The 288,358-nt window shown below is 37.2% G+C and overlaps 1 protein-coding gene and 1 long non-coding RNA gene across 2 annotated transcripts; one reads left to right on the forward strand and one right to left on the reverse strand.

Annotated features, from left to right (window-relative positions):
• Positions 1-40,813: 40,813 nt before the first annotated feature.
• On the reverse strand, positions 40,814-204,578 carry Tmc1 (transmembrane channel like 1). The gene is made up of 20 exons (XM_046459450.1): positions 204,419-204,578; positions 168,815-168,862; positions 163,141-163,303; positions 157,395-157,523; positions 121,732-121,822; positions 120,034-120,115; positions 110,813-110,919; positions 108,318-108,416; positions 90,445-90,587; positions 83,084-83,228; positions 82,226-82,420; positions 79,287-79,466; positions 78,992-79,153; positions 73,110-73,238; positions 64,444-64,511; positions 59,473-59,712; positions 55,779-55,904; positions 52,280-52,358; positions 52,124-52,175; positions 40,814-41,365 (listed from the first exon to the last, which is right to left on the reverse strand). Exons 1-20 carry the CDS (start codon positions 204,432-204,434, stop codon positions 41,343-41,345), a joined length of 2,277 nt encoding a protein of 758 aa, XP_046315406.1. The 5' UTR covers positions 204,435-204,578; the 3' UTR covers positions 40,814-41,342.
• Positions 204,579-263,240: 58,662 nt separating this feature from the next.
• LOC131424733 (uncharacterized) lies at positions 263,241-273,548 on the forward strand. Its single transcript, XR_009228198.1, has 3 exons — positions 263,241-263,374; positions 265,433-265,516; positions 272,499-273,548. It is a non-coding gene; the product is annotated as an uncharacterized LOC131424733 (long non-coding RNA).
• Positions 273,549-288,358: the final 14,810 nt, after the last annotated feature.

The following is a 288,358-nucleotide window of genomic DNA, read 5'->3' on the forward strand; positions in this document are numbered from 1 at the left end:
TCTGATTACACTTGCAGCCCCACCGCGTGTCCTATATCCCGAACGATGAACACCCTCTCTGTCATTCATCTAAGCCCCAGTGCTGTGGTGGGGTGATCTGGGAACCAACAGTTTAATTTTTCCAGACCCCTTTGGTGGGCACGCCCCCAGAAACTAAGATCTTGGGTGTCGCCGCTGGTGTTAAGGGGAGGTGGGGATCTGGAATCCCCTCTGCTTCCCTACAGACACGCCCCCGGAGAGATTCCCGAGGTTTCCTGGCTGCTTGTATCTGGAGGGGGTGGGAGTCACACACCTGCTAACATGGATTCCACTGGGAAGGAATTCCATCGGCGGAACTCTGGTGATGTCACCTGTCTGCTATGGCGGGCCCCAGGCTCCTTGCCGAGTGTCCAAAGGGAGGGGTGGGACTGGTCTGTCTCTGGTTGGTTTCAGCTCCCGGTTCGCTATTTCATGAAGGCTTGGCGAGAGACCTCTTCCTAGAGTCCCTGCACCGCTCCTGCTGCACTGAGCCTCGGAGGCTATCCGCCCAGACGCGGGGGCTGCGTGCAGGCAGCCGACAGTCGCCGAGTCGCGCGGGCAGCGGCTGGCGGGTCTGGACCTCTGCGCTGTGTGGCGGAGATTCACTCGTCTAGGGCAAACTGTCACCTCCAAAGATCCTACCAATTCCCGGCCAGTCTCTCTTTAGTGGAATTTTGCTAGGAGTTTCTCAGCAGGTCGAATCTAGGCGTATCCATGCGTCTCTCTGACCCCGTTGTTGCGGAGGTACTGAAAGCGCTGCCTCCCCACTCTCTGCCATGTTGGATCCTCCATGATCCAAAAATTAAAGCTGAACCATACTTTGGGATATCTTTTTTTTTTTTTGTCTTGCTATTTCTTGGCAATAGGGATACAACTTGTAAGCACACTTAATATTCAGACAGGTTGGTTACACTGTCTTGACCATCAACCTCCAAGTTTAGTGAGCTAACAATAAGCAACTAAAGGGGTTGGTGGTTTCAAAGAAAAATGCTGCATTTTAATGTGAATTATCAACTACTATCCTTCATGATAAAACAGAAAAGAATATTCATTTTTATTGATGCACTATAATTATGTATAATTTTGTTATATATATAATTTTGTTACATATTTATATATTCACATAACATAATTTCATTCAAACAAGAATTTTATATTCAGTGAAAAAACATGCCTTCTCCCTAAGACATTGTGGGGGAAAAATATTTTTGTTTGCTTGAGAATATAGTATCTGTTTCTTGTAAATATTATCAAAGTATTGTCTTTTATATTTCATTTTCTAGCTTACTTATTTGAATACTTCTTTTAATAACAGGTTGCCTATATTCTAATGACATCTGGCGTGGCACCTTTGAATCAATTAGCTCCAAATCCCTTAGTCACATAGATATCATACTTTCCTTTCAAAGTGCAATTATGTTGGAAAGATCCTGACTTTTGGAGTCAAACAGTTGCTAAATCCCATTTCCACCACTCACTAGTGATATGATCTTAGCTTGATTATTAAACTTTTTTCATGGTGTAAATTATTCAGCAGATCATGGTGGCTGGTATTTGGGAAGCACAATCACATGGGCCCTTGGAACTCAGCAATCTGGTTTTCAATCCCTGTACCCACTGGCCTTTGGAATTTGGACAAATGACTCCACCTTTCTAGTTACAATTCATTCATCTATAAAAAGAATGGATAATGATAGTTATCTAATTGGGTCATTCCATTAGATGAAATAATATTTGTGGAATGCTTAGCAATGTTTCTAGGCTATAACAAGTGCCTGATATGTGTTGCTGATCTATATAATTATCTTGGCACTAATAATTATTTTAACAAAAGTAGTAGTTTCTTATAGACATCAAAGTTTTCCTCTTGGCCTTGACATTGTATCTTCTTTCTGTATTCTCTTTTTCGAATTTTTCCTTTTACATGTTAGGCTAATCTCAGATCCCCATCGTAATTGTAGTGTTTTGCCATGTTTTCCACATTGTTTAATTTAGTCATTCTCTTCAGATAAAGGTTAAAATTCAATATCAAAGAAAGAACAGGGTGGAGAAGAATGTGAGCCAAACACTTGGCTTAAACTTCAGGTTAGAGATTCAAATACCTATAATACCAAAGTAGAGTTTGTTCTAATTAAATGAACCCAACTGCCTTTCACTGGAGTTACCAGTCATCACAATTAATCTTTAACCTAATAGTCAGAGACAGCAGGACTAAGGGAACACCAAACAGAAGAGGCCGGTTTCAAATGCAGCTCAGGAGGCCACAATGGTGCTGGTCACCCGCTGATTGATTAAGAGAGCCAGCCTAGGAGAATTCAATGGGAAGGATTAGTGGACTGAAAGGCACATGGCTTAGCATTTGTGCCCACTGTGCAGTCACCCGCATTCGTGTAACCACAAAATGTCAGAGCTTAAAAAGAACCTGGTATTCTTCTAGCCCAATAACTTCATTTTGCAGAGGCAAAGAGAAGTCAAGAGACACTTGAATGGTTACTAAATTATCAGTGACAGAGTCTGGTTAACACCCTTTGTTTTCCAAATCAGTTCTATGCTGTCTGCCTTTGTCCCAGATATTTCCTTTAGAGTTGATTAAATATATAACATCCATTATTGCATTTTATTGGTGTATATTTTATTCATTATGTTTTATTCATTTTGTCCAAAAAAAGGAAAAGCAATGTAATACTCATTTTTGTATTTCATTTTTATGTATTTTGCCTAAAAAATGAAAAAACTTAAATTATAGCTAATATAAACACTCAAATAATACAAATTAGCTTTGATCATTTACAAAGGAGTGTCTTGGTAATTTAGTTACAAAAATAAAAATCCACTTATTTATGTCACAGTGAGTGAAGAATCAAAATACTGTGGACAGAATACTGAGAACCATAAAAGAAACAATGTGTTTTAAGTCCTCATTCTGCACAAGCATTGTGCATAATTGTAGATGTTCAGTGGTAAATTGCTTTACATAGAAATAAAAGGTACCACTTTCAGAATTCCTGAATCTATTTGAGAAGGTGAGAAGAACACACAAAATCTATAGAAATAAAAGACAAAATTCTCCGAGGGTAATAAGATTGATAGCAACAAAAATCGGCAAGTGTTTGGAGGAGGAAAATGGACTAGAGTGATTTTAATGCCCTGGTCGGCATTGGCCTCACCTTTGATGCCAAGTAGGACCTGAAGATGTACAGGTGAAGCAGGAAGGATATTGCAACCTGCAGATGAGGAGTAAAACTGGGAAGGGTTTATATAATGGAGGTCCCATTTGGTTGGAAGACAAGAACTAAACAGGCAGCTTGAGGTAAGATCATGGAGATCTTGAATTCAATGTCAAACCATAAAAACTTACTCAGACACAGAGGAATCTTAAGATTAATGATAAATTTATTAAGGTTGATTTTTCACTAAAGTTTTACTTTTAGACAATTGCAGATTCATATGTAGTTATTAGAAATAATTAAAAAAATAATCCTATGAACCTTTTACCCAGTTTCTCCCAAAGATAACATCTTGAAAAACGCCAATAAAATGTCACAACTAGACCAGTAATGTTATTATAATCAAGATAAGAACATTTCTAGTATCATGAGGATTCCTTGATATTGTTCTTTTATTGCCACACTCATCCCTCTCTCATACTCCCCCATTAACCCTCAATGATTGTCCTCCATTTCTAGAATTTTTTCATTTTAAGAATCATACAGTATGTAACCTTTCAAGATTAGTGGTTTTGTTTTCTGGGTTTTTTTCCGCCTGCTCAGTATAATTCTGTAGAGATTTATTCAATTTGTTGTGTATTTTGAACCATAATAGGGAGCCACACATAACTGTTTTTTTAGTACTTGCAATGTAAATTGTCTTACAGGTACAAAGACAGATATCTTTAGAGAATAGGTTCATTTTTTTTTTTCTTTAAGAACTTTTGGATAGAGTTGAAATGTCTTACCATGCCTGGCCAAGTATAATACAGAGAAACAATGCAGAGGCAAGTCAGCAGAAGGAGAATCTGTCGGCAAAACATGGAATGTTCTATTTCTTCTGGAGTTCTGAGTTAGATGTGAAAAAACAAAAGAGACAGTTCTTTCAGCATCCAGGTTAGAAATGAAATGATGAAGCCTTTAATGTATGATATAGTGCAAGACCCCATGTCAGAGAGTGTGCCTTGTGTTCTTACAAGCACAGATGGATCTGGAAATTGTCAACCCTGGGTGTTTCTAAAAACTGCCTGAAGCAGGAAGTGTATGGCTTCTTCCCAGGGACCTTTTGACATAAGGATCCTTACCCTGCCAAACAGACTGATCCCCTTCAACATCTTCAACCAGACAAAGGTAGGTTTTCTTACAAGAATCTGGCTCTGTCTCCACTCACCCAGCTGATGAATTGGGCTAAAATGCTAGGGAGGATCCAGGGCATATCTGGAAGGGCTGACACAAGGGGAAACTTTTAAAGGCCAAAAGGAGAGACATGGGTAATTTTTTTTTTTTTAACAAAGAGAACAACAGTTAAAAGTGGTTTATCATAGAAGTTAATGCCTGTAAGAAGGCAGTGCTTTTGCGTATTTGGCTAATCTCCTTGTGACTTATGTAGCAAATTGCAATTCAGAAAGTCCTTGAAAGAAGTCCTTGTGAACTTGGACAAGTCAGTAAAATTTTTAGAAGTTAAAAGGTACAAGTATGCAGATGTCCTTCAGAGAGTCTTCATAATAGTTCTTATCATGAGCATGGGCATGAAGGTCCTATGTTAAAACCTCCCAGATTTATTGTTATCTATTTTGTTAGTGTTTGGCATAAAAGTCGCTTCATTTAAAAAAAAAAAAAATCTGACAAACTTCATACTAGACATCAGGCCCAATGGAGCAATCACAAACCATAGAATATTATCAGCAAACCTTAATTTTGTTATTTTACATTAATTTTTCATAAAAAGTCATTTTGATTTTTCAGATTTCAAGTATTTTATTTTTCTGCCCTTCTTTATATTTAAGTCCAGCTCTCTCAGAGAAGTCTGTCCTATTCTTACTGACCTCTGCAAGCAGATAGATTCATAGCCAGCAACCTTGAAGGAAGGTAGACCCTTAAAATACAGAACCACTGTAGAAGACTTCCTGTCTCATTAGAGCCCATTTTCACAAAGGGGGAAAGGGGGAGCTGTCATCTCCCTTATGCATTAGCCTGACCAGCCAAAAACTGACCCAAGTATTCCTCTGCAGTTGAGCAATCACTTCCAATCCCTGGTGCATCTCCCTTTTAGTTTTGAAAGTCCACACCAGTAAAACATTTATGGTGTTTTGAACATTTCAAAGCCTTTAAGATATTCTCTGCTGATTTTCAAAGGGAGAGGGATTTTATTTGGGGCTTATTCAAAAGCCAAGGGATTGCCAGTTTTAAAGCAGATAGGTCTGGAGGAAAAGGATACCAAAACAGGTCCTTAGATTTAAGAGTTTTCTTATAGTTAAATTATGATTAAGGGAGAAAAATTAATCCAGAGTTTTGGGGGAAATAAGGAAGTCCTAAGAAGATTTCAAGGACATATAAAGAAGAAGAAAGAGGAAGAGGAGGAAAGGAGTTGGCAGTAAAGGAAAAAGCAAAGGTGACATTTCAAAGGAAGACTACATGCTCACTGCTTCTGGAAATGAAGACCACATAACATCACTTTCAAAGAGCGCTCTATTTGTATATACTCTGCTTTCCATTCAAAAGTTCATGATTAGAAGAAAAAAAAAAGTCCATGGTTTGACTTCCTAATCCTGATTTATTCTGTTACAATTTCAGTACTAAGCAGAACGTGGAGCAGGGCGGGTAGATATAGCCCAAAAAATGGGGAGTAGAGCTTGTCTATCACTCAGAGAGTTCCCTGCATGGGGCTTGAAAATCTGATCCCAAATCCCTTTCTACCTAACAGGTGGACAAAGACATCAAAAGAACATAAATAGTGAATCAGGTGGACCACTTCAGACATTATTGGATCTATCATCCAAATACTAGAATAATCACCATTAAAGAGCCACAGAGCCTCCCCAAATCAAGATTTATAGCTTTGAGCATCCTGAAAGTAAAAGCAGAAGACTTGCAGATCTGGGGACATTTGAATACAACTGAAAGCCAGAGGTCTGTCACATCCTGCCCCCAGGCACAAAGGGTTGTGGACAGACGAAAATGTTTAGTTACAAGCTGCCTGTGGAATAATTGCATGTTCCAAACAACATCAAACAAAAAGACAGTCCTGACTTTACTGGCATGAAGTGCTATTAGGTTGTCATGAACCCTGTGATCTCACTCTGCAAGAATAGGCAGAAAATGGCTGTGTGGAGGATATTAAGGGATTGTAGATTATTCTCTTCATAGTTGCTTTTACTAGTTCTACTATCACCAATTTTATTTTCCCCAATCATTTGAGTTACATTCTTGGCGGGGGAAGAGAACTAGGTATGATTTTTCCCACAGGCAGATGCAATTTTTAGGTTTTGCTGGGTTTATGAAAGTCCCACTTGATCTTTTCCTCATCTAAAAGCATTTTTAAAGAAGCAAAAACATGTAGGCAGCTGTGACATGATTATACCCAGCAGGTAAAAGGAAAGCTCTGAAATTACATTTCTATAAATCACCTTCATTTCAATTAACTTTCCAGGGCTTTGGTTATGACAGGTTGTTTTGCCACAGGTTTAAGAAGGAAGTCAGAACAAAACGACCATGAAGCCAAACTCCTTCCTCTAGAAACAGAGGAAGCCTTTCTATGCCAGCCATAACACTTATAAATGGGAAGGGATTTAGCGTGCATTTTGGCCCTATCTTTAAATAGATATTAAGGCTCTGAGAGGTTAATTGGGATAGCTGCATTCATGTAGCTGGTTAGCAGCAATGTTATGGCTGGGATCCAGGATTACTGATTTGTGGACCGAGACCTTTCCCAATTTCACAACACCTATCATTTTTCTAAACATAAAATGTTTGCAGCTCCAGGTTGGAGTGACCTGAGCAATCCTAGCACACATGTTGTTGGTAGTTGTTTTGTCTTGTCAGCTTAACATATGTTTGAAGAACCAGCTTTTCTCTGTTCTCACTCCATATGGTTTGGGAAAGTCAGAACCTGCCCCCTCTAACTTCAGGGATGGGCATGTAATCCAGATCTGGCCAGAGTTCTTCGCTTGGCATGGGAATTGATGTAGGGTTAGTTAGGCACATATCCCAGCTAAGCCAGCCAGAACACTACCCAAGATATTTTCTGGAACTATAATGAATCTAACATAGAAAATCAATTAGATGTAAATGATCTAAATAGGTATATGGGTTTATTTTTCTCTCCTGTGTCAGCACTTCATATCCATGGCTTCCACATCCATAAATCTGGCCAACTATGGATTGAAAACATTCAATAATAAAAATACATCTGTACTTAACACATAAGACATTTTTTGTTATTATTATCTAAACAATGTAGTTCAACAATGATTATAAGTAATCTACAATATACAAGGGTATGTATGCAAGTTCTATGTCAACACTACATCATTTTATTATATAAGGGACCTAGGCATTGGCAGATTTGTTACCTGTGGGAAATGGCTGTATCTAGTAGGAGATGCTCTCTCCTGACTCAGTGTGAAAACACAATGAGTTTTCCTAGAACCAGAGCTATGTCAGGCAAAAGCATAAACTGTAGGAGTGAAAGTAAGTCTTCTTATTTTTTTTTTCTCCAGTACATGGCTTTGCATCAATTAGACAAAAAAAAAAAAAAAAGGTGTGCACACTTGAGAGACCTTCAGAGGACTGAACAGGAAAATGACTATCTGCAAGCCTTGAAGAGAGGCTTCTGAAAAAAAAAATAAACCTACTGACACCTTGATTACTGACTTTCATCATCTGCAACTTCCTTTATGCCACACAGCCTTTAGGATTCTGTTATGACAGCCCTAGAAACTAATATGCGGTCCAAAGAAAACATTGACATACCATTGACACACCATTCCTCTTGTCCAGCTTGGGAAGTACAAACCTAAGGCAGCAGAACATACAATTTTGAATACAATTTCAAGGGAGTTACTCACTTCTGAAATATATTTATGAGTCATAAAAGCTAAGAACTTTGTAGATTGGACCTACTGACTTTCACTGACATCCTGAGCAAGGCAAGATGATTTTCTCTATTATTTTATATTTTTAAATCTAAGATGTTATCAAAATTTTATTACGTGCTCATTATATGTCAGGAATTATGCAAAATACTTTGATTTTACATGAATTATCTCATTGATTCCTACTACATCTTCTGAAGTACATACTATTTTTATTCTTGTATTACAAATGAGAGAGCAGGGTTAGTGGTATTATATAAAATCTGTGGCATACCCAGGTCAATGTCTCCAGGATGACATTTAAATCCAATGTCTCCAGAATTCACAAAAATTCTGTGAATTTTTGTCACATGAGCGTTTATCTAATCTCCCTGATTAGTTTAATTAATCAGGAAAGAATATATTGTGCTGGCATCACAGATAATCTTCCAAATTTTGGTGGTTTGCACTGTGAAGGTTTATTTCTCTTTCACATAGAATCTCAAATGAATATTGCAGCTTTTCTGCATCTTACAGCTGTGCCAAATGGAATATGTGGCCTCAAGGTAGGAGCTGCCAATAGATAGAAAGAGAAGGGAAAGAGGCACAATAGCTTTTACCAGTCCAGAAGAAATGCATTACATATACAATCTGCCTTAAAGAACCTTAAGAAATCTTATCAGCTATGTAACTTTTGCTACCATTGCAGGAAAATGCATATTTCAAAACCAGATCAAAGGAGACTAGTTTGCTAAATATTATATAATCTCATCCATTTTTTGTATAATATTTTTCAATCCTCCCATTACTATAGTAACAATATCCCACAAAATACAGATAGAATTATCAAAAGAATTAGGAGAGAAAATCTTTTTATGACTCTAATTTGGAGTTCATTGAGTGTTCATTTCTTATTTTGAGGACTTGACTCCTCATGATATATAATATCTACAGTGAACTCAAGAGAGATATATGTGTCTCCCTATATGATCAAGCTATGAAACTCCTTGTCATTTATCCTAAAGAATTAAAGTTATCATACTACAATGATATATGCACACCCATGTTTACAGCAGCACAATTCACAATAGCCAAACTATGGAACCAACCTATATGTCCATCAACAGATGAATAGATAAAGAAAATGTGGTATATATGCACAATGGAGTTTTATTTACTCATAAAGAAAAAAGAAATTATGTCATTTTCAGGAAAATGGATGGAACTAGAGACTATTATATTGAGTGTAATAAGCCGAACTCAGAATGTCTCTCATATAAGTAAGCTAGAGAGGAAAAAGGAAAAGAAAGGTAGAGGAACTGGGATCTCCTGAAAAATCAAGGGAAAATGACTAGAAGAAAGGGACCAGGGGGTGGGATGATGGGGGAAGTGCTAGGGAATTATATTGACCAAATTATGCTATCATATTGTGTGCATGTACAAATATGTAACAGCAAATCCCATCATTATACACAACTATAATGCACCAATAAAAAAGCTGTAGAAGAAAAAAGAGAGATTTATGTGTTTCTAATACCTTGACACCAAATATGACACATAAATCCGAATAACCAGCCTCGTGTCCAGCAGTAACATATCAAAATAATAAGAGTCTGTGAATCCCCTAAAGAAATCTAGGAAATGTTTTAAACTCTAACATACTCTGAGGACAATAATCACAAAAACGATACTATCAAAATCCCAAAGATGGGGGGTAGGAGGGAGAGACCATCAAATGACAAATGACCCTATTTTTTGGAAGAAAATACAGGATGTTGGAAAACTGCCTTATCAGAATATAAATGAAATGTTTCCCTAAAAATTGAAAATTATTTACTCATATTAATCCTGAGGGTTCTAATGCAATACCTATATCTATATATATATCCTTCATTTTTCCTTTTTCATACTGATTAACAACAATATTCATTGACAAATAGGCATGGAACTAGGCTGTGTGTGTGTGTGTATGTGTGTGTAGATACATATTCTAAACAATTTATAATCATTTTGGTAACATTACAAGGGAGTGAAGAATTTCTATTATATAATGAAGGAAACTTAAGTTCAAGGAGGGCAAGTCATTCCTTCAAGTTCACAAGCCAAATAAGTTGTGAAACTAATATTCAACCAGATATGACTTCAAAGGGAGCTCCCTTCACCAGATTTCAGAGTTTGCACAAGACCTCCTCCAACACCTATTGAAACATTTATATACATGTAGCATGAACACATGTATAATATACATATATTTACCATATTATACAAATATATATATATATATATATATATATATATATATATATATATATATATGTAAGTAGGTAAGTCTGATGTTGTTCTATTTGTACCAGCTAATGTGTGGTCAAAATAAGTAAAGAGAATGGGGGACAGATCTGTGGACATTTTTCTCCTTTTACCAAAGCCTGAAAAAGAAGCCAGGTTACTAAGGATGACACAATATATTATTTCTGCCTTTGTGCACCTTCACTCCACCAACTAATTAATCCCTTTATTCATTCCCGGGTTTGTTTATTCATTCATTTATTAACTCTGCTTTCTTTTCTCTTGTTGTTTGCCTGATTTCTGAATGTTCTTCTGGTTGTTCCCTCCTTAGTCAAACCTCCACACCCACAAGAACTATATTCAAGAGTATTCTTGCCTGGCCCTCTGAGTAATGAGGGTTCTGGACACACACTACCGCACCCAGATCACCAGATACTGTGACCACTACTAGTTTTACAACAGGACAATAGGAAGAAACCAACTGGTAAAATAGCACTTGAAATTTTCCTTATTAAGAGATTGGAAACATTTCAATTGAAACTTTAAAGATGGAATGTAGGCTTCAGTGCAAATCCTGGGTCTACCAGTTTTCATTCTGTCATCTGGATCAAGTCATTTAAATCCAAGGTTGTCACTTGTAATGTGTAAAGATGGTACCCAATACATAACCTGAGGAAGTTCAACAGGATAATATATAACACACAGAACACACTCCAAGGCATATGCCTGTCACTGTTCTAGGTGTTAGAGACATGGAAAAGCATAGGTTCAAATAAGTGTGGTGGAGATAAGAAAATAGAGTGGTATATAATATATTGACTGGGTATAAAGACTAGGAAGAAACAGAAAGCAGAATAAATAGTTAAGAGTAGCTAGATAACAAATGGTTTACTCTTGAGGAAACACAAGGAAGGAAACTGGTCTTTTCCATCTACTACCTTAGGTTCATTAACTGGGGCCCCAGTTACAAGAGACAGATCGACAAGAAAAAGCACCTAATTTTATTTAAGTTTTATGTGTCTTAGAAGTTTTCATTAGTAAATGGAGACTAAGAAACAATTAAAACTCAGTGTCTTCCTATCCCCCCTCCCCTCCCCTCCCCTCCCATCTTCTCTCTCTACCCCATCTACTGTAATTCATTTCTCTCTTATATGTAATAAGAATTGTAATGCATTCTGCTGTCATATATAAATAAAAAAAAATTACATTAAAAAAACTCAGTGTCTTAATAATAGGTTTGATAAAGAATGAACAATTGTGGAAAAGGGGGGAAAAAAGAAAGAATTAGAAGCTAAGGGTAATAAAGTTGTGAAAAAGCAAAACCCACTAATCAGACTCCTCTTAGTGTCCCTGGTCTTGGAACTAAGAATGTTCTTTTCCTCCATGCATAGGAATGGCTTCTCTCATATGAGGCTCTTATCACCTCCATCAAGAGAGAAGGGCAGGGAAGCTCAGAGATACCGTCCTAAATCTACAGTTACTCTGATTTCTTTATCTTAAAGTATTTAATCTCTCAGTGTGTCAAATATTAGAGTAATTTGTTTTGGTCTTCATCAGAAACATGAAGCAAGGTGATGCTAATACACCTGCTACCCGTGTATGCCATTCCTAACTTACTTGCAAAGTCAGCTCTAACCATGTTTGCCCCAAATTGACAGGTCTTGTTGTAAAGGAGGGAGATTCAAAATCTTCATCATAAAATAAAGTAAAGGTTTGTATCAATCCCTGATGACTCCTTTCTTCCTATACAAAGAAGATTTCCTAACATCCCTGAATTTATCTGACTGGTTATTTTTGTTATAACCATTTCTGATCAAACTCACTCTTTTATCCATATTGATCAGTTTGCAGAACACAGAGCACTTTCTTCATGGAAGGGTCTGGAGGGTGTGAGGCTTCATATTCATGTACTTTATTCTCATTGTTAGACATCAAAGGCTACATCTGATAACAAACCAGTGCTAATACATTCTTAGGCCCATCCTTTCATACCAGGGGCGGAAGTGGCTTCCTTGGGTTTGTGGTCATTGAATAATGATAGTGAATTTGGGTTTTGCCCTACAGGGACCTACTGTAGTTAGAAAGACTCCAGAAGCACCTGACAACATCAGTGTCCACAGTAAAAAGAAAAATATTTGGCACCTGTTCCCGTGGATTTCTTGTGTCCTTCCAACCCTGATTTGTGGCTACTCACAAAGGGTCCTTTACTAAGAAAACACTCCATAATCTCTTTCCTCACTTTCTTGTGTGGGGGTACCATACAAGACAGAGGTGTTCAGCCCTCAAGTTCCATTAGTGAGTCCCGAGGCCTCAGGAGTTACTAACATTTCCCCACATTGTATGTGTGGGCTCATATTCTTCCCCAGCCTTTCTGAGGAAACCTGTGACCATACAGCCTACTGCTCATACTAGTTGCCAACTGGAGGGGGAATGCTATTGGCATTTAGTGAATCAAGACCAGGGAATTTTCAAAACATCCTCAAATGCACAGGATAGCCTCCAGAAAATAAAAAAAAGAATCATCTGGTCTCAAATTTCAGTAGTGCCACGATTGAGAAACCTTTCTTTAAAGAGAAGAAGTCAGGAAAGATGGTTTTGATAGCCATGTGCTCATCTTATAAAAGATTTAATTAGATTCCTGCTTGAAATGTTGTCATGTTGTTACACTCTTTCCCGGAAATTGCACATTTTCTTTTCATCTCAATCTTGTCTTTTCATGATTCTAAGTGAAGGACCGATGTCAGCTAAAGGACTGTCTCCTTTGATTTTTTTTAAATTATCATTTTTCTCCTGAAATAAGAAAGTCATGGTCTAAATATATATGCAACAGGATGGGGAAGGGAGGGGTTCTTTTTTTGAAGCAGAGCAGTCACTCAGGCATGTACAAAAGATTTCATTAAATTTTGGAGTAATATCAACAACTCAAAATTGAATACCACCATGACTGTATTTAAAGTCCTTTTACAAAAAAAAATGAACTTAACAACATACAAAATATATGTCAATGTGTTGCTTATCTCTTAGAAGTTGAGGGTGGGACAGCGATGATAGGAGACATTCACATTCTACTTATAGGTAATATAGACCTTAACTTTAACATGTTTTGCTTATCAGAGGAAAATTAAATGGAATCAACGAAATGATCCCTGGTAACCCAATCATCAGGAATATCTTATTTCTTCTTTACATAAATACCATCTTTTGTTGGTGGTGATTGTTGAGCGCTGGCCTACCCCAAGATTCTTACCTTGTCAAATTCCTTTATTTATTTATTTGTCCCTTCTTCCTTTCATTAGCAACCCAAATAGAATCCCCTGAACAGTACTTACAGAGCAACTGAGCTCCCACTCCATCCCTGTCACTGAATCCATCTTAACATGTTCTGTCTAAGAGTATCATGAGTATGTTCTTTCAGTAAATAATTCTCCACCTTGTATCTCGCAGGGAAGACTTTATAAGCCCTTTAAAATTTCTTCCCTCTGTCTCTCTCTCTATTCCTCCCTCTCTCATCGTTCTCAAAGTATATTAAAAACAACAGTAAAGAAATTTAATTTTTTTCTGATACAAATTATGGCACTCCTTTAGGGTTCAGTGATGATCACAATCAAGTTGACTTTCATGACTAAGTTTTTCATAGAGTTGACCTTCATTATGAAGTTGTTCTTAAGGAGATCAACTGCCAGAACAATTCCCTGGGTTTTTTTTTCCACTGGACTTCAAAGAAGTTTTCATATTATTGATGGTACTGTCGTAATTACTATCATTATTATTGAAGGTCAATGCTAGGAGTCTCAATTTTTTTTTTCTGAAATAAGGAAATCAAGGTCTGTTTCATTCATTAATACTATTTCTACTAAACTGGATCTCACTTCATCTCACCCTATCTTTGTTGTTTTCTTCTTTCTGTTCTGCACCAATCCAAATATGGAGCTCATTAGGGAGGGGAGCCTTTCCTTTGTTTCCAAACAAAACATTATTATATTCATTGAATGCAGACTATTATATATATTTATTTATTCTAAAACCTCTTAATAAGCACCTACTATACATAAGGAAAAGCACTCAGAAATGTGAAGGAGTTCAGGAGAAGCCACAACAAAAAATGGTGCTTTGGTATGCTGTGTACCTTGAACTGTCTAGAAGACTTGAGTAATAGCAAATGAGAGCTGTATTATTCAACTTTCCATCACTATAACAAAATACTTGAGGCAATTAACTTCTAAAGAGAAAAGAGTTACTTTGGCTCATGGTTCTGGAGGTTTCAATTCAAGATTAAGTGGCTCCTTCACTGTGGGCCTCTGAGGCAGCACCTCATGGTAGGAGAATGTTGGGGAGAAACCCACTCAAATCACAAGTGAGAAAGCAGAAGAGAGTGACAGGAAGAGACTGTATTCCCACAGTTCTCTTCAAGGGCACATCCCCAATGACCTAAGAACCTTCTACTAGACCTCACCTCCCAAAAGCACCATCCTCGGATGAAGGAACACATGGAACTTTGGAGCATACTTGCGCAAACAGCAGCATAAGCAGAAGTGTTCTTTGAGTTCCCCTTTTTGCCTAAGGGTGGATCCTCCAACAGAAATTCATTGGTCATGAATCCTCTCCCTGGAATCTTACCAACCAGGGAAGATTAACTCAGGCCATACAGAGGAAACTGGAGGTTAGTGCCACACCCAGAGATACTAGCACCTATTCTGAAGGTTGCCTCAGGAAAACTTTCATTACCAAGAGACTTTTGATGTGCATAACAAGACATTTACTCACCAAGCATTTAATCTGCTTACCACCCCCATATATAACCCCAGTCATCATCACCCCCTGGAAGCTCCATGTCCCTATTACTTTCTAGCTCAGGGCGCTGTGTTCATCATCAGTCATCTGACCCTGTACTTGTCTTCTAGGGTCGCAGTAACCAAGTACCACAAACTGGATGGTTCAAACAACAGAAATGTTTTATATCACAGTTCTAGAGCCTGGAAATCCAAGATCCAAGCATTGGCAAGTTGGTTCCTTCCGATGACTAGGAGGACGAACCTGTTCCAGGCCTTCTCCTAGCTTCTGGTAGCTTATTCACAATCTTTTGTTTTCCTTGGTTTATAAATGCATCGCCCTGATCTCTGCTTTCATCCAAGGACACAGTCATATTGAATCAGGACCCACCCTAATGACCTCATCTGACTAAACACACTCTATTTCCAAGTAAGTTCTCATTCTCAAGTATGAGGCATTAGGACTTAAACATATGAATTTGGGGGAGGGACACAATTCAACCCCCAACAGATGGGTTAAACTGAATATTACAGTTCTGTTTTTATAACATAGTAAATGCAGACCTTTGAAAGCCACAGAGGAGTGATACTTACCTCAGACATAACCCAGTGGGAAGAAGCACTCAGAGAAGACATCATAGCATAGATGATCCCAAAACTGAGCTTCAAGATTCTGTCTGTTGGGTAAATAGAGACCTGTTTTGCAACAAAACCACCCCAGGGCCTTTGCATGAATCCTTGTGTTTTTTTTTTCCTGGATCAGTCTTCCCTAAATGTTAGAATGTCTAACCTTCTTCATTTCCTTCAAGACTTTGTATAAATGTCACAATTTCAATAATGTCTACTCTGACAACCTAAATAAAATTATGAAAATCACCTCAGGTCATTCTGTTACCCTTTCCCCTACTCAGAATTTCCTTCATGGGATTTACTATACTTGCTATGGTTTGGATCTTTTTGTATTAAAGGACATCCTTTAATATCCTTCCATATTGGAAGGTGGTGGAAGCTTTAATAGGTGGAGCTTACTAGTAGTAAGTTAGCCCCTTGGTGGCATGCCCTTAAAGAGAATTTTTGAATCTCTGCCTCTTCTTCTTCTCCTCTTTGCTTCCTGGCCAACATGAGGTAAGCAGTTTCCTCCACCATGTGCTCTTGCCATGAGGTACTGTGCTGCCACCAGCCCAAAACAAGAGGACCAAGTGACCCTAGACTGAAACCTTTGAATTCATGAGCCAATGTAAACCTTTCTTCCTTTTAAGTTGATTATCTCAGGAATTTTGTCATGGTAAAGTAAAGCTGACTAACTGATACTTTATAAATTATTTGATTTGTTAATATTATTTACTTTTAAAGCTTATTATTTATTCTGTGTAAGCTTCAAAAGAAAAGAAATTGTTTTCTTTTAAAAATTTTTATTGGTGCATATTAATTACATAGATTAGGGTGTTTCATTGTGCCATATTTGTACATGTACATGTTCACCCTCCAGTACTTCCATTTGTCCTTTCCTACTCCCTCTCTCTGATCGTCTTCCTTTATCCTCATGGTCTCCCTTTTATTTTCTTGAAATGCCCACTTTTTTCCACTCTTGCTTCCATGTATGAGGGAGACATGCAACACTTGTCTAAGGATGGCTTATTTCACTTCACATAATATTTTCCAATTTCATCCATTTTCCTACAAATGACATAACCGCTCTTCTTTAGAGCTAAATAAAACTCCATTGTGTGTGTGTGTGTATGTTATGTGTGTGTACTACCTTTTCTTTATGTATTTATTTGTTGATAGACATCTAGACTGGTTCTGTAAATAGAAGTGGTAGAGATAGATCATGTGGTAATTTCATTTTCAGTTTCTTGAGGAATCTCCATACTGATTTCTGTAGTGGGTATACTGATTGACACTCCCACTAACAGTGTGTAAGGATTCCCTGGAAAAAGTGACACACTCCAGTCTTCTGCAGAAATAAAAACAATCTCCCATTCCTCTTACTCAATGTTCTCCTTAGATTTTGACACAGAACTCAACCCAGCCCAGAGTCCATCCTAAGGTAGAGGTAAGTGGGCCGACAAGGTTGTCTTTTAATCTGTATCTCTGACCTTAACACACACTCTCTCTCTCTCTCTCTCACACACACACACACACACACACAGTCTTATATTCCACATGTGTACCTATGAAGTCTAAAGCTCCATCTCCCCGCCCTGAATGTTTGACATATATCACTTTTCAGTGTTTAAGCAGCTTCGTGTATAATTTTTTTTAAAGGGACAGGGGTAGGCAGTAACCGTAATCATCACAATTTATTTTTCCTTATCACATGAAAAGAATATTTCTGGGATAATTCAATATTTTGAAACCTGGCCCAGAAACAAGAAAATACTATTAATGCCTTTTTCTACCAACAGGGTGACAAAAACAAAAGTGTCCAAGTCTTCTTTATAAATAAAGCTTTCACTTCATCTCATTGCTTTGGACTATAAGGAAAATATTTTAAAATGCCTCTTTTTGGCTTCGGCCTTCTTGTTTTGTGTCTTCCTACTACTCTCAGGAACAATGAATGAATAAGATGGAATAGTGAAAAGAACAAGGAGAGAACTATTTCTTTTCCTGGGTTCTTTGCCACTGAGATAAAGAGGTTGTAATAATAATTGTCAACCTTTATCAAATTCTGCTGAGCATATCACAGTTTCATGTAAACTTTCAGCATCCACTTCACAGAGAGGACTGTGGCTGGGGAGGGCCGAGGAGGGATAGGAACCTGGGTACATTGGTGGCATGTCCTAGTTGCTGAAACTATTGTTTAAACTACAAACTTCCCACTATTTTATGAATCCATTACAGAATCCCAGAATACATGCATTGTTATTAGTGTTGTCATAATTTTTGAAAGACACAAGCTAAGTGGTAAATTCAGGGCATAATTCAAACTGAGGTCTAACTCCTAAACATGTGTTCCGACTTCTGGACCACCAACACACTTCATCTTGTCGGGATGCGTGTTCTGAGCATTGGCCAGAGTAAACAGTCACCATGCAACATCCACCATGTAGATTTAGCCCTTCACTATAGAGTTTTCAAAGGCAGTTTTTAAACACCCTTCAACAAGAATACACCAGGGCTTCTCTGGGAAGGCCTTGGGCTATACACTCACTGTAGGCATGACTAGAAGACAGGTGACCCAGAATTTGCACCCCCCCCCACCAAGACATAGACCAGGACAACGGGGCGGGGGGGGGGGAGGCAGAGAGTAAAGTGGAGAACATAGCACAAAGTCACGTACTTACACAACACACACTCAGTAACAAAGACACCCACTAATTCCTAGATCAGGGCTTCTCAACCTTGCACTATTGACATTTGGGGCTGTATCAAGTCTTTGTTGTGGAGGCTGCTGGGGCATCGTGGGATGTTTTCAGCATCTCTGAATTCTACTCACTAGATGCCGGCAACACCCCTCCTCCCTCTGTGACAACCTAAAATATCTTCAGACATTGCCAAATGTTCCCCAGGGGCGGGGAGCGAGGTCACCCCCAGCTGAGAATCTCTGCTCCAGAGGCATACCATGGCTGAGATAAGCAATGAAACAAAACCATGGGCCGTTAATAATGATATAAGATTTTAATAAGGGATTATTTACACACCGATTACTTTAGAAACCTGATCTTATTCCATTCCCATAGTAATCTCATGGCGTATATAAACTGGAATGATGCCCATTTCATAGGCTGGGGCACTGAGGCACAAAGAGCTGAATTGACAAAGAGTTGCACAATAGTTACTGGTAGAGCTGGCATTTGAATCTTAGCCTGTTACTTTGATCAGTGCACTAAGATATGAAAAGCATTTTCAAAATGTTGCTGGGCTCCCTCATTTTCTTTATGTGTATAAAGATTAAATCTAAAACCATCAGCAGAAGTGAGTAAAAATTTGTAATTTTATATGTAATGTTCTCCTTTTGTGACTATTGTCCATCCTGGAACTAATTTATCTAGTTAATTTTGGATGATTTGGTTTGTGAGAATCTTGCCCATATAGCCAAAGAAAATATCAATTAGTTTTCAGCATTGGAAAAGTTTTGTATCTTGATTTATTTTGGGGCAGTCTAACTGCTCTCTGTGTGGGTGCACACACATACACACACACACAAATCTTAAAAATAATGAAATTCTCTTAGCTAAGACAAAATTCACTTACTTATTTCTATTGGAGTGTCATAAAAAGAGATTTTAAAAAAAAACTCTGGATGCCTTCTTCCCCTTTAATAAATTCCAAGGGATTTAGGGATTAGTGGAAAGTTTTCATTTAAATTACTAGCTCTATCATTTATTCAGAAAACTTAAGTGGAACTTTGCCTTTATGGACAGGGTTTTTAAATGGTGCATTGGCTGGACTTAGATAGCTAGGATAAATAGTCATTATTTTTAATTCATTCTTTTACTCCACGAGGCTCCTTGTGACTCTTTTATCTATTGAGTACATTATCCCAAATCCAGTAAGTACATGAATATCAACATGGGGACCAGAATTGTCACTGACACGCTTTAAATCAATGGATTTCACTGTGGATAGTTGTCTGTGCCATGAGGATGGGGGTGGGAGGAAACAGTCAGCCACACTGTGAATCAGAATGGCTGGCACACAAATTCATAAGTAGTCTGGTGTATATGAGTGGTCAGAGGGCATAAGAGGGGTATGTCAACCTCTGACAGTCAGCTGTGTTTCAGTGTGCGTAGTTATATCCCATACGCTTACCAAGTGGTGTGTTGTAGTCTCCATGACTTGATTTAAAAGAAAAGTCATTTGTAAATTGGACACTCTTTACAAGCTTGGCTCAAGCTTACTTTTGTTCCAGTTAAGTGGAGAGAGCCAGATCTGTTAGTTAAGATAAGAAACCTCCCACGAGAAACAGGGAGATTGGGCAATTTAAACAGAAGACAAATTATTTTCATTTGCTTGAAAATTACATTAATAATAAGTATTGGGAAACATTGAACTCATAACGAATTGACAATTTCTACTTTCAATTACTACATGAAGCAAATACAAAATTATCAGTCTGAAAGTAACTGAACTATATACTTTTTTCACAGATATCTACAGTGCAGGTTTTTCAGTAATTCTGATAGGATTTCCCCCTTCATCACAAATGTGTCTCCCCTTTATTAAAGCAATAGGCTATTTAAATAATAAACTGAGTGCTCACTCATGCATAGGAAATGGAGTCATTCTTTGTTTCAAATCCTTTAGAACTGATCTGACCCATTCTCAATCTGGCAAACCATTGCTCATCTTTTTTAGATCTATGCTTAAATGAAACTTTACAAATGTTTATTTTCTCACTTCTTACTAGTAATTAAGTTCCCACATTACAATCTCTCTTAAAAGCAGTACATTTTTATTCATAGTATTTATCTTAATTTATAATCACATGTGTGTGAGCTTATTTAATTCCTCTCTTCACATTTAATGCCTGATCTTCCCCTGTAAATCCAGGACCCAGAACTATAGTTGAGACTCCATGTATATTTAATGAATGAATAATGAATAAACAGAAACAGAAATAAGAGTAACCAGTTGCTCCTTCAGAGAAGCAGAGAGCAGCCACTGCTCCCAGTAATCCCTGGCTGTATTTCGTTTCTCCTTCAGAAATGTCTGTGATATTCCTGGTGTATATTTATAATAAAATTCTTTTTTCTTGAGCCAGCTGGAATGAGTCTGCTCCTTGCAACCAAAGCATCCTAAATCCTAGCCAGAGAATGGGGGCACACTGACATAAGAGTCAAAGCAAATATGATGATAACAAGGTAACATTCCAGCAGGAACATCTGAGGAAAGGAGTCCCCTCAGGAGTGCTTAACTTTTATTTCATCCTCCAATCTGAAACTGAAACCCTTCATCAAATTTACATCTTAAGTTTAACCCTTTAATAAACTGGCCTCTGACTCCACCTGGTGGAGATACATAAACCTGTAGAAATACCTCAACCCAAATGAAGATTCAAGGGAACAGGCATCTTTCATGTTTCAAAAAAGAAAGACACCCGGGATCCAAATAGATGAATTTCTGGAATGTGTTTTACTCACTCAGAAGCACTGCCTAAGAAACAATTTGGGGAAAACATTTGCCTGCTGCCCTGCTACATTCTGCCATGGATTTTAAGAGTCCAAGGAACATGAATGTTCCTTTTTCCTAACCAACTGGTTTCCCGTTAGTTTCTACTGGAAGTAGAATGAGAAGTACTGGCAGGAATTTAGAAGGTAGTACTGGAGAGAAGGTACTTATTTCTTATTCCAGATTTCTATTGACATTTTCTAGCAGCAATGGGCAACTAGCTGGAAACCAGTCTTCTTCCAGCATTTTCCGCACCCACAGCAAGGAGTCCCATCACCTGCCAAGCAGGACTTTAGTAATTCCAGCATTTCTTTTAGGTGGAATTTCATTTGTAGTTTCAGAACTGGTCCAGGTAGTCACCTTCTCCATGATTCTGGACTCTTGTGACCCCATCACCTCCATTTACTCCTTTAATTAGAGAGGCTGTTGATGTTCCCAGCAGGTATTTAACATAGAATTACCTAAGTGTCCCCAAACTCCTATATTAGATTCTTCATTTGAAAATTTTAGAATAATTTCTGACCCACTTCCGTCTCAATGCCTGAATATCCTAATTCAGATGAATTTCATAAAATAAAAGAAAATAATTTGGTCAATGAAAATGTTAAATATTCTTTTTAGAAAACCGTAATGAAAACAAAAACAACTGGAAGTGATCCATACACACATATATGTATATATAGGAACTGTAGAAATGACATCATAAATAATGGCAAAAGATTGACATCTTTTCCTACATGGGTGTGTAAGCCTTGTAAATCTACATGATTTAATGTAGTCCATTTAAAAACCCCAATGACTGTTCTTGCAGAAATAAAAAATCTATCCTAAAATGCATGTGAGATCTCAAGAGGACCTGAACAATTAAAACAATTTAAAAACAATTAAAACAAAAAAGTTGAAGTCTCACACTTCCTGATTTTAAAACTTATTAAAAGCTTCAATAATCAATAATGTATAATACTGACATAAAGACATACAGACCAGTGGACTAGAAATAGAAAACCCAAAAATAAACCTTCACATGTATAGTTGAATATTTTCAACAAGGGTGTCAAGATCATTCACAGTAGGAATTTTTTAATAAATTCACATGTGAAACAATGATATTGCATCCCTACCTCACACCATACACAAAAATTAATTCAAAATGAATGAAAGACATAAATGTCAGAGCTAGAACTACAAAACTCTTAGAGAATATATAGAGGGGAAATTGCAAGGTCAAATTTGGCAGTTTCCACTTGCTATTTTCAGACCATAATTGTCTATGGTAACTTGAATCTCAAAAAATAAAACCACAGATAGGGGAATTATTGTATATGTATATCATTAATGTCATTCAGCCTTGATAAGGAAGGACATTCTGTCACATCCTATAACATACTTGAACTTTGAAAATACTGTTCTCAGTGAAATAATCCAATCACACAAAAAATCAAATACTATTGGAAATACTTCTGTGAAGTACCTAGAAGAGTCAAATTCACATGGATTGAAAATATGCTAGGGGGTTCAGGGAGAGAGAATAATGAGTCATTTCAGCTTTCTAAATTGAGCAATGTTCTACATATGGTGGTGATAGTAGTATAATCATGTGAATGTACTTAGTGCCACTGAATTGTACACTTAAAAACGGTTATGATAATAATTTTTATGTTATATGTATCTTATCACAGTGAAATTTTTTATTTGAAAAGTCCAGTAAAATATTCAATTTATTATTTTAACATTTTATGATAGTTTTAAAAGAAATTTCAATGTAAAATTTGTTACTAGCCCGAAATATGAAGACATAACAATATTTTCCAATGCATATGAATGAAAGCCAGTATTTTTATAATTCCACAAAAATTTGCACTACTCATTTAAAAATAAGAAAAAAAACAACAATTAAATATTTCAAATATAAGAAAAACATAGAGACAGAGAGAGTAAAATTGATCCCTATTCAGAATGAACAAATGTTAACCTTCTGGAAAATTTATTCAGATCTTCTGGTTAATTTTTAAAAGAAATAACATGTCAAATAAGTTGACATTTCACTCCTATGTGTATTCCCTGTCATTTTTCCCAATAAGCAGCCATCATCTTTGGGTTGTTATGACTCCTTCCCATCTATATTTCTATTGCTTTGCAGGCCCATATAAATCAATAAAATTGTAATATTGCATTTTAAACTTATACAAATGATTTGTTTATTACTATTTGTATCATTCATAAATTTGCATTTTCCCTTCACTGAAATTTATCTATATTGACATTCATATTTTTTAGTACCACATCATTTGAAGTATAAGAATATTCCACAATTTATTTATCCATTCTCTATGATTGATTTTTAGAATGTCTCAGTGGTTTCTCTGCTACAATCAATTTTGTTTCAAACAGATTATATCTTTGAAGAAGTATGAAAGTGCTGCTTTAGGAAACATTCCTATAAGAGATTTTTTCTGGACCACGGAATATATCAATTTTCAATTTTAATTTATCATTAACTTTGTCTTCAATGTGATTATAAATATGTGCATTTCCATTAAGAATGCAAATGAGTTAACATTGTCCCACATCATTCCCAATACATGGTAGAGAAAGTAAGTATATTTAAAATCTCAAATTTTGGTGCCAGAATTCCTAGTTTTAAACCCAGTTTTGCCATTGAGTAGTAGATCAATGAACAGTTTTCCCAAATATAAAATGTGGATAATAATAAATCATTCTTGGGTGGTTGTTATAGTTTAGTGAGGAGCACTATATATTTTGCAATTATTTGCATTTCACTAAATAGAAGCACTTGGAAGTTGACATTCTTATTTTGATCAGAGGATGTCAATTGACTGGAGACTGATCTCTATACCCAAAACCCTCAGTTGGTGGACAGTGATTCTAGAACCTCTTCAAGTGTAAGATACATCTTGATTTGAAAGACAATAAAAACGACTTCAAACCAATGTAAAAGAAACTGATATCATTGTCATACTGGCCTAACTAGTTTATAGTCTGTCTTCAAGTGTAAAATGGGTATCTTGATCTTCTTTACCTGTATTTTTCCAAGTTACTAGTAATGTAAATTTTCATAAATTTATTAACCATTTAGGTTTTTTTCTTCTCTTAAATGAATTATCACATACTCTGTCCATTTTTTATTACTTTTAGTTTTTCACTAATTTATAGAATTGCTTTATACAGTCTGTAAAGTAGAATTTTGTTGATTATATAGCCTGCATACATCTGCCACTGTATAGTTTTATCTTTTAATTTTGTTTTAAAATGTCTTTTAACAGTTGAAAATTTAAATACAGTAAGTTTTATTAGTATTTATTTGTTCTTGCTTCTTTAGGAAATATTTGGTCATTCAACTAAAGATACTTGCTTATTTTTAAATTGTCTTTCTCTTGATTTTTTTAACTGGGGTATTTTGATCAGATTGTAGAAAATTCACATGTTCCATTAAATCTCATGCTATGAGAAAGGTGAGGTATAGCAACATACATAGTCAATTTGAAAGTATAAATGCTAATTCATGACCTTAAAAAAATTTATTTTTCAATCCTCGGACCAAAAATGATGCAATAGTAGCAGCAATTTGTTTCCCCACCAATATTACACATGTACATTGCATACATAGTTTTTGGATGGTAATATTATTATGGGCTGAAGGGGAGCAGGGTCTTTAGGAAGATGGCTCTTTTCAGGCCATTAGAAGGAAAGCAAAAGTTTATATGGATCTGGATTTTTTTTTAACCCAAAATGTATTCCTTACAATGAATTTAATTAAAAAAAAATGCTTCTCACAATTTCTAAACCTAAAACAAAGTTTTATTCTTTCCATGGGGCTTTTCTTCTTTTGTTGTAGAAGATGACATCTCTGATGATCCTATTAGTTACAATGAAACACTGTGAAAAATTCCAGTCATGCCAAACAGCATCTCTTAACAACAGGAACAGTTAATTCTTATCGCTGTCCCTTGTAAAGTGTGCATAATTTCTAGACAGCATCAAGTTTCAAAAGGATAAAATTTCATAAGAATACGTGGACTGAAGGTCTCACAACACAACAGGGAGATTTAGGTGTTAGAAAGGACTACTTATCCTAAGTGATTCACTCAGCTTTGAGTCACTTTGAACTGCTTGGGTCCTGGAACTCCACCAAGACCCAGATAATCAAGAACACAAACTCTGGGCCTTGCCAAATCTGAAGTTATTCTTTTAGTTTGAGGTTTAGAAAGATCATTTCCACCTTTAAAAGGCAATAAAAATCAACACTGACAAAATTACTACGATCTTGATAAATGCATAAGAACAAAAATTAAAATCTAGATATGAAATGAAATAAATTAATGTAGTTAATGCTTTCATCACTACTTTGCAACCATTTTAATTTTACCATCATATTTATAATTGGTACAATATTGTGAGTATGTGGTTTTTTTATGTTCTTTAATTCATGTAAAGAATTGTAAGAGAATTTCATGTGTTATATTCAGATTTTAACTAAATATTTAGAAGAATAAAAAGCAAATTAGTTCACAATCATTTAAATACTTGAGACAGTTCAACTTCAATACATATGTTGTAATGTATTAGGCTTGTATGTGTTATTGAAAAATATTTAGAGGAATAGTGATTGTTCAGTGCTAAATGAATGCTAAAGAACAAAAAGGGTTTAAGCTTAAGAAATTAAGTTCAATAAAGTGAAAATTGAAGTATGCATTTTCCATCATGGAATTAAAGGATCTATCAACATATACGACTCTCTCTGTAACATGCCAGACACAGATAGAATTATGTATTATGTATTTTTCACTGGAGCTAAGAGAAGGAACTGTCAGAACATTTATGTCTCCATGCACCAAATCTGCAGATAATTAACTGCCAAAGACAGGAACCTAGTGGGTCTATGACTTCAGCTATATTAAACTTTTTATTATAGCCATGGATTTTACATTTTATATTTTTACGTTTTACCTATTGTTATATTTTTGAAGCTGATGGGGCATTGCAAATCTGAAAATCCAGTGCAGTCTTGACTGAAATTTTCATGTATTGGATTTTTTAAATGTAAAGATATTTTTAAAGGCTTTCTCTTCTAATTAACTACACACTTATTTAGACTTTATTTTTCTTTGCATGCCAGGCTCTGACACATAGCAAATGTTCAGTAAATATTTTTAAAGGAATTCCTGAGGAGGTAACATTCTGTAAATAATGTTTAAAAATACTGAAAAAGGAGTACAGAAGAGATAAACAGGCAGAGACCACAAATTCATATATTTACGGATCATTTTTCATGATCATTCCTGCTAGTGAATCTTGTAAAGGCAATACGTAGCTGATTTGGTGAGAAACAATGTCTTAAACATTTCTTAGAATAGTCTCACACTCTTCATGGGTCGGGAAAATGCATCCAACTCTGAGTCCTTTCTAGAAACATGGAAAACTCCTCTGGAATAGGTCAGAATCGATTTATTTCCTCATACATTTCTGGGTAGTGTCTGCTTCCCAGTCCATTGAGCATCATCCTGATAACTTTATTATCAAAGCTTTTGAATTTGAATTGAGTAATGATATTGACTTGGTGAGAAAATTTACCCCCCCCCCCTTTTTAAGAAGTATATGATAATACATTTTTTTTTAAATTTACCAATATATCAGGCATATCCCTAAGTTCATACTAGTGTAATGATTAGTCAGGATTTAAAATAAATTTTACTTCTCAACTTTCTGATCACATCCCTTTGAATTCTAGGTTCCATTTTTAAGCTGATGTGCCCTGTGGCTCAAGAGAGGAAGGATGCTTGTCACTAATCAATCATGTCATCATCTTTTGTGCTCCAAATTGCCTTTTGATCTCCTGTTCTACAAAACTGATACCCAACCTCTTCACATGAACCCAAGTGTAACCAGTCCTGCTACCCCTTACTATTGTTGTTTGAAACTCTAAATGCTCTTTCTCCTCAGCATCTATTTTTATGGCTCTTATTCACACATATTCTTGAATGAACCTTGAAATTCAACATTGCCACTGCTAGGGTTTAAATGTGTCCCCCCAAAAGTTCATGTGCAAGTGTTGAGAGGCGGGACATTTAAGATGTCTTTCCATTCTCATTAATAAATTAATGTCATGGTCATGAACATGAGCTTGTTATCTCAAAGGCGAGATCCTTATAAGGACTGAGTTTAGCCCCTCTCACACCTTGCTGTCTGTTTGATGCTTTCCGCCATGTTATAATGAAGCAAGAAGGCCCTCACCAGATGCAATCCCTGGATCTTGGATTTCCCAGCCTCCACAACCATGAGCCAAATAAATTTCTGTTCTTTGCAAATTACCCAGCCTGTCATAGTCTTGGGAAAATATTATAAAAATATTTAGTCAAGATATATGCATTTAATATTTTGCTGTAAATATTACACAATTGTGGTAGATTGTTTATGAAGATGACCACAAAGTTCTCCCATGTCCCTCTGCAGAATAACTTTACCATTTCTCACTTTAAGAAGTGGTGCCTATTCATCCCTTGTCCATACTTTGGTTTAATATTTCAACTTCTTTTGACACTTTCCTGGCTTGGTAGCTTGGTAGGTATCCATTAGTAGATGAATAGATAAAGAAAGTATAGTTATGTATACATGATAGAGTTTTATTCTTCCATAACGAAGAACAAAATTATGCTATTTGCAGAAAAATTGATGGAACTTGAGAGCACCTTGTGAAGCAAAATAAGCCAGATTCAGAAAATCAAATGTCATTTTTTTTTCTTGTATATGGAAGCTAGAAATTAAAGGGTTGGGGGGAGCAATTCAAGGATGGGATTTCATGAAAATAGGAGGAAGTCCAGTAGATTAGAGGAAGGGGACCAGTGGGAGGGAAATGGGAATGAAAGGGAAAGTTCTGGAGACTGAAACTAAATGAACTGTGTTATGTGTGTATATGAATGTCAAAACAAATCCCACTAATGTATAGTTATAATGCACCAATAAAAAAATTTAAAGAAAAATCCAAAGCTTGGGCTTAAACATGTCATGAAGTTTTTCCTTTCATTTTCTTAGAACTCTGAGATCTCTATCCTGTGAAGAACTCCAGTCTTCGTTTCAGGAGGAGAAATCATGTGGAGTAGAATCAAGAATTCCCTGCACCCCAGCCGTCAAGCAGTTCCAACTGCCAGAGAGAGATGGATTCTATCCTGGACGTTCCTGTGCAGCTTCCAGATGAATACAGCTGCTGGAGGGAATCTAGACAAGGCCAGCAGAACCACTCAGACAATCCACAGAGTCTTCTGAACTAATAAATCATTATAATGCTAAGACTACATTTTGGTGTGTTTACACAGCAATAACATAAAGTCAACAAAGGTGGCGAAAATAATAATTTGAAAGAAAATTTTCAGTTGATTTAAATTTTCTCAGCATACTTAAAGGGCAATGCAGACTTTAGAAAGAAATGAGAATATTTTTGCATCCCTTGCATTGGAGCTTCTGAGATCCTTCACAAAAGGAGTCAGAGAATGTGAAACATTGTCCCCTTCCTTCTTCTGTAAAAGGACTAGATTGTGAGCTGTCTCCCTACCAGCAGATTTATGAAATTTGTTTCTGTACCACTGAAGTAACTTTGTTGACATTTAGTTTTATTTCCCTCAGTACTGAACCTAAATCCACTGAAATCTTTCTCCATTTTGTCTATCACTAAATGTTGACTTGTAGAGAAAATCAGAGTTTTCAATTGAATGTAAAAAAAAAATCTAACTTCTCCTATTTTGAGAAAAATAAGAGTTCATTGCAAGGAAATTAAAGTTCACAAAATTAATAAGAGGCTTTCATTTGTTTAATCCTCATTGTATAAGTATTGTCTTGGAAAATTAAAATGCTGGGTTTCAGGTAGTGAACAAATAGCTTGCAACTATTTGTCAACTGTGTGAAACGAACTATTAATATCCTCAGGCCAAGAATGTCTGCTATCCCATGCCTTTTCTTGTTGAGAGCCACAGCCAGTCGGGATGGCACCTGGCATTGCCAGAAGGAGTGGTTGAGAGATGACACCAGTGAGCCATTAAGATGATGATAATTAAGTTAAGCTGTGTATAATTGCTGTGACTGGATGATACTGGATTGAAACAGGCTGTGTATTCAGTTGTATATAGACCCCTGCTGTCCCGAAATAGGGCGGTTCCTGCTGCCTCAGGCACTTGCTACTTTTGAGTTCTTGCGGAGTTCCCGTGGAGCCTGGTTGAGGGCGGAGAGAGTTCCCGGGGGAGTGCGTGTGGAGTGCCAGGGAGAGTTCAGGCAATAAAGTAGTTCCTGTTGAACCTACAAGTGCCTCCTGGTGGCTCGGTTATTTTGTGCCCAGCCAGACTGCGGCATTTTCTCATGAGAGAGTTAATTCATTCCTTCTTCCCCTACGATAAACCAAGGATGATAGAAACTTCTCTTGAGGGTGATAAAGGGAGGGCAGAGTGGGAGGGATTCTTCTCTCTCACTGATTTTTTTCCTTTAAAATGTTGATTATACAATAAACACAATGAAATATTACTTAGCATTAAAAGAGGATAAAATTATGGCATTTCAGGTAAATGGATAGAGTTGGTAAATATCATGCTAAGCAAAGTAAGCCAATCCCCAAAACCTAAAAGCTGAATATTCTCTCTGATAAGTGGATGCTGTTCCATAATGGGGGTGGAGGAAGATGGGAAAAATGGAAAAACTGGGAATGGGCAAAGGAGAAGGTGGAGAGGGGAGGGAGCATGGGTATAGGAAAGATGGTGGAATGAGATGAACATCATTACCCTAGGTACATGTATGACTGCACATATGGTGTGATGCTACATAGTGTACAACCAGAGAAATGAAAAGTTGTGCTTCAACAGTGTATGATGAATCAAAAATGCATTCTGCTGTCTTATATACCTAAGTAAAATAAATAAAATTTTAAAAAGCGTTGATTATACAAATTCTAACAATAACAAAGCAGTGAATGTCATAAAGAAATTAAGAGATGAAGATTCTGACAAGCACCTGTTAACTGGAAGAGTGTAGGTCATGAGGAAGGTGTGAGCTTAGCAAGTGTGAGCTTAGGAGATCTGAAGCAAAGAAAGTTGCGAACAGTTATATGGCCTGTCATTCCAATATCATAGAATAATGGAACCCAACATTTAGTCAAAAGTGCTGATTCATATGTTAAAGTAATTATTGCTATAAGAATGTTTCATTTTAATGTATAAAAAATAAAAATAAAAACCAAACCACTGGTGATCAAATTACCTCCCAGACACAAGCTAAAGAAACCACTTACTACCATTTATCTTCTAAAGCACCTCCTTTGTCTCCAACTCTGCATTTGTAAGAGTCTCTACTTCTATCTGTAGTACAGCAATGAAGTTTGAAAATGGAAATGATAAGCATATTTCAAGTCAGTAGAAAGGATATGATCTTTCCCTGTCACACCAAAATCTAGCAATAACAGAATATATATTTTAAGGGATTCAGCCACACTGAAACATAAAATGGAGAACTTAAATGAGAAATTATGAGAAATTCTAGAAACACAAAAGGTCAATATCCTGGATTTATGAGGAAACTCATATTATGAGAAAAGTATGAGAACGTTCCAGCAGTAAAAGTGGGAACAGTACCCCAGATCTCCTATACTGACATTTCAATGTGGAAATCCTTTCCTCATTATTTATTGGGAAATTCTCGTTTTTCAGAATGTCAAGAAAACCCCTCGAGAAATAAAGCAAAAAGGGAAAGCTATTCAATTTGTCTATGAGGATTGAAAACTAAAAATTATCTTAGCAAAAGTTGATAGGAGGTTCACAGGTTGTTTTAGTCAGCTTTTTCACTGCTTCAACTTAAAGACCCAACCAGAAAAATTGTAGAGAAGGAAAAGTTTATTTAAGGGCTCATGGTTTCAAAGATCTTAGTCCATAGAAGGCCGGCTCTATTCCTCAGTTCTCAAGGTGAGGCAGAACATTGTAAGGGAAAAAGAAATTGAAGTTAAAGTGTAAAAGTTAAAGTGTAAAAGACCGGGCATTGTAAAGTTTCTAAGCTGCAAGGCCTGAGTTAAAATGTAAAGGACCAGGCATTGTAAACCTGCTTCTAAACTGCAAAGCCTGGGTTAAATTCCTGAGGCAGTTAAGACAATGCCCTACTGGCTATTTAGTTGATTTATAGCATTCAAGACCTGTGCAGCTTGTCACGTAGGCATTGCAGGGCCTGGACCAATCAGTTTGAATGTAACCCCCTCCTTAGGAATGACCTATCACTCCAGCCTGACCTGTTCCAGCCAATGTATGTACTAATCAAGTCTAAGAATTATTGTTTGACTTTCCCGTGGTGTATGATGATTTGTTAAAGGAGACTGTGATGTATGTAAAATCCCCGCCCTCCCAAAAAAAGTGTACTTAAGCAGTGCTCAGCCCCTGTTCGGGGCTCTGGGCTGTTCTCCCTTCTTGAGTGGGCACGGAGCCCCAGCATGCTAGATCAATAAATCCCCTTCTGCCAATTGCATGAGTGGTCACTTGGTGGTCTCTTTCTCCGACGCTTCGCCGGACCCTTACAACATCATGGTGGAAGAGTATGGCGGAGGGAAACAGCTCACGTGATGATCAGAAAGCAGAGAGAGAGAACAATCTCCACTTGCCAGATAAAATATGTATCTCAAAGCCACGACCCAATTCCCACCTCCTCCAGCCACACCTTCTTACTTCAGTTACTACTCAGTTAATTTTTATCCATGGATTAATTCACTGATTGGGTTAATCCTCTTACAACCCAATCATTTCTCCTCTGAACCTTCTTGCACTGTCTCACATGTGAGCTTCTGGGGACACCTCACCTCCAAACCATAACACAGGTATTTGTTAGATATAGGAAAAGCAGAGCAAGGTTATTAGTCTTATTTTCTCATTATAAATTTTCCTGCTTATCTTTACTATATATAAAGTTGTTTATGTGTGTGTGTGTGTGTGTGTGCGTGCGCGCCAACTCCAGGATTAGGATATATCATATATGTATAAGTCAAGGTTTGTCTTATGAGTGCTAGTCATCAACTAATCCTCAAGCTTTTTAAAAATTGGTGTTTTTATTAGGGCATTAGAGGTTTACATATTTGTAGGGTTCATTTTGACATATTCATAAATGCATATAAAATAATCTGCTCCATTTCAATCCCTATTCCCAATTACTACCCCCTTCCCTCCCCAACACCCTCATCCTGATCCTTTTTCTCTACTCTGTTGGTCTTCCTTCTAATTTATTTTTAATAGATGTATAATAGTTACACATGAAAGTGTAATTCATTGGGATATATTCAGACATGCACATAGCATAATTTGGTCATTTTCATTCCACACTTCCTATCCCTCCCCTGTACCCCTCCATCCCACTTTCTCTACTCTATTGTTCTACCTTCCATTTTCATGACAGTCCCCCTTTTAAAAAAAATTCTTTATTTTTTTTCTGGCTTCCACATATGAAAGAAATACCTGCCATTTGACTATCTGAGTCTGGCTTATTTCACTTAGCATGATATTTTCCAGTTCCATTCATTTACAAGCAAATGACATAATTTCATTCTTCATTCTGGCTGAGTAAAATTCCGTTGTGTATGTATGCCACATTTCCTTGATCCATTCAATTATTGAATTCCTTAAAGATTCTTTATTCAAAACATAATTGACAGTAGAATACTAATAATTTCACTAGGCATTTTTTGAAAGCTTAGAAAACTGTCTTAAGAATTATGATATACTTTTATGTAAGTCTCATGAGTATTAATTCAACAAGATTCATCCTTATCAAATGTCAGCTGTAATAATTCTTAACACACCGAGTTCCAGGGGCCAGATCCTGAACCAAATATCTCACATATTTTAACTCAGCACTCATAAAATATTTGTGGCAGGGGGGACTATTGTCTTTCTCCAGGCTTTACAAGGAAGGTCATGCTTTACAGAGGAGGTCACAAAGGATAAAAGACAGTACACAGTAGATCTTCCATCTTGACCTTGGCCTCTGGATTCTATTTATTTCACCATTGCTTTGTGGCACCTGCTTTTGTGCTGTGTGGAAAGTTTCAGCACTGGACCCAGCTCATACAGTGACAAGATTTAGCCTCTGACCTTCAGGAGCTCAAATCCTAGCAGGGCAAATAGATACATAAGTACTGTGATAATAATAATAAGTTATAAATACTCAGTCAAGGCCATGAAACATGTATGCAAAATTTTAGGAAGGCATTGTAGTCTAGCAGATAAGAACACAGACTGGACCCAGCTGGTTCTCAGCTCCAGGCCAACTGTAGAGACTTGTCCATGTCAACCTCTCCCCCTCAAGGGCCTCACCAGTAAAACAAGGATGCTCCTCATGCAAGCTCAGGACTGGTGTGGGCTCTTAATGAGTGGATCTCTGCCAGGTGCTCATAACAATACCTGTGGCAGAGGAAGCCTAATTTAGTGTTATTATGATCACAGAAGAATAGATTATTAACCATGGCAGAAAAGATTTGGAAAAGTTTATTAAAAAGGCTTTGGATTCACCTGAACCTGGAAACAAAAGTTATTATTTGAAGACAAAATTTTCAAAACAACCTATAGTCTGGGTGCACCCAACAAAGCACTTTCCAGAGACATCAGAAGCAACCAGAAAATAAAACAAGAAGCAAACAAGCAAACCACATCTCAGTACAAGACATGGCATGAAAAGCAATGTATTTGAAAAGTAAAGTCCACCAAAACTCCAAGTGCAGAAGAGGAAAAAACCTACAGAGGACATTGTCTAAGCTGGAGAGGGCTCTCTAGGTACATCAGCCCAATAGAGACAAATCTCTGGTTTCCCTTTGCCTAATGAAAACATATTTTTTGTCTTAGAACATCATAATTTGTTTAGGGCTTATTTATTTTCTGTTTTAAATTGGAAATGTGTATTCCAAACCTACATAATTCCAATAGCTCCAAATTTATTATCTTCTGGCTCTTATATGTCTGCCTGCAGTATAAATCTGTAAAAAGTAAATTAAATTAAGTGTATAAAATAAAAAGAAAATTAAAAATTAGACTGATATTAGGGTTTAAGGGGTATTTATTATTTTTTTTGCTACTTGTTTTTATAGTCAGTGCGATGATTCTTAACAAAACAGGCAATATCAGCAGAAAATGACTCAAGATAATAGTTTCTGTATTTGCATTAATTAGTGTTAACTTCATATAAGACTATTAAAAAAAAGTTTGAGCTCCACCTTGTGGTAACATATTTTGAGAGCCACCCTCAACTCCATGGTTTTTTGTACAGGAAAAAAACAAATGTTTTAGGGAGCTAGGAAAGAAATTGCGTTTTTCAAAGGAAAGGATGAGAAAGCCTTGACAAATAGTTTCTGAATGTGCAGAAAAGAGCTATTTATTCAAAGAACTTTTAATATCAGAAATATCAGTGTGTATACTGATGACTCTTGGACAGCAGCTTGCCAATAGACTATGTTTATATTAATTTGTACTAATTGTTAACATTAAAGCATTTTAATATGAGCCATAATAATCCAGGTTTCTAGCTTCTCTTTAAAAATCAGAAAACCTTGGAGCACTACATCTAAAATAATTTGCAGGAATCTGGGTATCTGTGGAAGATTTGTTCTAGGACTCCTGTGGATACCAGAAACTGTGGTCCCTTATATAAAATAAGGTAATTTGCATATGAACTATGCACATTCTCCCAGATAATTTAAATCTTCTCTTCTTATAATACCTAATATACTGTAAATGCTGTGTAAATAGTTGCTATACTATAGTGTTTAGTTAATAGTAAGAAAAAAGTCTGCATGTGGTCAGTATAGACACATTGTTAAAAAAAAAAAATTCTATTTGCAGTGGGTTGAATTTGTAGAAGGAGAATCTAAGGATGTGAAGGGCTGACTGTAGTTGGTGCTCCCTAAGATCCGACATGTGATCAACATTTCGTTATAGCCACACAACACAGCTTCACTTTTTCTGATACTCTCTTGACTATTGTTGGCATCTTAGTTTGTGATCTCAGTTAAAGCAATATGCAGCAAACTGGCTCTCATGTGATTAAAAAAGCCTAGCATGTGGAATAGAGAACTCTTCTGTTTTTTGTCATTTCTTGGCCTGGGTCATCATACTCATTCAATCATGCTGATTTTAATAAAATGTGATTTGTGGAATAGGTATGGATTATATTCTGAAACATTTTTAAAGTGATGTTTGTTTCTCTAAAATAAGCAAATTAGTGTTGATTTCCCAACTGTATGGTGAGTGGTAATTTAGATCCCTTTTTATGAGATCCCTTCCACTCCCCACAGGGTCTGAAGAAATCAAAGTCACTCACAGAAGTGCCTTCTTATCTCAACTCCCTAGTCTCAGATAAGCTTCTCTGATAACCTTGTAAAGCAGCCCTCCCAGCAACTCTATCATACTGACATTATTTTACCTTTTGTAGTCATTGTCAGTACAGGTTTTAAAAAATTTACTCATGCATTTATTCAGTTTATATGTTTTTGTAATTATTTATTGTTTATATCCTCTTTGTTGAAAGAGATTGGCTATGTTCAATGCCAGATTCTAGAGGCCTGACGCTAATTACCCCACAATATTTTTTGAATGTATGGGTAGTGTTACCAACTTACCTGAAGACTGGTTGGCTGTCTAGATTCACACAGGTTATCTTCAGTGAGATCAGAAAGAGAGAATGAGGGAAATCATGGAAATCTAGCTGCTGTGAACAAGATCACTCACAGATGGCTTCCACAGCTCCACCTTGTATTCATCTTTCACCAATACAGCAGGTCACTCCTGAGCTCCAAGCCCATCAGGGCCAATAGAACACTGAGCTCCTAGCCCCCCAGGGCCAATGAGACACATAGATAAGAACCTATGTAGATGAAAATGAGCTGGCTAAGTGTAGACAACATCTACCTCCAAAAGATCTAAAGGTTTTCAAAGATCATAGCAGTTCTATTAGCCAATTTTCTTTTTTAGTTGCAAATATTTTATTCCTGTTTTTGGTAGAAACAATATGGCACATGGAATAAAGCTGAGGAGAACTAACTTTTTGACTTAGTAAGTTTTTGAGTAGAAACTTCTCCTTTCCAGGATTTTAGCTGAAAATGAACTCTAGAACCCTGAACTCTAGAACCTTCCAAATTCTTGTTCAGGGTGTTACCTCCTACTGCAAGGGGCATCATCTAATTTGTGCCTGCTTCCATTCCTTTCTATCTAAAAGAAGCACTGCTATATTCTGTCTTAATGGAAATCAGACGTTCAGAATTTTTCTTTACCTTTGAAGATTAGCCATCCAAAATAACTTTTAAGAATCTTCTGACAAATTGGTGAATATGTTTTCCTGTCTGAAGCAATTTATCATCTTTTAATTCTCTTCCAGTTTATCCTCATCACTCTCTTAAACTTAATGTGTTGACTGTTGCATGATGTCTTTGCTTACAAAGAAAGTTAACTCCGAAGATGGACTGTGGTCTCGCTTCTTCTGGACCTTTTTTTCCTCTGCAATATTCTCTCAGCAATGGCTTTGGTGGTGAGAAAGTAATTGATGAACTTGATCAATTATTCTCAGATGATTTATGGAGAGTGATGATTTTAGATTTTTACAGGGAACATGGATATTCTAATCTCCTTTTATGATGGTATTTTTCCCTTAAATCTTTTGGCAAAATTTCCAAAAGGTCAATCAGAACTCAGTGCTCAAATTACTCTGGACAAGCTGGACATATTTGAATGTCATGATCTACTTGACGTGACCAATTATTAATGTGCTATTTTATGAATTATTTTAATTCCATTCAAATTTAGTTCATTGCTTTTGCTTCATATATAATGCAAAGTGAGTGATCCACAAGGAATTTGACTACTCTTACGAATGATAGATAGGATGCCATGGTGCACCCCAGGCTTTTTGTTTGAATCACAATAGTAACCTGAAAAACATGGTGTTTATGAACAGCACACACACAAAAAAAAGAAAGAAAGAAAGAAAAAGAAAAAGCAGAAACTCTCTGTTTTGTCTAAAGACATAATTTTGGAACTGCTATTTTTATTACCAATCAGAACATAAATGTAGCCTGGCACAGTGAACCATGCCTGTAATCCTAGCAGCTGAGACAGGAGGATCACAGTTCAAAGCCAGCCTCAGCAACAGCGAGGTGCTAAGCAACTCAGTGAAACCCTGTCTCTAAATAAAATACAAAATAGGGCTGGGGACGTGGATCAGAGGTTGAGTGTCCCTGAGTTCAATCCCTAGTACCCAAATAAATAAATAAATAAAACTATGGCCAAATTTTTCATAAGTCAAATAACATAAGAAAAAAAATGTTAATTTCCCAAATGGCACTTTGGATTGGCTATTGAATGTGAATAGTACTTATCTGACAAAGTATGTGAGATCTGGCTTCCAAAAAAATGATATCATTTTTCTTAAACTTTCTTAAAAATTGAACAAGTTTCCAAAAGGAGCTTATTATGCAGGTACAAAAATATATGGTATCATGAGAGAAATTGAATGAATTCTAAGGATACTTGCTACAAAATAGGAAATATATTTTAAAGTAATAGAAAGTAATATAATTATATCAGTAAGTTGCCAAAACTGCCTTAAAAATGTGAAGATACTGATTTAGAATTCTGTACCCATAATTCATCATTTTTCACAAAATATTCTTTAAAGGAAACAAGATTTAAAGTTAGTATTTAATCTTGAAATAATCAATGATCAATCTAACCATGCAACAGAAAAAATTTAACAACTTAAACTGTAGTAATATTAAGAAACACTTTATAGACATTTTAAAATGTCCTAAATCACTTTGATGTCATTGGGAAATATTAAATGAAAATGTAAGAAAAAATAGTCATATATTATGATGCAAACTATTTTCTTGAATCTGTATGTGATTATAATATTAACATTATATTAAATATTAAATGAAAATATATGCTAAAACTAGGTATATGTTATGATGTAAACTATTTAATTGAATCTGTATGTATTTATAAGTCTGAAAAACAAATACACCATAGTTTGGCTATTGTGAATTGTGCTGTTATAGACACATGTATGTACATAACACTATACTACTACTACGGTGACTTTAATTCTTTGGAATAAATACCAAGGAATGGTATAGGGGTGTCAAATGGTGGTTCCATGCCTAGTCTTTTCAGGGAACTCCATGCTAATTTCCATAGTGGCTGTTCTAATTTACAATCCCACCAACAGTATGAAAGTGTTCCTGCTGCAGTCTGGCTGGGCACAAATCACGAGCCACTGAAGCAGAAACAAACTTTATTTCTGAACTCCACCAGCACACTCCACACATGCTCCCCGGGAATGCTCCCGTGGTGTTCTCTCAGGACACACTACACCAACAGGAAATCCCTCCTCCCGAATTCCCTCTTACCGCACTTCCCCAACCAATGGGAACTCTCCGGGAGTCCCGAGAGAGCTCCAAAGTAGCAGACCTAGGCAAAGAGCAGGGGTCTAATCTCCAATTGAATGCACATCTTAACATAATCATTATCATCTCAATGGCTTGCTGGGGTCACCTTTCAACCAAAAATGCCATGCATCATTCCTACTTGGCTATGGCTCTCAGCAGTTCCTTTTTCTCCACATCCTCACCAGCATTTATTATTGTTTGTATTCTTGAATATGTAGACAATTGAGTTTTATTCATCCATTAAGAATGAGATTATGTCCTTTGCAGAAAAATTAATGGAATGTGAGAATATTACGTTGAGCAAAATAAGCCAAACTTAGGAATTCGATGGTGATATGTTTTCTCTCCTATGTAGGAGGTAGACAATAAGAGAAAAGAAAGGTGTGGGGGAGGGGCATATCCTGGAAATCCAAGGGAGATCAATAAAGTAGAGAAAAGGGACCACAGGGAGGAAAGGAGGGAGGGAAAGGGGAAATATTGGGAAATGATAGTGACCAAATTCTACTGTTATATTGTGTGCATGCATAAATATATAATGATTCCCATCATTATGTATAATTATAATGGGTCAGTAAAAAATATGGGAAAGCTGGGGAAATGCTACATCGTGTACAGCTGGAGAGATGAAGTGTGGGGCTGCAAATGTGTACAATGAATCAAAATGCATTCTGCTGTCATATATACCTAATTAAAATTAATTAATTAATTAATATAAAAATAAAATATGGAGAAAAAATACCCAAAAATATTAATTAATGTTATTCTGGGTGGTGGAATTGCAAAGTTGTCTTTTGCATTTTTATTCTATTAAAAATTTCCACATTTTTGTAATAAATATGTATCATCATTATAAATTTTTAAATAGCCATGAGTATTTGTATGAGAACTTTCTAGTGGTGTCTATGAAGGAGGCATGTATTAATATAATATCTAAGTTCCCAGAAGAGGTCAAGTATTTCCTGGGTACATATTTTATTATTATTATTCATATCATAGAGTCATCAGACCAGTCCTGGAAAAGGTAGGTGGATAAAGCTAAGTAGCCAAGGTGATCCATTCTAAAAAAATCTTACTATGACTATTCTCTTTTTCTCTCTCTCTTTCTTGTTGTGTGTGTGTGTGTGTGTGTGTGTGTGTTTAAGATATGATTAAGTCTCAAAGTCTCTTCCAAAAATTCAAGTGCACATAGGCACTGAGAGCAAAGAACACCTGCCAGTCTCATTCTTAAGTCTCTCATTTTTTAAAAATCCTTGCTTATTTATTCTTTTTTTTTTATATATTTCTGACCTTGAGACTTGTAGGGATCCAGCAGGATAAGAAAACATAGTTCAGGTTAAAGTTTTGTTACTATAAACCTCTGGTTATCTCTTAACCATGTTCTTCTCAGAAGCTAAAGGAAATAATTCAAAGTATGTGTTAAGTATTGTTTTTTGCATATTTTTGTCAGAATGTTTTTTTATTTCTCTGAGAAAGAATAAAACGTGCAGTCTAAATTTTTGTCTTTTTCTCTGCCTTCTAAAATTTTCCCTATGGCTTTGATCATAAAAAAGCAATACAGAAATAAGCCACGACAATCCAATCAATACTAGTGTAAGGTTGTTTCTGACCAGCCATAGACAGTTTTAGATATAACATTCAAAGTTTCAGATCCTTTTCAATGCAGTAATGTGAAAATATTTTGAAAAGCTCTCTGGAGATGGGGAAGGTTAAAATTTCTAAATTTTAAAACAGGAGGGTATTTAGTGTTATAATAATTCAAATGATTATCTTCATGGGAAGATTTAAACTTGTCTATCATGTCTGAATGTTTATAACATTAACATTTGTTCTGAAAGTACACGGCCTTTAGGAGATAGATGCTATTAGAGACGGTTTGTCATCTCTCATGATCCTCATGAAGCAGATCAAGAGCAAGGGGTGGCACCCACATTCTAAATTTGGCAACACAGCAAATCAATTTTCTGATCTTATTACCACACATTGCAAAAATGATCCAAGTAGAAATCAACACTAGTTTTATTTACTCATCTGCATTATAACCTAATGAGATAATAAACTCAGTCTATTGATAAATAATTTATTTATTATATTATAGTAACATTTTTGTGCAGATAACAGAAGTTTTTGTTTCAGAATGCAACTGCTGTAAGTTAAATTGATTCAATTTAATGAACAAGCATTTACTCAGTGCCTACCTGTGCACAGCACCATACCAGGCATATAAAAGAGTTAAAAGATACAACCCCTGTTCATAGCTTACAATCTACATAGGAAAGATGATTCCTGCAGACAATAAATAATAAATAACACACCAATTATATCCAGTAACACACATTACTGTATCACACCCATTTTTAAACTCAATTTGTTAGGAAAACTGTGAGGGAAACTGGAGAAAAAGCTGGAGAAAAAGTGGCAGTGCAGGGGAAAAACAAAAGCATAATTTGGAAGACGGTGGAAATCCTTCTTGCCCAGGGAGGATTGACCATGCCTTAACCTATAAGCAAGACCTTGATAATCCATCAGAATAGAACAGGGAATCACCACTGCCCTGTGCTTGTTCTTTGGGCCTTCACACAGCACATTCTTCTTAAGCAGTAAGGTGTAGAGTAGTTCTGGGCCCCCAGGATAGCTCTGGAAATTACTGGCCACCAGCAGCTATAGCTGTTTTAAAGACAGAGAATGAGATAAATGTAAAAGTTAAACAAAAATTTTGCTTTCAATGTCCTTAATGATTCTGAATGAGGTAACCTGAAATCTGTATCTGCAAAATGTGTTTCACTTTGCTATAATACTTAGCACTTTTATATTCAAAATAGTTCTATATTTCTTATTTTACAAAGCCTTCACAGGTTCTAAAGACAGGAGAATGAACATTTACTTTTTGGGGTAATATTTATTAATTACTGCTTACATAATGAATATTGAAATCTATTCCTTTCAAATTTTTCAGATAAAAGGGTTCCACATTATCCATGAACATTTAGAAGTATTCAGTGAACAGCTGTGCAGATTATTGGAAAATATCAGATAAATACATGCTATAGCATCTTACCATGATTTTAAACAATGAAGGTAACAATAAGCTTTAACTAAAATCAGATCTTATATGTCAGAATTTTCCACTCACCATTTTAAAAGCTAGGTTGATAATGTTAAATTATACAAAAGCCCTGTTCATGTTTCTCCCTGGTCATCTTCTGCAAAGACTTAGATAGTGCTAATCAATTTCCACCAAGGTAGACTCTATCCCAACAGGTAAGCACTATGGATCCTGCCTCTCCAAAACAAGATATTTAAGATTTTTCCCCCCAGGGTGAGAATATGTAAAAACCTACAAGGAAGGAGAGAACTGAAACAATTCAGAAATTTTAGAAACTAACAAGCAGATAAATGAATAATATGTGACTTATCAGTTCAAACATCCTGAAATCCTAAGCCAGCAGAGGGAACAGATGAAAAGCAACATCAATTTCAGTCAAATCTCCAAAGGACATAGGAATTCACAGCTATGGTAATTCTGGAAGTGAAGAATCAATACAAAGAAAAGACTTTAGCTGTCTGAGAAGCTGTTGGGAGTCCCCGTCTACTGCTCCACTTGGCACAAATGGATAACTAACTTCCCCCTCTTTACCCTGGCTGAAAACTGGGAGAAAGAATAAAACAGACTGGGCTAGAAGACTACAAAGAGTAACACAGTAGAGACAGGGGACTATGTAAACACTCTTCCATTCTCAGGTGCTATGATTTTGCTAGGCAGATCTTTACCCTCCAGGCAGAAGTGTGGAAGTGACTTTTCTGTCCCAGAGAGGAAAAACTTAAAGACACTGGCAGCAGTTCATCAAAAAGCCCAGATACAGCCCTGCAGTGAAGACCTGTCCTCAAACCCCACCCACAAGCTTAGAGAGTGCAAACCCTGCTTAGCATCCTGAGTGTCAAGGACCACAGACCATCTGAGAAAAAGCTCTAAAGGAGACCAAGAAAAGACAAATCAACTTAGAGAAAACAAAGACCATGAAAGGCAAAGAAACTACAATTTTTGATATTCTCATGAAGAGAAAACCAGGCAATGATGCCATTAAACAAGAAAAAGATGCTGCTTAAAACAATTACAGATCAAAAACAACTTGCAGAAATTAAAGTTATGATAGCAAAAGTGAAGAAGCAATGAAATACTGAAAATTAAAGTTAAGGAAATATTCAGGAGTAAAGCAAAGAGATGAAGAGAGGATAAGAAAGAAAAGTAAGAGAATGGAAGAACTGGTCCAAGAGGCCCAATGTCCAAATGATACAAATTCCAAAAAGAGAGAACACAGAAAATGAATGGGAAAAAAAATCAACAAACAACTCCAGAAAATTCTATGTAACTAAAGAGTCTGAGTTTCCAGAGTGAAAAGGCTTAATGAGAAGTACACAAGGAATAAAAATGTATCAATGTAAGATATACCATTATGACCTTCAAAACACTGGAGATGAAAAGAGCTTATGACTTTCCACATAGGTAAAGCAGACTATCAAAAATACAAGTCACTCAAGAAAGATTAAGATTCAAAATGGCTTTAGACATCCCAATAGTAATTCTGAGATCTAAAAGGCAATAGAAAGGTCTGAAGGAATATTATTCTAAAGGAAAAATATTTTTAATCTAATGATATGGGTATTTTCTGTACCCAAACTATCAATCAAATGGGAGGGTAAAAGACAGTTTCAGACATGCAAGGTCTCAGAAAAACTGCTTCTCACACTACCTTACTTGCCCAACACATGTGAACAAACCAAAATAAGGGAAATTGGGGGGAAAATGGAAGCAAGGATGTTCAAACAAGATAGAGGACTAGAGTTCCTTCCAGGTGGACAATAAAGGGAAATCTCAGGGTGATAGCTATACAGCAGATAGAAAGAGGAACCACTTGAGATTTGAGAAATTCAGAAGATTCTGGAAGAGATTTTTTCTAAGAAATGAAATGGACAAAAAACCTAATGTCTAATATGTCTGAATATATTTAGAACATAATTTCATAAATAAAAGATTTAGAGATTGAATCGCTGATAAATACATAGAAAAATAATAAAGTGTTTAAAAAGAGATAATTGTGAGTCCTGACAAAATTAATAAACATGCACAAATAGCCAGAGTTTACTACATAGCTCAGCCAAGGAACATGTACATGTTTGTATGAAAGTACATTGTCCCAACCAAAATAATAATATAACTAAATGGGCATAATATAGAGAGAGGTTGAGTGTGAAAGGAGCCAAATCCTTATCTCTAGCATAGTTAATAGTTTTAATTGATAATAAAACTAAGAAATCAAAAAATCACAACATGCAATTTGGAGACAAATACCTAAAGAACCAACCAAGAGTTGAAAGTGTTTGTCTTTGGGTACTGGGTGTGGGGAGCAGGGAAGAGGACACAACAGTCTAAGAGAGTGAGAAGAGATGCTATTTTTCATAATAAACTTTGTAGAACTATGTAGCTCTAAACTATGTGCACATACAGAACTTCTAAAAAAAAATAAAATGTTTTATAAAAAGACTAGTCTAATAATTGTAAGTCACTCTAATCATTCAATTCAGTATCTAAGGATTGACCTTATTCTTCTGCTTGCTGGATAGAAAAATAATTTTTTTTTCCAAAAAGATCAACATAAAATAAGACAATAAAATTATGTATTGAAAGTAGGTTGTTTGAGGCCACCTGGCATCCTCTTCCCTTTTCTTAAGCAGATGTATCCTCCCCAATGCATTCCATGTGCTTCAGTGAAAATGACCAAGCCCCATTCCAAGGGCAGGTCCTGATGGGCTTCAGCAACTCTCTGTGCATCTGAGAATTCTTAGGTCCTTTCTATAAAATGGCCTAGTATTTGCATAAAACCTATACATTTACCCAGTATTTGCATCTAACCAACATTTCTAGATTACTCACAGTGCCTAATTCAATGTAAAAGCTGTGGGAATAGTTGTAATACTGTATTGTTTAGGGAATGATGACAGGAAATAATGACCTGTCTTGTACATAATGTTGCATTCAGAGTTGGATACACACGACCCTTTTGGGGTCAAGCTTATAGGAGGAGATACTGGGAAATTTCTGGGAAAGAAGTTCCTTTTCTCTTCCAAGGGACCTACTTGGAAATCCCATTCTCAGTTCCTTTGAAAACTGCAGTCCAAGGACAGGGCCATCAAAGTGACTGCATCCATTCCTGCTGTCATGGAGGTCAACTAATGTGAAAGAAGCCTAGTGTTGGGAGATTCACAGAGAAATGGGCTCAATCCTAATCACATTCCAAACGTGGGATTAAAAGTAGCCTGAAGAGTGGCCTGCGGAGGGGCAGCGCTACCAACCACGCCTGCAAGGTAGGCGGGCCTGCGACCCACCGGCAGAACAGGTGCAGCAGCCTGCTGAGAGGCAGAGCTGCCCCCTCCCCCCCCACGCCTGCAAGGTAGACGGAACTGTGACCACCCACAGAACAGGCCCAGCGGCCTGCTAAGGGGCAGAGCCACCCCCCCCCCGCGCCTGCAAGGTAGGCGGAACTGTGACCACCAACGGAAAAGGCCCAGTGGCCAGAGGAGGGGCAGAGCTGCCAACCACGCCTGCAAGGTAGGCGGGCCTGCGACCCACCTGCAGAACAGGTGCAGCGGCCTGCTGAGGGGCAGAGCCGCCCCCTCCCCCCACGCCTGCAAGGTAGGCGGAACTGGGACCACCGGCAGAACAGACCCAGCGGCCTGCTGAGGGGCAGAGCCGCTGCCCACGCCTGCAAAGTAGGCAGAAATGCGACCACCGACAGAACAAGCCTAGCGGCCCGCAGAGGGGCAGAGCCGCCGCCTGCGCCTGCAAGGTAGGCGGACCTGCTACCGACCGGCAGAAGAGGCCCAGCAGCCTGCCGGCATGATAGGCACATTGCCCCAATTGGAGGAGGGGCAGAGCCGCCGCCAGCGCCTGCGAGGGAGACTATGCAACTATACAAGAGCAATATAAATATATAGGGGGAAAATTCAATAGCACAACAGTTTCACCAAGCAGAAAGAAACTCGAACAGTATGAAGAGACAAGGAAAGAAAGGACCACAAGCAATGCAGGTCAACTCAACGTTAGAAGAGGTAATATCTGCAGTAGATGGAATGTCAGATAAAGAATTCAGGATATACATGCTTCAGATGATCTGGAGTCTCAAGGAAGACATCAGACAGCAAAATCAGACAATGAAAGATCACTTCAACAATGAATTACATAAACAAATCCAAGAAGCAAAAGATCAACCATACAGGGAGATAGAGGTTATAAAAAACAAACAAACAGAAATCTTAGAAATGCAGGCAGCAATAAACCAACTTAAAAACTCAATGGAGAATACTACCAGCAGAGTAGAACACTTAGAAGATAGAACATCAGACAATGAAGACAAAGTATTTCAACTGGAAAAGAACATAGACAGCTCAGCAAGACTGTTAAGAAACCATGAGCAGAACATCCAAGAAATATGGGATAACATTAAGAGACCAAATTTAAGAGTCATTGGGATACAGGAAGGGATAGAGTTTCAAACCAAAGGAATGAGCAATCTATTCAATGAAATGATACGAGAAAACTTCCCAGACTTGAAGAATGAGACAGAATCCCAAATCCTAGAAGCCTACAGGACGCCGAATGTGCAAAATCATAAGAGACCCACACCTAGACACATTATAATGAAGATGCCCAACATACAGAATAAGGAGAGAATTTTAAAAGCTACAAGAGAAAGGAAGCAGATCACATTTAGGGGTAAGCCAATCAGGATAACAGCTGATCTTTCAACACAGACTCTGAAAGCTAGAAGATCCTGGAATAACATATTTCAAACACTGAAAGAAAATGGGTTCCAACCAAGAATTGTGTATCCAGCGAAATTAAGCTTCAGGATGGAAGATGAAATTAAAACCTTCCACGACAAACAAAAGTTAAAAGAATATGCAGCTAGAAAACCATCTCTTCAAAACATCCTCAGAAAAACATTACAGGAAGAGGAAATGGAAAATAACAATGAAAACCAACAGTGGGAGGTAGGACAGTAAAGGGGGGGGGAATAATCAAAGAGGAAAACAAACCATGTTTAGTAACAGAAATAAACAAATATGGCTGGAAGAACAACCCATATCTCAATAATAACCCTAAATGTTAATGGCTTAAATTCACCAATTAAGAGACACAGGCTAGTAGAATGGATCATAAAACAAGACCCAACAATATGCTGCCTACAGGAGATGCATTTGATAGGAAAGACATACATAGGCTGAAGGTGAAAGGTTGGGAAAAATCATATCACTCATATGGACTTCTGAAACAAGCAGGAGTGTCCATACTCATATCAAATAAAATAGATTTCAAGCCCAAGTTAATCAAAAGGGATAAAGAGGGACACTACATACTGCTCAAGGGAACCATACACCAACAAGACATAACAATCATAAATATATATGCCCCAAACAATGGTGCAGCTATGTTCATCAAACAAACTCTTCTCAAGTTCAAGAGTCTAATAGACCACCATACAATAATCATGGGAGACTTCAACACACCTCTCTCGCCACTGGACAGATCTTCCAAACAAAAGTTGAATAAGGAAACTATAGAACTCAATAACACAATTAATAACCTAGACTTAATTGACATATATAGAATCTACCACCCAACATCAAGCAGTTACACTTTTTTTCTCAGCAGCACATGGGTCCTTCTCAAAAATAGATTATATATTATGTCACAGGGCAACTCTTAGACAATATAAAGGAGTAGAGATAATACCATGCATCCTATCTGATCATAATGGAATGAAACTGAAAATCAATGATAAAAGAAGGAAGGAAAAAGCATACATCACTTGGAGAATGAACAATAGGTTACTGAATGATCAATGGGTTATAGAAGACATCAAGGAGGAAATTAAAAAATTCTTAGAGATTAATGAAAACACAGACACATCACATCGGAATCTATGGGACACACTGAAAGCAGTTCTAAGAGGAAAATTCATTGCTTGGAGTTCATTCCTTAAAAAAAGAAAAAAACCAACAAATAAATGATCTCATACTTCATCTCAAAATCCTAGAAAAAGAAGAGCAAAACAACAGCAAAAGAAGTAGAAGGCAAGAAATAATCAAAATCAGAGCTGAAATTAATGAAATCGAAACAAAAGAAACAATTGAAAAAATTGACAAAACTAAAAGTTGGGTCTTTGAAAAAATAAACAAAATCGACAGACCCTTAGCCATGCTAGCAAAGAGAAGAAGAGAGAGAACTCAAATTACTAGCATACGGGATGAAAAAGGCAATATCACAATAGACACTTCAGAAATACAGAAGATAATCAAAAATTATTTTGAATCCTTATACTCCAATAAACTAGAAGATAGTGAAGGCTTAGATAAATTTCTTAAGGCATATGATCTGCCCAGATTGAGTCAGGAGGATATTGACAACCTAAACAGACCAATATCAATCGAGGAAATAGAAGAAACCATCAAAAGACTACCAACTAAGAAAAGCCCAGGACCGGATGGGTATACAGCAGAGTTTTACAAAACCTTTAAAGAGGAACTAATACCAATACTTTTCAAGCTACTTCAGGAAATAGAAAAAGAGGGAGAACTTCCAAATTCATTCTACGAGGCCAACATCACCCTGATACCTAAACCAGACAAAGACACTTCAAAGAAAGAAAACTTCAGACCAATATCTCTAATGAACCTAGATGCAAAAATCCTCAATAAAATTCTGGCGAATCAGATACAAAAACATATCAAAAAAATTGTGCACCATGATCAAGTAGGATTCATCCCTGGGATGAAAGGCTGGTTCAATATACGGAAATCAATAAATGTTATTCACCACATCAATAGACTTAAAAATAAGAACCATGTGATCATCTCGATAGATGTGGAAAAAGCATTCGACAAAGTACAGCATCTCTTTATGTTCAAAACTCTAGAAAAACTAGGGATAACAGGAACATACCTCAATATTGTAAAAGCAATCTATGCTAAGCCTCAGGCTAGCATCATTCTGAATGGAGAAAAACTGAAGGCATTCCCTCTAAAATCTGGAAAAAGACAGGGATGCCCTCTCTCTCCACTTCTCTTCAACATAGTTCTCGAAATATTGGCCAGAGCAATTAGACAGGCGAAGGAAATTAAAGGCACAAAAATAGGAAAAGAAGAACTTAAATTATCACTATTTGCAGTGACATGATTCTATACCTAGCAGACCCAAAAGGGTCTACAAAAAAACTATTAGAGCTAATAAATGAATTCAGCAAAGTGGCAGGATATAAAATCAACACACATAAATCAAAGGCATTCCTGTATATCAGCGACAAATCCTCTGAAATGGAAATGAGGACAACCACTCCATTCACAATATCTTCAAAAAAAATAAAATACTTGGGAATCAACCTAACAAAAGAGGTGAAAGACTTCTACAATGAAAACTACAGAACCCTAAAGAGAGAAATAGAAGAAGATCTTAGAAGATGGAAAAATATACCCTGTTCATGGATAGGCAGAACTAACATCATCAAAATGGCGATATTACCAAAAGTTCTCTATAGGTTTAATGCAATGCCAATCAAAATCCCAACGGCATTTCTTGTAGAAATAGAGAAAGCAATCATGAAATTCATATGGAAAAATAAAAGACCCAGAATAGCAAAAACATTGCTAAGCAGGAAATGTGAATCAGGCGGTATAGCGATACCAGACTTCAAACTATACTACAGAGCAATAGTAACAAAAACAGCATGGTACTGGTACCAAAACAGGTGGGTGGACCAATGGTACAGAATAGAGGACACAGAAACCAATCCACAAAACTAAAACTATCTTATATTTGATAAAGGGGCTAAAAGCATGCAATGGAGGAAGGATAGCATCTTCAACAAATGGTGCTGGGAAAACTGGAAATCCATATGCAACAAAATGAAACTGAATCCCTTTCTCTCGCCATGCACAAAAGTGAATTCAAAATGGATCAAGGAGCTTGATATCAAATCAGAGACACGCCGTCTGATAGAAGAAAAAGTTGGCTACGATCTACATACTGTGGGGTCGGGCTCCAAATTCCTCAATAGGACACCCATAGCACAAAAGTTAATAACTAGAATCAACAAATGGGACTTACTCAAACTAAAAGTTTTTTTCTCAGCTAAAGAAACAATAAGAGAGGTAAATAGAGAGCCTACATCCTGGGAACAAATCTTTACTCCTCACACTTCAGATAGAGCCCTAATATCCAGAGTATATAAATAACTCCAAAAATTAGACAATAAGATAACAAACAACCCAATCAACAAATGGGCCAAGGACCTGAACAGACACTTCTCAGAGGAGGACATACAATCAATCAACAAGTACATGAAAAAATGCTCACCATCTCTAGCTGTCAGAGAAATGCAAATCAAAACCACCCTAAGATACCATCTCACTCCAGTAAGATTGGCAGCCATTATGAAGTCAAACAACAACAAGTGCTGGCGAGGATGTGGGGAAAAGGGTACACTTGTACATTGCTGGCGGGACTGCAAATTGGTGCAACCAATTTGGAAAGCAGTATGGAGATTTCTTGGAAAGCTGGGAATGGAGCCACCATTTGACCCAGCTATTCCCCTTCTTGGTCTATTCCCTAAAGACCTAAAAAGAGCATGCTACAGGGACACTACTACGTCGATGTTCATAGCAGCTCAATTCACAATAGCAAGACTGTGGAACCAACCCAGATGCCCTTCAATAGATGAATGGATTAAAAAAATGTGGCATTTATACACAATGGAGTATTACTCTGCATTAAAAAATGACAAAATCATAGAATTTGCAGGGAAATGGATGGCACTAGAGCAGATTATGCTAAGTGAAGCTAGCCAATCCCTAAAAAACAAATGCCAAATGTCTTCTTTGATATAAGGAGAGTAACTAAGAACAGAGTAGGGACGAAGAGCAGGAGAAGAAGATTAACATTAAACAGAGATGAGAGGTGGGAGGGAAAGGGAGAGAAAAGGGAAATGGCATGGAAATGGAAGGAGACCCTCAGGGTTATACAAAAGAACATACAAGAGGAAATGAGGGGAAAGGGAAAAATAATACAAGGGGGAGAAATGAATGACAGTAGAGGGGGTAGAGAGAGAAGAGGGGAGGGGAGGGGAGGGGGGATAGTAGAGGATAGGAAAGGCAGCAGAATACAACAGACACTAGTATGGCAATATGTAAATCAATGGATGTGTAACTGATGTGATTCTGCAATTTGTATACGGGGTAAAAATGGGAGTTCATAACCCACTTGAATCAAAGTGTGAAATATGATATATCAAGAACTATGTAATGTTTTGAACAACCAACAATAAAAAATTTAAAAAACAAAATCAAAAAAAAAAAAAAAGTAGCCTGAAGCCATTCATTCCTCTCCCCTGCTCATTTGTGTGGACTAAAATGTCTCTTTTCTAGATGCAACTAATTGACTTGAGTTTCTTTGAATTATTTACATGGGGGAAAAGTTCTAATAATACAGAATTTTAAAATTAGAAATGAAGGAAAAGTTGAAAAAGACTTTCACTACATTTATTAGATGTCTCCTTTTCCATGAGAGACTCATGGTACATCACAAATATTTGCAAATAGGAATCTGCTTTATTCCAACATAGTCAACCCTCAGTATCTGCAGGGGATTCGTTCCAGACACCCCCCACATATACAAAAATGGAAGGATGCTCAAATCCTTTGTATGTAGTATTTGCATATAACCTACATACACCCTGCCTATACTTTAAATCATCTATAGGTTACTTAGCATATCTAATGCCAAGTAAATGCTATGGGAATAATTGTAATGCTGTATTGTTTAGGGAACTCACAAGGAAAAAGTCTGTATATGTTCAATACAGACATAATTTTTTCCCAAGTAGTTTCAACAGACAATTGGTTGAATCTGGAGATGTGGAAGCCTCTCTGTATTTTTAAAATTAAGGAAGGCTTTAAAAGAACATTTAAAGGACTATAAGAGCTATCTGGATATCAATGGTGGTTAGCTCAAAGTAGGATCTTTTGGAGATTTTCCCAAAGTGTCTTTGTATATATAAAAATAGTTAAAATGAACACGAGATATATTTACTCTTTATATATAACTAGAGGGTTGTTTTCATCATATGTCACTCGTAGGTCACTTTTTATTTTATCACTACTGGTAAATTTATATTCCTGAATTTTTCCCTCTATTAAAAAACAAATCAAATCCTGGGATGTGATGCATGAGAACAGCTAGAGATGGAAGGTGAGGATGTGGAACAACTGGCTCAGGGCAATATGCCATTCACCATTGAATGCCTCATTTGGAGTAAAAACAAAATGTAAGACTGTCAGTTAAGACAAAATCGCCAGCAAGAACCCATCTCCAACCTGCACGTGCGGCTGCCATCTTCTTGTTTCGCATTTTGTTTTCCAAAGCTTGCTGCACAATACAAAAAAGGAAAGAAGAAAATTACATTTCCTGGTGTTTCTTACTCCTTGATATAAATGAAGACAATATTTTTAATGAAATAAATTGTATCTTACCAGTTTCATCTTCTTTTTTAGTTCCAGATTTGCTGCCTTCTGGCCCTTGGCAGTGGCATTGAGATAATAGATGGTCAAACTAAATTATGAGAAAACAATAAAACTGATGGCCTTTTTAGTTCCTCAAGATGCTTCTTCAATTTTTATTAACTAAATCATAGAATGTCAGCGCTGGAGTGAACATGAAGATATTTGCTACTAGAAATCTTTTATTTTGTGGATAAAAATTGAGGTCCAGAGAGGTAAAGATGTGCACTCAGATTTACACAGTGACTAGGCTGAAGCTGGAAATTTGGGCCCAAAAGCTCCTAATCCACCAGCCAGAACCCTATTCACTATTCCACACTGCCTAATATTAGCCTCTTCCTGGAAATGTATTAAAATCAGTTTACAATAAAATTAAAAACAGTTTAAATTGATAGTAATGATGTCTAAAAAAAATAGAAAATCTACTGAAGCTTAGTGAATATGTCAAATAAAAAGTAAAATGACATCCTGCCTTAAATTCCCTCCTTTGGCCTTTACAACTAAGAGAGAATATCACCCTCAGAGGCATAGTTAATTAACATGGATTTTTTTTCCACAGAATGAATTATTTTCATTTCTTTCTCCCTCAAAAAGAAAACATTTTATAAAGGAGTGATTCTGGATTTCAAATGACATTTATATTTCTAGAAAGAGCAAATTTCAACCCAACAATTCTGCAAAAATAAATATGCTCATCTTCTCTTAAAACAAAATGAACAAACAACAAAGAAAAAAATGCAGTTTAAAAAAAAAGCTGATATTGCTCTTTGTTGCAAAGAACTGGATATTGAACACATTTCCTCTGCTCATGAACATGCCAGATAATATCCTTTATGAGCCATCTGGTGCTAGCAGCACAATTATTGATATAGTTTAGTTGGGGTTTGTTTATTTCTTATATGATTAACTGGAATTTGAGTGAAATTACACACATGAAAGCATCTGAGACAATATCTGGCATGAAATAGGTGCTCAATAAATTGTGTGTGTGTGTGTGTGTGTGTGTGTGAGAGAGAGAGAGAGAGAGAGAGAGAGAGAGAGACTTAGAACTAAGTTACTGGATTTGAAGGGTGAACTTGAAAATTTCACATATCATTTCCAATTCAGAATTATATATTTATCCATCATTTTTTTCCTGCCTCTGAATGCACATTATGAGTATTCCTAACAAATCACTTCCTGTGCTCCAAGGGAATGACACTGCCCAGAGAAAAGCAACCTGAACTCTGCTCAGATACCCAAACACCATCCAAGTGGATTTAATATGGTCCACTGGGGAAATTTAAAAAGCATGTAACATTCTCTAATTAAAGGTAATAAAAAGCCAAGACAATTGCACAAGGCTTATAAAATAAAGAGACCTCAGGACCTGAAAAAATAAAATCAGTAATAAACTGAAATTTGGGTTTTAAATCAGAACCTCAGAGCTAAAATCAGTGTTTCTGAACATCTTTTTGACTCTCACACATGGGCAGTTTTCATCTGGGCTGTCTGTATCAAGGGTGGGTAAACTAAGGCCTCCAGGTCAAATCTGGCTCCCAGACTGTTTTCTATGGCGATGAACTAACTAAAGAATGGTTTGTACATCTTAAGTATTTATACAAGTATTTCTATAAGGTCCTCAATTTTGCCTTGTTCAAAATAGCTGCTATTTGGCCATTTAAAAGACACATATGCTGCATCTAAACCATGCCTAAAGTGTGCTTCCCTACCTTCTGACAGTTCCAGGGATCCCATGCTCTCCTTGGTGGAGTGAATGAGTGAAGCGGAGGGATTAAAAAGTAGGAGTGAGAAGACATGAGCTTTAAGTTCACTTACTAGTCACTTGATTTGGGGATCTTCCAAATATGGAAATATTTGGAAATATATCTGATAATATGATGAATGAAACCAATGTCTTAAGTTATTGTGGAAATTCAATGAGTCATCTATGGTTAGTGTCTAGAACAGCAGCAGCATTAATTATCTTTCCATCTCTTAAGACAGTTTTATTAGATCTTCAGATATTTCATTCAAATGATGTTGCTCCTTTGCTTAAAAACAAATCTGTCTCTCAATAAATTAAGAACACTGCAACAAAATCTAACTTTTCTGGTGTGTGTGTTGTGTAAGATTTTATTTATATCAATAAAGGACCTTGACTATCAAAGGCCACAGGATACTTTTTAATGTGCTCTCAGAAGCCACTATATCATGAAAATGTAGAGAAAGAAAATCACTCCAAGGGCCATCTGGTGAAAGATGCTGCATTCAGCAGGTCATTTTCTAACAAATCTGTGCCAGAGATTTACTATCACATTCTTAATACCACCTCATGATCAAGGTTCTGTAATATATAAGAGTAATCTGCTTTACTGTTTAATTATCCTTATGGGTTATTAGCTTTCCCTCATAGAAGGCATCATCATGTAATGTAAAGGCATGAGTATAGGATTTACTATAAAAGGGTCTAGTACCATGTTGATCTTTCTCATTTATTCCTGGGTCAGTTTAACTTACACACTGAAGGTGACCCCTGCCGTCACAACCTACCCAGGATGGTGATAACAGGTTCAGCATCCCAGCTTATTTATTTCACATCAGTGTGAGTGTTCTGCCTCAGATATCTCATTTCACCTTTATCTTAAAAAAAAAAAAAACCCAAAAAATCCAATCCAAGTGTCCTGGAGATGGGGAACGCTTGACCTCCTTGGCTGAAAGCACAGGCAGTTCCAGACTTTCTCTTTCTGGAGGGCAGGGCTTTGAAAGGAAGGGCGCTTTTTTTTTTTTGGCTCTTCCATAGCAAGCCCATATTTTTACTTGGATTATATAAGTTTGTCTCCTGTGGCCAAGAGTCAGCAGTCAATGAAAGCTACATGGAAATGAAAGTCTCCTACCAAGTTCCCTTTTGGAAATCACTTTTGACTTTAAAGGGGTAGAGGAAAAAGATGTTTCTAAGACCTTTCTCTGATTGTGCTATTATGGACACAGTTTTTAACAGCCCTCTAATAACAAGGACAGGGCGATTTTTAAGACCCCTTGAACCATTAGCCCTAAAATACAGCCTGTAGGGCCCTCAAGGGGAATATCGACTTAGAGGCTGATCATTTCTGTATATTCACAACCATCTGCTTTATGGAACAAGAGGCGGGGGCTGTGTTGCAGGGGGAAGCTCAATGTGCTGATTAGATTTAGCATTTAGCATTTATGTTTCCCTTGCTTTAGCTGTTTACTGATAATTATTTTTGTTACTTGGGAACAAATCTTATAATCCTGGGGAGGCAAAGACAGATGCAGATGGCTGTGAATTACATCCAACAGGATCAGAATATGGCTCATGAATTTCAGCTTCCACCAACATGTTTTCAGAGCTGAATTTGGTTAGGTTAGCGCAAACCCTTGGGAAAGGGAAGAAGCTGAAAATGGCTGAAACTGAAAAGGAGTCGGGAAACAAATTACAAAGGCTCTTTCTCTGAGAAGGGGAAGCACATACCCCATCACTAGAACAACAGCAATGACCAGTCCAGGGTTGGAAAGCTGTCTCAAAATCTTTGCCATCCAGCTTGGGAAATCATTCTCCAGGGTCTCACCAATGACTTCGAACATCCTGTTTTTGCCACTAGGAGGAAAGAAAGAAAGACGTTTGTGTGAAACAATTGAAGAAATTATGGTTACAGCAAGAAAACTAGAAATATTTCTCAAATATCGCCTAGATTTCAGGTTAGGAATCCAATGTTTAGCTCTAGCTCACAAATACTTCAACCTCATCTTGCCAACATGTTAAAAAAGTTACAAGAAATGTTATCCCAACACACACAGACACACACACACACACACACACACACACACAGAGTCACAGCAGTTAGGAAATTAGCCACAACATGGAAAGAAAAAAATTTAACACTGACAGATTTTGATTGAAATATATTTTGTATGCAGCTCCTAAGTCTGCTCTTCTGCTTGCTGTTCTTGCTAAAGAAGACTCTCTTTGAGCTGAGTGCAGAGAGCACTTAATTTTTAATTAGCTTTGAAAATGAGCACAAGTAATAGTTTAGTGGAATAAAACCACAAATAATCCAATATCTCTTTCCATGCAGTAGCTTCCACCTCATTTACCACCAGACCGCCTTCATCAGAAATGCTAACAGGTAACCCCACTGAAAGTGGGTCCCTTTTCTTCTCAGGGTTTCCTTTGCTGGACAGCCCCTCAAGAATACCAGCTAAGACATATGTAGTTGACAGGAAAATCAGCTGCTATCAACTAGCACAATGAAATCAGGGAGTTTTAACAATATAGAATATTTAAAAGTGCAATAGAATATTAATAATGTCAGGTTAGTTTTTTCTATATATTCATATTGATCCTATTATAAAAACTTTCACTCCTCAAAAAGTATTTTTTTGTATTTCAACAAATTGTATGGATCCTCAGATTAAAGGCTGGTGTAACATTTCAATATGTTTTGTCTTCTTTTTGTTTTCTACTCTAAACATTTTCAACTACTCAATATACACAACCCCCAGTCCCAAATCAGATATTATTTTCTCTGAATTCAGCAAATATTGTCATTCAACAAAGTGACTCCAAGTATTTTGTCAGGAGTCATTGGACTATTAAGTGTTTTTGTTTTTTTTTCTTCACATATCATAGATAAGTCACATAAAGTCTAATTGCAAATGAGTGAGACATAATAGCAGTGTCACAGCATAATGTTACTGTTAAAGATCTACATAAACCTGTACATACACTAGTAGGACCTCAGTTATCTTAAGAACTTTTCATAAAAGGAAAACATGAATATAAAATGCCAGAATGTTGAGTCATTATTTCAGGTCTTTGGGTTATGGAACTTGTTTGTTTCAATGTTAAAATGTTTCTACAATTTCCAGGTTCTCTAGGATAAATATATGTCATTACTTTTACAGTAAGAAGGAAATACATTTAAAAAGTTGCCAAAACATAAGTGAGGAGGCATGTGATAACCTAAAGGATGACAAATTGTTCAGAATTATTGACACAGCTGTGTGGGGGAAGTGTTGGAAAACAAGATGGAACAATTTGAGGAATTGTCTTGAACATCAAAGAAATCATTTCTAAGCGGGCCAACAACTTAAGGGAAATCTACTCAGTCTATTGAAACAATTTTCTACAAAAATCACCTTCTGTGGTTAGGTCTTACAAAATCAGAATATGCCAGAATATCTCATCAAATTGCTTTGAGGAATGGAAAGAGGAAGATAGCCCTGAAAACTCATCTGTACTGGACAGCAGCTGTTTATCAGGGTAACTACTACATTAGCCTGCCTCACAGTCATGTCTGCCACCTTGTTGCCCACCCAGGAGCTAGATGGGCTCAAGCAGCTTTCACTAAGCAGGGGAGGCAGACACTCCCAACTCAGAGTTCCTGAGGACAGCAAGCCTTGAGGAACACAACAAACCTGTCAAACTGGTGGAGCAAAGAAGCAAAGTAAACTTCTTTTTTTTTTTCTCCAAAAGAAGGAAACCAACAGGCAAATAAGCTAAGCAATATAGACATACCCCTTTCCCAGTCCTCTTATGAAAATATTTAATTTTTCTTGACCTCAACATAGTGCTATTTACCAAGCAATTTACCTAAATGTGCTAATCAAGAAAGTCTTGGTCAAAGTCAGATACCCTGCTTCACTGTAAATTCCACACACCCACACTCCTCAACCCCCATCCCCCACACCCTGGCAAAAATCAGAGTAACTCAAGTGTTTGACATAAGGAAAGCTAGAGAGATCAAAGCTTACAGGCTAACATTTTGCAATTGCGCTCTGACTCAACGGTATTTTAAATCTGAATAGACCTGTGTAACCAGCAGTTTTGTTTACATCCTTGGTTTCCTTTATGAAACACTAAGGTCCTTTGTTATATGTTTTACTGAGAAAGATCAACTGCCAATTAAAAACACGTAGCCTTAAAATTTACCCTGATATTAAGTTGTGCAGGTAATTTGCGATTAACTGAAGACTCTGAATATCATTTCTTGAACTTTGTACTCTGAGATTTATTAAGGATTTATTAAGATAAATGTCTCCTTTAAGACTGTAATTTCATATATAGTCTCCAGATGTCACTCTCTGCATTATTTATTTCAGCCCACTTGGAAACACACACACACACACAGAGAGAGAGAAAGAGAGAGAGAATGGGGCTTGTGGACATCAGTTTCCTGAGTTTAACAGCACACCCACTAGTTTTGATATATTCTTTGGCTTAACATTTTCTTTCTTTTACAGTAAAGCAATAACTCAGTGTATTATCAGAGTGAAAAATATCTCATTGTACAAAATCTGTGGATGATGAGCATTTTGATTTAATAAAATAATGTGGGTCTGACAGCATGGAGGGAAATTAAAGTGGCCTTTACAGCATTGTGCTTGTCACTCGTGTTTTTATATTCTCATTTCCTTCCCTTCAAATGCATGCTGGTCAGTAACTCCACATGTAGAAATTCTTGGAGGGACCTGTGGTAGATTCATTTCTAAGAACACTTAAAGAATAAAATCCTATCCTCTAGATCCCAGGAACTTTGCTTTCCAATATATGTCAGAACAATAACTTGGCTCTAGAGGACTGTAGAAAGTATAGCTTTAACTTGGATCAAAGAACCTTCTTGACTCTTGACTGATGACTTACTAATCCTTTTTGCTTACATGTTGAATTCTGAATCATAAATTGTGTGACCCTCATTGTAACAGTTACTATTGTTGTTCACTGATTCCACCTCTTATATAACATGTGGGCAACCTCCATGCCCCATCCTGGTGTGGGTTGATCCACATGAGAGGAAGCAATGGTGGACTATGTCTGGATATGGTGGTCAAGCATCAGCAAATCTCACATTCAGACTAATCAAACCTTTTCTTAGCTATCCCCTAATATGGAAACAGCTCAGGTACATAGTTTATAATTTACCAGGCAGAGCCTACAGTAACAAAAATAATTTCCCCTTTTATGATTCCTGAATGAGAAAATAAATAGACTTGCCTAAGTCTTTCCAGGTCCCATAATGATGGTGAATATCTAAAGGATATCATTTCTACCAACACAAAATGCCATTGTTTGGGGGGAAAAAACCTAATTTATAAAATGTGTGACCATTCCCCTTTCTACCCTTGGAAGAATACTATGTCCAAGTCAAATTTCAAAGACCAGAGACCTGAAGGGACCACAATCAAAAGATGGTGGGAGAGATACGATCATGTACAGGACCGGCATGGTGGACAGGAAGAGGATGAGCAAAAGCATGCCCAGGTAGAAATTATTTGATCTGGAAGCTTTGAAAACCCTGGCTTCAGGAACATTGCAGCACATCACGGCCCAGCACTGGAAGTACATAGATGTGTGGAGTCGAAGGATATTGATGCCCGGGAGGCTGGGAGCGAAGAAGGAGCCCATCCTAGAAAGAAAACGGAGCACTGCTTAATTTGGATTCTCCACTCCATAATAAAGTCACACAGCACCTGCTTCTTTTACATCATGCCTCTTTTTATAGGCAAACAATGTACTATCATATTCATCCACACAAAATCTTCTTATAATAAATCAGACTCATCTATTTCCATCTTCTACACACAGTTTGCCACTTCCCCCATCATTGAAGGTATTGTGTATACAATTCTTTCATGGAAATTATGCTATAAACTGCCTATATCTGTTATCATTGATGAATGTAAACTATAAGAGTAAAACATGTATTACAATTGTTTTATTTCTTCTAATTTTAAATAAACTTGATTTCCCCTAATATTCATATCATTAATATATATAAAATATAACTTTTTACAATTGTCCCCTAAAATAACTTATGATATTCAGATAAATTGTAGATTTGTAATTAACCATGTTTACATGCACCGGTAGCTAACTTTTGCTTAGTGAAAGTGAAAAAAATTAAAATGATTATTTTTCCTTTTTCTGATACCATTTTCTCTTTCTAGCTGCTCTGGTGTTTTAGAGTTGATGAAAAGATGTATTTATATTAAATATTATACTATATTTTCTTGATGATTTATATCTTGATTTATGTGTTTTGGAGATGAAAATTCCACACATCCATTTAAATTTAATTTACCTGCTAACTTTCTTACTGTAGTTTGCTCTAGAAATCCATTGCTTTGTGCATCTGACTTTTAAAAAGTATGGTAAAATACCATTTTAAAAAAGAAACTAGTGAAAGTGAGGTTACTTTTACTTGACAGCTTAGTTGATTGTTTCAACAAAAATATTTCAATTTTCTTTGATGAGAAAATCTATTAACCCAATAAAGTAATATGAATAACAATTTATTAGACCAAAATTAAAAGAAGATACATGTGTACTTGTTTTATACATGTAAGTGGAGCCCTATTTTTTAAACTGTCCCAACTATAATAAAGTCTTCAGCATTTCTGGTTAGGTTTAACATTTTATACTCCCTGAATGCATGGAGTAGTTGTTTAACCAATCTAATATAAATCTGGTATATTATAGACATTTTTCAATTAAGTGAAAAAAAAATAGCTTCTGATATAATTGAACATATGTCAACCCAAAGTTAACTCATTCCTTGAAAAGTGGCTTCTTGCCACAATCTGGATTATCTTGTTGGTAAGATTCCAGATAACAAATCTCAATGATATTTGTCGTAGCAAATGAACCAAATATGTGGGAAGTTATTTTTTTCACAGATGGATAGAATTTAAAATAACCCAATGTACCTTTGTTGTAAAACATCAAGAGAGAAGTTAAAACAAAACAACAAAAGATCAAGTTAGTGATAGTCCTAGCGAATGGGTCAGAACTGCAAAGTTCTAGGCTATATCCATACATGCTGAGAACTGTGATACAATAAAGGATGGAGAATTGTGCTCACCTCATTCTGAAAGTCAGATTTGATCATGTGGCTTGTGCTGACCAACAAAATAAGAATAGAAATGAGATGCTCCCTGCCGAGTGAAAACTTTAACAGCCCTATATGGGATTTGTTCTCTTCTTTCCCTGCTACTGTGACTAGCAATGATCCAGATGGATCTTATTTCATCCATCCATGTCTCTAAGGTGAAGGAGAGGTGTAAGATCAGAGCTATGCCCCACCATACACTGCACAGGCCTTTTTAATAAGATGCTAACATTTGAGGATTGTGTTTCATTGCTGTAAGCCTAATTGAATCTAAAACAAAATTCTGCACATAATTCAAACCCCAGAGTTTCCTAAAACCACATCTTTGTATCTATGTGCAGTATTTGTCTATATGTATCTATACGTACACCCATATACATGTGTATTTACAGACAAACAAATTACAAAATAAGTATTACATAGTCATCATGAGCAAATGACTCAAGAGTCATAACCTAGAAAAACAGGTCCCAGCACGATGATGTCTGAATCTTAATGCTCATCCCATCTTTGTTCATGACTCACTAATCAGCTCAGCTCACTAAGTCCCTTACCCAGACCTGATCCCGTCATCTGTCAGTTAAAAATCATTGTAATATCTTATCCTTATAAAATGCCTTTCTTCCAAGAAGATCAAAGCAAATGAAAGCTTCTTTTATTTAGCTCTCATTATTACTCCAGTGACATGTACATGTCAGGTAAATTATTCACATCTGATCAACTGAGAAAAGGAGGGGAGTGGGGGAGAGATGGGCGGGAGAGTACCCAATGGGACAGAGTTAAAGAAATGTCCGAAACTCATCATCTCTCTCATTGTTGTTCTCTGCTACCTGTCTACCTCCTGCCATGATAAAGATATTGTGTGCTTTCATCATTTAAACATCTTTTTGCAAACACTCACAATCTCTATTTTTAAAAAAGTTTACTGATCATCAGCCAAATTATAACAACATGGATTTTACCTATAACTCTTAACTTTCATAACATCTATTTAAGCAACCTTCACAATTCAGCAACCTCTATAGCAGTAATTGAATGTCACAAACCAATGGAATTGAATACAAACTCCTCACACTTCTTTTATTTCTGTTAAAAATGGCTAAACTCAGATGTCACATCCTCATGGCTCATGAATTAATGGAAGTACAATGTGTGGAGACTCTTGCACAGAGTGAGCCTACCAATCTTACGCTGAGCCCTCCACACGTCCCTGCCACACCACATCCCCACTCCTCACTACCCTCCTGAGAGTAGAGAAGAGTATTTGTGCAAAGTACTGACCTGAAGATGAATGATAGAACAAAAGTTACTTTGCTTCTGGAACTCTGAAAGTGATTATTTTTGTATACTAACAAAACACAATCATTTTCTAAAGTCCTTATCAAGCTAATCATAAGCAAGCTTGACCAATGCCCCAGGAGTGAATATTCAGAAAGCAATAGTACAGTGATAATATAGAAATTTTGATAATGGGTCTGCCCATGAAAAAAGCTGGAATTTTTTTTTTACATTTTTCATAATTTCAATACAAACAATAGCAGACAAAATAGCTGCAAAATTGTAAGTAAAATAAATTAGGGCAGCAATTACAATAGCTTTTCTGGTGAGAAAATTGAATTTCTAGGCCAATTTGTTATCTAAACTCTGAAAAAAACACAACAGGCATGTGGCATATGTTTGCACCAATGGCACCCACTAGGCCAAAGGGATTTATTACTTTGCATGAAAGCCACTGGTAGGATGCAGTGGTTTCTCATTACACCTATAGCTGAATTTGTCATTTTCTCCCATGACAGCAGATTCCTTTCCAGGAAGGAAAAGATCAGAACCCATCAGAGCTGCTCCTCTTACTGTGTCTGTCAATCAATATTCCATAGGTCCCCTTGACCTTCCTCCCTGCTTGGAGAATAAAGGATGACTTCCCCTGTTAAATGACTCTCTGGATATGTGAGCCATACTTGCAAAATTTGGAAAGTGAGGGGACAGGAATTGCATTTTTAAAACATATCTGACAACAGAGAAAGTAATCTCTTAATAGTATTTTTTCATATTGATTCACCTAGAGAGGCACAGGAATTTGACAGACACTATGGCAGGACTCTAGAGCCCATGAAGCCAGTCTTTATGTTACTGAAATGAGATGGTTTTAAGATTTGCAAAGGAGTTCAGTCTCCATCAGCACACGAAGATTTAACAATTTAGGACAGCCACTACGATTGAAGGATTTGAGTAATATATGAAGCTTGTACAAAAAAAATGCAACTATCTTGGCACAAGTGATTAGACAATGGTGTGGTTGGGATAACAATATTGTAAATCACACATTCACAGGATAAAGTAGCTCAATTGCAACTGCTTTTGGGTTTTTAGTTAAGAGTGACAGATTTCCAAGACACCTGGTCCCTAGATGAATTGCATGCTGTGATTCAATTTTTAAACTCAAAAATGGTTTCTGCTATATCAACTTATCATAACCTGTCAGAGTTTATAGTGAAAATGCTTCCATTTTATAAAAGATATGACAATCCATTTCATATCAAAACAATTCCAGGGGTTGGGGTTGTAACTCATTTGGTAGAGTGTTTGCCTAGCATATGAGAGGCACAGGGTTTGATCCTCAGCACCACATTAAAATAAGGGTATTTTGTGTCCAAAAAATATAATAATATTTAAAAAAAGAGAGAGATGATACTCAAAACAATTCCAATGTGTGACTAGCCCTATAAAGCAAGTTAAAAAATGAAGATCATATTTTTAACTTGACCTTACTAAAACATGTGTTTCTTCTCTATAAACTATTGGGCTCAATAAGATATTATCTTTTAAAAATAGCTCTAAGATGTGTTTTAAATATATTTAGCAGTGAAAAGAAAATTAAATCAGTTTCTCAAAAAGAACTTATGTTCATTTATTTCATATTTAACTGGTGATGATATGATCATTAATGTTTTTCATTATTAGATCCTGGTGTCAGAGGATATAAAAAAATAATCTTCAAATAAATCTACCAACCAGAATATAGACTCCGATCATCTGATGAAAGAACACTCTGCAAAATAAGAAAATGCCTAGAGAACAAGACTTAAAATATGGAAAAAAAATTAACTATCACAGTATCCACTTTTCAAGGGCAAACGGTAAATTAGAAGCCAAGGATCACAGTCTCTTCTGACTCCAAGCTCCAGTGCTTTCTGCAATCTGACCTTGAAGTTTTTCTATAAGTAATTAGCTGTCTAAAAACCGGCCTACCAGATCATGCCTTGGTTGAAGATCAGAGCCAGGACGTTGCCACTGATGTCAAATTCGGTGTAGGAAGGCTAGAGGAGACACAGGTGTTCATGGGATTAGCATTTCAAATGGTGAAAATCAAACAGCAAGGTTGTGCATAGGCACAACTAAGCTCTCAACTACCTTCCCTCAGTGACAACTACAGAACAATCAGTGGAATACGTAAAATAATAGCAAAGTAACCTTTTTAACACAGTGAGATTGATTTTAAAAGGCTCTCAGCCCTACAAAAGTATGGTCATATGTGCTCTTATACCCTGCTGGTAGAACTCAAAACTGTAGCAAATTTTTAGAAAAATGGTTTTATCACACACATTAAAAGCTTGAAAAATCTGATTTGCTTGGACCCTGTAAGTCTACTTCTGGGAATCTGTCTTATAAATGCTGATAATTTTAACAAGGAATGATGAAACCATTTAAGTGTCCAACATTGCCTGAGTGAACACCATATGTCTGTACTATGATATTTTGATGCAGTTAATTACAATCATTGTAAACAATATTTATACATGAATGGAAACTATGCTGGAATGTTAAACAAAAACATATACTATTATATGTTCATTACTTTTAATAAACTCTATATGAAACTGCAAATAGAGAAGAAACTGGAAAGTAATTAGTGAAATATTAGTAGTTTATAGGAGGATGATGGACTATGATTTTTATTTTCTTTTTTCAGTTTCATGTATCTAACAAATTCTTTAACAAAAATTTGAATTAATTTTACAATTTTTTAAAAAATGCAGAAAAAGAATAAGAAGTTCAAGAATTTACTGAACTCATTGTATGGTCTTTATATCCTATATAATCCTATCTCTCATCGCAGGGCAGCAGCACCAGGAGGTTCACTGTGTCTAGGAATCACCACCAGGACCAAAGTGGGTACCTCCAGGAGAGCAGCATATCCAAGGACTTCCTGGTGACAGATGAGGCATCCCAGCAGGAAAGTGTCTATCAATGCAGTTAGTGCTAATTAAAAACAGCAATGAAACTATCTCCTATTTAATTTGAGATAGAGAATTAGGAGACTAATTGGTAGCAAGAGAGTAGGAGAGCAGTCAATATAAAGTGAGAGGGCCAAAAAGACCTTCAGAGAGGGGACTGTTACAGAGTGAAAGGACTCTAGCAGTGCCCCAGATTCTAAATCTGCAGACGTGCATTAGTCCATACACATCCCCGTGATAACTCCCTCCCTGGCACACGCGCACACCCACATGTGCAAGAGCACACAACCTGAGAGAATATCTGTAATTTTTTCCCAAGAACTCGAGAACATACTGGCAAGAAGAGAAAATAGATCTCTGACTTGGGATCCCAACAAAATTACCCTCAAATTTCAAGTGCTCCTAAAGCCAAACCTCAATTTCATCTACTTCCCCCAAAGGCAGCAGCATTTTTCCTATTCAATCGAAAGGTATAAGTTATCTGCTTTGTAACAGATTTAGGAAATAAATAGCCAGTGTGTCATCATAAGAATGGTTAAGTCTCAGGAGGACTGCAAGTTCAAAGCTAGCCTCAGCAAAAGCCAGGCGCTAAGCAACTCAGTGAGACCCTATCTCTAAATAAAATACAAAATGGTGATGTGGCTCAGTGGTCAAGTGGCCCTGAGTTCAATCCCTGGTCAAAAAAAAAAAAATGGTTAAGTCTCAAAATTAAATGATGATATGATAATAATAGAACAATAAATATTGAATAGGACAAAGATGACCTGGATAATTTCAGCATAAATTCAATCAAGATACATGTGAAGTATTTAACCTAGTTAGCTTGTTTCCTAGAAGCATAATGTCTGCAGGATGCAAATGATTTGGTTGATGGTTTTTGTTCTAAAATTAACAATGAAAAGAAACGTTTCCCTTCAAAAATAAAAATGAACTGCTGCTTAACAGGAGAATCAGTCCTTTTGTGGGAGCACTCTGCTCTGGATCATCTATACTCTTCTAGGGTCCTGTGTGACCACACAATACATTTGAAAAATGCTTAATCAAGTGGCCAGTGCCATCTGTAGCCTCAGAGCATTTCTCTGTTTCATCTCAAAATTAAATCTTCAACTTTGTCCTCCTTAGAATGGTGTCATGATACAGCCTGCTTATCTACTGAACATGGGAAGACTCAACTTTTTGAGGGGTTGTTTTCTTTCCTCTCTCACAAACACATAAACCTCTTGAAGGTCATTTCAGATGAAATATTTCATAACAAGTTGACCAAAATGTATTTAGGACACCCTGGGTATCCCTGGCCTCATATTGTTTGTAGCAGAAACAGCTGGAGGAATGAAACCTTGATATCTAAATTGACCTGATGAAGAAAGGATTCAGGGTGGCTCTGTGCTCCAGGTGGTCTTGTGGAACAAGTCTATTACCCGAGTATTAGACTTTGCCCCAGTATTTCCTAGCCAAGTGAGCTGGGCCAGTCACTTTAGGCCTTAGTTTCCATAAAGATAAATTAATAAAATGAACTAGATGGGGATGTTGGCATGCTGTGGTCTATGAACCTAATCTGGACTGCCACCTGTTTTTATAAATAATTTTTATTGTAACACAGCTATATTCATCCATCCATACGTTGTCTGTGCCCACTTTCAATTGAAACAATAGAGTTGATTGGTTGCAACAGAAACCACATAGCTTTCAAAAGGTAAAACACTTCCTTTTTGATTCTTTGCAGAAAGAAAGTTTACCAACCTCGGAACTATGTAATTTCTAAGATCTCTTTCTCATCTAAAATCTGTTATTGATTAAAAATTACAGTTATTAAAAAATTCCTTCTCTGTGAACATATCAGAATTTAAATTTGACACTTTATGTATTAAACACAGAAAACCCAATTCCAAAAATTAAATATACATTAGAAGGCCAAAAAACCCACATATATACATATAAATTCAATGTTTGAAACATGAAATTATATTTTAAAATATTAAAGCAATACTTCAATAAATATAAATTAATTTATTCAATGGCCTCTAAAATAGAAAAAAAAAAAAACCTTAAAGATAAATGATGCTGAGGGTGGTGGAACAAGTTTTCTTGAAACCTGAGATAATAAAATGAGAAAAGCATAATGAACTCCCTAATGGTTATTCATCCCTGCCAAGATTGTTGGAGGCACAGAAGAACTCATTTAGATTTAGGAGAAGGTCCATCGTAGTCAAGGGATTAGGAATGATTTATTTTTATTTTAGACCTTTGTTTTTGGTGGGATAGTCAGCCATCTCCCCAGAGGGAAGAGATATATGGTGCTTATTGAACTAAAAATCCTGGGGAGTTCCATAGTCCCCCTGAAAGTTTAGTTATTTGGAGCAGATTGCCAACCTATGGATATTGTGAAATGTAATTCAAGATCTCAGAGTGGATTAATTCTGTCTTTGCAATGACCTGCTGACCTTTTTCACACAAATCTCAATTTCCAAAGATAGATCATTCTGCTTGGAGCAGCAGGCTGACCTAGGCTGTGGCTCCAGAGCAGCAGTTCTCAAGTGTGGTCTCCAGACCAGAGTCAGCAGTATCACCTGAGAACTTGAAAGAAAAATTAATTCTTGGGCCCTGCCTAGAGATGCCCAATCAGAAATGCTATATTTTCCTGGTTCGTCAGGGACTCTGATGCATGCTTAAATTTGAGAACCGCTAATATAAGACAAATCCTAGCCTCAGCTACTAGGATGATTCTGACTTAGAGTTCTGCACTTCCACCCTAGTTGACAGTAGGATCCTGTTAATTGCATGCAGGTGGGTTCTATCCACGGATTCAAGTGGAACTTCAATAAAAGCCTATCTAGGGTTAAGCATGACAGTGAAAACATGGTGGAGATCTGGTTGATGGTTTTGAAGTTGATCAGACTTGGGTTTAAGGCCTAAACCTACCACTGGCCAGGCTATGTATGTTTGACAAATTATTTAACATTCTCTAAGCCTCAGTTTACTGTAAAGTAGGAATAATAGTACCTACCTCATAGCATTGTTGGTATGTTTCCATGGAATAATATATGTAATTTACTTATAATATTTCTGACACGTGTAATACTATTTAATATGACTGGGAATTCACTTGGATGGTCTGTCAATCATATGTCTCTTCTGCATGAATAAACTTGAGCCTCTTCATCTGCTCTTGAGAAAAATCTCCTATATTTTCTATTTATATAAGTTGAGCAAGAATCACCTTAAGCATTCAACTGTGAAAAAGGTGGTAAGTTTATTCAACATGCTGTCATCCCATGCCCTGCATTCTATTCTGTTTCTTCTTGGGTATTCTCTATTTACTTTATTGATAAGTTCTGCAGTTTGTGTCTGTGAAAATTTAAATTTTATTGAATTGTTAAGAAAAACATGAAGATTTTACAAGAGGCCTCATCCTGGACTGAATCAGAGCAGTTAAAATTCCTCCTGAGAACAAATCATTCGACTCCCCAAAAGTCAGCAGACTCTTTAGAAACACTGAGAACTACCATGTGCAGAGAAGCCTTGGGAATAGTAACTTGCAGTACATAAGCTAATAATCTACTTCATACAAATAATTTTCCCATCTCAGTTTATCTTCATAGATTTTCTCTGATAATACTTTGGTCATAAATTTTGACTGGAAAAATATATGGGATCATTTTCAACCCCACCTACTCAGATGGAACAAGGATATACTCCAATATATTTAATATAATGTTTTTGTTGAGAAATATACTTTATTGTCCTTACTTATTCTCTGTCTGCATAAACGTATGAACCTCACTTCAATTCAAATAATCAATTTTTTTAATTTGTAAAATACAAGCATTATGGATTACTATGTCAAAATTCAGTCCAACTTTAGCATTCTATGGGTCTCTGAATCTAATGGTGACGTCTGAGAGTTTAATTTTTACAGAGGTTGTTGCAATAAAAGACAGTAGGTTTTTAAAAAGGCACTTTAGGACCAAAAAATTCAACATAAGGAAATGTACAGGAAATACTTTATATATACCTCCATGATTTACCTATGAAGATATTTATCTATATCAACATAATTAAATGCTATCATAACAATTATTATAACAACAAAACAGACACAGTTCAGCTGACAAATTTAAAAACTGATTAAATATAGTAAGTCCATATGTAGATTACCATACAAAAATTTTAAAAAGTATATTATGGGGGCCTGGGATTGTAGCTCAGTAGTAGAGTGAACACTTAGCATGAGCAAGGCCATGGGTGCCATCTGCAGCACCAAAAAAAGTGGGTAAGATGTTATAAAAGAGTAGTGAATCCCATGAGAAAATGATTAATGTTGAGTGCCAAAAGGTAGGTAAACAGATTATCTGTTTCTCTGTATACACACATACATATTACATATACAAGTACATATGTGTGCACATTTTTAAAATCTATAATAATATACTTTAAAATATAGTACTTGTTTATCTACACATAAATAATATTAATGTTACTTGATTGACATAAATCAAATAATATCATTAGTGTTGAGATTATCTTCTATTTTTATTTTTCTACTTAGTTTTAGTTTTATCACATTTTTCAAATTTTCTACAATGAACTCACATTATTTTTGGAATTCAGGAAGACAAAGAAACCATATATATATATATATATATATATATATATATATATAGAGAGAGAGAGAGAGAGAGAGAGAGAGAGAGGTTGTGATTGAAATGGCTATATTTTTCTCTTTATTTCTGAAAGGATTCTTGAGTATCTCCTCTGCCCATCTCAGATTCTCCTTCCCTTCATGACAGGTACTTTATGAACCATACCATCAACTAGCAGACCTAGGAGAACAGCAGAGAAACATTCTCATCAACCTCTTCTCCAAAACAGCCCTAGCTCAGACATCTGCACTGCTCACACTTTCCAACTCTGGGGCCTTACACTTGTCTCTCTGCTAGGACTGCTTTTCCTCCATCTCTTGAAATTCTAAGCATACTTTGAGATGCCATTTGAATGCCTCCCCTATAATGTCTTTGTATTTCTACTGAAGCACACCTCCTCTTTCCCCTGTCTCCTTCCCCCTGCTGGCCCCCATCTCTTTCTGTCTCCCCACTGTCTCCAAAATCCCAGGGCGTAGTATTTACCTTTTTATGCCCTTTACTGATATTGAAAGCTTGCAATGTGAAAGAGCAATGGAGTATTAGGGACAAGAGAATGAATATCTACCCTCTGTGGACAGCAAACTCTCAACCCTGCCATTTCTCCCTATGGAGAATATGGATTGAATATTGCCAGGTCTTCCAAAATGTCAAAAAAAAAAAAAAAAAAAGCAAGAAGTACAAAGTCTTTAAATATTAGCATGTAAAAAGGCAAAAACAACAGGCACACTGAGCAGATCAAACAAAAACCAATATCTGCTATTTGAATCTAGCCTGCAATCCCAAGTTCACAACATCTCTGTAGGCTACATCTCTACACCTCCATGTTCTCTCATCACCTAGCACAGAAGTTGCCCATAAGTTTGCTCCTGGTAGGTAGTAAACAGAGTGAGCTCTCCTCTTGTGGGGTCAATGACGATAGGATCCATGTCAAAGATACATCATCCAACATTAATATTTTAAAACTTGTTTTGATTCTGAGCTTTTCTCCAAAGAGCCTTCCAAAGGTAACATGAGAGAAAATTCTTTCTCTGTGACCTAAAACAGAAACTTGTTTCCTGTACTTTGTACTAACCCAAGAGCACTGTCAGCACTTAATAAATAATAAATTATAGTCATTTAATTACAGCTTTTATGCATCCAGGTCATGTTATATTGACTTCATATTTGCAGTCAAATTTTCTGCCACTTAAGAAGAAAACAGCAAGGGATAAAAGGCAAATAAAAGCCAGGCAATGGTCTAGGAAAAGAAATAGCAAATTTTATGTCTTCCTCAGAAGAGCTGAATCAGGAAAGGAAAATAGAAATGAACCAATGCCAGCTAAATACCTCATAGCAAGGGCTGGAAAAGCAACACACCAGCATCCTGGATCCATAGCATTACCTCACTATTGCTCGCCAAAGAGCATTACCTAACTACTTTTAGACCATCTGAGGAGGTACTTCCACTTGCAATGGATGTGATAGCAATGACCTAATGAAAGGCAGTGTCTCAAAGTCAGATAGCCAGAGGATCTAGCCTGGAGTCTTTGAAAACAGCCTTCAAAATAGGCTAGTCCAGAGATTGGAGGGTATGAAATAGAAGGCAGATCAGCTATAAAGAACTCATTCACTGGTGAGCACAGAAGCATCTCTGGCTCCAGAACCATAATCCAGAATTGACTCCATGAGCACATCCCTGGGAGGAGGCACAGTCTGTCAACAGCTAGGGATGCCTGGGAGGTAGAAGTTCCAAAGTCAACCAGTCAGTCACACAAGATGTCTGCTGCAGGATTAGCATGGTTCAAATAACAGAGGTCAAGGGTTGTGTCTCATAGTTTTCTTTCAAAAAGAGGAAGACAGATAATAAGCACATTTTTAAAAAGGGAATGTCAAATAGTTGTACAATTTATGAATAAATGAAAGAGCACATTGTAATACAGATTGCCTAATGGGCCACGTTAGAGTGGATGGTCAGAGAAGAGCTCTGAGGAGGTGAACTATTAGCTGAGTCCTTGGTAATAAAAAGAAACCAACTGTGTGAAGCTATAAAGTAACAGTAAGCCTCGAGAGAGAAACAGCAAGAACAAATTCAAGGACCGTCTTGTGTTTGAGCACAAAAAAGGCAGCTGAGTCCTGTGGACTTTACAAAGCAAGAGCAAAAGTGGTAGCAAATGAGCTCAGAAAGAAAAGCAGCATGTCATATGGGATACTGAAGGCCCTAGAGAGGGATTTGGAATTCATTCAAAGTGCTTACAAAACCACTGGAAGATTTTAAGCACATGGGTACTACCAATTCCCCAGGTCATATTTCCCAGCATAAATGAAGACAGTTTCATTTGCAAGAGGGACAGTGGAAACCTGGTGCTGTTTTAGGCTACAGAACTACTATTCTATGCTGCTTCCCTTAAACTTGTGGGGGACTTAGTGTTGAGCATAGAGGGAAAGTTGGTAATTGAGTCAGCACTAGTGAGTTCAGATAAACCCATACTATTGTTTCAGGAATAGAAGCTGCCCCTGCAGGATTCCAGCTCCACCTACCAGCACCCTGTGCTGGATGAATCCAGTCTTCTTAAAACTGCCACAGTCCCCTGTTGGTGACTCTGTCAAACTATTACTAGATCATGAGCTTTATGAAGCAAGCACCAAATGTACTGAGTTCTTTTAGCCCCCAGTTTACGGCATAGTAACTGGCACGTAATAATGATCCAGTAGTACAGTAGAATGTAAAAAAATAGACAGAATGTGAAGCTGATAGCCATCATGCCCTGCTTCAGGAAACACACCAGCTTCAAGGAGACAGGGATGACTATGGGCCAAGATTTCCTGAGTTCAACATTTTGACTGCCACGTCATGGTCCATTACGTTAGCTATCTTGTGCTGACTTCATTTCAATATTAGAAACCACGTTACTGAGTCTGATCTCTTCTGAGTTATGACAGTGTTCACCAGCCTTTATTTATTGATATCTAAAAAGGTGATCTCACCTATCAAACTGTGAAGTGTATGAAAGAAAAAAGTGTAGAAAAGAAAAATCTGAAAAAAAATTAGTATCTTACTTACATATCCATATTCCAAATCCCAGCACCAGCAGTAATTGCAAAACCTTACAAAACATGCCCTGAGAAAGTCACCGATGAGAATTGTGACATAAGTCGTCAGAACATCAGAAACGGTCAGTCGCACGAATTCCTGTTGGAACATTATTTGTATTAAAATACTCATTTCAATCTCAGATGATCTTTGTGTTGGCATCAAATTGTCATGTTTCTAGAACATTATTGGTTTGCAGACTGCAATTAATGGTAAAAGAAAAAATAACTTCTAGGTATATCTAGTAAATTAAAAGTGTTTCATCTTTATTTTGATAATCTAAAAATAATTATTCCTCATACCCAAATCAATATGTCAAAAGTCTTTTACTGAGATATTTTCATAAGTGTGACACAAGAATAAAAAAACAGGAGAATATAGACCACAGAGAGATTTAAGACATCTGGCCTTGAAAATATTTCAAATGGGCAAAATTGTAGGGTGTGAATTTTATCTTAACAAAGTGCTTTAAAAAGTATCAAAATTCTTTCATAAGAAAAGGGTTTTCAAAATTTATAATACCATGGCTGGAGATGTAGCTCCATGGTAGAGCACTTGCTCTGTATGCACAAGATCCTGAGCTCCTTCCCTAACACTGAAAAAAAAAAAAAGTACCAAACCAGGTATGTGATACAAACTCATGTGTTGATTAAAAACATCCTCTGCGTGTTATGGATGCATCTATAAAGGTATATAATATTATTAAAAAATCTGGGGCCAGGCACAGTGGCGCATGCCTGTAATCCCAATCGCAGGAGAATCGCGAGTTCAAGTCCAGCCCCAGCAAAAAACAAGGCACTAAACAACTCAGTGAGGCCCTGTCTCTAAGTAAAATACAAAAATAGGGCTGGGGATGTGGCTCAGTGGTCGAGTGCCCCTGAGTTCAATTCCTGGTATCTTCCCCCCAAAAGAAAAATCTGGAAAATTCAAGACTGGTCACTTCAGTAGCATGGGTTTGAATTCATGTGCAAAGTATATGTGCTGTCAGTTAAGAGAGGAAGGTCACTATTTCCTCATACAAAATCACATGACAATAAGCAATAAATGTAATAATAGATACACAATTGTAAATATTCATCACCATAGTTTATTTCTGCTGTTCCCTTTCTGTTTCTTTCCAATAATTTGTGACCTAACACTGAAAACACTGAGTATCATATTTTTGTAAGGATTCTAATCTACTGTGAGAACTTTTTAATTTTTATTTCCAGCTACCTGGTAGTCTCCCTTCTAAAATAACCAGTGAGCTATCTCACAGAGCAAAGGAGTATTTAACCAGTAGCCATTAGGCGAATTTCCAGCCTCATTCTCCAGAGCTGTGCTTCCTAAGCTGCAGGCCGTCATGCATAGCTTCATAGCCCTGCATTGTCCGAGTACCATGTGAAATATTATTATCTACTAGCTTGTTTAGCTTTAGTAATACTTCATTTTTCAAAGATGACTACTACTGTTACAAATACAAGGTATATATTGACTACCATAAATAGAAGCTACTATAATATAAATGTAATAAAAACAAAAATTAGTGAAAACAATATAAATTTGAACATTTGTTAGCATTAATTCTCACCAAAAATAACACCTGTGATGGGGTATGTAAACAGAGTCTGTTTGAGAAAATGATCTTTAACAGGTAAGGATGATACAAGAAAAGAGAGAAAGTATTTCCCCATGGATGTGCTAAAAGCTATCCCTACTAGGCAAGTTTTTGTCATGTTGGGAACCCACCCATCCAGCTCTCCGTATTTTTCTTGTGTTGTTCTTCCCTTTGTCATCTCCACTCCTGTCTCACTGCCTTCTTTCGGACCCTCCATCTCCACACTTTTTCAGGCCATGGGGCCTTTGCATATGACCTTCACTCTAGTCATCACCTTTAAGATACCTCTTGGCTCAGTTTATGTCAATGGCTACACATTAGGGCAGCTCTCTCAAAAAGTTCTCAGATTTCATGCATTTTATCCCTGTAGTGCTTTCTTGTTATTATCTATTTGCAGTTTTTGTGTAATTAAGTTATGGCCTTGAGCCTCTTTACTCCCAATAGCTTATAATTTTCATAAAGGCAGAGAACTGGTCCATATTTTGTTTTCCTTTATATCTCCAGTATCTAGCACAATGCCTGGTATTTAGTGCCTATTCAACAAACATGGGATGAATGAATAAATGAAGAGTGAGTTATAGAAAATTCCTAAAATTATTTTGGGAAATTTTTCCCTTTTCTCTGTGATTATTCTCCTTTCATTCCTCAGGCGACTTTGAGTTCAGATCCTAATAACTAGCATCAATGAAAACTAGGCTATGAGAGATGCTTTCAGTTTGCACTGCCAGGTCATGAAGACTTGTTCAGGTAAGAACATTTCAGAGTGGTCAAGAAGTCCTCCACGTCCTCCTAAGCATCCTCATCCCAGGGGCTGAAATTCTACTCTTTCCCAGGAAATGATGCAACTTTTACAAAAAATGCCAGAGGAGGATTCATACCTTATATCATAAATTTTAAGTATCTAATTCACAAACCATAGGAGGAAAAAACTGCTCCAGAGAAAAGAATAATTCCAAAATTGGTGGTCCAGTCCACCTCAATGACACCATTCAATTCCAGTTCCTAGCATGCTGATCCAATGGGACACCTGGCCTGGTATTGAGCACCACGCTTCCCACAGAACAACTTCACACCTGTGACATTGAGTTGTTCAGGCACCTTTGACCAATTAATCTAAGGGAATCATTAATAGGAAAAGCCAAAATAATAGGCAAGGATATCACAGAGGGCCACAAATCACAGAGGTTCCAAGCAGGGAATATCTGTCCTGATACTGATTGTTTCTGGAGAATGAGTCCACACTGTGAACAAGGACCCTGACTATGTAGGTTAAATTTGGCTTCCTGGCATTGACTTCCTGCGAGGTTTTGACAAATTACCTTTCTCAGTCACAGTCTCCTCACCTACAAAACGAGAATGATAATACGACATGTATCATAGGTTAATTTAAAAATTCAAGGAGGTAATACTTGTCACATTAGATGTATCCAATAAATGTTAGCCATTGTCATCATTACTTCCAGCTCTTGACTTCTTTCCTTCTCCAAAATGCAGACTTCAGTAAATGTTTTCCAACACATGTCCCCCCAAAAAGCTCCGCTGTCTCTCTATCGAGTGCCATTGGAGATGAGACTAAATGACAACTTGGGAATCACTGCAGACAAATTACCTGTATTTAGAACTAAGAGATCTTTGAATCCCACAGCATCCTTCAGGAGAAACAAAGCAGAGTGCGTTCATGAAGGAGAAAAGGAACTTGCGGAATCTCCTCACAGAACTATCGATGACCCTGTGGGGTACATCTTTGCCATTATGTACCCCCTTTTCCATGTTTTTCATTATTCAGTTGACTAAGCAATAGCGATGTCTCCAGATATGACAGTACAGATAGACATTGATCTCATAAAGGCCAAACACACCAGCCCTCAGTCGTTATGACCAGTGTGTTCCCTTCATTCCTGTGGATTCCACCTACCACATCAGCATTTCTGTTCAGAGCTGGCCCTGCTAGCTCTGCAGACTTTCCTTCATGTGCTTAATGCTCCTTTGGAGAATGGAGGGCAAAAGAGAAAGAGGAAATCCAACTATACAAATGGCAGTAAGGAAAGATGAAAAAGCAAGAAAAATCACTAGACACAAGACTTTTATAGGACAAGACAAGCACCATGGTCCAGGGGCCTCCAAGAAGAAGAACTGAATCAATGGCTTTGCCTTTATTTTAAGTCATTATGTGTGGGACTATTACAGAAATTTCTTCATCAGAAACATAAACATCTCCTAAAGCAATATCCATTTTCTTTCTCCAGAAGTGGCCATTCCAGATCTTATTCTTTATAGTTAATTTTATAAATCTTGTTCACTAGGTGCTTGCCTGGTTGGAGGGTAGGTTTCTTAGCTCTTGTGCCAGCCTGCATTCTAGGATGTATAGAGGGAACATCTCAAAATCTGAGTTAGTGAATCTGTACTTCTTAGTTTTTTCATTTCTTGAAACTTGTACTGAAGATTCAGAGGTCAGCTTAGATGTAATAAAACAGACTTGTGTTAGGCATCATGACCATATTTCATGACACAAAGCCTTGAAATATGAAAGCACATGTACCCATGAGCATTCATTTCCAATGACTGCTATAACAAATTGCCACAAACTTGGTGACTTGAAATAGTACAGATTTATTTTCACACAGTTCTAGAAGTCAGAAATCTAAAAGTGCAGATATGGGGGAGAATCTGCTTCCTTGTCCTTTCTAACTCCTAGAGACTGTCCCCATTCCTTGGCCCATGGTTCCTTTCTCTACCTGTAAAGCACATTACTCAACCTCTATTGCCATATCTCAATTTTCTGACTTTAACCTTTTTGTCTTTGAATTTTAAAGACTCTAATGATTTTTACTAGGTTCACTCATCATTCGGAATATTTCTTCCAACCCAATATCCTTAATGTAATCACATCTGTGAAGTCCATCTTGCCACATAAGGTAACAACACATTCACAGGTTGCAGGGACCTAGGATAGGGACAACTTTGGAGGTTATTTATTCTGTCTACCACTCACTGGATCACAAGTATCTCTCTTCTAAATGCTGCCAAATTTTGTTCAATGTTATTTTATTTATCATTTCATATATAATATGTTTTTTAAACATGTGTGAAATGTTCATGGCTGAACACCAAAAATCTAATAACATATAACTAAGAAGGCAGGAATTTATCTCATCCCTGAAACCTTCAAAAGTAAAGTAAAATAAAAATCTTTCCTCAAACCATAATGTGTACTCAATTTTTAATCATATTTCTAGCATTATACACATTGATTTTATTTTTTTCCACAATTGAAATCATAGTTGATTAGCTTAAGTTCAATGAGCATCATATTGAGGCTGAAGATATCTATTTGTTTAAATTATTTTAGTTTAATAAGATAAATACTAATTTCCCAATTTCCTTTTATCTTATAAAAAGTAAGTACACTATGAAAATTATTCAAATAATTTCACAAAAAAATACATTACTACTGAACTTGAACTATCATCTGAAGGACATACAGTAATATATTTAAGTTTTTCTCTTCTCAGTGATAAACTGAAGTCCCAAATTAGTTTATGAAATTCACATTAAGGATGTCAATTATAAGAAGATAAAATTATAGGTTTTTAAAATATAGATTAGATCTGTACAGAAATAAGAGCCTCTAAAGTAGATATTCTTAAATGAAAAGTTTGTAAAAGATTTTGTTTGGTCTGATTTGGTTTGGTTTTCCTTATTGCACAGAAATCATGTGAAACATAAGTTCTTTTCTCTGATAAATGACACTGACCTTGGACTGGGGTCATTTATGTAATCATCATGAAAACAAATAGTGTTTCCTTTAAGGCTTATGGAAAAGGTATTTAATAAAAATTGAAGTTACTAAAATTTATATATGATCCCCAAAGAACCTACTTTTGCTTTTTTTTTATTTATATGGCAAACAAGTAATACTAAATAGAACTTCATTTAAATACTGATTTGAGCCGGTATCTAAAACTTGGTGCTTTATTAGAATGTCAGTAAATAGTAAACTTCTTATATCATTTTAAACTCTCCTTCCTTTCTATGCAACTGTAAAAGGGGCAAACAAGAACTTATCTCAAGGGATAGATGTGAGGGCTACATGGGATAATATACATGAAGTTCAGAGCCAGCACATGAAAAAAGTTCAAGTGATCAGCTATTTTTATTAATAAGCAATGAAAAATAGACTAAACTTATGGAAGAAATATTGACTGTCCTCTTTTTTCAATTGACTGATTGCACGTACTTCTGTTCGTGGGATTACCTGTCCCACCATGGTTTCCCAGCACGGTCCTCGAGGTACATCTGCAGGATGAACAAAAAATGGTGGCCCGGTGGTATTTTCAGAGAGGGATGCGTTGTAGGCCTTGATCATGTTGGCTTCCCACAGGGTGATGTTGGCCTTCACAAGCTTCTCCTCTTCAATCTAGAGAGCAAAGAGATGGAAACAACAACAACAAAAAAAAAAAGATAGCACCATTTCCAAAGGCATGTCAGGCATTCCTGAGGCTGGGAAATCAAAATGCTGGTGTAAAGGACAATCTAAACACAAGGCTTACCTTGTTGTTAATCTCATCCATTAAGGCAAGAATAAATACATACAGGTTGCCTAAAAGGAGAGCAAAAATGCGTCCCAGGAGCCATTTCAGAGCGATGAGAGGATGGTAGTCTTCCAATTCAGCAAATAAGTCAAACAGTGTTGGACAGAACATCCCCAGGAGGGACATAACCATATTCATCTGCATGGAGACGTGAGGAATGGACCAGGTTAATGGTACTTAATAATCGTTGGTGCTTTCCTCCAGAATTCTGAGAGCTTTTCAGCTCAGTTCCTTGCATCTTTGATAAGACTAAAGAAGATTTCTTCATGCATATATAGAATTTGATCTCAATAACAAACAAAAAAAATTCAACTTACATTCACAAGATGTACATGTGTGTTAGAGTGGGTGTACCAGTGGTGATGATCTTTCTCCTGGTATGAGGAGGTCTGCAATTTACATCACTCTATACCCAGAGAACACAAACTGCTTCTCATGGTAACTGATGCTGCTATAGAGATGCACTTCACTATAAGATTTCCAAAGGAAATGGAAAATGATTTGCTTAAGGATGAGACCCAAACTGAGAATATTAACTTGGAAATCATCAGCATTACTGAGCTAATTAGTAAGAATAGATGAATTCCCTGAGATTGGTTAGGGCTACATACTAAATCTTGGGAATGCAAACTTTTGGAACACACAGCATAATTTTATGGAAGCCAAGGCAAGAAAGTTCCAAGAATAAACGACTGACTTACAAAGCCATAACCAAGAGAAGATACAAGAGGGCATGGGAGAAGGAGGATGGGAAGTGAAAGAAAGAGGGAGAGAGACAGGGAGGAGGAGGAGATGGAGGAGGGGAAAGGCATAGAGTGAAAGAGACAGCAAGAGAAAAAAGAGAAATATAAAAAATAGAAAATGTGCCATTCAGAGTATCTCCCTCTTACTGTTTGACACTCTAATGATTACATTAATAGGCTAAATTAAGTCAAAGAAAAGAATTCCAAATATGTACTACTTTCATAATGAGGAAACGCTCATGCTTATCTTTCTGAAATACCTGGCTTATTGTCACCACAAAACATTTCCTCTTTTCCCCTGTGGACTCCATGCTTTAAATGATAATAACTACCAAACTATATTTAGAAAATAATTGCTAATATGTCTTTGTTGTTTTAAGAATGTCTCGTAAGTATGATAAAGAAGACACAAAACTCAGCAAGACATAATATAAAATCAGCATGATATAATTTCAGTCTAACATAAACACTTAACAGATCCTGTGCAATCATAAAGTTAAATTTCAATTTTGTCTCAATAGATTTGTAAAGTTATTCATGAATCCCCATTATTCCTTTCATTGGCCTCTAGGACTCAGGGGTTCCCTAAAATGGATTGGATGTCAATGTCAACCCCATTTTTTTTTTGTTTTTTGTTTTTTGGTGCTGGGGATTGAACCCAGAGGTGCTTTACCACTGAGCTACATCCCAAGCCTTTTATTATTTTTAATTTTGAGATATGGTCTCACTAAGTTGCTTAGGACCTCATTTAGTTGCTGAGGATGGCCTCGAACTTATGATCCTCCTGCCTCAGCCTCCCAAGTCTCTAGGATTATAGGTGTGTGCCGCCATACCTGGCTCAAGCATCTTCTTACAAGAGTGATCATTTTAATGATAATCAACCACTCCTTCTTTAGCATAGTTTGTTTATGTAGAATATATGATAAATATGAACCATAAACCAAAGCTGCATGATAATTTTGCTTATATTTACTGTTACAATTATAAGAGAATATTGAAAGCAAACTTACTAAATAAGCTTGGAAGTGTTCCTTTGTTTTAAGTTTAAAAAAAAAAATTCTACCTAATGACTTCTATTTTCCATGAAATATTTTCCACAAATATTCCTTTTCTCTACTATTACCACTTCTAAAATACCTAGAATGCTTAAATTTGGATCCTTTTTTTTTTTTATTAGACTGTTTCATTTGCTATGCAAGATTTTTCTAGGAAATGAATCCCTTTTAAAGGTGTGTGTGTGTGTGTGTGTGTGTGTATATATATATATATATATATTTTTTTTTTTTTTTTTGGTCTGCAAAGTTCTGCAGAAGTTTCAGTGTGGGAAGTCTACACTTCTCTCAATCTAAATCTGCACATACTTTAAAAATACCCAAGTTCAAATTGATGTCACATTGTACACAAGGACATTTTATGGAGGAAACAGGCCCCAGCAACAATTCATGACCAGTGATTTCCCGATTTTAAATATTTACCTCTATCCTCCTTTCTCTACCACTGAGTGGACAGAGACTCTGAAGGCAAACTTGGCAAAAAGCCCAGGCTTTCTCATTTGAGTAGCAGCAGAAGAAAGGCTTCTAGAAGGAAGATGGACAATTGAGCTTCCTGAAAAACTGGGAAGCCCAAACTTGCCCAAAGACAGGGAGGAATTCTGAATGTTTTCAATGAGATAAATGTAGGAACAAGGGCTTTATCATAGCTATTTCAAAAAACTCAGGAAACTGGATCTTTCAGTGGCAGAAGGGAGATCTTTGAAAAAAGCAACATGGGATCATGCAAAGAGCGTTAAACTTGAAAGAAAGATTCCTGGGTGCTTAGCCTGACTCTTCTCCTAACTTTGTGACCATAAAGCCATCACCCAATCTCCTGAGATTTCTCATTCCATCTGTAAAATCTAAAATCTAGTGGTTGAACTATATGCTTTCTAATCTCTTCCTTTTATAATTTTTCACCACATCACAAAACGAACAATAGCACAAATTTGGAAATATAACTGGGATAGTGTGGGAAATGTGCAATCAGGTTGACTCACTACAAAGGCAAGATGCAGGGACAGGTGAAGAGTGGCCTTATATAATGTTCCCCCACAGAAACAAAGCCCGCAAAATAGCAATTATCAGGTGGTAAGCACATAAAAGACATGCAGAGACGAACTTCATTTTTTTCCCACCACCCGAGGGTGTCAGGATCTTGCTGTGCAAATTCCTGGGATCTCTTCACAGCCCAAAAGATGAGGTATCCGCTTGCACCAAGTGTTAGGAACACGAAGAAGTTAGCAAGAAACCTCAGGAATCTGATCAAGTGGACATTTTCTTCTACTTGGGCTGCTCTTTCTTCTGTTATAGCTTCCTGTACCCAAGCAAAACAAACCAGGAAACAAACAAAAATCTTAGCTATGAAAAGCTTTATGAACCCAGGAATGTAAAAAATAAAAATGTAAACTAAATCTGGAATTCCACAAACCCAGGTCAAGTGATGGCAAATGAAAGGAAGAAGGAAAAACTCTTGCCAACAAACTCTAAAATACTAGGATAGCCTTCATGATTAAAGATTCTTCCAGTACAATTTTTAAAGTTATAAAATAATGCTTTAGAGTCATTTTGAAAATTAAGCTAACTCATGCCTGTAAATATTTAGTGAGCATTGTTCCATTATTTAGACTATCTGAATCTGATTATTGATCTTTTTCATCCAGGTAGCCATTCTTTTATCACTACATTTAAAGAAGAAAACTCCTCTGAGGTGGGAGGATCGCTTGAGTCTCCTCCAGGGATAATAATGCTTGTCACGGGTCATAAAATACCTCCCGGTCATACTGCAAACCACATCCACATCCAGTGGGCAGAAACGATGAGTTTATCTTCTTTCTAACCATGGAGATACTTCATTAGCTAGACTGCCTGGAATGCCTCCAATGCTATGCTTATTTTTCCCCCCTACTTTTTTTTTTATCTATTTCAATGCTACTTTTAGAAATAGATAAAAACATGCTTCAGGAGTTCATGTCTTTACCCTAAAGTTCATTGTGATGGAATTAAATTTGTTGTCGGCTGTTTCGGGGTTGCCAATCAGGTAGTCCCAGCTGCAGAACATCTTCCAGCTGAAGTTGAAAGTGTTGTCATCGCCCCCTCCATCGTCACCAATATTTTTGGTCATCCTGTCAAAACAGGGAGTTTAACCCAGCAGCAGAATAGAAAAAGAAAGGGGGAGGGGAAGGAAGGGCGTGACAAAGTGGCATAGTCACAGTTAAGTCAGAGAGGCAATACCTAAAAGGGCATGTTTTTCAGCAGATTTGTTCTAACAAACCAGAAAATAGAAGCTTTATTTTTTAAATTTTGTTTGCTGAACTTTTTAAACTATTAATTTTATAGACCTTCAAGATTAAAAGTTTACTACACATTGATGATGTTAACAACTAAACAGGTACACAAAGACAAATATTTTGCATTTTTTAAATGACACATTAACATTGTGGAATTGTTTCTTAACATTTTGTGGGATAAGGATACTTTTAAGAATCTAATGAGAACCACTGAGTATGCCCCCACACACAGAAAAAATATATATATATGTGTAGACTTCCATGTTTTTCCACACCTAATTGGTTCCCAGGCCCTCTGAAGTCAGTGGATGAATTAACCCAGGTCAAGAAACTCTTAGGTAAATTTTAGTTCTCCCTAGAGTCTCCTCCCCAAAAGGGATTATATTCAGTGCATTAAAAACTCTATCCACTCTACAACTGCTGACCAAAAATTAAGATTTTTGTATGCTCTAATCTCAAATGGTACATATATTCTAATCAGTGATGTTTTAAAGTTTTGTTGTTGTCATTTCCTTTGGAGAATTTAAAATGCATTTACTATAAGTTTATTACAGTGGTTGAAGATCTATAGCCCACTCTTCCACACACTCCACTTCCTTTTTTTTTTCTTATCACTATAAATAGCAAAATTAAAATTTTATGTGAACTACTAAAAAGCAGTCCCACAATGTTTGGGTTTCCTAAATTTAGTGATATGGAACCAAAAGGAGCATAATGACATAATGCTGACATTGTAGGTTGACGGGCATTTCTAAGGAAAACTAGATTGCCCCACCATTAGCCCCCCTTTCAGGAGGCTTATATTTTTTATACAGGCTAACATGTTATGCAAAGTCAAAATATAATTATTCCTTTCACCAGTCCACCACTATACACTTTGCAAATTTTAATGACACATATTTTTCATAGTTATTCTCCTCAAAGTCTCAGTAGGAAGTCAAAGTCTTTACTGTCAGAATTATTCTCTTTCTTATAGATGAGGAGGCTGAGCTTCAACACCTTGGTCAAATGATCCAGTAGTAAAACCAGAGAGATAGGCCAAGAGGTCTGGTTGGACTTTATTCCAATGTCCAACCCAGGACATCATGAGGAATGAAGAACCATATAAAATGCCTTTTTTTTTTTTTTTTTTGTAGTTCAAACGAGGTTGAAATGGGATAGTTCTTATGATGTAACCTAGAACCTAGGGGGAAAATTATTTACTTGATTAATATTGCACCATTTATATTCCACACTGTCATTAATCAATGGGCAGGTTCTCTAGGCAAACCTAGAGAACTCAACAGGTAAAGGCTGAATAGTGCTTTATCACTGCAAAGGCTAATAGCTTAAGATGACCTTCAGGCAAGGGAACCCTAGTGGGGTGGGCAAATAGGGAGCATATGACATGAGGAAATGATGAGAAAAAGAACACTAAAAGGGATAAGGGGTCTGGGAGACACCAAAGACTAACTCTCCCCAGTAACCATTTTAATGAGATATGGTCCTGATAGCTATAAAATTCTCCATGCACGGTTCTTGTCTATAGAGTGAAAAATGTACATAATTATGAAAATTTCTTCATTTTCAAAGAGGCTGTAGTTTTGAACTGTTTTTTTTTTTTATCCATGAAGAACAATCTCAATGCATCATTTTCTTTTCTAGAGGAGCTGGAGAAGGCAATTGCTTGTTTATCTGTTGCCTAAAGTTTTTAAACTGGATTTTTTTTGCCTTGGACCACAAGTCTGCAGCTCCATTTATACACAAGGATCATTTGGTTATTTCATGGTACATGGGGAGGCTTTTAATCAAACACATGCCTCCATAAATCCTAAGCCAGCTAGGTCAACTATCATGTAGTCTCTGCTAAAATCAAAGCAGGGAGGGTTGAGATGGAGGCAGGAAACAACTTTAGAAGTTCACAGGATGAGATCACTACACACATATACTCAAAAGAAAGTTATTCCAAGGTTGATATGAAAGAGCGTGTATTACATTCTTCAGAAAGAAGAAACCAAGGCAAATATTTGACTGTGAAAGATAATACAAAAATATAAATGGAAGTATATTGACCACACTATTGGTTACTGTTTTGTTTGCCATCTGTTTCCCCAATCAAGCACCATAAAAGCAAGAACTTTAAATCCCCACATGCTAAATAGCTCCCTTAGACTGCCCTTAGCAGATACTCCATAATTAGTTATTAAAGGAGTGAATAAAAATATTCGAATTGTCATTTTGGAAGACAACAGCACTGGAAAGCGCCTCATTAAATAAATGCATATAGCATAAGTACTTGTGCATGGTACTATACACACCATATATGCTTGTCAGGCTATTATAGTTCAGTTCTGTCTTGTCATCTTATCATCATGCTCAGTTTGGACCATATCATCTCATTTCAAAAACTGTTGCCATTCATTGGACACTATGGTCCCTAGTCCATGTTTATAGGAGGAGAATTTTTCTTTTTGCATTTCATAATCATAGATGCAGTTCAAAAAGCAGTAATGAGATATGGAACCTGGTGACTGTGAGTCTTTCATACCTCCATGCCTTTCTGTTCTAAGCATTTTTGAAAGAAGGCCAGTGTCATTTGAGGAAGAGGAGACAATCATGAATTGTGGGATCTGCCAGGACATTGTGCCCTGTAAGCCAGCCCCATTTATCCGTCCAAAGCCTACTATGTTCTAAAATTTGTCATTTGAGATATCAGTCATTAGAATTTGCAAAGAAAATATTCTGAGAAATAAAATATTATGCTGGGGTCTATAAGGGCTCTGATGGCTTTTCTCTAATTAGACAAGAGAGGGAGATTCCTTCAATAAAGAGAGGCTTAATTGATGATGAGGATGGAGGGGAGGAAGAAAAAACATATTTGATATTAAGACTCCATATAAAGATGTCAAGAGTCATGCAAAAAGTTTGGGCAGGGTACCAGGCAGGTCACCACTATTGGAATAAGCATGTACAAAAGAAGTGAAAAGAAAGTGGGTGAAGCAATAGAAATCCAGGTGGAAGGGTGTAATGTTGGCCTTGATTCTAATGTGATCTTGGGAGATGTGGGTGTCATATAAGGAGAAGACCTGGTTTTGACAGGTTTAATTATTGTCTTGGTTTTTATAAAATATGGAGGCACATGAGTCATATCAAGGCCATATAACTCCAAAGAAGTTTAATAGTAGACAAGGAAAAAGCTTGTATAGACTTTTAAAATTGAAAAGGACCACCCAAGTCAAGTTAGAAACAGGTCCTTGTTGTCATCAACATAGAAGAATCCTCATCAAAAACCAGGAAAAATAATACTGGAATTAAAGAGGGGTATTCAAAGCTCAGTTCTGTAAAGTACTGGCTATCTGAGCTCAGTCAAATCATCAACATATGCTGAACCTTACTTTCTCCTTAATATAGGAATAACTAACTAATATCTACTCAACTCACTATTCAAGTTTGATAGTAGGAATAATTTGATCTATATAAAAAGCAGCAAATAGAGAAAGTGGCAAGTTGTAGTGGGTAAAAGATATTTTTTGAATTAGAAAAATCTAGGTTCAAATAGGTCCTAAGGTTGAATGACCTTGGGTATGCCGTTTAGTAGTATCTCTGAGTTTTATTTCATTTTATTTCTGTGAAATGTTATAATAGCACCTTTGTAATATTTAAGGGTCAAAAGCAATATTGATACATTAAGCATTCTTATTTCACATATAAATTATAGTTATTGTTATAGATTCAGAAATATGGGTGAATATATTGCCATTTGCCAAATTTAAAAATTTCATGCACACATGTTGGATCCAGTTTATATCTAGGATTATTATTTATCTAAGATACTCTGCAGGAACAAATTTAAACATCATGTGGAGGTTATACATGACACAATTAAAGTATTTGAGGATATTGTGAGTCTATTCTATGCATATTAATATTTCCAGGCTGTTTTCAAACATAGGGAAAAATATATATCTAACCCTAGGAAACTCTGCAATAGGGAAAGTCCTAGAAAAACCTATTGGGATAAGATAGGCAGCAAAATGTTTATCATTAAGACATGCAGTTTCTGAATCATTCAGCTGTTTCTAGTAGTTTATGCTATTGTAAATACAAGAAGAAAGTCCAGAAACTTTAGCTTACAGCATCACTTTTAATGGGAACAATTAGGTTTTTGCAACCAAACCACCTTTGCTCTGAGATATTAAACTTCAAACTGATGAGGACAATGTATGAAGGACAACGTATGAAGACTTCTAAACTTCTAATGTGGTTAGGAACATAAACAGAATTGAAAAGAAGGAGGAAGGAAAAGCAGGAGGTGGGAACGGAAGGGAGGGAGGGAGGAAAGAAGAGAGAGAAGGAAGAGGCTTAAAACTAAGGGGATCAACATTCCATTCTCTGGGACTGAGGAGATTAACAGAATCCAAGGCTTTCAGTGCTGAAACTGGAAGAGTGCCAGACCAACAAATTCAATCACCTTATCTTAAAATCTCAAACTATTTTCTTGGACTTCTTTCTCACTTTACCTTCCAATTTCCCTATTAGATAATTAAAAGTATAGGGCTGGGGTTGTGGCTCAGTGGTAGAGTGCTCGCCTAGCACATGCGAAGCCCTGGATTCGATCCTCAGCACCACATAAAAATAAATAAAAGTATTTTTAAAAAGATAATTAAAAGTAGATATATGCCCCATTTTGTAGATGAAGATGCTGAGATTAACAGCATGCAAGATGAAAAAGCCCCAAGGTACCCAGCTGATTTTAGAACTCAGATTCTCTTCTATTCAATTTCAGTAATCTATCTCTTAAATCCACTTGTATTCCTTCCAAGAGTGTATTTGATTGGGGTACAATGTAGAGACAGAAAGATAGGATAAAAGGGCTCTATACAATCATTTATGTCTCATCCATTCTTTTTCTACCCAGTATTGTTCCTGGAGCTGGGATGGGAGTCACATTGATTTTTAATTATCTTGCTTCATAGTCCAATGACTGGCAGAGTCTCTTACCAATCAAGTAACAAAAAAACAAAAGATACATGCCAGAAGGGGGAGCTAAAGCCAGGCTGGTTTGGGAGCATAACATGCATAACATTGAAGGGGAAAATGTGGAGTTGGTACCTACCAGCTATCCTAACTGGGACCTTTAAATAAATTTGAAAAATTTTCACCTTCTCTAGAGTTACTTTATCCAGTGTAGTCACCAACAGCAACTTGTGGTTACTGAGCCCCCAAAATGTGACTAGTGCAATGCATAACAGATAGATTTCAGATTTAGTAGCCAAAAACATAATTTATAATAATTTTATGTTGAAATGATGATATTTTTGATATATCAGGTTAAATAAATTATATTATTAAAAATTAAAATTAATTTTACCTTATTTTTTAATATGGCTACTAGAAGTTTTTAAATCATACACCTGACTTGCCGTGTACAATGCTGCTCTGGAGACTTTAAATTTATCTGCAAAAAATTGTTATATTAGACATAAAAATCTATTAATGTTCAAGTGTATGAATGTATTGACTACCCGGTTTTGTGGGGGCTATCATGTGGCCTCCTATCATTCAGATTTTGGTTCTTCAGTAAACCTATGAATTATAATTCTAATAAAATGGTTAACATTTGTTGTACACTTTTCACATTCTGGCATGTCTATTTAACTTATTTCATTCTCATGTATATTAAACCTCAATCAGAGATGGAAAACAAGAGAACAAAGTGACTGAGCAGTTTGATGATGATCTTATAAACACATATATCGTAGAGCTTGGATTTGAACCTAGGCAGAGTGACCTGAGAGCCCAATTGGGCACACACCCACTGAAAGAAGCTAAGCAATGAAATGTGCAAAGACAGTCTTCCCCAGTGACCGTGGAGACCAAAGAACCGATATGTAAATGATACTCATGAGAACTCAATAATGGAAATGGTACCTCTGACTTTTTAGTCCAAAAAAGCAAGATCATCAGAGGAGCAGAAAATGTCTGAGATTTTTGAAATGTGCTAGTGATATATCAGTTGATCAGATATTTTATATTTGGGGTCTCTGATTATACTTGGACAAGTTGATAAATATCTTAGATATGGGCTTTTTTCAAGTCCTAAAAGAGCTTGAAAAAACTGAATATAATGTTTTTGTTTTGTTTTGTTTTGTTTTTTTCAGAAGAACCTGTAAGCAAGGCAGGGAAAGGACACAAAGCCTGTCATAAGCTGCTCCATGTCATAAGCACTGCTTAAGATTACCACGTACTTTATCCCCCTAGGATCCTCTAGCATTCACCATATTCCTAGGTGAATGAGGCAAAATGTCCATTCACCTTGCTTATAGTCAAATAATGAAGTTTGTTTGAGCTGTTTCAAATCTTCTCAAGCAAGTTCAGAAAATTAGCTAAAGATTGGATTTTTTCTCATAGCCACAAGTAACTGTGCAAAATTTATGCAGTACCCTTAAGTGGTATATTATAAATTTATTTCAGACAGGAGGAAAAAAAATGAACTGCTTTTATTGGTTCCCCAATGAGATTTTTTCCAATGCTCTAATAAATCCTTTTCTCAGACAAAACATGATTATACAGTTGATCATGATGGTCTCGTTGGGGGTTATTCATATCTTCTGTCTTACACAGCTAAAGCTTTTGGATGAGCGATTGTTCTGGCTTTTAAAAATGAACAGAGAACAACAGATTCTGGCTATTGAGCTGATTCTCTGCAAGTTGCAAGCCTTTTTGCATGGAAAAAAAAATGGTTAGCAGCTCTTTTCCTGTCTTGGCAACATTGATTCCCACCTTGCAGTACAAAAAGGCCCAGTTTAAAAATGTACTTAAACACAAGATAGGTAGGCACTCATAAGTCTGACCCAGTGGGATGGGCAAAGGTTTATGTTTATGTTCATCCTTTTGTTTTGATGATACAATAATCTAACATCACTATTGGTATTAAAACTACATTTCATCTCTTACAGATCCTGCATCCTCTTGACATGAAATGGCAACAAATCATATCTCATTTTCATATTCATTCCCCATTTGATTCCAGAAATCATTATTCACTTCCGAAGAGACAAATGCAACTTACGCCCTGAGGACAACCAGAAAGCTGTATCCGATGCACATAATCCCCACCAGAAAATAGGAGAGCGGCAACCTGAAATTCATCCATCCAATCGTTCGTTTATTGTCGTAATAGCCATAAAAGAGGACGGAATATTGTGCCAAACCCTAAAATCCAACAACAAAGCCTCTTAGATTCTGTGAAGAGCAACTCAAAGGAAAAGATAGGCTCCTAAGAGGAATAACAAAATGACATTAATTTTCAAAGTTGAGTCATGGTTCTGACATAAGCCCTGTTGTTTTGTTCCATGGAGTGAACATTTCAGCTGCCACAATAATTGACAGATTCTCGGTTTTCTTGAAATTTCATGACTTCTAAATAGACTAAATTGTTAACCAAATATAGGCTTGCTCAACTGTGGAGCCATTACTGTAATGCCCATTGACTTAAACATCAAAACAGACTTCATGGTATCATTAGATTTACAATTTCAAGAGCTTGCTTAATATGTGGTAGTAGGAGCGGGGTGTTCTGAAATGTGCTTCCTCAAAATGCTCTGGCAGGTTTTCATTTCCAGTCACCTGAGCCATAATTAGACTGATTCTCCTTAATCACAGCAGCTATATCTCAGCTCCCACTTAGCAAATATGAGGAGCAGGTGAGACAGCATTGGAACCATTCTGCACTGTCTTGGATTCATCAAAACTGTTATGGCATTCCCTCATAGGAAGCATGCTCATTTGTCATATGTTCTCTTTTCTAAAATGTATGTGTCGGGGTTGGAATCACCGCCTCCCAAAAATACCCAAAAAGCACCCAAATACCCTCTCTATATGCAGAACATTGGCATATTCTGATGCTGCTTCCTTTATATTTATCTTTCTCACATTTATTGTGCTTTTCCCATCATAGAAGCATTTTTCTATATTATCATATGTCCATTCCCCAGCTCCTCTCCAACTTCTTTCTGACAATCACTTAAAATCACTACACTTTGTGAAAGAAGAAGATAATTACTTACCAATCGGGGAAACTTCTTGAGATCAGGTGAGTTGCCTTTGAACCTTACAGAATTGAATTTGTTGCCTTTAACATCATTTATACCAACAGCATTCATATCAACCTAGTAGTGAGACTTTGAAACCCACTATGAAGAAAGCAGAAGTGGGAAGGAAGGGAAACATGGAGGAGGAAGAGGAGGAAATGCCTCCAATGATGATTTCTAGAGGAAGAATTAAGAATTTAGAAAGTTGCCATAAATAAAGTTTATATAGAGCTCAAGTCAGAGGGGGGATCTGGGGAAAAACAGAAAAGAAACAACTGGTGCTTTCTTTTTTTTAATTTTCTTTTTTTAAATGTTTTTGATTTGTTATACATGACAGTAGAATGCTCTTATATACTTTGATATATCATACATAGATGGGATATAATTTCTCATTTTTCTGAGTATACATATTGTAGAATCACATTGGTCATACAGTCACATACATACATAAAGTAATAATGTCTGTTTCATTCTACTGTCTTTCTTATCCCCACATCCCATGCCTTCCCCTCCTTTCACTTCCCTCTACCTAATCTAAGGTAACGCTATTTTTTTTTGCATTACAATTCTTAAAACACATATATACCACAATTTTTGTATCTCTGTTTATATATAAAGTATGTTGACACCCGATTCAAGTCTTCTTACATGTACTATGTATAATGATGTCCATCACATTCCTTGCAAATACCCTGCCCCCTTCCTTTCCCTTCCACCCCCCTTCCCTATCTAGAATTCATCTATTCCTCCCATGCTCTCCCTCCCAATCCTACTATGAGTCAACCTCCTTATATCAGAGAAAACATTCGGTATTTGTTTTTTGGGGATTGGCTGACTTCACTTAGCATTATCTTCTCCAACACCATCCATTTACCTGTAAATGCCATGATTTTGTTCTTTTTTAATGCTGAATAATATTCCATTATGTATTTATGCCACATTTTTTTTTTATCCATTCATCCACTGAAGGGCATCTAGATTGGCTCCACAGTTTAGCTATTGTGAATTGTTCTACTATAAACATTGATGTGGCTGTGTCCCTGTGGTATGCTGTTTTTAAGTCCTTTGGGTATAGTCTGAGGAGAGGAATAGCTGGGTCAAATGGTGGTTCCATACCCAGTTTTCAAAGGAATCTCCATACTGCTTTTCAAATTGGCTGCACCAATTTGCAGTCCCACCAGCAATGTATGAGTGTACCTTTTTCCCCACATCCTCTCCAACACTTATTGTTGTTTGTCTTCATAATAGCTGCCATTCTGACTGAAGTGAGATGATATCTTAGAGTGGTTTTGATTTGCATTTCTCTGATTGCTAGAGATGATGAGCATTTTTTCATATATTTATTGATTAATTGTATATCCTCTTCTGAAAAGTGTCTGTTCAGGTTCTTGGCCCATTTGTTGATTGGGTTATTTGTTTTTTCGGTGTTTAGCTTTTTGAGTTCTTTGTATACCCTAGAGATTAGTGCTCTATCTGCTGTGTGAGGGGTAAAAATTTGCTCCCAGGATGTAGGCTCTCTACAACTGGTGCTTTCAAAATTTGTAGCAAACTTATTTTTTAGTAACCTAAGAGCTAGCAAGAAATAAAATCTCTAGAAAAAATCTCATAGAATCTTGAGAAATTAACAAGAGCTGGGATGGAATTAAAGAGTTATAGGTAAATACTGAAGTGCTGTGCTTCCTTGCACCTGTATCTTCATTTTTCAGTTTAAGAAAAACTAAATCTGTGATGTTTAATTTTGTGTTGTCAACTTGAGTGGGCTATGGGGAGTCCACACAGTTTCTGGGTGTGTCTGTGAGGGTGTTTCTGGGTGAGAGTAGCATTTGAGTAGGTGAACTCAGTAAAGCCGATTGGGAAGGCCCAATGGAACTGGGCATCATCTAGTCCATTGAGGAACTGAATGGAGCAAAAGGAAGAGGAAGAATTCGCCACTTTTTTTCCTGACTGTTTGGGCTGGAACACCTCATCTCACTTCTTCCTTCCCTCAGACTGAGGTTCACATCATCAATTCTCTGATTCTCAGGTCCTCAGACTTAGACTTAATTACTCCACTGTGTTAGAGTCTGTAAACAAGTCAAAATAACACCTGGCATTTTGCCAGGGGAATGTTAGAGTTCATAAACAAGTCTGGATGGTGCCTGGCAAAATGCCAGAGGGAGTGGTTTGAGAAGTAACAAAAGCGAGCCATTAAGTGTGGAGATTCCTGATTGGTTGACTGCTGTATCTAGTTTATGCTAATTAGATAAGCTGTGTGGAATGTATAAATACTGCTCCTGTCCTGCAATAAATGGCTCCCTCTCCTGCTGTATCAATCTACACAAGTTATTCGTCACCCCCTGGTTATTTTGCTGCAGCCGTACTCGTACTCCGGCACCACTGGCTTCCCTGGGCCTCTAGCCTGCAAATACTTATGTGAGTCCATTCCTCGAAATAAATTAATTTTTATATATAAAAATCTATTATTTATGTTAATTAATAAGTTATATATGTAACATAAATATTTATATGTAATACATCTAAACTAATTACATATAATGAATCTTCATAGAGATTTAGGTCTCCCATTAGTTATAGTTCTCTGGAGAATCCTGCTTAATGTTCAGTTGAAAAGAATATTTGGGGCCAAACAAGTAGTACAAACCTCAAAATAAGAAACTAAGGAGAGGTACTAGGGAATGAAATTGACCAAATTATGTTGTGTGCATGTACAAATATATAACAATAAATCCCACTATTATATATAATTATAATGCATGAATAGAAAGTAAAAAATAAACCAAATATGTATCGATTGACCAAATGTCCAAAACTAGAAATCTTTATCCTAGGAGGAAATGATCTGGCAGGATTTCTCAGTCCCCCGTCCATGTCATCTTTACGGTTCACATTCATTTAGTTAAGGTCTGTGCTGCCCCATGACGATGTTAAATCCAGCCTCCTTCTACCCTCCCTGAATCTTCATGCCGGTTTCTGCCCCAGGGCAACAGTAACACAATCCGTTAAGTAAAGACACCAGTCTCTGGTTTAGTCCAAAGGTTATATCCTGAACTGTTTATTTTTTTTCCTCATGGGACAACACAGATTATTTTCCATGTCCCTCTGTTTTGCCCAGCAAGTGATCCTTACTCTATTTCTCTGCCACAATCCAGACACTTAGGGATAATGGTTGCAGAAATAACATCAATCAATATGTTTTATTGATAATGCAGAACCTGTCAAACACTTACTTCTTCCCACAGAATCTTCTCTAAAGCCCTATGAAGTTCCTGCTACTAGGGGCAATGATCCCCCACTCCCTGGATGTTTCACTCCGTGTGGAGAGGATCTGCAGGTGTAACACTCCAGCTGTTTTCCACTACCCTACGCCAGCTGAAGGACAGGCACTAATCTGAAGGAGAGCACAGGTGACAACAAGGGGAGCCCCCTTCTCCCTCCTGAGAGAGCATGCGCTGTGCTCTACCTCCTCAGGGGAGGCCTGTCCTAGTAGAAAGTTCTGGCTGTGAAGCCTGTCGGTCCAAAAGACATTGCACGTATTTTAATGTCAGCCTTCATGATACAGGGGGTATACTGACCTCCACCTGTCCTACACTTTGTTTTATTTCTGGTTAGGTCACAACATGATTGCAACAGGGAGAAGGTGTTATTTAGCATGATACAACACACACACAAAGATGCAATAGTTACTATCCCCAATGTACCTGTTTTATACTTAAAGAAACAGAGCCTTAGAGAGGTTAAGTAACTCGTCCAAGTTCATATAGCTTGTAAATGACAGAATCTAAATTTGAACTGGGTCTAATTTGAATCCCATGTATTTAGCCTCTGTGCTATATAGCTCCTCATAGGCTTTCTTTATATCCTAAGACTTGTATCTCCCAGTGTCATAACTTCCCAGGGAAAGAAGGACACATGATAGCTTACCAACCCAGCATGGACCTTTATCTATACCCTGAATGGTCCCCAGTGGTGGTAGGGCTTCTTGGAAAGGACTCTGGACATCTTTTGAAAAGATTTTCAGAGGGCTTCATCTTCACATCTATAAATATTACAATTTAACATTTTTATATGATTCATAATTACAACAGTGGGATTAAAAGAAACCCTAAAAATAGCCTGAAAGGGGAATGTGGATGTATAAGGAGCATCTGGTGTGCTGGGTAGGTTAGCACAATAGCTACTGGGCAGCTCATTCATCTGGTATCCGTACCATCTGACATATGTTCAATGGCTTGTGTTCCATAAATATTAGATCACAACCAAAAAGGAGTAAGATCCTGTTTATTCACAAAGCCTTCAGATTGCCTATCTGCACCATATGTAGCCAACTTTGTAAAGAGGTATTATTAAAGAATATAATTTTTTAAAGCATTATCAAATCCATATGAAGGGCTGGTTTTAAACATGAATTGAGAGTCCTAGAAGGGGCATGCCCTCCCCTCCCACCCAAGGGCATACCACTCTCTACGTGTCTTCCCTGTCTCTAGAAACTATAGCAGCAGACATCTGTGAGTGACTAAAATAGCAATGGCTCCTAGCTAGCCAAGTTGCTCTTCATATTCCATGTCAATGTACCCTGTTTTCCCAGTAGAAGCACCCTCCCTTCCAAATCCATGACAGAAACCACAGCCACAGCCAACTTTAAAATGAGCACAGAAATTCCTGTCCAGTTCTGGGGTTCTATGCTTATATACTGTCTGTCTATTGAGAATAATTTCTGTTCTAATGCTGCAGCTGCTCTAGTCCACAGTTACTGACACATTTCCACAAAAAGAGGGCATTTTGATTATGTAGTCACCAGGAATTAATTCATGTGTCTATTTATCTAAGGAACCTTTATCAAGAACTTACTATTGGCCAAATACTATACATAGATGGAGTGAGAGACTGAATTACAGCGGTTTCCAAAAGAGTTCTGCATGTTACCAATGTTTACAGCAACACAATTCACAATAGCCATGCTATGGAACCTGCCTAGGTGTCCCTCAGTAGAGGAATGGACAAAGAAAATGTGGTATATATACACGATAGAATTCTACTCAGCCAAAAAAAAAAAAAAAAAAAAGAACAAAATTGTGCTATTTGGTGGTAAATGGATAGAAGTGAAGGACATCAAGCTAAGCGAAATAAGCCAGACTCAGATGGTCAAGGATCAAATATTTTCTTTCATATGCAGAAGATAGAGAGAAATAAGAAATGTTTTTAAAATGGAGTTTCATGATAATAGAAGGGAGAAGGGGAGGAACTTGCAGAATAAAACTGACCAAATTATGCTACGTACATGTATGAATAGAATATATCACAATGAATTCCACTTTTATGTATAACTCCAATGCACCAATTAAAAAACCAAATTAATAGAAGAAAGACCAATAGAGTAGAGAAAGGGGATCAGGGTGTGGGAGGACAGGAGAGAAAAGGGGTCATAATAGGAATTGAAATGAAGCAAATTATTTTATGTGCAGTTATGAATATGCCAAAATAAATCCTAACATTATCCAAAACTATACTGTACCAATAAAAACAAATTTTAAAAGAGTTCTGCATGCAGAATATCCACTTCAGAACTTTTTGTTCCCTGAAATTATAACTCCATCCTTTGGGGTTTCTTGTGATTACAAATAAATTGTCACTTAGATATTTATTTACTGAAAGACAGCACTGTATCCCTAGGATGATGAATGAGTTTCATCATCTTTAACAACTCTGTGATTCATACTGTTAGACCATTGTTTTTTTTTTTTAATCCATGAAGTAAAAACTAGTGGTGAAGAAAGGTATGATTTTTGAAGCGTGTTCACTGAAGGACTTGAGGGGAGGTGACACTACAGGAGTTGAGTCAGGTACATTTCTACTTTCCTCTGAATTATCATCAGTCATTTTTACCAGCATATTAAAGATTTCACATGTAGGTGAAAGATAAGGATGGTGTCATTTAGTATCTAACAGAAAGGCACCCAGGAGAGAAACAAAGACTGAAGAGGCCAATGATATCTGGCAGGACCTCAACTGATGGCACAAAAAGAACAGCCAGCCTGTCTTCTATGGGCTGCATGTTGATATCAGGCCATGGCTACCTCCTCCCTCCTCAGCCAGGCCCATCAGGCTTCTGCAGATCCTTTGCTCACCTCTGAGTTTCCTTTTACTACAACCCAGATGCAGAGATATGAAGCACATGCTCTGTATTCTTAAGGAGGAGCAAGTGAGTTACAAAGAGGAAGTTGGGCTGAGCCTCCACAGATCTAGTTTTCAACAGAAGGTATAGAGCTTTGCCAAGGTCTCTGCCCTTCAAAGAGCTGTGACATAGTTTCTTTGGTGCCCATCCGTGTTCTCATGCTCTCATCCCTCTGTCTCCTGCCCAGGCAGGGGACACTGCTGCCATCCAATTTTCCCTCCTGACTGATGCATACATCAGGATTCTTATTCCACATCAGGACTCTTTTCCCCTGTTTTCTTATCTCTCCAACAAATGAACATTTTTATGAGCTAGTACCCTGAGCAGATGTGTGTTAAACACCTAGTGTGCTAGGCATTGTGCTAATAATTTACACATGTAATCTCATTTATTAAAGCCTCATAGGTAGGTATAAATAGTACCATTTTACACACAGTGAGGTGGTTGCTTGTCTAATATCTCACAGGCAGTATGTGACAAGATTCCAACCCAAGTCTGTCTGAATTCCAAGACTGAATTTCTTTCATTAACCTGCACTGCATTTTTAGCTCTGCTGGCTTCTGTAAAGAGTAATTCCATTTTGCTTTTGTGTGCTGGCCCACAGCTGATAAGAATGCAAACATGCAGAAAAAAATCTAATCAGGAGGGATAATTTCATTATACTAGGAGATATTTTGTTCGGTAGGCTGTGGTGAGCACCAAAGTTTTGAGGCTAGATGAAAATACAGTTAGAAAATTCATGTGAACATGACACAGGCTTGATTGGCCTTCATGTGTGAGAGCAGCAATACAGAGAAGGGATCAGTATCAGATAAATCAATAAGGCTTAGGACTTAGAGAGTGCCTGCCTGGATGTGGGCTCCCGGTGAAAATGGTTTGACAATGCAAATATCCATGTTTCTGGCTGGGGTGACTTTGGTGGGTTAGCTATGCAATTCCCTGAGATCAGAGAAAGAAGCAAGTTTGGGGAAACTTTTGACTGTGCTGAGTTCATTGCCTGTGGGACATTCAAGTGGAGTGAGATGTGTCATGGCATTGGGCACAGGATCTAGAATTTTCACTAGTGAAATGCCACGGCATCTCCACTAGATGAAATACCCCTCAGCCTCCCATGTCCTTCTACTCCCTCCACCCCAGGGTGATGGGGTGATTTCTCTGCTTGCTAAATGGGGAATGAATTAACGGGGCTGACCCAGTTAACAAACATAACTTCTCCCTCTAGAAAACAAGCTGTCCCCAAAGTAAATTGGTCAAATTTGTGGTTTCATATTAGCAAGACCATTTGGCTAAGTATCCCAGATTGGTTCTCCAGTTTAGCCTGTTAGTAATTAATGTGGAATTTTGATGTCCATCTGCCTTTCCTTTTAAACAAATTATACAGAATTCAGATGGGAAGTGGTCTTGTTTACCAGGCCTTCTCAGGACTCCGGTAAATTAAACTTCAGTAAACCTATTCCTCCATTATGCCTCTATGTACCTAAAATGTCTGTTATCTTGAGATCTTTATGTTGTATGACAACTGTTTGTATGCATGACCAAGTAGACAATACCACCCCTGTGGGCAGGGAATGTGTTCGTTGTCAGATCCAGGGTCTGATACCTAATTTTTGCTTGTGGAATGCCTGATATTGCTTCTGGTGACCATTATCAACCAACCCTATTAGATTAAGCTATCAAACCATCCATTTCTATTCTCCTGCTTTCTATTCTTTATTTAATGAAATAGAGTAAATATTTCAAAACAATAACATGACAATAATAATCTTACAATTGAAATTAACAAATCAAAACACAAAAAAAGTCTGAGAGACACTAAAGCTAGAAAAATGCTAATTTTTTTCCTACTCATTTGCCTAAAACTCAGTTGCTAACTGAAGCAATCTCAGAGCTATAAAACAGTATACTGTGTGCAATTTATTTCCACATGGAAAAAATGATCTAAAGCAAGGGGTGTCGATCAGTGGTAGAGCACTCGCCTAGCAAGCACAAAGCCCTGGATTTAATCTCCAACAACAACCACAACACACATACACACACACACACATAAACATACACACACAATATTCTTTTGTTTCACAAAATGGAGATGGAAAGCATCATATTAAGGGGTTCTGTTGGTTGATTGACTTCTGAACTTGAAAATCTGCTTTGGTTGTTTAAAATCATGAAGAGAGGAGTTTTGTGAATTAACACAGGAAATGAAAGGTGTGTGCTCACTGGGATACAGCCTATACTGGGAACTAACTATTATCTACTTAAAAATGAGTCTTTGAACAAATAAAATATGTAAAAGGTAGAGAAAACATTGAGGCTACTTGGGGAAAATTGAGTTCAGAAATTTTTAATTCTATATTAAGAGTACAAATTTTATTTCAGATATTTCTAAGTAAATATAATGAATTTCAAGCACAAATTACAAACAAAAGATGTCTACTGAAAGCATGATGCAACGACACAAAATAGAGTTTTTACTCAATTGCTTTCAAATATTTGTAAATCTAAGCAATCTATTTGTCAGAGCAACTGCTTTGGATATATGCTTTGGTGCTATGCATTTGAATTACAGAATATAATTGAATAGGCTATGAGATGCTAATCTTACTAAATGACTCAGCCTTTATTAGGTTGTCAGCCAGTATTTAGTTATCAGTAAATCCCTGCCAGCTGAACTTAGCACTTGCAAAAATCTCAGCCTCTCATCTGTACATATTAATAGACTCCTCCTCGGTCTCTTTACATTCATCTTGCCCTTCTTCAATCTTGTCAATCTGTTGATCTTTTCAAAATCCAAGTCTGATAATGTCACTACCCATCCAGTGTCTGCTTAAATTATTTTCAGTTACTCTATGAAAAAAGATTTCATGGTCTAGCTTTTAGAGGCGTCCATAACTTTTGATGCCCTCTTATCTCTCCAATACTATCTATTCCTGCCTTTCCATCACATCTAGTATCACTGGCCTTCATTTGGTTCCTTCAATAAGGTAACCTTCTTTGCCACAGGGCCCTTGTACTTGCTGTCTACTGCCTAGAATAGTTTTCTTTTCTTTCAGATTAGAACCTCATTCTGACTCTTCAGAGCCCCATTCAAATATTATTTTCTCAGAGAATAAATTTTTCAGGTATTCTTCCCCTTCCATTAAGCCCTAAACCATGTCAAGCTCCTGTTATAGTTCTCTTGATGCTGCAAATTTTTCATTCATAGCACTTGGTACAGTTGGAATCCAGATTTCCTTTTGTGATTATTTGAGTATTCCACTAGAGTTTATGCTCCTGAGGGCAGAGACTTTGTTGGACTTTGTTCACCTGTGCTAAATGCCTCAAACCTAGCATGTGCTCAATAAATGTTCACCAAACTAATGAAAAGAAGATTTATTGCATCCAAAGAAAGAATGCTGTCTTCATATTTTAGTATAGCATCTGCACAAAAGGCATCCCAAATATCTTTTTTAAAAAAGCTTATCTTGATTTGTCCAGGTGCAGCTATTACTATTATAATCTGGGGCATGAAAATCAGAATTTATTCTGAAGCAAAGAAATAATTGATCAATCCTAAGAAATCAGCTCCCCAAGTTTAGGATCCCAAAAAAGCTAAAAGTAGACTGAAGGATCTATCTTTTCACAAGTTACCGCTGTGTCATAAAGAAGTTCTGGAGTATTAGGTTAAGAAGTATCTGAAGCAAGAGAAAGAATCTAAGACCCAGAAGAGAGTATAAGATATCTTCTCTTAATCAAACTTAAGGAAACTAATGAAGAAGAGAGAGTCAAACTGGTTGTTCAGGAAGTGAAGCAAATATGAGAGGCACGAATGGACAGCCCCTAGATACTGCCAGTCCCAGCACCATTTGCCTGGGAAGTACCCTATTTCCTCTCAAGGAAATCCTCAAAGGAATTTCACTGTATCAGTCAACTTTTTATTGCTGTGACCAAAATATCAGACAAGAACAAATTAGAGGAGAAAAAGTTTATCTGGGGCACAGAGATTCAGAGGTTCAGTCCCAGGTCTGTCAACTTCATTGCTCTGGAAATGAGGGCCAGGCAGAATATTATGGAGCAACTGTATGGTGGAAAAATCTGCTCAGTTCATGGCAGCCAGGAAACAGAGAGACCATGAGGAGCCAAGAACAAGATATATAATTCCAAGGGCACAGCCCAGTGACCTATTTCCTCTTCCACTATCCATTTGCCTGTAGGTACTACCCAGTAATTCATTCATATTATCAATCCATCAGTTGGAGTAATCCACTGATGAGGTTATGACTCTCAAAATGTGATCATTTGACTTCCTGCATTAATATGGGAGCTTTGGGGGGCACCTCATATTCAAACCATAACACTCACTATACATAGAGATGAGAAGATCCTCAACAATTCCTATCTTACAAGCTCTGTTCCTAAGGGAATAGTCAGATCTTTCAGTGGACTTGGAAATTTACAAGACTGTATGTGTCTCCACAAAGCTTGGCAGTCTGGTTTGGTGTCATGTCCCCAAGGGATTAGGTATGATCTAGGAGTTTAGTCTCTGTGGATACAGCCCTGGTCTAGGTGCGAGCAATGACTGTGGAAAAGAGGTCATCATGGCTGGATTTTAAACTTGTTGAAACCAAGTAGCAGCAATGAGAGTAATATTAACAACTCTGATCCAAAATGGAGGAGTCAAGTCTCATTTTCAGGGCCAACAGATCCCTGTATCAGCCATAGAGGTGTGCTTCTAAGAGCTCTTTACAGGACTGCCTCCAGCTGCCACTCCTTTGATCCACCAGAGTGCATTAAGGTGCATCACACTGGAGTCTTACACAATGCCTACTGTCACCAGCCAATGATTGAGCATCATGGAAAGTTGATAGAGCTGAGTTATAGTTAACCAATATAAAACTCCTCCAATAGACATACTATAGATTCACCATTACTCTGGTCAAGCCATTTTCAGAGCACTATTGTAATCCGAGACTATTCTTAAAATCCTTCCTTCCCTCTCTTTTTCACTGATGTCAGACCTGCATTGCCACCCAGGGCTTGCGTCACCTACCCCTGCTTCCTCGCCCCTTTCTCCTTCAAGAACAGTTTCTCCTAAATATATCCAACATGTAATATGGTTTCTTAGGAAATCTGAAATGAGTCACCCATTTAAAAGGACTACCTGAAAATAAAGATGCATTTAAACTACTGAAATCCTTTTACAATAAAACATGTTATTCTGGATGTAGATCACAGAACTCTCTCTCTCCTAAATGTGGCTAGTATAATGAGAGATGAAGGAACTTAACAGAGATGAGATATATTGCAGAATACACATACTTACTTTGGGAGATCATTATTTAAAAGAACTATTGATACTAGTTAAATAAGAAACTGAACTCCTGTTTATTAATATTCATACTATATCTGACCAAGGTCCTTTGAGGACAAACTTCAAGGATAGAATATGAAAGAAGAAATAGGCTTAGGATGATATGTTAAAATAAAACAAACAATTGGACATGAAAGTCATCCAGATTTTAGTTATAATTTCAGTGCTTCCTTTAATTATCGTCACTGTCTTTGGTAAATTAACCAACCTCTTGAAGTCTAATTCCCTCAACTTTAAAAATTTTAATAATAATCCCTATCTTGAAGAGTTATTATGAAGATAAAATTTATTGTAGGTGCCTGCTTAAAACATAATAAGTCATCATAAACTACAATTTTGTACAATTAATATGCACCAATTAAAAAAATAGTGGGCATTAACTCTCCTCTCCTGTACCTTCCAGTGTCTCCTCTACTTCCCACATCTATGAATGACTGGTAAAAAATGAAAGGCAAAGTTAACTCACCATTTATTCATTTATAACATGATCTCAAGCTGAAAAGCTGAATGCATTTGCCTCTATTAGCAACTCATATCTTTATTCATATGATCTCACTGTCTGCTCTCAGCTTAAGCTCCTTCCATATTCTACCTTGTTCCTCCTTTTTCTCCTAATAAGGATTATCATTTATCATTCTCTCTCCATTCTATACACCCAAGTATCTTGCCGACAGAGATTCTGTTCTTATTGACTGCTATAGTTTAGACCTTGACTCTCCCCCAGAGGCCATGTTTTAAAGGCTTAGTCCCCAGAGTAGTACTCGTGGAAGGTTGTGGGACCTTTGGTAGGTGGTATCTAATTGGGAGGTTGGTCCTTAGATTATAGGGGGCATGTCCTTGATGGGAATTGTAGAACTACAGTCTCTTCTTTCTCTTCAGCTTCCTAGCCATAAGGCAAGTAGTTTCTTCCACCACATGTTCCTGTCATTGCATCCAGTACCCCCACCAGAGGCCTAAAGCAACAAATCTGGCCAATCTTGGAATGAATCCTCCAAAACTGTGAGCCAAAATAAACCTTTTCTCTTTATAACTTTATTGTTTCAGGTGTTTCCTTAACGTGATAGAAAACTGACTAACACACTGACTTAAACTTATTCTAATTATGTTAATTTAAATTATACCATTTCAGACAATTTGATTCATAGCATTTATGTTAGATAATCTCTCATTTCTTCTGATTTTAATAAAATACATTTACCTCTTGGATCAGTAAGACTACTTACTAGGTACCTAGTAAAAGGATCCAAAATAAGGTGCATTGCAAATTGTAAATTATTACTTTGATAAGCTGTAAGACTGGTGACCTTGCCTGTTCTAAATGGTTCTTGTCTACTATTAATTAAAAAGAATTTGGATGAGTTGTTTTACATTCTTGTAAGTGACAGAGAGATCTGGGATTCCATAGGGCTGGAACGATTCCAAGATTCCCAGATGAAGTTCAGTTCCTCACACCCTTCCTACCTCCACTCAAGTTTTTCTGACCCTTTCTATTCAGTAGGTTCTCCTCTACCACAAGAGGTCATGCTTGCATCTATTTTTATAGTGTTCTGTAAACACAGACTTATTTTTTTTTCTCCTTCTCTTCACCTACATTTATATAGAATGCCTTGGCTAAGTTGGTACATGAACCTTAGAACAAACCAACTCATGGCTCAATTAGATTATCTAGCACCACATTTATCTCTGTCTTGGGCTTAAAATATGACTTTTCTTCCGGGTGTCTCTGGGCTTTCTGAAAGTTATAATTGTGAATTTTCAGAAAACTTAAGCATTTTGGGGTGATGGCTTCCTCTAAGGTACCATGATGGATGCTATATTGGGTTCATCTTATAGAGTGGGCACCTCTATGAGGTCATTGTTTGGAGGATCAAGTAAGGAAATCGGGCAAGAAGAAATATTGACCCTCTCATTCTATTTGAGAATCTGATTTTGAAATTCCAAATTTATTATAAAAGATGAAAAGGGGATTCAGCTACTTTAATTTCCCCACTTTGAAAGAGAGGAAGCATTACAGTCAGTGTTCCAGGAACAGTCAGTGAGAATACTATTGAAAATTATAACAGGAAAATTACTGATGGAATATAATACATTGTTTCTGAGAGGTCTCCCTGGTTTTAGAATGCAGATCATAGGATAGAAAATCTCTAAGGGCATTTCCATCTCTAAAATTTTCTTATTTTATGAATCCATAATATAAAATTATGGCCATCTCAGGAGCATCTGGAAGCATATGTAGAGAGATTTTGTTCTAGGCTTCAGAGTCAGACAGAGTAGTAAGAATCCCAGGTCTATTATTTAATGCCTATGAAACTTAGGAGAAAATATCAGTCCCATCAAACCTCAGTCTCTTGATAAATTAGGGATGGGAAGGACTACTTTGCTAGACTGGAATGAGAACTAGATTATAACATAAACAGGATAATATTCCAGCTATGAAGCTACTCTTTCAGCTTCAGACCCAACTTTTTGTCTGATATAAGTGTTTGTTACTCCTGATCTCTTCATTTTTTCCAGGATAAATCAAATTTTTCTTCTGACAAAAAAAAAAAAGAAAAGAAAAATAGAACATCCATAACATGGATCAAGTTCTTTCCCTGCCAAATTTAGAGTAGAATCTTTGTAAAAACCAGAAAAGTCTCTTCAAATTACAAACTCATAAAATTCATGCATTACATAAAATTCCTTACAGCAGCAATAACACCTCTGTAAGAATAACCATATTCAATGAGTTATTTGATAATCATATCACTCCCTATTCCTGAATCCTTCCATGATTTCTCATTAGCATCAGAATGCATTTATTTATTGTGTATTTAGTTAATATCATAGAAGAGAACTTTTATTTCCTTTCCTTATCTACAAATCTAGCCTTGTCTGATACAATCAGCTCAGCTGTTTTCCAATAGCTGTTTGCCTTAAGGCGAGTTATGGCTCTTTTAAAAATGGAATATTTAATATGTGCTGTATGCCCTGTGCTATACACTTTTTCATGCATTATCTTACTTAATGCCCTTTGAGGTAAACACTAGTATCTTCCCCACTTTACATATGTCAAACTCAGTTCCACATAAAAATACTCATCATAAAGGGGGTTGTGAAGTGAATGGTCTTACTGAGCAATCATGGTTCACCACTAAGTGAAATAAGACAAACAGAAAGACAGCACTTGTTCTCACCACTCAATTGAACTCATGGAAGCTGGAAGCTGAGTGGTCCTTACCAGAGGCCGAGGAGGTGGCAGGAATAGGGAGATGATAATCAAATTGTACAAAAACTTCAGTTAGATAAAAGGAATAAGTTTAAGGGTTGTTTTTTAGATTTATTTCATATGTGGTGAATATTGCCAATAACCTAGTACTGTACATTTCAATATCAATAAGAGAATGAATCTCAAATGTTCTCATCCCAAAATTATCAGATATTCCAAGTGATGGATAGGCTAATTAACTTGATTTAATCACTCCACAATATATTAAGAAATCATAATATCACTTTGCATCCCATAAATAATACATCTATAAATCTGTCAATATCTAGTAAAAAAGAAAATGCAAATTAAAACAACAAGAGATACCATTAAAATTCCAACAGGATAGGCTATGATAAATAAGACTAACAATACCAACTGTCAAAGATACAGAGAAACTGCAATCCTCATATGCAGCTGTGGAAATAATCAATGGCACAGCCAATCTGGAAAACTGATAAAATTTTAAAATTTAAACATACACTTAGTAATTTCCCTCCTACTTATCTACCAAAAAACTGGGAGCAATGCAAATATCCATCAGTGGTGAATGGATAAACAGAGTGCAAGGTAGCCAGACAATGGGACACTCCTCTGTGATATAAAGGAACAAATAGCTTGCTCTGCTCCCTCAGAAGGTGGGAACCTTTCTTTGGGTTTGCACATTCTGGTACTAATGAACAAACAGATTTTCTTATTTCTTATCTCAAGGCTCTACAAATCCTCCCCTCCTCAGGTTTTCCAGTTGACACATAATCATTAAGGCTCCATTGAGTGAGGATTAGATCAGGGGCTAAAAGAGGATGTAGCAGACCTAATCCCCTCTTTAGGAAGCTCGCATTTTAGGGGGTTATGAGTAGAAATCAAAACATCTGTGAAATGTACATATTAACACTGTAAAAAAGTAGTCTCATTCTCCCCTCCTCCTTTATTCTGTAGTCTACATAAAAATTTTATTCTCATTGGCTATCCTACAAATATTCCCTGAACTATGAATTGCCCAATATCTGCCCTGCAACTTTTCCACCCATATGTTTTCAAACAGATCTAATTTGGTCATAATTTTCTTACCAAAAAAAGAAAGAAAGTAAGTAAGTCAGTCAGTCAGTCTGGAATTGCATCATTGTCATAGACTTGAATCATAGTCCAAAACCATTTCCAATGGTCAGGAATAAGTCTCTGTGATAGTAATTGGGCTTTGTTCATATTTGTACTTAGTATTGTTGAGAGCCACAGCCGAAGGGGCCCCAGAAAACTTCCAGCTGCCAGCAAACTTCCAGCTGCCGGCTGATGATTGGCTCACAGCGGCCCCAGCAACATCTAGCTGATTGGCTCCTCCACGGAGCTGCTCATTGGGGGACTTTTTTGGCTCCGCCCACGTGACCCAGACAATCGGCCTCAAGAGCAGGAGGATTGTGGGAGGTGGAGAGAAGCTTGTGTGGGAGAGAGATGCTTGTGGAAAGCCGGTGGTGGCAGTTGAGGCTCTGAGGGTTTTTCCTGAGAAGCTGTTTTGTTTGGCGTGTGTGGTTCTAAAAATAAAGTTAGTTTCTTTTGACAAGTGGCTCCTGATTGTGCCCAGCCAGACTGCGGCATAGTATAACAATACTCATCTTAATATCATTTAAAATTATAATTTGGTATTTCTTATTACTTCGTGTTTAGCCTTAACTCTTGACTAATATTGAATAGAAGGCTTGTCTAGGAAGTGAAGAGGTTAATATTAAATGAAAAAACTAATTCCCTAAGAATCCAACAAGATTTTCCAATAGGCACATTTGCAAATTCTTCCTTTGTTCTTTTCCAAAGCCAGAGATAAGAATATTTGCTTCAAGTCTTTGAACTCTGAGCTCACCTTCATTCAGTAGCCTGTATTCCCATTTAATCATATTACCATATTTATCAAACTTATTCACATTTTACAAATACTTTCCCCACATTTTTTCTTTTTTATACAGGAGGTATGGATGTTTCTTTTAAAACATCCTGTCAGTACTGGTTAAAGAGGCCTTGGAGTTTCAAAAAAATAAATAAATAACATAAGGAAAAATCTGTTTCCCTTCCACCATGGTTGTGTGGAGACACTTACATTGAAGTCGTACAACACACCAAAGTTGGCTGCAGATGCCTCTTCAGCTCTTGGGACTGTTTTCCTAGGTAAACTTCCATATGGCAAACCCCAGAGGTACTACATGGAGAAGCAAAAAAAAAAAAAAAAAAAGCAATTAACAATTGGAAACAGAATCTGAGCCACACATGTGATCACAAATGGTTTTGTTTAAAATCACTCCAAAAACTTTTTCATGGGGACTCTGTGGTTCTCCATGTGGGGTCCCATTTTCTGGGAATGAACTAAATCCAGAGTTAAGAACAAAGGAAGCTCTAAGGAGCCTACAGTCCGAGTTCAGTAGACCAGCAGCAGGGTGGGCAACCACAGCCCCAGGCAGCTTTCTGAGGAGCCCCTCCACCACTTCCAAAGTGGTCTAATTTAGAGGAGGTCTGAAAAGTAGTTAAGAAGCCTTTGGGGACACTGTAGCATTCAACAAAACTACCCACATCTCCAAATGAGAATGCCCCTTAGGGGTGGGGGTGGAGGAAGGATCTCTCCCTCATGAAGCCTCAAAATAATCAGTTATGTAATTTGAGGGTACCCACCAGGAGGAACACTTGCACCCTGCTTATAGTATCTGTACCATGCCTGATTCAGGGTAGCTGCCTTGAATCTGTGCTACTAAACAAGGAGACAAGCCTGTTAGTGGAGAATAGTCCTGGGGAGCAATCAATCAGGGACAGGGCAAGAAAAGGGTCCTGATGAGAACTGGAAAAAGCACCCTCAGGCCTGCCAAACAGGAATTCCATCTTATGATAAAGGGAATCTTCCCTCCCCTTGAGCCGGGGGCAGAGAAGGGATGTGGTTTGAAGTCTCTGAGTGCAGAACTTGATGGGTAAGGGTAGGAAATTGGACCCTCCTCATTCTCTCTGAACAAACAGCATATCTTTCCCTAAAGCCCTTGGTCTCTTGGGCATCCTGGTTTGAACAGAATAGAAGGTACTTTCTACCTCTACCATTTCCCCCCAAAGTTGAGAGGCACAGAGAACACAGGCAATTAAGGTATCAGGTTTGACCAGGGACACAGAAGTTTGGGACAAAAGGGAACAATTCTCAAGAGAGATGCTGAATGAGGCTGTTGAGTAAAGGCAGCCAAAAAATATAGTCATGTTGCCCAGAGATGCTTAGCCCTGGTCTCTAGTGGTTCTGTAAAATTAACATGCAGCAAGCTCATTCTCTTCCATTCTTAGGCAGAAGTTGCTGATCGCTGCCCAGAATACAGGATGCTTCTCAGCATCTATCACAAACCTATGAAAAAGCATGCAATATTCCCCAGCTCTCAAGGTACATGCCATTAAACACATATTTATCCATATGTCACAGAGTGGGTGTTGGGCAATTTCATAGAGTTCATATGATCTAGTGACAAATTTTTATTTCCTCTACATGGAAGCAGCATGGTATTGGGAAAAGAGCAACTGCGGTTGATCAGATTCCATTTATACCTGCCTCTGAAACTAAGTAGTGCTATTGTAGGTAGTAATGGAATGGAGGAATTTCAGGTTCCTTAGAGAATAGCAAAATCAAAGCTAGGATTATTTTGAAATAGATGAAATACACACATTCTATTGCATTGCCTGAATTTTCACTTGGGAAACAAACCAAACAGGACTTTTAATTTACATCCACTGTCTTCTATGAGACAGACAGCATTACAAGCTCCAGAATTATCACAGGGATTATAAGACTAGTTCATTAAAATGCAGTCTGGGGACAAAGAAAAAACAGAATCATGGGTCCCAGTTCTAGGACAGATTGATAAATATATATAAATTAATAATTCTAGAACATTAACTAAGTCATCTAACCATTATTTAACTTGGTTCCACGTGTTCTAAGAGAGGGATGAAAAACTCTTCTATAGTTTACCTCCTAAATTTGTTGTGAGCCTCAGTATGTAAAGGAAATGAAAGTGCTTTGCACTATTACAAGCTACATAAAGATGTACTCATCATTGTCGTGAGCCATCCCTAGGCTATGTGTGGACTGTCAAGTATATTGCAACCTAATTGAATAGGAAAATCCCGTGTCTGGTAACTTCCAGTGGACATTTCCTCTGTTTGACTGCCCAGAGACATTGTGAGCCCTATTTAAGCTCTGCCAGGTCCCACACAGCACTGGAGAAGGGGTGATCCACTGTACCTGCACAGCCCCTCTGAGATGGGTGTGACCCGCCAAGATGCCAATCAACCGGCTGACTACAAGACATCATAAAGCAAGACTCCACCCTTGAAACCTTACCCCTGCCTTTGGTGTAGACTGGATCTATCAGGGGCATCCTTTTCAAGGTTAACCTTGTTACAAATCCTATGGATATAAGTGAATATCTCGAGAAAAAGAAGGGGAAAAAGAAAAATAAATGAACATAGCAGTTGGTCATCCTATTCACAAAAAGAGATAAAAGCTTTTCTAGGAGAACTATCACATAAGAGTCTTTCATTAGTATGTTTTATAAACTGGAAGTCATATCTCACCTCTGGCAACATGATCAGGCTGAACGTCAGGATAAAAAGAACCATATTTACTCCATACATCCATCTCAAGAAAAGGAAGTAGGAGGCCACTGATGAGCCAAACTGACCTATTTTCAAAGAAAATAAAAATGTTGAATGGGGAGTCAAAACAAAACAAAGCAAATGCTCTTTCTTGTTCAAAATAAATCTGCAAAATGAAATATATTGGCCCTTTCACATTTATAAGCTGTGACATTCTTCTTTCTTCATGATAATCATGATGGACATGCTTCCTGTGGTGTAGACTGGAGGAGGTGTGAACGATGTAATGGTGTAGACTGTGCGTACACCTTCAGGGTCCAGCAGAGGGAAAGCTACCTTTGGCTTAGCAATTGTGATTGGTACCTGCAGGGCTGATTTTACTCCTTCAGTTAATACAGGTAAGTAAGAAAATATATATAAAAATTGATGAGGACATTTCCTAGCCTGTCATTTGTTATAATTATAGCCTCTAAAATCCTTATCGCTTACTCCTCTTCTTTTCAGGCAAACAATGCCCTTCTCAGAAAAAGTTCCCCACATCCCTTATGAGTGGTCATCATGTAGACTATTCTGAACGATTGCCCCTCACTACTGGCATCAGTAAGCTGAAATTTACTCCATACATCTTTACTAAGTATTTCCTTTCAGGACTTATTGGAAATGTGAAGCACACGGTCATAAACCAAGTGCTGCTTTGAGAACTTCATTTTAGTAAGGTATGGAAGGAGCAAATAGTTTATATATGTGTGTATACACACATAGATGAAGATTATCTGTGTATATAAATATATATAATACTTATAGTCAGCTAAGACCTGCAGAGAGTCCTGCAAGTATTGAGAAGGGATGCTTCAGGTTGTTTTGTGAAGAAAAAGAACAGAGTGAAGAACTGAGGAAGAGACCACAACACAGAGAGCTGGACAAGAACAAAAACAAGAGAGGCAAGAGCTTGGGACAATTAAGGAACAAAACTAAGGCCTGTGTGGCTGGAGTACAATGAATGAAGGAAAACCATGACAGATGGAATTGAAGGGAGGCCAAACCACATTGTGTAGGACCTGCTAAGGCAATATAAAAAGTGAGGATCTCATTTAAAATGTGATGAGAAGTCACTGACAGGTGTTAAGTAGTGGGGCAAGAGGAGTGGGCATAGGCATGATATTTAAAAAAAAAAAACACAGTTGGGGAATAAACTGAAGAACAACAGGCAAGAATATTTTGTCAACTCACACCCGCCCAAAACTGAAAAGTAAAGCAGTCTGTCCAATTCTTACTGGGGAAATAAAACAAATAAAATCATCCTCTTAAAGCTGAGAATGAAAGAAGAAACAAGAATAGGAATTTTAAGTCTCAGGTTGAGATGGGATAGGTTTACAAAAGCCAAAATTGTCTTGAGAATCACTTTTAAGGGTTTCTCAAGTTGCTAGCTTTTCCAATCTTTCCAATTACCATTTCCAGACCCAAGAAAAAACAATGAACAGCCTCAGCCACCCCCTCACGCCCCCTTGTCCTGTTTCATTCAGTAAATCCCCTGCAATGACCCACATTTATCTTGATCCCTCTGGTTTTGAAAAATGTCTAGTGGGGCATCATTATCACAGGAGAAGGAAGGTTCGTGTGGTCTAACGTTTTAGTCAACATTTTTGCTGGTGTGACCAAAAGACCTCACAAGAACAATTTTAGAGGAGGAAAAGTTTATTTGGTGCTCATGGTTTCAGAAGTCTCAGTCCACAGATAGCAGCTCCTTTGCTCTGGGCCCAAGGTGAGGCAGAACATCATGAATGATCAGTACATGGCCACCAGGGAGCAGAGAGAGCGCTGCTTACCAGGAACAAAATATATACCCCAAAGGTCCATTCCCAGTGATCTACCTCCTCCAGCCACTCCCTACCTACCTATAGCTATCACCCAATTAATCCATTCAAGTGAATCAATGAATTGATTAGGCTAAGGTTCTCATAATTCAAGCATTTTACCTCTAAACTTTCTTGCATTGTCTCACACATGAACTTTTGAGGAACATCACATAACTGAATTATAACAACTCACATGAATTATACTTCCACATCTGGAACTTAGTTTGTAGGTGCCATTTTACTTTTTCACATAGTATAGTAGCAGATTTTTTTAGAAACTTACAAAGAGTTTAATCTCTAAATGGACATTTTAGAAGAAACGTATGATTTTGAAGTATGGGTATTTGTTTTTTCTTTAAGCTAAAAAGAGATGTTTCATTCTTTTCACATTATAGAGGGGTATAATATTTGATAATATTTCTAAGAGTATATAGTTTTGATACACCTCTGCCTCCAGATGCTGCAACCATGTGCACTGGTCCCTCTGCAAAAATTCTGAAGCAAACCTGACCTTCCTAGGATATCTGATTGCACCTTTGGCTCCTGGTGAATTCATATCATTTCATGGCTGTTAGCTATGTTCTCTGGTAACCACTACCCTAGGACTACTCAGCCAGGCTTACTCCTTATGCCTTTTTGAAAGCTGAGGACTTCCAATCTGTCAATCATTACAGTTACATTACTCATTTACTGGAGGAGAATCTCCATCTTGTAACTAGGGCATTTTTCTCTGGAAATATGTAAGATCCTTTGGTTCAGAGTTGCAATTACAGGATGTGGATCTTTCATTATTTATTTTATTCCTTCATTATTCCCTTTCCTCCTTCCCTTTATTCCTTCCTCCTCTTCCCTCCATCCTTTCTCTTTTTTTCCTTCCTTCCCTCCATCCTCTTCCTTTTTTTCTGTTCCCTCCTTCCTTTCTTCCTTTGCTCTCTAATTATCACTCTCTCAGAACTCATTACACAATCCCTGGCAAGTGAGTTTCTTTGAGCACATATTTTAAATATACTTAATGCTAAATACAGAAGTAAATGAAGATGTTTCAGGAAATATCCCCTCCTCCAACACACATATTCATTATGGAAAAAAATACATTTCAGAGTCCAAAGCCTCCAACCATCAGTTTTAGGGATAGAAAATGGCTTCATAACTATTTTGTTTAAAGGTAGATTCTTTACAGAATCCTAAGTGTGAAGAAAATGAATTTCAATAAAACAGATTTCATTAAAACTAGAATGATTTTATGAACAATGCAGACACAAGTCAAAGAGACAATCCAGAAGACAATGCTTCTTCTACATTCAACCAACAAGTGGCCGAGGGATAAGAACAACAACAAGACAAAGATGAGGGAAAATAAATCATGGTTGATGTCAAATTTCATAGGACCTCTTCCCACCTCAACACAAAGGGAAAAAAAAATCTTCCCAATTAATTCACATTTATTCTAGCACTTCTATCCTACCAGAGGTTATTAATAAAAACTGATGTTCCCTAAAAAGAAAAACTTTATATAATGTGGCTGACAGAGCATGAATAAAAAGAATAACCATTTGCACATGCTCAATTCTGAGATAAAAACTGATTTATTCTCGCAAAGAAAAAAAAAATGGGTATATAATAGTTTTATCTTGATGGCCAAATAAGTGCACTAAAATCCTTGTCAGCAACCCTTCATTTAATGCCATTGGAACCTGATGAGGTTAAGTATTTTTAATCCTACTATATTGGTCACAAAACAAAAACTTAAACACAGCAGTTAATTGAACCAAGATTTGATTAATAATAATTTACATTTAACAAATCTTTGTTTCAGAGACCTATTTTATCTCATGTATTCACTTATTTAATCATCATCAAGTCCCTATGAAGTGAAAACTATTGTATTCTCATTTTGTACAGACTTGGGCCACTTGGTTGCATAGGTAGTCAACAATGGAGCCAGGGTTCTGAGCTAGATGGTCTTCATCTACAAGTATTTGACTCCACATCTACAAGGGTTTGATCTCTCTTATCACAATATTTTGGCCCCTATAAGTATAACTCTAGTTAAATTATTTTTTAAAATATGATGTTTATAATAAATGTAGAATGTACAGTTCTGACAGAAGAGCTACAGCTAATATCCATCAATTAACTAAGGCTATTCTAACTCACAAAAGAAAATGAATTTCTTTGAATGGTGTTCATAAAGGACCAATTTTTTTTCTTTAGCTCAACTGATAAATGCTGCTTTTATAGTAAATTATTAATGTATTAAAAGAGTCTTTGATATGTATTAAAGTGAGAAATAAGTTTATGCATATTCTTGCTCATGAATTTCTTGTTTCCTTGGTAAAAGCTTCACCTCTCCCTCTGGTTATTTATTATTTAGGCAAAGTAATTTGTAGTCTGTCATCATATATAATTTCCTCTTGAACAGATGGGTAATAAGACAAGCAGATAAATATGAGCACATCTAAATGGGAAAAGACCAATTAATGAGTTAAACATAAATAATATTATGAGTAAAACATAAATTTCATTTTCTTAGGCTCGGATATGAAGCACATTTTTTCAAATGAGTCTGGGGTAGAGAACTAAATTTGACAAATTTGATTTGTATTTTCTAGAGTCCTTGGGCCAGTAGAGAAAAACAAAGTTTAAATTCTGTTCTCTGGTTTGTCTATCGGAAGCTATTTCTAGTCTAAGAAATAAATCTGTCATACCGTATTTCTGATGCTGTGATCTACTATTCAAAAAAGGTAGATTTTTATTCTGAGAAAAATTTATAATCTCCAATTTGAAAACATTCAGTTATGATTTTAGTAGTCATGTCAACATCAGGGTGGGTATGGATTATATTTTCATGCAGGTTTGTCAGTAAAATAAGCAAGCAATGTGGTTAATAATGTGGATGGTGGAGGGTAAGCCGGGATTTTAGGCATTGACTCATTTTCAAGGCTGGCTGGTAGCACCCATGGCATTCCTGTGTGATGCAGAACTTCACAGCATCCTCTGTGGCAGGAATTATCAAATCAATGTTTAAGTGAAAAAGAAAAAGTTTAGAGTCAACAAGTGAGTACCTTGTCCATGATTATAAAGAAATCCAGGTCTTACTGCAATCAAGATGGTAACAGCATGAGTTCCAGTCTAATTTGAATTCCTCTCTTGGAATTCAACTACCAGATATGGGTCAGGGGAACTCAGTGAAGGTTGGTCATGTGGGTCTCCATTAAAGTCACATTTAAAAATATTATTTAGAGAGTGAGGGCAGGTGGATTAGAAAGATTGATGGAAGTAGAAGGCAACTTCAAACATGCCACTTCTGAAATCCTTAATCATCTTCACTGTTTATTTACATTTTATGATCTGTCATACATATATTAACATGTATTAACACATTTGATGTGAGATCAGTGAAGGTAGAGTATTTGCTAATCTTTGTCAGTAGCCATAGTATCTAGGAACACCTCAGACATGGTAGGCTTTTCGATAGCATGTGATAAATTATTCAATAATGTCAAACTTATTCTGAAAACTAAAAGAGATTGTTATGATTTTGATGTGGTGTCCCCCAAAAGCTCATGTCTGAAACAATGCAAGAGGGTTTGAAGGAGAAATGATTGGGTTATAGCCTTGGCCTAATCAGTGAATTAATTTCTGATGGGATTAACTGAAGTGGCTGGGTGTAGCTGCAGGAGGTGGGAATTGGGGCATAGCTTTGGGTATATATTTGTATCTAGAGAGTGGAATCATCTTTCTCTGCCTCATGGTCACCTTGATGTAAGCTGCTTTCCTCTGCCACCCTCTCTGTGATGTTAAGTCTTACTTTGAACCCTGAGGAATAGAGTCAGAATTCCATGGACTAAAACCTCTGAAACTGTGAGCCCTCAAATAAAGTTTTCCTCCTCTATAATTGTGCTAGTCGGGTCCTTTAGTCACAGCAATGAAAAAGATGACTAAAACAGAGATATTATATAATACTGACACTTAAAAGGAATTAATAATATTTCTGAAGCTTTTCTATGATTAAAGGTCATTTATTTTTAAAGAAAAACACTTATATTAGTTTACAATTAAATACATGTTTTATAATTAAGGTAGATATTCAATCAACTTTATTCTCAAACTCAAAGAATCTGAGAAGATAATTAAACAGACTTCTATTAGTAAAATTTGTGTTCCGTTTGTATTTTTTCATTAATTTATCACTCAGAAGTATAAAGATATTTTAATGCCTAACTATACATCTAAAACTGATTATAAACTCAACATCATGGAATACTGGGCTGAAACAGACCTTGTATAATAACTAATCAAACGCCAGATTTTACCTGAAACCCTGAATATAGAAATTGAGGGCCAGAGATGAAAAAGATTGTCCAAAGTATAGCACCAATGGATCAAAAAGTCCTCAACCCCATTTCTTCTAATTTTCCATTCAGTTGAGCTTCAAAGTCCAATCACAGATACACACTTTCCCTAGCTTTGGTAAATACTTTATAAGAGATACTTGGGGGCTCTAGTAACATAATCTTCATTAGATTTTATACTTTCTGACTGATGCAATAGTTCAAAAGCATATGGTCTGCTTATGACTATCACTAATATCTTAGTACATTAGCATCTTACATCATGAAATATATAACGAAATAATTCATTCAAAAGTAAAATCATGAGAAGATGCAAATTAATTCCCCAAATAGGGTAACTATCAAGGAAATCTGTAACTACTTGTCCTGTTATTGACCTGATAAAATCCTCTCTAGTAACTGGTACAAAACATATTTAAAAAAGAAAAACAAAAGCTTATAAAATTTCCCTCAAACGAAAAAAACTGCATAATCTTGAACCTTGACAGACTGTGCCTTCTACCTCTCCTCTGCTACTCACTAATTCCAAGACAGTTATTTAACTGCAGCTATATAATAGGAAACTTAGTGTGCACACTGATGGCCTAAGGAAGATTAGAAAGAATAATGTTTTAGAATGTCTGACTCATACTGATACTTGGTGGTTCTGGTGATGGTTGACAGAATAGAAAAAAAGGGTTGACTCTTCACATTGGAGGAAAAACATCATGAACAGCAACAAAGTCAACCTAAGCAAATAATAAATTACACATAAAAAGAAAAAAAGTACACATTTTCTTAATTGCTTGTCCGGCTTGACTTTTGCACGTTCCATGGAGGAAAATGGAAGAGAGACGATAATTGAAGGAATTATTGAGTATTTCTCAATGTCTTTTCTACTGACACTCAAGATAGATAATGATCATATGTAACACATTCCTGTGTGCATCTTTGGTCAATAAAATAATCCCATCTGTTTCTATCCCATACCAGATTGGCTCCTGGAACAAATGAGCAGAACTCATTATCAGAATGGGCTGGAATCTGGTTTAGTGTGCTTTAAAACTAAATAATTTTCAAAGTATGATTTTTTACTATATGTACAAATTATAAATTCCTCAGGATATATCTCATAACTGATTGAAATTCAAACCTATCATTTCATAAATCAGTAGACTAAGGCCTAGAAGGACTAAATACCTAGATCAAAGTTGAACAGCTAATCTGTGGCAAAGCAAGGACCAAATCTGGAGTTCTTGCCACATATATTGGTCAGAATATTAACGCTCCAAATGGCCTTCTGTTCCTCAGTGCATCTCTAGGTAACATATTTCAGCTGTAGCATTAAAACCTAAGGATTCCATGACATCTCTCTTCTGATGTGTCTAAAATTCCTTTGTCTACAACCTAGAATGGGAGACACTTGGGTAATGTGTCTACACTTTTATTCAAAACATTATTATTAAGTGCCAAGTGAAATCCGGGAATGAACAAAACAAAATACCTGCTTTCATGTCTACTGGAGAAAATGGGCATAAAATAAAACGAAATGAAATTATTTTTAGAGGTTAAATTTGGTGTGCTACAAAATATATCTAAAATGCTAGATTTCATAGCCTTTTAGATAGGGACAGTGTTAAGGAGGAAAATAAAGAAAAAAAAGAGGTGGGCCAAAGAATTTGTGAGAGGGGTGCAGTTAGTAAGCTGATGTGTTTTACTCATTATATTTAATAATGAAAATCAGAGAATTGAGAGACAGCCACTTCCAAAATATGTCCAATCATGTGAGAAACAGTCATCAGCTGTGTTATCTCCCTATGGAGCCTCCATTCTAATTATGTAACACCACATTTAACCAGGAGGAAAATCTGCCTAGAATCTGAAAAAGTATGAAGGAAGATCAGATCCTAGTCAAAATCTTTAGGAACCGGATTACGGCAAGATCGTGTGCAAATTTGTTTCAAATTCATCCATTTTTCTTCACATACATTATTACTTTTAAATGATTTATTATTTGTTGACAACATTGTTTTTTATTTTCCTTATTCTATGCCAAGAAGAGCACTGTACTAAGGAGGTTTTTGACTGGGTACATTCACCTGCCTTCATTGTACATTATGAACATTGTACAAAATGAAAATGTACTATGAATATCCACAGAGCAAATTTCTGAATGGCTATTTTTTATTCTTCTTCACAAGCTTGAAAGTGAGGTTTTTAAGTCTTCTTTACTCTTTTTAAACTTTGCTTATTTTGACCGTTGTCTAACATTCATGAGGATATGTATTTTCCTGTTCACTGCCAAAATAAGACCACTGCCTTGCCTATGATAGGACTCAATGTAGCTATGTACAATACTGATCTCCCTGTCTGAGAAAATGAGTTCACAATGGGGAGGATTTGTCTAATACAGGAATGAAAGTGGGGTCTCTAGTGTTGTCTTTGGTAAGTCAAAGCAAATTGGTATAGGTTAGATCTGGAATATCCCCCAAAGACCTATGTGTTAAAAAATAAAATCAATTAAAAAAAAAAAAAGACTTGGTCCCAAGCCCACAGTGCTGTTAGGAGGTGATGGGATGTTTAGGAGGTTGGGCTTAGTAGAAGAAACTAAGGCCATTGGAGGCAGGTCTTAGAAGGGGATGTCAGACCCATCCCCTTCCTGTTTCTCTCTTTGATTCCCAGTTGTCATGAGGTGAACAGCCTCCTCAGCCATGCACTCCCATCATGATGTACTATGTTGCCACAGCCACAAAGTAATAGGGACAAGTGACCCTTGACTGAAAAGTTAGAAAATTTGGGCCAAAATAAACCTTTTCTCCTTTCAAGTTGGTTATCTCAGGTGTTTTTCATATTAACGGAAAGCGGACTAACACAAATCTTCACAGTAATCAAAGGAGTAAGTTATATTTTCGTGTATTTTTCATCTTTCTAAGAGTTTAGAAACTGAGAAAGGTATCAGACTTTTATCTAGGGCAATTTTTTCATCTAATGAGATGTGATGAACACTTACTTTCAATCGCCTTGATTTTATTTTCCCATGGGATACAAGCAGCTTTGAAATTCTCAAAATCACGAAGGAATTTTGCCCATTTCTGAAAAGGAAGTCAAGTACAGTAGTAAAGCCCAACTCCTTCAATCGTCAAAATGTATATTCCCAGCCCAAATCTTCACAAGACAATGAGTTTGGAAAGCTCTCACATAATACTACTTTTTTGTAAAAATGGATAACAGTAGGTTTCCCCATTGCTTCCCTGTTTCCCACTATCCCCAGGTCAGTTTAATTTAAAAAAAAAAATTAAAAACAATATTTGTTGATCTCCAATTTTAGAGAGAGTATACTGACCATTCATAAGATCTGTTTAATTCTACCAACAATAAGAGAGAAGGGACTGAGTTAACCCATAATAAAGTGATTGGCACATGGTGTGTATTTAATTAATATTTATTGCATGAAGGAATTAATGAGATACTAATAAGACACAGTTTCTGCCTTGAAAGGCACTTCCTCTTCTAGAGTAAACTGTATATAAATAGAGATTTCAATACAGGATGGTAAGTTCTATGACATGGGACGTTTCATTCTGATAGAGGCAGAACAGTCAGCTAAATGGAAAGAAATGGTGTCACAGGAAAGGAAGGAAGAAACAAATCAGCTTACTAAAAATCTTCCTTCTATTTTACTCCACAGCATTATCCATGGTCAAGGGACCACTGGGAAGAAACAGAATGGGCAGATCATTTTGTATATGTGTACTTATGCTGGGATAATGTGAACACTAAGCAAGCAAAACAAGCCTAAATAACAGCAGTGTAAGTCTAAAGTTTGAAAGGTTACTCACAACTAGAAACAGCCCAAATGCCCATCTACAATAGAATGAATCAATAAACAAATTGTAGCATCTTCATAAAATAGAACACATCGATAAAAATGAACTAAACTCCCACAGTAACATGAGCCCTGCTCATTATCCTAATCATGCAACAAATTGAAAACAAAAGCAGAAACACTGTAATGACACTTATATAAAAACTATAAAGCAAAATAAATTAATATATTGTTTGTGTGTATATATATAAATATATGAAAATCAAGATATATGAATTTTATTCACAAATGAAATTCATTTAGTTTACAGTTGGTATAACATTTATAAAAGACAGTATGATAATATCTATGAACCTACTTTACTGTGAGTATTGACTATAACTTTACAGAGGAATTCAATGCAGTGCCTGCTGCATAGTAATACAAATAAACATTTATCTTTCCCTTTCTCCAAAATCAATATTTTATCAGTATATCATTTTTTCTTATTTTTTATCCAACGTACATGTTTGATGTTCTTGATACAGAAAAGCTATATGGTCCTGCAATTTGCAGACATTTTAAAAAAAGAAATCTTGATCAGACCTCTTAACTTCCAGAAAATTAAAATGGAAAGTATTTTATACTTGGAGGTGATAAAATATTATAAGTCTTTTGTTATAAATCAGTGTTTCTCAACTTATTTTCTATTTTCACTCCTCTAAGGATACTATTTTAATCCCTTCCACAAATTTTAATACCACAATACACTTGCATGTGCTGTATATATCTATGCATTATACATATAAACTGTAAGATAGTTTTTCACCTTCTTAGAACAGAAGCAACGTTCTCCCCCTTGGGGTCAATATAGCACAAAGCAGACTGAATGAATATTCTTACCTTAGTCATCATCATCTTAAAGGCAAACCACTGCTTTCCTTTTCCCTTCCCAAGAGCTCCTTCATTTTCACTCACAAATTTTTTTGCTTCCCTGAGAAAATAAAACAAAACAAGAGGTAGGTAGAAGTGGGTTAAGATTAACAGCATACAGATGGAGGGGACATTGAATTTTCTTGGTCTGCAAGCATATTTAAGACAAATGAATCTAAGCTATATCTTATAACCTAGAGACTCAAAGCAGGCTTAAATTTTTAAATTCTAATAAGAAAGAATAAGATATTTTAGTCTCACTTATTAATCATTTGGAGTCACTGAAAAGCAAGGAATTTATGCTATTAATAAAATCAGAGTACCCTAGCTCTTCTCAATTTTTACCCCATATAAAATTGAAGCTGAAGTTTATATCAGATTCTGGCAGTCTGAATGTTTATTTTAAAGTACTTTCTTTCCTTCTCTCTTAACAATTCTTTGGGGGGGAAAAAAAAGCAAGAGAGAAAGAGAGAGAGAACAAATGGAGAGCTTAGTACTAACTGACATAGAACACACTTACTGACCTGGTATTTAATCCCTTGAAAGCAATTAGTGCTTAAAACAGAAAAATCATACTATAAAGAAAATGGGGTTGAGGGAAAGAAAAGAAACACTTTTGGCCTCACAGTCAGAAGGGCTTTAAATTTAAGTTTTAACATTATTCCTAAGTATTTATATACTCATAGTAATCACATTAGTGCTTATGTATGTGTTTAAAAAAACAAAAATTCATCAAAATGGATAATATGAACATGTTAAATATATTATAATTTTTTAACTTTATTTGGTCGTGGTTGTTGGATGAATGTGTGTGTCCCCTGCCAAAAAAAAAAAAAAAAAAAAATTTGTATGTTGAAGTCTAATGCTCAATGATGGTATATGGAGGTGGAGGCTTTAGGTTGTACAGTCATATGTTGCTAAACAATAGAGACGTATGCTGATAGGGACCTATTCTGAAGGGATACATGCCGAGAAATGCATTGTTAAGCTATTTTGTCATTGTGCAAATATCATGGCATACACTCACAAATTGAGATGATAATGATGTTATTACTCCATATAATATTATGGGACCACCAGTATAGGTCATCTGTCATCAACTGAAATGCCATCATGAAGTAAATGATTGCAGTTAGGTAACAAGGTTGGGCCCTCATGAATGAGATTGGTGCCCTTATAAGTAGAGGCCAGAGAGATTGCTAGCCCTCTTCCTACCACATGAGGATACAAGACATCAGCTATCTGCAATGTGGAAGAGAGCCCTACCAGACCCCAACCACACTGGCACCCTGACCTTGGGTTTCTAAACTCCATAAGTGTGAGAAATAAATGTTTATTTTTTAAGCCACACAGTCTATGTAATTTGTTCTATCTGATAAAGATAATCATTGTGGTTGCTGTTTGGTTGATTATGAAAATAACTTTACAAAAAGAGACAGCATGGGCTTTTCTTCTCTTCTCAGGAGCCAGACAACACATGACCCATGTGTTCCAGAGGCACCTCTGTCATGATAAGAAAGAAATTTCAAACCTGGTTGTGTGTGGTTCCACAGGTGAAACACTATCATCAGTTGGATGGTCCTGAAATCTGTGCTTTTACAGACAAAACCCTACAACAAATGGCTATAATTAAGTTTCTTCTTAATACACAAAATAAACCTTAAAAGATAAAGGATAAGTGCAGAAGTTTTGTGTAAGATACTTCTAAGTATCCATGATAAACTCGTGACTTTATAATATGCTGTGATCAGAAACCGACTCGCACCCACTGATTTATCCAATACCAGGCAGGACTGTCTCATTACTAACCTATGGATGTGAGCCCACCCATATTCTGGCATATAAACACAAACACAATGATAAAGAATATCCCCAGCCATCAACCAGAACCCTCAAAGCAGTTCCTTGATAGCAAGGACAATGTCTCACCCTTTTCTGTCTCTCATGACAGTGACCACTGCTTTGACCATAAACGGTGCTTGATAAAAATGTTAACATTCTCAAAAGAAAACAGACTTTGTAAAGTCACCAGAAGAATATAATTTTATTTTCCACATTGAATAATGCTTGAGGGCAAAGTATGTTTAGATTGCACCCTTCATCATTATTCTTTTCTGAAATTCAGGTACCAGCCTTCTGGAAATGGAGAACAGTTACTAGACAGGCCTTGTCAAACACCCTGATATTTGACATGACCTCTGGGGCTGGGAAGATTAGTTGAAAATAATTTCTAAAACATTCTACACATTAAAAATATTCAATAAAGCCATGTCCAAAATTATAAACTGACTTCTTGTAGCCAAGTTTTCAGAATCATACAATGAAGAAAACATATCATGTTTAAACATTTGTTTAGTCAGATTTTTTCATTGCTGTGATCAAAAGACCTGAAAAGAACAATTTTCAATAAGGAAAAGTTTATTTTAAGTTCAAGATTTCAGATGTCTTAGACTACAGACAGCAGGCTCCCATTGCTCTGGGCCCCAAATGAGGCAGGACATCAAGGTGAAAAGGTGGTGGGAGGAGCTCAAGTTATGGTAAACAGGAAGCAGAGAGAGCTCTGTTCACCAAGGACAAATATATGTAAATATATAAATAAATATATATGAAAACACATATATGTATTTTAAATATATACATGTATATATTTATATGTAAATATATACATGTATATAAATATATATTTATATTTAAATATATAAATATATAAAAACATATATATGTATTTTAAATACATACATGCCCCCAGTGACCTACCTCCCCCAGCCACAGTGTAGCTGTTTACAGTTACCTTCCAATCAAGTGGATTAATGAAATGATATCACTCCAGCTAATCTTATCATTTCACCTCTCAACATTCCTGCATTGTCACGCACATTAGCTTTTGAAAGACACCACAATCTAAATTATAACAAGCATTAAGCATGTATTACAGAGAAGATAAGACCAGAGGAAGTATGGCATCTAGAAGATACTTTATAAAACGTTGAATTGAAGTGTCTAAAAAGCAAATCAGGTGGCTGGTATTCCAAGCAGCCTCTGCGATCTGTCTTTGTGGACTTGCCCACGTTTTGGGGGCCAGATACACCCATATTCATGACAGTGCTGCTTTTCAAAGGAAAGCATACTTGCCCAGGACTCAAATAGACCTGAGCAGGTCTGGCACAGGTTTGCTCAGTTACTACATGGGTTTTAACAGCTCAGGATTTTCCAACAAAGAATCAAAAGGTCAGACAATTGCTTCCCTGATATCCAGGGTGCTGACAAGAACAAGGTGAGCTATAGATATGAAAATATTAAAAGAATCATTGCGCAGTCAATTTTTCCACAACACTTATTTTGAAATCTCAAATTTGTTCTAACATGATGGATATATTACAGAATGAGCATAACATGAACTTGAGGCTTCCTTGTGTGTGATTTGATTCATGAGAAACACTAGATGACTACAGAAAACTGCATCCCACTAAGTCAACCAACATAGGAATGTGAACATCTCATCTCCAGGCCCTGCCTCACTCCCCAAGTAAGCTAGAAAGCAACACTCATTCCCAGCTGGAATTGCAATGACCCTCCCTTTACACTTGACAATAACTCACAAGTTGCAACCCTTGTGAAAGCCACTTCCACTAGCAAACTTCTGGTCTTTTCAAAGTAAGCTGCTATATTTATTTTAGTATTTATGTATCCCTTAACTCATGTAAATATTGCTTTTTTTTTTTCCAGTTCTGGGATTGAACCATTGAGCAACTGTTGAGAGCCACAGCCAAAGGAGCCCCAGCAAACTTCCAGCTGCCAGCAAACTTCCAGCTGCCAGCTGATGCTTGGCTCACAGTGGCCCCAGCAAACTTCTGGCTGCCAACTGATTGGCTCCTCTGCAGTGATGCTCATTGGGCTGTTTCCCCGCCCTTTCACACCATGGAGCTGCTCATTGGGGGACTTTTTTGGCTCCGCCCACACGACCCAGCCAATCGGCCTCAAGAGCAGGAGGAGTGGGGGAGGTTGAGAGGCTTGTGGGAAGCCGGTGGTGGCAGTTGGTTGGGCTCTGAGGGAATTCCTGAAGAGCTGTGTGGTGTGGTGTGTGTTCTAAAAATAAAGTTCGTTTCTTTTGACAAGTGGCTCCTGAATTGTGCCCAGCCAGACTGTAGCATTTGGTGGCCTGCAAGGGGAACAACTGAGGGTAAGTGATAAGGTAAACTGCTCGCCCCTGAGGGCAGGGCGAGAGGATGGGTAGCCATTTTAAGATTCTTCTTTTGTTTTGCTTCACTTTTGTTTTAAGTTGCCTGTCCCTGGAGATGTGTAAGATGGAAAAAAAAACGCTCACATCTGAGGAACAAATAGGGAGAAAGGACGGATGGACATTTCAGGAGGATAGAAAGGCTATAATGATTTTTTGTTGTTCCAATTTTGTTTCACTCTGTTTCAGTTTTGTTTGGCGTTATCTTGTTGGGTTGTATTATAGTTATAGTAGAAATATTCAAGTAAAAGAGAAGGTCTCTCAAGCAAGTCAGATAGAGGAAGAAAATTTAGAACAGAAAAAGCCATCAGGGGAAAAGTTATAACAAGAGACTGTTACTAACACTTTTCTATCACCAGAGGGCGTGAGTGTCCAACCAACAGCGCCACCTCTACAGGAGACTGCTACTAACACCTATCTATCACCAGAGGGCATAAGTGTCCAACCAACAACGCCACCTCCATATGCTGGGAGGCCCCCAACCCCCACAGTTGATAGATGGGATCCTGAGATAGGATCTCAAATATTAACATGCCCTGTATTTGAGCAGGCAAGAGGGCAGTGAATTCACCATGCTTTAAATTTCAAAACACTGAATCAGTTTAAGAGGCTGTAACAACCTATGGTCCTCAAGCACCCTTCACTGTAAGCATGGTCGAATCCATTACCAACTTGAATATGACACCAGCAGATTGGGCTAATATGTGTAAAGCTGTGCTAAATGGAGGACAATACCTGTTATGGAAGGTTGCCAATGAGGAATTTTGCAAGGAGACGGCTAGGCGAAATGCAGCAGCTGGTAATCCTCAGAGAAATCTAGATATGTTGTTAGGAAAGGGACCTTATGAGGATCAGCAGCAACAAATTGCATATGATCCTGGCGTATACTCACAAATCGCTGTAGATGTGGTTAGGGCATGGAAGACTTTACAAGGACATGGAGTTTACAAGGTCAATTATCTAAGGTAATACAAGGAGCTAATGAACCTTACGCTGAATTTGTAGATAGGCTTATTCAAACAGCTACCAGAGTTTTTGGGAATACAGAACAAGCAATGCCATTAATAAAACAAATGGCTTATGAGCAAGCGAATAGTTGGTGCAGAGAAGTCATTAGACCACGGAAACATGAAGATTTAAACACATATATTAAATTATGTAGAGACATTAATGAACAAGGGCAAGTTGTGGCAGCTGCAGTACAACAGATTTTAGCTGCCAGGCCAAAAACATGCTACAATTGTGAACAAACAGGACATTTTAAAAGGAATTGCCCCATAGGAGGAGGGTTTAACAAAACTAGGTATCAAAGGAGTAGAATACCGGGTATTTGCCCACGATGCCGTAGAGGGAGACATTGGGCTAATGAATGCCGTTCTCAAAACATCATAGAGGGTACTCCATTATCAAAAAACGAACAAGGACCAGGTGTCTATCCACGATATCGTGGAGAAAGGCATCGCGCTCCATTGCCAAAAAATGGACAGGGGGGCCCAATGCTCCGGGGCCCAAGACCACAAATATACGGTGCAAAGGAAGAACACAGCAACCCCATCAGGGTAGTGCCCAGGACACATTGTCCATTAAATCCCTCACTAGACAAACCAGAGGAAGTGCAGGATTGGACATCTGTGCCTCCGCCAGAACAGTACTAACTCCAGAGATGGGAGTTCAAATCATTGCCACAGGGGTAAAAGGACCTCTTCCCAAAGGAACAGTAGGCTTATTATTGGGACGCAGTTCTTCTACTCTAAAAGGACTTATGATAAGTCCTGGGGTAATTGATCCAATTATGAAGGTGAAATAAAAATTGTAGCCAGTTCTCCAAAGGGTATATCAGTAATTTCACCAGGAGATAGAATAGCACATTTACTAATAATACCCAGCCTACATGATAAATTTTCCAGTTGTACTGTAGAAAGAGGTTCCAGGGGATTAGGCTCCACAGGTGTAGATTGGGCTATGCTTTCTTTAAATTTAGATTCTCGCCCCATGCTAAAACTAAATATTCAAGGACATGAATTTAATGGGCTACTAGATACAGGTGCAGACCTTAGCATCATCTCTCGTCAAGAATGGCCAAAACATTGGCCATTACAACAAGCCACTCAAACGCTTCGAGGCCTAGGAGTGGTGACTAATCCCCATAGAAGTGCAATGGTATTAGATTGGAAGGATCCTGAAGGATGTGAAGGAACTATAAATCCATATGTATTGGATCATCTTCCTGTAAATTTATGGGGACAAGATGTCCTAGATCAATTAGGACTAACATTAACAAATAACATCAATCCAAATGCACCCACTATTATGGCTAGACAAGGTTTTAGGAAAGGAAAAAGATTAGAAGAACAAGAACAAGTATAGCAGCACCAATACAAATAGATCAAGGAACGGACAGACATGGGTTGGATTTTCAGAAGGGGTCACTGAGACAATCAAAATTACTTGGAAATCAGAAAGACCAGTATGGGTTCCTCAGTGGCCCCTGACTAAAGAAAAGATACAAGCAGTCCATGACCTGGTCAAACAACAATTAGCGGAAGGACATATACAACTTTCTGTATCTCCCCATAATACTCCCATTTTTGTCATCAAAAAGAAATCTGGTAAATGGAGATTATTGCAAGATTTAAGAGCCATTAATAATGAGATGGTTATTATGGGACCTGCTTAATCAGGGATTCCTCAATTGTCTGCTTTGCCAAAAACCTGTATGTTTTAGTTATAAATATTAAAGATTGTTTTTTTTTCAATTCCAATTCATCCTGAGGATAGTCCACGTTTTGCATTTACTATCCCTGCACTGAATCTTGAAGGTCCTGATCAGAGATATGAATGAAAAGTACTCCCTCAAGGGATGGCTAACAGCCCAACTATGTGTCAAATTTATGTTAACAAAGTAATCCAGCCACTTAGAAATCAAAATCCTGAAATACAAATATTTCACTATATGGATGATGTATTATTAGCACACAAAGTTAAAAACACACTGCTAGAATGTTATGCCACACTTACAAACTTATTAAAAAATTATAATCCAGAGATAGCAATAGATAAAGTACAATTAAATTTTCCAATTAATTATTTAGGAGTTCTATTATCCTCAACCATGGTCTGTCCACCAAAAATTCAGATATGAATAGATCAACTCAAATCACTTAACGACTTTCAAAAGTTATTAGGAGACATAAATTGGATAAGGCCTTATCTAGGTATACCAACAGGAGAGTTAGGACCTTTATTTGATATCCTAAAAGGTCCATCAGATCCAAATTCACCCTGAATGTTAACGCCTGAAGCAAGAAAGGCATTAAAAATCATTGAAACATATATGGAAAATATGCATTTGGATAGAATTGATATAAGTTTGCCTTTATTATTTATTGTACTACCAACAAAAAATATTCCTACAGGAGTATTTTGGCAAGAAGGTCCATTATTATGGATACATTTATCTTATTCTCCTAACACTATTCTTACTAGGTATCCTGAGGCTGTAGGACAATTAATACTCAAAAGGAATAAAAGCAGCAAAGGGAGTGTTTGGAATTTCTCCCAATAAAATTATTACTCCATATACTATGGATCAAATTAATGAGTTAGCTAATGAGTTAAATACTTGGGCAATAATCATGTGCAAATCTAATGTTTCATTTGATAACCACTTACCATCTAATCCTTTATTGTCTTTTTGGTCATTGCATCCTGTAATTTTTCCAAGACAAGAAAAACACCTATCATGAATGCTCCAAATATATTCACTGATGGGTCAAATAATGGTACAGTAGCAAGAGTTACACCTGATCAAACTTTTACATTTTTAGTACCCAAACAATCAGCTCAAAAGGTAGAGCTTAATGCAGTATTACAAGCTTTTGTAATGTTTAAAGATTCTGTATTTAATTTATTTTCTGATAGTCAGTATATAGTTAATGCTATAGTATCCCTGGAAGATGCTGGTAGGATTTCCCCTTCCTCGACTGTTTTCTCTTTGCTTTCCACTATACAAAGTCTAATCTTGAACAGAAAAGATCCATTCTTTATAGGACATATCAGGGCACATACAGGATTGCCTGGAGCCCTTAGTTTGGGCAATGATTTAGCAGATAAAACTAAACATGACATACATATTTTCTCTACACTAGAAGAAGCTACAAATTTTCATAAAAAGTTCCATGTCAATGCTAATACTTTACAAAAGCGTTTTAAAATAACTAAGGCACAAGCTAGACAAATAATAAAACAATGTCAAAATTGTGTGACATTTTTACCACAAGTTAATCTTGGAGTCAATCCTAGAGGACTGATACCTAACCATATTTGGCAGATGGACGTCACACATTTGCCAGAATTTGGAAAATTAAAATATTTGCATGTTACAGTTCATACTTCTTCTGGATTTTTGATGGGCTCCCTTCATGCTGGAGAAAAAACTAAAGATATTATAGCTCATTGCTTACAAAATTTTGCCACTGTAGGCGTTCCAAAACAGTTAAAAACAGATAAAGCCCCTGGTTATACTTCTACCTCTTTTAAACAATTTTGCTCATCATTTGGCATTACTCATATAACAGGAATCCCATACGATCCACAGGCACAAGGCATAGTTGAAAGAGCTCATCAAACTATTAAAATGTACTTATTAAAGCAAAAAGAGGGAATTGGGAAGGGGTATATATTCCCCAAAGATAAACTTAAAATAACCCTTTTTACTCTAAACTTTTTAAATTTGGATTCATCAGGGCTTAGTGCTGCAGAAAGGCATATGTGTCCAAAAAATGTACATAAGCCCAAGGTACTTTGGAAGGATATTCTAACAGGACAAAGGAAAGGTCCTGACCCGGTGATTGTCTGGAGTCGGAGGTCTGTTTGTGTGTTTCTATAGGGAAAACAGCAGCTGATTTGGATTCCAGAGAGATTAACTATAGCGATTTCTACAGACCAAAAAGAAGATGATTTGGCTCAAATCCATAACAGCTGATATCCAGAACTCCAGTTTGGCTATCCTTACATCTGCTACAGAACCAGGATGCTTTTTTCAATATCTATTTTATTATTGCCCTTTCCCACATCATAAAGTTCTATTTTGTTTTTTGAGCTCATACAGACCTAGGTTAATGTTTTGCTGATCAGTTCTATTTTTTGACTATAGAGTTTTTAAACATTGCAATGGAGATTTCACCTGTAAAAAGTTATAAGGCCTTTACTATTATGTTATGTGTTGTATGTATTATATTATGTGTGCACACTTGTGTTTTATGTTGTATGTTTGTATGTACATATGTCCATATATCATATATGATGAGCGCTCATGAAAAAATGGATCCAAATATATTTTTTTTATTCTTGTGATTTAAATGGTTTAATTTAAATTGGGTAAACAGCGGTTGAGGATTGTTTTAATATGTGAACAAAAAAGGAGGTTAACAGATCTGTTTGTTTACTTTCACCTTTCCTTTTCATTATATTTAATAATTCTGTTCAAGAAAATGTAAATTGTTAAGAAAGTTGTTTTCTTTTAGTGCCTTCTGGAATGTTACATAATTTTTTCTTTAGCCATTATTGCCAGAATTCCTATCTTCATCCCAGTGCCGGTGAAGACAAAGATAAAACCAATCTACGGCTTCTGCAATAGCTATCACTGAACTGCTTATAGAACTTGCCTGGACTATGTATCACTTGTATGCATTGTTAACTCACTTGTATGCATTGTGAACTATCTGTTGGTGCGGCGACTTGTGGTAGTGTTGGGGTATTTTTGCTGATGGTGTCATCGGTGGTACAATTTTTCCAAAAGGAGCCGTCAATTGGCTTGGTGTATCTTCCTCCCTTCTGCTTGTGATGGTCGTTCAGCTAAAATTTGGGGGCCAACAGAGGTGAGGCAAAGAACCTCACCCCCCCCCGCTGGTACAAAGACCTATCCACAGGTGGCTATATGCTGGACCAGTAGTCAATGACGGGTAAGATCCAATTGCAATGGTACCAACCTAAGACAGGAGGCTGATGCCTTGAGGTCAGCTTATCCAATGACGGGTAAGGACCATATGTAGTACTGGACAACCTAAGGCAGGCAGGGTCCCTAAGCCACATGCTTGTTGTTTAAACAGAGAGGGGGAGATGTTGAGAGCCACAGCTGAAGGGGCCCCAGCAAACTTCCAGCTGCCAGCAAACTTCCAGCTGCCAGCTGATGATTGGCTCACAGCGACCCCAGCAAACTTCTAGCTGCCAACTGATTGGCTCCTCTGCGGTGATGCTCATTGGGCTGTTTCCCCGCCCTTTCACACCACGGAGCTGCTCATTGGGGGACTTTTTTTGGCTCCGCCCATGCGACCCAGTCAATCGGCCTCAAGAGCAGGAGGAGTGGGGGAGGTTGAGAGGCTTGTGGGAAGCTGGTGGTGGCATTTGGGCTCTGAGGGAATTCCTGAAGAGCTGTGTGGTGCGGTGTGTATTCTAAAAATAAAGTTTGTTTCTTTTGACAAGTGGTTCCTGAATTGTGCCCAGCCAGACTGAGGCAAGCAAACCTTTTAATTTTTTTGTTTTGAGACAGTATCACCTTAAGTTCCGAAGGCAGACCTTAAATTTTTGATCTTCCTGCTTCATTCTCCCCAATAACTAGGATTACACCATGCCTGGAGTTGCCACTATTTTTAATAAATCCCTATCCTTTTTCCTTAATATATCACTAATGATGTTTCTGAGTATTGTGCCCCATTTCCACTTTTTGTAGAAACCTTGTGGGTTTTATTGCCAAATTTGCAGAACTAACTGTAATTCAATTATTTGGTATAAAGAATTTTGAAATTTATAAAACAAAGTACATATAGGAGTTATTACATCAGTCTCTATTATAATGAATGTATATGGGGAGAACAAAAACTCTAGCTAGTAGTAATGACAAAAGTTGTTTTTCAAATGTAATAAAGTTCCCACTTTATGGGCATATCCTCTGCTCTAGATACTTAGCATTTTATACAAAAGACATTCAATTTGGCCTATTAGAGTTCTATCACATTCTGTGTGAATGGCTAGTTAGAAAGCATGACACTTTCCTAAGCAGTCAGAGTTTAAAAACAGCTATTTTATTCCATATAATTATTTTAATTTTGTGAGCTGATAAACATTAAACCAGCAAAACTTAAAAGAGAAAAAAGTCAGGAAATTGAAATCACTAAAAATTCAATTCCAAATTCTTTTAGTAACATTAGGGCCTATTTACATGGCATTAATAAGCTTTTGTCAATTATTTATAGATATAATTTTCCTTTAAACAACACAAAAAGTTTTTATTTTTGTTTGTTTCTTCAATTGCTAGAAGTTTTCTCTGACACTAGATATAGTTTCAAATTTTTCTTTCAATTGCTATCCCATCCTATTATCAGATGTCCTGACTCTGGTTTTCAGATGAAAGTCCAGACTTCACTCTACATCACATCTCAAGTATGATTTTCAATGTCCTTGAGGTAACCACTAAGTCATGCAGGTCGTTAGAACAGAGTTTTCTGTATTTTAACATGTATTTAAGGGACACCATTGGTATTAAGACTTTGGAGTCTCACCTGTGGAGAGGGTGCTCTGCCCAGGACTTCCCAGCTACAGGGCTTCCCCCACTCTGGTGATACATTTTCTTCTCTTTCTCTCTCAGCTATCACTTTTGCTTTTGTTCTTGCTTTTCTATTATTATTAAAATAAATGCTAGCCTGCATAAAGGGAGTGTCTTAATCAGATCTGACTGGCCAACTTCATCAGCGGCACACATACATAACACTTTAATGTGACACTTTCTTCTTTACCTTGATGCCCCATCCCCTCTTCATTCTCCAAGAGATCCCCTCCACAAGTTTCAAACCAAAATAGTATCAAATAGCAATCTTAGGTACTCCTTGCTCCTCACTATCCAGCCTTGGGCAAAATGATTGACTTGTTAGAAATCTTGGGATACCTTTAAAATAAAGCCAGGACCAGAAGGTGGGCTGAGAATAATTGTTTAGCAAGAAGAGCTTCTTAACCTCCCAAATCTGATGCTCATGGGATATCAGGAAGCACCCTGACAGTTTGCAAACCCAGAAGAAGGGACACAGGGCTGGACAAGTCAGCGACTCAGTGAGAGAACATGCCTTGACATTATTTTCAGGGCTGACCTTTACAATGAGCTGGCATAGCTTCAGAATAGAGCAAACTAGTCTCATCCAATCCTGTCCTCCCTAATAATAGATTTCTTAACCAGAATACAACATTTTTCATTGCACAATTGGAAACAAAGCACAAAAACAAAACACATAATATGGAGACAAATACAGACAATATATAATTACACTAATGTGCCCGTGACCACATGCAAGGAAAAAAAAGTCTTAGAAAATAAAAAAGAAAAAAAAAATGTCTTTGTGTTTTTCCTATTGTGAATCCATTTTCCCCCGAGTCTATATTCATCTGGATAACTTAAAGGGACTTCACTACATGGCTAAAATGAAATAGGCTTTTGCCGATAGACTTCGAATATCCATTGGCCCTAAAACATCCAAATGTCTGACTGAAAAATGCATGTCATCCCCTTGAATTGCATTCAACAAAAGCTGCCTGCCAAGACTGTAATCTGGTCTCCAGGTCTCAGAGCTCAAACAAGCCCTGGTACAATATGCACAGCTCTCTGAGCTGTAACCCCAGACCCAGGCATAAATAATTGAGTGAGGTCTATTTAATGACAATAATACCTGGACTCATAATTCATTTATCAACCCCTTGTGTTGGTAATTAGAATAATAAGGTTTCATGGGCTGTCAAGAATGCTTCACAGTTAGTTAAAGGAGTACACTTTGGCCTAACTTACAAAATAGATAATTTACCCATAACACATGATACAACCCTGATTACACAGTAGAGTTAGGACATACTATGCTGCTTTTGACACGTTCTCATCCCGGGAAACATGCTCCCCTTTTGAGTTAGGTTAAGCTGACTTTTCTTCCTCTTGTTTTCAGTTTGATAGTACGATGGAGCAAACCAATTTATTGCTCAAGTAATTGAAAGACATTTCAAAACTGGTGTCTAGTAAAACTGTAATCAAACTTGTACTTATGAACACTTCTCAGTAAAGAGATCAGAAGAATGAAAGGGCTTTTTTCTAGTAAACACTGCCATTTAAAAAATTAACCAACAGTCCAAAGAACGTTGACTTTCCTTGAAATATTTCTGAGTTTCTGAGTAATTAAAAGAGAGTCAAAAAGCCAAGAAGCTTTTTAACGTGCAAATTACATTAAGATTGAAGGTAAGAACCACAGGCCTCTTAGATAAATATAACTCCATAATCAGACTAGAATAAGTATTTAAAATCATCCCAGTACTGGAAGCAAGAATTCAAAACAAGTGGTATTTTAAAGGGGATACTGGTAGCAGAAGTCCTAATGATTTAGATGCTTAGTTATTTCATCTATAAAATGAAGATGGTAACGTAGCTACTTTAAAGAAATAAAATATGCACTGGGTTTACTGCAAATCACAAGAGCACTATAAATAGTAACTATTATTAGCAGCAATTGAACTAATAAGGCTAACTTTGTTCTAATTTACTAATATTTAATACAACATATGGAACAGAAGTGAATTTCAACACTTCTAATTGAATGATATAACATCAGTGAGAAGACTGGATGGTAATCAAATTGTGGTTCCTGACTGCTTCCACCCTGGAATTACTTTGGGATCTTTTAATAGTTCAAAAATCTGTCTTTCCACCCCCAGATTACTTAAATCACAATATCAAGGAGAGCAGCAGCAAAATATTTTCTTAAATTCTACCAGATGATTCTGAAATATAAGTCAGGGGGAAAATGTGGAACTAAGCCAAATTTCTTTTGCTATGACTACTAAGTTTAAGAGCAGTTATTGAAGGGTTGGGCTGAAAACGCACTTTCCAAATGCAGTTGTTTTGATGTCCCCTTGGATTGTCAGTACTCTATATATTCTGATGTCTAATAATTTCTCTAAAGGATAACTTCCTGATTGATCATCAGAAAACAAGAAATTAAGTAGCAGCAAAAAAAATGTGCATGTGCATTTCTATAACTTTCTAGTTTGTATCTCTGACTTATTTTCATTTATTTTCTTATAGATGCTACCATTTCACATCTGTCTCTGTCTCCCCCGCTACACATACAATTTCATAGCATAATTTCCCCTCCCATATAATCTCTTACCCTTTGTTTCTTTCAGTCCAAAAATAGGTTTATAACTTTTCCTTGAGTAATGGTCACATAGTATAATTCTGTTCTGTACACCATCCAAAAGGTAAACAGAACAGTAATGAATCCACCAATGACATATGGATGTGCATTTGTCTTCTCCTACTCTGCGAATAGGAAGCCTAAATTCCCAGTGCACGTGCATTGCCAGTGTGTTTGCCAAGATTTGGACAGTTTGTTGAGAGCACTGCAATACTAAGGTATTGTCACTCAACCCAATAAAGAGCGTAGGCCCAAAGGGAGCAGGCAGGCAGGCAGGCTAAGATGATTAGTCAGTCATATGATATGGTAAGACTTTTCTTGCAACAGCTAAACTGTTCAGTTTGTCTGCCAGCAATACATTAACATGAAACACTTCTTTCTGATTATGGATAAATTTAAAAAGTATTCTACGGGGCTGGGGTTGTAGCTTAGCGGTGGAGCACTTGTCTTGCACGTGCAAGGCCCTGGGTTCGATCCTCAGAACCACATAAAAACAAATAAAATAAAGTTATTGTGTCCAACTACAATTACAAAAAATAAATACTTAAAAAATTATTCTGCTAGCTTAAAGCTGAAAGTGATTATGTTTGCTGAATAAAGTGGAAAACAACTTATAGAAAGTTTTTAGTGAGTAAAATTCTTTTTTTTTAAATTTCACATAGCAGTCACACCCCACTTTTTGCAAAAAAAAGCCATAAAATCTGTGATGATTATGCAGTGAAATACATTGCATTTTAGACTACTACTAAGACCTCTAAAATATTGTCGTCAACAAACATTAGAGTGACCTGTGTACAAAGGGTTCTTAAGGCAATTTTTTTCTTAAGCTCTGATGACACTCATGTTAAAGTCATGTGTTGGTATTGGTGAATAACTAAAGCAAAGCTTGGGCAGATCAAATTTGTATTAAATTCAAAGTTATTACCTACAGAAATACTTCAGACCTGGGATGACTTCTTTGCTTCCTGGGGCCCTAAAACAATGCTAATTTTCACAACTGGCTTAAATGTCAACTAAAAACTCAAACACATATTAGTCATTCCCCATATGTTAGAGTCTGTAAACAAGTCAAAAATAACACCTGGCATTTTGCCAGGGGAATGTTAGAGTTCGTAAACAAGTCTGGATGGTGCCTGGCAAAATGCCAGAGGGAGTGGTTTGAGAAGTAACAAAAGCGAGCCATTAAGTGTGGAGATTCCTTATTGGTTGACTGATGTATCTAGTTTATGCTAATTAGATAAGCTGTGTGGAATGTATAAATACTGCTCCTGTCCTGCAATAAAGGGCTTCCACTCCTGCTGTATCAACATACACAAGTTATTCGTCACCCCCCGGTTATTTTGCTGCAGCTGGACTGCAGCACCCATAGGTCAGTCAAGCATCTCAGGGCAATTTTAGATGAATCAAGGGAGAAAAATACAGCTAGGCTTTAGCAATTCAATATATATTTTTTAAAAGCGTACTAGATCCTCTTTCTACCTGCTGATTAAGTTTTTTCCTAATTCTATTCTCTGCCTGGTTGATTTAAAATTCAATTTATACTTTAAAAACTTTTTTTGTATTGTAGTAGTAGGAGAAGACCATACAGATTTCCCCTGGAGCCAAAAGCTTGTGCTGAGTTTTAAATACCAGTTGCAGCTCAAACTGGCTTTCCTCCACAGAATTTCCTCAGAAATTTTAAGGCTGTACTATTATCAGCAGAGGTGACTGAAGGACAGCAGAATATAACACCCCAAAATATGTCACCTAAGTATTACATGATATATTATGCAAAAACATGTCCAAAATGTGCCCAAAATATGGCATACTAGTTATTTTGAGCTGAAGGTAATTAGAAGAAGATATAAGAGAAAAGTTCTCTGCATTCCTATTTGCCTTAAAGCAAAACATACATTTGTAAAGACATTCCTCCTCCTCTCTCTAGCAGGAAAGACACTCTTATTACCCCAGGAAGGGCACTAGAGCAACCTACTCAACAAACTTTACTAACTAGTTCCTGTCTTCCATCAGTTCCCCAAGATATTCACCTCTCCACAATTTGACACTCTAGAAAGTCCTTCCGCTTTGTCTTGTCACTGCTCTGAAAAGGTTCTGTTCTTTTGTGAGGATGCTATGCGAGCCCAAGTTCTAACCACTCCCTTGAGTTACTCATCTCCGCGTGGTCCTGTGTGTGAGCATGATACCCTTGGCAATAAATAGTTTTGTTCTCATTAGTCTTTGTTAGTCTAACTTACAGGGCCCAAGCCAATGAACCTAAGACAAGGGGAAACGAGGGTTTTTTCCACCCCTACACTTTATACAATCAGATTACTGAAATGAATTCTTTCTCATTACGAGAAGTTATATAATGGTAACTTTATAAATGTCTCACTGAATGTTCTAACTTAGTTCTATGGCAACAATTTTATGATTTTTTTTTGGTCTGTGTTTTAATGAGTCAATTGAGCGTGTGATTAACAACACTACTATCTGAAGATAGGGGTATATGTGGGCTGTAGAGGAGGGGCCATATTGCAAAGGCATCCAGGAATTCTCTAGTCTAATAGTACTGCTTTGGTGTTTGAGTAGAAATGAAATTTGAAAAGAATGTGACCTCAAAGCCACTAATGAATCTTCAAATCAGAAGCCCCAGACTAAGAAGACAAGCTCAATCTAAGGCCTTACTTTATCATCAATGATTTGCAAAATGATAGTGTTTCTTCTCCCATTATAGTGAGAAAATTATTCTTAGAAGTAGGTAGACATGGCACTGAACAAGTAGATTTATTTACAAGAATAATTATTGTTGTATATAAGGAAGACTGTTAGGGTATGGACATAAGGTGTCTACCCAAAAGCTCCTATGTTAATGCAGGAATGTTCAAAGCTGAAATGATTAGATTATGAGAGCTGTAAACTGATCAGGCCATTCCAGTTGAATTTGCTAACTAGGTGGTAAATGCAGGTAGGGGGGGCATGACTGAAGGAGGTGGGTCACTGGGGGCGTGCCCTGGAAGGGTTCATCTGACCTACCCTGAGGCCCCTTCCCCTCTCTCTCTCTTCCTGCTTTCCAGTTGTCATGAGCTTCTGGGTAGCTTTCTTCTACATTGCCCTTCTGCCACGATATTCTGCTTTACTCAGGCCCAAGGAATGGACTCAGCCAACCATGGACTGAAACCATGAGCCAAAATAAACTTTTCCTCATGTAACTTGTTCTTGTTGGGTATTTTGGTCACAGCAACAAAAAGCTGACTAACACAGACCCACCTAAAATTCTAGCTCATATGTAAATTTATTTTATTTCTATCATTCTTTTATTCTCCCTTTTACTTAACAACTTTTTCCAAATCTTTACTGACTATTTTATGTTCTTAGCAATATATTAAATATCTGAAAGAAATAAAAGAGACAGCTACATGTTCCTTTCTGCAGCCTAAGCTGTACTTAGAATGAGATATGGGATCATAAAATAGTTATATAACAGCACAAGACAGGCTTGAAGTGAAAAGAGAGAAGGGAAATGGAAACTTGAGGGTTGTTGAAGACATTGCAGATGATGTTGGTTAGATAGGAATGAAACTAGACTTTATGGGGCTTGTAGGATTGGTGTAGGCAAAGAAAGGCATGCCAGGCATTGGTTTGCAGGAATTTCTTCTAACAGTGGACATATTTCCACCATGAGTCATACACACTGTCTGTATCTTAGATATACTAGCATGCAACTTTTTGCAAGACCATGTACATGGCTTGGTAGGCAGAATGTGCAATTTTTCTTGGCTCATATGCATTTTAATCAAACATATCCTAATGAATTCTGACCACTGAAGCAGAATTCTCAGGGTGTTGCCTCTTGAGTGATAAGAACTATTCTGCTTTTAAAGTTTGGTAAAACGCTCCTCACAATACTTGTGTGTTCATATCTATACCTTTTAAGCATTTCTAAGTATTATGAATTTTTTTTCAGAAATGTACAGTAATATTTAGGAGTGCTACTTCTGAATTGTTGCAACGGGAAGCCTTCATTTTCTTTTGGTTCTGTGTGTTTTTTCTTTTGATGCATGAGTGGGCAAGAAATTTAAAATAATTTCAAACCATGGTGGTTCAGTCAGCCCTGCAAATAGTCAGGACAACCTGGTAAATGTGATTGTTTGCCACATGACAAACTTAGATCTGGAGGACTGTCCTAAGCACTTGGGAAACAAAACTTAGGTGAGGTTGCCCACAGAGCACACTACGTTCCAATGTGAACTAGTCATTCTGCTGAATTGACTTGGAACTTTAATATTTCTCAGTGTCCTTCCAAAGCCTGCCTTCTGGCCGATCCTGACCCCTCTGATCAAGTACTGGTCAAGAAATACAATAAGAGCATATGCATTAAATATAAAAGTTAATTCATCCAAGAGTCATGTATCTTTATATAGCTATGTGAATGCCCCATTTAGAGACATTATATTGAAAGTATACAAATATTTCTCTTTTTTATTCTTATCAATATATTTTATGATATCCTAATATAATGTTCTCCAAACATTTATTTTTAGTATTACATTTTAATAAAGCCTAGCTGTTTTTATCCTATAGCAATAATCTTATTTAAGTTCCCCCAAATTGAGTGAGAAGAACTATTCTGCTTTTAAAGTTTGGTAAATGCTCCTCACAATACTTGTGTGTTCATATGTATACCTTTTAAACATTTCTAAGTATTATGAATTTTTTTCAAAATGTACAGTAATATCCCTTGCTATTCTGTTATCATGTATTCTCCAAAATGCCTTGGCACTAGATAAAACAAAGGGTTATCTTTATAATAAGCTCCTTACCTAAGATTTGGAGAACATTTTCTCAACACAGCAAGGACACGTTTCTCTTAATTCTTATTTTGTGCTTATCACGTGCATATTAGTGTATTATTGTGTCAAGTATATTTAAAATCATTCCTAGATCATTTTAAGTGATAACTAATGCATTTCCCCTTTAATCATCTTTCAAAAACAACATATTTATAGGTAGTTTGGTAAATATTATGAAAATTATCTATTACTGATATATATCTAAAACATTAGAGTACAAGTTTGATAAATTGCTATTTCTCAAAAATTATTGGGTGGTAGGATTCTAGTGAGATAAGAAAACTGATTTGGTGAGTCTTACCATCTGTAATATAATAATGGATCACTGCAGGAAATAGTGTATGACAAAGTGCAATTACAATGATGATAGTGGACTGGGGGTTGAACTTGTTGGCACAAATGTGTTTAGAATACAAGGGCCTTGGGTTCAATCCCCCTTACCAAAAAACAATAAAATTAATAATAATAATAATGAGATGGTATCCACATCTCTCTTAAAGAAAATTTAGAACTTTCTTATGTTTAGTATTTATTATTATAATACTGTACATTTAAAAAATTCCCTGTTTTTTGATTTTTGGATAAGTGAATGTTTATGGCAGTTAGTAAATAAACTTGATTGCTGAGAATATTGGAAAACATCATTAAATATTAGCATGTTTTAAACCCACTTTTCTAATTCATTAATATCCTTCCACACCCATTTAGCAGAACTTCAGGCTGACTTAACTAGGCCATGTACTTGAGATTTTGATGCTGGTGTAAGAGCAATAAAACCTTAACAGCTTTCTAGAGCAAACAGGAACAGTTATTTTGTGGGCCATCTGCAAAGTCTGCCAAACCAAGCTGAACACAAGAACATCTTCAGATAAATGTGGTAAAATGGCATAGCAGAAACTAGAATGATTAAATCATGAAACATAATGGAGGAGAATCCTCAATCAATATATATTTCATAGATGACTTCCTTAACTACTGAAAAAGTTTCCAAAATGTGCAAGTTCCAAGGAAAAAGCAATAATTTTTGCATTGATTCCTTTTAGTATTGTTTAAGGAGGAATTTTAAATTATTTAAAATCATTAATAATAATAACCACAATAGGCAGGAGCTCAGGCCCAGCCCCAGATCTGCCCACATTAACCTGCACGGGACCAGGCCCACAGTAGGCCCGGGTCCATCCCTCCACCAGCAGACACCCACTGGAGCTCAGGTTCTGGCACAGAACCACCTCTTTCAACCTGCATGGGACCCAGGCCCAGGGTAGGTCCGAGTTCATGTACCACCCCCACCCCCCCACCCCCGAACCTAGGAGCCTAAGCCTAACCCACTTTCACCTTGGGACACTGCACACATCACCATAACCTTCCCCAGGCAGTAGCCCCTATCTTTTGACAACAGACAGGGCTTAGAAGCAACTGCATCTCAGAGTGGGCATCCTAAATACAGTATAAGGCTCACACTTTTAGACCCATCTCTGTAAAACATTTCATCCATCTTGGGTATCTCCATTATTATCTTGAGTTACCTCAGCTATTGCTGTCACCATCTTTAGTTGCAATAGCATACATTGAGGTACACCAGCAAGGTCTGGAAGCCCAATATCAAGGTGAGGTACAGACAATCTGCATGGGTACTACAAGAATATAGGGTAGAAACTGTAATATCTCAGATCCATACTGCAGGAAAGGAAGACACACAGACAACATGAAAAAACAAGGGAGGAATTGCCCCAAACAAATCAGGACATTACATTAACAGAATCCATGCACAGTGAAGTCGATGAAATGTTAGAGAAAGAGTTCAGAAAGTTCATAATTAAAATAATCTGTGAATTAAAGAATGACCTAATGAGCAAATACAGGCAAAAAAGATCATTCCAACAAAGAAATAAGAGAGCAAATACAGGTAGCAAATGATTACTTCAAGAAAGCAATAGAGACTCTGAAAAATAAGCCAGTCAAAAATCCTTGAAATGAAGTAAACAATAAACCAAATAAAAAACTTAATAGAAAGCATCATCACCAATAGACTAGATAACTTGGAAGAAAGAATGTCAGATAATGAAGACAAAGTATACGATCTGGAAAATAAAGTTGACCACATAGTGAAGATAGTAAGAAACCATGAACAGAACATCCAAGAATTATGGGACAGCATCAAAAGACCAAATCTAAGAGTTATTGGGATAGAGGAAGGCACAGAGTTTCAAACCAAAGAAATGCACAATCTCTTCAATGAGATAATATCAGAAAATTTCCCAAACATGTAGAATGAATTGGAAAACCAATGCAAGAGGCTTACAGGACACCAAATGTACAAAATTAAAACAGATCTACACCAAGCCACATTTTAATGAAAATGCCTAGCATACAGAATAAGGATAGAGTCTTAAAAGCCTCAAGAGGGATGAATCAGATCATATATAAGGGGAGACCAATTTATATCTCAGCAGATTTTTCAACTCAGACCATTAAAGCCAGGAGATTATGGAAAAACATACCAAGCTTTGAAAGAAAATGGATGCCAACCAAGAATCCTATATCCACCAAAACTAAGTTTTAGATTTGATGATGAAATAAGAACCTTCCATGGTAAACAAAAGTGAAAAGAATTTACAACTAGAAAGCCTGCACTACAGAACATACTCAGCAAAATATTTCAAGAAGAGGAAATGAAAAACAATGATGAAAATCAGCAGAGGGAGGGATTATGCTAAAGGAAAAACTAATCAGAGAAGAACCCAAGTCAAGTCAACTACCAAAAATAAACAAAAATGGCTGGGAATACAAATCATGTCCCAATAATAACCCTGAATGTTAATTGCCTAAACTCACCAATCAAAAGACATAGACTAGCATATTGGATTAAAAAAATAGACCCAACAATATGCTGCCTCCAAGAGACTCATCTCATAGGAAAAGACATCCACAGACTAAAGGTGAAAGGTTGGGAAAAAACATGTCACTCACATGGATTGTGGAAGCAAGCAGGGTTTTCCATCCTCATATCAAATAAAGTAGACTTCAAGTTAAAGTTAATCAAAAGGGATAAAGAAGGACACTACATACTGCTCAAGGGAATGATACACCAACAAGACTTAACAATTATAAATATATATGTGACAAACAATGGAGCATTTACATTCACCAAACAAACTCTTCTCAAATTCCAGGGTCAAATAGACAACAACATAATAATTTTGAGTGACTTTAACACACCTCTTTCACCACTGGATAGATATTCCAAACAAAAGCTGAACAAAGAAACTATAGAACTCAATAATATAATCAATAACTTAGATTTAACTGACATATACAATATTTCATCCTTCAACAAGCGAATAGATTTTCTTCTCAGCAGCAAATAGATCCTTCTCTAAAAGAGACCGTATATTATACCACAAAGCAACTCTTAGCAAATACAAAAAAGTAGAGATACTACCCTTTCTTCTATTAGATTATAATGGAATGAAAGTAGAAATCAATCTTAAAATAAGAAATAAAAGCTACTCCAACACCTGGAGACTAAATAATATGCTACTGAATGAACAACGGGTTGCAGAAGACATCAAGGATGAGATTAAAAACTTTTTAGAGATGAATGAGAACAAGTACAACATATTGAAATCTCTGGGACACTTTCTAAGAGGAAAGTTCATTGCATGGAGTTTATTCCTTAGAAGAAGAAAAAGTCAACAAATAAATGACTTAACATACATCTCAAAGCCCTAGAAAAGGAAGAACAAATCTACACCAAAAGCAGAAGACAGGAAATAATTAAAATCAGATCTAAAATCAATGAAATTGAAACCAAAAAAATATTAAAAATAATTGACAGGGGCTAGGGATGTGGCTCAAGCAGTAGCGCGCTCGCCTGGCATGCGTGCGGCCTGGGTTTGATCCTCAGCACCACATACAAATAAAGATGTTGTGTCCACCGAAAACTAAAAAATAAACATTAAAATTTCTCTCTCTCTCTCTCTCTCTCTCTCTCTCTCTCTTAAAAAATAATTGACAAAACAAAAAGTTGGCTCTTTGAAAAAATAAATAAAATTGACAGACCCTTAGCCATGCTAATGAACAGAAAGAAAGAGAAAACTCAAATTACTAACCTACATGATAAAAAAGGAAATATCACAACAGACACTACAGAAATACAGAAGATAATTAGAAATTATTTTGAAAACTTGTACTCCAATAAAATAGAAAATATTGAAGGCATCGACAAATTTCTAAACTATAATTTTCCCAAACTGAATCAGAATGATGTATACAATTTAAACAGATCATTTTCAAGCAACTAAATAGAAGATGCCATCAGAAGCCCACCAAACAAGAAAAGCCCATGACCAGATGGATACACAGTCAAGTTCTACAAGATCTTTAAAGAAGAACTAATACCAACACTCTCCAATTTATTTCAGGAAATAGAAAAAGAGGGAGCATTTCCAAACTCATTCTGTAAATCTAATATCACCCTAATTCCAAAACCAGGCAAAGACACATGAAAAAACAAAAACAAACAAACAAACAAACAAAAAAAAAAACCAACTTCAGACCAATATCTCTAATGAACATAGATGTAAAAATTCTCAATAAAATTCTGGCAAATCGAATACAAAAATGTATCAAAAAGACAGTACACCAGGATCAAGTGGGGTTCATTGCAGGGATGCAAGGTTGATTCAACATACGGAAATCAATAAATGTCAATAAATGTAAATCATCACATCAATAGACTTAAAGATAAAAATTATATGATCATTTCAATAGATGCAGAAAAAGCATTTGACAAAATACAGCACCCATTCATTTTCAAAACACTAGAAAAACTAGGGATAACAGGAACATATCACAACATCATAAAGGCTATCTATGTTAAGCCCAAGGCCAACATCATTCTAAATGGAGAAAAATTGAAAGCATTCCCTCTAAAAACTGGAAAAAGCAGGGATGCCCTCTTTTAACACTTCTATTTAACATAGTTCTTAAAACACTGCCTAGAGCAATTAGACAGATGAAAGAAATTAAAGGGATACTGATAGGTAAAGAAGGACTCAAATTAGAACTATGTGCTGACAACATGATTCTATACCTAGAAGACCCCCCCAAAAAAAATTCCACCAGAAAACTTCTAGAACTGATACATGAGTTCAGCAAAATAGCAGGATACAAAATCAACACCCATTAATCAAAGGCATTTCTGTATTTCAGTGACAAATCCTCTAAAATGGAAACGAGAAAAACTACCTCATTTACAATAGCATCAAAAATAAAATAAAATACTTGAGAATCAACTTAACAAAAAGGTGAAAGACCTCTACAACAAAAACTACAGAACACTAAAGAAAGAAATTAAAGAAGACATTAGAAGATGTAAATATCTACCTTGTTCTTGGATAAGCAGAATTAATATTGTCAAAATGGCCATACTGCCAAAAGCACTATATAGATTTAATGCAATTCCAATCAAAATCCCAATGACATTCCTCATAGAAATAGAAAAATCAGTCTGAAATTCATCTGGAAAAAAAAAGAGACCCAGAATAGCTAAAGCAATCCTTAGCAAGAAGAGTAAAGCAGGTGACATCACTATACCAGACCTTAAATTATACTACAGAGCAATAATAACAAAAACAGCATGGTGTTGGCACCAAAATAGACTTGTAGACCAATAATACAGACTAGAGGACACAGAGACTAACCCACATAATTTCAGTTGTCTTATATTTGACAAAGGTGCCAAAATGTAACGGGGAAAAAAGATAGCCTCTTCAACAAATGGTGCTGGGAAAACTGGAAATCCATATGCAACAAAATGAAATTAAACCCCTATCTCTCACCATGCACAAAACTCGATTCAAAATAGGTCAAGGACCTAGGAATTAAACCAGAGACACTGTCCATTAGAATAAAAAGTAGGCCCAAATCTCCACCATGTCAGAGTAGGCCCCAACTTCCTTAATAAGACTCCTATAGCGCAAGAATTAATATTAAGAATCAATAAGTGAGATGTATTTAAACTAAAAATCTTCTTCTCAGCAAAAGAAACAATCAATGATGTCATTAAAAAGCCTACTAATTGGGAACAAATTATTATCATATTTTTATTCACATCACTGATTGTTTCTTTTGCTGAGAAGAAGATTTTTAGTTTAAATACATCTCACTTATTGATTCTTAATATTAGAGCACTAATCTCTAGAATATATAAAGATCTCAGAAATCTTAACACCAAAAAAACAAATAACCCAATCAATAAATGGTTCAAGGAACTGAACAGACACTTCTCAGAAGAAGATATACAATCAATCAATAAATATATGAAAAAATATTCAACATCTCTAACAATTAGAGAAATGCAAATCAAAACTCTTCTAAAATTTCATCTCACTCCAGTCAGAATGGCAGCTATTAAGAATACAAACAACAATAAGTGTTAGCGAGGATTTGGGGAAACAAGGTACACTCATACATTGCTGGTGAGACTGCAAATTGGTGCAGCCAATATGGAAAGCAGTATGAAGATTCCTTGGAAAACTGGGAATCAAACCACCATTTGACCCAGCTATCCCACTCCTCACCTATACCCAAAGTACTTAAAAACAGCATACTACAGGGACACAGCCACATCAATGTTTATAGCAACACAATTAACAAGAGATAAAACTGTGGAACTAACCTATATGCCCTTCAGTAGATGAATGGATAAAGAAAATGTGGTGTTTATACACAATGGAATATTATTCAGCATTAAAAGAGAATAAAATCATGGCATTTACAGGTAAATGGATGGAGCTGGAGAATATAATGCTAAGTGAAATTAGCCAATCTCCAAAAAAACAAATGCCGAATGATTTCTCTGATTTAAGGAAGCTGATTCATAATATGCTGTGTTTGGGGGGTGGACATGGGAGGATTAAATGAACTCTAGATAGGGCAAAGGAGGAAAGGGGAGGGAGAGGAAGGGAGGGAGCAAGGGGTAGGAAAGACGGTGGAATGTGATGGTTCTCATTACTCTAAGTACATGTATGAAGTCACGAAGGCTGTGACTCTACTTTGTGTACAATGAGAGATATAAAAAATTGTGCTCTATGTGTGTAATATAAATTTTAATGCATTCTGTTGTCATATAACAAATTAAAATTTTAAAAAAAAATTAAATTCCCCAAACTTGCTTTACAATAGGGAAAAATACTAATATTGTTATTGTCCCTTGAACCTCATTCTATTATGCATATAATGCCTACTTGCAGCATCCTCATGTGGCTGAGTGACAAATATCTCACATCCATGTTCTTATAAGGCTACCTTCATGACTTCATCTAAACGTACAGGGAATAAATTTAAATAATATCCCACTTGGAATTAGGGCTGCAACATATCAAAATTCAGGGACAGGGACAAATACATTCTCTATATTACTCTTTTTTGAGGAAAGTTTAATAACTCCAAAGTGTTTTATTCATTTGTAAAATGTTCATTATAATCTTAAATTTGAAAATAAACCTACTAAGTGTTTCTCTTTCAGTGTTTATAAAATGGATATTTAGATGTTTCACAAAAGAACTGGGAACTGTTTCTCACATACAAGTCTTCCTGTAGTTGATAGTATGTACTGAATATTCAAGAAAGACTTTTTCAAATATTCATAAATAATGATTCTGCTGTTTCATCTGTTCATGGTTAAGATAATTTTAAAAGCTAAAATAAATATGTAAGCTAAATAAAACAAGGCAGATCAAAAAGAATTAACCACAATAATTTGCTAAATACTCACAGCAATATAGCATGTATGAAAGGCTAACTCTTGTAACAGACAATTTCCTGGGACATTGTTCTTGCTTAATAGAAGTATGTAACATGAAGACTGGTTATTAACTGAAAAGACTCATTCCAATGCAATGAGAATAATGAGTCAGATTATTGTGACAGATGAGCTCTAACATGAGTGTTGAGCGATTGTTGACCTCAACCAAGAATTGATTTATCTTGAATAAAATGTTCTCCTATTTAAGGTGAATTAAAAAAAAAAGTAGAGGAAGAGGAGGAGACAAAAAAAATAAGACAAACTCTATGGATGCTAAAAATTTGGGAGAAATTTTTAGAATATAAAATGAAAAAATATTTTGCCAGGTATTTAGATTAAAAAAATAGAATAAGAAGTCACTAATACACTTTCAACCTTTATATGGAATCCTGAAGTTACAGAATAATATTTGTCTTTTTTATAGGCAGCTGTAATTCGAGCATTTTATTGTTGATTACAGACTAAATAACGATCAATTCTTTTTTTTTAAATTTATTTATTTTTTTTATTATTTTTTTAATTGGTTGTTCAATACATTACAAAGCTCATGACATATCATCTTCCATACATTCGATCAATTCTTACGTTAGTCCCTACTCTCATTTGTTCCTGATTAGTTTCCTTTAGCATAAACTTGGTTAATCAAAGGACACATATCCCAAAGGGATACTGGAACTGATTCATACTGGCTCTCAAAACCCACTGATCATTAAACTTTCAGGAATTTCTTAAACTACTATTAAACTGCTGGTAGTTTGAAATTGTTCATAATGGAAGGATTTACACCATAGAAATTGGCAAATACTATAAATCAGGGCATTTGAACTAGGACATTCCTTGTCCTGTATTCACTTAGTCATCCAGGCCCTTTAAACATTCCCTTCATGTTCATGGTTCTCATGCCCTGCAAGTTAGTGTACAGCAACAACAACAACAAAAATCTCCATCAACATTATCATCCCCACACAGGAAACATTAATGCTTACGATACATGGGATGCTATGTTAGGTTTTGAGAAAATTAAGAACAATAAGATACCTTTCACGTTCTGAGAAGCTCAAAATCTCTTCTGAAAGGAAGATTTGTAATTCAAAATATGTAATAAAATGCAGAAAACAAGAGAATCAAATGAATAATAAGAGTCTTTTTGAGTCTTATTTCTATAGGAATTAGCAGAGAAAGGAGCTCTAAGGGCAGTTGAAGGCTCTAAAGCCTGCAAGAAGCACAAGATGTCAAAAAAGTGAAGAGGAGACTGGAAAGAAGACCTAAAATATACCTAGCATTCCTAGAGAACATTAGGACTATTTTATTGGGAAATATGGTTAAAATGAGTAGTGTGGCACAATAGAAAAAGTAGGAAGTTTTGGATATGTAGTTACCTGGATTTTAATCCTCACGTAAACAGTTTGGGCTGTGTGCAGCCACTTTATCTCTGTCAATCTCAGTTTTCTTGTCTTTAAAAGGGAATTATTTTCTATTTTACATGTTCTTATAAGGAATAAAGGAGTTAATGTGTGAACATCTATTAGTATAAGATCCGATACACAGTAGACACAACACACACACACACACAGAGATGATTCTATCTCTAAGACCTCATGGTCACCATCATCAATAACTGAGAAGTCAATTTAGAAAGGAAGTTGGAATTCAAGTTTAGGTAAAACTCATAGGCAAGGTCAATTTCATGGGACTGTGACTTATGCTGTTGGGACCATGCACTTAGAAGAGCCCTGTACTCAAACTAAGTCTCCGCCATGGCTATCTTGAAATTGTTAATAATTGAAGTTTTAAATTATTTTTGAAAAGGAGATTCCACATTTACATTTTTCACTAGGTTCTGCAAATTATGCAGCTGTTCCTACAAACAGGATGTGTTAAACATAACTAATAAATAAATAGGTAGCATATGATATACAGATATAATTGATATAATTTGTACAGGTTGGTAACCTGTAACACATACCAAAGAAAGACAAAACACAAAATATGACTAGTAAGAATATTATCATTAGAAAAGGATGGAAGGACAAAGTCATGATCCTGCCTCTTTGGGAATGAATACCTGTCTCCACTAACCTTACCACTCAGTGGAGTCATTCCATCTGATTCTATTCTTCTCACATGTGCTCTGTCCAAGAAATACAGATACAACCCATAGCACTATAACAGGTCAACTGACAAGCTATCATTATGGTCAGGTGTACTTGTCCCACGTCATTCCAATACAGCAAGTGCCTATCCTTTGCCCAGGTCATATTCATTCTGTCTGCCCCTCTGGAACCTCAGTCCTTTTAGCAGCATTAACAGCAGGATTGCAGTGACCGGACAAAATGACATTGCCAAACTCAGGATAGAGCATTGAGATTCTGTTGCTTATGGCCCGACTCTAAAGCCACTCTATCTGCATCCTGCTAATTGATCCCTTTCTTTCCTCTCATTTCTCACTGTGTTTTAAATGATCTTCATAAACCATGTGATTCTCGAGCATTTGTAATTTGTTCTTGAAGCTTTTTAGATCTCTGACTTCTGGGAGAGCTTGTCTGTTGATGTACCAGCAAATTGCATCACAGCAATTTTCCACCAGCCAAGTTCAAATCAAAGCTCCATCACTTGTTAGTTATCTGGCAATAAAGAGTTACTTATCCTCTCAGAGATTCAGTTTCCTTATATGTAAAGTCAGAATAATAATATCTTTCTTGAATTAGAATCGAGAGTAATAAGTGGAATTGTGAAAGTAAAATAATAAGTAACATGCATTCAATGATTACTATGCGCCATGCACTATTTTAAGTGCTTTATGTCTATTGACTGATTTAATCCTTTCAGTAACTCTATGGAGTAGTGCTATTTTTATCCTTACATAGAGTGAGGTCATTGAAGTTGAAGAAGCTAAGAAACATGCCCACAGCATACTGCTTAACACTGTGTATGAACTTATTAAGTAGTTGAAAAATTGAATGTTAATGTTACATTTTGATGAACAAAATTCAGATTCATTAACTGTCTACAGATTCTCCCTTCTTTTGGTGAAAATATAAATAAATAAATCCCTGTAGCCTAGATAATGTGTTGTGCAAGAACTGAAGACCTACATTTCAGTTGAGCTATTATTTAAAAAAGAACTCAAGACCGTTGAAGTATGTGTTAGTGTGTACTCATATTTAAAAGTCCTCTTGAGTGGAATCTTTTATTCCTTCACTATGTCAGATGAAAGAAAGGCCTTCGTGAACTAGCATATAAACCATGATTATTGCTCATGAAAATCTCAAGTTCCAAGAAAGCTAGTGAGGAAGGGGGTAAGGATGGGAGCCGAGAAAATAGTTTCCCCAAAGTTCTCCCAGATGACTCCAGCAGAGGAAATCAACAGTGGTTTGTTCTCACTTTTCTAGAAATATATTAGTTCCCCCTACCAAAAAATAAAACAAAATTAGATTTAAAACAAAAAAAGTACTACCGGATGAACAGAGACAGAATAAGGAGGAATGTTACCTTAATGGCTCACTGACAGTTTCTAGCACCTGTTAAGTGTAAGTGAAGTCCTAAGGGTAAGTTTCTTGGCTTTACTGGGCGTCTCATTAATAAATCACCAGGCATAGTCAGCCAACGGACAACTCCCAGAAACACTGAGTCAGGGTGCTACAAGAAATTAAAACAGTCTATATATGTATAAGAGCCAATTTCATGAAAAAGCATAGTTGGAGTACTATACCTTAATCTATGGACCCATGAAATGTCAGAACTGACTTCTTCCTAAAATCAACATTTCAAAATATCCAACTCAGTGTTGTTTTTTAGTTGCCATGGAAGTACTCCTTTTTTAAATAAATGTTTTATATGGAAGTATTATGGTTTAGATGTGAGGTGTCCCCCCAAAGCTCACATGTGAGAAAATGCAAGAAGCTTCAAGGAAGAGATGACTGGGTTATGAGATCCTTAACCCAATCAGTGGATTAATCACCTGATGGGATTTATTGAGTGGTAACTGAAGGCAGGAGAGGTGGGGGGGGGGGCTTTGGGGTATATATTTGTATATGGTAAGTGGAGATCTGCTTTCTGATTATCATATGAGCTGCTTCCCCTTACCACACTCTTCCACCATGATGTTCTGCATCTCTTTAAGCCCTGAAGAATGGAGCCTACTGTCTATGGACTGAGACCTCTGAACTTACTCCTCTACAATTGTTCTTTCAGTCATAGCAGCAAAAAAGCTGACTGAAACAGAGTATCTTATATAGAATGTAGACAAGTCTGTTCTGGTGGAAATTGCCATGTGGCCAAGTGGTCCTCCCTCATAACTCTGCCCACCTGGCACTGAACTGATCCTACCAAACCACCTGACTACTGAGGATAACAGGTTGAAAATTATAGGTCATAATATAAACTCTTCACTTTATAAACAAACAAACTGGGGTTCAAAAGGTGAAGTCGGAAGTAGCTCTGAAATCACAATCAATTTTCTTCATTTTCAGGACTAAACCTATTCTACTGTAACAAAATCAGGTGGTTGTTTATTTAGGTTTAGTCATAAGGGCTTTTAATTTACTACACATAATGTTATGATATAGTTAAAGGTTTTAGGTTTCAGGAGAGTAATAAGTAGACCAGTTATTTTCCACCTAAGTGTTTCATGTCAGCTGTGGTGGCTGCCACCAAGTTAGAGCTGCCACATTTCACAGGTAGGAAAGATCTAGTTATCCTCAAGCCTATGAACAACAACAAAAAAAGCAGAATATACTTAATATTTTCATTGATAGATATGTTTAAGTGAAGTAACTAATTTAAAAATTGAAATTGACATACAGGTAAGTGGAAGCAGTACTACTATTTCCCTTTTTCCCACCCCTGTCAACACACATCTGATCTGTTTAGTAAATTGCCCAAAGAACAGCAGAATGTTTTCTGTTCTCAGCATGGAAGACAGTGGTTCTAAGTCCTCACCTTTTGCAGTGACTTTTAGAATAAAAAATAAAAATACATATTTGGGGCCAGCACAGCTGCCCCCCTCCACCCAGAGATTCTCATTTACAAGGTTTAAGGCTGCATGTATGTGTGGAACAGTGTAACTACTTACATTAACCATTTTATTACCTTGATCCCTGAGGACATTCCTGTTTATAGTGGTATCTGTTCTTGAAAAATGTGGAAGCAATTCCTGAACCTCCTAAGCATCCTCAGAATCACAGCTGAAGCTTCCCTGTAGCTTTATTCTATATACCTCCTTGAAACTCTGACCCTATTTAAAATCTATTTTAGAAGTTTCACAAGCGTTTCAGAGTCCAGAAGATAAGTCTTGGAACTAAGATACAGATCCAAACCTGTGATAAAAACCTCTGTTCCAATAATATTGAGCCTGGTGTCTTAGATGTCATGGAATCAGCAGAATCAAACTGGAAGCTAATTCTGAGAATCATAATAATTCTTAGAAAAACTCTCAGGGTAGATTTCTCTGAAAGAAACAAAGGGTGAAGGGAAAGCTAGCTGACCCCCCCTCACCACCCCGTGCCTTAGCAACACTGGGAAAGAGGACCAACCCCTCACCTCGCCCCATCTTCCCCCCAAATGCTATGAAATGACTGGAATCCATAAGGGATTCCAATGCTCAAAACAGCATTCAAAAACACACAAAGGAAGACAGGTCCAGTACTTCACACCAACAGCTTGATCACCAATGAGGCTGACACCAAGAGAATCAGGCTGGCTGTGAATATTAGCAACCCTTTGCAGAGGTGGGAAGCCACAAATTAAAAACCACTCCTGGCCATGAGGAAGCATCAGAAGACAGTGAGCCTTGCTGACAGGTGAGCAGCCTCAGTGGTTTTTTTCTCTGGGCTTAAATGTGCACTTCCATTCTGCAAACCGACGACTTTGGCTTTGTTGTTGTGACTCACTGTCTTGGTAACATGCCTAGCTTGCTCCCCAGATACCCTCGTGGAAGGCAACAAATTCAAATGCCTACAAGGTCCAATCAACAGAATAAACAAGTGATGTGGACGCCTTGGGAACTCTGCAAACTGAAGAGTGAGTGAATGTCTTATTCATAGGGGGTAGTCCTTGCTTAGTCCCAGCTGTTGTAGTAATGTAGTAATGTGGGAACCAATCTTCCACTTGTCGATGAGAAACTGAACTTGTTTTTCAAATGTAAAATCTCCCACAATTAAAAGTTAGACTAAAAAAGTATGTGGGCCAAATAAAAAATACCTATGTCATTGATTCAGCTGTTGACTTCCATTTTCAACCTTTATCCTAGTGCTAGAGTCTTGTGTTGTTCTTCTTTTCATGTCAATTTCTATTTCTCCACATTTTTAAAAACTCTTTAATTTCTGGACTCCAGCCCAGGACACCAGAACATAGAATCTGCCATAAGATTACCCTGAGGGTATGTTTTGGAAGATCTAAGAGGTCTGGCCCTGGATTCTGCCAAATTATCAAGATGCTCTTTCTTTCCTTTTGTTGGGACCTCAAAATCTGATAATTAATGCAGACTACAACTAACATGTCTCCATGCCCCCAGGTCTGCCTGTGGCTAAGCCTGCTCCCACCCAGCCCTGTGAGATCCCAAACCCTCTCCATCTCTCCTGCCATACTGCAAGTAATAAGGCATCATTAAGTCTATTCTTAGAAGAAATAATAATTATAATTGGGTTTCCCAGCCAGGTGCTGTGTTCTGGAACCATTCTAAATGTTTCATGTGAATTACCCCACTTTATATTTCCTACAACCTTGCAAATGCAATTTCATAAGAAACCTGAGGTCAGAGGAACTACACATCTCATCCAATTTGGCACATCCATTGAGTGGATGTTCTGAGATTAAATTCAAGTTTGAAGCCTGTATCTACTCTACTGTCCTACATGGGAGATAAATACAGGAGAGTTGGGGATAGGTATTTCTACAAGGGGAGACACTCTTTGATGTTCTTCCTCAATTTTATGCTTTGAAACCTTACAATATTATCATTTTACAACTTTATCACTTTGTATACATAGTTACCTGTGACTTTTGCATCATTACTATTTCAGAATATATTTGGGATTTTAGGGGGCATTAATATATCCAAATATATTTTACGGGGAGTATAGGGCTGCCCAATTTCCATTTTGCCAAGTAAGGATGCTTCTACACCTATAAATTAGCATCATTATTACTTCATTAAATGAAAATTATTTTAATGTACAAACATACACACATGCATGTGCACACACACACACATACATGACTAGTATATCATGAAACAAAGACTGCTATTAACCACTGCCTTCAATCATGATGGATGTGTATGTGTGCACATGGAGTTCCCAGACAATTGTGCGATGTTGCAAAAGTTTTCCTGGGAGACTATTATTTGGAACTTAAAAAACCTTATTCCACAAAAAAAAAGAAAGCTATAATATTATGAGTGCAAATATTATTATGATTAGATACCAGGACATAGATAGCAGAGGTTAGATCTAGCATATCTTCAAGTTTGTTTCTGTTTTATTTATTTATTTTTTTATTTTTTAATTTTTTGCTGTTTTGTATATGAGATGACTGAGACTCTGGGAAGTTAAATGATTTCCTTAAATAACACACAAGTTTTCGCAGAGTCAAGGACAGATGTGAATTTTACTGATACCTACTTCAGTTCTTTTATATATCACCAGAGACAATAATAGTATACTATCATTTTAACAGCATTATTAGTGAAATAGACTGGGGAGAGGGTAGTTTTGAAAATTAACCAAAAATGGTTTGTGGAAAAATGATAGAGATGGAAACATAGCTGTCAACATAAACACATTCTCTTCTGCACATCGCATCTCCACCAACTATCCAGGCCAGGGAATATAGTATGATTCTCAAGGGAGAATCTGCTTCCATCCCCCAGAAAGGTAGACTCCTTTGATTTTTGCATGTGAGAAGTTTACGAATCTGTGTGCTCTGAGTATGTTTGCAACCATATCAGCAGTCAATTAAGATTGAAATTGGGTCACTGATGTGTTACCAGGGAATAGCTATTAGCATAACCCTTAATTGGAATACTATTTACTGTTCTGTTGGCTTAGCATCCTCCCTCTGCTTTCATCAGAGCTGTAACATGAAAAGATCATTTGAGTCCAGGAACCTGCAGAGAAACAAGAGCACACAACTGCACACACTTGTAAAATTCAAATATATTATCTCTTTCAGGGGATGGTAACCAATGTATTAAACTAAGAAAACTCCAAATTAAGGAATAAATGTGGCCACAGACATTAAAAGACTCTAAACAATGAATTTGCTTATAATTGTTCTAAATTTATAATTATTTGCCCAGTCTCTCTTATGATATGGGACATATGTGTGTATGTATGCATGTATATACATATGTACACAAACATATAATATATATATAATGTGTGCATATATATCACATATGTATATATGACTATAAGCAATATATAAGTGTCATACATATATATAACACTATCTATAACATATAGGTAATAAAGAGGGATTTAGGAGATCAATAACAGGGAAACTGTTTATACATATGAAAAATAGCAACATACTTGAGAACTTCAATTTTCTTCTCCATCTTCCAAGGTTTGCATTTAACGGTCGCAATTATTTGTCTCTTTTCATCTAACTCTGCCTTCAGTCTTTCCAATTCCTCTGCATCAATTTCCTCTTCTTCTTCCCTATAAAGGAAAGAAAAAAACATAAGATAGGCTTTGCTTGACTTTCACACTTACAAAGACTAATATCAGATGCTTAGCCTCCCCCCACCCCCGCTTTTTTTTAACTCATCTGGAGACAGTGCTAAGACCCATAAGCATTACAACCCACATCTGAACACTGTTGCAGGTGACTGGGATTCTCATGACTTTAAACAATAGTGTTGACATGCTGATGTCCTGAGAATAAACTCTTCTTTTATATCTACAGCTTTGAGTTGTCAGAACTAGAAAAAATCTATGGAAAGGATAGTTCCTGATCTATAAGGATATTTCCCTCTCCTCTCTGTTCCCTATATACCTTTCCTCCCCAATTTTACATCCGGATTTTAAAACTTTATTTTTCAACAAAAATTTAAAAATTAGAGGTGGAGATGTATTTGAAATGCCTTCAATTTTTTTAAGTTAACCCTGTCTCAAGAAAATGAGGGAAAAATTGCAATAGGGAAGAATAAAAATCTGTCAAAGGCAACCTAATCTGTTAATTAAACTCAAAACCTCAATTGATAAAATTCAACTTTTAAAATATATTTGGTGGAAGCAAATCCTTTGAAGACACTTTCAAAGAAATTTAGTTTCTCACCAAGCAAATGAAATGTTTCTTTTCTGTGTTCTTAGTATTACAAAAACCTTATAGGGTCCAGAAATTGAAGAAAAGAAAATCTAAACATGAGTGACATGATTTCCACTGGAGGAATATAACACTATATTGTAGAAATAAATTTTTTTGGTCATAGATTGTTTCAGTTATGAAGCTACTGTCTCAATGCCAACATAACCTTTTATATTTACTATTGTGATAATGGGGTTGGGACTGTAAATAACATTTTTGCTTTAGCACCTGGCTCAATTTTATACTTAGACAGCAGGAGATACTAAGAAGTGACTCCGTCTTTTCCAGCTGCTTCCTGTGGCTTCCAGGACTACTTCCTGTCTGTTCCTTGGGTAACACTTCCTCCTCCACTCCAGGAACTGAAGGGGCTTTCCACAGCCGCAGGTAAGTCTAGTATGCCAGTTGTGCCAACTATAGCAGAATCCATTTCACCACCTTTCCCACAGGGACCAGTCCTCTGGGCTTAGGCCCCTCTGCAGAGGTCTTCATCTCCTGGGGGTTAGCGCCCTAGGTCCCTCACTATACTTCCAAATTTTCATTTCAGTCTTTCCATTGTTCTTTCAGCCCTTGACTGGCTGTTGCTTCCTGTAATTGCTACCACCATACTCTAGTTCTCTTTTTGCCTTTTCAGTAGGCTAATTAAAAATTATTTTATTTATAACTCCTAACTCTTAAGCTCTCTGTTCAATTAGTTGTTGACATATCTCTCCTCGCTAGACCCAGACTGATAAAAAATTATAGATTATTCAGTGTTACTCAGAGGCACGCTTAGTTGTTCACGAAACTCATGATCAGACAGTGGGAATATGATAAATCTATTTTTAAATTATTAATCATAACACAAGAGGACATAACCATAGTTTCACCGCCCACCCTAGAAAATGACTATGCAATCCTTTCTTTCTTTGCTACCAATCCATAGTTTTTAAATTATTCAATTTTTGTTTATAAAAACAAAAATTTGTATTAACCCTCTAAAATAATACCTCCTATTCATAATTTGTATTTTAAACAATTTAAATATTTTGGCTAGAATAGTAATTGTATTTCAAGAGAACAGTGGAAGTACATTCTACTAAGATCCAATGCTGGTTGCCATTGGGTTGTCTCTGTTTTAATTATTTGGTTCTTCTAAAATCCTATGGCACTACATAACCAAGCCATAAAATATTTAATATTTTTTACTACACCTACATTCATAGTTCTTTGTATCTTCCTTGTTTGCCAATTAGAATCATATGTAGGCTGGTTTATCTTAGGAGGGAAAAATATGTTTTAATAAGAATAATTGAAATCATCACCCTATAGATGTATTTACATCAAAATTAAACAGATAAGTGTTTTACTAAAAACAAATAAAACTAGAAAAAAGTAAAATTTCAAGAAACTATCAATAATAGAGTATATTAGAAAAGAAAAAGAGCTTTAACCTTAATAATTTTATTATTTGATATTTTAAGCTCATAGCTTGCTTACCTTTCCAAAAAAGTTCATGATATTTGCATGTAAACACTTAAAACTTTACATTGCCAAGCTTCCAGTAAGAATCATATATAAAACAGCATCTTATTTAATTCAACATCATCAAAGAATAAGACAATAAGCTATTTAATATGTAGATTTACCACGGTGCCAAATCATATTTCTATATATGCCACTTTTCAGAACCATTTAATAGAAACCTTCTAACATTAATGTTTTATATGCTTAGCCTATCCAAATTCTTATTCCTTTAAAAATCATAGGAAGTATCTTTAGTAGCCTCTCTTCTCACTATCCTTGTGAGAATGGTTTTTACTTCTCTAAGACTCCATACCGCTTGTTTTATGCTTCTTTGGCACATAAAATTATTTCAAAATAATATGTGTTGAAGTGGCCTCTTCTTGTTGCATTATGAATTTATGGAGCTAGAGAAATATTTATTGAATAAATGTATGTGTATAAAACTTTCTTGGATGATTTTGAGTTATCATCCTGAATCAAAGTGCACTAAAATATAACAATGCCCTGAAAGATTAATATGTGTGGAAAGACATTTATTCCTGTACTAAATGATCCCAGACAGTATATTTTTAAAAAGTCTTTGTTGTTAAGTGTTGATTGCTGTCAGGAGGAGCATGCTGTGCTTCAGGGTACCATGGCTGAAAGATAAGTTACCTTTGAATATGCAAGTAATTAAAATATTATTCTCACCAACATTATAGAGAAACTTCTTCTCTAGGAACCACTCAAAGAAAGGGCTAATCATATGAAGAAGATCTAGCCTACATGTTTCATCTTCTAAAATATAGGGCTAATCTATGCAAGAAAGGCTCTCTATCTTAAGTTTGATTAAACAACATTTGTTAGGAAAAAGAAGACATAATATGCTAAATTTCTCTCTACTATAAATATATTACTTATTCTCTTAAAACTGGGTCAGGAAAAGTATGTAATATTATTAGAAATACTCCAAAATGTCTAACAAGGCAGTATTTTTTAACTGTCTCTAAAGATAGTTAGTTTCACAACCTTAGTTTTAGTTGGTTTAAAATGTTTTGTCAGTGCAAGAGAAATTCTCTAAGGCATTACTTGAACATTTAAATTAAAAAGACCCTGAATTAATTAACCTAAATAAATGTGCCCTGATTTGCCTACTAATTTTCTTCAAAATATATTTGCTAATAAATTTTATTTTTTAAAAAAAGGTTCTTACCTTTAAAACAAACAATAGAAAATAGACCCTAAAATATTGATCAGAACTATCAGTAATCATAAATAACTGATGATACTATTTGGAATAAATACAAATTGTGGCGATAATAATATAATTTGTAAAATCTATGGAAACAAAGCTCGGCTATGTGGAGGAATGGGAAGATAGGGAGGCAAGGGAGGCACATATGAGTCATTGTGGGCTTTTTAAAATCAAGATAGATAGAGTGGGACTAGCTAAAGAGACATTGGCATAGCAACAAGATTCAGCTGACTCATGTGGCTCTATTTCCTAGAGGTAGAGCATTTGACATGGGGTTCCTAAGCACATTAGAAAAGCTAAGAAATTCCCACCCAGCTTACCTTTTTAGAAGGAATTTTTCATGGGTATAAATAAAAAGGAAAAGAAAATTCTGAAACATAGCTGGAATCATGCATATATTTATTAATGATGCTTTTTTCAGTGAACTATCACTGTCTGAAAGCATAGACTTTGCTAATATGACATATTTCTGTATAATAATAGTATTAACAATCGTAATATGAGGAACTTAAAATTGCATTACAATTTATTTTTGCAAGGAGAAAAGCTTCTTGAAAAGAAAATACAAATAAAAGTATCAGATTCAAGTTTAAAGCAAGTGATATATTAGTACTCAGAGAAGACGTGGTGGAGTTCGGGGAGAAGTAAGGGAAAAAAAGAAGATAGGAGAAGGGACATGTAAAAATTTAAACTACAACAAAGTAGAATTGGGTGGGGTTGCTTTTGTTCTAAAAGCAAAAATGGTCTATTAATGCTAAGCTTCTCTACCTACCACAATTTTTAGATGGTTACATTTCACAGCCATTATTTATGAGGAGTAATATAGTAGAGCTATAATATAAGACACTGGAGTGTCTTGGGAGGATATCTGAGAAAGTTTTTCATCATTTTAAGTCCAAAGCGTATCTGAATTCTACTGCCTATTATGATTCACACAGCCCTATTGCCTTTGTGTAGCAACTAGGTTGGCAGGACCCTTTAATCCTTTCCAAGGGATCTGATTTTCTATCATGGAAGTGTTTTATGGGCATACTTTCCCTTCCTACCTGCCAACTGAAAATTTCTAGAAAGACAAGTGTACTAGTCAGCTTTTAATTGCTGTGACAAATAAATAAAAAGAAAAACAACTTAGAGGAGGAAAGGTTTATTTTGACTCATGATTTCAGAGATTTCAGTTCACCATCCATTAACTCCATTATTTTGGACTGAGGTGCATCAGAACACCATGGTGGAAGGGTGTGGCAAAGGAAAGCTGCTCGGTTCATGGCAGCTATGAAGCACAGAGAGAATGGAGCCAGGTATAAGAATATCCTTCCACAGCATGCCCCCAAGGAACTACATCCTTCAACCATGTCCTACCTGCCTGTAGTTCCTTCCAGTCATCCATTTAGTTATCAATTACTTCATCCACTGGTCCAATCACTTCATCCTTCATGATCCAATCACTCCCCCCAAAGCTCCCCCTCTGAATATTGCTACATTGAGGACCATGAGATTTGGGGAACATTCAAAATCCAAACCATAACACCAAGAAAAGTAAATAATTATCTTGAATTTTTTGTAAATAGCTTTAAATATATTACTCTTTACAAAATCAGCATTCACTAAAATGTTGGAATTAAAGATGTTGGGCTATATTAAACAATGAAATGATAACACCAATCCTCTATAACAGAGACCAACACAATTTCTTTCTGTCAATATCCAAGTTGTTAATATGTTATGCTTTGACTAATACATATAATTCTGTCCCATATTCTTTTCTGCTTTATTATTATTATTAATTATGCCTTTAAAACTATTAAAAAAAAAACATTCTTAGCTTTTGGACTACATTTAGCTATAGTATGCAACCCCTTCTCTATAAGGTAAAGTTATTTGACTCACTCCTTAGGAGTTTTCTACTTAACTTAGATAACAATGTATACAATTAATGGGATAATTTTCAAATATCTTCTTCATTATAAATTCTAATGACCTATGACAACTTGAATCTTTCATAAGGTAATTTCTCATAGTCCATTTTTAGTATATTTTCATTTTCAAATTTATTTCAATTATTAAAATCTGTTTGATTAAGTGAAATAAAATGGCAGGATCAGTTTAAGCCTGTCTTTCTAAAATTAGTTTTAATTACCAGCTTTAAGACCACCTAAAAGGAGTGGTCTTCCTTCAGTGTCAGGTGCTTTTTAATTACTAATGCTTTCAGTTATATATCAGGACTAACTTACGCTCCTCTTTTCAACCTCCTCCTTCTTTCTTTTTCTCTTGCCTTCCTTGTTTCTTCATCCTCTGGTTCAGGTATTGGGTCATCCTCATTGATAACATCTCTGGTCCGTTTCCTCTTTGGTCTCAAACTCTCTCTTCTAGGTAGCTTTTCTTCTTCTTCTTCACCTGAACACACAAATTGATGATTCAATGAGCAATATCAGAAAGTTCTCTTTTTCACAACAAAGTTTATTCTTACTTTTTTATAACTAGTGTCATACATCTGAGACCACAACCCCACAATTAATTGTCTAAATAAATTGTTTAAATAAATTTATCTAAATTTTCATTACTTTTGTAGGTCTTTTACTCAAATATGTGAATATGGGTCTCAAAATATTATTATTTCTTAGAGTTCCAGTTTTTATTTATTTGGATAACTAGATGACTTTGAGTTTAGTATCATACCATGACTTTTAAAGCCATGTAAATATGAGAGGTTACAAAGCCAACACAAGTGGTTGAGTTATAACTACCATGTGCATATTACTGCCACTGTCTTAGAATAAAGAATAGGACTCACAAGAGAGTGCTACAACTAGAATAATTTTAGAGAAATTCAGTCAGCCCTAGAGATAACTTCCAATTCAGATTATCCATGTCCTTCTACTGGTTTTTTATTTGTTTTGTTTAGTTCCGAGATGGGGAGTGGGGGTGGGATCTTACTATGTTGCTCAGATTCCTAGGCTCAAATTCCTAGGCTCAAGTGATCCTCCTGCCTCAAGCTCCCATATAAATAGATAGGACTACATATGCACACCAACATACCCAGCTTTTCTTCATTTTTGACTCTAAATATTTCTTTCCTCTTTTTTCAAAACACTTCTTGTCCCTTTAAAAATAAATGTGGTAGTATACATATTTACTTAATTCACTGTTAAATTCCATCAAACATTTGAAGAAAAATTAAAGTTAATTCTTCTGAAATACTTCATTACAGTGAAAAGGAGGGAGCATTTCCAAACAAATAATGTAAGGCTTGCATTACCCTAATGCCAAAGACAAAGATACTGCAATTAAAGAAAACTACTTGTCTAATATTCCTGGTAAATAAAGATGCAAAAATTATGAACAAAATTCAATAATTTAGTAAAATGGTAATACAGCACAACCAAGTGGGTTTTATCTCTGGGATGTGAGAATTGTTGAACATACAAAAATCAAATAATAGATACTCTACATTAACAAAATAAAGGATAAAAATATAGGTCATAGCAATAGATGGAGAAAAAGTATTTAACAAAATTGAATACTTCTATGCAAAAACTTTCAACAAACTAGGAACAGAAGGAATTTACCTCACTATAATGAAGTCTAAGGCCAACAAAATATTCATTTTTGTTTGTTTGCTTGTTTGTTTTTCTAAGATCAGGAGCAAGGCAAAGATGCCCACTCTCAACATAGTACTAAAAGACCTAAACAGAGCAATTAGCCTAAAAAACAGAAGAAAGAAAAAAAATAGTATTCAAATTGGAAAAGAAAAATAAAACATCTGAAATAAAAATTTGCAGAGGACATAAATTTTGTATGTAGAACATCCTGAAGACTCCACAAAAATCTATTATAATAAATAAATAAGCTTGTTAAAAATTTTACAAAACAAAAGTAACACAAAAATTGTTGCCTTTCTATACACTATGAACAAACTGAAAAGAAAACTAATGGAGGAATTACATTTACAATACATGGAAAAGAATAAAATATTTAGGAACAGCTTATGCAATGAGGTTCAACTTATACTTACAATTTAAATACTTATTTACTGGAAATTATAAATTGTGATGAGTCAAGTTAAAGATGGCACAAATAAATGGAAAGATATACCATGTTCATGAATTGAAAAATTTAATATCATCAAAATGTTCATACTATTTAAAGATTCAACACAATCCCAGTCAAAATCTGTCATCATTTTTACAGGAATAGACTGAAATTCCGAAAGTTTATATGAAACTAAAAATGATCCCAAATAGCCAAAACAATTTTTATTAAGAATGACAAAGATGGGAGCATCATACCACCACCTTATTTCAAAGTAAATTACAAATATATATTAATAAAATATACATATAGATCAGTAGAACAGAGCAGACAGTCCCAAAATAAATCTATGTATATTTGAGAAGGTTGTGAGGAATACACAAAGGGGAAATAATAATTTCTTCAACATATAGCATTGGATGTGTTGAATATCTCTATGTAAAAAAAAAAACTGAATATCTATATACAAAAAAACTAAATTAGATGCTTATTTTATATTATACACAAATATCAATTAAAATATATTAAAGATTTAAATGTAAGACATGGAATTGTAGAATTCCAAAAAGAATCATGGGAGAATATAATATTGATTTTTGTAAGGATTTATTGGACATGGCAACAAAAACAAAAATAGATAAATAGGACTTAATCTAATTAAAAGCTTCTGTACATCAAAGGCAACAATCAAAAGAGTGAAAAGGCAACCTCTAGAATGGGAGTAAATATTTGCAAACCATATATCTAATAAGGGATTAATATTTAAAATACACAAGGACTTCTGTAATGAAATAGTAAAATGAAAATAGGAGTAATAGTCCATTTTTTTTTAATAGCCAAAAGTCTTGAATAGAAGTTTCTCTAAAGAAGAAATACAAATGACCAACCGGTATTAAGAGATGTTCAATATCACTAACTACTAAGAAAGGCAAATCAAAACCACAATGAGATGCTAGCTTACATGTTTTAGGATCCATCAATTATTTATCCAAAAGAATTTAAATCAGGATCTTTTAATTTATTCTAATTAGTTATACAGGACAGTAGAATATATTTTGATACATCATATATAATGGAGCATAATTTCTCATTCTTCTGGTTATACATGATGTAGAATCCCAGGGGGGTCTTATAGTTATATATGTACATAGGGATATAATGTCTGATTCATTCTACATCCTTCCTACCCTCATACCCTCTCCCCTCCCTTTACTCCCCTCTACCTAATCTAAAGTAACTCTGTTCTTCCATAGCACATCCCCACTGTTGTGAATTAATATCTGCATATCAAAGGAAACATTAAGCCTTTTGTTTGTGGGGATTGGCTTGAAATTAGGATCTTGAAGAGACACTGTCATTCCCATGTTGATTGTAACACTACTCAACAATAGCAAAGATATAGAACCAACCTAAACAATGATCAACAGATAAGTGAAATAAGAAAATGTAGTATATGCATACAATGGAATATTCAGGCTTTAAATGCAGGAAATTTTACTATATGTAATAATGTGGATGAACTTTGAGGATATTATACCACGTGAAATAAGTCAGTCACAGAACAAACAATGCATGATTACACTGACATGAGGCATCTAAGTTGCTTAAACTCAAAAGCAGAGAAGCTAATGGTGGTTGCCTAGGCACCAAGGAAAAGGGAAGTTATTGTTCAATAGAAATAAATTTGCAATTATCAAAAAAAAAGTTCTTAAGAATCTGCTATAAGTCACAGTGCCTATACAAGTTAGTCATCTGTATCCTTGTGTTACACATCCACAGATTCAACCGATCTCAGATTGAAAATATTCAAAAAAATAACTGCTTTAACTGAATGTGTACAAACTATTTCCTGTTGTTATTCATAAATGACAGAGTATAACAACTAAATGCTCAATTAACAACTTGAGCATCTCAGGATTTTAGCATCCACTGGGATCCTGGAACTAATCCCCAGCAGGTACTGAGCACTATAGTTAGCAATACTGTTTTGTACACTTTTTTGTTAAGAAGATAGATCTCATATTGTGTGCTGTTATAACAATTAAAATTTAAAAAATACTGAAAGCATATTAACCAATTTGACCTTGTATCATTTATAGAAAGTCTACCTAACAACACCAAAACATACATTCAGGGCACACTGAACATCCACCAGAAAAAAATCATATTCTGGCCCATGAACAAGTGTTAGTACATTTAAGGTTGGCACCATATAAGGCATTATTTCAACCACAGTGAGCTAAATTTTAAAGTAGCTGTTAAGAACTTTTTAAAGGGTAACGATAGATAGGTGAGGGAGATGGAATTCGGAAATAAATTGGCTTGAAATCATTAAAAAAAAAAACCTGAACTATTAAACTTGCAATATTTTACCCATGGATGAAACATACATCTGAAGTCAGAATTTGACAAGGATCTGACTCCTATATAAGGAGGCACCTATATTAGGAGGCGTGTGTCAGATCTAGAGAATGGAAGAATTGGAATGTTATTTCTTCAGAGCCCTTCTTCCACCCTTATCCAGATAACCTTCCCCTGCTCCAACCTGTTACTAAGGTAACCTGTCTCAGGGATGTCCCTCCCTACAGGGAGTTGTTAATTGTGCCCCTATCTGCCCAGATCACTCCAACTTATCATCTGCAGCCCATCTGCTGCTAACCTTTTGTCCATCCCACAGAGCATCTCCTGGGCCTAGTCAAGTACACAGGAAGGAGAGAGATAAAGGGAAGCAGGAAAACAAAGGAAGGCTAGGACCTATAAAAAAGGCAGAACACCTGCTTCTTGGGATACCAGGATACCAGCTATGGCCCACTTTTCCCTCCCGGGAGAAGTCTATGTTACCCCTTTTTAAATAAACCCTGCTTTAAATGCTTGCCTTGGCGTGCTTCTCTAATGTTATACTTCAACATGTGAGGGAGCAGAACTTGTCACTGGTAACTGTGGGTATCACATCGTTCAATGAATTATTATTTAGAAACAGAAAGTAGTCTTTAATACCTTATCTGGATTACATGTTTTAAATTCTAAAAAGTGAATGTTTTATGTTTATCTACTAAATGCAGACTGGTGTGCAATGCTACCCTTTGGAATGGACTTGGTTCTCTACTCAGGTCATGCTACCAGGATCTATGTGAAATTCTGGGCTCTTTTCATTTAGGAGGCACCTATATAATCAAAACAATTGGCATTGTGAGCATTCACTGGCTGCCTGGCTATGTTCTGGATATTGAACTGATAGTTCCAGTGTCCCCTAATTGAAATCTTTTTTAGAGGCTGCTTTGTTTCTTTATTTCTTTTTTTTCCCCCCAAATCAAAGTTTTTGCTCATATAATGGTCAATGGTCTTTCTCATGTTCCCGTCCATGAATGGTCTGGTACCTGAAAAGGGGTCACAATTCATGCTCTTGAGATGAGCCAACACAAAGTAAAACAGAGCAATTTGGAGACAATACCCATGAATTTGGTACCATAAAAATAAATAAAACTTATTCTTTCATTTTAATTGAACCACCTGGTCAGCTCATTTAAAATAGCCAATCTGTTCTATTGGATAGATTCAGTCTTAGAAAAAAACATTTTATAGACAAAGGCATTTCCAGGGAAAAAAGGTGAGTAATAAAAAAGCAAAATGTTATGAACTACCATCTAATTGATCATGGTCAAATTATAAACTGGGTACATGTGGATGTGTACCAATTGAATAGAACCTAGAGTGAGGATCATTTTTCTGGACTTAATCCCTTTTGTGAGACCATCAAAAACCACTCACACACAGGAGTCCTTATATGTGATGATCCAAGCCCACAGGTGACAGCATCACCCCCTGAATTTATTGCTGTCCACAGGACACATCCCAAATGGCCTTATCCCTTCTTACTTGAGCTTTCCTCGGTGTCATCTTCTTTTTCCTCAACTTGGATTTTCACTGTTGAAGAAAGAACAAAAGTATAGCAATTACTTAAACAGCTGTATGATTATTTGTAAATGGTTCTTACTTTTATTATTTTCATTGTTAATGTTTTTGTGCAGTTAATAAAAACATTTTAGTTCACTTGTCAAAATGAACATTACCTTATACAGCCCTACATAAAGATTCTATTTCATTGCCTTCAGAGATTTGCAAAACATACCAGCCATAAGCCTATTAGCTCAATACAAAATAACTTCAATGAAAATAAATTCTATATGAAAATTCTATATTACAATAGGTACATTGGGGTTTACTGAGTCATTTCATTTTATAAGAAATTGGATTGCTAGCAAAGCTATAGGCACATGCCCAAACAAATTAGGTTATTATAACCAAATTAACTACTTAAAAATAGAAAATAATTCATTCCAACCAGTTTCACCAAGCATCAAAAAATCTGTAGAAAAAAAAATGCTTAAAGTCTGATCTTTCCTACTTCAAATATTCCTACAGGTATTACATTGATCCGGCTTAAATTTGCCAGTACATGATTCACCTTGTTAATATGAAAATTGGTGATTTTCTAGTTCAATATAATATAACACTATTACCCACCCCAAACTTGTACAGTCTGTTTTTTTTTCTGTTTTGCTTCATTTTTACAAAGGAACATATAGGTTTTATAAAAACTTAATGTTTTCACTAATGTATGCATTGGTCACAGTTCTAGTAAGTCACCCAGAGACAGAGCTCTATGACTTGCCTTGGTTAAAAAATGAAAAGTACACCATTCCTTAAAAAACAAAGTCTAAATTGGACACAGTAGTTCACATCTATAATCCCAGCTACTTGGGAGGCTGATGCAGACAGATTAGTTAAGGCTAGCCTGGGCAACTTACTGAGAGCATATCTCAAAATTTAAAATGTTTTTTAAGGGTTCAGTAGTAGAGCACCTATGGAGCTATTCCCCAGCCTCAACCCCACCCCACCCCCCACACTTATTATAATGTATTAATTTTACTAATTTTTATATAATGTGAAATGGTATAAATCCAAAAAAGCAAAGATGACAATGTTACCATGAGCAGATGAAACAACAATTTCTGCTTTAGCACTGTCAAAGGTTATTATTCAGAAGCTGATAGGCATATGTAAGGCAATGCATGCCAAGAGTGTAAATTCCACTCACAAAGCAGATTATTATAAAAGCTTTCAAACAGTATTTTCATAAAAATTTTTAGGATATGCAAAAATGTTATCACTCAACATCAGCCTCAGGATGTGAAAATAAATGTTCTTTTGTTCACAGTGGACATATGCCTTCTATTGCTAGCGGTAACTGGATCTACCCAGGACAAAGAGTTTTGTCACTACTGAGAATTTGCAGTAATGAAGGCAGACACTTTTAAGAAGATATTCTCCATTCTACAATAGGTCATGCTTTCTTATTTGCAATTAATGCCACCACCAAGCTTCAAAGAATTCCTGAGGAAGGCATTTTAATATCAGATTAGCCTTGGAGCAGAATCTTATCAGTATGTACAATAGAGAAAGGGCTGAGGACAAATAGCAAATGCTAACCCCCAGACTACTCTGCAACACAACTAACCAAAGCATTTAAAAAAACAAATGCACAATTTATGATGCTGATTTGTAATGATTGATTCATTGAAACATAATTAAATAAATTAGGAAACACTACTAAATGAACAAAAATATAAGGGCATTTTTCAATAGGTTCATATGTTAAATAAAAGAAGCAGAATCAAATGTCCCTAGCCATGGAGATGAGAAAGAACTGTTTTCTCTAATTTCCAAGTGACAGAAAAAGCCAGGCTGAAGTTATGGATCATCTTCTCTGATACAAACAAAATAAAACTTTAAAATTCATAAAAAAGACATCCCTGTGGTGTCATGTAGAAATAACTAAGAAAGAACTGTGATTTCTAAGTGGTACAAGAAGTGTATTGCGGAACAGCCCATGCCCTCTGCTTGAATTGACATTCCAAAGTGATACTGCTCTGGGCGTGATCATCATCGCCATATTCTCACTACTGCCTTCCCTGCCTGATAGCACTCTTTTGTCTGGCCAAGAAAAAGTCATTTTTATGCTCATTGGAATAATAACTGTTTTGTTCTTTATTCAAACCTTCAGCTAAGGCATCATCAGCATCAAGCAATGAATAGCAGCACTGTGACTGGGAGATTTAAGACTCCATTAAAATCCTCAGAACAAGCTTGATTGGAATGGAATAGTATTTTGCCTGAAAAGTAAGTATCAACACTGGTCTGTATTTCCTTCAACTCAAAGCAATGCTGAAGAAACAAGCTAAAAACTTTTTCCAAGGCAAAAGCCTGTGTAAAAGACAAACTCAGCTGCAGATTGTCTTTCCTTTCTTGGACAATTTTTAAGATGGCCTATTGCCATCCCTTCTTTTAGCAATCCCTATTAGCTTATTTCTAATCATATGACCCCCTCATGCTTTGGCTGCTTCCCAAAGCCTATTGATCTTATGGTTTAAAAATAATCCTCTCTCCTGGGATGATGGGAGGTCAGCGAAACCAGAGGAGAGGGAGATCTGTCAAGATGTTGGAGGCAGCAAAGCAAAACTGCACTGAAGGATAATAGGCAGTGGGAGCAAGTGAACCGTTTCACCCAGCTCTCCTACACCCCAGTTTATAACCCAAAGGACTCAATGTTCAATATTTTTAAAACATCCCAGGTTAACAAAAATCAGGCCACTTTCAATTATTTGTACTACCAATACTCCAACTGAGAATTTGAAGGTTAGTAACTAGAAAATATGAATAAAATAAAGGTACTTTTTATCTTAAGATGGTGTGTTACAAAGTAAAATGTCCTCATTCTATAAATAAATTAACAAAATAAAAGTATAAAGAAGTTATAAGACACTTAACACAACAAAACCATAAAATCTCTCCTGTCAGGGCAGGGGAGAGAGAGAGAGAGAGAGAGAGAGAGAGAGAGAGAGAGAGAGAGAGAGAGAGAGGAAGGAAAACAGGTCAGTAAAACTATATAAAATATGTGACAATTTTTAAAAAATTTTTCTTTAAAATATAGGATCCTTAAGAATAGACACTATGAAAATTTTATGCTCTCAAAATTCTAAGTCTGTGGATGCCAAGTAACCATCAAATTTCTAATTTTTTTATTATAACGTTAATTCTAATAGTGATCCAGATTATGATATGGGGAAAATTGTGTGTGTGTGTGTGTGTGTGTATGCCAAGAATAGCATTTAGATTCTTTGCTTTTTAAAAAGCTAAACAAAAAAGTAAACCAATCCAAATTTCAAAAGGAATGGATGAAGTTATCCCTAAAGAAGAATGGTCCAACAGTGAACCACTTGAATGCGAGATGGTCACCAAACAATAGTGAGGTATGATCTCCCCTTAGGGAATGGCCAAAATTTCTGTTTCCTTCAGTTATCCTAACACTGTTGGTGGATGTGAGGACCAGGACAGAAGACATTGGCTACAAAATGGAATAATAATAATGGGCTGTTATTCTTCCTCCTTCAGGTTAATATTTATGCAAGACCATGAATCTGGCTCACATTAACAAAGCAGCTTCCTTTATTTTTGCTACTTTTAAGTAAGGACCAGAAGATGCCCATGACCTTCATATATAATAATTCTAAGTCTTTCAAATGATGGAATTAAGCAGGATATTTTGGAAGACTTTGAATGAAGAACCATTTAATTATCAATCAAATATTTGAATAAACCTGTAAATTAGTTAAGACATTTAAAAAATTCTCAGGAGTGGGAAACATGGAATGAGATTACACTTAAATATAATCAAAGTGGCTGGGAAAAATACATAATACAACACAGCTAGGCTGATATTCCCTTTATGTGTGCCAGTAACTTTCTAATCTTTCTTAAGACCAGTTTTAAGAAGACCATGGAGTTCATGTATTCAAGAACACCCTAATGGAAACTTGTTTAATAAATGCCAAGAAAACCAGCCTTATTTTCAAATATTAATATGTCTTAGAGATATGAAATATTTATTTTAAGTTCCTGTGATCTGAAAATTACAAAGAGAATAAAAATTTAGGTTTTTTGTTAAGACTCAACCACCCAATAGAGAGAGGCAGGCAAAAAATATAACTATTATAGTTGTAGTCATTCTTCTGTGATTTTCCTTTTAGATTTCCCTTCATTTTTGAGACTCTGAGGCCCTGAAGAAGTCAAGAATAAAAAACAGTTTATGGTTGCTTTATTAAAAACACAATGTGAATTATTGTAGTTGCCAAATGGAACAGAATGAAATCTACAGAGAAACACATTTTACAATGAGGTTGCAGACAGAAGATGGCTAACTCTTAGAACAGAGAGAAGAAAAAAGAAATTCACTTAAAACAAAGATACCCTTTCTATCTTTTTAGAATGAAAATGCATACACACACACACACACACACAAGGGGAAATAAGGGATGCACACAGAATTTTCTTGCACTTTTTCTTTTTGCTTATATTGTACAATAAATTATAATTAAACCCAGGCTGAGCAAAGTGAGTAGCTGGTATGCTTCCAAATTCTCCCACCCATGAGCTAGAAGAGCAAATATGAAATGCTGAAGCACAGTTCTTCAAGTGGCGAATTACAGGCTGGAATATTTGTGAGAAACTGCAATTATATATTTCACGACACCATCTGTCTACAAAAAGAACAAAAAACGTTCTTATTCTATGTGGTTTGGACAGTTGGCTTTAAAAAAAACTATATATATTCAATAAATAAATAGTTATTTACAAAGGCATTTAGGGTTCTCTGAAGTTACAAAGAAGTAAATGGTGAGTCTTTCTTTCTTTGCATTTATATTATTTGGGGGAGGAAACATTTTTTATTTAACCATGCTATCATAATACATACTCAGAGTGTGTGCTCTCACATTTCAATTTCCACCAAAAAGGCCAACCACTGTAAATAAGTGTGGTGGAACCAAAATATAATCCCTCTTGCTGTGTTTTTGTGGCTAAAACCTATTCTAGTAATAGCACACCAAAATAACAAACAGATGAAAATACAAATGTGTATTATAAACCCTTAGTATCCATGCTTTTTTTCTTGGCTTACTCAGAACAAAAAGAAATCTTTCTGTTCTCCATAGCATCCCTGCAATAGTCTAAGTGATGAAGAAGAATGGTTGTCAGGGTCCATGGATAAACAAACAAAATGAAAACACAAAAAAACACTACAGAATTGTGAGGCAGTGAAAGCAACCATTGTTCAGGGGCATAAAGCATCATGGAGAGGCTGGCTAAACTCTGAGGCATCTTTACCCTTCCTCTGCAGAGCTGCTTTTGGTCCCATTAGAGATGGTAATTAATGCTCATTAGCATACATTAGCAAATGTTAATCAGTGTCTTCTAGAGAACAAAAGACAGTGGGGGCAGGGAAAAGTCACAATTAAAGGCTTAGTGGTGAGGGAGGTGTTGCCCCATGGAGATGCAGATGGAAGACACAGGACTGGGATATGTAGTTTCCTGGAATTTGGAAGTTCTGTCTTTCTGACAAATGGTAACAGCTCTGAGAAAGATAAAATAATATAGTTCATTTTTTTTTCCTAAAAATAGAAATATACAGGAAAAGAAAAATCAAGTCCTAAACTGAAATGAATAATTTTTTTTCCTGTCCTTTAGTTGTTTAGGGAATCATACTTGGTAGGATTTGCTACCCAACTAGGAGAATTACTGAACACAGTCATCACTTAATAAAAAGGAGTCTAAATGCTAGGTGTCCTCATAAATTTATAAGAATTATGACCATCCATCCATCCCAATTTTTTTTTTCCCACAGACTTAACTTATAATGTTCAGTAAGACTAAATCAGTAAGTAATTTCTAAATGGTCTGTAATGTAATTAAAATAGTTGACATAGAATGTAGTATACATATTAATTTATATCCCAGGGGAAGCTAGTGGCATCTGAGTATTCTACTTAGCATTCCACAATGTTAGAAAGGAGACTGAACCTCTGAAAAACTAGTCAGAAACACTTCAGCCATCTCTATCCCAGCTTAACATCAAATGATTTGATAATTGAAATAATGCCTATTAGAAATAAATTTTATGAATTCAATGTGACCAAAACAGGTAGTTTGGGTAAAAATATTTTTTCTGCCCTATGTCCTTAGCAGAACATATACTAACTTTGACATCCTTTTGGAATAGTAGGTACTCTGGACCTAGGAGTCCCAAACATTAATTGCTTGATTTTGCACATAATGAAGGAATTTGTTTTCTAATAAAACTGTTATGATGGAGATATATTATTCCCACTTTCCAGATGGGGAATCAAAGAGCTAGAGAGTGTAAGTGGGTAGATAGCCTTAGTTCACACAGACAGTAAATAACAGATTTTACTTTTGCCTCAAAGGCACCCAAAACCCAGTACCAAGGCCCACTGATTTTATATCTGATAGGGAATATATAGATGTGAGCATTAGGAACATAAGATTGAGGGAATAATTCTACAAACTGGGCTCACTGTGCTGATCCCCAGGTTTTCTTTTTTAAAGAGATTTACCTGCAGCCCTGCCTGGCTTAAGTCAACAGGCTATACATTCCTCAGCAAACAACCTGTTACTGCAAGAGAAATGCAGGCCCCAAATGCCAATAAAAAGAACACAAGCTGCTCTGAAGGGGACTGAGTGGACTTTTGTGACCCTTACACAGACTGTATCCCAGAACTCAGGGAGATAAAGATAATTCCCCCTAACCATAAAATCTGTAGAAACAGGCTCCAATTAGATCCAGTCAGCATGGACCAAAATGACCTAGAGTTGTCATGTGCTATACAAACTTGAAAGTTTGATGTCATTCTGCTGTCAAAAGCCAGGAGTGTTCCCGTATGGAACACTCTGGAAACTCTCTGGAAATGTTAGGGAACAGACAGATGAGGATAGTGAAAACATAAGGTTTAGAGAATAATCCTATCAAGTGGGCCCACTGTGCTGACTGCTACATGCTTTCTTATCCAAGAAGCAACTTACCTATAGCCCTGCCTGGCTTCAGTGAACAAAATATGTCACATTCCTCAGCAAACTACCTGTTTGCTACAGGAGAAATGCAGGCCCAAAACAATGTTGATAAAAGGGAAGACTTTTGTAACCAGATCGTGAAACTCTGCAAGATAAGGATAATTCCTCCTAACCATACAATCTATAAAAATATATGTTTAAGAATCCATTTAGAACCAGTCAGCATGGGCCAAGATCACCTAGAGTTGCCACAGCACTGAAGACTTGAAAGTCTGATGTCACCCTGATGTCAGTCAAAATTGAAAAGGTAGACCTGGACAGCACTCTCTGGGAACTTCTCTGAGATCCCCAATAAAATTGGAGTTCAGAAGAGGCACATTGTCCCTCTCCTCTCTGAGAGGGTCCACTCTCACCCTTGAGAGTGTCCCTTTCCCCTTTCCTATCCCTCCAATAAACTTATTCCTATTACTCTGAGTGATATGTTTGAAATCTGACTTGGTTGCAAGAAATAGGGTTTGAAGAGGGGGTTTTCACATTGCCTCAGTTTCTCAAATTGCCACAGCTCTGTAACACTGGAATCCCAAATAAAACTGGAAGGCAGGAGGGGTGTGCCTTCCCCCTCTTCTCTGATACTTCCCCCTGTCTCCCTTGAAAGTGTCCCCTTTTCCCTTTCCTATCCTGTTTTAATAACTCATGACTGTTTCTCTGAGTACTATGTCTGAAATATTTCTGGCATGATTGCACATTGACTATATGCAGTGGGATGCATCCTGGAGAATGGTTTTCCTAGGGCAAGAAGGGATAAGTCAGTGTTCCAAGAAAGAAGAGATGATAACTTGCTTGCAATGTTCACAGTGGCCTCTATGAAAAACAAATCAAGAATATTGTTATAAACTGGGTGTTAATTTTATATCCTGCTACTTTGCTGAATTCATTTATGAGTTCTAGAAGCTTTCTGCCAATTCACAATAGCTAAGCTATGGAAGCAACCTAGATGCCCTTCAACAGATGAATGGGATTAAGAAAAATGTGGTATTTATATACAATGGAATATTACTCAGCATAAAGAAGAATGAAATTATAGCATATGCCAGTAAATATGTGGAACTGGAGACTATCATGCTCAGTGAAATAATCCAATCCCCCCCAAAATAAAAAGATCTAATGTTCTTTCTGATATGTGGATGATGATGCACAACAAAGGTGGAGGAGGGAAGAATAGAAGTTTATTTGAGCAGACAAAGGGAATGAAAGTAAGGAAGGGAGAATTGGAATAGGAAAAATAGTAGAATGAATCAGACAGAGCTTTCCTATGTAGATATATGAATACATGACCAATGAATTTCCTTATCATGTACAACTGCAAGAATAGTATCCTAATTAGAAGCAGTTATACTCCATATATGTATAATATGTCAAAATACACCCTACTGTTATGTATATCTAAAAAGAACAAATCAAAAATCAAAAACAAAAGTTTAGTAATATAAAACACAAAAATGGGGGAGAAATTAGAGAAAGATGGTGGAATGGAGGGGTCGCTTCACTGGTAGAACAGTGGCTTGAACCAAGAAAAAAAGGCAGGTGAAAAGTGTTGGGAAAAGGTATAACAGCAGCCACACCCCAAAAACCCCAACATGGCGTCTGAGGAGCTTCTCTTCCTGCCTCTCCCTTTCCTGCTGGCGCCAATATTCAAATCCCGCTGGCAGGAAACCTTAGCCCCAATAAGAACTAACTTTTCGGGCTCCAGAACTGACATCTGAAAGAATTTACCAATAAACGGGTGATCCGTCATTTACCTAAGCCCTGCCACCTCTCCTTAGATCTATATAAGCCCACAGCCTTTTGTAATAAAGTGGAACCTCTTGGTGATTTGCGTCATGTGGTGTCTTTCATTCATAGTGCAGTGTCTTTCAGTGGTGCTCCGAAACCCAGGAGACGGTGTGCTCGACAAACCGAGCCCCATCTCTGCCACCGCCGTCACCACCAACACATTTTGCCCTCGTCTATCTTTTTGGGTGCTGGCTCCCTGCACTCACCACTGATCTGGTTTAGGTAAGTTCCCCCTTCCCGGCTTGCCAACTCCCTTCGGGCTGACAGCAGGAACCATGACCATGATCGTCCAGCACACTCCTGATGCCCAGTAGGGAGGAGGGAACCCATCCCATTAAGACCTTCACTGGCCACAGTGGATCCTCTGGCGATCCGCTTCCCTTTGGGGTGTGAGGCTTCTGGGTTTACGTGAGAGGCTCCCTAGTTTCTTCCTCCCCCGCTGGAGCTGTGTCCCGCCGGAGCTATGTTCAGCTCGGAGCTGAACTTCCAGCCTGGAGCCACATTCTGCCGGAGCTGGAGTCCCATTCCTTTCATTCCTGACTCTTTTGCTGCATTCAGCTCGGAGCTGAACTTCCGAAAAACTTTCCTGACGTCAGGTTGCCCGCGGTCCCAGCCCTGTTGGCCTTACAGATCACACTTCACTGGTGATGACCGGGTAGTGCCCTCTGTATTTCCTCACGACGGTTGGTCATTTTGGGGACACCCATTTGACCCCCGTTCGCCCTGAGCTTCTGGGAAGCTATTCCGGCCTGGGTTTTCCCTTTGTCTCTCTCTTATTCTTATTCTCTCTCTCTCTCCCTGTGACTATGGGTACCTCTTCATCTGTACCTGAAGCCTCACCTCTCAAATGTCTAATAAAAAATCTGGCCACACTCTCCCTCACACCAGACATTAAGCCCAAACTTCTGATCAAATTCTGTACCTAAGATTGGCCTACATATCCACTGGATAATGGAAATCATTGGCCTCCAGAAGGCTCCTTAGAACCAAATCTCCTATGGTACCTTTTTAACTATTGCCAGCGCCTGAAAGGGTAGACGGAGGTTCCCAAGTCTTCCAGTCCTGCCCTCTGCTCTCTACTCCCAACCTTCCCTCTGTGCCCTTCCCTCCACTCTTTATGTCTGTTCTCCCTCCCAGTGGTACCGCGTCTACGTCCCCTTCCTCTCCCTGCTGCAGCTGCCGCCCGTGGCCCTGTCTGCGAACTTCCCCTCCTCTTCCTCCACGGAGACATCCCCCTCCCCTCCCTCTTCTTCCTGTCCACCACCACGACCACCGCCAGTAGCCCTGTCTGCCACTTCCAGTCTGCCTGGCCACCAAACACGTGCACTGGTGCTCCTCCTTCCTGTTGCGGCAGGTGAAACGGGCCAGTAGTGCACCCTCAGTGGCCTGGAGAGGCCTCAGGATCCCACCTCAGCCGGCGGGCGAGCCACCATCCTTCACCTTCATTGTGCCACAGCAGCTTTCCTGCGAGCCCCGGACTCCCACGAGCCTCCCTTTTGCCGCCTGGTTCTAACAGGCAGGCAGGATGGGTCCCACCTGGCTGCAATGGGTGGGATCTCCGGATCCCTCCGAGCCTTCCCCCCCACACTCTGCTCACCTCTTCTACTGATAAGCCCTTTCCCTCCCCCTACTCATGCCTCTCTTCTCCTGTCAGTGCCCACATCTGGTCCCACTGATCCCTCTTATCAGATAACTCACAGTTCCTTTGTCCTCTCAGGGAAGTAGCTGGTGCTGAAGGGATAGTCTGAGTGCACATCCCATTTTCGCTTCAAGATCCTTCCCAGATTGAAAAACATCTTGGGTCCTTCTCTGCTGACTCTTCTGCTTGTATTAAGGAATTCCGATATCTCTCCCAGACCTATGATCTTACCTGGCACGGCGTCTATGTTGTTCTGTCCTCTACTCTGACCCCAGATGAGCGAACCCGCATTCAGCAGGCTGCTCGAGATCATGCTGACCAAATTCTTTTAACAGATATGGCCCTCCCCACAGGTGAAGCAGCTGTTCCCCTAACTGAACCTAACTGGGACTATCAAGATGGCCAACAAAGTCGTCGTCACTGTGCTCGTATGGTCCAATATCTTATAGCAGGCATGCAAGAAATTTCTAATAAGGTAGTTAACTTTGATAAACTGAAGGACATTACCCAGAATCCTGATGAAAATCCATCCTTATTTCTCAACCGCTTTACAGAGGCCCTAACCAAATACACTAAGCTAGATCTTGAGTCTCCCATCAGGGCTACAGTGTTAGCAACCCATTTCATTACTCAATTTGCCTATGATATCAGAAAAAAAAAAAACTCAAATGAGCTAAGGAGGACCCTCAGACCCCTATTTGAGATCTGGTAAAAATGGCTTTAAGAGCAGGTTCCATTGCAGAAAAAAAGGTAACACCCCAAACCCAGGCCTTAGCAGCAGCCCTGAGGCCTACATCTCCAGCAAAAGTTTCAGAGGGGAACCAGCATTCCTCTCCACCAGAGGCTTGCCTCAAATATGGATGTGAAGGTCCCTGGGCTCGCCAATGCCCAAACCCACGGCCTCCTTCCAGGCCATGCCCCACCTGTAAGCAGACAGGACATTGGAAGATTGACTGCCCCATGGCTGGCCCTTCCTCGGCGCCTCTATGCAGGGGTATGACCAGTCAGGCAGTCCCTTCTCCTGAAGTTTTGGGGTTCGCAGAAGACTGAAGAAGCCCAGATTCAAAGACCCCCTCAGCCCTCTCCGAGCCCAGGGTAGTGCTCCAGGCAGCGGGTAAGTCCATTCCTTGTGGACACGGGGGCTACCTATTCTGTCTTGCCTGCCCATTCTAGGCCTCTATTTCCTTCCCAGGTCTCAGTTATGGGGATTGATGACAAATCCTTTTCCCCAAACAGAACTGTAAAGCTGGCCTGTGCCCTGGAGGGACACCCATTCACCCACCCTTCTGGTCATTCCATCCTGCCCAGTTCTTCTCCTAGGCAGAGATGTTCTCCAATTATTAGGAGCCACCCTCCAATTACACCCCAAGAATACTACCACCCATCTCCTTCGGCCCTTAACTCTTACCCTCTCTAATGACCTGACAGTACCTACTGTGCCATTGCCCCCTGATCTAGTTGATCCCTAGGTCTGAGACATCTCCATCCTGACTGCTTTGCCTTCACATGGGAAGACCTTACATTCTTTAGGTTTCAACAGCTGACATGGACAGGCCTACCCCAAGGCTTCAGGGACAGTCCCTACCTCTTTGGTCAGGCCTTGACACAGAATTTAACTGTTTGTAATTTGGGGATAGCACTCTCTTACAGTTGGATAGAAGCCTTCCCTACTTCCAGGAAAACTGCTGACACTGTCGCCTCCATCCTCATTGAGCAGATCATTCCTAGGTTCGAACTTCCTGCCTCCATCCAGTCAGACAACAGTCCAGCCTTCACTTCTCAGGTTGTTTAACTAGTTTCCAAAGGCCTTAACAGCACTTGGAGGCCCCACATCCCCCACTGACCCCAATCCTCAGGTAAGGTTGAGAGTGCTAATGGCATTCTCAAGGATCATCTCACTAAACTTGCTATTGAACTCAGACTGTCCTGGCCCAATCTTTTGCCATTAGCCCTCACCCAAATTCAGGCAACCCCTAGAGCCCCCTCAGACCTTAGGCCCTTTGAGCTGTTCTATAGATGCCTTTCTTAATCAACTAAAACTTTCCTGTCACTCCTCCTCCCCTTGTGTCCTACGTGCCCTATCTCATGCTTCTATTCAAACTCCTAAGAGAACACGCAGATCGGTGTCTTCCTGCACCATCTGTTACTTCTGTTCCAGCACAACCAGGAATTAAATCGGACCCTCTTCAACCGGTGATGCAGTCTTACTTCAAGAGCTACATTCTCAGTCGTTGAAACCTCGCCAGACAGGACTCCATACAGTCATATTTCCACCTTGCTGAGGCCCACCAAACTCAAAGTTTCTCGCCAACCCTCTCCTGTTACTAATCATTAATCTCTCTCAAGCTTCTATCCCAACCCACAGATGGCGCTTCTACATCCAAGCAACATGGCAACAGGATGGCACCACCCGCTCTCAGTTTATGGGCCAAGGCGATTGGCCTTTCACTGGCTGTAATCGGGCCCTTAATGTTACTGGATTCAACTGGGCCACCTCATCCCACTTATGTTCAGCAATGCTATGCTTCATAGCAGATCAAACCGAGGAATCCTGTTGAAACCATATCACCAGGAGGCCGCCCCACCTGCTGACGACAAGACAACCCCAGAGGAACTTCAAGAGTCACCTCCTAGACTTCCCCTTTACTCCTGCTCTCCACATCCCAACTATCCTCTAAAGCACCTGTCCCGCGCAACCACCCATACTCCACCATGATTCCCACTCTTCTAATTGGTATTTTCACTGTCATCACCCTTCTCTGGGGCCATCATCGTCCTCCTCTTAAACTAATGTAGTCAAGCTCACCGACCTGGCTACCTCTTTGAAAAATCCACCAAACCAAAACCCATTTGCCACCTTCCTTTTAGCCAACTTCCAATCATGGCTGTTGCCTCTTTTAGGGCCCATATGTCTCCTTTTTCTGATGTGTCTGTTCCTGCCCTGCCTGCTTCACTTCCTACAGGGCCAATTACGGATTATCTCTAACCAAACTTTCAACCAGCTTCTGCTTAGGCACTATCAGCCTCTGATGACCGATGAACCCCTGACATCTTCAAGAGAACAGCTCACTCAGTGCTGAAGCTCACTACCAGGAATGATGGAATGCAACGGATATCGGACAGAGGGAGACAATGGGCCCAGAGAACCTCTTAATCTGCCATCCTGGATTCTTGAGCCTTTATGTCCTTTTAAGCCTCCTCATGGCACTTGGCCTCTTCTCTGTCAGTCCCCCAACATGGAACTTCTGCCCAAAACTGACCTTTGCTTTAATCTTTATCTTCATCCTGTTTTGTTTGCTCTGATCTTCTTCAGGTGCTGGTGATGCTATGTCAAGGCAATGCTTCCAATATTTCCTGGAGTCTCTGTTACAGGACCAATGGCTGATACTAACAATCTCCTCCATCCAGGAATGGTTCGATGCCATCGACGACTTGTGGCTTCAGGGAACTTTCATAGACTTCACCCCTACCGAAGTAGCTGTCTATAGCCACTGGGCTTTATTTCTGGTTGCCATAATATCCCCCGACCTGCCCCCCCGAACATTCCTCCACTTCCCCTTCTAGGCCCTATGGTGCCCCCACACAGTAGGAAGCAGCCGGATCTGACCAACGACGCCCCAGTCCCTAAGAAAACAAAAAGGGAGGAATGTTGGGAAAAAGTATAATGGCAGCCACACCCCCAAAAACCCCAACATGGCGTCTGAGGAGCTTCTCTTCCTGCCTCTCCCTTTCCCACTGGCACCAATTCTCCTGCCGGTGCCAATATTCAAATCCCACTGGCGGAAAACTTTAGCCCCAATAAGAACTAACTTCTTGGGCTCCGGAACTGACATCTGGAAGAACTTACCAATAAACGGGTGACCTGTCATTTACCTAAGCCCTGCCACCTCTCCTTAGATCTATATAAGCCCACAGCCTTTTGTTATAAAGTGGAACCTCTCCCAAACTGTATCAAGAGGACATACCCAATTTATACAAATCAATTTCAAGCAATGAAATTAAAGATGCCATGCCATCAAAAGCCTAACAACTAAGAAAAGCCCATGACCAGACATATTTCAGCTCAGTTCTACAAGACCTTCAAAGAAGAATTAATACCAATAATACTCAAATTATACTATGAAATAGAAAAGGAGGGAACCCTTCCAAACTCATTCTATGAGGCTAGTATCACCCTGATATATAAGCCAGACAAAGACATATCAAGGAAAGAAAATTTTAGACCAATATCCCTAATGAATATAATTGCAAAAATTCTCAATGAAATTCTGACAAATCACATACAAAAACATATTAAAAAGATAGTGCATCACAATCAAGTGGGACTCATCCCAGGGACACAAGTTTGGTTCAACAAACGGAAATCAATGAATGTAATTCATCACATCAATAGACTTAAAGACAAGAATCATATGATCATCTGAATAGATGCAGAAAAAGCATTTATATTTAACAAAAAAGCATTTATATTTAACAAAATACAGCTCCACTTTATGTTCCAAACACTACAAAAACTAAGGATAGCAGGAACATACCTCAATGTTGTAAAAGCTATCTATGCTAAACTCAAGGTCAACATCATTATAAATGTAGAAAAAAATGAAAGCATTCCCTCTGAGAACTGTAAAAAGACAATGTTGCCCTCTTTCACCATTTTATTGAACATTGTCCTTGAAACTAGCCAGAACAATTCGACAGACAAAATTCAAGGGATACATATAGGAAAAGAAAAACTTAAACTATCCCTATTTGCTGATGACATGATTCTATATTTAGAAGGACCAAAAATTTCCACCAGAAATCTTCTAGAACTAATAAATGAATTTATCAAAGTAGCAGGATATAAAATTAACACCCAGGATTCAATTCATTCCTATACATCAGTGATAAACCTACTGAAAGTGAAATTAGAAAAACTATCCCATTCAGAATAGCCTCAAAAAATATTGACAATCAATTTAACCAAAGAAATGAAAACTACAGACCACTAAAGAAATTGAAGAAGACCTTAGAAGATGGAAAGATCTTTCATGTTCTTGGATAGGCAGAATTAAAATTTTCAAAATGGTCATATTACAAAAAAAATTACACAGATTTAATGTAATTCCTATTAAAATCCTATTGACATTCTTCATAGAAATAGAAAAAGCAATCATGAAATTCATTTGGAAAAATATGAGGCCTAGAATAGCCAAAGCAATGCTCAGCAAGAAAACTGAAGCAGGAGGCATCAAAATCCCAGATCTTAAATTATACTACAGAGCTATAATAACAAAAATGGCATGGTTTTGGCACCAAACCAGACATGTAGACCAATAATACAGAATAGAATACATAGAGACAAATCTACATAAATACAGTTATCTCATACAAGACAAAGGCGCCATAAACATACACTGGAGAAAAGATAGCCTCTTCAACAAATGGTTCTAGGAAAACTGGAAATCCATATGTAGCAAAATAAAATTGAAATTCCTATCTCTAACCCTGCCCAAAACTCAACTCAAAGTGGATCAAGAACCTAGGCACCAGAACAGAAACTCTATGCCTAATAGAAGAAAACGTAGGTCCAAATCTCCACCATGTTGGCTTAGGAACTGACTTCCTTTAACAAGACTCCTGAAGAGCAAGAAGTAAAAGTAAGAATTAACAAATGGCATGGAATCACACTAAAAAGCTTCTTCTCAGCAAAGGAAATAATCAAAAATATAAAGAGAGAGCCTATAGAATGGCATAAAATCTTTACCATATGTACCTCTCATTGAGCATTAATCTCCAGGATATATAAAGAACCCAAAAAACTTAACATCAAACAACCAAATAAGCCAATCAATAAATGGGCTAAGGAACTGAACAGCAAAACAATAAATATGATCAGTCAACAAATATATGAAAAAAAATGTTCAACATCACACTAGCAATTAGAGAAATGCGAATTAAAACTACACTGAGATTTCACTCCAGTCAGAATGGCAATTATCTCAAGAACACAACAACAATAAATTTTGGAGAGGATGTGGGGGAAAAAGTCACTCATACACTGCTGGTGGGCCTGAAAATTGGTGCAACCACTCTGGAAAGCAGTATGGAGATTCCTTAGAAAACTTGGAATGAAACCACCATTTGACCCAGCTATCCCACTCCTGAGTCTATACCCGAAGGACTTAAAATCAATATACTACAGTGACACAGCCACATCAATGTTTATAGCAGCTCTTTTCACCATAGCTAAACTATGGAAGCAACCTAGATGCTTTTCAATTGATGAATGGATAAAGAAAATATCTATACACAATGGAATATTGCTCAGCCTTAAAGAAGAATGAAATTATGGCATTTTCAGGTAAATGGATGGAACTAGAGAATATCATGCTAAGTGAAATAAGCCTATCCCCCAAAATCAAAGGTTGAATGTTTTCTCTGATATGTGGATACTAATTAACAATTGGGGGATGGCTGGAGAAAGAATAGAGGTACTTTGGATTAGACAGAAGGTAGTAAATGGAGAGGAGGGGTATGGGGTTAGAAAGGATAGTAGAATGAATCAGACATTATTACCTATGTGCATATATGATTACACAACTGTTGTAATTCTTCATTATGTACAACCCAAAGAATGTGAAGTTATGAAACATTTATAAACGATGTGTCATAGTGCATTCTACTGCCATGTATAACTAATTACAACAGATTTTAAAAAAGAAAAGAATTTTGGTATTCTCAAAGGAGGTATATAAGGGTTTTTCAAGAATCATTGAAATCACCATTAATTGTAAACTGGGATAAGAATCATTAACATTTTTTTCTTAATGATTATTGCTATTGATAGAATGTTAATATCCTCCCAAATTCACACATTGAAACCTGACTTCCAATATAATGATATCAGAGGTTTGGAAGGTAATTAAGTTATGGAGTGATTAAGTTATGAGCCTTTATGAATGGACTAGTACCCTTATAAAAGAGACTCCAGAGATTTTCCTTACCACTTCCACCATGTAAAGACACAGCAAAAAGATGGCCCTTTACAAATTAGAAAGTAGACTCTCACCAGACACCAAATCTGCCAGTGACTGGATCTTAGCAGTCCATAGAAATATAAGAAATAAATTTATTGTTTATAAACTACTCATACTATGGTATCTTGTTAACCTGTAGATAACCTGTAGTAACCTGAGCAGATAAAGATAATTTATATTATATTTTGAATAAATAAGAAATGCCTTGTGTTAAGTAAAGTCAGAAGGAGAACAGGGAATATAAGATGGTACATGACCACAGATCACACACGTGCAGGTAAAGGGGCAAGAAGTGACCATAGGTCTACAGAAATCTAGAGTCAGAAAACAGAGGTTCAGAAAGAAAATCTTAAGGAAGCAAAGAAAATAGTTATATTTTCTAACTTCTAGTGTGCGTAATTACATCTTAAACTCAAGGGGGGAAACATGAACCCATTAAAAAGACTTCTGTAAATACAAGGAAAAAATGGGGGCCATTCATTGACATATGCTCACCTCTGAATAGCAGGGGCAAAATGAGAGACTTTTGGGTCAAATATGTTGTGAGCTTGAAAATTAAAGAACATTGAACAAATATAATGGATTTTATAAGAAAGATTAAGTAAGAAATTAGTTATAAACAAATTTTTCTTTAGTTGGATGAAGTTGAGAATGTCACACACAAATGTACTAATAAACTGATTTTCCCAACACGGTCATATGTAACTAGCACAGACACTATGGGTACTATCATGAGAATAAGGAAAGGAGTTTCTGTGAATGATACTATTCCTATGATCATTTTGGCTATGGCTGTTAAATATTTTACTTGAAGAGTACAATCAGGGATTTATTTATTTGTTTGTTTGTTTATGGTACTGGGGATTGAACCTAGAGGTGCTTAACTAGTGAACCACATCCCAGCTCCTTTTATTTTATTTTATTTTTTTTTTTGAAACAGAGTCTCAGTAAGTTGCTTAGGCAACTAAATTGCTGAGGTTGGCCTTGAATTTGTGATTCTCCTGCCTCAGCTGCTGAGATTATAGGAGTGCACCACCACACCTGGCACAATCAGGGATTTCTAATTACCTTACTTTCTGAAGCATATGAAAGTTAAAAGTAATTGAACTGTGTATCCCACAATAGTCAACCAATTCCTAGGTGAAATTGATAACTCAATAAAAAACATAATATAGTCAATAAGAATGGATGGATATATATATATGTATGTATATATATATATATATATATATGTATATATATATATATGTATATAAACATATATATTTGTGATGAGTAGTTTTTAACTACTCTCATTTAATTTCATGTTCATAATTAGTTAATTATTCTAGCATTACTTTACTAGTAATAAATATGAGGTTTGTAAAAATTAAGTAACTTGCTAAAGCTTACAAAGCAAGAAAGTGGCCAGACTAGGGTTGAAACTCATAAGCATGAGTATTGATTCCCAAGACTCATGTTCTTAATATAATTCATGTTTCTTTTAAGGTATAGCATTGTCTTCAATACAGAAATAGTTAAACTAACTCAGATATATATTAAGATTTTTTCTGTGCTTGAAAAGACTGTATAGAGTTCAGTACATTCTACTTCAACCCCTTCAACGTGTCAAAGAAATTGGATATACACAGGTCTAGTAATTTGCCAAAGATCATATAACCAATAAATACATAAATAAGATTTCATGCTGGTCTTCTATTTCCATATCCAGTGTTGTTTTCACACCACGCTGCCTCAGTACATTCACTTCTGCAAAAGACGGAACCCTGATTAATTCTGAGAATCTTTGCCTTCAAGATTACTTTGATAGAGTCAGGCAAATCCACTAAAAACAAAATATAAGAAAGAATGTGGCAAATTCCACCAGAGAAATATAGGCAAAAGGCCTACAAGAAAGAGAATGATGGGGGTGGGGAGGAGAAAGTTTCACTAGGAATTTCAGGATATTTCTTTTGGTTACTTTTCAAATATTTTGGAAAACAAAACATATAATATAAATAAACATACATCTCGCTATCTATATCCTTTGTATTAATCCTAATTTCTTCGAAGTCATGACCATGAAGAACACAGTCTATTTCCACGTTTGGCCTACTACTGAGGAATATGAATAAGAAAGGGTACTTTTCCATCGGGTCTTTAAGATGATTCATGTTGGCAGTTGGCTCTAATAGAAAGAGTCTGTGTTTGAATCAGACAGCTTTGTTTGAGTTTGGGCCTTGCCACAATTTTGTATCATCTTATATTTTGGTAACTTCCTTAGTGAAAGAAAGGAATAACAAGCATCATACAAGGCTGCTGGGAGAACTAAATATAACCACAAATGCATGTAATATGCATAGTAAAGTAGCTGGCATGGAACAAAGTTCGTACTAGTCTACAAGTGCTAATCGAATGCCTTAATACATGCATGCAAATATTTGGCATTTTTGATCTATAATTCTAGGTAAGGAAGACACATCTACTCTGAGTTTTACCTTAATACCCTGGACTCAACAAGTAGGAAAAATTCATAATATTTAGTCTGAGATGATACTAATTGGCATTTCACCAAAAGATAAAGAACAGAAATAAAATATTGCTCCAAATTGTCTCCTGGTACTTTTAGCTCCTCTGACACTCATGCCCATGTCTAATGCCAACAAACGTTAAAAGTAGAGGCAGTCACATTCAAATGTTTGCCATCTGAGCCAATGATGAGCTTCACCATTGACATTTTTTTGTTGTTGTTGCTGTTAGCAATTGGAGGAGCAATTGTAGCACAGGCTTAGGCTAAATAGTTAACAAGGGACTAGCAGCCACTGAGTCTTTCAGTGCTACAGAAATTGTAAAATCAGTTCCATATAAAGGAGTAGGTAGGAGTCAGTGCAGTCTGGACTGAGAGATTTGCATGGTCTCCCTCACCCAACCTCAGAATTCCTTTTGTTGGCAGTATTCTAAGACCCAGAGGACAGATCGTCATGACTGTGTAGCAACGGAAAAAGAGGAGGTACTTGACATCCTAAAAGTTGGGACTTGTCCTTGCTGATATATTCTGTATGTTTATTATTAGTGATTTTTTTGTTTTGTTTTTAGTTGATGGTAATCAATTTTATCCTGATTAAAGGCCAGAAGGTTGAGACTGTAAATTGTGACTGTCCCATCCTACAGGGAAGGACAATGGCATAAGATCTAAATCTAGTCTTCTAAGAGCCTGGTAGAAAAGAGGAGAGAAAGCTGATGTTGATGAAGAGAGAACCCTCTAAAGAGCAAATAATGCAAGTTCTCATTACTTTTTAATTTCCTATTATTGTTTACCTGGGATGGTGTGTGTCATCCTCAAAGGAAAAGGCTGAGTAAAACACTATGTTCCTGAGTGCCTCTTTCTGTTCCCAAAATCTAGCCAAGTTAAGGGAATAATGAAAGCCCGCTGGGCCAGAATATCCAAATACATATTATCTTGAAGGACACTAGTTTTCTCTTATGTATGTTGGGAATTAGGACAAGTTCCTGTTATCTGTAGAAATCTGCTTCCTTGAACATCTGACAGGATGGTTCTCCTTGGGATGATGACCACACAAGGACCAAAGCAAATTCATGCTTATAAAACTCCTCTCTCGGCAGTAGCCAGTGCAGATCAGAGGACCATGGAGAGTAACATGCTCATCCAGGTGGCCACCCCAGGAAAAACCATGTGAGGGATAGGTAGAATTGCTTTCCTGTGAGGCACCAGAGGCACTTCAAGGAGAAGAGATTCACCTCTTCAACCCATCACCACTGGACTTTCCAGCATGGCACCAGAGGCACTATGTGAGGCAGAGGTGCGTCTGTCCAGCTTTTCCATAAGCATTTTCAAAAACCTTCAATCTCATTTCCCATATCCAGGTGTCTTTCTTGGCTTCTCAGCAACCTGTCTCACTGTCCTAGGACAACTGGACTGAGAACAATATAGAGAGAAACACTTTGGTTATTTGGACAAGTCATATCACAATTCCAGCAAGTAAGACCATAGTACACTGTTATGGTTTAGATGTGAGGTGTTCCCCAAAAGCTCACCTGTGAGACAATGCAAGAAGGTTTGGGGGAGAAGTGATTGGATTGTGAGAGTCTTAACCCAATCCATGATTTAATCCCCTGATAAGGATTAATGGAGTGGTAACTGAAGTGGTAGCGTGTGGCTGGAGGAGGTGGGTACTGGTGGGGGGGCATGCCTTTGAGGCATATGTTTGGTATCTGGCCAATTAGGTCTCTCTCTGGGCTTCCTTATCATCGTGGGAGCTGCTTTCTTCTGCCAAGATATTCTGCCTCAACTAGAGCCCTAAGGAAAGGAGCCAGCCTCCTATGCACTGAGATCTCTGAAACTGTGAACCCTTAAATAAACTTTCCCTATTCTACAATTGTTCTGGTTGGGTCCTTTAGTCACAGCAGTGAAAAAGCTGACTAAAATATACAATAAGTCCAGTTTCCTAATTCAATACATAATATTTCTCAGATGATTGATGATAGGACTAGAATTGTCATGGTAGCCTCAGAAACTACTCAGATTCCTAAGTGCATTCAGGTGTTCACAAGAAAGTAATTCATGGCTCATAGAACTTCACCTCTGGCTTTTCAAACTCATCTTACCACTCAAACATCAAAATACCATCCTGTCTCCTGAGTCATGGAATCTCACTGTGAATGTATTTGTGTATAGTTGTGTGCATGTAGGGGAGAAGACAGAGACACAGGAGAGAGAATTTTTGAAAGAGTAAAAAATTTCAGAATCCTGGCTATCTTTTCACAACTTCTTTATTATTCTCAATATCTCTTAACAGTAAGTTAGTTCCAAAGAACAAATTGTGTCAATTGTCTGTGCTTGGTAAAGCTGTTTGCTTGCCCTGAAGCAAAATCATCAATAGCTTGATGGATATGAGATTAGCTTATTTTTTATTCATCAGCTCAACCTGGCAGCACTGAGAGTATATTTTAATGGGTTTCATGGACAAAGGCCCTGAGTTTTCCTCTTCATTCTGTGATGCTGGATCCTGCAAATGTCTCCAAACCTCTTTCTTGTCTCCTAAATCCTGGTGGATTCCCAGTAGGGAGAAGCCAGGCAATGCTTCTCAAAATCTAATGTACATAACTTTCCTTGGAAAACTTATGAAAACACAGACTCCTGGGCCTCCCAGGAAAGTCTAGCCTCAGTAGGTCTAGGGAGGACCCAATAGTTGACTTTTCTAAAAACTTACCGGGTGATGCTTATGCTGCTACTGGTTCTCTGGGAACCACTGCTTTGGCACATTCTGATGGACAGGGGAAAGTTAATAAGCACCTGCCACCTTCTTTTAGGGTACATAATTCTCATGACCTAGAAATTATATTTCTTTGTCTATCATTATGTCAATCTTACATCATCTTGATTACTGTACTTTTGTAATTAACCTTGAGGGCAAGTATATGCCTTCTAACTTGGTTCTTTTTTTTTCAAAGACTGTTTGCCTCTTGTAAGTCCTTTGCATTTTCATATGAATGTTAGGATCCATTTGTCAACTTATGCAGACATTTTAAAAAGCTACCTAGGACTTTAATCAGAATCGTACTGAATATACAGATCAGCTTGGGAAGAACTGATATCTTAAAAATATTGTATCTTCCAATTCACAAATTGTATTAATGCTGGTCACAGAGAAAGTTGGGAAATACTTCCTCCTCAATTTACTAGAAATGTTTATGCACAATTAGAATTACTTCTTCCTTAAGTGCTTGGTAGAATTCTCTAAGGCATCAATCAGACCTTGAAATATTTTTATGGGAGAGTTTTTAACCATAAATTCAATTTTAAAAATAGATACAAGGCTATTAGGGTTGTCAATTTCTTATTGAGTGAGCTTTGTTATGTCTTACCAGTAATTTGTTCTGTTTATCTAAGTTGCTAAATTTATTGGCAAGAGTGTTTTCACAATATTACCTTGTTGTGCTGGGCGTGGTGGCACGCACTTGTAATCCCAGTGGCTCAGGAGGCTGAGGCAGGAGAATCCCGATTTCCAAACCAGCCTAAGCAAAATCCAGGTGCTAAGCAACTCAGTGAGACCCTGTCTCTAAATGAAATACAAAATAGGGTTGGGATGTGGCTGAGTGGTTGAGTGGCCCTGAGTTTAATCCCCAGTAAAAAAAAACAAAAACAAAAATCATCTTACTGTTTTCTTATCTGTAGAGTTTTTGATCTCACCTCTTTCATTCTTGTTTTCTGTGATTAGGTGAATAAATATTTCATTAAAATTAAATTAACAATTAAAGTTTTTACCTCTTGATAAATTCCAAAATCTGGCCAGTGGTTTTATTTTATTGATCTTAACAAGTTTTTGCAACCTTAATTTTCTCTTTGTGTTCCTGTTTTCTGTGTCATTTACTTCACCTCTGGTCTCTGTTACTTTCTTCTGCTTATTTTAGATTTCATTTGCTCTTCTTTTTTTAGTTTCTAAGGGAGAAACTGGGATCACAGACTTTTCTGAGAGGTATAGAAACTACAGGTTTTCTTTCTTTTTTTTTTTTGATACCAGGGATGGAACTCAGGGGCATTTGACCACTGGGCCACATCCCCAGCCCTTTTCATATTTTATTTAGAGACAGGGTCTCACTGAGTAGCTTAGCGCTTCGCCATTGCTGAGGTTGGCTTTGAACTCTCGATCCTCCAGCCTTGGTCTCATAGAAGCTAGGATTACAGGCATGCACCACTATGCCCGGCTTAGGTTTTCTTTTAAATACTGCTTTCACTGTATCTTTAAAAATGTAAAGTGTTTTTGTGTTTGTGTTTTAATTCAGTTCAAAACACATTCAGATGTCTCTCTTGAATTCTTATTTGACATGCGGATCATTTACAAGTATGATATTTACTTTCTAAATATTTGGGGATTTTTCCAGTTATTTTCATATTGATTTCCAATTAAATTTCTTCAGTCAAAAAATATATATTTAATATTTTTTAACTGTAGATGGATACAATATCTTTATTTTATTTATTTTTTTATGTGGTGCTGAGATTCAAACCCAGTGCCTCATGCATACAAGGCAAGCGCTCTAGACTGAGCTACAACCCCAACCCCAAAATGTATTTTTTATTATTTGAATCTTTTAAAATTTATTTTTGGCTTAGGATAGTTTTTCTTTTTAAAGTTTCTGTATGCACTTGAAGAAAATGCGTATCCTGCTTTTCTTAAGTGAAGTGTTATATAAATGTCAATAAGCTCAAAGTTGTCAAAAGTTTTGTGGAGTTATTCAGTATACTTACTGATTCTTTTTCTTTGATTGTTCTATCAGTTATTGAGAAAAGGGCATTGAAATCAAACTATAATAGTTTGGTTATTTATTATTTATCTGTTTACTTATTTTTGTTTCAAACATTTACTTAGGATACCTTAGTCCTATACTTATCGAATTTTTAAATCTTTTTGCAGGCCATTCCTGCTCCTAGAGACATCAAAGGCTCTCTTAGCAGTAGCTGCTGATAGCATCTAGTGCCTTCATTTACATAAAGATATAGACCAGAAAAAAATTTAGTGGGAAATAAAAAGCTAAGTAGATTTTTTTTTAAATGAAACATATTAATTACAGCCCTGTCAGATTGACCCACAAATCTGGGAGCTAAGGTGGCTTCATGGTGCCAGACATCATGTTCAGGCCTCCTGACCAGAGGCTGAGTCACCAGTTGCCAGACTTGTCAAGGTTTATTTCAGGTACAGGTGCTTCCCCACCATCCCACCCAGGCCATCTGAATGCCGTGCTAAAGCACCCTGGATGTGACATTCTGAGTGTGAAATATCTTCGCACCACTTTCTACAGCAGCCTACCTAATAAGTATTGTATCTTGAAATAGACTTTCTTCCTTGAATTCTGCCTTTTAATCCACATAACTTAATGATGAAATAGCACCAGAGGTCAACCTCCTTTTCTAAAACCCCCACAAGCAGGAGTAGGAACTTAAACAAGAAATGCCTCTACTTATGACCCTTTGAACAAGTCTCAGGAGGTAGCTTACAAAATTCAGGTTCACGCCACTCATTATTCATACCGTTCATCATCCATTCAATAAATGTTTACCAAATCTAACTGGTTTTTTTGGCAAAAAGGAATATATAGTTTAAAAGGTCAACTCTATCCCTGCTTTCCCAGATTTTCCAGTGTAATTAGCAGTCCAGTAATTCATCCTGTCATTTCTGGAGGAGTCTTGATGGTGAAGGTATACTGTTGCAGAATTTTTTACTGTTCTTTCCTTAAAAATGGCAACACATTTCTCCTTACACAGCTTATAAAGTGAGCACCTTTGCTTTCATATCATTTAAAACAAAACCAAAACTTTTGAGGGTATTAAACATCAAAGAATCAAAGATGAAATCTGGCACACACTCAAAGGCTTCCTAAAGAAACAAAATGGCTTTCAGGGCAGAGCAAGTAGCCAAATCCATGGTCCTGGTACCCCTGAAGGAAAACAAGAGGAATCAAAACAGAGCTTGCAATTAGGAAAAGCAACATGGAAAATGGAAGCCAAAAAGGAAGCAATGCCAATTCTTACTAAATATTCCAGGAAAGAGATTCAAGTTCTGGACAGTACAAGCATTCAAGTGTGGATTTTATTTTGTTAGGGATTTTAAAAATTTCTTCTCCTGACAAAACCCAAATGTTCCATCAAATCTGGCTGAAACACCCAAGGCTATTTACCTATGTTGTCTCTGATGGGCTGGGGGGAGGGGTGCTCTCCAAGCCACATTTGCATCATGAACAGGAGTCCCCTGTATGTAGATTTTTCTCTAGAGCAATAGTCCACTGGCCAGCAGATACAAACCATCAGTGAGATTAGCAACTAGAAAATTGAACACAGTAAGCTTCCCTCAACTTTGGGCTTTGTCAGGACAACAATCTAACAGAATAATGATTTAATTTCATGAATGTGTAAAATAATTTATATGAAGAATCTCACAGAGTGGAAAAAACATAATCTGATCAAGTGTTTCAGTATTTGAGGGGAAAAATGGTCAATATTCACATAAGGAATGTAAATAACATCTCTACAACAAAGCACTTGGAAAAGAATGATATGTAAATGAAGAGTACTTAAGACCCCAGAAAGTAAGAAGAGGAAGAAGTCATGCTGTACTGAGGAAATTCAGGAAAGCATTAAGAGGAGGTGGTAACCAACTGAGGCTTGAAAGATGGGTCTTGCAGTTAAGACCAAGGAGGGCTAAGGTATTATTTCAATCAAATAAAATTTATAGCATGGAAAATGTATTAGACTAATAGGGAATGGAGAGTAGATCAAGCAAATTAGATGATTAAACTTAAAGTAAGACCAAGTTCAAATGGCAGCATGATGACACACCAGTGATGTTTATACTTCTCAAACTGGTGTGTCATCATGTCTGCCACAGGCACTTAGTCTTACTTTAAGACTAAGATGGATGCTTGGCAACATGAAACCATCTCACCTTAATGATGATGGAAGAGAAACAAAGGAATAATACTCTTAGAATTAGTCAAGGTCTAAGAAAAATATAAGGCATGGCTGAAAACTCAAAAACACATCTTTAAGTAATGATTTACCCTCCAGTGTAAAGATAATGTGTTGACATTTTTCCATCCAGACACTTGGATGAAATAAGCTAAAATGAAAAGCAGAGGACAGAGAACTCAAGGGCATTGGATCCTGGATCACAATGGTGTTATTACCACAATACAGGGAAGACACAGGAGGATACACTTCTTAGCTACTTGATAATTTTGACTAAGACTTTCAAACATCTCCAACAGGGTCCAAAGATGTTTTTGCAAAAAGAATCTCATTTGTTCATATTTTCACCAAAGTATTAAAAAAGTAGAAATCTATTTTTCTAAGAATTCAGTGGGAGGTTAATATTATCATTATGTTGATGAACCCAACATAATTCTATCCTAAGATTGGGAGTCATCTTGTCACAAAGTTATGAAAAGTTCATTTCTTTTTTACTAAGATATCTATTTGGCCTGCCCATACTGTGAGGGCTAATCTTGTTTGGAATTCCTGCTGGTGCTCTAAACTCACCAATGCCTAGCTCTCCTTGACCAGATAACAACCCTCCCTAGGACCTTAGCAGCCCCTCATAAATTCTGATGTTGGAGTCTCAATTTACTCCCTACCTTGAAATGTTAAGCCATATAGATCATTAACTTGCTGTCTGCCTTTGTATTATGCTTGCCAGAACCTTGTTAGCTAGCTGTAAGTTCCCAAGACACCCCCCTTTATAACTTTTTGTGCTATAAAACCTTTTTCCTAGAGAGCTGGGGTGTTGTCCTCAGGCCCTGCATTTGGGGTGAGGCAGGTACTAGCCAACTCTCTCTTGTGTACACAATATAAGCTTGCTTTAATTTGACTTAAAATTGGAGTTGGTGGTCTTTTCTTTGCATTGTGGTTCAACAATGTGTCTGTTGAATCAGAAAAATTCAGAAACTCTCTGAAAAACTGTCTATATGGGGAGTTGGAACAGATCTAGAAAAAGAAGAAAACTTTTTCTCTGAGTCTAAAATAAAGATCATTTTTTCAAAAGTTGACAGAATTGGGGGTAGAAATGGTTTTGTACTGTATTGCATCTCAAAAAGCAGATGTTTAAAATTGGATAACTGACCTAAATATAATTCAGTAAGCTCAAGGAAAAGGAAAGATATCTGAGGTAGAAAATTGTGTTTCACAAAATCTCTGTATGTAAAGCCTGGACTTGCACATGATATTGATCATGAAATTAAAAAAAAAAAAAAGCACTATTGCTGAGAAGACTTTTTAGTACTTTATTACTCAGGAAGTGCCGTGGCTTTGCATAATGAGGGTACATATTCAGTTCAGACTTTAAGCAGAAGAGAACAGTAATATCAAGGAAGTATGAAGGATTCTCAATCTATGGTGCATGGATCACCCTTCCTTTCAAGGAAAAACGACAGACATGAGGAATGAGAAAGATCATTACTTTTCAGGAGTGGAAAATGACTCATAGCACTATGCAGTTATTCTCAAGGTCAGAAAGCAATGACTATATTCTCTCAGCCACCAGCAATTAAGGATCAGGAAGCACAAATAGAAATCCTCACTTACGTCAGAACTTAAGCAGAATAGACTGCAGATACCAATGTATGAACCACCCATAAGAAGTATCTTAACTATCTTGCTTAAAGCTTCTAATTATTTTCTTGAAGAGAAAAAAAAATGGGTATTTTATCAAAACCTACTATATAACCTACTAACTATAAGTATAGTTCACTTTATTAAGTGGAGGTCATTTGTTTAAAGGGTGAATGAACCTGCCTTTAACCACTTTTTTAACCCTAGATAACACCTCATATAGATTCTGTAGCTTTCTGATCATTTTCAGTTATCAGAACCACTTTATTTTGATAATTCAGATTCATTTGGAGGGAGTAGGATATCAGTTCAGTCTGCATTAAAACGGCAATCTCAGAGCCGGCCCTTCCTCCTCAAGAACTGAGGCTTGGAGACCTAAGTGGGGAAGGTGATGTAAGACTCCCCCTGACCGTTTCTTCTGACTCCTCTTTCCACTCAACATGTAGCTTCTGTTTCCTACATGACCTTGACTAGCAGAATGAGATTACTAAGAGCAGAAGGGCAAAAAGTTAAGCATCCTCACTTCCCCTGGGTGGCCCCCTTGAGCTTGTTGTGACTGTTGCCTGGGAAAACTTGTGAGTTCTTCAAAACCATTCCATTTAGCCCTGAAGGAACCTCCACACTATGGTCACTTGACTTAGTTAATGCATCCTCTTGAGGGCCTTTTCACACTCCCGGGGTGCCACCTCAAAGTTCGCCCCGCAGGCTGCCTCCATAGCTGCACAAACCCTTGCCCTCGCAAGCAACTTTTTTCAGAGAACAATCAGCAAAGTTACTCAATCCTGCTTCTTTCCACTGCATGTTCTTGGCTCAGGAAGAATATGTGAATCCTTGCCTAAAATATGATAGAAGTCTAAGCTGTTTTCAATAATTCTATTTCATGAAAATGTATTCCTATTTACAGGTAACACATTAATACCAGATTTAGCAGAAAATCATCTAGGAAAGAAAATGAAAAGTTAATTTAAAAAAAAAAAGGAAGGAAGAAAGAAGAGTTAAGGACAGAACCTAAGAATTATTTTCTGTATATCAGGTCTTACACAGTAAAAATAGGCATTATCTCTATTCTACAGGCAAGAGAGACTAAAAGCAGTGAAAATATTTAGTGATTCTGAATAACTATCATTTTATTTTTCTAATTTCCTGTGTTTTGCCCCATTTTCTGTGAATGGAACCCTGACATATTTATCCACCTAGCTGAGAAAATAAAAGTTTAAGGCACATTTAGCCTCATCCTTACCCATCACATCTCCTATATAGAGCCAGAAAGAATGAAGCAGATTAACAGAAGGTAGAGGCAAAGAAAATTCCCTGGGTTTGCTACAGTGTTTTCTGGTTCTACCTGATCCTGAGGCTAAACTTCATTCTTGCCTTTGAGTTTCATGAGTCATTTTCTGCTATCTGTAGCTTAAGCTAGTTTAGCTGGAATATATTGTTTTCAACTGAATTGCCCTTTACTAATACAATGGCTCAAGGTATAAAGCTTAAAAGAAGTGAAAAAAGGATTCAAACCTGGTACTGCATGATCTCAACATTTGTTCTACTGCCTACATTGCAAGAAAACCAGGCACAGGTCTGGGATGCATGTACAGAACTCCAGCAGTCAGGATTGGGAAGTCATCACCCAGCATAATCAAAACTGATATGATTTCTGAATGTTTCTGCTACAGCAAAGGGTTGATAGAGATAACCTGAAGAATTTTCATTAGAGTCAGAGAAAAAGATTAAAAGATTTGGAAATGAGAAAAAGTGCATGCCCAGCCCTATCTTATTTATTTTATTTAGATGCAGGGTCTCTGTGAGTTGCTTAACCCCTCACTTTTTGCTGAGGTTGGCTTTGAACTTGCCATCCTCCTGACTCTGCTTCCCAAGCCGCTGGGATTACAGTCGTGCGCCACCGCACCCTGCAATCTTGTATTTTTAAAACTTTTTATGTGTATTTGTCTGATCTATCAAATAGATTAAGAGCTTTTTGAACTCAAGAAGAATCTATTGTACATTTTGTTATATTTAACAACCAATAGATATATTGGTCGTTGTTTTAAGTGAGTTAAAATTAAAGGTATACAGCTTGTTCAAACACAAGGAGATAAGAGAATACTTATAGGTATGACCCTTGTGTATACCATACCACAACCAGAAGAGGAGGAAGAATTCTTACATGCTAAAATGAAATATTTAGGTTAATAATAAGGATAAATTTCCAAATTGAAACAACTGTTAAACCGAAGAATGCATTAACAGGAGAAAAATAAACTTAAGAGATTAAACTTCTTCAAAGGGACATATTTTACTACCTATATCAATTTGGGTTTAGATCATGTTAATGTTGTCTCAATTAATAAACAGGTATAGACTTTAGGACCCTAAGTCTAAGAACTACAAGGACATTAGACAAGAGTGGAATTTCATCCTTCTTTTCCCATGAGAACAGATGATATGGGTATACCTAATATTTATGGATATTGACAAATTGAACTCGGATACCCTTGACAAAAATCAGGATTGTAATAATTATCTTAAACTAGAAAAATATGATTTAAAAATATAAAAGCATGTTTACCTCTTTATATCACCCAAAAGTCATAACTAGAGGGAATCCTCAAATAATTAAGTAAAAGCATATTATAAAAACAGTACCAGAATTTTGCTTCCAGCCCCAATGGTGTAACTAGGAATGGTTACCTTCTTATATTAAGCAACTAGAAACCCAATGAAACATCTCTCTTAGCTTCTACTCAATAAGCAGCCCCAAACAATGATCTCTCAAAATACAAATGGGACTGAGATCAGCCCAGACAGACTGAGGAGAGTTTCTGGGCTACAGCACACAGAGGAGAATCTCAACAGAGGCTCATGGTATCATTGAGTTGTGGCAACAGTTCTAATTTCAGGTAGTCCAACACAATTAGAATTTGCAGGGTAAAATATCAGAAAGAAGCTGCATACAGAAAGATCTGGAGGTGATTAAATCCTTTCAAACTTTGGCTGAGCACGGCTCTTGGCATATATGTGTAGTAACCACCAAGACCAAGAAAAGACCCATCAGAGAGGACTGGGAAAAATCACTTGTAGAGCTCATAAGATGTGGGAATAGCCAGGCACAGTGGCACATATCCTATAATCCCAGTGGCTTGGAGGCTGAGGCAGAAAGATCCCAAGCTCAAAACCAGCCTAACCAATTTAGTGAGGCCCTAAGCAACTTAGTGAAACCCTATCTCAAAATAAAATAAAATAAAAGGCTGGAGAAGTGGTCCAGTGTTTAAGTGCCCCTGGATTCAATCTCTGATACCAAAAAGGAAAAACAAATGGGGAAATAGTTTAGAATATCCACGAGTCAGAACACAGAGATTTCCTAGTTCATAGACATCGTTTAGAGTCCTCAGAGGGTTATTGCCCAGACCAAAATAGCCCTGCTGTGAACGCACCCTAATTAAGCTTCAAAGCAAATCTCAAAAGTATCCCACTCATTCCAAGAAAAATATAAAACACAAAAACATTTTAAGAAATACAGAAAATCTCAGAACAACGTTCAACATTTCAACATTGAATAAAAATTATCAGGTAAGCAAAGAAATAGAAAAAAATAAAATAAAAAAACAATGCCTTCCAACCAGGAGAGCAATCAAGTCAATCGATGAAAGCATCCAGATGACACAGGTGATAGAATCAGCAGATGACCAATGGTACAGAATAGAAGACACAGAGACAAGCCCACATAAATACAGTTATCTCATACTAGACAAAGGAGCCGTAAACATACATTGGAGAAAAGATAGCCTCTTCAACAAATAGTGCTGTGAAAACTGGAAAACTATAAGCAGCAAAATGAAATTAAAACTTTATCTCTCACCCTGCCCAAAATTCAACTCAAAGTGGATCAAGGACTTAGGCATTAGACTAGAGAAGAAAAATAGGCTCAAATCTCCACCAGGTTGGCTTAGGAACTGACTTCCTTACCAAGACCCTCAAAAGGCAAGAAGTAAAATCAAGAATCAATAAATGGGATGGGATCAAACTAAAAAGCTTCTTCACAGCAAAGGAAATAATCAAGAATATGAAAGAGAGAGCCTACAGAAAGGGAGAGAAATCTTTGCCACCTGCACACCTCAGATATAGCATTAATCTCCAGGATATATAAAGAACCAAAAAACCTGTAATATCAAAAAAGAAAATCCAAATAACCCAATCAATAAATCGGCAAAGGAACTGAACAGATACTTCACAGAAGAAATATGATTGGTCAACAAATATATGAAAAAATGTTCAACATCTCTATAGCAATTAGAGAAATGCAAATTTCATCTCATTCCAGTCAGAATGGCAATGATCAAGAATAAAAGTAATAAATGTTGGCGAGGATGTGGGGCAAAAGGTATACTGATATCATGCTGATGGGACTGCAAATTGGTGCAACTACTATGGAAAGCAGTATTGACATTCCTCAGAAAACTTGGAATTTGACCCATTTATCCCACTCCTTAGCATATAATCAAAGGACTTAAAATCAACATATTATACCGATGTAGTCATATAAATGTTTATAGCAGGGCAATTTACAATGGCTAAACTCTGGAACCAACCTAGGCACCTTTCAGCAGATGAATGGATAAAGAAAATGTGATACAATATACAATGGAATATTACTCAGCCATAAAAAAGAATGGCTTTATAATTTTTGCTGGTAAATGGAACTTGAGACTATCGTGCCAAGTGAAATAGGCCAATCTCAAAAAACCAAAGGCCAAATATTCTCTCTGATATGCAGATGGTAACACACAATAAGGGAGGGAGAAGGGAAAAGTAGAAGTTTAGTGGATTAGACAAAGGGGAATAAAGAGAAGATAGGGGAAATGGGAATAGGAAAGACAATAGGATGAATTGAACATTATTTTCCTATGTTCATATATGGATACACCACCAGTGAAATTCCACATCATGTATAACCACAAGAATAGGATTCTAAGTTATACTCCATGTATGTACAATATGTCAGATGTATTCTACTGTCATGCAATCTAAACAGAACAAATTTAAAAACTACATTCATTTACAGATCGATTTTTATCCATTTTTGTTCATTTTATCTTATTTCTAACTGAAAATAATAATTATAAATACTAGATATTAAGAGGTACAATGTGATGTTTTTGATTTATATTTACATTATACCTCTTTTATTAAGTCAAACAGAAACAGCTGGAAGATACTAAATACCCTTCTTTTGATGGTGAGATTTTGTGGTTTTTGTTTCATCGTTGAATATATTTTTCTAAAATTCATGCATTTTTGCAACTATAAATATTACATTCATAATCAAAATAAAGCTACTAAGTGTTGATACCTATAACTGAAAAAGCAATGTGATTAATGATAAATAGTAGACAGCATTAATAATCATTAATAATAATCAATTCTATCCAGTGCAGTGGCACACACCTGTAATCCCAGTGGCTCAAGAGGCTGAGGCAGAAAGATCGCAAGTTCAAAGTCAGCCTCAGCAACTTAGAGAGACCCTAAGCAACTTAGCCCTGTCTCAAAACATAAAGGAGGCTGGGGATGGAGCTCAGGAGTTGGTGTGTGCCCCTGGGTTCAATTGCTGGTATAAAATAATGATGATGATAATAATAATAATAATCAGTTCTAACATTACTTGTTTAATGAGATGATCGGCCTTTAAGACAGCCCTTCACAGCTTTATTTTATGTTTCAGTAAGAATTGTAGGAGCTCTAAAAAAGAAAAAAGAGGAGGAGGAAAAAGAAGAGGATGAAGAGAAAAAAAAAAAACTCACTGCAAATACCAAGACCTAGCCTGAGAAGCTTGGGGGCTTGAGGACCCCTAATTGGGGAACACATAAAACATGTTACCCAAGATGTAAATCATGTCCTTATTAATGGAAAACCAATTCCAAACTGCTGAAATCTAATATGCAACTCTGGACTATTTCAGTAGTTTCTTGGGGCAAGTGAATAGACCCTCTTGAGAAGTTTGTATTTTCTATTTTTGTTTTCTAAAAGCAAAGCCCCTCTTCAATACAAATGCTCCCAGGATCCCCTGATGTTGGAGGTTAACAAAATAGCTGAGCATACTAAACAGGATACTTCTTAGATGCCCAAGATACTGCTCTGAAGCTAGATGGCTTTAATAGATTATCTCTAAATGAGGTCTCCGTCTCCACTTTCCAGTCTAAGATTAAATGAGTCAGCTAAAAGAATGACTAATGGCAAGACTACCTGGATTACATGAGATATTCTGAAAGCAAATATGTATGTCCAGGTTTTTCCTATTTGAAAATTCTACCAGTTTATCTTTGAGGACTGAAACATTGCTAAAAACGGATCCAAAAGTAAGCCACATAAACATCACAGAATGACTGCTGACCATGCCACACATCATCCACATGGCCCTGAAAATGCACTCTGTGGTGAGTCACAGCAACCAAAACCATATGGTATGACAGTTCTCATCTCTCCCCACTAATATCCTCAGAGGTGTGATTTCAGGTATCTTTTCTGGGCTTTCCCTGTCTTAATCTGTTTCCTCCCTTCCTCAACTTTAGTTAACTCAGAACCTTTTCTGAGTTAATGCATAAGCTGAATGCACAAACTGAAACAGAACAAGTCCCCTTCAAGAGGCTGTCCCATGAACCATTCTGATGATAGGTCACAGTTCTGAACAGAAGCTGAAGTTCAAGTTGCTGGGCTGGAATCTCAGTGGATTTTGCTTTCCCCACTGTCTTCTTGCACAAAAGGGAACTTTGAGCTATTATCAGTTGGTAAAATCATACATCCGTAAAGAAAAGAAATTGAAGAATACTAAATCCTTCCCAATTTCTCAAGAAACAAAGGAATCTATCTACAAAAAAAAAAAAGTCTCACAAAAATCAGGGAACAAACTTTACAAACAAACTTATACCTCTTAGGAAGGAATACTATTCCACAAACAGGTAACTATTTTGACATACCTTTTTTGGGTGGCATCCTGGAGGTGTTCAGTCAGGACGTCTGGGTGGGTGGCCTACCGGCTGGCTCAGCTAAGCATAACAGGGTTAAAGAACAAAGGTTTCAGGTTTGATCCACACACTTCTGCCTGCCACTGAAAGTCTCCCCTGGTGCCATTTCACAGTCTGAAACGTAAGAAGGTACTAATTTCCTCACCATTAAATTTTCATGAATGTTTAGTTTACCATTTAAGGATGGAGTACTCAGGTCAAAAGGGTCACATTTGGAGCTAAGGGTTGAAACAAAACTACATAGATCACCTCAGTCTCATTCAGCCCAAATCTGGCTCCATCCCACTCTGCATGTTCTTGCCTCTCCTTTTTAAAGCCCTCCATTCTTGGGGGCAGTGTAAGTTCACCATAAGGTGAGAAATACCAACTACTAAGTATACTTGGGTAAATTAAATGAGTAAGTAAGAAAACCACTCCTACGCCTAGAGTTCACTTTAAGCAGCAAAGTATAGAAGCATCCAACTTAGCAATCAATCTCCAATGTGGGGAAACCTGAAGACATGGCACCCCTTTTCTCAACTTCTGTGAAAAATAAAACCTGCTATAAGAGGAAATGTCTATTTTTCTGGGTAAATACATTTTTTTTCCTCTTTCCAAACTTCTCATAGGAAAAGTTTATCTTGGTTTTAGAATGATTAAAAAAATTATTTACATCATTGAAAAGAAAGAAAAGAACCAAAAAAAAAAAAACCCCACTGAAATGTGATGTTGCAAACGAGGCTGCCTTTTTTGAGAGAGGACGCTGGCATTCTCTGGTTACTTCATGAGAGCAGGCATGGCTGTCCTGACCTTGGCAAGAGGAAGCAGTGTTTTGAAATGGATCCTAGTGGCACATTTACATCAGCAGCTTTTGGCTTCACAAATCGACTTGTGCACATATATGATCCTTATGGAATATTCAGAGCAGTGTGTAAATTTTTAACCAAAGCAGTATAGCAAACTCCAAATCATAGGTTAAAACAAGCTTAAAACAAAACTGATGTTCACCAAGGTTTTCCCTTTTCTAGGCACTAGATCTTAGCTGGAATAGCAAGGTAGAAGACTGCTGATACAAGTACTTAAGTTTAAAGATACCCAGAGTAGTTTTATAATTTGAGAATTAATAACAAATGAAATTTCAATTTTTTTTCACATGATGGAATCTGTAATCTAGAGTGAAAATTATGTACAACTTGACGTATTAAGCATAAATATGAAATAATTCTAAATACTATTCTGGCAAAACCCATAACAAACATATGAACAAATTTTAAAAGAAAGAGGTTCTGCAAGGCTTGTAGCCACAAAATTACAAAAATAATACTAAAAATTAAAGACAGAAAGCATTAACAGAAAAATAATTCTGAAGATAAAATAGACTACTTTAAAATAAGAAAATTCTATTCATTAAAAGATGGTCCAAGGAAAAGTAGAAGGAGCTATTTTCAACTCACTGAGCACCTTGCAGGATTAGTATTGAGGGTCCAATATTTATAGAGGGATAGTAGTTGAGGCTGGATGGGAGATGGAGCCAGGGGGAGCCAGATAATTTTTATGCCAGTTTTCCCTGCACTTGTTCATTTCCCTCATTTTACAAGGGCATGAACCAATAGCACGTTGCTCAAGAGTTAAACAGTTTCTGAGCCCTTACTGCATCTCAGTGGCTCATAGTCATTTCATTTGAGACTCAGTATATCTCCCTCTTTATCCTAAACCCCTATCTAAATCTCATCTAAGGAATGAGAAACCAAGATGGCTACAGGCATGGATATCAATTTCCCCCTATTTAAACTGGTTAAATTGATAAGTGTGACAATTCCAAATATTGGAGAATGAGGATGAATAAAATCTCTTATATATGCTGATGGAAGTATAAATTAACTAGAAAATTCTACCAAACCATGACTTAGCAAATTTGCTACCAAGACTGCATACAAGAAACTCCTGCACATGTTCCAAAGAGGCAAATACTATTTGTATTAGCAGCACTGTTCCTAATAAGAAAGCAATGACAAAAACACTAAAGCATCCTCACCAGCATATACATTATAGAATAGTCACAAATATATATATATATATATATATATATATATATATATATATATATATATTATGAAATATAATAATTTTGAAATAATCCCAGTGCATAATGTTATATAACAGTAAAAGTGAATAAATTGATATACAGCCACATTTTCTTTATATTTTTAAATTATCTTGGTTCTTCAGTACCAATAAATATCTTTACATAAAGCCTCTTTATAGGTACATTAAATATTAAATGGCATGGTATTAAATGCTGTGATAAGCTAATTTTCAAGGTTCACGAATAAATAAAATTACTTTGACTAGAAATCACAATGTTGAAAAAGTAGAAAATAATTAGAGGACTTATACTATCAAGTCTCAAGACATTACTAGAAAGCTATTAGTAACCATGTCAGTGAAACCAGAGTTTTGAGATGAAACTGGATTCCCCTCTTCTGTGGTTTATGGGGTTTGTGTAGGTTGCAGGCATCACAAATTTCTTTCTGGGTTCTTTTCTCACAGATTTAAAGAATAAATCCACAGACAATCAAAGGAAGAGTGAATGAAGTAGAATTTATTTATGTGAGAAGACAGAGAGCTCTCCAATATGGAGGTAGCAGGAAAACCCATTTTGTTGTGCTAGGTTAGGGGCTTATATGGTTTGGGGGTATGAACATTGATCAAAATCTATGTTAAACGGGCTTTGAAAAAGTATCAAGGATATTGGTTGTATCCTTTAGCCTGAGCTTTAATCCCTCCTATATTTCCTATTCGGGTTCACTCTCACCTTCTATTTTTTTCCACTTCTCTGGGACAAAGCAGTTGGCTAGAGTGTTTCCATAGCTGAGTCTCAGTCTTTTACATTTGAAAAAAGCCTTGATGGAGCCCATAGATAGTTCTACCCATTAGTTAGTCTCTTGGTGAGGTCAATGCCTTTGAATGAGACCTTATTTAGGTCTGAGTACTGGGATCTGGGATCTGGTTTGTTAAGAGTGTTAGAAATACCGGGGTGTTAAAAGGTAAAATCAGACACACACTTGCAGAAGTAGTTTTTGCAAGGCAAAATTTACTTGGGCAGAAGGGCGATGTCTGCGCTACTGAATAAACTGGGTCAAGCCAGCACACCTAGCAGCCCACTTCTGTTTATCCCTAACAGCACTGCCCCTTACTCTGATAGGAGTTTTGAGTTTTGAGTTACAAGCTATGTGATTAGGTAGTTTTTAAATTGACAAAGGGAAGGGCTATTGTTAAAATGACTATGATCAGATACACTTGGGCCATTCTCAGGTGACTTGATCGAGGACTGTAGATAGATAGGCTTTCTTATATCTCAATTTTACAAGTAAGGCTAAATGCTATATTCTGAACATGAATATGAACATGAATATAAATCACTGGACTGTTTCTCACAAAAGGGTCCCAAAAGGCTCCCCCTTCTGGATAACTTGGATTTCTCTTATTTCAGGCTTGCATTTTTCCTGCAGATAACAGGTAGTTTGATGAGGACTGTGAAATATCCTCTCCACTTAAGCCAGGCAGGGCTGCATGTAAATTGCTTCTTGGAAAGAAAGCATGTGGAAGTCAGCACAATGAGCCGATTTTATACCATTATTCCTATAACCTCATTCTGTTCCTACCATTCACATCTGTCTGCCCCCTATTAACAGTATAGTACTTATTGGCGTTAAGATGAATGGATTATGGGAACAGAAGACATATATATGTATGTCTATATTGTGTGTGTGTATGATAAAATGAATTTCAAAATTAAAAATAACTACTCCCCAAAAGCCCCTGTTAAAATAATGAAAAGACAATCATGGACTGTGAGAAAAATTTGCAAATCATATGTCTGATAAAGAACCTATATTCAGAATATATGCAACTCTCAAGAAGAAAACAACTCATTAAAAATATGCAAGGGATTTAAACAAATCATTGACCAATGAAGAAAATGATGGCAAATAGAGAAAAGAAAATTAAAATCTCAGTGACATACTGCAAAACATGTATTAAAATAGCCAAATTTTTAAATATTGGCTATACCAAGTGTTGAAGAGGATGAGGAAGAACTAGAACTCTCATATACAGCTGGTAGAAATGCAAAATGGTATACATTATGAAAAACAGTTTTGCAGTTTCTTAAAAAGTTAAACATCTACCTACATTATGAGCCATTTCACTCTAAAAATGCAGTTTACTGTACATCAATTTTATCTCAATAAAATTATTATAAGTCAAAATAATGAAATGAACCAAAATGACAGTGCTATGAAATAAATAACAAAATTAATCTATTTTTGTATACTTGATTACTAAAGGAAAGAGAGGAAAAGTAAGAAGGAAAGAGAAAAGGAAGAAGGGAAGGAAGGAAGGAAGGAGAAAGGAGAGACAAGGAAAAAACTGCCTGTGGAAATTAGAAACAAACCTAGTACACACATTAATGTAAATGTAATGTTGATAAGTTCCCATTGTTTCATGTTAATTGAAGGAAGCCTGTCTCCACAGGGTCTATGCAGTGTGATTCCATTTATATGACATGGAATGTTGGTGACTGCCAGAGCTAGAGCAATTGCCACAGAGACACCAGGAAATTGGGAGGAAATACTGAAATTAAACAACATCTTGCCTGTGGTGGTCGTTTCACATATGTGTTTTTTAAAACTCATAGAAATTACACCTGAAGAGTAAATTCATTACATGTGAATAATACCTTAATAAATTTGATCAGAAACAAAAATTTAGAAGGCTAACACTTCTGGGGTCAACCTTGGACTGCAGCTATTTTTCTCAACCAACATTGAATCTTTTTATATCTTCAATTAATTGACAATAGAGAAAGAAAATTCTATACAATTTTTTTATTTCTAAATATTTTAAAAAAGATTTGACAGCATACTGTCTATGTTCATATGTTCATATGTGGGGGAAATCCTCTATGGCTAATTAGGCAGCTGTTGTCCTCTGCAGGCATGCAGTCAGTCATTATCTGATGGTTTTACTGTCTGTGGTATCATACCTGCCCAGTTCCTTGAGATGTCTGAGTTAAGCCCTTGCCTTAAACCTCTGTCAACACTTTACTAGCATCATCCATTCCCAGCCATGAGTAAATTCATCTATGCAAATGAACACACAAAATAATGGTCCATAATTGTTTGAAAAGAAATTGAAAGAAACCATTAGATGAGAGATTCAAGCAGAGCCAACTGCACAGGTATAAGCTCTATGAAATCATGAGTGTCTTAGTGATAGAAGGACTCCATGCTTGATTGAATGCTCCACTGTTATCATATTAAAAGACTCAATAATCTTTTAACAAAGCACCCTACATTTTCAACTTGCAGTGAATTCCACAAATTATGTAGCCAGTAGTAAATCTGGGAGTTTTGAAGCCACCACTAAGCTCTCTCTAATGTAGGATAGTAAAGAGGATTGATTTTCATATATCTATTTGACATTGCCATAAAGATTTAGGTGACAGAATAAAGCACAATTTCAAGTTATAATACTTAATTAGAAATTGGAATATATTGACAAATCATAGCAGCAACAGATAGACCCAATTGGAAGGTGGCAATCAGATTTCATAACTGTATTGAATTGATGGATTATATAGACCCTGGAGGGAAAAAGAAGAAGAAGGAAGAGGAGGAGGAAAAGGAGGAGGAGGAGGAGGAGCCAGAGGAGGGAGAGGAAGGAGGAGAAGAAGAAGAAGAAAGAAGGAAGGAGGAGGGAGGAAGAAGGAGGATGAGGGGTAGAGAGGAGAAGGAGTAGGGAGGAGGAGGAGAAGGAGATGAAAGATGAAAGGAGGAAAAAGGAGGAAGGAGGAGGAGGAGGAGGAGGAGGAGGAGGAGGAGGAGGAGGAGGGGAAAAATAAGAAGAAAAAGAAAGAAATAGTGCCTATAACCTCAAAGTAAATCACAAGAAATCGGTATGGAAAAGACTGCCACTCAAGTGTCACCGGCTTAGGCCAAATCTACAAACAACTGTGACCATTATAGTTCTAATCCACACTGTCTACCACAGGAAAAGAAAGGTAAGTATCTGTAGTTTCTGTTCCTTAAGTGTTGTCTGAGTCTCATCTATAACAGGAAAGGGGAGAGAGGCATTGGAATAATTTTACCAGTTTTAAGTACACATTCCCATACTTGGAGAGCTACTCAGCCTGTCAAGGGACCTTCATAGTGTTCAGCTGGAATCCATAGATGATCACCACACTGTAGACTTATTGCTGTAACTTGTGTAAGGTTTAACTGCTGAGAAAAAAGACCGCACCGCATATAACAAAAAGCTTTATTGGAGCCCAATTGCCGGCCGAAATCACAACAGCAGAGTGCCGCTCCTGTAGAAATTTGCAAGGGTTTTGTAAAGCAGGGACAGTCTCTAGTTGGAACAGCAGCTGCTGCTTCTTCAAAGGGTGGGGTTAACATTTTTGGTCCGGCTGTAAGGGTCAGGTGATTTCGGGGAAGGGCAATTTCTATTGAGTTCAAGGCCAGTTCTTGCTGCAAGCTAGGCTTTGGTTGGGGGGGGGGGGCGGTGCATTTCCCTAACACCTTGCAGTGATAAATTGGTGACCATATGATTTATCCTCCAAATCGAGATACTTTGGAGTGCTAAATATTAAGTTGAAGAGCATTAAGACAATAGACATTAACCAGGATTTTTCCAAACTAGCTATGACAGATGGTCACCCTAACTATAATTCTATTAATCTTTAATAAAATCGAAATTGTTGCCAAGAAAATGATAGTCTCAAAGACGTGACCATCCATTTAACAAGCACTTTTTGTGTCAGGCATGTGTTAAACACTTTTTAAAAATCAATTTAGATTGACAATATTAGAAATGTATTATATTACTACTATATATTGGTAGCATAATGCTTTTGAAAATTAGGTTATGCAATTGGCTCTTTGATCAATTTTAAATTATTTTGATGTAAATTGGAATTGATTATGGTTGTTGGAGTGGATGGTTAGTATCTAACGAATTAAGAGACAGGGAGAATGAAAAAAAAAACTATGACCATTTTAAAATGTAGGAAATGGTAAATTAAATGACATTTGAAGACAACTCAGGTATGGCATGTAATTTTAAAACACATGCATCCTTTCTGCTTAATGAAGAGAGGATAACTCTGGTATTGGATTCCCTTTAATTTATTCCTTTATGTATTAGGTAAGAATGCTTATTATAATATGAAATGTCAAAGTAATTAAACAAATTTCAAACATATATTTCACAAGTGTGACTGCCAACATGTGTAAAGACCAGTGATGAAATTTATAAGTTGCTTCAGGGCTTTATATATATATCAAAAAAAAAAAAAAAACCTTCTGCATAAAAAAAATCCAAAGAAAAATGCTTAATATTTTATATGTATTATGACTTTAAAAGAGAAACATAGTTATGCATTGCTATCTGAACCTAATAACAACACTATACAGTTTCTTTTTCCTTTTCCAAAAGATCTAAGAAATAATTAGATTTTTTTAAAGTCTATGAACATTTTGCAGTTTTTAAAAGTTGTTATAAAAATTCAAGGGATTAAAAGAGCTAAATGCCTATGTTTGTTAATGGTGCAGAGAAGGTTTAAAATTATAATGTCAACTTTCTTAAACCTATTACTGTCCTCCAAAACATCTTTTCCATACATTATGGAAATACATATCACACAAATTTATATATATCTCAGAATGAATTACATTAAAAATCACTGTGGAACCAACCTAGATGCCCTTCAATAGATGAATGGATAAAAAAAATGTGGCGTTTATAAACAGTGGAGTATTACTCAGCACTAAAAAATGACAAAATCATGGCATTTGCAGGGAAATTGATGGCATTAAAGCAGATTATGCTAAGTGAAGCTAGCCAATCCCTAAAAAACAAATGCCAAATGTCTTCTTTGATATAAGGAGAGCAACTAAGAACAGAGCAGGGAGGAAGAGCATGAGAAAAAGATTAACATTAAACAAGGATGAGAGGTGGGAGGGAAAGGGAGAGAGAAGGGAAATTGCATGGAAATGGAAGGAGACCCTCAGGGTTATACAAAATTACATATAAGAGGATGTGAGGGAAAAGGGGAAAAAAAATAAGGGAGAGAAATGAATTACAGTAGATGGGGTAGAGAGAGAAGATGGGAGGGGAGGGGAGGGGAGGATAGTAGAGGATAGGAAAGGCAGCAGAATACAACATTCACTAGTATAGCAAAATGTAAAAACGTGGATGTGTAACCGATGTGATTCTGCAATCTGTATACGGGGTAAAAATGGGAGTTCATAACCCATTTGAATCTAATGTATGAAATATGATATGTCAAGAGCTTTGTAATGTTTTGAACAACCAATAATAAAAAAAAGAAAAAAATCACCAAGTTAATTCCCAGTAATAAAATTCTGAACATGTGTATAAAATTATACTTTCCAGTTTATAAAACTAAATGCCAAGCTGGGCGTGGTGGCACACACCTGTAATCCCAGCAGCTTGGGAGGCTGAGGCAGAAGGATCACGATTTCAAAGCAACTCAGTGAGACCCTGTCTCTAAATAAAATATAAAAGAGGGCTGGGGATGTGGCTCAGTGGTCAAGTGTCCCTGAGTTCAATCCCTGGTACCTAAAAAATAAAAATAAATGCCAATTTTTGGTTAAAAATTTAACAGTAAAGGAAAATATGAAAATTTCATGCATGGTGAAGAAAAATTCTTCCTTATTACCTTTATTTCTCTATGTTCTTCAATCATTTAACAATTTTCAGCAGCAAATGGGTATCAATCTTCCAATCACAATTTAAATGATTATACATTAAAGTAAAAATTAAATGCTGCTCATTTTTTGGAGTGAGAAGGAAGAGTTATGGCAGCATGCTTTCTATAGATAAACCCTTGACCATTCTCAGAAAATTTGGGTTTAGCACCAAATCTGACATGTAGTAGCTCTGTGACCTACTAAATGTCACCAGCCATCTCTGTAAGATGTGACTGAAGAAGACTTTCTATCAATTCATCCTCTCTGCTCATTTGCTTCTTTGTGCTCATTCATTGAGCTAATATTATAAAGAAGCCAAATATGTCAGGCCCTGAACAACATGACCTGTATTTTTATCAGTTCTTTTTTTTTCCCAGGCCCTGTGTTCAAAAGAGGTTGGAGAAGGGCTACAGTGAAAGTAGGGCAGCAAACAGGAAGCGACTGCAGTCCAGTGAGTGTCAAGGTAACCCGGAGCTACAACAACAGCAGGGACATTAAGAGAGTTCCCAACACATTTAGAATTAGAACTGTCAAGATTAGCAGATAATTTTTTTGAGGGGGGGCAGTTGTAGGAGAGAGCAAAGAAAAGGAGGTTTGAAAAATGACTCCCAGACCTCTAGGCTTACATTGCTCATGGAATGAAAGCAGATATTATAGAGTGTGGGGCATAATTGATGATTAATATATTAGCAAATAATTAAGACCTTTAAAATAGGAAATAAAACAGAGTGACAGTTGTGCACTGTGGTGTACATTTGTAATCCCAGAAACTCAGGAGGCTGTGGCTGGAGGATCACAAGTTTGAGGCCAACCTTATCCATTTAGTGAGACCCTGTCTCAAAATAAAAGTTAAGGGCGGGGGGAGGGGGGGTTCAAGACGGTAGATTAGATGAAGGCTGCATTCCTAATTGCTCCATGGTTTGGGATGCAAACAGTAGAGTACTGCTTCTCAGCAAGGGGGGAGAAAGAGGGATTTCACTAAAATTCAATATTGCACATTCAGAGAATTTTAGAGATTCAGAAATTCAGGTGTATTGAACAAAGAAGAAAGAGGACATTGGAGCCAAGCCAGTTGCAACAGCAGCGACAGCAGTGGCAGCAGCCTTGGCTTACCACAGAGGGGAGGGATAACACACAGAGAGAAACAGTGAGAAGATTTGGTACAGAAAAACCTGTAGATCAGAAAAGCATCTTGAACTTACCTGATCCAGAAGCTGCACCACAAACTGGTGTTTGAAAAATGCTCTGTGTCTTTCAGCTGGCTGCTGGGGAGCTAAAGCTGGAGCCATATTGAGGAGGCCTGCTGCTGCTTGCTAACTCCGCAGAATGTGAGTGAAACAGGCACAGAGAAGAGGGTACCCTGGGGATTCAAGATAGGAAAATAAAATGAAAGGGAACTTGCTTTTCCGTAGAGTCTGGCAGCCCACGTGACCAGTTGAAGAGGGTCGAGAATCTGAACCAGTGGGTGTGAGTACACTCAGGGTTTAAGCTTAGGAAGGCTGTGTGTAGGGGTAGCACAGTGTGTGGAGGATTGGCTTTCTGTTTCACGGGAAGAATTATTGGGAGGCTCCTGAGATCCAGACCCCAAGCAGAAATTGGCAACTGCATTCTGTGTTCTCTCTGTTCATTTATAAAACATCTCTTCTACCTTTCTATCACACTTTATTATCTCTTAATGAACTATGTCTTTACCATCTTTTAGAACTTATTGGTTTGTACAATTCCTGTTCCCACCATTCATTTTGTTGCAATTATTATGGCCGTGGATGACATTGTGGAATACCACAACTATGACGAGGGATCTCAACTTAGATCACTCTAGAGCACTTAGGCAAGTGAAGAGTGTGCCTTACAAAGGCTCACACATAAGAGCAGAAAAGAAATACCTCCAACAGATGCATAAAACTCAACACAAGAATACAAGAAATATGGAAAAAAAAAACCAAAGTAACATGATACTTCCTAAAGTTCATAATTCACCAGCATCTGACCCCAAAAATATTGAAGTGAATGAAATACCAGATAAAGAATTCAAAAGAAAGACTATAAAAATGGTCAATGAATTTCAAAAGAACACAGAAAAACAACTGAATGAATTAAGGATGTCTGTATGTAATATGAATGAGAAATTCAATAAGGAGATAGAAATATTGAAAAAGTAACAAACAGAAATCTTGAAAATAAAACACACACACAAAAATAAATAAATAAATAGATAGATAGATAAAAAATGTTCAGTTGAAAGTATCTCTAATAGTAGACCATGGTGAAAACAGAATCTCAAAGCTGGAAGAAAAAGTGCCCAACCTTAAACATTCAGAAAGTATTAAAGAAAAGAAAAAAAGCAATCATGCATCAGAATAATCAAGAACTCTGAAAAAACTCTAAGAAAATTCTGAAAAACAAAATTTAAGAATCATAAGAATTGAGGAGGATTGTGAGAGGCAGACTAATGGAATGAATAACCTCTTTAGAAAAATAATAATGGAAAATTTTCCAAGCCTTGAGAATTAGATGGTCTTTCAGATACAGGGGGCATTTAGATCCCCAAATGGAAAAAAAAAAAGAACCTCTCCACAACATGTTATAATTAAACCGAAAAAGGAAAGGATTTTAAAAGGTTCAAGTAAAAAAAAAAAAATCAGGTAACATTTAAAGGTAGGTAAGTCAGGGAGAATTACTTCTGATTTCTCAGTACAAACTCTTAAAGCCAGAGAGCTTGCAATGATGTGTTCCAGGTCATGAAAGAAAATAACTCAATCAAGATTGCTATAACCTGCAAAGCTATTCTTCAAAATCAAAGGGGAAATAAAAACCTTTCAAGGTAAGCAGAAATTAAAAGAAGTAATGACTGCTAAGCCAGCACTACAGAACGTGCTTAAAGAAATACTCCACACAGAAGAAATAAAAAACAAACCCCAGTGCTCACAAGTGAACAAAGCTCATTTGAAGATTAGCTAAGCAAATGAGAAACTAGCTGAAATTAAATATTAGAAGTAAATCAAAATGGCATGAGTTAATAAACATCTCTATAACACTGAATGTAGATGATCTCAACTCTCCAATTAAAATACATAAACTTCCCAAATTGATTAAAAAATAATATCCAATTATATGTTGTTAGCAAGAGACTCATAGGCAAAGACAGCAATAGGCTGAAAGTGAAAAGAACAAAATGATATATTATGCAAATGGAGTACCAAAAATGCAAGAGCAGCAACTCTTAGCTGAAAAAGCAGACTTCAAACCAAAGTTAGTTAGAAGAGACAAAAAAGGTCACCTCATCCTGGTAAAGGGAACAATCTAACAAGAAGATGTAACAATAATATATATTTATGCCCCAATGTGGATACAACATGGATTAATTACATAAAAGAGACATTACTCAAATTGAAGACTCACATAGTACTCACATAGTACAAGAAGATTGGGTGATTTCAACATACCTCTTTCATCATTAGATAGGTCATCTAGACACAAACTCAGTAAAGATTCTTTGCACCTGAAAAATATTCTAAATCAAATAGACTATACAGATATCTATAGAAAATTTCATCCAACAACAGTTAAATAAATTTTCTTCTCAACGGATCATGGAATCTTTTCTAAAATGGAATATACTTTAGGCCACATACCGATTTTTAGCAGGTACCAGAAAAAAAAATGATCTGATTGTTTTCATCTTATTATAGCATGATAAAATAACATTAGAAATCAGCACCAAAAACCCTACAGAAAATATATAAATACATGGAGATTGAACAATACACTTTAAAAAATTTATTCTAATTTGTTATATATGACAGCAGAATGCATTTCAATTCATATTACACATATATAGCACAATTTTTCATATCTCTGATTGTAAACAATGTAGAGTCACACCATTCGTGTTTTCAGACATGTACTTAGGGTAATGATGCCATCTCATTCCACTGTCTTTCTTACTCTCATACTCTCTCCATTCCTCTCCTTCCCCTGTGCCCTATCTAAAGTTCCTCCATTCCTCCCATGCTGCACACCCATCCCTATTATGAATCAGCAACCATACATCAGAGAAAACATTCAGCATTTGGTTTTGGGAGATTGGCTTGCTACACTTAGTATTTTGTTCTCCAATTCCATCCATTTACCAGCAGATGCCATAGTCTATTGAAGGGCATCTAGGTTGGTTCCACAGTTTAGCTATTGTGAATTGTGCTACTAAAACATTGATGTGTCTGTGTCCCTGTAGTATGCTGTTTTTAAGTCCTTTGGGTATAGACCAAGGAGTGGGATAGCTGGGTCAAATGATGGTTCCTGAACAATGTACTTTTTTAACAATACACTTTTATTTTTTTTTAAATTGCATTTTTTAAAAATACATGACAGTGGAATGCATCACAATTCTTTTTTCTTTTTAGAGAGAGAGAGAGAATTTTTAATATTTATTTTTTAGTTTTCGGTGGACACAACATCTTTATTTTATTTTTATGTAGTGTCGAGGATCGAACCCGCGCATGCCAGGCGAGCACATTACCACTTGAGCCACATCCTCAGCCCCCACAATTTTTATTACACATATAGAACACAATTTTTCATATCTCTGGTGGTATATAAAGTATGTTCACACCAATTCATGTCTTCATACATGTACTTTGGATAATGATTTCCATCACATTCCACCATCATTGCTAACCCCCTGCCCCCTCCCTTCCCCTCACACGTCTCTGCCCTATCTAGAGTTCCTCTATTCCTCCCATGCTCCCTCTCCCTACCCCACTATGAGTCAGTCATCTTATATCAGAGAAAACATTCGCCATTTGTTTTTTGGAATTGACTAACTTCACTTAGCATTATCTTCTCCAACTGCATCCATTTACCTGCAAATGCCATAATTTTATTCTCTTTTATTGCTAAGTAATATTCCATTGTGTGAATATGTCACTTTTTTTTAATCCATTCATCTACTGAATGTGTTAGCTTTTTCACTGCTGTAACTCAAAGGCATGACTAGAACAAATTTAGAGGAAGAAAAGTTTATTTGGGGCCCGTGGTATCAAAGGTCTTAGTTCATGGTAGACTGACTTCATTGCTCTGGGCCCAAGGTGAGGTAGAACATCATGGGGGGGAAATGCAAAGGAGCAGAGCAGCTCAGAACATTGCCACCAAGAGGAAGAGACAGAACTCTGCTCACCAGGGACAAAAAGTAAACCCTAAAGTCACACCCACAGTGACATGCCTCCTTCAGTCACACCCTATCTACCTATAGTTACCACCCTATTAATCCATATCTGAAGATAAAGCCAATGATTAGGTCATACTTCTCATGACCTAATAATTTTGCTTCTAATCATTCTTTCACTGTCTCACACATGAGCTTTTGGGGGACACCACATGTCCAAACCATAACAATGGGTAATAGAAGAAATCAGGGAAGAAATTTAAAAATTCTTAGAACCAAATGAGAATATCAATAAAACATACCAGAACTTCTAGGCACTACAAAGGCAATTCTAAGAGGAAAGATTATAGCTAACACTTAGTCATTTCAATAGATGCAAAGAAAGCCTTCAACAAAATTTAACACCCACTTATGACAAAAAAAAAAAACACTGAAGAAACTAAGCTATGAGTGTCTACAAAAGAAAATCAGAAAAATTCCAAATAAACCACTTAATCATGTATCTCAATCTCCTTGAAAAAGAAGAACAAACCATTTAGAAAATTGGTAAAAGTAAGAAAATAATTAAGATCAGAGCCAAAATCAATGAAGTTGAGAATTTAAAACAAAAAACAGTACAAAGGATCAATGAAATGAAAATTGATAAACAGTTAGCCAAGCTAACCAAAAGAAAAGGAGAGAAGACCAAGTTAATAAAATTAGAGATGAAATCCAGCGGGTCATCAGGGACTTTTTTCAAAACTTATATTCCAATAAATTGGCAAACATAGAAGAAATGGATACTTCCAGACACATATGTCCTTCTAAAATTAAATCAAGAGGACATAGAAAGCCTAAACAGACCAATGACTAGCAATTAGATAGAAGCAGTAATACAAAGCCTTCCAAGAAAGAAAAGCCCAGAACCAGATGGATTCTCAGCTTAATTCTACCAGACCTTAAAAAAGAACTAACACCAATGCTCCTCAAATTATTTCACAAAATAGAAATGGATGGGACACTTCCAAATTCATCTTATCACACTTATACTAAAACCAGATAAGGACACATCAGAGAAAGAAAACTACAAACCAATATCCTTGATAAACTTAGATGTTAAAATCTTTAATAAAATCTTAGCAAATTGTATTCAACAACATATTAAGAAGATTCTACATGACGATCAAGTTGGTTTTATCCCAGATATGCAAGCGTAGTTTAACATACCTAAATCAAAAAATGTAATTCATCACAAAAATAGAATTAAGGGCAAAAACACTTAGTCATCTCAATAGATGCAAAGAAAGCCTTCAACAAAATTTAACACCTACTTATGATAAAAAAAAAAAAACACTGAAGAAACTAAGGATGGAAGGAACCTAGCTCAACATCATAAAGGCTTATACAATAAGCCCAAAGTCAACCTCATAGTAAATGGAGAAAAACTAAAAGCAATGCCTTTAAGATCTAGAATGAGAGTATCTGCTCTCTCTACTCCCATTTAATATAGTGCTAGAAATTCTAGCCAGAGGATTTAATAAAGAGAAGGAAATAAAAAGTATACAAATAGGAAAGGAAGAAGTCAAATTCACACTGTTTGTAGATGATCCTATAATTAGAGGATACAAAAAACTCTACCTGAAGACTGTTAGAGCTAATAAACAAATTCAGTCAAGTATCTGTTTACAAAATCAACATGCAAAAATCAATAGCTTTCCTATATGCCAACAATGAACCTTCTCAGAAGATATCTGGAAAAGAATTCCATTAATGATAGCTTCAAAAAATAAAATAATATAAAATAAAATAGCAAAGGATACCAAGAAGACAAAAGATCTCTACAATGAAAACTAGAACATTGAAGAAAGAAATTGAAGAAGACTTCAGATGATGGAAAGACCTCCCATGTTCATGAACAGGAAGAATTAATATTATTAACATGACCATAATACCAAAAAGCAATATTCAGATTCAATGCAACTCTCAACAAAAAATTAATGACATTCTTCACAGAACTAGAGAAAATGGTACAACAATTCATTAAAAAGAATAAAAGACCCAGAATAGTCAAAGTAATTCTTAAGTCAAAAAAGCTATGCTGGAGACATCACAATACCTGACTTAAAAACATACTACAGAGCTACAGAAACAAAAACTTCATTGTGTTGGCATAAAAACAGACACATAGACCAATGATGCAGAATAGAAGACACAGAGATAAATCCACACATCTGCAGTCATCTGATCCTTGACAGGTACCAAAAATATACATTGAAGAAGACGGCCTTTTTAAAAATATTGCCAAGAGAATTGGTTATCCATATGTAGAAGAATGTGACTAAACCTTAATAGATCATTTGCAGATTATACTTATTCTGTAATTCGTAGATTTTTGATCACATATTACCATGATTTTTTACCTTCCCAGAAAGTCAAGATTTGGCAGGGTGGGAGGGGAAAAGATCTAATTCCAAATCAACAAAGCTATCCCAGGAGAAATCTTGGTAATGCTTGGAATTTTAAAGAATTATCTACCTATTGCTCAGTTATAGATTTGAGAATAGGAGATTACCAGACATCAGAGAATATTAAATAAAATTGGGCATTATAATGTATCTACAGAGATATTTGGTAGTTTAAATTTTCATTAGAAAAATTTAAAAAGTTAAAAAATACCAATTTTATATATAATTTTAAAATATCATTAAGGAATTGCCTAAAAATAGATAGAAAAAATTATCTGCAGTTATATCATCCAAACACATCATTAGCATTCTTTGTATTTCTTTCCAGTTTCATTTTTTAGTGTATATAGTTTATATATATAGTTTTGATTTGTAATTTTAATGTAAAGCTTTCCATTTATAGTGTTACAGAAAGGGGAGTGTATGTGTTTGTGTGTTTCAAAATGTGTCAGTATCCTATTTTTTAGCTAGAATTGTATTAAATGAATCTTAAGTGTTATTTGTAAATATAGTTGTTAATGATACATTAGATTTTATCAAAGTGGTGTACCATGCTACTTAGGATGATTCTAATGACTCACTATTTTAAAAAAAAAACTGCAATAAATATGTATAATAATTTTCTTATTATAGAATTCCAAAACTAGTCCTATAAAATCAAAGGGCATAACATTTACAATATCTTAATATGTATTGTGTATAGATTTATAAGTGTGGAACCAATGTCAAGACCAATCAGCAAAATACCAAAATGCTTATTTTATTTTGTTCTAACCAATTTTAGATATCTTTATTAGTTTTTTTTCTTTGGAGAGGGTAATTTATTCTTTATTCTGAGTACCAGTAAGACCTATTTTTACCACGTAGTTGTGTGTTAATTGCAATTCTTCTTTGGGAAAGTACTATGACTATTATAATGTGTCTTTGAAAGATATACAAAAACAGATGGAAAGTCTCTACTTTAGCAAGGAAATTTTGAAAGCATATGATCACTCCCAAAAGTAAAACTCCTGACTTCACCATTGTCAAAGATTTTTATTCTTATTTCTCATCTCTGCCACATATAACCACTATTTTCTAGCGAAACCAAACAATTTGTGATTTCTCATATAAGCTCTAAGCCCTCAACCCCTTGACTCCAAAAATGCTGCTTCTTGTCTGGAATGTTCTTTACCTTACCTCTCTCTCTCTCTCTCTCTCTCTCTCTCTCTCTCTCTCTCTCTCTCTCTCTCTCATGCACACACATACACACACACATACACCACACACACACATTCATGCTTACACGAACATGGAACCTGTGGCCTTTCTCAGGCTCCAGTAGCACCCTTTTTCCTCTCATAGGAATTCTGCATCCTAATTAATACTCTTACTAGACTTTCCCAATAGCCTGCTGGTCTCTTGAACATAGAAACGCCTCATCTTTGTTTCTAGATTTCATGTCATTTATCACTGTGATCAGAAGAAAGTAGAAACTCAATAAATAGTTCTTTGAGTATGGATAATCTTGAGTGATAAACACAGTTGCTTTTCTTGCAGTAGAAGTGAGCAGCATTCTCTGTGATGCCCTAACTTGGAGGAGTAGCTTGTTGGAGCAGAAAGGCTAGAAGTTTCAGAGTTAGCCAGGCCCAGATTGAAGACTTCCAGGTCTGCCACCAAGAGGATTTGTGGCCTTGGAATACTACCTTAATATCTTGAGACTCCAATGGAATAAATGGGGATGATAAAGGATACCTTATAGGATTATGCTGCATATAAATGTGAAAGTAAACATATAAAGAATCTCACATAGTAGTGCTTCAATAAATAGTAGACACTTTTCTAGCTCTTCATAATTAATAAGACTATTTCCATTATAACAAATATTAACACATTCAAAGAACTGGATTCTTCCATATTACTCTTTGTATCCTAAAGGCTGAGAGATAGGGCAAATTTTACCATACATATTCTTGCTACCTAAGCAAGTATAGTCTTTTTAGATAAATCTGAGCAAAGAATTGGTCTAATCACAGTTTGGAAAAGAAGCTTTATATGTTCCAAAGGCAAAAAAAAAAAATAACACTCTTTGTAAAATAACATGTTCTAATCATCTGCTACTTAGTTTTTAGTTGTTTGCCCCATTAATATTGCTGAAAGTATTGTACAAATAAAAATAGTAATTTCAGATCCCCAATGACAGAAGAAAAGAATTTTTGGAACACACACTACTTTCCATTTCTAAACACATATTCACTCGGGCCACATTAAAGAAGCATGTGATATCAGCCTGGCTGGAAACCAAGTTCAAACTGGTGGCACATTCAGCACAAGGTGTGCCCACACACATGCACTCACATACAAGCACATGCACGAACTTGTGCACATGGTCAACAGAAACCCTCTGAGATTTTTCTTCTGTTTATCATACCTCTAGGATTCATACATGCCTACCAGAAAGCTAAAAGGCATTTTGCATCCATCTGCCAACCAGATGAAAGAGTCACAAAGACTACATGAATGAGGATGACATGAGTATTTCTGCAGAATGTATTTGCCAAGATCTCTCTATCCTTACTCCAAGTCCCATCACAAGTTGTTTTTATGTCTCACATGCAGTTTTTCTCTTCAGATGACAGCTCAGATAACCTCTCCCATGATTATATGGTCCCAAGACTCATTCCGTGCAATCCTACATAATTGAACATAGCATGTGAAAGTTCCTCGTATATTGCTAGGATCTGAAATGTACTCAGTAAGTTTAACTATTTCATCACAACCTTTGCAAACATTTCTGATGGCAGTCCACAACCACAATTCCTTCCCCAGAAGATGAGAGTTGTTGTGCCAAGCAGATGCTGAGAAGTCACTTTAGAGGTTTCTGGCATCCTAGAGTATGAAGAAATGCCAAAAGAGAGTTTCAAAAATAATAGCACCTTCTCAACTTTTATATCTAGTAACAGCATGTTAGTTGTCATTATATGGTGCTGAGAACTGAACCCAGGACCTCAAACATGCTATACAAGTGCTGTACCACTAAGTACACTCCAGTCCCTAAAAGAGTGTTTGTAAATGCAATGTGCTCTGAAGTGATATTTACAAGATTTCTAATTTCTAGGATTTGTTAAAAAAAAAAAAAGATGCTGCAGAGAATATAGCCCAGGAATGCAACAGGAGTTCAAAATGCATGCTACATATTGTCTACCAAAGCTACTTATCAAATTCTTATTTGTGTGTACAGCCTCACTCAGAAGTGATATTTGAAACACAAGTTTCAAAGTCTTTAAAGCGTAAACACTTCATGTAAACACCTTCCTCTCACCCACTCCCATCTTTGCCATGGGGCTGCCTCTATGTATCTGTGGCAAGGAAACCACAAGCAAATATTGAAGGAAATGGAGTAAGGGTTGCCCTAAAAAGAGGTGAGAAAGAAAGACTTAAAGGAGGCAAGTTAGGTCACTGTAGTGTGATATACTTGTGAGTTGAACAGCAGGGAATTTCTCTCCATAATCCCTGGCAACTCATTAATATTGCTAAGGAGGCCATGACCCCACAGTTGGATAAGCAGAGTCCCACAGTAGCCTCCCAGGAGAGTGAACTGGGACAGGAGCCCTGACAATCAAGCCAAAAAAGCAAAGGGAATGACCAAAATAATGTTCCCCAGCCTTCTCAGGCAAAAGGAAGTCATTCCTCCTGCAAAGTTTATAACTTTAAAACCAAGAGTGTTTTTTTGAAGTAATTGCAAGGCCCCAATGAACCACGGAACACTGGGACTATTTTAAATGATGAACTACTTTAATTGCAAGAGAAATAAACAATAAGAGATTTAAAGTGAGTATAATAACAGACCAAAAAACCCAGTAATACATTTATGACTGGAAAGTACAGGTTAAAGTAAAACATTAAACATACACCAGAAGAAGATCTACCCATGCTATTCTGGAACTGCAGGATTTATGACATGATGGGATTGTTTTATAGGTTATCACATTGTAAAAAATAATTTATGCATGCACCAGAGTATGGAGAAGGCACTGTGAGATAGTAAAACAACATGAAACTTGACGTCCTCCTTCTCACTTTCTTCCCTCCTTATCCCTCTGCAATCTGGCTTCTGCCCCCTATTTTTGGTCAACAACGAAAATCACTGTTGCTAAATCCAAAGGAAACTTTTTCATCTGACCTTAATTGATCTCTCTCCACAGCATTTAAGCCTGTGGATAGCACTCTCCTTTCTGAAATTCTCTTGTTTTTGGCTTCCTGGACATTGTCTCTTGGATGTTATCCAATCTCTTTATCCACTCCTAAGTCTTCTTGCAAATGAATTTTTCTTTCTGGTCATTTCAGCATTGCTACTGTAAGAGCTACTCTAGGTCCTTTGGTTCTTCTTTCCCTGTGTACATTATCTCTCTGCTGATGTCATGCTCTCAAAGACTTCAAGTGCTTTCTCCTTTTCAAAGAACTTCCTGATCTATAACTCCAGGCCAGACCTTTCTCATGTGTTCTAGAATGACTGCCAGACATCTATATCAAGTATCTATTGCTGTAAACAAAGCACGTTCAGAAATGTAACTCAAATCAATGATAATCATTTATTTTACTTATGAATCTGGAAGTTAGCTAGGCTTAGCTAGACAATTCTCACTCAAGAGACTCTCATGCAGTAGTACTCAGACAGTGATTGGGGTGAGATTTTCTCAAAGTTGTCTTCATTCAAATATCTGTCAAGGGGGCTGGGAAGACTTGAAATTCTGGGGACTTCAACTCTAAGTCATCTATCTGTACATATGTGCTCACTCCATTTGGTGGTTCAGAGTAGCCAGATTTTTACCTAACAGCTGAAAGCTCTCAGAAAAAAAAATCCCTCTTGTGTTCAGAACTGACCCAATACTCACAGCTAAGCCATGTTATTCTGCTGGACATAAACCACCTCATAGAATATCAGACAAAGCCACTCCAAGGCTATGATAAAATGAAACAAAATAAGTTCACTTCATGATTTTATGTAAGCATAGACAAAAATAAGGTCACTTTGTCACCCACAAAATAGCCAATCATAGAATTGCCCCTACTTTCTGACAGCATTCAAATCTAGACCATACCTCTTCTTCCTTAAAACTTTTCCTAAATCATCCATCCCAAATCCAAATACTACTTATTTCTAATACCTTCTTACTGAGAAACCCTATGACCTCCCATAGTGTATATTCCCTCTTTCTACAATGAGAATAAATTCAATTTGTTTAGCTACAGGTATAGTCTTTGTGGGCTATGGTTGAGGGGCACTGATGGATCCCAAGTGTCCTCAGGGAAACCCAACATAATATGGTCTTTTCTATACTGCCCTGGACATCACATAGTGGCACTTCTGAGGCATCTTTTACTCAAGGTTGTGATAAAGTCCCATCCAGGAAAGACCCTACCTCTTGATGAAAGGAGTTCCAAAGAATTTTCAGATTTAAGACCACCACATCTAAAATCAAATGCCCCAAAGATGTACATAAATCAATCATTTCCAAAACTGAACTGGTGACCAATCCCTCTGCTTTATGTCTCTCCAATATTTGCTCAACTCTACCTATCTCCAAGACTAGGCCCCTTCCTCAATGGAAAATCCACGTCATCCACAGTACTTTGTACTCATCACTCACCAAATTGTTTTTTAGATGCACGTGAACCACACATACATGCTGTTATCAGAATGCACCAGAGGTGAGTGAGGGGTTGGGCACTTGTGTTACTCATGCCTCCTCAAGGGGTCCATAGAAGCTACCCCAGTAGCTACCTAAAAACAATCAATGATAGAGAAAACAGCTCAGGTCCAATTCATTATTGGGTTGGTGTGATCTTTTGGATCTGGCCAGAGATAGACAGATTCCCCTTGAAGTGACCCCAAAGGATAGAGGTGAAGGAAGATCCTTCTAGTAGGCAAAACTATGAGCAACAACCTTAGTTGTCTACTTAATATGGAAGAAAACACCAATCCTTAAATATATGTGAGCTTCTAATCAATAGTGAATGGCTTGACCATTTGGGAAGGCAATTAGAAGAAAAATATTTGAAATCAGAGAGAATAAAGTCTAGGAAAGAAGTATATGGTGAAACCTTTGGGAAAGAATACAAGACAGATTCCACATTAATGCCTGCCAGGGATCATCCACTGCAGAGGTGACACTCCTCAACCATCCACAAGAGATGCTCTCTCTTAGCCACCCCTGTCTTCAGCCACCCAGGTGTTTGTGCAACAAGCCCATAAATAGTGTCCCTAGTGCTTCAATAGAGACTATGCATGGCCCAACAATATGGGCTCCTCCTCACAAAAGATGCCCCAACTGCTGTCACTGATGAATTCTCAACCTGTCAGCAGTAGAGTCTGAAGCCACGCCCTTAATACAGCACCATGGCTCAGGGAGATGAGCCAAGCTATCTGGTGGGATACTAATTCCATCAGAGTTGTATATCATGGAGGAGATAGCACTATGTCCTTACCAAAATCAATACATAGTCTGGATATGTATCTCCTCTGCTTCCTACAATGTCTCTACAAGTACTATCATCCAAGGCTTACAGGATACCTAATTCGTAAATATGGTGTTCCCTACAACATTGAATAAAATTATGGCGCCATTTTACAACAAGTGTACCACAGTGCTCATTATTATGAGAGTCACTGGTCTTATCAGTTACTCTAAGTCCCAGAAATGCTTAGAATAACAGAATGGACTGTTAAAGGCCTAGTTAAGGTACCAACTTGGAAACAAATCCTAGTGGGCTGGTAACTATCCTTCAAGATGTGGTATATACACAAAACTAATAGCTGATATATGTTTCTCTGCCCAATAACTAAAAGGCTTGGTTCTAGGAATTAAAGGGTAGTTACATGATTGACTCTATTCATTAGAACCCCTAGTGACTCACCACAAAAATTTGTGCTATCTGTCCCTACAAGTTCAGGTTTACTAGATTAAGGGTCTTTTTGTTGTTGTTGTTGTTTGGGGGGATTTTTTGAGGGGGTACTGGGGATTGAACCCATGGGTACTTTACCACTGAGCTACATCCCCAGTCCATTTTATTTATTTATCTTTAATTTTGAGACAAGGTCTCAATAAGTTACTGAGGGTCTCATTAAGTTGCCCAGGCTGACCTCAAACTTGTCATTCTCCTGTCTCAGCCTACCAAATTACTGGGGTTACAGGTGTGCACCATTGCACCCAGCTGGATTAAATATCTTATTTCTCAAAGTAGGGTGATATTTTTACCAAGGATCTTATTAATATCCCCACTTCCCCAGAAACTGAAATTACCAACTGATTACTCTGTGTTCTCATAACAGTGGGCTAATAAACAAAGAAATTGCTGTTTGGCAGATGCCATAGACCACTATTTCTTTAACAAGCTAGCGTTACTCCATAATAGGAGCAAGGAAGAACATGCCCCAAATCAAAAGGATACCCTGAGGCACCTCCTGGATCTTCCGGGTCCACAGATATTAGCAAATAAGCAATTATAGCAACTATGGGTCACCAAAGGAGAAGGCAAATAAAATCCTTTCAAACAAGGGCCTGGGTCACCTCATCAAGCAAGAAATAGATAATCAACACAATATTATAGCAATATAAAGGTGCATCTTTATTTACCTAACTAGTCTTTTACTGCGAGTCTTTAACCTCTATATTATTTAAGGTTCAGGTGGGAGGGAAAAAAAAGACAGTTATTTGAACAGAGAAAATGTAATAACAAGATAAATAAGTAAATAGATAAATAAATAATTTGTTAACTACGAAAAATGGTTAAAGAGGACTCTAAAGGGTCTAGGCATCACAAGTTAAAGAGGAAAAATAAGTCCTAGAAGAAACCCACCTCTCCCTGGCTAAGGTTAAAACTTCCTCAAAGAGACAGCAGCTACCACAAGGCAGACTGTGGTAGCAAAGGACCTTCACTGAGAGTACAGGCTGGCAGTGTTCTGTAACAGCAGCTCATCAAGCTCATCAGGGCTGGTGGGTGCACGTGGGTAGAAGCTGGTTTGCAGGAGTGACCTTCCTTGACTGGGTGGTATGGAGGAGGCACCGCTGGTCTATAGAAGTGGTCCACCATTGTGGAGGGAACAGCAAGCTGAAGCAGCTGCTGAGTGACTGCTGGTAAGGAAAGAGAACCTGGGGCTGCAGCTGGAGCCTGTACTACACTGCAGGGTCACTCCAGTGCTTTTCTCTTGATGAAGCTGGATATTCTGCTGCTGGCAAAGAAAAATAGTGACAGAGTCCAGCTCCAATAACACCAAGCAGGATAAGGAAGGGTGACTTTGGCATCCAGAGACAAATAAAATATTAACTATCAGCTTGCAAATTTTTATTGTTGTAACTCTGCTTATTATCAATGTTCACATAATTATTTGGGAATATGATATGATTATTTTCCCTAAGATAGAGTCCCAAAGATAAAATTATCAAGTCAAAGACTCAAACATTCAAGAACTTTTGGATATATAACAAAATGTTTTCCCCATAAACACTGTGCTAATTTATGCACATATGAAGCATAAGCACATGGCGGACAGATCTAGGGGATTGATGTGCCAGAAAAATCTTTCCACACGAGTGATCTTAACTGACCACCCTGCTCAGACAACTCTAGTCCTCTACTCATTTCCTGTGTAAGCTCCTATAAAGTGATTTTAGTGAGTTTGCTTTCTTATTTATTAAAATGACTATGAAAGTAGAGATAAAATAAGTAATAAGTTCTAATAGTTGGAAAAAATTTTAATGTGGCATGAGAATATACACAAACAACATCCAGTTTTAAAAAAAATGCAACTCAGGAAGCCAACTAGCACATGGACTCTTTTGGATTGAGACTTGGGAAATACTCAAGATTCCTCCTCACAAATGTAGGGGTTCTCAGGCACCAATTTCTATGGTGGTTGTTAGGATCAGTAACAGCATGTATAAAGCACACCGGAGGACTCAATAAATATTAGCTTTATTTCCCAAGAGCACTGCCTTTAAATTGCTAAGAATTCAGTAGGATGTGTTTTTCATTTTGCCAGGGTTGTTTTCATTACAGATGTAAATATGCTCCTCATTTCCAAGCTAAAGCTATGTTACAATAAAGTGTTATGCCCTGCAACGACTATTAGTTACAGATTTGATGGTATTTCTTCCCAGCTTCTTAACAAATACCATTTGTCTTCTTTAACTGCTTTGACTGCAATAAAATCTGAATGCGACGAACAGAAGTAGAAGAGAATCAGATATTACATGATCTTTGTATTTGTCTTTGTTTCTAATACACTTAATTTGTATTGCCATTTTAGCACTTATCCTGTCTATATTATAATAAACAATTTATATTGCTTCTCCAGCCAAAGAAGACTCCATACAGCAAGAGCCCATTTGGAGTAAACTATATAAGCATTGTGCTTTGCATATAAAAGCACCTTAAAAACCAGGGAACTTCTATGATACAAATGCTTTCATGGACCAGGCAAGTATCATGAACCAATGAAGCAGGAATAACATAAAATAATAGGGATCCATGAGGGACATACAAAATTGGAGAGCATATATCCCATCCAAAGACAAAATAAGAATAGAAACCAATATCAAATAAAACACTGAGCTCAGGAAAAATATCCAGACCACACTTAACTAGCAAGCAATTTATTCCTTCTGTGTAAATAGCAAGTAAATTGAATTAGAAACTAAAATATTGCTAAGAAAGTACAAAAAATGGACTAGGCAAAGAAAATTCAGACTCAAATTCTGAGCCAGAAGTCCCGTTGATTCTAGTCAATCTCTACCATCCCTTCCTTTCTATTTGCCTTTGGCCTCTGTGATGCCAGCACCTCTTCATTTTTTCTTCATATCCTTTTCCCCAAGGGGCTTCATTTGAGGACATTTTAATTGTGATAAAATTCATAAAATATGAAATTACTGTTGTCGCCATTTTAAAGTGTCCAGTTCAGTCGTGCTTAGCACTCCCACAATGCTGTGCAACTATCAATGCCACCTGGTTCCAGAACATTTTCATCAGCCCAAAATGAAGCACTCACTCCAGCCCCCACCCCACCCCACTTGATCCCTGGCAACCACTACCTGGCTTTTTGTGAGATCTTTATTTTTGCTTTCCCTTGCAAACTCAATTCAGGCAATAACCAAAGAACAGAGCAGACCATAAAGTATGAAAGCAGAGCAAAGGGGGCAGATTAAGCTCTCCGGTGGTACCCTCTGAGCTTTTGTTTCTTTACTTGTGTAGTACTGGGGACTGAATCCAGGGGCTCTCCACCATTGAGCACATTCCCAGACCTTTTTAGTTTTTATTTTGAGACAGGGACTGCTAAATTGCCCTGGCTGGCCTTGAACTAGCACTCCTCCTACCTCAGGCTCCCAAGGAGGTGAGATCACAGGCATGTGTCATCACTGATGGCTCATATTCTGAATTTAAAATCAGAGTTAAAGGAGAAAAGAACTAGTTACAACTCCCTTGCTCTGTCTTAAAAAAAAAAAAATCATGCCATCCTCAAATCAAACGATGTGACAGTTCTCTGTTTCCTCAGTTTTTAACTGCATTGGCTTTATTCTATCTTGTTTTTCTTTTTTGTTGTTGTTCACTCTTTTTATGACAAATGTATTCTAAACTGCATCTTTTTAAAAACACAATAAATTATTTTAGGATCTAAGTCTAATGAGATAATTTACTTATTTAGGTGTCTTTCCTCTTCTTTCCTGGGTGTTTCTCTTCTTAGCACTCTAATTATGGCTGATTATATTCTTTCACCCTGAAAATATTCTAGCTTTATGTTTCTTTCAGTTGAAGATGAGTTTAATTGGCCCAGCGCAAACACTCAGACAGCCTCCTTGGGCAGAACATTTTTCACATTGACGACAACAGGAATAATTGACTTCAATCTTCTTGACAACCAAGTGAGGCACTTAGAAGGATTCCTTCAAGACCAGTTTCTCTAAAATGATGAACTGTCCTTATTTCATAAGTCTTTTCATAGCTATTCACACCAACATAGACAAGAGACCTCTGGAGGTATGATAAAATCACAGTAAATCTGCACCGGTCAGATCTTGAGATCCTTGGAGGTCAATCATTAGCCACTTATTAATCCATCAGAATAATCCACCTGTACCAAATTTGGTCATTTTCTCCAGCTTTAAGAAATAAGAGCCAGGCATAGTGGTGCATGCCTGTAATCCCAGCAGCTCAGGAGACAGAGGCAGGAGTATCACAAGTTCAAAGCCAGCCTCAGAAACTTAGCAAGGCCCTAAGTAACTTAACAAGACCCTGTCTCAAAATAAAATATAAAAAAGGGCTGGGGATGTGGCTCAGTGGTTAAGCACCCCTGGGTTCAATTCTTGGTATAAATAAGTAAATAAATAGATAAAACACAGTTTTGTGCCCACTGATGAAATATCCAAGGTACCTTCTGAAAGGAAAGCCAGGAACCGGGAGATGGGCGAGAAAGAAATGAAAGACAGAGACCAGGCAGAGATACACATGAACATTTATTTGTCACAGCTGACAAATAAAGGCACATCTCTCCACAGATGGAGAGAGGCAAAAACAGGCTTGGGGTTAGGGACTTTTATGGGGCAGGCTCAGGGATTAGAACTGGGCAGGTCCTAATGGGGGCAGTTAAGGGTAGAATTGGTATGAAAGAGTGGAGAGCCTTTCTCAGAATTGCTTTTGGCTGGAAAGTGAAATTTTTCTTAAAATGGTGGCTGTCACTTAAGATGGATGTCCAGATGCTAAGCAAGGACCCTACACCTTCAAAATACACATATCTAATTTTTAAAATATAACCACATGCTCTACTTTTGACATTTTTTTTAAATTTGGTAAAGATTGCTTTAGGAAAGTTACCTCACTTTTTTTGGTGACTTTAAAATAAGAAAAGTTGAACTAGATCAGTAGTTTCTACCTGGGGTATTGAATCATTGCACATAGGCACAAGTGTCTATAATTTTTAAAAAATAATATCTCCCTTTGTATTTTGTGTGCTACCAGGTTTTAGATATTGGAATTGTTTTTTCACTTATAAATATTTGTTAACTGTATTTTTGTATTAAAAATGTTAAATTATACATGTTAATTATAGAAAATTGGAAAATAAAAAGATAAAATCAGCTGTAATCCTGCCACATATATAGTAACTATTTATATTTTGCTATATTTATCCTGTATGCCTAATTACACAGTATATACCAATTAGCAAATTGGTTATACTGTAAACATAATATTTTATGAGATTTAAATGACATTCCTGCATACAGTACATATTGCTATTTTTCAATATTTTTATTGTGTGTTAATCAGCTTTTCATAACCGTGACAATACAACTGAGAAAAATCAACTTATAAGGAGGAAAAGTTTATTCTGGCTCACAGTTTCAGAGGTTTCAGTCCATGGCTTCTTGGTCCTGTTTGCTTTGGGCCTGTAGTGACATAATATGTCATGGTGGGAGTGCGTGGTGAAGAGGCCTGGTCACCTCATACAGCAGAGAAGCAAAGAATAAAAAAGTAAGCAGCTAGGGTCTCAATATCCCCTTCAAGGTCATGCTGCAATGACCTAGTATCCTTCCATTATGCCCTACTTTCTAAAGGTTCCACCATCTCCAAAAGTGCTATGGATGGGGGAGGAAGCCTTCAACACATTGGTCTTTAGAGGACATTTCAGACGCAAATGTATATAGCATGTTGTTTCTAATATTTCATTATTTTCTATGGACAATGATGCAATTAGATCCATATAATTATTAATTAAGAATTATTCTTATTATGATTAAATTATTCCATCTCTGGATGATGCGAGCCTCTTTGTGGTGGTTCTTGAATCCTTTTGATGATACTATAGTCTTTTGTAGCTTCCCTCTTTCCCAGTATGATAAATGTTCCAGGCACATTTTGGATACATTTTGCCCTTTATCTGAAAACAACCAATTCTCCAAGGAGCCCTCATTCACTTTTGTAGAAAATGTTTAGAGAGCACTATCTCTAAAATAGCCCAGACAGGGGTTGCTTATTGTTAATGCTACTGACTTAGTAATTGTTGCTAGCTGTTTTCAGGAAACTGAACTACAAAATATTTTAAACCATAGGGCTGGGGATGTGGCTCAAGCAGTAGCGCGCTTGCCTGGCATGCACAGGGCGCTGAGTTCGATCCTCAGCACCACATAAAAATAAAACAAAGATGTTGTGTCCATCAAAAACTAAAAAATAAATATTAAAAAATTCTCTCTCTCTCTTTTAAAAAAAAACATAGATCATTTTGCATTTTTACTAATATTTCCAGTTTCAACTCAGGAAAATACAGTGTTAACTAACTTCTGTAATTTAACATTTTTATCTCTTTCTTCTTGGTCTGTAATGACATTGACAAAGCCATGTTTATACATTACCCTAATATCTATCTACACATTCATATGTTAAGAGGAAAGAATAAGCATAAGCATGTATGCATATATGAGTGCATATATGTATATAATATTCTATGATATTTGTTATACACAAAATAGTTTTAGAATATCAATATTATTGTTAACAACATAACTATTGAAAACTACCTAGGATTGTTATATTTCTTTTTATCTTTTTATCACTAGGGATATGCAGTTAGGTCACTATGTTTTTGATGTCTCTATTATTATGCTACCAAACCAGCTCATAATTAGGTTGATTTGTTTAGTGTGACTTTCTTTTTAGAAATTTCTTGTGTTGTTTTGTTTGTTTGTTTGAGATGGGGTCCTGCTCCATTTCCCAAGCTAGTCTCAAACTCGTCAGCTTAGCAGATCCTTCTGCCTCAGCTCCCTTAGCAGGTGGAACTATAGGCCAGCACCATCAAGCGCAGCTTTTGTTTTGTTTTAAATAATAGAAAATACCGACTTAGTTGGAAAATCAAATGTACTAAAAAGTGTACCCACAGAAGTCTTGCTCCTATTCCTGTCTATTTCCTGTTCTCTCTGCCCCCCTGGAGATAACGTGTTTTCAAAATATATAATACTGTATCCTTCTTATGTTCTTTCTACTACTACCATCACCACTATTACTACTACTACTACAACAACAACTTCTTCTTCTTCTTCTTCTTCTTCTTCTTCTTCTTTTTCTTCTTCTTCTTCTTCTTCTTCTTCTTCTCCTTCTCTCTCTCTCTCTCTCTCTCTCTCTCTCTCTCTCTCTCTCTCTCTCTCTCTCTCTTTGGATAACTTGTAACTCTGTCCAGGTTTTCTCTTCTTGGTCTTGCACTTAACAATATCTCCTGGAGACTTCTGCTATTGGTATTTAGGTGTATAGAAATATATCTCATGCCTTCTCTTATCTGCCCTATGAGAATTTAACATCATGGGTTCAAACTATCTTGATTGGTAGACATCTGGGTTATTTCCAATCTTTTGCTCTTAAAAATCCTGCTATAGTGACTAGGCTTGCATACAGTTATTTTTATGTTTTCAGGAGTTATTGCTTTTAGAATATATGTACATTCCTGCATAATGAATAGAGTACAAATTATTTTGAAACACTGCTGAATTCACACTGGTTTTCCACTGTTTGGTATCATCTTAGTTAACGTATTTAAAACTTGCAGATGTCAGTGGAACATGGTGGCACACACCTGTGATCCCAGAGGCTCAGGAGGCTGAGGCCAGAGGATCTGAAGTTCAAAGCCAGCTTTAGCAAAAGTGAGCTCTAAGCAACTCAGTGAGACCTTGTCTCTAAATAAAATACAAAATAGGGCTAGGAATGTGTGTGGCTCAGTGGTCTAGTGTTCCTGAGTTCAATCCCCAGTACCCGCCCCCCACCTTGCAGGGAAAAAAACAAAAACAAAAAATCTTGCAAATGCCATCATGTGAGGGTCTGAGAAAATATCTAAAACAGAAAAGGAATCCAGGAGAGATGGCACATGCCTGTAATACCAGCACCCCTGGGTTCAACCTCTGGTACCAAAAAAAAAAAATCTAAAAAGAGATCTCATACTAGAATATATAAGCATTTTAACATCCCCAAGAAAATGTATGAATAATTCTTAAAGCAAAGAAATTGCATCTCTCTGTAATTTTTACATAATTGTGCTTAAATGTTAATATAAGATTAGATAAACACCATATGATTAAAAACCCTTATATAATAACAAGACTAAACAGTTTTATAAAATCAAAACAAACAGATCTATGAAGATGATAACATTCAAGTCAACAGTGCTATTTTGATTTGATGGATCATGTGGCTTCTGTTAAAGCTAGCAAGCTCCTTCCTTGTGGGGTTGGGGAATAAGGGACCAGCAGTAAGGAAGGGGTGCAGATTCTTTGGAATTGAGTTCACCATCCTCTTGTGTCCTCGTAATGATTGATTGTCCCACTACTCTCCACTCAAGGTACTGTGCAGCTGCAACACTCCATTATTTGTTCTTTAGTTTAGGCAAATGTAAATTTTGGTTGCCTTCTTTGTGTTCCTTCAACAATTAAAGATATACTGCTCAGTAGTAACACAACCTTGGTTGCATATTAACATTTAGATATGCAGTTCGATCTGATTATCCCAAATATTATACTTATGTGTGTATACAGATATACAGATATAGATTTACCCAATGTTTGATATCTAGAAAACAAGAGAGCTGAGATTCAAACTGATGTCTTTAGATTTTACTACACAACCCAGACTAAAGCAGACTGTTGTTTTTTTCTTTTTTCTTTTTTTTTAATAACTTGAAGATACGAAGGCAGAACTAGGTGTGATCCATCAGGAGATCCCTGAAATCTGAATTCAGATCATGGTAGCCCAGCTTTACCATGAACTAGATTTGCGAAACTGGACATGTTCCTGAACCTCTCTGGGTTTCAGATTCCTCATCTGTAATGCATGGAGACTGCATTATGATAGTTGCAAGGCTGCCTTACAGTTCCAAATATCTTCAAAAACTTTTTCATACTGGCAAAACATTGTATATATGACAGAGGAATGACTCAAGCAATATTCTTCCTTTTTGCTATATATTTTCTTATTTTATCACTAAGCATCAAACAATGAGGCCGAAGCAAAGAATGAGAAATTATCTTCTGAATGTATCTAGTCCAGATAATTTAATGCTAAAAGAATGATCATTTAATGAAGGCTGAAGTAAAAGAACAATAAACAAACAAAGAAAAACCCCTATACACTCTCTTGAGTCATCACATTGGAGAAGAAAAAGGCATTACAGAAATTGGTCAGTAAAGTCCCTCATTTTCTAAATACAAGTTATGAGATTTCCCTATGATCACACAGCTGGGTTGTATCATAGACTGGATTTATTACCTGAGTTGTTAATACCTAATAGTACCCTTGGAGTCATCTTCTCATAATCACCACTCAAAATACAGAGAAGTAAAGCAATATGACAGAGAAGTTAAGAAGACTCTGAAATCAAATAGGTGACATTCCAAAATCATCACTTACCACGTGATTTTGAGCCAATTACACAAACACTTTATGTCTCTGTTTGCTACATTTATTAAATGGAGGTGATGATAATTACACACACTTCTAATTCAGCAGAATAATTAAAAGAGTGATCCATGTAAATTGTTTAGCATACAGTTTGGCATACAAGAAATAGTAAATATTAGCTAGAATTAAGATTAGATTGTATATTTAATACAATGGTTAAATTTGGCTTAATGTTTGGTCTAATATTTAAGCCAAATTCATTTAATGTTTTAATTAATTATGTCTTTTGCACTACTCAGAATTAGAATTCTCCTTTTTCTTTTTTTAAATATCTTTCCATATTTTTAATTGGTGCACTATAGTTATACATAATAATGAGATTTTTTGTCATATATTCATACATGCTCACAATATAATTTGGTCAATATCACTCCCCAACACTTCCCCTCTCTCTTTTCTCCTACCATCACCTGGTCCCTTTCCTCTATTCCAATGATCTCCCTTTGATTTTCATGAGATCCACCCCTGTTATGGTTTGGATGTGAAGTGTCCCCCAATAGCTCATTTATGAGACATACAAGAAGGTTCATAGGAGAAATGATTGGGTTGTGAGAGTCTTAACCCAACAATGATTTAATCCCCTGATATGGATTAACTGAGTGGTAACCAAAGTGGTAGGGTGTGGCTGAAGGAGGTGGGTATTGGGGTTTGGTTTTGGGTATATGTTTGTATCTGGCAAGTGGAATCTCACTCCAATTCCTGAATCACCATGATGTGACCTGCTTCCCTCCACCACCCTTTCCCACCATGATGTTTAGCCTTACCTCAAGCCCTGAGGAATGGAGCCAGCCTTCTGTGGACTAAGACCTCTGAAACCATGAGCCCTCAAATAAACTTTTCCTCCTCTATAATTGTGCTGGTCAGATCCTTTTAGTCACAGCAATGAAAAAGCTGACTAAAATAATCCCCAACTCTTCTTTTCTTGCTTCCACATATGAGAGAAAAACATATGAACCTTGACCTTCTGAGTTTGGCTTATTTTGCTTACATTACAATGGTCTCTATTTCCATCCATTTTTCTAGAAATGGCATAATTTCATTTTTTTTAAGGCTGAATAAAACTCCATCATAAATATTTTTTTTCTTTACCCATTCATCCTCTGATAGACACTAGGCTGGTTCTGTAGTTTGGTTATTGTGAATTGTGCTGTTATATACATGGGTATGTATGCATCACTATAGTATGATGACTTTAATTCTTTAGAATAAATATCAAGGAATGGTATAGCTGGTTCTATGGTGGTTCCATGCCTAGTCTTTTGAGGAACCACCATACTGACTTCCATAGTGGTTATATTAATTTACAATCCCACAACAGTGTAAAAGTGTTCCTTTTCCTCCATAACTCTACAGCATTTATTATTGCTTGTATTCTTGATGAATGCCATTCTAACTGGTGTAAGATGAAATCTCAGTGTAGTTTTCATTTGCATTTCCCTAAGTGTTAATAAGTTAAACATTTTTTTACATATTTGTTGGCCTTTGGCATTTCTTCAAAGAAGTGTCTGTTTAATTCATTTGTCCATTTATTAATAGGGTTATTTGACTTTTTGGTGTAATATTGTTTTGAGTTCTTTATATATTCTAGATATTAATCCTCTGTCAGAAGAGTAGATTGCAAAGATTTTCTCCCATTCTGTGGTTTCTTTCTTCACATTCTTAATTGTTTCCTTTGCTGTGTGGAAGCTTCTTAATTTGATGCTTTCCCATTTATTAACTCCTGGCTTCATTTCCTGAATTTTAAGTGTCTTATTGAGAAAGGAATTAGGTCAACCCCTTCTGTTTTCTTCTAAGAGTTTCTGGCCTAATTCGTAGGTCTTTGAATCATATTGAATTGATCATTAAGATTTTAATTATTCTAAAATAATCTTTCAAGGATTGTCAGTCTAGATGTTGACTATGATAAAAGGAGTCCACTCTCAAAAATGAATTCTGAGAAGTTTCCTGAGTATGATGTTGTTTTCCATTGCAGTATCCTAATGCCAAGTTATTTCCTTGAAGACCCTGCAAAAATAAATTACAAATTTCATGTAAGGAACATTTCATCCACTGTTATCAAGATTTTCATCCCCCATTAATCGGTTGATGATTTGATTTTTGCAATATATGGACATCACTTTAATATCACCATATTTAGCCGGCAGCAATTAAATCCATTTATCACACAGTGCATGGATCTCAAAATGCCTTTATAACTGTTTATCTCATCTTTATGGACCTTTAAACTTAATAGCTTTGGTTGCAATAAAGAAGTGATTTCTAAAAGTTAAGCATCTCTTCAAGGCCACTGCCAGGCTGTTCAGTTGATCAAAATTATGATGTCATCCAGACTCAGACCACTGTTTGTCCTTGCTCTCCAAATTTCCTCTAATTAGCAATGTGGGAGAGTAGGGAGGTGGGAGTTTTATGACCCCCTGTCATTAATCAAGGACATTCGTCAAAGGAAATATCAGTTCAGTTCAGGGAATATTAATATTTCAGTTTTGCTCTGGTTCAATAGTTTTAAGATAATATATAAGTTCATTTAAAATTTCCAGTGCAATAACCAACCTCAGAGTAATCATTCCTCTTCTTTCTCCTCTGAAATGAGAACCCCAGAAGAATGTAATCTATAAAACTAGCTCAGGGGCACATTCCCAATCTACCTTTTCCAATCACTCATTTTCCCAGTTGTCAATCTTCTTTCAATCAACAAAATATCACCATTCTCTTTCAGTTCCTGAAACTTTCATTAATCCCATCTATCACCACTAGCCCACTCCTCCCCCCATCAACACTCTTCAGTTTTGTTTCTTTCAAATTTATTCATCTCCTGCTCCCACAGCACCCACCTCCCACACACACATACACACACAACTGTATTTATTTAATTAGGCCAAATCTGGTTCTTTCACCAAGCATTCTAACTAGCAAGCCAAGAAAATCTAAGAAGACACCTTAGTTAGCATACTAGTCAGACACAACTTTATTAAAACAGGCATGAACACTTTTGTTCCCCACCCAAAAGATACTTAGGAGGTGAAAAGAGTAAATTAAGGTGAATTAATGCGATCGGTGTTTTGAGGGATGAAAAAATTACTGAAAAAAATATCACATTTCCTACAAAACACAACTTACCCTACTTTTCTAAGAAGAATCACAAAGTTGTTTTGAAATTAAAACTAGGGGGAAGAAACCCAGATCCTAACAATTATTAATAGTTGTAAACTTAATTCTGTGATTCTTTTCACCAATCTACAGAGATACCATGATAAGCAAACTGAAAACCTACGTGGGATCTGTGAGATTAGCCTTTCTTACCCTCAGCACTATGGACATCTGGGCAGATAATTCATTGTCATAGAGACTGTCCTGGGCACTGTAGGATGTTTAGTAGCATTCTTAGCTTCTACCCAGGAGATGTCAGTAGCACCTTCCTTCAGTGGTGACAATCCAAAATGTCTCCAGATATTACAAAATGTCCTCTAGGGGGCAAAGTCATTCCAGGCTGAGAACCACTCTCATAGATGAAGGGTACATGCAAGGGCTTGCCCTAGATCAGGAGTCAGTAAGCAATGGCTCTGGACCAAAAGAAAAACCCACTGACTATTTCTGTAAATAAAGTTTTATTGGAACACAACCACACTCATTCTTTTGTTTATTGTCTATGCTGCTCCTTACTAAGAAAGCAGGATTAAGTAAGGGTAAGGGCAATTTTATTACCCACCAAATCAAAAATATTTACCATCTCTCTCTTTACAAAATCTTTGCCAACCTGTGTCCTAATCTACTGGTTTTAAACATTTTCTTAGTGATGACAACTTTTTATAATGAAATCTTACATAAAACTTGTGTCAGACAAGGTCTAGACAGAACATTCCACTTGGGTAATTTGAGGAAGTAAAGCATACGCTGAATAATTTATATAAGTAATTTCAAAGGCATGGCAAGGTGTAGAGAAATTAGCAAGGGCTAAGGAGGCTGGGCATTATTACCCTCTCTTGGCCTGAAAGGGGGAAGACCAAATGACCCAGGAAGAAAACAGGAATAATACCTTTCTTCACATGCTAGTTCTCCCTGTGACCAAACCCAAACAGAAGCAGGAGGGCAAAAAAGTCATGTAGGTTAGCTTCACAGGTCACAGAGTAGCATGGAGAAGGAGACAGAGTTGAACTGGGGGAAAACAGAAGGTATCCCACATATAGCCTTAACATCAAACACCAAAAGCTAAGTTTCTGTGATGTTTAGTGGAGAAGGTATTGAGATCAGCACAGGTTAGCCTTTTCCCTGACCCACTAACCCAAGGCTCCAGGGAACACAGTTTGAAAATACTGTCCTAAATTATTTTCTGATTCTTAAACTTTGTTTCCTTTCTAAAACAAAGTTCCATGGTCAGATATTTCCGTGCTATCTTTCTAACAAACTCCAATCCTTAAATCCATTCCATCAAGCCTTCAATCCCCAAGTCATCAGACATGCCCCCATCCCTTCCTGCCTTCTACTTTGTCTGCTTGTGTCCTCAATCTTCCAAGCATTGAGAGAAAAAATTAAAAAGCCCTGATACTGACTCCTCCCAATGTCATACATCAGATAATAAGGACCTAATTTCTGCTCAGCTTCCCCAAACTCCTCAGCTCTTAGATGAAACTTCCTTGAATATTCTATCAGCAAATCTGATAACCTTTTCTCAAAACCTCAACAACCTTCACTTTTCTGAACTTTGGAGGCTGGGGCAGGAGGATTGCAAGTTTGAGGCCAGTTTAAACAATTTAGCAAGGCTCTGTCTCAAAATAAAAAAAATAAAAATGGCTGGGGACGTAGCTCAGTGGTAAAGATTCTTCACCATTTGGTAGCAAAAACATTTCCTTCATTCCTTTCCTTGGGTTAGTTCTCCTAGCTTCCATAATCCCATATATTTGATTTTCTCTTTATATCCTTTACTAACACTCCTAATTGAAAGAAAGAAAATTCTCCAAAGGATCTAATAATAAATGACTACCACCAATAATACAATTAAAATCATAGCTTGTAGAATGCCAATAACCTTCCCTTAAGAGATTTCATAGAATTAAAAAAAAATTATGAGTAAGTAGTTTCCATGCAACTGGTAAATAATATGACATGGTTGTCTTCCAAGGCCTTCTTACATAATCCATTTCTCTTAATGTTACAATTTCCCTAGCCTTGAAACCCCAAAATGACTCAGAAGTTTTAGACTAGGAGGATCTTCAAGGTCATCTAGTTCAATGCCACCACTGTATGGATGAGAACATTGATTTCCTTATCTCCTTTCCTTCAGATAAAGATTCTAAGAAAATAGCCTGAGGCTGCTTTTACTAACCTTTCTCTTGTGGCCTTAGAAACATTATTATTGTTTTTTTTTTTTTTTTTTTTTTTTGGTAGGTGGGGGATGCTGGGAATCAAACTTAGGGGTTGTGAATGCTAAGCACTGGCTTAACACAGAGCTCTGTGCTCAGTTCCCATTATCATAGTTGTAGCTGTCTCCTTCGAGGTGCTGTCAGGCCTTTATGTACAGGCTTTAATCTTTGTGGTGTTCACTTTTACGTGTCCACTTGACCATGTAACAGGGTGCCCAGACTTGCTCAAACATTATTCCGGGTGTGTCTGCCAGGATATTTCTGGATGCAATTAACATTTGATTCAATAGACTAGGTAAACAGATTGCCTTCCTTATGTGGGCAGACTTCATGTAATCTGTTGAAAAACTGAACAGAAGAGAAAAGGCTGAGTAAGAGAAATCTTCTGCCTGATTACCTTTGAGCTGAACCTTTCGTTTCTTACACCTTCAGATTTGAATCAAAACCTCAGCTCTTCCTACATCTGGAACCACACCATCAGCCTTCTGGGTCTTCAACTTTCTGGCTGAAGATCTGGAGACTCGTCATACTCCATAATCACCTAAGCTAATTCCTCATATAGATTATATGATAAATGTCTATGTCCTATTGGTAATTTCTTTGGAGAATCTTGACAATTAGAATCTTCTCTCAAACTCTGCTCCAATATTTTCAAAACCAAGTTTAAACTCCAGGCACTACCAACCAGGATATATGTAGTGCCTGGAACTTCAACTCAAATGTGAAATGGAGCCGGGTGTGGTGGTGCACACTTGTAATCCCAGCAGCTCTGGAGGCTGAGGCAGGAGGATCTCAAATTCAAAGCCAGACTGGACAACAACAAGGCACTAAGCAACTCAGTGAGATCTTGTCTCTAAACAAAATACCAAAATAGGGTTGGGCATGTGGCTCAGTGACCGATTGGCCCTGAATTCAGTCCCTGGTACCTCCCCAAAAATGTGAAATGGAAGTTTATTTTTATTTTATTCACCCTTTGACTTATTCATTCAATAAGCATTTGTGGAATGTGCACTATGTGCTAGGTATACAAAACTAGCTCCAGGACTCCAAGAGTTCATTGAGCAGTAGGATCAACAGGCATGTAACAAAAATAAAAGTCTCAATTTAATACAAGTATACATGGCAAGGCCTAGACCAGAAGAAATAAAGAGTGGTTTGGGGTTGGGGCTGCTATTAGGAAAGATTTCCTGAGGAGGAGGCAGGAAGAGGACAGGTTCTTCTTTCCACCATGTAACAGGAAGAATGACTTGATGGAAGAAATAATATTTCAGGCAAAGAACAAAGTACAATGGAAGTACATGAAACAGCTGTGGGGGCAGGGAATAGTCAGGTGTTTAAGAGTTAACCATGATTTTCAGATCTTATGAGAATATATATATATATATATATATATATATATATATATATATATATATATATATCCATCCCAAATGTTTTCTCTGTAAGCCTTCAAAGGAATTCCTAGCTTGCCATTTCAGTTGTGATACTTTTAATGGAGGGAGGGGGGGAGGGGGGGAGGGGGGGAGGGAGGGAGGGAGGGAAGGAAAGAAGGAAGGAAGGAAGGAAGGAAATACTAACAGGTGAGAAAGATTAGGGCTAATGGGTACTTGGGTTTTGGTGTTGGTGGTGGTTTTGTTTTTCTTTGAAGATAAAACTGTTGGAGATAGTAACAGCATGAGTGACAACTATTTAAAGAATGGTTTAACTGAGGGACTTTATATTCTCTTGTGCTGGGGAAAATGTTGTATTTAGTTATTTTCAATTTGCATTAAACCACAGTACAATTCAAGGACTGAGCCATATGGATCACCTCTCATTAAACATTACAATCATCATTTTTCCTAATAGCAACATCATTCTTTTCATCTATATAGACAGGAAACATTAAAGTGTAGAATAGAATTTGACTGAAATTCAATTGCTTCCTTTTTCTGGCTGTGGTACTAGACTGACTAACTCTAAGCATCAATTCCAGTCCTGGACATGACGATGGGTTGAGGAACATAACTGAACTCAGACCCATGAGGTACAAAAGATATTGTCCAGAAGTAAAGTTGTTTACATATTTTTTTCTCTTTATAGGAACATTACTCTTTTTCTCTGTGCTTTATATGGAAATGCAGGTGATATTATTTGAATTCCCTCTCAATTTACTTTTCACAATTACATCAGATTTATCTTCCTAAGGCATCATTTGTGGCTTAAAAATTTCTTTAGTGACTACCCAGTGAATTCCAAACCATGCAGTCTGATGTTAAAATTATTTCATTAGCTGCCATCAACCCAACCTTCCCATACTTGCTTCCTCTGACTGTCCTCTACTATACATCATCCTCTATCTAGCTCCTTTGTGGGGAGGAAAAGAGGACTTATGCTGTTTTCTATGCTTTGGAATAACAATTTTGGCACAATAACACTTGTTATCACCTTAAGCCTTAGCTCAAATGCCACCACCTTTCATGACAAGTAAGACACCATCATGCTTCTTTTAAATTCAGATGGTCATCAGTTTATAATGCTCCCAAGTAATACCACCTTTTATAGTAAATTCTATTATAAATCCATATGAACACTCTGCATGGGACATACTAAAATGCTTATTAAGTACCCACAATGCATTGGGCACTGTACCAGCTTCTGTGTGATAAATAGGAGATAATATTTTATTAGCATACCTTTTGTGCTAGGCCCTATTCTAAACATTTTATATGTATTAACTTATTTAATCTCCACAGCAACCAAATGAAGCAGATGTTATGTGTTTCTCACATTTTACATATGAGAATAGCAGGACATGGAGATTGAATAAATCACTCAACTTGTCACAACTTGTAAATGTCAAAACAAAATTTGAAACCCAGAGACTAGAGTGATCTTCTATACTAACTCCTGGTGTTTTTTATTTAGAGCAAGAGACCCTGGGGCATGAATATTTGCAATATTTGTGAATTTGTTTGAAAAATAAATTCAAATTTCTCTTCAGTAAATATAAATCACTCCCATAAAATGTAATCCTTACTCAATTATTATAGCAGTTAAAAACATTTCAATGTCATATTTGACTAGTTGGTAAATATACTTTACGTTATATAATCAGGGAAATTTTTATAGTGTGAACCTTTAATTTCAATTGTTGTGGTTAGTTTGATCATAGTGGACAGCCTCAAAGATGAACACCCATGAACCCATCTCCTGGGACCTGGAATTCCTACCTTTGTACCGTTGTCTTCCACAATTTACCAGATTGGTCTATGTGACCGGTAGAATATGGTAAAAGTAATAGTATGCAACTTCTTTTTCATATTGGGGATTGAACCCAGGGGTGCTTAGCCACTTAGCCACATCCCCAGCCCTTTTTATTTGTGTTTATTTAGAGACAGGATCTCGCAGAGGTGCTTAGGGCCTTGCTAAGTTGCTAAGACTGGTTTTGAACTTGGGATCCTCCTGCCTCAGCCTCCCAAGCTGCTGGGATTACAGGTGTGCACCACCACAACCCTCAACAATAGAATGCAACTTCTAAAATTAGATTATAAAATATCTGTGTATTCTGCACTGGGTTTCTTTCTCTCTCCCCTCCCTCTCTCTCTCAGATCATTTGCTCTAGAGGAAGTGAGTTACTGTGCATTTTGGAAGCCTGTGGAGTAGTCCACATGATCAGAACTGAAGCCTCAAGCTATCAGTCACAAGGACTGAGGCCTACCAACAGTCACATGTGTGAGCTGAGAAGCTCCTCCTTCCCAGCCAGTCCAGATTGCAGCCCAATTGACATCATGAGAGACTGTTATAAACTAAACCTTACCCTCCAAGTTCACATGTTGAAGTCCTAATCCCTACTCCCTCAGAAGGTGACTGTGTCTAAAGAGGTGATTAAGGTTAAATGGGGTCATATGGGTGGGCCCTAATTCATGTGATCATATTTTGAGATAAGGCCTTCAGAGAGGTGATTAAGGTAAAATGAGGCCTTCAGGGTTGACCCAAATCTAACCTGAAGAGGAAATATGGACTCAGAGAGAGACAACTGGAGTGTACATGCACAGAGGGATGGCCATGTGAAGAGGCAGCCAGAGTGGCCATCTGGAAGCCACAGAAAGAGGACTCAGAGGAATGTTGATCATGAACTTCCGGCCTCCAGGTCTGTGAGAAAGCATATTTCTATTGGTTACGCCACCAGTGTAAGGTATTCTTATGACAGCCTTAGCAAATTAATACAAAGACCATGACCCAGAAACTCCCAGTTAATATGCTCCTGGGTTCCCAACCACAGAAACTCTGAGAAGATAAATGATTGTTGTTTCAAGCTGCTAAATTTGGGGGTAATTTGTTATGCAGCAATAGATAAGTAATGTTCCATTCAGTTGCTTAGATTCCTTGTCATATGGTGACAAGTGATTTGTCTTTCTAAATCTGTGCTAAGATTAAATGCCATATTGTTTTTGGCATATGCTAGAGATAAATTTTTGTTGTCTCAATTGCCCAGAAAGTATTTATTCATGAAGTTTATTTTTTTCCATTTACATCATTTCATTTTAATTGGAAGAAAATAGCATATAAACACACATACCATACAGACCTTTAAAATAATCTAGACTTTAACAAAATTTCATTTTAATATTTTCTATACCATTGATGTTAAAAAAGTCTTTCAGATATTGAACAAAACATGTGTCACTTTTTTTTTCTATTTTTCTCATAAAATGGAAGATATCTGAGATGCAGAGGGATTACATTAGTCCCGACTTACATTATTAATACATTATGAATAACTAAGAGTAAGAGACTATTTTTTAGTTCTGATGAATATTAAACTGACATTTTGTCATTCACTGATTCATTATTATCTATACATTCAATAAGTGCTTATTTGATGCCTACTACGTGTCAGGCTCTGTTATAAATATCAAAAATAAAACAGTAAAAAATGAATAAAAATACCTGCTTATGAGTTGGTGGAAAGAAACAGAAATCACATGAAAAACAAGTAAAATTTATAACATGCTGAATGATGTTAGGAACAGAGAACTGCAACTCAGAGTCTCAAAACATCTGGCCAAGACCAACTTCCCTTGGGTGGTAAAAATGTGAACATATTAAACTGGCAAAGAATAATGTGTCTTATAAACAATTCCTTATAAATAATAATTACTAAATCTTGTAAAGTTTCAAGGAGGTCGGGATATATTTTACTTTCACTTGGGCATTTTTAAGTTAATTGTGGAGTTCAATTTTGCATCTACGTTCAGGATGATAGTGATTTTATCAGCAGAAAAGTTGATATTTCAAATGTCTTCCACTCTGACAAATTAGCATTGAAGATAAAAGCATTTTAGTTATCCAAGTTTTTTCTTTGAGAAAGAGATTATAACTATAGGAGATTTAATCTCTGAGTGATGATAGCCATTTCTCCTGCTATTTTCTGAGAAGATAATATTATTGACATTATCATATCATTATTGACATTATCATAGTTAGAGGAGATATTTTATACTTAGCGTCTGAATACAGGAATCTTTTTGACTAATATAACTATGAAGATGCTGTGTGTGTGTGTGTGTGTGTGTATGTCCCTGCAAGCATCTGTGTGACAGTGGGAAACAGTTTGCTGAACATTACATTTATTACACTTACGTGATTATGGGTATGGAGAGGAGAGGAGAGCCAGGAAAATAAGCAATAAAAAAGTCTTGGAGTGTGGTCAGCCATGAAGTTGTAACTTAGGCCTCAGTGACTCCAGCATTGAGTTAATAAGCTAATAAAGTATGTGTCCATTTTAGACACTCAGAGACCAAAGCACTTGAAACAAAGTGATTTACACGACCCATTTCCCCTGAGTCAGGATCATACTCTTGTTTCCCAAGATGCCTTAAATATTTATCAGAGCCATCTGTACTGCTAAAAAAATAATCTTCACAAAGCTCTCAAGATCACCTCTGTACACAGTATTGGAAATGGCATTGAATAAAATGAAAAAAAAAAGATCTGCAGTGGATGGTAATCTATCCTTCCTCCCACCACCTCCCCAAACTCAAAGCCATAAACTAAACAGTAGATGCTCTTTATTTTTGTTGTGAGTCAGCAGGTTTGGCAATTTCTCTATAGTCAGAAATATTCGCAGGGAAAGAAGTAACTTTCTACCTAAAAATATGATTGTTTTCACAAAGAACAACATTCATCTCAGAACAAGGCACCATTAGTCACAAAATTCACTGACAAAATGTTCTCAGTGTTCCAACGTCTCTAAACAAGTGGCACACTTCAGAGATAGAAATTCACCCAAGGGGGCTGGGGATATGGCTCAAGCGGTAGCGCGCTCGTCTGGCATGCGTGTGGCCCGGGTTCGATCCTCAGCACCACATACAAAACAAAGATGTTGTGTCCGCCGAAAACTAAAAAATAAATATTAAAAAATTCTCTTTCTAAACAGAAAAGCCTTTCTTAAAAAAAAAAAAAAAAAAGAAAAGAAATTCACCCAAGATCACAGAATTTCACTGGCATGTAGAAGTATGGCTTCTCTCCTGGCCCACCACTTATGGGCTAACACAACCTGGAGTGTGCTGCCTTACACTTTCTCAAGTCTGCAGTTCTTCATTTGTGATAATATGTTACTAAAATCACCTGTATTCTTGGTTGCCATGAGGATTAAATGAGTTAACAGGAGTGAGGTATTCAGAACATAGTTGAAACATAGAAAGCACCCCAAAAAAAGCTAGTTATCATTATTTCAGAGCTGTGGTTCTCAATGTGTGGTCCCTGGACCAGTAATCTCAGCAACACCTGGGAACAAGACAGAAATGCAAATTTTCAGATTCACCCAACCCCAGGCCCAGACCAAAGGAATAAGAATCTCCAGGAGGGGCACCCAGAATTCTGTTTTAACAGCCTTCAGGTGATTTGCTATACATTGAAGTCTGAAAAACATGCTTATAGAATATGGGATAAAACAGAAAATAAATGCTAATACCATTTAATTTGTTATTAAGAACTTCTGGTTTGTGGCTAGTTAAATGTATGAGGTCCTCCCTAACTGTCCTCTACACTGTTAGTTCTGATGGGGCTCTTTGGTTCCCCTGCCCCATTACCCCCTGTCCAATTTGGTGAACTTCCACTCCTCCCTCCAGCCCCCGCACACACCCTGTGTGTTAGCATCAGAATATCGGAGAGAACATTCAGCCTTTTGTTTTGGGGGGCTTATTTCACTTAGCATTATAGTCTTCCGTTCCATGCATTGACTGGTAAATGTCATAATTTCATTCTTCTTTAAGGCTGAATAATATCCCACTGTATAATATAACACAGTATCTTTATCCATTAATCTGTTTAAGGGCACCTAGGTTGGTTGCAGAACTTAGCTATTTTGAATTGAGCTATTACGAGAATTGATGAGGATGCATCACTATAATATACTGATTTTAAGTGCTTTAGGTATATGCTGAGGTCTGAGATAACTAGGTCAAATGGTGGTTCCTTTCCAAGTTTTCTGAGGAATCTCCATACAGCTTTTTAGAGTGGTTGCACCAATTTGCAGTTCCACCAGCAATTCATGAGTGTGCCTTCACGCCCCCTGCCCCTATCCTGGCCAACAGTTGTTACTTGTATTTTTGATAATTGTCATTCTCACTGGAATGAGATGAAACCTCAGTGTAGTTTTAATTTGCATTTCTCTAATTGCTAGTGATGTTGAACCTTTTTTAATATATTTTCTGACCATTTGTATTTCTTCTTCTGTGAAGTATCTGTTCAGTTCCTTTGCCCATTTATGGATTAGGGATTTGGGGGAGGAGGTTTTTTTTGTTGTTGTTGTTTTGGTTTTTTTTTGGTGTTAAGTTTTTTGAGTTCTTTATCTATCCTGCAGATTAATGCTTTATCTGAGGGGCAGGTGGTAAAGATTTTCTCCCATTCTGTAGGCTCTCTTTTTATGTTTTTCATTGTTTCCTTTGCTGTGAAAAAGCTTTCTAGTTTGATTTCATCCCATGTGTTGATTCTTGATTTTACTTCTTGCGCTTTAGACGTCTTGTTGAGGAATTCAGTTCCTAAGCCAACATGATAGAGATTTGGACCTACTCTTTCTTCTATTAAGTGCAGGGTCTCTGGTCTAATGCCTAAGTCCTTGATCCACTTGGAGTTGAGTTTTGTGCAGGGTGAGAAATAGGGATCTAATTTCATTTATTACATATGGATTTCCAGTTTTCCCAGCACAATTTGTTGAAAAGGCTATCTTTGCTTCAATTTATGTTTATGGCAACTGTGTATAGTATGTGACAACTATATTTATGTGGGTTTGTCTCTGTGTCTTCAGTTCTGTACCATTGGTCTTCATGTCTGTTTTGGTGCTAATAACATGCTGGTTTTGTTACATTATCTCTGTAATATAATTTAAAGTCTGGTATTGTGATGCCTCCTGCTTCACTTTTCTTGCTGAGCATTGCTTTGGCTATTCTAGGCCTCTTATTTTTCCAAATGATTTTTGTGACTGCTTTTTCTATTTCTATGATGAATGTCATCAGAACCTTAATAGGAATTGCATTGCATCTGTATAGTGTTTGGGGTAGTATGGCCATTTTGACAGTGTTAATTCTGCCTATCCAAGAAAGTAGGTGATCTTTCCATCTTTAAGGTCTTCTTCAATTTCTTTCTTTAGTGTTCTATAGTTTTCATTGTAGAAGTCTTTCACCACTTTGGTTAGATTGATTCTCAAATATCTTATTCTTTTTGAGGCTGTTGTGAACGGGAGAATTTTCCTACTTTCTTTTTTACTTGATTCATCACAGATGTATAGGAATGCAATTGATTTATATATGTTAATTTTATATACTGCAGCTTTGCTGAATTCATTTATGAGTTCAAGAAGTTTTCTGGGGGAATTTTTTTGGGACTTCTAAATATATATTATCATGTCATCAGCAAACAGGTAGAGTTTGAATCCTTCTTTTCATATATGTATCCCCTTAATTTTTTTCTTCTAATTGATCTGGCTAGAGTTTCCAGGACTATGTTGAATAGAAGTGATTAAAGAGGGCACCCCTGTTTTGTTTCAGTTTTTAGAGGGAATTATTTCAATTTTTCTCCATTTAGAATGACGTTAGCCTTGGGTTTAGCATATACAGCTTTTAAATTTTGAGGTATGTTCCTACTATTCCTAGTTTTTCTAATATTTTGAACAAGAATGGAAGTGGTATTTTGTCAAATACTTTTTCTGCATCTATTGAGATAATCCTGTGATTCTTGTCTTTAAGTCTATTAATGTGATGAATTACATGTATTGATTTATATTTGTTGAACCTTGCATCTCTGGTGTGATCCACTTGATTGTGGTGCATGATCTTTTTAATATGTTTTTGTATGTGATTTGCCAGCATTTTATTAAGAATTTTTGCATCTATATTCATCAGGGATATCAATCTAAAATTTTATTTCCTTGATGTGTCTTTGTCTGGTTTTGGTATCAGGGTGATGCTAGCTTCACAGGATGAATTTGAAAAGGTTCCCTCCTTTTCTATTCCATGGAATAATTTAAGAAGATTGGTGTTAATTATTCTTCGAAGGTCTGATAGAACTCACCTGAGAATATATCTGGACCTGGGCTTTTCTTTCTTGGTAGGCTTTTGATGACCTCTTCTATTTCATTGCTTGAAATTGATCTGTTTAAATTGTGTATGTCCTCCTGATTTAGTTTGGGTAGGTCATAAGTCTCTAGAAATATTGTGATATTTCCTTTTTCCTCATAAATTTTAGTAATTTGAGTTACTCTCTCTTTCTCTTTGTTAGTGTGGCTGACAGTTTATCGATTTTATTGATTTTTTTTCAAAGAACCAACTTTTTGTTTTTGTTTATTTTTTGGATTATTTCTTTTGTTTTGATTTCATTGATTTCAGCTCTGATTATAATTATTTCCTGTCTTCTGATTGGGGTGTTGATTTGTTATTCTATTTCTAGGGCTTTAAGATGTAATGTTAGGTTATTTATTTGTTATTCATTTATTTTTTTAGTGAATGAGCTCAATGCAATAAACTTTTTTCTTAGCGCTGCCTTCAGAGTGTCCCAAAGATTTTGTTATGATGCATTGGTATTTTCATTTACCACTAAGTATTTTTTATTTCATCCATGATTCTTCTGCTATTCATTCATTATTCAATAACATATTATTTAGCTCCAGGTGTTAGAGTAACTTCTATTTTTTATTTTGTCATTGATTTCTAATTTCATTGCATTATGATCTGATAGGATGCAAGGTATTATCTCTATTTTTTTGTATTTGCTAAAAGTGGCATAAGATATGGTCTATTTTAGAGAAGGATTTGCATGGTGCTGAAAAGAAAGTGTATTCAGTTTTTGATGGATGAAATATTCTATATATACCTATTTCTAAATTATTAACTGTATTTTTTAGTTCTATAGATTCTCTATTTAGTGTTTGTTTAGTGGATCTGTCAGTGATGAGAAATGTTGAAGCTACCAACAATTATTGTGTTGTGGTCTATTTACTTCTTATAATTGAGAAGGATTTGTTTGATGTACATAGATACTCCATTGTTTGGGGCATAAATATTTAAGATTGTTATGTCTTGCTGAAGTATAATTCCCTTAAGAAATACAAAATGGACTTCTTTGTCCCTTCTGATTAACTTTGGTTTGAAGTCCACTTTATCTGATATGAGGATAGAAACCCGATTGTTTATGCAATCCTTATGAGTGATATGTTTTTTCTTGTCCTTTCATTTTTCAGTCTATGGATATCTTTGCCTATGAGGTGGGTCTCTAGAACTTAGCATATTGTTGGGTCTTGTTTTTTAATCTAATCTGCCAGTCTAATCTTTTTATTGATGAGTTAGGCCATTTACATTCAATGTTATTATTGAGATATGACCTCTCTTCCCTTTATTTCTGGTTTTTAATTTGAATTAGTCTCTCAAATGATTGACTGTCTTTTAGTGTAATTCCTCCCCTTGCTGGGTTTCACTTTTATTTTTTATTTCTTCTTCATGAAATATCTTATTGAGTATGTTTTGTAGTGCAGGATTTCTAGTTGTGAATTCTTTTAACTTCTGTTTATCATGGAAGGTTTCTATTTCATCATCAATTCTGAAGCTGAATTTTATTGGGTATATTATTCTAGGCTGGCATCCATTTCTTTCAGAGCTTGGTATATATTATTTCAAGACCTCCTACTTTGAGGGTCTAGGTTGGGAGATCAGCTTAGATCTAGATTGGTTTCTCTCTAAATGTTACCTGTCCTTTTTATTCCCTCTGGCAGCCTTGAACTTCTAGCCTTATTCTATATGTTAGACATTTTCATAATAATGTGTCTTATTGTGGATCTGTTTTAATTTTGTACATTTGGGGTTCTGTAAGCCTATTTTTTGAATTTCCATTTTATTTTTTATTTCATTGAAAAGATTGTGTATTCCTTTCATTATATCTCTGAGCCTTCATTAATCTCACTAAATCTTAAATTTGGTCTTTTCAAGTTATGCTATATTTCTTGCATATTCTGTTCATGGTCTCTTAAAATCTTTTCTCTATGGTCAACATTGTTTTCAGATTATACATTTTATCTTCATTGCCTGAAACTCTGTCTTCCAAGTAATCTAATCTGTTGGTGATGCTTTCAATTTAATTTTTAATTTGGTTTATTAATTCCTTCATTTCAAGGATGTCAGCTTGTTGGTGGTGGTTTTTTTGTTGTTGTTGTTTCCCAGAATCTCTGTCTCTTTATTGAAGTGATCTTTTATTTCCTGTATTTTCTCTCTGATTTCACTAGGTATGCTTTCCTTTACTTCACAGAGCAGTTTAATTATTTAGATTCTAAACTCTTTCTCTGACATTTTATCCACTGTGGTGTCATGGATTCTGTTATCAGAGTATCTTGGTTTATTTGGGGTGATTTGTTTCCTTGATTTTTCATGTTGTTTGTGTGTCCACCCATCTAAGAGTATGGATCTGAGGCAGTAGAGTTTCTACCCTGTGGACTTTTAGTGTCCCTGAAGGTTTCCTGTACCTCACTGTTTAGGGGGAGACAAATAATAACAACCAATGAAACAATTTACAACATTAAACCAAATAGTTCCTACTATGATGTCTACTATGTTAATTATCACAATAAACAGAAATGATATGATCAATTATTGCCTACAATAAAAACAGCAAGTTTGTAAAAGGGTTTACAATTGTAAATGGTGGATAGGGAGAGAACAAAATTGATATAGGTTGTGATGATTATGAGGGAGAAGAAGAGAAAGTAGAAGTAAAAAATTAAAGAAAGAGTGAAAGAACAACAGAGATTGGCTGTTAGTGGAAAAAAAGAGAATCAAGGGAAACAGGTAGGAGAAATATATATATATATATATATATATATATATATAAAGTTATTTTTATAAAAATAAAAATAAAGGAATACCAAACAAAATTAAAATATACTAATCAAACATCCTAGTCCCCCAAAACCTCATCCATGAAAAATAACTTGCTTCAAAACTGCTAGAAATGAGGAAAAAATATGAATATGTATAAATGTCTGTGTATCATTAAGGTCACTATTAAACAGAGAAAAGAAGTTTTTTAAAAAGTTGTAAAAAAAAATCTTGATGAAAAGTTGAAGAATTCTTTCCCTTTGGGTTCAAAAGATTCTCAGCTTTTCTTCTCAGCAGTTTCAGGTGGGGTCATCTGGAGTGTGATGCTCCACCCTCTGGATTGCTGGTGTGAGAGAGGTAATCCTGTAGGTGGAGTTCCTAGAGGCAGGGTTTAGGTTTAGGTAAGCTCCAGGCTCTTTACTAAATGCCAATTAGTTTGGAGATTTTAAATTAGTGCATCTTCAGGGCCCAGTAATTGTTGATTCACGCTGGAAGATTGTACCCCGGGATTTCCCCTGGGTTCTACTCATGTGGTGGGGAACCAATTCTTAATTCCCTACATCACCTGTAGACCCCATGTTTTCTGGTCTCAGGTTTAGTCTCTAAACAATATCTCCCACCCCTATGCTTCTGAATTCCTGGACAGAGTCTCCCAGCCAGTTCTGCAATCAGTCAAATTGAACTGGAGAGGGATAGAACTGGATGGGTTTCCACGACCAGTTGTCCCCTGTAAAAACCTTTCTCCACGTCTGATTTCCTCCTGGTCACTTGAACATACTCTAAGTCGTGCAGTCTTTTACTAGACTTACATTTTGGGCCAAACTCGAGTTTGCTGGGAATTGGCTCCCCAGCTGCCAGCCCCCCCACACCACATCTACAGCTTGGTTCCTTCCTTTGTCCTCCACACGCTGCCTGGAGAGATGGAGGCTTCCTTCCCACACAAGGATATTGTGCAGTGACTCTTTCAGGTCCATCAGGCAATGTCCTTGGTCTCTAAACTCTCCATACCCAGACATGCCACAGGCCTCCCAAAAATGCAGGTTCCTTTAATTTCTTTATCCATCCACTTTGCTCGTGAGGAACCTCTCTGGCTGGTGCTTCCAGTCCAGTTGTGTTTTCTTCTATTAAATCCAACCTCCTGAGGTTGGATATTTACCTGCTTTAAATGTCCAGTTTTAAATTCCAGTAAGTACCCCCACACTTTTGTTGTTGTTGTTGTTCACCCACCTGTGGAGAAGCTGCCTGTCTGCTTTCTTTGTTTCCTGATGTGGGCCTCTTGGCTAGATCTAGAAACTGAATTAATATAAGAACTAGCTAACAAGAGAAAAGCATGCCTGTAAGAGCATCTGTACAGGAAAGTAAAGTTTGAAGAAATGGCCTAAGTATGATGTTTTCATAATTTCAACACAAAGAACAATAAATTTGTGAGGAAATGACAGAACACATGGGTATCTGGCCTAGAATAGTAAATTCTAGAGATGTTACTAAGAAATGTATGGGGGTTGGTAGAAGCCACTGGAAGATATGAGCTACTTCAGAGTTTGTTCTTTCATGTTCACTGCAGCCTCCTTACCAGTCTCTGGTGATCAAGGCTGTTTTCCAGGCTTGGTATGGGAAGAACATTCCTCCCAAAGGATCTTTATGGCTTTCTGCATGTAGGGATAGTCAGACCAAATGGCTCTTTCTGAAGTTACAGTTTCTCAAGAGCTTTCAGCAGGGGGAAAAAAAAATGTACCAATTTGGCACATTTTGTGATGGCATGTCCTCAACTTCTTTAGAATGCTTTACTTTAATTAAACTACATAACTTATAAAAGAATTTTAGCAGTAACATGAGAGCATTAGCATTTTCTAGAATAACCCTTACCAACCCTGTTTTTTTTTACTTTGCTGGATAGAGTACCTAACACTATACAACCATGTTCTAAGGGATCTATTATTAAATTGTGTTAATAGGTTTTTGAAAAGACAAAATGAGAAGGGGGCAGGAAACTACAGAGGAAGGTGAGTCTACAGTACTGGTGATAGTCCTGAGGTTGTGCATTTGAACACACCTTATTATTTGTCCATCCTAATTGTTTTCATAAACAATATCGCACAATTGTGAGCCTAGAGGATAAGCACATGCTGAATTTTGGACATAGCTTGGCACACATGTGTAACACAGAATTTCTAAGTATGCATTTTGTCCCTTGAATATAGTCAATTAGGTGTGTACATATTAGAGATAAAACTGCCATTTAGAACAAAGTATATATTTTTTTGTCATTTCATCCTGTACAACACTGCCATGTGATTTTTCTAAAGCACATATTTAATCATGTCACCACTCAGCTTAAAAGACTTAAAAGGTTTCCTTAAACCTGGTGCATGAGACTTTGCAGTCTGGCACCTGCTGCCCTACTACCTGGGCCACCACATCCCACAATGCACCTCCTCGTGAAGACTTCCTTGACCACATTTATCATTAGGGAGTTGGTCCTCCCCTCCTTTCACCTTCTGGAGGACTGTGCTCATACCTCTTGCAGTTATTCTTACACTGTTTTATAATGCTATTCAAATGTCAGTGTCTTGACAAGACTTTTGCTTAACTTTTACTGACAGCAAGAAGTACATTTTTATTTTTATGCCCCTAGCAGTTGGCATAAAGTCTAGCATAAGAGAGGCACTTGGTAAATAAATAAAGACTTTCCATGGGTTTGAAATGTGAAATCTATGCATGAACCAGAAAGATCAGGCCAGGAAAATACAACAATTGCCTTGAGTCACTCTCCACTCACAGAAGAACCAGAAGCTTTGAATTTTAAGAATAAATCTCTGCTACTTCCAAGGTTCTGGAGTCATCCTTATTACAGGAGACATGCTGCATCTTTGAGAGAGAACATGCTAAGAGCCACAGCCAAGTAATATGATGCATGGCATTTTTGGTTGAAAGGTGACGCCAGCAAGCCATTGAGATGATATGATTATGTTAAGATTTGCATTCATATGGATATTGGACTCCTGCTGTCCACCTGGGCCTGCTACGGGACTCCTGAAGAGTTCCCATTGGTTGGGGAAGTGCGTTAGGAGGGAATTCCGAAGGAGGAACTTCCTCTTGGGATCCGGGAGAACGGCGGCGTGGGTCAATCGAAAATCTTCCTGGGCGCGGACGGAACATTGGCGGCAGTTTCAAAAAATAAAGTTTGTTCCTGCTTGAGTGGCTCGTGATTTTGTGCCCAGCCAGACTGCGGCAAGAACACACTATCTGTTGTTCTGTCTGCTCTCACAGTCACTAAAACTCTCATTTTATTTAAGACATTCTGACCCTGAGTGTTGGTATTGGACTGAAACTCCCAACTTTAAACTCAGCTTTAAGTATAAACTTACAGCTTCAAGACTTAAGACAAAGGTACAAGACACACTGTGTAGCAGCAATTTAGAAGCAGCTGACCCATGTTTGTTGACCTACTGAGTAATCCTCCTGACCTCAGACCTTGAGATTCACAATAACCAGTTGTTCATCTCCAGCCCACCACCCTCCCTCTGATTCCCTCACAGCCTGGCTACCATTCCATGACCTCTCCCTGGCATTTTAGAACACTTTTCTTTCTTGCTTGGCTCTGCTGTGTGCCCCTGGTATTTCATTCTTGCTAAGTCCTTTAACCATAAATATTTGACCCAGGGTAGCTGGAACCAGCAGCCAGATATCTAAGCCTAATTCCCTCCTGGAATGCTCAATGCTTTAGAGTTACAACACCTTGGCTCAGTCATATACTATTTGAGATTGTCCTATTTGGTTGCTTAGTATCATCTCTGTCTACCATCACATCTTGGAGGCCAAAAGATATATTTTCAGTTTTGATGTGAATTGGAGCAATGGGTGGGTACCATGGAATGATCACTGTCCCCAATAAGTACCTTTGAGGTCTGACTTGAAAACTCTATCAACAATTCCCTGTTTCTAATTTTGAGATGTCTGAGGCTCCTCCTTCCCTGTAAGCTTTTGTAATGCCCCTTTGTAATGACAAAATGAAAACATCATCTTTGCAGGATTTCTGTAAGAATCAATTCCTGTAACATAAATAAGGCATTTGGCATATATCAAGTACCTTATAAATAATCAATAAATGATGTCAGTAAATGGTGTTTATTACTTTTGTATTTGGATTTTTGAAGCTATATTAGTTTCATAGTTTCAACTGGCTTAAAATAGCATGAAAATTTTTTTTCATAGTCCTAGATATTGGAAGTCCAAGGTCAAAGTGTTGGCAGGGCAAGGCCTTTTCTAATAGCTCTTGAAAGTCCTTCCTTGTCACTTCTATTTTCTGGTGGTTGCTGGCAATCCTTGGCATTCCTTGGCTTACAGATGCATGGTTCAGTCATCTGATGATCTTCTTTCCTTTATGTCTCCACATCTTCTTTTTTTGTGGGTGTGTGTCTGTCCGAGTCTCTATGTTTCATCATTTTTCATCAAATTGGATCACAGCCTACTGACTTCATTTTAACTTCATTGTCTCTGTTGTACTCCCAAATAAAGTCACACTCTTAGGAACTAGGAGCAAGGACTTCAACACAGTGCAGTCCATAACAGCGGCATAGCAACTCATTGTGGTTAAAATATAGAATGGTGTTTTGTTTTCCTGACAGCCCACATGATTTTGTTTTATTGGTCTTCCTTTTCTTGCTGAGGAGCAGGGTTTCCTAATATTGTGGTCTAGGGTTAAAAATTACCATCTCCTTTGTTATTAAAATAGTGTAACGAGTTACCTCCTCTGGCTCTTACTGTCCCCAACCTCCATTGCTTGGAATGGGAAAAGGCAGTACTGTGTTGGTAACCCCAGCTCATGAAGAAAGAAGAAATCAAAAGGCCCAAACTTGTAGCATGTGCTGATTCCCACTGTGTACCAACTGCTATTTTTAAGTCATCCCAGTATGGCTGATTCAAGGTATCAAGGAACAACTAGTAAGATTCCTGAAAGCTTCATCTTATGAATGTTTTCAGCATGTCACTGAAGGCAAGATTTACTTGCTTATATCCTTCTCCCTCTCTCTTCTCCAACTTTCCAACCTGGGTCTACCTCCAGAACTTCAGACAATGGGAAAGGATAAGGGTGACACTGACTAATTTGAGAAACCATTAGCTGCTGATAGCAACTGTGACATCTCCTTCCTGGTGGCTATTGCTGCGCATCCTACATCCGTATGACAGGGACATTTGTCTGTAATGTGCAGCAGGTGTCGTGGTGCCGGATTTGCGTTTGTTGGTTCAGTGAAGAATCCTGAGGAGGCCTTCCTCTGCAGTCTCTGATGTGAAAATCCAACTTCATCTTGGCCTTCTTCTACCCTCTCCCCAGCTTTTTCCTTAGAAAATTCAACCTACAGCATTTTTAAAGTGAGTTCTGCTCACCTACCGGCCAGCCCTTGCAGAGATACCTGCAAGAAGGCTTTTGTTCCATTCATCTTTTTCAGCCTCTACTTAATAAAGGGAAGCCCAAATATCTTTGCCAATAAAGTGATGGGAAAGGCAGCTTATCTTCTTGGTATTTCCATTTCTATTGCAGCTATTACTTTCCTACCACTTTCTCCTTGCACAATTAATGCGAAAGATTCTGCTGCTCCAATAGTAACTTTAAAACAAAAGATCATTATTAGTCATTGACTAAGTGGTGATAAGGGAACAGATGGTCCTAGCATCCACAAATGTAAAGAAAAGAGAGAAAAAGTCCAAAGTGCTTGTTACCCATGAGAAGAAGAGTAGGATGGAATAGTTCCCACAATATGGATTCTGCTTTCTCCTTAAAGACCTCATCTTACTCTATCCTGACCTCCCTTTAATATGGCTCATGCATAGATTGTGAAACTAGGGACTGAGCACATGTCCAGCATCTGTGAGGCCCTTAGTTTTATCACCAGCCCCGGGGGGGGGGGGGGGAGAATTGTGAAACTAATTTGGCCTTCCTAGCAGTAAGCAGACAAGGAAACTTGTGGCCTAAAACCAAGCCCTTGACCTTGGAAAACTCAGTAATTTTATTATCAGGACTCGTATCCGCTGTATATGCTACACTTTTCAGCAAACTCTGCAGACAGAAAGATATTAGTAGTAGGAGATAATGTCATGAAACAGAACAATCAGCTCCTCACAATGTTCTGTTACATTTTTCTTCTACAAGTAGAGAAAAAAAATAAAGTTATTTTTAACCAAAACTAACCATAATTGAATCTGCCTTCCAAGGTGGAGGAACAGGGAAGCACATGATTCACTGGGAAAATAAATCACTGTAGAATCGTCTTTCACTCACAGAGACTGGTGGGCAGGAGGCAGGAAACCCAGAGTACATGGTTCATCAGCACAAGAGCACGTTAATATGCCTTTGGGTATGTGAGAAGATCCCCAGAGAAAAGATTGAAGATGGGTCTATTTCCATTTCTGAGGGGGCCAAACAGAAAAAAAAAATGAAGAAGAAGGAACAAAAAGCAATCATAAAGCCACACTGCGGTGGCTGAGGATGTTTTTTATGTGTCTCATTTTGTTTCGGTTCCATTTTCCATGGAAGATGCTTGCTCTGCCAGGGCATAAACCCCTCTCTGTATTCTCAAAAGTACAGTAAAGACTGTCTGCATATAAATGCCCCATGAGGTATGTTTTCCTATAATTCAGAGAAAGGAGTTTGGTGCACCAATGGGTAGAGAAGAATCTTGCTTGGGAGACAGAGGCTGAGGATATGGAGTGAGTTTTCTCATCAGCAGGAGTAGGGGCCATCCCTATTTAAGCCGACTTTAATCCCCAGCGAGGTATAGGAATCTCAGAGAAGACAGAACAGAGGGTTGGCACCCGTATCTGTGTCTTACTATCAAGACTATTAACATTATTATTCACTCTTAGGAAACCAAACATGCTCAACACAGCTCCCAATGACTTCAAAATTTTGAGGTCTTCTTAATCTGGGGGAGGTAGCACTACCAACCTGTCCATAAGTCCCTAAGAAGTGCTCACTTTTATGCATACTGAGGACCTTGTAATGACAAGCCTGAAAAATACTGCCATGCCCTGGGCTGATTTACAGAGAGCCACAATCTCCTCGTGCCACAAATGGCTACTACCTACTTCAACTTTAATCCAATGGAGGGCGAACGGCAGGTGCCTGGAGGTGGCCCTTCCTTTTCCAGAAACAGAAATCTGTCACAGAGCACTGTGACTCCACAGTTCAGTAGAGCGGAGCCAATCTGCACCACGGTGAGGAATGCAGTCCCCCTGTCCTGCTGACCTGCGTGGCAAGAGCACTTTTCCTACCCTGTATGAACAAGCTCAGTGACTAGAGACTTGGACCATTACCCATGGAAAATGACTTTTCCAAAAAGACAGCATTAGAAAGTCTTTGATAATAAACCTTTCTTATTAGGAATTCCACACCTTGTCTAAGAATTCTCCCTTGTGAAGGGCTCGCAATGATTGTCCCAGATCTTTGACATTGACAGCAAAGCCCTGAGCGGACTGTGTTTCGATCTGTGTAATTCAAATCTGCAAATATTTCCCAGCCTGTTGGTGGCCAATGTGCCTTCCACAATACCACGAAATGAAGCAGGAACCTGAGATTTTCATAGTATATATTTAGAAGCTACTTGTCAGTCAAGTGTCTCACAACACTTCTTTACAGAGACCCTGGTGATTTCTTTTTGTTTTATTATTTTCCCCTGGTTATTCATGTATTTTCTTCAAAGCAGAATGAAAATCATTCACATTTGAATACCACAAAGGCAGTCTATTGGTACACAATTCTTAGCTACTTTAAGATGTCCAAAGTAAGCACATTAAATACCTATTAACCTCAGTTTCCAGAAAAGACAGTGTGTTTGATTGCTTAGCAGGTGTGCTTCAGTGTAGAGAAGCTATATGCCTTTGACTACTTTCTTCCTGAATTAAAAAAAAAAAAATAAGTAGTCTCAATTGTTAAGGACATGTCCTGTGAAGTCTTTAATTCTTCTCACCAAACATTTTCCACTCCTCTTTTCTGGGCACATGATAGTGTAGGCAGGAAGGAGTGATCCCTTTCTGCCCACTATAGAGTCAGAGCTGGCACCCCTATACCAAAACACAGATTACCAAGAGAAGAGCATCATAAATTTAGCAAATTTATTTAATCATAGTTTTAAGGGAAATGAGAGCAGAGCCAGAATGAACTATCCAGTTTTATGCTTAGGTTCAGTGAAACACGGACAACATGTTGAAAGGATGATAAGACAGCAATGATATGACCTCCTGGTGACAGATCGAGGCGGGTGACCCAGCCAGGCCTGTCTGTTCAGATTCTGATCGGCCTCTCTGTGCAGCATTCCTTCCTCCCAGCTATGGGCAGGACCCCTTCTGAAGTCGGGGTCTTATGATCTACTATCAGATGAGGTAAGTCAGAGGATTTCTTCCTGGCCGGTCACATAGAGAAAGGAGGGGGAAGATCGGAGTAATATTTTTAAGTTTTATGGCTGGGTTGGGGAATAAAGAGGTCCAGTTTCTATGGCCTGCCTTAGGGAAGAAGAATTCTAGTTTCTGTGGCTTGCCTGAGGCAGATGGGGAGGAAAAAAGGAGACAGAGACAGGAAAAGGTCAGGGAGAGACTTTGCCTCTGAGGCCCTCAATTTAGGGTCCTGTTTTCTGAGCCCCGATAATGGGATTGCATGTGGCTTTGTGCTAGGTGAGGCAATGAGACCATCTCTGACCACAGAGTCCTGAAAAAATAAGATGCATCCTTGGAGCCTGGAGAATGGAATTTCCCAAGAAAAGCCCTCCAGGGCCATTTTTCCCTCTGCCCTAGTGACTAACACCTTTTCTCTTTGTGTGAACTCCGTCACACTGGATCCTGCAAACACACACATTCTGAAAGAGAGGGAGAAGGAATTGGGGACCATTTCCCTCTCTCTCCACCCCATGCTATAGCATGTCACCAAGTCATTTCAAAATTTCTCCAACCTCAGAGAGAAAACAGTCATAAATTCAGAAGTCAGAATTCAGGAGACTGAGGCAGGAGGATCTCGAGTTCAAAGCCAGCCTCAGCCAAAGCAAGGCTCTAAGCAACCCAGTGAGACCCTGCCTCTAAATAAAATAGAAAATAGGGCTGGGGGTGTGGCTCAGTGGTCCAGGCCCCCTGAGTTCAATCCCTGGTACTCCCCTTCCCCCAAAAAGAAAGTACCAGAATGTGAAACAGACACAATAGCACATAAAATCAGATAAATTGTAGAACATGGTCATAGTTTTAACTTTTCTATTGCAAAGTTAAAAAGTCACATTTCTCACAACACACCAACTTAGCATATTGACTGTTCCTTGCCAAAGGCACCTGAATAACAGCAGACATGAGAAGAACTATCTGACCTGCCCTTTTCTCCCTGTAAAAAGCCATACAATTCCTTTAAGAAAGTGTCTTCCCATTGCCAGGGCGAGAAAAATCTCACTATCACCAGAGTAAGAACTAACCCATGGATGTATCTGTACAATAAACTTATTAAACTAACCCTTATCTTCCACTGGTTTTATACTGGCCTCATAAATCTTTTGTGAAATTCCCAAAATTTACTGTGCCTAGCATAAATCTCTTTGTCTTGCCATGTCTTCACAGAATTTTTGTTTATCTTGTCTTAAAGGTAAAAAACAAAACAAAACAAAACAAAATTTTTTTTTTTTTTCTGCTTTGGCCATTTCTGCTGATCTTGACTCTCTAGTAGAGGTCCCTATGGACATGTTAAAATTAACAAAACTTCGTTTTTTCTCCTCTTACCCTGTTAAGTCAATCGAATTCTTAGGCCCAGCTGAAAATTCCAAAAAGCTGGAAAAGAACTTATCCACCCCCCCCACCCCCCCACCCCCGCAACAAAAGAAACAAGAAACAAAGAAAAATGGTGAGTGAGCATGTTCTCACGCTCCTGCCCCAACATAATGTGCAGCTGCTGCCCTTGACACTGCCATCTCAGCAGTGCCCAGCAGGGGCAGGAGGAGGGTCTGCAACAGGGAGCAACAGAAGAGAAAATGAGGTTTCATCTGCCACCAAAGGGGGGTGACAAGATTCCCGGCTGTGAGGCAATATCCTCACTGGCCAGTCAGCTCCAAAATGCAAATCCGTCTCTGACAAACCCAGATACATACCTGTTCCTGTTTTTCTCTGCTGCTGGCTTTGGGTGGAGATCTTTAACTTCCTTATTTCCACGTGTCCTTTCAATAAACTCCTCTTAATTACAGTGATTAAATGCTGTGCTCTTTTTCAAACACTGCACACTACTTTTTCAACAAATACGCATTTTTCCAACTAAATCTCTCAAAAGGAGAGACTATTTTTCTTCTAGATAACTTTATTTGTATTTGTAAATTTTTTTTTTAAAAAAAAGATGACTTTTTTTCTCCTAGAGCAACGTTGTTTCTACAACCTTGAACCTAGTTTGAGAATAGCTGTTATATCACTTATTTCCACCAGATGGCAGTGTTGCTGGTTCACACACCCAGTATCCTGTGAAATATGCTCTGTTTACTGAATAAACATCAAGAACTACTTACAAAGGTAACTGCTTCTCCCTTTTCCTGAGAAATCAACATTGTTTCAACAACTACCTTTTCCCTTGATTACCCATTGGACACTCAATTGCCTCTGAGCATGTGTCACGTGTGTTCTCTAATCGCTCCAGTACCTAAAAGGGGAGATGGCCATTTAGCCAATAATCAGGTACACACATCATCTCAATTCTGATATGTGCTTCAGAAGCAAACAAAGGTGACTGCTTGCTAAGGCCGGGTCGTGTGTAGCAAATATATTTGCCTACCAAATATGACAGTTTTTCTCTAGATCAGTCATTTTCCAAGAGTGGTCTCCAAACTAGCCACATTAGCACCTCTAGGGAATTTACAAATGCAAATTCTATGTTGCAACAAAGAATGACTGAATTGAGTGCTCAGAAATCTGCATTTATTTTAACAACCTACCAAGGAATTTCAAAATCTACTACAGTTTAAGAACCACAGCCTTAGCCCCATATTCCATCATTTCTTATCTGAAATACTGCAATAGACTGATAATTATTCTTCTCAACCACTAAGCTTCCTCCCAGGGTGAACCTCAACCATGCCATACTTTATAACCTACTGGGATCCACCTTGAATGAATTAAATCTGGATCTCTGGGGGGTGGAGACCAGGCTTTTTTTTTTTTCTTTGTGGTTCTAGGAATTAAGCCCAGGGCGTTTCACATGCCCCACAACCACTGTACCATTGAGCTATAACCCTAGACCCAGGTTTTCGTATCAGAAAACTTCCCTTAGAAGGCAGAGGCTGACAACCGTGGCCATTTTTAAAATGCAAATCTGATCTTGCAATTCCCCTATTTTTAACTAGCCTTGATAACACTCACAGTTCTTAACACCTACAGCAAAGTCAGTGAACAGGTCCCTGTGCTTAAAGCCAGGTACCTCTCAGGTCTCCCTCACAGGGACCACCCTCCAGTCCTTCAGAGGCCTCAAGCTTCCTGCCATAGAGTTTGCTCAGCTGCTTATTTTCTTGGCCTAAATTAATCAGTCCATGTTCCCTTTGACCTAGTAATTCTCCTTCATTCTGTAGATTTCAGTTGCATCTTCCCTCTCCAGGAAAGCCTTGCCCGGCCTCTCCTGTCTTGGAAAGGAGAGATTGGGGGTGGAATTCCATGACTCTATTTGTCCAAGAAGCCCTGATTTGGGCCTGGGGTTCCTGCACAATTAACAACACCTTTTTCACTCTCACAATTGTCCTACTATGGACAAATAATAAGGTCCTCTCACCTATTTTATGTTCTCACACATATTCACACATGTCTTCCTGGGCCTCATGACAGTGGCAATTGTACAATTTTTATATGTGCGTGACTATGTGATTCATGTCCATAGTCCTCACCGTACTATAAACTGCAAGAGGTCTGACACACGGGAGTGTGTCAATAAATACTTGTTGAACAACCTTTAGAGGTGTGCACTAATTAGTGTTCCCATTTTATAGAATGGAAAACTGAGTCTAGAGAGTTTTAAGGATCTCACCAAGATCACACAGCCAATAAATGTTGTAATGGGAAAGTGAGGTAGGTCTGGCATTTTCCAAGATCATGACCACTATGCTGTACTTGAGAAGTCCCTTCAGTGACTGAGATTCCACTGTAGCCCTGGATGGAGAAGCTCTGTCCTGATTAAACCTGAACTCAGCTTGAAAGCTACACAGTTATTTCCTTTCCCTTGAAATGGCAATCTGCTCCAAGGAAATGAAGCTTATGGCTCTCGGAGTATAAAGGGCAAGTGTGTGGGAGAAGCCAGAGATCAAACGGCCAAGTACCCTTGTTATAGAATTTTTCATGAGCTGAAATCAAATGCTATCATTTGAATCCAGGCTTCTCTCCCTTGGATTTAAAAGAGGGAGAACAAAGGGTGAGGGGAAGGCAGCTGTCAGAGAATCAGGAGGCAGATGGAATGATTCGAGCCTGGGGACTAGGGGGAGAGGCAGCCCAGGCTGGGACAGAGGTCATAAGAGGAAATCCAGTGCAGCAGAAGCTTAGCCCAGTTCTCAGCTACAAGAAGGATTCCCTGTGAATTCTCTAGTGCAGACGTGCAACTTGTGGGCACCAACCACTCTTCCTCTGTAAAATTGAGAGTTATAACTCCTTAAGGTCGTTTTACCTTTGATCTCCAGTCTCCCTGTCTGCAAAATGAGGAAGTTCTGCTTAGATCACCTTTAAAGAGGCTCTTACCTCTAAAATCTATCACTTCTACAACCCATCAAAAGCTGTTAGGATTGGCTCAGGAGGGACAGGAACACACATGGATATTAGTAGTCATTCCCTTCTCAAACTCAGAAAAATGGTGGTCCACATATTCTATTCCTCAACCCTTACTGCATCTGATTCTTGATAAAATGCTTCAGGTCTAATCCAGCAGGCTTTGAAATCTCAATTGAATCATAAAGTTCAAAGCAAAAGGAATGTAAAGTAGAATGAATGCCACTAACATGCTAAGCCTCAAACCGAGGTACCCTAGGCTATGGTAACCAAAAACAAAAAGTATTTAAAAGAAAAAAACTGGGTGGTGGCATTTTTGGTTTCTTAATAATTTTATTTGTTTACATTAGAATTAATTATGTATGATTTTAAGACACTTAATTCAGAATAAAGCCAGACTGCCGTTCACATTTATGAAACACGATGTATCCGATATACATTTTTTAACTGGATCAAAACATTTCCTGAGATTTATATCGGCACTAGGAATGCGCAGCAGCTATGAGAAAGAACCAGCTAGAACGCTGAGATAAATTCAGCTCTGCTGTTCCTGTACCCTGGCTCGTGGGTTTATTTTGTCTGGGATGCTTATTCCCTAAGCTCACCCTAAAGAAATCTTGCCTTTCTTCAACCCCATCACCTACCTGGAGAGCAGTTTTAAAACGTGGCCGCCAGGTTCTTTGACTTTCCTGTTCTCAGAATGGGGGATCCATGTTCCTTCCCCTTAGAGTTGGCTTCTAGTACTCCTCGATGAGGAAAATGTGATGGAAGTGAGGCTGTGCCAGTTTCTAGACTTGGACCTTCAGAAACTGGAAGCATTTACCTTCTGCCTGGGAACCCAGCCACCATGCTGTGAGGAAGCCAAGCTGCCACATGCAGAGGCCACAAGTAGGTGGTCAAGCTGACAGGCACAGCTGAGGTCTCAGTGGACAGCCAGCACCGGCTGCCAGGACGTGAGTGGGCAAGTCAGTGTGATCAGACCCCTGACTCTGACTCGCTCCAGCTTTTTGGCTGCCCCAGATGATGCCACGTGACATACAGATGAGCTACTCCCACCCAGCGCTAGCCAAATTGCAGCTTTATGAGCAAATTCAATAGCTGCTGTTATCTTCAGCCCCTAAGTCTGAAGCAGGTTTTTATACATCACTAAATAACAACTCTGACTAAACAACAGGAATAGAAGCCTTCTTTAAATTCTCTTGGCCCCCATAATCACCACTACTATCAGTACGTACAGTCGTGAGAGCAGTTTCTGATTATTTGCCCTCTCTCCTCCTTCTTGGTACAAGACAAAAATGTATATCACACTCATCCCCTTTAAATTTAGGCATGGTCACATGATGCCCTGTGGCCAATGAAATGCAATTAGGAACAATATATATCAAAGGTTTAAAACCAAGTGTGTGGTCCACCAAGTTCCCTTCCCACTGTCAAAGGGATAAAGGAAGGCCTCAAGGAAAGGTGTCTTTCATCAGTCAGATTCCCTGATGGGACTAGGATGAGAAGGGCTATGTTGCCAACCCAGGCTGGACAAGTGCTATAGTTTGGATCTTAAAGGTCCCCAAAAGGTGCATGTGTAAAAGGCCTGGATTTAGCACTGGTGAGGTAATGGAACCTTTAAGAGTTGGGTCCTGGGAGGAAGTGAGGTCATTGAGGGTATACCTTGGAGGGGATGCCAGGGCCCCAGACCCTTCCTTTTCCTCTCCTTTCACATCCTGGCCATGAGGGTGGCCACTGCACCTCATGTTCCTGCCATTATGTGCTGCCCATACCCTTGTGAGAGACCCCAAAACAATGGAGCCAACTAACCATGGATTGAAACCTCCAAAACTGTGAAATTGATCAATATATGAAAAAGTGTTCAACAACATCTCTAGCAAATAGAGAAATGCAAATCAAAACTACTCTAAGATTTCATCTCACTCCTGTCAGAATGACAATTATCAAGAATACCGGCAACAATAAATGTTGGTGAGAATGTGGGGGGAAAGGTACACTCATACACTGCTGATGGGACTGTAAATTGATGCAACCACTATGAAAAGCAGTATGGAGATTCCTCAGAAAATTGCTAATGGAACCACCATTTGACCCAGCTATCCCACTCCTTGGTTTATACCCAAAGGACTTAAAATCAGCATATTATAGTGACACAGCCATATCAATGTTTATAGCAGCTCAATTCACAATAGCCAGACTATGGAACCAATTTAAGTGTCCCTCCATAGATGAATGGATAAAGAAAATGTGGTGTATATAATCAATGGAATATTATACAGCTTTAAAGAACAATGAAATTATGGCATTTGCCAGTAAATGGATGGAGCTGGAGAATATCATGCTAAGCAAAATAAACCAATCCTAAAAAAACAAAGGCCAAATGTTTTCTCTAATATGAGGATGCTAATTCACAATAAGGTGGCGGAGAGAATAAGGGAAGAATAGCGTTACCTTAGATTAGGTAGAGGGAAGTGATGGGAGGGGAGGGGAAGTGGGGATAGGAAAGATAACAGAATGAAACAGACATTATTACTGTATTTATATATGTGACTGTATGGCCAGTATTATTTTGCAACATGTACACTCAGAAAAATGAAATTATGTCCCATCTATGTTTGATATGTCAAAGTGCATAAATGCATTCTACTGTCATGTATAACTAATTAAATAGAAAATTAAAAATTTTTAAATAGAAATTTTAAAAATTCTCTTTATAAGATGATCATCTCAGGTATTTGTTACAGTAACAGAAAGCTGAATATCACAAGTAATTTTCTATTGAGGTAAGCCCTTGGAGTTTAAAATTATTTATTACCACAGCACCTGAGCAGACTTCTCAATGGCAGCACTGCTGACATTTTGGACCAGGTGACTCTTCATTGTAGGGGGTTGTCCTATGGACTGCAGGATGTTCAGCAGCATTCTGGCCTCTACCCACTAGGTTCCTCACCACCAGAAGGTGTCAAATGTCCTTTGATGCTGGTTGGGTAGGGGTAGCCTATGAAAACCAATGAAACATTGACCACTACTTTAATTGAGGCAACCACCTCCACAGAGAATGAGTTGCTACTCATCACTCTTTGAAAGCCCTTAACAGATGCTCCTTTATTACGCCCCTAGTACTCACCACGTTGAATTACAGTTCTTACTTGGATTTATCATCCTGAAGGAGACTGTGAGGGCAAGTGAAAAAGTAGGTCAGGTGCAATGATCTACCACGAATTTGAATGTTCTGTTAGTGAGACACAAAGTGAGGTGGCTGGAACTCAGACTCTCCTGGTAAGGTGACCAGATGACCAGTTCAAGGTTGTTGCAAATGTTTGTACAGTGCACAGACTGCACAACAGCACCTATTGTAATTTGAATATGTTCTCTAAAGATTTTGTGTTAAAAATTCAATCCCCAATGCAACAGTGTTGGGAAGTGGGGCCTATCTAAAGTCATGAGGGTTCTGCCTTCATGAATGGATTAATGATATTATTATGGGAGTGTGTTCTTTATCATGAGAGTATGCTTGTTATAAAAATGAGTTTGTACCCCTCTTCTTTGCTTTCTTGAAAATGTGTTTACTTGACTTACAACTTTTACCATTGGATGATTCAGCAAGAAGACATTGACCCAATGCTAGTGCATTGTTGTTGAACTTCCTAACCTCCAGAATTGTGAGAAATAAATTCATTTTCCTTGTAAATTACCTGGTCTCAGGTATTCTATTACAGTAGTAAAAATCAAAGATAGTGCCCAAGAAGATAAGTGGCAACTGAGACCCATTTCACTCTGCTCATTAAGTAACTGTCAGACACCGGGGCTGAGTCTTTTGCATGCATCTTTTTATCTAAATGAGAACCATTTAAAAAAGTGTGCAGCAAGGCCAGTAGCCACTTGCCCAGATTGTAGAAAAATCTGGGATCCAGGACTAGAAAATCAAGGGTGTCCTGCTTGATGTTGACATTGGATTCACTTTGTGCTAAATCTTGGGAAAAGATGGAAAGCTACTTCAATGGGCTCTAATGAACCTAATTTGTGAGCCTGTGGGACTCTCTAATCTATGTCAATTAAGCACCAGTTAGAACCATTTATTAAAGTTTCCATATAAAATACCAGATAACCTGCATATATCAGTGCATGTCAAGATGAGCCCTGTGTAAGCTGTTTCCAGAAGCGCATGATATTATTATGGGAGTGTGTTCTTTATCATGAGAGTATGCTTGTTATAAACTGCAGCTGCTGTTTATAAAATCCCTTGGTTCTGCTTATACGGTTCTTTTTTCTATTGTAAAATAGCTATCATAGCCAAACAGTTCAGGTCAGTGATGTGGTCAGTGGAGTCCAGCATCTACATGAGCAAGGTGCAGGTACATGTGGACTCCACCTGCCCCGGTCCTTGAGCACCCTCCTCCCCATACCCACACAACATACATCATGGCACCTGACGGCTTAATGGTATCCAACTGTTCCTTATCGAACCACCAACAGGTCTTACCCTGACAGCAGAACTGTATAGTTCACTAACTTCTCCACTGATGCCTTTCTCTGGGAGATGTCACTATGGGCCACATTCACTTTCCCCTTCTTTCACCTGGGTCAGTTTCAATCCAGAGACTCTTCCTCTTGCAGACTTTTGGATACTTTTTGTCTCATGTCCTCTGTCTTCCAAGGACCAACCAGTTCCTCTCCATCCATGTTTTCTCTTTCCCTTTTTTCTCATATTCTCTTCTCGTATTTCTCCCTCTCTTCTTCCTGATGGCCAATTCAGAAATAGGCCCAAAGATGACTGAGAGGAATAAGAAAACCCAACGATATCCCTGCACAAAGAAAAAGGAAAGCTGCCAAGTTGATATTGAAATGCATGTGAGAAGGACTGGTCCCCAGAGACGACCCAGAGACCTCTTTAAAAATGTTCTCTCAAAAGTAGGCCCAACATGCCAGATTAGACCCTGACTTCCTTCACAAGACTCCTAAAGTGCAAGAAATAAAATCAAGAATTAATCAATGGGATGGACTCCAACTAAAAAGCTTCTTCTCAGCAAAAGAAACAATCAACAAGGTGAAGAGAGAACATACAGAATGGGAGCAAATTGTTGCCACACACATGTCAGATGGATCACTAATCTCCAGGATATATAAAGAACTCAAAAAACTTAACATAAAAAAGACCCAATCAATAAATGGGCTCAGGAGCTGAGCAGATACTTCTCAGAAAAAGATATACAATCGATCAACAAATATATGATAAAAGGTTCAACATGTCGAGTAATTAGAGAAGTTCAAGTCAAAACTACTCTAAGATTTCATCTCACACCAGTCAGTATGGCAATTATCAAGAATATAAGCAATAATAAGTATTGGTGAGGATGTGGGGAAAGGGCACACTCATACATTGCTGGTGGGACTGCAAATTGGTGCAACCAATCTGGAAAGCAGTATGGAGATTCCTTAGAAAACTTAGAATGGAACCACCATTTGACCCAGCTATCCCACTCCTCAGTCTATATCCAAAGGGCTTAAAAACAACATACTACAGAGACACAGCCACATCAATGTTTATAGCAGCTCTTTTCACCATAGCTAAACTGTGGAAGCAACCTAGATGCCCTTCAATAGATGAATGGATAAAGAATCTGTGGTATGTATATACAATGGAATATTCTTCAGCATTAAAACAGAATAAAATATGGCATTTGAAGGTAAATGGATGGAGTTGGAGAATATCATGCTGAGCAAAGTCAACCAACCCCCAAAATCCAAAGGCTGAATGTTCTCTCAGCATCAGGGGATGCTGATCCAAAACAGGGTGAGAGGGGGGCAGGGGAAAAAATGGAGGACCTTTGATTGGGCAAAGGGAAGGGAGGGTTGGGGAGAGTTCATGGGGGCAGGAAAGATGGTGGAATGAGATAACATCATTAACCCAGATACATGTATGACTGCACATATGGAGCCACGCTACATTGTGTACAACCAGAGAAATGAAAAGTTGTGCTGCAATTGTGTACAGTGAATCAAAATGCATTCTGTTGTCATATATACCTAAATAAAATAAATTAATTAATAATAATTTTTTTAAAGAGTATACTTGCACCAGGATGCAGAAGTTCAAGGAGACAAAAGGTGACAAATGGGGCTGTTCATGCCTGGGTTTACCATACTGCATTTATTGCCTCCTGTAACCATAGTGTGGATTGTATTAAAAGATTAAATATGCAAGTGAACTATGAACTTTGGCCAGGAAATCAACTAGCCCAGGAAATCAGCCTCTGTAAATAAAACTTGTAGATAGACTGCTAACTCAAGTGACAGTCCAGGAGGACAATGAACCCTGTAACGGTCAACTCCAAATGACCAGGACTTGATGATTAACTGAGAATTTCCTTAATTTTTTGTCCCCAATCTACTTAAACTTTTCCAACAGCCAACAGCCACCCGTTAGGCATAGTTTAAACCTTCTCTTCTCTCCACTCCTATGCCTAACTTTGAGTCTCTTGACAAACTGCAAATGATGGTGACTGACTCCCTCAATATAGCAAGCTCTCAATAAATAGCCTTTGCTTGTTAAAAATATCAATTAATTAACTAATTAATTAATTAATAAAAATGTTCACTCATTTTATTCACATCTAAACAAACCCATTCTCCCCAAGGAGCAATATTAATGATAATGTATTGCTTACCCAGCACATTGCCCACTGCCATCTCTCACAGCAACTCAACAAGTTTTCCTCAGGCAGCCTCCTTGGCTGAATGACCCTCCCTCCCTTGTTGGCCTTTGAAAAAACTCTTTACCATTTTTCTTTTTGGGTGATGGGGCATTGAACCCTCGGTCACTTAACCACTGAGCCACATCCCCAGCTCTTTTTATTTTTTATTCTGAGACAGGGCCTCGCTAAATTGTTGGAGCTGGCTTTGAACTTGTAATCCTCCTGCCTCATCCTCCCACCTCATCCTCTCAAGCTGCTGGGATTACAGGCATGCCCCCACATGCCTGGCAAACCTCTTTATCTTTCAAGGTCCTGCAGAATGAACTGTTCTTTAACCTGTACCTCTGTATCAACTTGCTTTTATTGCTTCTTAACACATATCTAACTTTGTCTTGCATTATTTGTATTTCTCTCTCTCACTAAAGCCTCTGGGGGCACTTAAGGAGACTGAACCTTATTAACATTTGCAAACACCTGCCAGGAAATCTCTGCCTGGTACACGGTAAATGCATAAGAAATGCATCTGGAAATGAGATACACTGGGAACCTAAAGACCACTCACAAGTTATCGCCTGCAAAAATGTATTGCTTTTCTGACAATTGACTTATTGCCTTACTCATATATTAATATATGCCATAATCATTTCAGGAAGTCTATGGATACTTTTACAATGTTTTTTATAATCACATATTTTTAAACTAAGTCATGATTGAAGATCAATATGAAGGAGAAAGGAAGTGTCCAGATATTTGGCCCATGAGATTTTACATAGCCATAAACTGTGCTACATATTTAGCTCTGAGCTTCCTGGCAGCCAAAATGCAAAGGAAAGTATGTTCAATTACATGGTTCTCACTGTCCAGAAGGAGAAAACATGCCATTGCCCAAGGGAAGCAGTATTTTCCTGGCACTTAGTTCTGAAACAAATGCTCTTGTATAAGATTCTTCAAAGGGGGTGTTGAGTGGGCAAACAATTGTCTGGGTTGTAATTTTGGTGCATAATGTTCTTAGGACTGCTCATGAGTGAGTGGTCATGTGAAAAGAGGCAAAGTAAAGGAAGTCAAATTAGTGCAGTTATTTTATATATTCTTAAATAGCAAAAGATTAGAACTTGTCTAATAAATACAACTCATGCAAAACCTAATGCTTTCTTTTGGAAGAAAGCATAAAATTTTATTGCTATCATCTTGGTTTGTAATGATAGCAAAAGCATTTATAATTTATGTTTTGTGGAAACTGAGAAATTTAACCCACCCACCCACCACACACACACACATATATACACACCCATACTCACGGTTTATCAACACACTAAAATAAATACAATGGAATGGGTTTAACAAATGGCATATTGTAAAAAGGTATTGAATAGCTTATACTTAATATTCAATCCAGAAATACAATTATTTCCCCTACAAATCAAATTTACAAATCTTTGTATATTTATTATTAAATATAAGATGCCACCAGTTCCTCTAAAGTTATTCAATATGAAAATTGGTAGCACTGTTGAGCTAATTCTGTTTTCTGCCATGTTTATTAGTGTGTGTGTGTGTGTGTGTGTGTGAGAGTGTGTGTGTGTGTTGGGTGGGTGAGTGTAATTTCCTATTCAAAGTTTCCAACAAAGCATGATATAAATGCTTTTGTTGTCATTACGACCAAGCCAAGGTGACAAAAATATAATTGTATGTTTTCTTCTGGGCTGCTATGTCAGGTTTTGACATTTGATATTTTTTAAAAAATCAAGGGCTTTATTAGATTGTTTCCCCCATACACTTTGGGTTAGAAGGTACAGAACATAATAATTCTAGACAGCAAATTAGCAAACCATCGAAAAGCCAGGGGTGTCCAAGAAAAGGAGAAAGAGGGGGAGGGGGTAGCAGCCATACAGCAACCTTCCAGGGGAGCTAAGTGGGTCTCACTTGGAGAAATAGATCTGCCTTTGGATATTAACTAAATCCCCAGTTAATATTCAGGCTGCCTATTCAAAGCAAGATCAACTGTGCTATAAATTTCATTTTAAACATTCAGGGAAAAAAAAGTAAATCAGTGTATAGCCAGGACATTAAAGCATAGCACAATTTTCTAAATGTGTTTTTCTTGCAGTTTGCCAACATTTACAAATTTTTGAATATTTATTATTACATATAAGATGCCACCAGTTCCTCTAAAGTTACTCAACATGAAAATTGATAGCACTGTTTAGCTAATTCTGTTTTCTGCCAAACATCTCAAAAATATTTCCTACAATGCAAGGAAAAAATTCAGACTTATTTTCAGTGTTGTGGAGCATGAAAATGTAAAATGTGGAGTGTTCACCCCTAGAATAGTTTACAAATAAAAATAACCAGACTTTTGAGTCACTCCTCATTATTGAGCTTATTTATAGAGTTCTGTGTTGTTACTCAGGAAAAACAGTGGAGATGAGAAAGCAATAAATTACTAAGCCAAACGTATCAAGAATATATTTGAAATTTGAGCAAAATCTAAAAGCGAGAGGCACTGATGCTTCTTGCAAGGTCACTGTGAGATGAAACTGTAATTCTCTTTTTAGTAACAAAGCTGACCTAAGAGTACTCACAGCCAGAGCTCTAATCCAGTGAGGGCCCATTTGGAAAGGAGAGTGAGAGATTCAATGCATCTCAATTTACCGACTGCAGTTCCAGATAGGATACAATCCTGTCAGCAAGCCGCCGAACAGAATAATGTGACCATTCCACGGGACAGGAATAGCCTGATATTTATTCATTTAATATCCTTGTGAAAGGTGGTATTGAAGAAACAATCTGGGAAGCTGAATGTAACTGAAGGAAAATAAATAAAGACCCCTAAACTATGCTTTCCTTGTCACCTTCTATGTCCCCTTATTCTATTTAGCCTGAAGCAACAGCCATCTGAGATAACTTAATGTGTTCTGAACTCGAAAATGCTCATCTTTCATCAGTCATTATGCATTATTTATGAGGCTAAAGATATTGGAAGAGATTCATTTTTCCAATGTATTCCAAATAGCATAAAAATTCTTTTGAAGTTAGGATCAAACTGTTTTTACAGATTCATCAAACTCTTCCTGAGAAACCTAGACTTCCTGCATGGATAGGGGAGGCAGAGCAGAGTCAGCAAAAATTATTTGCCAGCCTGAAACCTCTGCCTGCGGGCAGAGCATCCAGGGAGCGCCTCTGGTTTGACCTGGACATGCTCCAACCCTGAACAAGGTTCACCTTTTGAGAAGATGCCATACTCTCAGGAGATCCCTAGTCCAGAGTCTCCCCAGCCTTGCTTCCCTTTGAAGAAGCACGGTTTAATGCTGAACGAAACTTTCCAAGGCCACTAGATGTTCATTCACATCACTTTGTCTGGGAATCTGAGCTTCAAGCAGATCGGCCAGCATGCATAAATTAATGAAGCAGTTGTGGCGAAATTTAACACTGCATGTGCAGTGTGTGTGTGTGTGTGTGTGTGTGCACATGTGTGTGCGTGTGCGTGTGCGTGTGTGTGTATGGGGTGCCTACACACACAGCCACTCTCAGGTTTAAAGGGTATGGAAGCCATTATTGTCAATGCCTTAAAACATGCAAGAAAAGAAATTAAGAGACTGAAGCAAGATAGGGCAAAACCTGAAGCTCTACCCTGGATCCCAACTCTCAGTCGGAGAGCGTGAGTGCTGAGAGGAAGCGAGAAGGCTGTGTGGAATAACACTGCTGGTTGAGAAAGATATGAGTGGGGCGACCCAGCGAGATGAGATTGGGGTTTCTGAGAAAGAAAGAAGTAATTCTTCTGAGTAAAGAAATAAGAAAAAAGAGACAATAAAACTGCTGGTTGAGAAAGATATGAGTGGGGGCGACCCAGCAAGATGATATTGGGGTTTCTGGGAAAGAAACAGCGAAAGTAAATGCAAAAATACATAAAAAAAAAACCTTCTGAGTAAAGGAATAAGAAAAAAGAGACAATACAATAAGGAAATAAATACATGGCACTCTCCATATTGGCATTTCTTAAACTTTGGGGTTCAGCACTTGGAGGACTAGATGAAGATATTTCTGGACCCCTCCCCCAAAGTAACTGATTCAGCAGGACTGGTGGCACCCAAATACCTGCCCTCCTACCAAGATCACATCACACAGATGCTGCTGGTCCACAGACCCCAGACCACACTCTTCTCAGAGGCCAACCTGTCCCAACAGGGCTGAGTTGTAATTCCTGCTGTGCTATTTCTTAGTTTTGTACCTTGGACAAAATAGCCCATGCTCCCTCAATCTTGTTTTCCACATCCTTAAATTAAAGATGATCATTTTCATAAGTCTGGTTATGAGTATTAAATGAAATAACACATTTAAAGTCCCTGGGTCATAGCAGCAACTTGACAAACACTGGCATATTCATTCCCTCTGAGGACAGAAGGAGGGGAAAGGGATCTAGGACCCAGGAGGAGCTCCAGGAGAGAGACAGGGGCTATGGGGCCAACACTAGAGCTGTGGTTCCCAGGGCTGGTGGCAGCAGGGCCCTCCAGGAGCCATTCAGAAGTGGAGATTCCTTCCTTGAGTAAAAGGTTCTGAATGGATCTAAGGCCAGGTAGAACTGAGCCCAGTGATGGGTCCAGATGTGAACCTGAGATTTCTAAGCAGAGTCCTGGACAGCAGAAACCAAAGAGGGAAAGCAGGAAACTGGGAAAACACAAGTTTTTAACTCAGGGCAATAATGACATTAGGAGGAACTAAAAGTAACAGCTTGTGGACAAGAAAAGTGAGGATTCAAAGGCTCAATTTGAGTAAGTACTGAGGTAACCAAACTTTCATGATTTGCACCTTAAAAAAAAAAAGCAGGTGAACAGAATATCAATACTGATGTGGGCTAGCTGTGTAGCTCAGTGGTAGAGTGCTTGCCTGGCATGCATGAGGCCCAGAGTTCCATCTTCCAACACAGAAAAAGTAAATGCAAAAAATACATTTAAAAAACTAAATAAATATACATGTGAATAGAGTCCCTCACTCTGTTCAGCTCTGTAATCAAATGGTCAGTGCTGATTTACAAAGTAGGCAGGATAGTATAAAGAAATGAGAGGGAATTGAGACGATTCTGGAAGCCCTGAACCCTCCGAAAAAATATAGTCCCCAATTTATGCCACTCTATCCAATCCAACTGCAATAGTGGAAACTGGGAAATCATTGACTGACCTGCATCAACAGGAATTATGACTGGGGCTGTTTCTATTCTGAAATGCCCCATTAATTCTATTCTTTCCCTAGGTCCTCTGGCACCAATGAAGTGTGCTTCTCAGAGAAAGGCTGAGGGTGACACAGTTTCAGTAATAAATATGAAAAATGTTATTATGATTCTTGACTATGCCCAGAGAACATTAGCATATGTAATACTTTCAGAAAGCCATCCCACTGGAAATCTTATTTTAATATGCTTTTGCAGCATCTTTCTTGTCACCCATTCCTCAACACACCATAGGAAACACAGATGCATAGCAAAGTCCCCATGGCCACCCTCTTGCCTGCCCCGTTGCCAAGATCTGGAACTGAAAGCCACACGAGCTAAAAGCAGAGTTGTTCAGGCTCCAAAACACTTCCTGTCTGAAAGAAACGCCTCTCCACTTTCAAATCACTAGCTGCAAAGCAGGAAAAAGAGCATCTCTTGTTTTGTCAGTTGACTGTCATCATCAGTTCGGTTAATAAGCAGATAGTATCTCAATAACATGGACACACCTGCTTGGGATTCTCCATGTCTCCATAAAGAGGTCAGGAAACACACACACACACACACACATGCATGCACATGCATGCACACACATACCCATGCACACACAGGACAGAGTGAAGACAAGCATCAGTGTTAAAGAGAAAATGATGACCCGCAAGTTAAGTAAGTCTAAGTCCTGGAGGAGAAATATAAAATTGCAAGAGGTAAAGATGGAAACACAGCATGCTGGTTGTGTGAAGGGCCATAACTCAGCTGGCTTGCTTTTCCTTTCAAGCTAATATTCCCCTCCCCTGAAACTCCAGCTTGTAAATATATTTATAGCTGCTCAGACACAATATGCTGGACACTAAAAAAATAAAAAAAAGACACTGAGTCATTGTTCCTGGTGAACCAGTTTTGCAAGAGTTAACCTAATCCCTTATACAAAGCTGCAAGTAGTTGGCCAAAAGCGGTAGGCAGGAAGTCACGTTCTTGGCCTGAAGGTTAGCTGATCTCAATCAGGCCACCACAGAAACTCACATATTATTTATTTGCAGGGAGAACTGGTTTTGATCTGACTAAAAGTGGAGACACGATGGGGTTCCCCCTTGCCAGTTCCTGTGCCCATCCAGCAAGGGTCCTGAGGGGTTTGGCTTCTTATTCCTTTGCCCCACCCATCCCTGCAGGCACCATGGTCCAGTCCACTGCGGTGGGACTTTCCACGGTGGTGTTGCCAGCTTTTCTCCCTACACCCAGAGTGATTAGAGAATTTTAAAGCAATTAATCTAACCATGACTCCCAAGGCTGTGAGCAGCCCAGGGGCAGGAACAAAGGTGGCTTTAGAAGTTTCAGTAGGAAGGACCAGGGGCAGAGATTTTATTGGAAAGGAGCTACTGGAGGCGGTAGCCAGAGGACTTGACTTAAAACAAATGGTTGCACAGTAAGCATATTATTTATCCTGAGATTCTATGCTATAGAGCAATAAAAATAGTGAACTTTTCTGAGAATAATTTCAATAACATTGAGAAAAATCCCAGTTGCCCAAAATAATAATATCAAGCCTGGTGAGTAGCTCATGTTTGGGAGTAGCCACTCGGGGCACAAGGAGTGGCCTGCCAAGGACCATCAAGCCCTTCCTTGGTGCTGGGCAGGAAATACAACTGAATCATCCTGACGTTCCGGCTTTCAGCACAGAAACTGGCCTGAGTAGGAGTCTTTACATGTTTGTTGAATCAAATGGGCAGTAAGCACTTGAAGGAGAGGAGGAGGGAGGGAGAGAGGTAAGGTCTGACAGGAAAGAGGAGAGAAGAGAAAGAAGAGGGTAAGAGAGGAGAAAGAGAAAGGGGAGGGAATGGAGCAGAGGAGAGGGAGGGGAAAGAAGAGAGAAAAAGGAGAGACTAGAAAAGAGAGAAAGAACCCAGACACATTTGGTACACAAGCTGAGATCATCAGAGCTATTTATGGGCTCCTTGGAGTTCAAGTATATTTTTACCCTCTTGGCCAACAACTATAGCTGTTGAGTGTTGCCATGATCACAGTTCTTGCTCTATGAATGCTGTCTTTTTTTTTCCCCCCATCAGAGCTGCTTTCTAGAAGTGATTGCTTGCTTTGACATTTTAGCAGAGATTCTGCCACAGATGCCATCCTGCTCAAGTGGCCCCATCCTTTTGGGCACAAAAGAAGCCTGCCTTCCTTACTTCAGCACATGTTACCACCAAAAACATTTTCCTGAGTACCTTCCCCCAGCAAGTTCTTCCTGTATTTCTGAACACTTGTTGAGGTGATGGCAAGAGAAGTGTAAAGCCGGGTTTAATTAGCACAGCCTTCATTCCTGATTCAGAGACACGAAGCAGAAACTAATGCTTCACAGCTCGGTCATTTTCACTCCAGAGAAGAAAGACATCACAAAGCTCTGGACTGTGAAGTAATGAGATGAGCAAGGACACAGGGCCACCCTGAAGGCTGCTGTGACCCATGCCCTTCTGGTAGGAGGTGCCTTTGTTTCATTTAGTATTGCCTTCTGGGCAAGAATGGGCCAATAAAAGGCAAGCCATCTGTGCATGTACTTCTCTCTGTTGCTACCTTCTGGGAAGCTCAGAATGCTGTCATTGTTCCCAATTCTCTCACTGCAGAGATTTGAAAATTTAAGGACATAGTATTTAATTTTTAAACTTCATGTATTCATGTGGAATGAAAATACAAATGAGATCATACATGTAAACCCATTGTGCAAGTGAATATGATTTATCTCCTTAGGAGTAAGAAGGTGAAGATGAATGGAGGGGCTGAGGGGGACAGCTTGGCAAATAGGACACGAGCCTCAAGGGAGCTGGCACTCGGCTCCCCTCACCCCAGCCAACTTCAGCCAACGCAATCACTCACAAGTTCATGGAACACTGTATTAGATGTGGGGACTGAAAGGTCAGGTGTGGCCCTGACTCCTAGGAGCCTATACTAGGTAGCCTAAGCAAGCAGCTATAGTAAGTGAATAATTCCAACAAGGAAGGTGAACCCAGGCAAACTGGCAACATAAGTGGAGCCTTTAGAAGGCTGTAGTCAAGTAATACTTCTCAGAGAAGTTGACTTCTAAACAGTCACCTTTGGAGGTCTGGGGTGTGGCTCAGGGGTAGAACACTTGCCTAGGAGGCACAAAAGCCTAGGGCCAATCCCTAGCATGTAGCCCCCCGCAACACACACACATACACACACATAAAGAGAAAGAGAAAAAGATTGATTAACCTGTGGTATGCACCTTATTTCCCATGATCTTATTGTAGAGCAAGGATGGGTGCCAGAAAGTGACAAGGAGATAATGTTTACTCACCTATTCACTTTAAATCTACTGGACACCCTATAGCAGTCGAGCACCCTAGGGTTAGCAGGTGACCTTTCACATTGTCCTAGTGAATGGGGTAAGGCTTACAGATGATTGTTCAAAAAACTTATCCCATGTTATTAGGAGAAAGTGTAATGCCAATGCCTTGTCTAAAAGGAAACAATCTTTAAAACCACATCACTAACTTTATTCAGGCTTGTTCGGGACTGGTGGCAAAGGAAAATTTTCTACTCCAGAGCCAGCCTGAAGGAGCCGGGCCTCTGCAATGGAAGCAGCCTCTACAGCAATGTTCAGATGTTTGCTTTGCATCTCTGAACCCACATCAGTTCCTAAGCTAAGCGCTCGAGCAGGATGGTAACCCACACTGACGTGTCCAGAAGCATGGGTACACCAGTAGAAGAATATCACTTACCACGCTCCCCCTTTGTGTTCCTCAGCGATCTGCACTGGAGGACACCTTGTTCACAGCTCTCTCTGTTGTCTCCTGTTAGTCCCAATCCTTCCAGTTCAAAAACACTTTGTTTCTAAGGCATACCCAGATGGAGTACAGGGCTTGACCATGGTCTAATAACCAAAACTGAAAAACAAAAAATGAAGACAGAAAAAAAGAAGTCCTGAAAATAAATACATTGACACAAATACCTCTAAAATAATCCAGAAACAAATCCTAATTAAAAGGAGATAAAATGACTCAGATTTTTTTTCTGAGAGTTATTTAGGATGATTATTAACCACACAAGCCAGAACAAGAGCAGCTGCTTTTGGCTAAGCTACCTTGTGCAGGGAACTACTGCCTACCTCCTTAATGATGTAAAGAGAGGTGTTCTGTTCCAAAGCCCACACGCAGGACTTAGCAATATCATCCCTTTTGTCATTTATGCTGGGTCAATGCAGTGGGCAGAAATGCTGGCACAGCATGTCAATGTCATCATGTACCAATGAAACAAACCAGTAGTGGGTGGTAGATTTTCAAGGTGTGTGTTGATTCTACCTCCTCTCATCCTAAAACTCCAGTTATAGAAGAACACACTGACCATATGCCTACATCACTACTCTTTATTTTGAATTAAACTTCATTTTCCCTAAATGTATATTAAAACTGATATCAACGTCAACATTCTGGAATGAGCATGGAAAGATGAGCATTCTGGGGATGAGCATGGAATGAAGGTAAAGTGAAATATCTGAGCTGGATGGTCTATGACCAGACACACAGAAAAGTTCAAGAACATGAGCAGAAAATGTGTAAGACAGAAAACCCAAATGCCTGATAAATACATGAAAAGGAAAATGTCCAACCTTACTAATTATCAAGGGAAATGCCTATTTGCGCAGCAATGAAGTATCACTTCAATACCCGCAAGACTGACAAAAACGTATCTAAAAACAAGTGTTGTCAAGGATGAAAGGAATCAGAAAAGTGTACAAATTGCTGGTGGGAATGTAAACGGTTACCACCTTTGGAAAGCCATATGTCAATGTCTAGTGTGGCTGAGTATGGGCACCTGGCATTGTCCCACGTCCATGAAAGTCTTTTACTGGAGTCTTATTCGAGGAGAGAGATTCAATTCTCTTTGCAACTCTGTGAATAATAACACAAGTGTGACAGAGGGACAAACTGTATATAATCAAGTAGATTTAAAAAGCAAACTTAACCTATGTGCAGAAACATGAGAAATCTTAAAAATATAATATGGCTTTTAAAAGAAAGTAAGTTGGAAAAGATACATAGAAAGTACCATGAACATAACTATTTAATAGAAAGAATAATAGTAGAATAATAAAGAAAACATGACTGTATTGTTTTTGAATAGATATGATTGTAGAAAATATTTTTAAAACCAAACATGGAAGAGGCTGATTCACACAGACTTCAGGATGGTGCAAACCTCTGGGATATAGAAAGAGAGAAAGACAGAGGGGGGAGTGGAGGTGATAATAAGATAGTAATTCAATGGCTTGGCATATTTGAAAAATTTATTTACAGGAAAAGTAGACTTGAAAAGTGTCAATTTCTCTTAAATCTAAATGATGAATTTATGTGTAATAATGTTATTTTCTCTATTTTTGATATATTTGAAGTATTTCAAATAAAAAGTGAAAGATATGAATTAAAAATTAAAAATATAATAAGATTCCATAAAATATAGTGAGTCATTACATAAAATATTATACACTAAGAGGTGTGGGAGGGAAAAGGAGGGAGAAGGGGAATTGCATGGATGGTGGAAGGAGATCCTCATCATTGTACAAAATACAAGTATTGGTGTCAACATATCTTGTATACAGAGATATGGTAAATTGTGGTATAAAGGTGAATTAAGAATTGTAATGCAAAATAATAATAATAATAATAAAGTGGTTAGAGGCACCAACCTACAAGCAGTTGAAAACCTGTAATTTTTGACTCCCTAAACTTAACTACTAGCACCCTGAAGTTGACCAGAAACCACATCAATAACCTAGGCAGTTGAATTATAAATATTTTGTATATCCTATATATTGTAGGAGGTGAAAAATATGCAAGTACTGTGAAAGATCACTTTTTACAGAGATAAGCAATTTATTGGAGTGATGAGCTGCTCCTGCAGAGATGATTAAAGTCACCTGGTGTTTTAAGCAGCTATTCACAAGACTTGAGCTCACCATAACAGCAACAGAGAATGGCTATGGAATTATTACGTAGTACAGCATGCACTGTAGTTAGTACGAAACAGTTATGGTTTGGTATTATTTGTTCATATTTCTCTAGACTGCTAACGTCCACGTGTACAGTTTGTGTTTGTGTGCTTAAGCTATAATAAATTTTGACTTTTTATCAAAAAAAATATTATACACTAAAAAAAATGTGGAAAACTGCAGACCAAATTGCTGGGAGTACTTTAAAGGTTTTATCCTCTGCTTTCTACAGTTGTATTATTACTATTTTTTGAACTTTTGCCATGACATGGATTACCTTTGTAATCAGAAGAACCAGCCAAAATGTTGAAAAGGGGTAAGGGAGGCAAAGAAGTCTGTAAAGAAACTCACGTTTAAGTCCTTGCTCAAAAAAACAAACCAAACTAAACAAACAAAAAATACCCTTTGAGCAAAGAGTGAGAGGGGGTGGGAAGGACTGCATTTATGTTCTTAGAAGCCAATTACTAACTGCGCCCCAAGCCCCAATTTTGCAATTATGCAACACCAGCTGTCATTTCTGAACATTCACAAAGAGCTAAAAGAAGGGTTCATTATATTCCTCTGAAATCTGCTCCTCATCCTGTACTCTGTCAAGATGAAAGCTGCCACGAGGCTGACCAAGTCCAATCCACTCTACACCTTAATCACTTTGAACCCCGATCCTTGCCCATGTCACCACCATAGTTCTCCTCGCTCATGGATGGGCTCTTCTCCCTGCCTCAGATACAACCTTGGACTCCATCCAGCAAGCCATACTCGGGGTGCTCATCCTGAAGCACTTTGATCACAGAAATCCCTTCTTCAATTAATCATCTTCACAGCATGTGTCAGTGTTTCTAATTACCAACAAGATAAAAATGGCCACTGTGGCATGGCTTCCAAGGATGGTGTATGAGCTACTCCTGCCCACCTCACCAAGTGCCCTCTCTCTGTGCTCACCAGCCCCACAACCTCTCTACAGTTACTGCATTTTCTTAAACTTTACTCTGTTTTATGTTGCTTCATCTACCTTAAATACTGTTTTCCACCTACCTAGAGAACTAAAGAACAGTACATTTCCTTTACCAATAAGCTCAGTCTCTCCTGCCTGTTCTCTCTCACCCTCCCTCACCATCCCCCCCCATATATATAACAGCAACATTTTTTTAAAAATCCCCTTTGCCTTATAGGGTTATTTAATTTTTGCACATCTATACTTTTTTTCAGGAAGGTATGGGAACACAATGAGAAAATACAGGTGTTTTGGGATATCTATGAGTTCCACACCCATGGATTCAAGGAACCATGGATTAAAAATATTTGAGGAAAAATGCATACGTACTAAACATGTACCAACATTCATTCTTGTCCTCATTCCCTGTAGCAAGTATTTTCATAGTGTTTACATTATGTTAGGTATTATAAGTGAGCTGGAAATGATTTAAAGTACACAGGAGGATGTGCACAGATTGCATGCAGAGGCTATGCCATTTTATACACGGAACTTGAGCATCTGTGCATTTGGATATTCATAGAGAGGGTTGGTCCTGGAACCTATGCCTCATAGATATCAAGGAACAATTGTACAAATGTTCAGTCCACCACCTTGGATCAACAGACTAGCCAATCATTTTATAATCCACTAACATTGACTATAATCCACTAAATTTGATATTGTTTAATAATAAAAAATGAACAAATAAACATAAATTTTTATGACTTAAAATATTTAAGAACATAAGTCCAGAATATTGTAACTCAGTGATAATTATTTCATAACAACTCTAATGCTTATGGTATAAGCTTGTCTGAGGCAGAGTCTATGTTCTCTCTACCTTCGTAACAGCAGTGCCTATGACAGGTCTCAGAAAATAGTTGTGGACTGAATGCAACATTAACAGAAATGCCTAAGCCATTCTATTTTTTATTCTGATTAATTTATAATGTTATATTCATAATATAAGTTTCTTATCTAGTTATTTTAATTAGAAAATAGAGAATTTATACAGAACTAAAAATACAAGGAACATTTTAGAGTAAGTCTTCCTACCTTTGTTGTCAAGAAATACATTTTCTCTATCAGTAAAACTCTGTGACTGAGCATGTGTGTGTGGAGGTGGGTGCTGAAGAGGGAAATTCAATTTGAGAGTCTGAGAAGAGGTGGAGCAGGAACTAGGAAATATGGGAAATGGAGCTGAACATAAAATCCAAATCAATTTTTTTTTCTGGAAGAGTCTGAGTGTCTCTCCTTTTCCACCATAAATATTCCTAGAAACAAATATTGGTATGAACCCCACACTCTCCCCTTTCCTTCCATACTTCAATGCCAGATTCCATACTTATAATCTGCAAACATGGAGATTTGACCTGAGTTAATTTAATCTATGAAATAAAACAGAGTATGGGACTGAAATCTGCCATAAGATGATAAGCAAATCTCAGGCCCCAGGATGAACTATGGATTAATAAACAAAGATTTTAAAAAGTAGAATTATTTGTTTTGGACAAAATCAGACTGTGCTATCTTCAGGTGGAAAATTAGTTAGTGATGCTGTATATTCATTTACTACTGACACAGAAAAGGAAAAGGGACAAGTTTTTGTTGGATGTCAACTATCTGAAACTGTTCAGGGGAAAGGAGTTACAAGGATGGATAAAGAAGACTGAACTAGAGGAGTAGAGAACACAGACAAGTCAACAAACAAATACAAGAAAGTGTGACAAACCCTACCAAAGGCCAT

This window comes from Marmota monax, unplaced genomic scaffold (genome assembly GCF_021218885.2).
Source record: "Marmota monax isolate L192 unplaced genomic scaffold, Marmota_monax_Labrador192_F-V1.1 WCK01_AAM20220418_F8-fsc00059, whole genome shotgun sequence".
In the NCBI taxonomy this organism is placed as follows: Eukaryota; Metazoa; Chordata; class Mammalia; order Rodentia; family Sciuridae; genus Marmota; species Marmota monax.

What these genes read in the sequence shown, in the direction of transcription:
- Tmc1 (XM_046459450.1), bottom strand. An exon ending in AGGAGGTTGAAAAGAGGAGC is followed by an intron (nt 157,524 to 163,140) that starts GTAAGTTAGTCC and finishes TTTCCTTTATAG; the next exon opens with GGAAGAAGAAGAGGAAATTG. An exon ending in CCATCACAATGAACTTTAGG is followed by an intron (nt 82,421 to 83,083) that starts GTAAAGACATGA and finishes GCTTGGGTACAG; the next exon opens with GAAGCTATAACAGAAGAAAG.